At 38.6% G+C, this 288,358-nt stretch overlaps 3 protein-coding genes, 1 non-coding gene and 2 pseudogenes across 21 annotated transcripts; 4 read left to right on the forward strand and 2 right to left on the reverse strand.

Moving 5' to 3' along the window:
* Positions 1-14,947: 14,947 nt before the first annotated feature.
* Positions 14,948-228,013, forward strand: Scmh1 (Scm polycomb group protein homolog 1). 16 transcript variants are annotated; one of them, XM_063236204.1, is made up of 19 exons: positions 14,948-15,121; positions 48,802-48,882; positions 54,252-54,382; positions 56,411-56,515; positions 66,624-66,692; positions 67,146-67,169; positions 67,993-68,072; positions 82,294-82,436; positions 83,565-83,635; positions 92,648-92,882; positions 123,214-123,302; positions 127,264-127,507; positions 162,043-162,275; positions 165,517-165,643; positions 183,267-183,467; positions 185,246-185,437; positions 208,130-208,324; positions 225,641-225,783; positions 226,870-228,013. In XM_063236204.1, exons 8-19 carry the CDS (start codon positions 82,361-82,363, stop codon positions 226,993-226,995), a joined length of 1,932 nt encoding a protein of 643 aa, XP_063092274.1. In that variant the 5' UTR covers positions 14,948-15,121; positions 48,802-48,882; positions 54,252-54,382; positions 56,411-56,515; positions 66,624-66,692; positions 67,146-67,169; positions 67,993-68,072; positions 82,294-82,360; the 3' UTR covers positions 226,996-228,013. The 16 variants fall into 16 exon arrangements, with proteins under 16 accessions (XP_063092274.1, XP_063092272.1, XP_063092275.1 ...); XM_063236202.1 differs by lacking the exon at positions 67,993-68,072; XM_063236205.1 differs by lacking the exon at positions 56,411-56,515.
* Positions 30,604-30,740, forward strand: LOC111757294 (small nucleolar RNA SNORA2/SNORA34 family). The gene has a single exon (XR_002791671.1). It is a non-coding gene; the product is annotated as a small nucleolar RNA SNORA2/SNORA34 family (small nucleolar RNA).
* Positions 125,882-125,981, forward strand: LOC111757292 (U6 spliceosomal RNA; annotated as a pseudogene).
* LOC106028055 (small ribosomal subunit protein uS17-like) lies at positions 222,141-223,002 on the reverse strand (annotated as a pseudogene).
* Positions 228,014-228,150: 137 nt separating the features above from the next.
* Slfnl1 (schlafen like 1) lies at positions 228,151-236,018 on the forward strand. Its single transcript, XM_004999760.2, is given in 7 exon segments — positions 228,151-232,899; positions 234,511-234,551; positions 234,553-234,922; positions 234,924-234,985; positions 234,987-235,161; positions 235,897-235,993; positions 235,996-236,018. Coding segments are annotated over 7 exon segments (1,155 nt in total). The 5' UTR covers positions 228,151-232,512.
* Positions 236,019-238,727: 2,709 nt separating this feature from the next.
* Positions 238,728-279,601, reverse strand: Ctps1 (CTP synthase 1). 3 transcript variants are annotated; one of them, XM_003461621.5, is made up of 19 exons: positions 279,450-279,601; positions 276,102-276,280; positions 270,668-270,838; positions 263,447-263,547; positions 262,584-262,700; positions 259,900-259,983; positions 259,293-259,373; positions 256,046-256,197; positions 249,701-249,833; positions 248,047-248,135; positions 246,903-246,997; positions 246,158-246,220; positions 244,496-244,539; positions 243,543-243,639; positions 242,206-242,261; positions 242,026-242,122; positions 241,430-241,574; positions 240,799-240,887; positions 238,728-239,729 (listed from the first exon to the last, which is right to left on the reverse strand). In XM_003461621.5, the coding sequence occupies exons 1-18, from the start codon at positions 279,542-279,544 to the stop codon at positions 240,803-240,805; spliced, it is 1,884 nt and encodes a 627-aa protein (XP_003461669.3). In that variant the 5' UTR covers positions 279,545-279,601; the 3' UTR covers positions 238,728-239,729; positions 240,799-240,802. The 3 variants fall into 3 exon arrangements, with proteins under 3 accessions (XP_003461669.3, XP_004999814.2, XP_063092284.1); XM_004999757.4 differs by lacking the exon at positions 279,450-279,601 and adding an exon at positions 279,026-279,275; XM_063236214.1 differs by lacking the exon at positions 262,584-262,700.
* Between the last annotated feature and the right edge of the window lie 8,757 nt (positions 279,602-288,358).

The following is a 288,358-nucleotide window of genomic DNA, read 5'->3' on the forward strand; positions in this document are numbered from 1 at the left end:
GAGACAAATGGAGTCATTATTCTAACATCTTTTGATTATTTCTACAGTCACCTCCCTAAACTCAGGCAAGTGTTTTGGTTGTATTGAGCTCATTTCAATTCCAGCAGTAGTCTCTGGTCACCTTGTTGTCCTCCCAATTGTTTCAGGAATGGGAACCTAAAAGTGAATCTATCAAATATGGCAACAGTGTATGGAACAGGTATAAGTCTAACAGGTTAACTTAAAAATCTTAATGAGCCCGTGGAGAATGTTAGAGAGCTACTGCTTTTTGTCAAAATTTACCACACTGAGATGTGGGTACATTATTCTTGCTTTATGATGAACGAACTCAGATGGGATAGGATCACAGAGAGGTTAAGATGCTTGTCCAAGGTCGTGTGGTACATAGCCCAGCTTCAATATGGAGTCAGGTCTAACACAGTGTATCACGATGGCACAGCATCACAGTTGTCTGTGAGGAAACAGGAGGTTTAGAGCTCCTATCCTTTTTCTGATCCAGAATTTATTAAGCTAATGAAATTTGCTTCAATTGCTCATTTATTGACCTTGGGCAGTATTGAAACAGAAAAAACAGTCACAAAAGGCCTGAAAGGAAGATGTCAAAATCAAGAACACAGAGTTTATGTATTTCAATCCCTCCACTCCTCAACTTTCTCTGAGCACCAGAAGCCATCTCTTCAATTTCCTTCACCAACTCTCCCCCTGGGTCATAAACAACACAATAAAAGTAAAATATTATTTCCTCAATCATCAGTGACAGAATAATAATTATTTTTCACTGCCTCTTATACGGGGGGCTTTTCAAGGTTTAGTTCCCTCATGAATGCATAAAACAGCAGACATGGACTTTCTAGCATGCCTTTTAAAAAAACGTAAAATTACATCCTGATTAACTTGGCCCTTCACATCCTTCTCCATTGTCTCTACTTCGTGGTCTCCCCTCTACCTGTGATCCGATGGGCAACAAGATCTGTCATAGCCTAATTCTGCTATCTTCCTCTTGTTTTCTAAAGCCTATCCACCCCCCTATTTTTTTTCGGTACCAGGGATTGAATTCATGATCTCATACTTTCCAGGCAGGTGTTTATGCCACTGAGCTAAATCCCCAGCCCTTTATCCCATTTTTTAAAAAATACAAACATTAAACAATAGCATCTATGATGTGCTCCAAGACACTAAGTGGCACATAAATGAAATTAGTCTTACTTTACGAGACTATAGTATGATACATTTCATACAAAGAGACTTATCAACTGACAGGATGGGGGACAGAACAATTAACTCTTCCTGAGAAGTGTCGGAGGAGCTTTGAGCTGGACTTAAAAGAAAAGCAAGGTGATACTTGTAAAACCATATTTATGGCAGCAAAACTCTTAATACCTAAATTTTGAAAGTAGCCTGATGGGACTGCCGCGCCTAGCCATCGGTGTGCAGACAAGGGGCTGGGCGGATCTGGGGCGCCTGCATCGGCCTCCCCGTGTGTCTGGAGGATTGTGGATATCTCAGCAAGCAGGGAGGGATCACAGGTTCCTGAGGCACCGCGGCCTGTGGTGAATGCTCAGCACACTCTGCCCAAATCTCAGACTGTTCCGGACCTTCCAGGCTTCCGGGTGCAGTGAAGTGGAGAAGTGGGTTTGAGGCCTCTACATCCACCTCCCCATCCCGGCTGCACTTGGAGAACTGCTGAGCTTCCCACGGGTGGGCGGGCCCACACTATCCCTGGAGCCCAGCCTGTTTTGGACTGCCGCGCCTAGCCATCGGTGTGCACAGGAGGGGCTGGGCGGATCTGGGGTGCCTGCATTGGCCTCCCTGTGTGTCTGGAGGACTGTGGATGTCTCGGCGGGCGGTGGAGCATCGCAGGTTCCGGAGGCCCTGCAGCCTGTGCTGAGTGCTCAGCACACTCTGCCCAGAGCCCAGACTGTTTGGGTCCCTCCAGGCTTCCAGGTGCAGTGAAGTGGAGAGGTGGGTTTGAGGCGTCTACATCTGCCTCCACATCCCAGCTGCGATTGGAGAGCTGTGGAGCTTCCAAGGGGCGGGTGGGTGCACAGTGTCCCTGAGGCCCAGCTTGTTTGGAACTGTGGAGTTCTGAGCAGGCAGAGGAGGGCCATTGGTTCTGCAGGCCCAGTGGCTTGGGGTAGCGTGGTGCCAGAGTCTCAGTAGCTGCAAACATAGAAGGGGATTTTCAACAGATCCTGAGGAAGCTTTCAAATAACACTTGAAACACAGAAATATAGGAAAATGACAAAACGAAAGACCAAATTACAACCTCAAACCTCCAGCCCATCTCAAGAAACCCTAGGAGCAATGTATATAGAAGAAAATATATGCCATTCACCTCAAATATCAGACACAATAGCTACTGAAATTGACAAGCAACTCCAGGAAGCTTTAAAGAAATTCAAACTCGAAATAATCTCCCAGATAAAAGAAGAAATGATAAAAGAAATGAAGGAGATTCTGAATATATTTAAATAAAAGACAGATAAAAAATTGGAGTAATTAAACAAAAAGATAGAATCCCTAGACGAGCAATATAAGAAACAAACAGAATACATAATGCAGATGCACAGAGATATACAGGAAATAAAAAACTCCACTGAAAGTTGTAAAAACCACCTTAATGAAAGTGAAGATAGAATTTCAGACCTTGAAGACAGGATTGCAGCCAGTGAACAGGAAAGGAAAGTTCTTTTAAAAATAACAAGGAATCAGGAAATAACAATTCAACAGCTGCAAGACGATGCAAAGAAGAATAACATAAGAATGATAGGGATTAATGAAAAAGAAGGAGACAACATAAAGGATATCAAGAGGATATTTAGAGAAGTAATAGCTGAAAATTTCCCAAGCATGAGATCAGAAACCGACATCAGGATCAGTGAAGCATATAGAACTCCAATTAGTCATAACCAAAATAAAACTAAACCCAGACATATAATAATCACCATCCCAGAAATCCAACACAAGAATAGATTATTAAAAGCTGTCAGAGAGAAAAGACAGATCACTTATAAAGGAAAACCTATCAGAGTCACAGCAGACTTCTCAGCACAAACAATAAAGTCAAGAAGAGCATGGAGTGAAGTATTCCAGATCCTAAAGCAAAATGATTTCCAACCTAGACTGATATATCCTGCAAAACTATCATTCAAAATCAATGGTGAAATATGATACCTCCATGACAAAGAACAGCTGAAGAACTTCATGATCACCAAAACAACCCTGCAAAAAATATTGAAAGACAGTTTAGATACACAAAGGAAAAAACCACTAAGCAAAGCAAATAATTAAACAGAACAGAAAGATAAAGATGCAACAGCAGAGAGATAACATGCCAACAATAAACCAGCATTTAACAGTAATAACCATTAATGTAAATGGTCTCAATGCACCAATCAAAAGAAACAGACTAGCAGAATGGATCAAGAAACAAAATCCAACCATATGCTGTTTACAGGAAACCCATCTAACCCAGAAGGATACTCACAGACTGAAAGTCAAAGGATGGAAAACAATACTTCATGCAGCAGGAATCCAAAAAAAGGCAGGAGTAGCCATTCTGTTTGCAGACAATGTGAACTTTAAACCAACAATGACCATAAAGGACAAAGAAGGTCACTACATACTCGTAAGGGGAAAACTCCAAGAGGAAGAGGTAACTATCTTAAATATATACGCACCAAACTCCAGAGCACCCAGTTATATAAAACAACTATTAACAGAAATGAAAACTCAAATTATCAGTAACACAATTGTAACAGGAGACCTTAATATGCCATTGACACCAAGGGACAGATCAACCAGACAGAAAATGAGCAAAGAAATAACAGAACTGAATCACACCTGTGAACAAATGGGTTTGATAGACATATACAGAATGTTCCACCCAACAACACCAGAATACACATTCTTCTCAGCAGTACATGGGTCATTCTCTAAAATAGACCATATATTAGCTCATAGAACATATTTAAACAAATGCAAAAGAGTTGAAGTCATCCCTTGCATGTTATCGGATCATAGAGCTCTGAAATTAGAAATTAATGATAAAAGATACTGCAAAAATCCTGCAAACACATGGAAACTGAATGACACACTCTTGAGTAATCAGTGGGTCACAGAAGAAATTAAAGAAGAAATTAAACAATACCTAAAAGAAAATGAAAATGCAGATACAACTTACCGGAATCTGTGGGATGCAATGAAAGCCGTCCTGAGAGGAAAATTTAATGCACTGAGTTCCCACATCAGGTAAACAGAACGAATACAAATAAATAACTGATGTTACACCGCAAACAGCTAGAAAAAGAAGAGCAAGTCAAGCCCAAAGCCAAAAGAAGAGAGGAAATTATAAAAATCAGAGCAGAAATCAATGCAATAGAGACTAAGAAAACAATCCAAAGAATCAACGAATCAAAGAGTTGGTTCTTTGAAAGAATAAATAAAATCGATAAGCCCCTAGCCAACCTTATTTAAAAAAGGGAAGAAAAAGCTCAAATTCATGCAATAAGAAATGAAAAAGGTGAAATCACTACAGACCCAATAGAAGTACAGAAGATCATCAACACCTATTTCAAAAACCTCTACTCTCAAAAGTTTGATAACACAGAAAAAATAGACAGATTCTTAGAAACATATGAAGTACCAAAGCTAGATCAAGAGGATATAAAACTGTTGAATAACCCAATCTCTGTTACTGAAATTGAAAATGTAATTAAGTCCTTACCCACCAAGAAGAGCCCAGGCCCAGATGGATTCACTGCAGAATTCTACAAGAAATATAAAGAAGACCTAATGCCGACACTCCTCAAACTATTCAATGAAATTGAAAGGGAAGCAATCCTTCCTAAGTCATTCCTGGAAGCATATATTACTCTAGTACCAAAACCTGAGAAAGACCCAACTAAAAAAGAGAACTATAGACCGACCTCCCTAATGAACACAGATGCAAAAATCTTCAATAAAATATTGGCAAATAGGATGTAGCAAATCATCAAGAAGATTATACACCATGACCAAGTGGGATTCATCCCAGGAATGCAAGGATGGTTCAACATACGCAAATCAATAAATGTAATCCACCATATCAATAAAGCCAAAAATAAGAATCACATGATCATTTCTATAGATTCAGAAAAAGCCTTCGATAAGGTCCAACATTTATTCATGATAAGAACTTTACAGAAAATTGGAATAGATGGTCTTTACCTAAATATAATAAAGGCCATTTATGACAAACCAACAGCCAGCATCATAATAAATGGCCAAAAATTGAAAGCCTTTACTTTAAAATCAGGCACAAGACAAGGATGTCCTTTATCACCACTCCTATTTAATATAGTACTGGAAGTACTAGCCAGAGCAATAAGGCTAGAAAGAGAAATAAAAGGGGTAAAGATAGGAAAAGAAGTTAAATTATCATTGTTTGCAGATGACATGATACTCTACATAGAAGACCCCCTAAACTCCATTGAAAGACTCTTAGATACAATAAATAAATTCAGTAATGTGGCTGGATACAAAATCAATACTCAGAAATCAATAGCATTCCTATACACGAACAACAAAATCACAGAGAGGGAAATAAGAGAAACTGCACTCTTCACATTAGCAAGCAAAAAAATGAAATATTTAGGAATTACTCTTATGAAAGAAGTGAAAGATCTATACAGGGAAAATTATAATACACTGAAAAGGGAAATTGAGGATGATCTCAGAAAATGGAAAGACATCCCTTGCTCATGGATAGGAAGAACAAACATTGTGAAGATGGCCATTCTCCCAAAACTGTTGTACAGATTCAATGCAATCCCAATAGAAATACCGTCAACATACCTTATAGATCTAGAGAAATCACTCCTAAATTTCATCTGGAACCAGAAGAGACCTAGAATAGCAAAGGCAATTCTAAGCAGCAAAGACAAGGCAGGAGGCATCACAATCCCTGACTTGAAGTTATACTACAAAGCAACAGTAGTAAAATCAACATGGTATTGGAATCAAAACAGAGCCGAAGATCAATGGAATAGATTAGAAGATACAACCACAACTACAAACACACTCAACTACCTTATCTTTGATAAAGAAGCCAAGCAGGTTCACTGGAAGAACGACAGTCTCTTTAATAAATGGTGCTGGAAAACTGGCTCTCCATTTGCCAAAAGCTAAAGCTAGACCCATGTCTATCACCATGTACTAAATTAAAATCTAAGTGGGTCAAAAATCTGAATATTAAAACAGAAACACTAAATCTATTGGAAGACAAATTGGGTAGAAACCTTGAAGACATAGGAGTAGGTAGGGAATTCATGAACAGGACTCAAACCGCACAGGAAATACTTCCCAGAATCAATAACTGGGACCACTTCTTATTAAAAAGTTTCTGCATGTCAAAAGAAATCTCCAGCATAGTGAAAAGAAAACCCACAAACTGGGAAAAGATTTTAGTGAACTCTCTCTCAGACAAGGGATTCTTGTCTAAAACATATAAAGAATTAAAAAACCCTCAGACCCCCAAAATTCAAAGATCCAATCCAAAAATGGGCATCTGAGATGAATACACACTTCTCAGATGAAGAAATGCAAATGGCAAATAAATACATGAAAAAATGTTCATCATCATTGGTCATTAGAGAAATGCAAATTAAAACCACACTGAGGTAACATCTCACTCTTGAAAGAATGGCCAGGATCAAGAAAACCAACAACAACAAATGCTGGAGAGGCTGTGGGGAAAAAGGAACTCTCCTGCACTGTTGGTGGGAGTGTAGACTGGTACAGCCTTTGTGGAGGTCTGTCTGGAGATTTCTCAAAAAGTTGGGATTGGAAATCCCATTTATTCCAGCTATTCCACTTCTAGGCATATTCACAGAAGAACTGAAAGCATCATACCGCAGTGATATATGTGCACCTATGTTTATAGCAGCACAATTTGTAATCTCCAGATCTTGGAAACAACCCAAGTGTCCATCAACTGAGGAATGGATAAAAAAGTTGTGGTATTTCTATACAGTGGAGTATTATTCAGCTATAAAGAAGGATCACATTGAGATATTTATCAATAAATGGGCGCATCTTGAGACCATACTCATAAGTGAAATAAATCAATCTCGCACGCGTGAATACCGAATAGTTTCCCTAATGTAAGTAATGATTCAAATATATAAAAGTATGTGGTAATCATGATTCCCCATTATGTGGCCTTGAAGCCTTATAAAGTTTTCACTTATTAATTGGAAAGGCTTTATTCTGGGCTTCTTGATATGGAAATATTTGAAGCTATAGTATATGAAGTTTTATTCAAATATTTCAAGGAAAAAGACAGACACTATGGTAACTACTATTAAGTCGGGTTATTTGGTGGTGAAGCACTAGGTTTCTGAAACAGTCATGCTTTGACCTGTATTGTTATATTGTTATGTCCTGTTTTATCTCAATCTCTCCCTTATTCTTTAAAAAAATTATTTAGTTATTTCTTATGTTTGTTTTAATTAAGGGGAAAATTTAAAAAAAATAGCAGGGTATATAATAGTAACTTTTTTTTTATTTCCTATTAACTTGTTTTGAAGTCCTGTAATACTCCCACGATCTTGTTTTGACTGATTAGACTCTGTTTCATTCTGTATGATAGTATCAAGTTTGAGGGTATAGGCAACTACTTTGAAGGCAATAAGATTCACTAAGATGCCCATTCTGGTTTGACTATTGTCTCCTTTGGAAATCCTGTAATGTTTACAATGCCTAAGTTTTATTGGTCTTGTTCTCTACTGTTTTGTTCAACTTTATAATATCTAATGAGACAGACAATTCTTTTTAAGGAAACGAGACATCGTTGATAACCATTGTTGATAACCTTGTACTCTGTTTTACATCATGTGCTATGTCTATCCTTGGTTTTGACTGACAGCTTTGTTTTGCCATATTTGACTTTATTCTCTCCCCTCCAAAAAAGTAATAAGAACTAAGGAGTAATAAAACCCAAAATGTGTAAATTTTGTTGTAAAAAAGAGAGGGAAAAAAATAGCTCTAAAGGATACAACAGCAAGTGTGTTTAGGGGTGTTAAATAGCTGACCATATTAATGTTTTTGGTTGGATCATTGAACACAACTGTTTGCAGTCTCACTGTTTGAATGTCCACTTTGTATTCTTTTTACTGTGATTTGAGCAACTATTTCTAAGATGATAATATGTAATCTATTAACTGGTGATTTCTTACTGTTTTTTTTTTTTTGTAGTTCTGTATTACGTGTACCCTTACACCGCTTTGTTTTGTTTTGTGTTTTTCTCTTTTTCCTTTTAAATAAAATTTTAAGAAAAGAAAAAAAAAGAAAGAAAGTAGCCTGTATGTCCATCCATAGAAAGATGAGTAAAGAATGGGGTAGTACTATGCCATGAAGGATAAACTTAAATCATATGGAGGAAAATGGATGCGCCTTGAGACCATAATGTTAAGTGAACTAAATCAGACACTCAAGTTTGAATATTGCATGGTTTCTTTCATATGGGAAACCTAAAATATAAACTCAGAGCAAAATAAATGACAGATAAGAGGAAATAGGGAGATAGATCTTTTGAAAAAGGGAAGGAGACCAAGAAATGAAGGGAAGAGAAAAGCAAAGGTGGGAAAGGGATGAAAAAAGAATTCAGATGTTATGCACATTTACCAACTCCCTATGAAGGATGTAACCATTATGTGCTACAAACATGTACCAATAAAGATAAAAATTTAAGTAAAAAAAGAGAAGCACAGATCCAAAAGACAATGCATACACTTTTTTTTTAAATGAACATGTGGGAATACCTCCTTCATGTCAAGCTTTGTCTCAGACACCGGAGCTGCAGATCTGCAGCACTACAGTTGAAGACAAGGCATTTACAAATGTACTCAAATAATGCATATTGTATAAACTACCACAGGAGTTCACCGAGAAATATATGAGACTATTTCTCTTTAGGTGTAGCAAGAAGAATGCTAAGATCACCCCAAATTCTTGGTACTTAGTGTGCACCTCCTATATGACTCCTGAGACAATGACTTTTATGGTTATGTAATATGACACAATCGACTTTAAAGAGGGAAGAGTATCTGGGTGGGCCTGACCTAGTTACAAGTGTTTTAAAAGCTCAGCATATCCTCTGATTGGTTAAAGAAATCAGGAAAATTCAAGAGATGAGAAGGATTCCGTGTGAGGGAGGGTCTCTCTTGATGAACTAAAGGGACCTTGTGGCAAGGACCTGAAAGCACTTCCCAGTGGACACTGAGCAAGACTGAGTATCTTAATCCTACAATCACAGGGAAATGAGTTCTGCCAACAACCTTAGGGAGCTTGGAGCAGACTTTTCCCTCACTAAACTTCTGAACACTTTGGTTTCAGTATTACGACACCTTGATCAGAGAAACCCTCCACACTGTGCCAGATTTCTGACTTCTAAGACTGTGAGCTATTCAGTAGGTACTATTTTAAGCTAAATTCTAAATAAATTCTGGTAATTTGTTATTTAGCCACAGAGACTAATATGAACATATAACACTGCGCTCTCATAACTATTAATGTATTCATTTCCCCAACTGTGTGCTCCTTGGATTCAGGATGTTTCTAGTCCTGTAATCTAGGTACTAAAATTCCACTGAATCAAAGAGTAAATGAGATACAGGGATGTAGATCAGGGTCCAGACACACTCTGTCTATTTCCTTTTCTTAAAGATAGGTTTTTGGATCTAGTCATGGTTTACATGGGTGGCCCCCAGGCCTCATGCATTACATTTTGCATTTGTGATTGGTTCATTGTCCAGTGTTTGGATTGGGGGTGTGAGTGCTACACTGGCCTAGGGGTGGAGCCAGGATGTAATGGCAGGAAGAAGGTGTGTCTTGCTCTTTTGCTAGTTTCCTCCTTACTGTTTGGAGCTGCCATGAACTGCGGCCCAGCCATGCCACCCGGCCTTGGAGCCAACTGAGTATGGACTGAAACTTCTAAAAATTGTAAGAAATAAACCTTTCCTTTCCCAACTTTGGGCTTCAAGTATTTTGTCTCAGTGACAAGTAAAAAGTAACTAAGACAGAATTTGGTACCAGGAGTGGGGTCATTTGCTGTGACGATACCTGACCATGTTTTTTGAGAGGCTTTGGAAATGGCTTGTGGGCAGCGTTTGGAAAGGTTTGGACATGTTGCCTGGATGCATAGAGCTGGAGCAGCTTAGGCTGTTCTGTAGAGGAGATTCTGGTCAGAGCTCAGGAGACCAGAAGACTGATAGGGAGCCTGATTGGTAAAGACCAGGCTTGGGAGGTTTCTGCTGGGAAGAAGGACTGCATTGGTTATTGAACTCCCCACGATGTGTGTTATAGCTTGACAGAAAGTTTGTCTGCATTTTGCTCATGCCAAGAGACTTTGCCTGAGGCTGAGACAAAGGGCAATGGACTGATTAATCGGGGAAAAGCAATTTCAAGGCAGTCAAATGTTGAGGCTGTGGCATGGCTATTGCTGGGAGTTTTTAGCCAGCTTTATGTTGCAAATCAAGAGGAAAGAGCCCAGCAGGATAATTTACAGTGCTGTGAGTTTGACCAGAAGGAAAACTACAGTAAAGCTGTGGATTATAAAGTTTGAACTGAGACTTTCATTGCTGAGAAGAAACAGAGAGATAACAAAGATGGTCCCAGGGCATCCCAGGAAGCAGCAGGTTCCTATGCTTTGCAGCCTCAAAACTGCCAAAGTGAAAGAATTTGTCCAGAGGAAAAAGCTGTAGAGCACCATGCTCCAGAAGGGTAACAGAGGCCACATGAGGTTCCGGAATGGCGGCAACATAGAGAAGCTTTTCTTCACAATCAGGTTCACAGAGCCCAACAATCCAGGAAATCCACCCCTATAGTCAAGAGAGAGAAAAGCCTGGCTGCTGTTCCAGCTGGCAGCAGACCTTGGCAGCATCCACAAGGTACTGATTTTAGATACAAGGAAAATACACAAATTCTGAGGGTAAGACAGCCTCCACCTTGATTGCAAAGGGCCTGGGACGCCAACCAGTGTGCCCCTGAGAGAGCAGTTTGTAAAGATGTAAAGATGAAGCCAAAGGTACAATGGAGACCCCAGAAGTTTGGAAAAGCCAGGAACGTGGATCATCCAAGGAAAGCTGCAAGAAGTGAGCAGAAAGGGTTTAAGAGACAAGCTGCAGGAGCTGATATCCCTGGAAGGGCCATGAAGGTGGAATCACTCAAGCCTTTTGAAGCTTGCAACCAGATTGCTTCAAATGCTGAGCATGAAACTCTAGGACTTAATGTTCATCTTGCTGGATGTTGGACTTGCTTTGTTTCCAATGCTTTATATTCCCCTGTTTGTAACTTTTGGAATGGTAGTGTTTATCTTGTGCCTTTGTATTTCAGAAATGTTTAACCTTGTTTCATTTGTACAGGGGGTTACAGTTAAGAGTTTGCCATAGATCTTGGAGACTTGGTACTTGGACTTTTCAGCCATGCTGAAACAATTAGGACTTTGGCAACTCTTGGAGATGGACTAAATGTCTTTTGTATAAAAGATGTACATGAGTCCTGGGGACTGGGGGTGGAATGTCATGGTTTATATGGGTGACCTACAGGCCTCATGCATTACATTATGCATTTGTGACTGGTTCATTGTTTAGTGCTTGGATTGGGGGTGTGAGTGCTACACTGGCCTAGAGGTGGACCAGGATGTAATGCAATGGCTGGAAAAAGGTGTGTCTTGCTCTTTTACCGGTTTCCTCCTTGCTGTTTGGAGCTGCCATGAACTGCGGCCCAGCCATGCCACCCTGCCTTGGAAGGCCCAGCCATGCCACCCTGCCTTGGAGGCCCAGCCATGCCACCCTGCCTTGGAGCCAACTGAGTATGGACTGAGACCTCCAAAAACTGTAAGAAATAAATCTTTCCTTTCCCAACTTTGGGCTTTAGGTATTTTGTCTCAGCAACAAGTAAAAAGTAACTAAGACAGACTGTAAGACCTAGACAGAAGGAGGAAACTTTCTTTCAAGGTTTATTCCAGAAACAAGCAAGTAGCCCAGCCTCAGTGTCCATCCTTGGCTTAGGTGGATTTCCTTCCAAGAAGCTCAGAGATCTTCAATCAGCACACCCCTGTACAACATGAGAGTTATCATGTTCCAAATCATATTTACACTAACTTCACACCCAGCACAGCAGGTCTCAGAATTCATATTTCACTGTTAAATGTTACAATACATGAAAGTCAAATGTAAGTATTTTTGAGCAGCTAAAAAAGCCTTTGAATCTCTTTTATTCATTTTTCTTCTCTTCTTTTTCCTTTTTAAATTTTCATTATTGACTTCAGGGCCTTATACATGCTAGTTAACTGCTTCGCCATTGAGCTACACCCTAGGCCTTTTTAAAAATTTTAGTTGAGAAAGGTTCTTGCTAAAGTTACCAGGTTATGCTGGGACTGGGAAAAACCACTAGAAAATTAGAAACTAGCCTTTCTGGTAAGCCTCACAAGGTGTGCGGGAGAGAAAACTCAGATCATGCCTCCTTTGAGGAAACCAGCAGGCTGAAAATCAAATTCTGTGTCTTGCTCTCCCTGCCATCCCATCCCCATAAGTAACCAGTTGCTTCAGAGCACAGGCTGATAGCAACTCAGATACATAAAGCAACTAAGGCTTGTGTTGTTTGGTTGATTTTGCAGGCCTGGGCCAGCGGTCTGAGCATTTTTTGGGAGGATGACAGAATGCAATAGAGCAAATATGGAGAATTTCCTTCTATTTTGTCTTTTGAAGTCCAATATTGTTCTCATTGTTTTGCTTTATGTGATGTTGTCTTTATTACCTTATTCTGTTTTTTGTTTGATCTTGCTGTACCTGATGATATGGACAACTATTGTGAAGAGAACAAGAATGACTGGGACACTGTGAAGTGTGGCCTGCATGGCCTAACCTGCTTTGAAGTTCTGTACCAGTTTGCTGCGTCGTCTTGATTGGCTTTGTTCTGTTTTGTTTTGTTGGATTTTATTATTTTTAAAATAAAATAAAGCGACCAGGCTGGTCTCAGCCTCTAGAGCAGATGGTATTACAGGCATGCCCTACAACATTTGGTATCATTTATTCATTAACATTTTGTGTTGCTTTTAATGTGAAACAAAAAACGATAATGTAATGAACATGTTACTAATAGTTTAAATCCTCTATGCACACCGCCCTGATGACATTCCCACCTCCTAGAGACAGCCACTATCCTATATATTTGTGTTTTTTCCAGTCTTAGGGATTGAACCTAGGGCTTCCACATACTAGGCAAACAATGCATATCTTTGTATTTTTACCACACGTGTGTGTGTGTGTGTGTGTGTGTGTGTGTATGTGTGTATGTCCTTCAACAAAACTGTCATTCTTTTATTTTAAAACTTTGTAAGTGGCATCATGTTGTTTATTCTCTTTTGTTCAGTACTCTGAGATATTTTCATGTTATTACAGATAGTTCAAAATTAAGGGGCTGGCCTTTGGGGGGGGGCGTTGAGGACTAGAGTAAGTATTTTAGGCTTTGTAGGTCATACAGTCAGCCCACTGTAGTACAATACAAAGACAGCTATAGAAAGCCTGACAGAGTTACCATAAAACTTTACTATATAATTTTCCTATGCCATGAACTATTACCCTTCTTTTGAATTTTCTCTCAACTATTTAAAAACATAAAAAAACATTCTTAGCTCCTGGGCAGATACAAATAAAAAAGGGATCAGATTTGGCTCAAGGATCATTGTCGGTCCTGCAGTTCGTCACTTCTATCATTATTTTCATATAAAATTAAAGCTGAGAAATTAAAACTATTTATTCATTGACATTACAAAAAAACCAATGAAATAAAATAATTAATTTTCTTAAAAAATTAACGAGAAGAGTGATGTTTTGACATTTGTGTAAGTCTTTTAACATCTGTTTTAAATGAAGACAGTGGATTTTAAATAGGGCATTTACTCTGTTGTAATATTTATTCTGTGGAAAACTTCACTGTGCAATCTGAACAAGGGTGGAAAAAGCAAATAACGTTTGACACAATTAGGAACCAAATTTTGAAAAAACTTTCAAAGGATCTCAGGGACACCCAGAGGTCCCAGGACCACATTTTGCAAGCCGCTTACCTACAAAATAAACCTGGAACTCTAGGCGTGCAAGGACTTCCTTCCACGTTCTGCTTTCCTTTTCCTAACTTTTGCAGCACCACCACTCTATCTCCCTGTGCTCCCGTCACTCTCAGTCTTTCCAGCAAGTCCGCCCCACCTATGCCTCGCCCCCATGCCTTTGCACTCATCCTGCCCTCCGCCCGAAGCGAGAGCTCCCCCTGCAGATTCCAACAGTCAGCTTGAACGTGCTTGGCTCAGGATGCTCCTCCTAGGAGTGTTCGGCACAGAGCTGAGCACTCCTGCAGGCACAGCACAACCTCCACTCGGTGGTTTCCCAGCTGCGCGACCTCGAACGAGCGGCTTCGCCTTCCGGGATTGGGTTTCCTACCGCAGAGCCCTGTAAGAGGGGCCCATGCACCTTGCCTGCCTCACCCCGGCCCACGGCGGACTGGAAAGGATGACCCCACGCGGCACCCGCTTCACATCTAGGTCCCCGGCGGCGCTGCTGCCGAGGATTTCCGCGCGCTGATCTCTATTCTCCTCACGCCAACCCTCCGGGTTAAGCGCCATCGTGTTAGAGAAGTCGGCGCTGGCGAGGCGGTGCCAAGTGACTCAACTTCACCGCAGTCAACCTCTGGCAAGTCCGGGACGCGGAGCCGACTCCCTGTGGCGGCGGGATTCGAACCTCAGCTCTCCGCGGAAGTCGGTTACCCAACTAGGGCAGCTAAGCCGCCCGCGAACGCCAGGAGGAGTCCCTCCCGCTCTGCCTCCGTCCCTCCCGCCCCCGCCCGCGCGAGCCTAACGGCCGTGGCGCGCGCCACCTCGCGGCGGGAGGCGCGGGCCGGGCGGGGCCGGGAGCCCCCGCCCCCTCGGCCGCCGCCGCCACAGCCTCTTCTCCGGAGCCCCCCGCCGCCCGCCGCCCGCCGCCCGCCGCTCTCGGGAACCTCCGCCCGCCCCAGCCGGGGTCTTCTCTCGCTCCCTGCGCAGCAGAAACATGGCGGCGGGTAGGGAGTGAGCCGCCCGGGCCCGCAGGTAAGCGTCTCGCGGCAGTCGCCGCCCGCTCGCCCCGCGTCCAGAAGGACGGCCCGCAGCGGGGAGCTCTCCGCGCCGGCGCTCGGGGCGCCCCGCTCTCTGGGGCCCGCGCGCCGGCGGCCTGAGCTGCGTCCCGGCCCAGGGTCCGGCTGCCCGCCCTGCTGCGGCGGCAATGGCCAGGGGACTCCAGCGCTTCTGCCCCGGCCCGGGCCCCAGAGGGTCGGCGTCGCGGGGAGGTCGGCGCGGTCGCACTGTCCGCGAGGGCGAGGCGGAGGCTGGCTCCGACCCAGGCGGGGGTCTGCGCGGGCTCAGTTGATCCGATCGATGGGACAGGGGAGGTGACAGAACGCCGGCGAGGACGAGGTCGCGGGCGTGGTGGCCTGGAGCTGTCAGCAGCCGTCCTCGGGACTGGGAGAACTCCTGCGTGCCACCTGCCCCTGCCCAGAGCCCCGGAAGAAACCCGAGGGGAGAGTAGGTCTCAAACCGCAGACTAGAGCGGGAGTATCAGGCACCAGGCGAGGAGTAGCCCCGGAGAACTGGACACGTGGTCACAGCTGTGAAAGAGGCTCCTAGGAGCTGGTGAAACCCCAGGACGTGTCCAAACCGGGAGGGAATTTAAACTCATCCAGAGCCTCCCTCTCCTCAAAATCCATGCCAAAGTGACTTCGAGAATCCCAAATAATACCCTAATAATTTGGTAAACCGCTTTGGACAGTCTTCTAGTGATGGGAAACTAGTCTGCTTCCATTCTCCTGAATAAATTTGCTTATAGGTTGAAAGAAACATCTACCTCCAACTTTCCCACTTCTTGGCCAGCTATTAAGATATCTGATTTGTCTTAACAAATTCCACTGTCTTCCATCTTTTTTGATATTCCGTGCTCTCAGATTGTGTCTTGAAATGAGCTTTAATTTTCCTATGTCCGTTGTAAAGAAGAGATTCTTAATGAACGTGGAGACAAAACTTAGTTTCTTCAAGAAGGAAGCTCTTTGGCCTCAAGGGTTGATTTGCTTAAATAAAAAGTGCTGTCCCTTCCTCAATTCTGTGCTGTTTTGAACTTGAAAGAAAAAAAAGCTTTCAAAGTAATGTGTGTTCATATGAACTAAAAGAGATCTTATTTCATGAAAATTTTTCAGGTCTTTTTTAAAAAATGTCTATAAACAATTTATTAAATGAACTAATGTATATCAGAGGGTTTTTAAATGTAACATACCATGCAAATAAAAGTGCTTATTATTTTTACTCTGGAGTGAATTGAGATCTACTTTGGTGCCAAACTGCAATTTAATACTTGGTTGGAGAGGGAAATGCTTTATTCTACCGAACTGTTTGCTCTATCACTAACTGCCAGCAGAAGGCCCCAAATTACTTTGAAAAAGGACACTTTTGATTGTTCACTTAACAGCATTAGTCTTTGCTTGCGTTTTTAAAAAATTTACCCTTAGTGTACATAGAATAAAAGTTTTTAAAGGGTTGTTTTCCAGCTTTATAAACCCCTGCCTAAGCAACCTTGTAGATCAGTAATTTCTCAAGCCCATAGAAATGTGATGGCCTTATAGATAAAATGCTAAACTCTTATGTCTGGGACCCTGTTTAAATTCTAAGCAACATTTTACTGTTTTTATAATTTAAGCAAGTACATATCAGTAGTCAGAATTGATTGTCCTTCTTACATATTCATTTGTAAAAATTAGTCAGTTTTTGAAGTTTGTAGCACACATGCCAAGTTTTGATTTCTGGTATGTTCGTGCAATGCTATTTCCCTTTTATGTAAACTAGGTAAAATATTTGTATAGCACCATTCTCTACAGAACTGCACAGATTCAGAAAAGGCTCTGAATGCTTCAAAGAACTTAGAGTTACAGGTTGGAGCCACTAACACTGGTGTGGACATTGTACTGAAAATTTAAATTTAGCATGTTCTAATCTTTATACTTACATATTTGCTATGTGTCAGGCCCTATGCTATATTCTGTGCTTAGCTAAGTATACACAGATGAATAAAGGAATTTCCATTCCTCATGAAGCTGGCAAATTCTATGTTTAAATAGATCATCTCAGATTAAAGATAAGAACTATGTATATGATGCTGTAGTTGCCCAAAAGGAGGCTGTTAGACTAGCCTAGGAGTTGGGGGGAGGCTTTAGGAAGAGGCGACACCTGACCCAGATACTTAACTGCTTAGTAAGAGAAAACTAGGCAAAGATGAGTAGAAAGTGTGCTTCAAACAGCACACAGCTTTAACAAAAGAATTAGTGCAAAAAAAAAGAATGGCTCCCATAAAGAACCACAGTAGCTGGGATTGCTAAGAATGTGACAATAAAGCTACATGTGGTAAACTGTGGGGCTGCAATAACAGAAACCATGTCATGATGGATAAATATTTTGAAATTAATTCAGTTAGGGTTTTTTTAGTTACTGAAAAATAATTATCAGACATAGTTAAAGTAACGTTTTTAAAGTGGTCATAAAAATGAAGAGAAAAAAATGAATTTGAGAAAATTCATGAGGTTGGGTTTGCAGGTAAGAGAATGAGAAGTCTGCTGTGTTGCTTAGGTTTTGCCTTGGGTTACTAGAAGGGCGGTGGTTAACATTAACTGAAACAGGAAACTGAGTGATGAGTTGTTGTAGACTTGAAGATTTTGTGATTTCTTTCTTGGAACATTTAGCAGCTTTTTATTTTTTTAGATTTTTATTAGTAAATGTCTTTTACATTCTTATTGGTACAAGTCCTAGAGTGATTACATTCATCGTAGGGAGTTGGTACATATACATAATACATCTTAATTTTTTATATCCCCCATATCAGATCAATGAAAAAATATAGTAGAAGTAAGCTAGGGGGCAAGGTTGGTTCATAAAGTGTAATATTAATGTATTTTTACTAATTTGAAGCTAAGTTTCCTGATTTGGAGCTGTTCTGATAGCTAGGTCCCTGCATGCATAGCTAAAATATAGCAGAAATGAAGATCAGTGAAATTGAATATAAGAAACTGTGAGGCTAGTATGTATCGAATGCATCATTATGGATAGTGAAGTGATTTCAAATGATGGGATGTAGAGAAAAGAGAAAGTTGTGACCCAGATGCAGATAATTAATCGAGAGGGTGGTAGATGACAAATGAGCAGGCAGGGTGGAGAGTGATACACTCAGATGGTATAAACTTTAAAGGGAGAATTTTTTATTTTATGGAAAAATAAAACAATTTCATAACAAATTAGGAGAGGAACAGTAGTTAATATATTGCATATTGTTATCTTCAAAGTAATTACTCAGAGTACAAGATATGGGCATCAAAAACTTCACCAAATAATATTAGCACAAACCTTTCTTTTCAGTGAATTGACAGAAACTAACAATATAACTCTTACATATTTTTTCCTTTTCCTTTCTCTTTCCCCCAGCCTCGTTCCTCTTTCCTTTTGAGAAATTTCTTCCCATTTCACAATGTCTCTTGTATATTTTGGTCATATTTACTCTTTCATTTTCTCACATCAGGGAGCCAATAGGATGTTTACATATGTGAGTATGACGTATTTCACTTATGAGTTGTGGTCTCAAGTTGAGTCCATTTACCTAGACAAGTTTCAAATTTATCCTTCTTTATGGCAAAATAGGTACTCCGTTGTATAAAAATACCACTTTTTTTTTTTTTGGTCCATTCCTCGGTTGATGGGCATTTAGGTTGTTTCCAAGGTTGTTTGTAATTTAGCTATTACAAATTCTGCTGCTATAAACACAGGTACACATATATTGTTGTGGTAATGATGCTTTTAATTCTTCTGGGATGATATGCAAAAAGGGAATAGCTGGGTCAAATGGGACCTGTAATTCTAGTTTTTTGAGGGGTCTTCTTACTGATTTCCACAGTATTTGCACCATTCCATACTCTCAACAACAGTAGAAAAGGCTTCCTTTTTCCCCACAGCCCTTCCAGCATTTGTTATTGATGTTTTGATGATAGTTGTTCTTTCTGGGGCAAGACGAAATCTCAGTGTTGTTTTAATTTGTATCTCTCAAACCACCAATGATATTGAACATTTTTTCATATATTTATTTGCTATTTGTGTTTCTTTATCTGAGAAATACATATTCATCTCAGATGCCCGTTTTTTGATTCAGTCTTTGAATTTGGGGGCCTGATTTTTTTCAATTTTTTATACATTCTAGATATAAGACCTTTGCTGAGGAATAACTGGCTAAAATTTTTTCCCACTCTGTAGGTTGCTTTTTCACTCTGCTGGTGATTTCTGTGGATGAACAAAAGCTTTTTAATTGTATGAGATCCCAGTGGTTGGTTCTTTGTAATATTTCCCATGTGATTTGGGTTTTGTTCATGAAGTCTCTGCCTATACCTACGTGATTTTGACCTATTTTCTCTTCGAAGTAGATTTGTTAGATTAAGGATATTTAGATCCTTGATCGATTTTGATTTTAGTTTAGTATATGGTGATAGAAGTGAGTGTAGTTTTAGTCTTCAGCATATGGAAAGCCAGTTTTTCCAGCACTATTAATACATGGCTGTATTAAAGATTATATTTTTTCCAGTGATCATGTTTGGCTCTTTTGGCAAAGGTAAGATAGATGAGTTTCTTTAGAGTTGTATCTGCATTTTCTGATTGCTTCCACTCATCCTTGGGTCTGTTTTGTTTTGTTTTGTTTGCCAATCCCATGCTGATTTTATTACAGTACATGCTGATTTGTAGTACAATTTCAAATAAAGGATTGTGACACGGCCTGCCTTGCCTTTGTTGTCCAAAATTAGTTTAGCTATTCCAGGTCTCTTCTGGTTCCACATGAATTTTAGGAATCTTTTCTGTAGTTCTGTAGGAATGCTAATGTTATTTTGATTGGGATTGCATTAAATCTGTATAATTATTTTGGGAGTATGACCATTTTCATTATGTTGGTTCTTCCTATCCATGAGCAACAGCTATCTTTCCATTTTCTGGTATTTCAGAGAAGGAATTTTTAAACCAAGAGTGGAAAGTTAATTTCTTTTTTACTCTTTCTTTGCATACAGGGTTATGACCTCTTCCTTTTATTCAAGTCTAATTTATTATTATTATTATTATTATTATTTGGGGATCAAACTCATGACCTTGTGCTTGCCAGGCAGGTGCTTGTGCCACTGAGCTAAATTCCTGGGCCCTGATTAATGATTTCTTGTCCTCAGTCTTGAAAAGTAGGAGGACAAATACCTAATTTCAAATACTTTCTGCTAATATGTAAAGACAAATAGATAATTAGTGGCTAGGCAAGAAACAATTAGATAAACAGTGAGGATATACGCATAGTTTGGGGGCAGAGTACAAAGAAAAGAGTCTAGAATTTGGAGTTGAAAAGACTAGATTCATGTCTGGACTCTGTATTTTACTAGCCTTATGACTGACTGTATAGAAAATTGTTTTGCCTCTGTGAAATTCATTGTCCTTATCTATTAAAAAACAAATTTCTGTTTTATCAGGTGATACAGTTTATATTACGCACACACACAATCACCATAAAAGCAGTTGTCACTTGATAGATGCGAATTCAGTGTTAGTTCCATCCACCTACCTTTAAGAGGCTTATATTCTGCTAATACAATCAAACTTTTTCATGCTTACTGTATTCAAAGGCAGAATACAGTAACTACTCTAAGGGAGATTAAAAACAGAGTGATGTAACAGTTCAGAGAAGGCAGCCATTATTTCTCAATATTCAGAAACAGTGTTAGCCTTGGACAACAAAATTCAGTAGAGTAAGTAATGATTTACATGGAGATAGAAAGGTCAAATGTAGATTATGTTTGTTAAGATAATCACTGCCATAATTTTGCTTATGGTGTTTTCATGTGTCAGTGGTGGGATATGTGGCTAGAGATATTGGCTGAGCTATTTTGTATGAAAAACCTGAAACGATGCCATTTGGAGTTGATTCTAGACACACTATGGAGCCATTGATTATGTATTTACTCTCTACTTCAATTTAAATTGTGTAAAATTTATAGGCATTAATTTAGAACTCCACATTTTGTTTGAAGAAAATCAAATAAGAAATTACACATTTGAAAATCACTTCCTATATAGGCCAACTTTATGTTTAAAGAAAAAGAAACTACTAAGATTTGTTTTGAAGTTGTAGCCTGTTCTTTGCAGTTACCTTGTTTGATAGATGGGCTTAGTGGAGTTAAGAAACATGTAAGATCTCATCAGCAGAAAGTGACCAAAATGCAAATTCTTTTTTCACCCAAGTGTACTAATTTAGATTTGACTAATATAGATTTGAAAAGAAACTTCAGCTTCTCTGTGTAACTGTACAACCCTGGGCAACTTCACTTTGACTCTTAGATCTGCTGTTTCCTCATTTGTAAAACAAGGGAAGGTGTAGTTACACGGTTTAAAATTTTTTGCATAATGTTGGTTACTTACTAGGAACTGAAATGTTGTATGAAGTCATTTAGGACATTGTCTACCACACTGTATGGATGCTGTGCACTTTATATTCGTATACCTGCATGTTATTTGTCCTATTATTACTCTTTTTTTTCTATTATTACTCTTAATCGCACTTAATTTTCAAAATACTTACGATGAGGATATATCTTACTGTACAAATAAAGGAAACTGAATCTTAAATATTTATAAATTTGCCCAAATCACACAGAGTCTTTGGAGGTACTCCATTCTACTCCTTGGTGCTAGTTTGGACAGAGTTAGTAGGCCTGATATCCCCTCTTTCTTAAAACATCCCCCGCCTCCTCTCCTGGATTTCCAGTTCATTTCAATACTGTTGCTCCTTTCTGGCTATTTCAGTGCAAGTGTCCTTATATGGAAACTTTTCTTATCTGTCTTTGGTCCTCAGCCTTCTTCTTTACATTCTCTTAACAGTCTCATCCACTCTCTTGGCTTCCAGTAACATCTGTGTCCCCATGATTCAAATTTTTGTAAGAATATTAAACCTTATATATTTACATACCTTTGGATAGCTTACAAACAGTTATGTATCACATCTCCCTCAAAGTCACTGTGCCCTAAATTATACTCAACACCTTTGGCATTTTTCTTATTCCATAGCTTGTTGCAAGAAAATTTCTCTTCCTGAAGTATGATTTAGAGAAGTTTCAGGAATTCATTTCATAGATAGCATTGATCACTCAGATATAGAGGAATAAGATACAGTCCATTTTGTCAAGAAGCTCATAATCTGGGAGGTGAAGTAAGACACATACTTAACCTAGACAAACAAGTTAAATGCTAGTAACTGGATAGACACTGTATAAATTCACAGGTAGAGGGAAAAGTTATTGACTTCTGGGATGATTATATAAAGCCTCCAAAAATTCATTGCTTAAGTAAACCTCAACATAACAGAATAGAGACTGAGATAGGCAGCGTGGAAATTTGGAAACAGAGCTGCTTTGGGAATGGTAAGAGTGAAAATCTGTTCTTTCTCTTAAATCCTTGGATTATTAAAAGTGCCATTTAGATAAGTTTTCATAGGATAAATTCTAATGGTTTCTTGGTAGGAAGTATTATAGATTCGATTATTAACAGTTTATTGGAACATTCTATTGAGCATATACTCTGCACTAGACACTTAGAGGACAAAGAAAGAAAATATTCTGTGCTGTGCAAGCATTCATAGCCTTCTAAGGGAAACAAAAATGATACTACATTGCAGTGTAGAAAGTACTATAGTAATGTTAGATGTGTTGTGATGGGATCTCTGTATATGTTACAGGCTTAATTGTGACTCCCCCAAATGGTTATGTAGAGTGTTCGCTTTGGCAGCACACATACCAAATGGATATATAGAAATTCTAACCCCCAGTATCTTAGAGTATGACTGTATTTGGAAATAGAGCCTTAAAAGAAATAATTAAGGTAAAATGAAATCCTATGTATGGAAACTAACTCAGTATGCCTGTTGTTCTTGTAATAGATTAAAACACAGGCATATCCAGAGGAAAGATCATATGAAGACAGAAGGAGAATGTGACTATCTATAAGCCAATGAGGGAAGTCTAGGAAGAAATCAACCTTACTGATACCCTGATCTTGGAATTCCAGCCTTCAGAACTGTGAGGAAGTACACTTGTACAACATCAGTCTGTGATATTTGTTATAGCAGCAGGAAACTATTAAGACCCATCTTAGAGAAGTTAGTATCCAGTTTCGCCTAAGAATGCAGAGATGATGTAGGTAGCAGTGGACAGACAGAGATGGGAAAGGATACATTATTACAGTCACAGAATGTTGAATATCATCACAAATGTTTTCCTTTTTAATTTGAAATGTATTAATATCTTGGTAGATAGGATGTCAGATCATTAATACCCTGCTTTCTGATAAGGAATTGAGGGAGCAGATGATGTACCTAACTGCAAACAGGTACTGAGCATCTGAACAACTCCTCAAGACCAGGTCTTCTTACTACAGATTACGTGCTTCTTCCAGGATGACTCATGCCTCCTTTGACCTCCTTTTAAAACCATGTGCTGTTTGAGCCTCTTGGTAGTTCTCTTGAAAGTCATCATGAATTAATTTTCATAAAATTTAGAACATATAAAAGCTTATGCATTATTTTTCTCCTTGTATTTATTGTAGGCATTATAATTGCTCACTTTTAAAATTTAAGTATAGGGACTGGGGATTTAGATCAGTGGCATAAGTGCCTGCCTTGCAAGCACCCAGTCGTGGTACCAAAAAAAAAAAAAAAATTAAAGTGTATACATGTATATTTGTTTTAACCTGTTGTCTTTTGCTCATTGACTTACTATAGGCACATTCCCAAGTGTTATTTGTTATAATTGCTTCATACTCATGCTTACATAGACTTTTTCTCTGGAGCACTCAAACATGATGAAAATAAGGCTATTTCAGCCAGCATACTTGTTCTTGAAGATATTTAAAAAGAGAGCAGGTGATTTAGAGTTTTAAACTTCTAATTTTGATTTTTGTGGAGCCCTGCCTGCTTCTGCTTATCTCAATGGATAGCTAAGAAGTCTCCAAATCATATTACATTTATTTGTTTGAGTATAAATTAATTTGGGAGTATAAAAAGTTATTGTATCATAGACATAAAGGATCATAATTCCAAATTAATGGAACATATGAGTTTAGAAACTTAATTTTTTGCATTTATTCAGGTTTTTATTTGTTCATTTATTCAATAAGTATTTATTAATCTCTGATAACTGCCATACAGTGCCATGTATGTTGATAGAGATGAATGCTATATTTTAAAAAATGATAAGTTCATGGAGCTAAAGAATATATTTTTGATACATTTAACAGCCAAATATTACTGTCTGTAATAATAAAAGCTCCTAAAAATGGATTAGAAAAGGACAAACTGATAGAAAAATGACAAGACATAAGTAGGCTACCCTAATTGCTTATTAACCATTCACCAATAATGAGGTAAAGACAAATTAAACTTCTAAAAAGATATAATTTTGAACCTATCAGATTGGCACAAATTAGGAAGCCTGATAATACTAAATACAGAGTACAGACAGTCTTGGACACTATTGATAGTAATAGAAATTGCATAACCATTGTGAAAAACAATTTGGCAGTAGGCGGTAAAACTAAAATATACTTCCAGTTCATTAGTTCCATTCCTATTTATATATTCTTTAGAAACTCTCTAATGTATGCATAAAGGAATATACAAAAAACTTATACAACTTTGTTACAGCAAAAAATTCACAGTAATTCAAATGTCTTATCAAAGAATGAAAGTACAGTAAGTTTCAGACTTATAAATAAGCTCTGGTTTCAGAGAACATTCCGTGGATTCTTTCACAAGTAAAACAGTGAGTTTTATACAGCTTGGCAAAAATATACAATATATGTTGCTTTGCACTTCCTAGCAGTCCGCTCCAGAGTACCACTGCTTTTTGTCTTGTTTCCGTACACCTTGAGCTCTAATTGAGCGCTTTTCTACTGTATACAATTGCACTCTACAGTAAGCACACAGCAGCATAACTGTGACAGTGTCCCACAGACACCTGGGCTACTTCTGCGATTTGCTTGCATTTACAAATATTGGTAATGCTAGGTCTGTTCATATCTGTGAAGGTTCGTAACTGGAATGTTCGTAAGTCCAGGTCTTATTTTATTGTGATATAGTTACCTAATAGAATTCTATGTAATAATGAAAATGTATGAATTAAATCCATAAGTAACTTGAGTAAATCTCATAAATGAAAGGTTGAATATAAATTAAGCACATTTCAGGACACAGTTACATAAAGCTTAGGTTGTATTTCAGTTGAGTCAGGAACATTTAAGTGGCCATTATTCTTTATACTTTTTTAATATATCTGAACTATTTCATTACATAGTATTTTAAAAGAACAATAATTACAGCACTCAGAAAGCTGGAACAGGAGAATTGAATCTTCAAAGCCAACCTAGTCCACATAGCAAGTTGGACTGGTATGGGCTACATATATGGTTCTTTTTAAGGTGTAATACAGAGGTGTAATACCTCAGTGGCACAAGTGCTTGTCTGGCAAGTGCAAGGGTGTGAGTTCAATCCCCAGTACAAAAAGCATAATACAGGGATGGAGGGGAATAGCAAATGTATAAAGATATTATTAGAATGAATCATAGAAAATACTTGGTTTTGTAATTCTAAAATGGTCTTGACTCTATCTCATTCAGTTTAGCATAACAAGTACAGTTAATAGAAATATATTTAAAGTACTATGTGAATATAAGGGCAAAACAACTGACTACTAAAGTAAAGAGGGAAGATAGTCTTACTAGGTTTCTGGAGAAGAGAATGACATTCAAACCAAATCTTGAAGGTTGAGAATGAGATAGGAGAAAAAAGAGGGCCTTCCTAATAGAAAGAGGAATCTGCCTCAGAATAGTGGAGGTCAAAGAAATGCAATGAAGGAAGAGACTAAAATGAGAAACTATAATAGCACATTATTTGTATAACACTTATTAAACAGGCATATACAAGTTAAGTAACCTGTCCACGATCACAGGGCTGGCAAGTGGTAGAACCACAGTTTGAACTCTGTCATTCTGAATCCAGAGTCTATCCTATTGTTGATGGGAAATCTTAGAGCTTTCAGTGATAACAAACAGCCTACTGCAGCATGTGTGCTGTAGATTTGCCACCACTGGTCTGTACTCTTGGGCAGAAAGCTTATACTATTAAGCAAAATCAGAGGAAAGTGGCATTTTTTTTCTTTTATATTTTTTAATTTTGAAAGTAGTAAAATACAATAGAACAAGACAGAATAAAGCCAAATGAGACCGTGTAGTGAAATTGGTACAGAACTTTACATCATGTTACCAGGATAACAGTAATAGGTATCACAGTACATTTTGTTATCTTTACAATAGTTGTTCTTTCAATCACATATATCAAAATAAAATGAAATACAGAACATTATAGAATTTATCAAGACAGAATATTGAATAGAGCAGTACCATTAATCAGAATAAAGCAAAACAGTAATAAAAATATTTGCCTTCAAAGAGATGGTAGAAGGAAATCTCCCCTATTTGCTATGGTTAACATCACAAGAGATGCTCAGATTTCTGGTTCCCATTTGCTGATGGGGGTATAGAGGCAGGGGGTAGGGGAAGTGGGATGTTTGACTCTAGGCTGTGCACCAGTAGGTTCACTATTGCTTAGCAGGGAGGCAGGCTGGTTGCTTGGTTTCCCAGTGTCCTAAGTTCCAACATGGTGTGGATCTCAGGAGACACTGGTGGTTCTCCCCCTAGAAGGGCCGCAGTCTGCCACACCACTGCCGCTTACCAGGGAGGCAAGCTGCTTGCTTGGTTTCCAGGGTCTTAAGGTCCAACATGATGTGGATCTCAGGAGACACTGGTGGTACTCCCCCTGGAAGGGCCGCAGTCTGCCACACCACTGCCGCTTACCAGGGAGGCGAGCTGCTTGCTTGGTTTCCCAGGGCCTAAGTTCCAACACGGCACAGATCTCAGGAGAAACTGGTAGTTCTCCCTCTGGAAGGGCCACGGAAAGTGGCATGTTTGAGTAGTTAAGGAAACAATAATAAGTTACAAAAAGAAAAGAATGGTCAGCAGTATGAAAGGTCCTAAAAAGAGCTAACAGAAATATTTTTAAAAACATAGACTATTAAAAAAGTTGTGCTCTAAGATATGGTAAAGATTACCAAGCTAATAGAGACATAGATATCTCAGGATACTAATTATTCAACCTGTAAGTTCTATATGTTAGTGATTATAATTCCATTTAATTGCAAAGAAGATAGAGCAAGATGCTCATCAATAGATCAGTTAGTAAATACTTTACGTATCAATACGATTGAAAAAAGTTTTGATCCTTTGGTGTCCGTAGTTGTATTTCTCTTAGCTAATTAGAATTAATATTGACAATTTATTTTTCTGTTACTTTCTCTGTTTATCCTGTTGTTGATTTAATGTATTTTAAGAATCAGACCTTTCATAGATGAAAAGTGAAAAAGATCTTATAAGCAGCAGTCAATGGAAATTGTTTGATGTCTAGAAGTACTGATTCAGGTCCCAGTTTGCCACTTACTGGCAGTAATATAGGCAAGAAGTTTGCACTAAATGAACTTTAAGATCTTTTCTAACTCTCTGTGATTGTTAGGTTAGTTCATCACAGAAATTGAGACCCAAAGAAAGAAACGGCTTGGCAAGGGCCATAAAAACTGAAATCTGATTTACGTGACTCTTGTTCCAGGAAATCAGGTGACAGAATCAATAAATATTTGAGTGGCTGCTACATATCAGGCATGAACTAAGGATATGAAAAAACAGTCATCTGTAATTGTTTGAGAATTCATTTATCTAACATATAAAAATTAACAATCAGAATCTTCTGTTTGTTTATGTATATCTTATCTTGGTCTGTTACTTTTTAAAGAACACCTACTCTGTGTAAGATGGTATACTAAAGGGAGATACCCTTCTCTATGAATGAGCCAGATTTATTGAAACAAGTAGCGTAGTGTTTTTCACCTACTGCATACATGTTTTATTAGCACTGTCTTATGCATAAACCAAGAATGAGAAATATTTGGCCAAGATCATGCAGTTTATAGGTGGTAAAATTCAGTTTAAAAACTGAAAGAAAACAAAAAGCTTCAGTTTCAAACCATGACTAGCCTATCTTCAAACCCAGTCCCGGGGTGCCCTTTCTGTTTCACCATGTATGCTTCCCCTCCAGTGTTGTATAATTTCATGAAATTATTAGTATATGAGGCAAGATTTAATTGCAGGGACTGACTTTCTGACATTTTTAACTAAATATGTCTTATATGCTAAACAACTTAGGCAAACTTGAAAAATTCCTAGTGATATAATTTGGATCGTAAAGATCCCCCAAAGGTCCAAGTGTTAAAGGTTTAGTCAGCTTGACACTCTTGGAAGGTGGTGAAACCGTTAAGAGGTAATGTGAGAGCTTTGTCTTTGCAGAGGATAACGAGAGTCCAGCTGCTGACTTCCTTCCAACCCCTGCTGTCTTACCATGAGTTAAGCAGCTTTGCTCTACCATGTGTTGCTTCACTGCAAGCCTAGAACTGAGCCAAAAATATTTTTTTCCTTGTAAGTTATTTCAGCTACTGTATTTGTTATAGTGACAGAAAACTAATTAATAAAGTTGAAAAGAAGACTGAAATGCTTTGGCGAATCGGAGTGAAAATTCTTCTTTCATTTGTTTGTTTTGTAATGCTGGGGTTGACTCCAGATCCTCACACATGCTATCCATATACCGTGCCTGAGGTACCTGCTTAGCCTTTTTTTATTTTGAGACCCAGTTTCACTGTATTGGCTAGGCTAGCTTGAAATTTGTGATCCTCTTGCCTCAGTTTCCCATGTAGCTGTGATTATAGGGTACCACCACACCTAGTTTGTTTACTTTTTAGTTTGAACAAATACATGGATAGTTTCCTTGTTAGGGTCAATGCTCATAATTTAATAAATTTTGGTTTCTGTACTTTCTGATCCTTTGATCTGTATCCACTCCTCTCTTCCTCAACTAATAAACATTTACCAACTGCCTACTAATGATACAAAGGAGAATAGATAAAGTTCCTTCCCTCAGTGAATTAATTATCCAGATAAGAAGTATCATTGCTTGACATCAGTTCTCTTCCTCCCTCAAACCATAGCACTAATTGAATCATGAGAAAAACATCAAACAAATCTTGTTGGAGGAATACGCTACAAAATAGCTTATACTTCCAAAACTGTATAGGTCATCAAAATGAAAAAGCTGAGAAACTGGTAGCCAAGAAGAGCCTAAGAAGGCATGGCAGTGTATGATTATTACCTGGGAACAACAAAACAAGAAGTTGTTAGGTGAAAACTGAGGAAATCTGAATAAAATATGGGATTTAATTAATAATGTAAATGTTTCATTAATTGTAAGTAAGTAAGTATACCATTATAATATAAACGTTAGTAACAGGGGAAGCTGACTGTAAGATATATGGAAACTTTGAACTGTATAATTTTTCTGTAAATCTAAATTTTCTTATAGAAGGTTAGATAGCTATAATCCTAATACTAATACTCTGGAAGTCTAAGGCAGGAAGTAGTGGCTTAGTGTAAGACTCTGTCTCAAAATAAAAAAGGGGGCATTAGAGGTATACCTGCATGTGAAGGCCTTAAGTTCAATCCCCAGTACCAAAAAAAATTAGATGCCATTTTGGGGGATTTAATTAAAACATTTTCTTTATAAAATGGTTGTCCGAATGTAGCTGACTCCTTTTATGGGACTGACAAACTGCAGCCTACTAATAAATTTATGGGCCAATGTGTATACGCTTAGTGAATGTCACATAAATGTTTTCCACCGCACTATCAGATTTGTAGAGGTCAAAAAATGCCAAGAGCTAATCAACTGATAGCTTCAGACAAATGTTAAAAAAATTCTTCATAATACTGCTTGTTGATTGAAAATGCCATTATTTGTAAGAAATATGGATAAGTCCTCATAGTTGCTTGAGAACAAAATGATTCATTTCACATAAGAATGCTTTTTTATTGAATTGGTTAGAATTAAAACATAATGTATATTACACTTACATATGAATGAATTCCATGTTATTTTTTTGCAAGTGCTTTGTAAGATTGGTATGATTTTGGTAGTATATTTATGAGGAATGACATAAACTCAGAAGTTCTAGACTTAGTTTTAAGAACAAAACTTTTTGGAAAATCTCTTAATCACAGAGTTTAGTTTTATTAAGTATATCTTTTTCACCAGTTACACCATAGTTGTGCCTACATGTAAAGAAAATCATTCATAGAAATCTTCCATTAAGGATGTATTCTGTTCATACTGAATGACCCCCTTAACATTCTTTTTTTTTTTTTTTTTTTTTTTTTTGGTGGTATGGGTACTCATAGCCTTGTGCTTGCCAGGCAGGCTCTTACATCACTAAGCTAAATCCCCAGCTGACCCCCTTAACATTCTATAGAATGTTAAGAAAATATTGTTTAAAAAAAATCAGTAGAGCCTGGCCCTGAATCAAGGCTGGCAGCTTCCTGATGCTGTTGATTTCAAGCAGGAGCCTAAAGAGATGTCTTTCTATGGTCTGTTGGCCATTTCAGAACTTGAGCAGTGAAATGGTCAATTCATTAGAAAGAAACAGCTAGCAGCAACCCCTACCACCCCTGGTGAGCAGCTGTGAGTGTGGCAGGCTGCGGTGGTCGGGAGCCACCAGCGTTTACTGGGACCTGCGCCATACTGGGACCCGCGCCATACTGGGACCTGGAATGCCAGGAAACCAAGCAACCCCTCCCCTGCCCCGCCTGTTCTGTTTTGTTGAACTTCAATGTGCAATGAAAGTATGGACAGCTATTTTGAAGAGAACGAGAGACTCTATGACAGCCATTATTGACTTACCTATTGTCTAGTTTTGAAGACCTAACACCTTCCTCATTCAGTTCAGATCAGCTTTATACTATGTTGTTTTATATGAATTCTCTGTATGCGAAGACATAGACAACTATTTGGAAGAAATCGAGACAATATGATAGACAGTGAAGATCTCAGGTTGTCTAGCTTTGAAATTTATATTGCTTTCTTATATCGTGTTTTGTTGTATTTAATTTTACCCCCTTTAAAATAAAAATAAAAAATTTTTTTAAAAATAAAAAATTTTAAATCACCCATTTACCCAAAAGAATTAGTTTAAGTCAGACCCTTAAAAGTACTATTGAGCTTTGCTAATAAAAATAATATTCATTATCTCTGAATTGTGGAAACCAAAGATAAAGACCTCCTATAAAAAAAAATCAGTAGAGCTTGTTTGTTTGTTTCTCCAGAATCTACTCTCCAAGAATCCCTAATTTTGAATTCTCTGATTTCTGCTACACCTGCAACTTAATTACTTAATGCTACTTTACTTAATGATCAAACAAGGATTGGCTTTTGGGCTGAACTCCATTAGCTGGCTTAACCAATAAAAGTAGGGTTGTTTTTATATTGATCTTGACTCTTAGATTCCCAACTATCTTCCTGAGAACTGCTAGTTGAATTTTTTGAAATGTTGTAAGATTTTTTTCCATCTTCACTTATTTTATTTCACTTACTTTCTTTAAAAAGTAAACAAGAACTGGTGGTATAGTCATTTGTAGAACATTTACCTAGCCATACATGCAGCACTGGGTTTACTTTCCAGCAGTGCAAAAATTAATTAATTAAAAGTAGATGAGATAAATGTGATTGAAATTAAAATAATGAGGTGAAAATAATTTACAGAATAGTTCCTTTTAAATTCGATGAGTTTTAAAGTCTACATAAGTGTAAAAGAATTGGTTTTATTTTGACTAATATTTATTGAACATTACTGAGGCTTGGGGTACTATTTCAACACATACATACAGTGTACACTGATCAATTCTAGCCTCCCTATATCTATCAGCTCCTTCTTCTCATGCTGTAATAAGTACTATTCTACAATGAGGACTACTTTTTTTTTTAACTTACACATGAGAGCAGTAGTAGTACTTGGCTTCATGTGTCTGACCTATTTCACTTAGAGTTCTCCAGTTTTACCCATTTAGAGTAATATTCATTGGGTAGAGAGAGCACATTTTGTCTATCCATTCATCTGTTGATAAGCACCTAGGTTTAGTCTACATTTTAGCTGTTGTGAATACAATAAAAATAAGCATTGGGTGTGCCAGTATCTCTTCTGTATACAGGTTTCATTTCCATTTAGTATATTCCCTGAAATGGGCCAGGTGGTTTATATGGTAGATCCATTTTTCTTTTAAGAACCTACAGCCACCTGCAGGCCGCTGCCAGATTGGGGACAGCCACACCCAAGTCTCCCTCCTTGAGTCAGCACCATTCTGCGGACTGCCAGGGAGTCTGAGAACCAGGAGGCCTCACAAGGAGGTGATCCCCACCTGGAAACAAGCGCCATGACTGGGCTGCTGCCAGAGTGGGGACAGCCACATGCCAGCCTCTCTCTCTGAGCCAGCACCATTTGCGGACTGTGGGTGAGTGGGGGAGAGAACCATGCCTCACCAGGAGGTGATCCCCACCTAGAAACCAGTGCCATAATCAGGCTGCTGCCAGAGTGGGGACAACCAGACCGAAGCCTCTCTGTGAACCATTCACGGACTATGGGGGACAGAACCAGGCTTCATAAGGAAGCAATATCCACCTGGAAATCATATCATTTTCACTGTTTTGTTGGATTGAGTTTTCTCTTTTGTTTTGTTTGATTGTGTTAAATATGGTGGCATGAGCAGCTATTTAAAAGATATGGTAGCCATTTTGGATTTATTATTAGCTTGTTTTGAAGTACTTTATTGCATTCATTGTTTGGTTTTTATTGTTTTTCCTCTGTTCTGTTCAGTTTTTACTATGTCCAAAAGTATTTGCAGCTTTTTGGAAGACAACAAAAGGCATTATAGTAACTACTGCTGATTTTATAAGGTTTTGAAGTCCTGTATCACTTATACTAGTTTATTTTGATTGGTTTTATTCTGTTTTATCCTCTTTAAAATAAAAAAATTAAAATTTAAAGAAAAGAACCTCTATACTATTCTTCATAATGGTTGCACTAATTTACAACAGTGTATATGAGAGTTCCCTTTTCTTTATATCTTCACCAGAATTTATTTTTTGTCTTTTTTAATAATAGTGATTCTAATATCTCTTTGTAGTTTTGATTTGCATTGTCCTAATGGCAAATGGTATTATTTACTCATGTGTTTATTGAACATTTGAATCTCTTTATGTGCATGTGTATGAGAGATAGAGACAGGCAGAGAATGAGAGAATAAGAATATAAATGAATACTGGGGATCCAACAACCCAGGGCTGCTGTACCATTTAGCTATATTCCACCCTTTTTAACTTTTTACTTTGAGACTAAAGTCTCACTGAGTTGCTCAAGTTGGCCTCAAACTTCAGATTATCCTGCCTTGGTCTCCTTAATAGCTGAGATTATAGGGATTTACTACCATGTCTGGCTGAATTTCTTCCTTTGAAAAGTGTCTGTTAAGATAATTTGACCATTTTTTAACTGAATTAGTTGGGTTGCTGTTAAAGCTTTTGAGATCCTTTAATATTCTGGATTTTAATCTTTTGTCAGATAGATAGTTGGTAAATATTTTCTCCTATTTTGTAGGTTTTCCTCTTCACTGTGTTGTTTCCTTTGTTGTGCAGAAGCTTTATGCTTTGCGGTGATCCCATTTATCTGTTCTTGCTTTTGTTTTCTGTGCTTTTGGAATCATAGTAAAAAAAATCCTTACCTATACTATTGTCTTGAAATGTTTCCTCTATGTTTTCTTTTAGTAGGTTCAGAGTTTCAGATCTTACTTTCAGGTCTCCACTTTGACTTGAGTTTTGTGCAAAATACAAAATAAGGGTCAAGATTTAGTCTTCTGTATGTGGATGTTTGGATTTCCCTGCACTATTTATTGAAAAGGCTGTTCTTTCTCCAGTATATATTTTTGGCACTATTGTCAAGAAGCAGGTGACAGTAGATATGTGGAAATATTTCTAGGCTCTCTATTATGTTTCATTGGTCTATGTGTCTGCTATGCTTTAGATCTAAAATGTTCCCAAAAGTCTCATTTGTTCAGCAGTAGGGCTTTTGTAAGGCCCTGATTAGATTATGAGGCCTCTATATGGTTTATCAGTTCAAATAGTCTTTTGGTGGAGTCTTTAGGATTTTTTATATAATCTATATAATGTCATATAATCTATAAACAGGGCTAATTTTAATTTCTTCTTCCTTTTTGTAGGCCTTTTATTTCTTCTTGCCCAATTACTCAGACTAAATATTCCTGTATGTATAAGAGCAATGATAGTGGACATCCTTGTCTTATTCCACATTTGATAGAAGTATGGGGAAAAATGAAAACTTCAGTGTGATATTGGCTGTGGGTTTGTCTATAACTTTTATTTTGAGGTATGATCCTTCTATAGCTAATTTATTCAGGGGTTTTTTATCATGAAAGGATATTGAATTTTATGAAATGCTTTTTCTGATCTGTTGAGATGACCATATCATTTTTATATTTCATTCTTTGATTCCATATATCACATTTATTGATTTGCATATTTTGACCCATTCCTGTATCCCTGGGATAAATACAACTTGATAATGGTCAGTGATTTTTTTGATGTGCAAAATTCTTGAGAATTTTTGTATTTATGTTCTTTAGGTATATTCATCTATAGTTGTTTTTTTATTTTGGTAGTATTGTGTCTTTTTCTAGTGCTAGTATCATCATAATGTTGGCCTCATAAAGTGAATTTATGAATTCACTCTCTTTCAGTTCTTTGGCATATTTTAAGAGGAATTTACATTAGTACTTTGAAAGCTTGATAAAGTTGTACAGTGAAGTCATCTGGTCTTGGATTTTCTTTTTTTTAATTATTATTTTGAAGGTAGTAAAATACAACAAAACAAGTCAGAACAAAGCCAATTGAGACAGTGTAGTAAAATTGGTACAGAACTTCACAGCAGGTTACCAGGATAACAGTAGTAGATATCACAGTATATCTTGTTATCTTCACAATAGTTGTTCTTTCAATCACGTATAACAAAATAAAATGAAATGCAGAATATTATAGAACTTATCAAAACAGAATATTGAATAGAGCAGTACCATTAATCAGAATAAAACAAAACTGCAGTAAAAATGTTTGCTTTCAAAGAGATGGTAGAAGGAAATCCCCCTTATTTGCTGTATTGCATATGGTCAGTATCCCAAGAGATGCTCAGATCTCTGGTTCCCATTTGCTAATGGGAAGCAGGGAAAGTGGGATGTTTGACTCTCAGCCCATGAACTCATAGGCTCACTATTGCTTAGCAGAGAGGCAGGCTGGTTGTTTGGTTTCCCAGAATCCTAAGTTCCAACATGGTGTGGATCTCAGGAGACATTGGTGGTTCTCCCCTGGAGGGGCCAAAGCCTGCCACACCACAGCTGCTTACCAGGGAGGCAAGCTGGTTGCTTGGTTTCCCAGCATCCTAAGTTCCAACATGGTGCAGATATCAAGAGACACTGGTGGTTCTCCCCCTGGAGGGGCCGCAGCCTGAAGATTTTCCTTTATTGAAAGAACTTTTTATTACTAGTTCAATCTCACTGTTCATTATTGGTCTAGTCAGGTTTTCTGTGTCCTCGTGGCTCAATTATAGTGGGTTATATATTTTTGTAGCTCTGTGTCCAGAAATGTATCCATTTGTTATAGGTTTTCCAATTTGTTAGAATATATACACTTGTCCATAATGATTCTTTGTGTTTCTATAATATGTTATCATGTCTTCTTTTTTATCTTTAATTTATTTAGGCCTTCTGTTTATTTCGTGATTTAGCTAAAGATTCTTTGATTTTATCTTTTTTGAAACATATCAGCTTTGTTTTGTTGATCTTTTGTGTTTTTTTAGCCTCCCTCATTTATTTCTGCTCTGAACTTTGTTATTTCTTTGATTCTACTAATTTTGTGTTTGATTTGGTCTTGCTTTTCTAGTTCCTTGGGATGTAGCTCATCTTTATCAACCAAGGAGTATATAACCCAGGTGTTTGGGAGCACTTTATAAATTCTGTGCCTCCCATTGCTGTAGGTTCTGTCTTCCTTGCCATTTTAGTCCTGGGTAGACTTTTTCAGTTTAGCAAGGCTCCAGTACAGGCTGTAGACAGAATGAAAAATAATTTGAGAAAAGCTGTATTTTTTACAGTGCTTTCACATTAACTAGTCTTATCTCAGAACTGATATTGATAGGACCAGATTATTTATAATTGTATTTTATTTGAATTGATTAATCTGATTGGATGATGTCCAGACTAAATATTAAATATTTAGTTGTTAAATATTTTGTATCTCCCATTTTATATTAAGCTTGCTTTTTCTTCCTCCCTCCCTCCCTCCCAATCTCTCTTCCTTCCCTCTTTACCTCTTTTTCTTCCTTCCTTTCCCAGGCTTGTCTTGAACTTTTCGGTTGAAGTAATTACCCTACCTCTGTTTCTGAAATACTGGGACTACTGGTTATACCTCTGTACCTGGTTTGCAGTTTCATTTCTGATGGAATCTGACTGAAGTTCATATGTATTGTCAACACATATCACATCCTGTGTTTTTCCTGTAAAATATTTTTTTGCAGTGTACTTCTATAACTATGTTTCTCATAGTTACCAATTTGTGTCATACCTTTTGTAAGGATGACTATCATACTCTAAGCATGGGTACAGAGGAGTCTGTAGTGTTCAGTTTGCAACTTTGACCTATAATTCTCATTATAGAGACTTTCTTTTGTATCATACTTCTTCCATATACTGGTTTTGGTATTATTTAGAATAGTTTTGATTACCAGTAGTACAAAGCTGCTCTGATTAATTTAGTCTGAGTCAATAATTCCTAAACCTTGCTGATTGTCAGAATCAACTGGAGAAAATTTTTTAAATTGAAAATATCTGTACAAAAAGAAAAAACAAAACAAAAATGATGTAGGATAACAAGGTGATAGACAATAGGGATTCATAATTTTTTAAAGTTTTCTATGTGAGCTGGCAGTGTAACTGTGGTTTAAGAGTGAGTAGCACGTGGGAGCCCCTGGGTTTAATTCTCAGCAAAACAAAACAAAAACAAAGAAGCCCTCTAGATTATTCTAATACTTTTTCTTGTTGCCTATTTCAGTGAATGTCATCCTAATTACTAGTTTATTTGCTCAGGCCTGAAAATAGAGAGATTTCTTTTTCTTGTTTTTAGTTCATTGCTAAGGCCTATGAAGACTAAATATTAGTGAAGCTTTCCATGCCTCTACCACAATACTTCCTTTATCTAGGCCATGTTAGTTCTTCTTTTGAACCATTATATCAACTCCCTAAATATTATTCATGCTTCTATTTCTCTGTCTTATCCCCTACTAGTGGTATTGGTACAGATATATTATATCTCTGCCTAAAATCTCCCAGTGGCATCCCATTGCATAAATGTTCAAATGACATTTTTTCTTGCGTAGGGAAAGATTCTTTCATGTGGTTCCACCATCCACTTGCCAAGATCCAGGCACATTAACTTTTTATTTGTTTCTTGAATCACTTTTCTGTTTCTGAGATTTTATAGATGCTGTTTGTTTTGAGTAGGAAGATCTTTCCCTGACTCTTGGTCAGTTTTCTCTCAGCTGGAAAATCACCTTTTTATAGAAGTCTCCTGCCTATGCTTGCATAGTCTATTACTGTTTCAGTACTTAATCACAAAATGTAATTATTTGTTTACAAGTACCATGGAAAGAGAGGAAAAGAAAGTGCTCTAAAAGATATAATTGCATGTATATTTAAGTGTATAAGATAGATAACCATATTACTGAGTTTTGTTGGATCATTGAACAGAACTGTTTGCAGTCTCACTGTTTGAATGTCCACTTTATATGCTTTAATTTTGTAACTTCAACAACTATTTCTAAGATGACAATATGTAATCTATTAACTAGTGATTTCCTGCTGTTTATTTTTTCTGAAATTCTGTATAACTTGTACCCTTTTTGTTTTTTTTCTTTTTTTCCTTAAATAAAATTTTAAAAAAAGAATAATATTTGCTTCTAAGAATGAGTTAGAGAGAATTTATTCCCTCTCAGTTTCATTTAAGAGTTTGAGGAGTGTCAGCATTAATTCTTCTTTGAATTTCTTGTAGAATTCCGCAGTGTATTTGTCTGGACCTGGGCTTTTCTTTGTTGGTAAGAATTCAATTACATTTTCAATGTAATTGAAATTGGACTATTCAGCAGTTTTACATCTTCTTGATCCAACTTTGGCAATTGATATGTTTCTAGGAATCTGTCCATTTCTTCTGTGTTATCAAGCCTATGAGAGCAGAAGTTTTTCAAATAAGTATTGATGATCATCTGTATTTCCATAGGGTCTGTAGTGATTTCACGCTTTTCATTCCTTAATGCATGAATTTGAATTTGTTCTTTCCTTTTTAAAAAATAAGGTTGGCTATAGAGGCTTATCAATTTTATTTATTCTTTCAAAGAACCAACTCTTTGATTCATTGATTCTTTGTGGGGTTTTTTTTGTCTCTATTACATTGTTTTCTGCTCTGATCTTTATAATTTCCTCGGTTCTTTTGGCTTTGGGCTTGACTTGCTCTTCTTTTTCTAAATGTTTGAGGTGTGGCATCAGGTTGTTATTTGTGTTCATTCTGTTTTCCTGATGTGGGAATTCACCGCAATAAATTTTCCTCTGAGCACTGCTTTCATTGCATTCCACAGGTTCTGGTAAGTTGTATTTGTATTTTCATTTGCTTGTAGATACTGTTTAATTTCTTCTATGATCCACTAATTGCTCAGAAGTGTATTATTCAATTTCCATGTATTTGTGGGCTTTTTGCAGTTTCTTTTGTCATTAATTTTTAGCATGGTGCTATGATAACATGCATGGAATAATTTCAGTTCTTTTGCATTTACTTAAGCATGTTCTATGGGCTAATGTATGTTCTATTTTAAAGAATACCCCACGTACTGCTGAGAAGAATGTGTATTCTGATGTTGTTGGGTGGAGCATTTTGTATATGTTTACCAAGTCCATTTGTTCGATTTGTTGCAGTGAGTTCTCACATCAGGAAAATAGAATGAACACAACATTACTTAAGCATGTTCTGTGGGCTAGTATATGGTCTATTTTAGAGAATGTCCCATGTGCTGCTTAGAAGAGTGTATATTGTGAATATAGTGTATGTTGTTCTGTGGAACACTCTGTATATGTCCACCAAGTCCGTTTATTCACAGATGTGTTATTTCTTTGCTGATTTTCTGTCTAGTTGATCTGTCCCTTTGTGTCAGTGGTATGTTAATAATTGTGTTATTGCTTATTTGATTTTTCATTTCTGTTAATATTTTTTGTATAGCTAGGTGCTCCCAAATTTGGTGCATATATATTTAAAATTGTTATCTCTTCCTCTTGAAGTTTTCCCCTAACTAGTATGTAGTGACCTTCTTTATCTCTTTTGATTATTCTTGGTTTGAAGTTCACATTGTCTGCAAACAGAATAACTACCCCTGCTTTTTTTTGGATTCCTGTTGCATAAAGCATTGTTTTCCATCCTTTGACTTTCAGTCCATGACTTTCCTTTTGAGTTGGATGAGTTTCTTGTATACAGCATATGGTTGGATATTGTTTCTTGATCCATTATGTCAGCCTGTTTCTTTTAATTGGTGAATTGAGGCCACTTACATTAATGGTTATAACTGATATAAATTGGTTTATTTTTGATGTTATCTTTCTGCTGTTGATTCTTTACCTCCAGTCTGTTTAATTGTTTGCCTTGCTTAGTAGTTTTTTCTATGTCTATCTAGAATGTCTTTCACTATTCTTTGCAGGGTTGGCTTGGTGGTCATGAAGTTCTTCAGCTGTTCTTTGTTGTGGAAGTATCTTATTTCTCCGTCCATTTTGAAGGACAGTTTTGCAGAGTACATCAATCTGGGTTGGAAGTCATTTTCCTTTAGGATCTAAAATACTTCACTCCATACTCTTCTTGACTTCATTGTTTGTGTTGAGAAGTCTGCTGTGATTCTGATAGGCTTTGCTTTATAGGTGATCTGTCTCTTCTCTCTAACAGCTTTTAATAGTCTGTTTTTATGTTGGATTTCTGGGATGTTGATTATTATATGTTTGGATGTAGTTTTATTTTGGTTATGGTTATTTGGAGTTCTATATGCTTCTCTGATCTGCATGTCAGTTTCCATTCTCATGTTTGGGAAATTTTCAGCTATTCTGTAAATAGCCTCTTGTTTTTTATTATTTGTGTTATCATCTTTTCACTTATACCTATCAATCTTATGTTGGTCTTCTTTGCATCATCTTGAAGCTGTTGAATTGTTATTTCCCAGTTCCCTTGTTATTTTTTAAGGATCTTTCCTTTCCTGTTCACTAGCTGCAATCTTGTTTTTGAGGTCTGAAATTCTATCTTCACTTTCATTGAGGCAGTTTTGCCAACTTTTGATGAAATTTTTGTTTTCCTATATATCTCTTTGAATCTGTTTCATGCATTCTATTTGTTTCTTATATTATTCATTTAACATTTCCATCTTTTTGCATTGTTCCTGTAATTTTTTCACTATGTCTTCTTTAGATGTGTTCAGCATTTCTTTCATTACATTTATCATTTCTCCTTTTACCTGGGAGATTATTTCTGATGGGAGTTCTTTTATAGCTTCCTGGGGTTGTTTCTTTACTTCAGTTTTTATCATTTCAGGAGTTTCAGATGTATGGCTTACATTTTGTTCTATGTCCATGTCTCCTAGGCTTGCTTGGATGGGCTGGAGTTTGAGATTGCATTTTGCTCTTTCATTTTGTCATTTTCTTATGTTTCCGGGCTCCGAGTGATATTTCAAGGCTTTCTGATGCACTGGAATTCACCTCCCACACGAGTTTGAATGCAGGCAGCTATCCACAGCCCCAGGTTTGCTGGACGTGGCCAAGTTAGGCCCAGAGGGACTTCTGGTGTGGCCTCTAATGATTTGTGAGGCTGGGTGGGGTCTTCCTGGCTCTGAGCAGTGTTCTAAAGTTTCCCTGTGTGCTGCAAACCACCTTGCACATCAGTCTGAATCCAAATATTTTAAAAATAACATAACCAATGCATTTTACTTGAACACCATGACCCTTACTGGAGAATCAAGATTAGCGTCTCTGTTTTTTGAGTCATTTGGGAGGTATGAAAGATGGTATCCCTAGTCAGTGATGTCAGATCTCTTAAGGGACGAGTGCCCAAACTGCCACCTACAAACCATTTATTTATTGCTAAGTGCCAACACTGCAATCAAACTTGAATTCTGAGGTGTCAGTTTAGAGAGAGCAATTCATATATTAACTTCTTTTTCCTTAAAATCAAATAAACATGTATGCCGTAGTTTTGTCACCACTGTTCAGCAAATTTTAGTTCAGCAAATAAAGATTTAGTTCAGCAAATAAGCTATGCAGTTGAGAAATAGCATCAGAGTATGCTCTGCCTATGGTTATTTAACCATTTGATAAGAATAATGTGAATAGTTGTTTTCTACCTTGCGCATCTACTGTAATCACATTTTTTTCCTTAAATAAATATTTATTAGCTAGATGTGTTGCTGTATGCCTGTATTCACAACCTTCTGGCAAACTGAGACAGAAGGATCATGAGTTTGAACTTAGCCTGGACAATTTAGCAACTTAAATGAGACTTTGTCTCAAAAAATTTTTGTAAATGGCTGGGCATGTGGCCTTCAATTCAACTCTTGAGTATGACACACACACACACACACACACACACACACACACACTCTTTACTATCCAAGGCCTTGTTTTCAAGATTATAGAAATGATGAGCTGTGAATCCTAATTTCAACTGAATTATGATGCTAAAAGTATTGTAAAAGATGTATATAGATGACTAAATACAAATAAGACAATCTTTGAATTGAGATAAAACTTTGAAAAGTATATAGGACTTTGAAACGAAGTTATTTATACTTCACATAATACATAGTTATTACATTGTACAAGTTGTATTTCACTCTATTCTCATTCTTTAAAATGTTTGTACAAATAATGTTGAGACAGAGTCACTTTCTTGGCTACCTTTTGAAAATAAATTCGCAATTATTTAGATTTTAGGTAAAGTTTCAAACTTACATGCATATTTTGATCTAAGGCTTAATTGGGAGTAATAGTCACTGATATCCAAGTAACCTGGTTAAATTATTCTCTGAACCTTATGTGTGTGCATTTGTGTTTGTACATGTTCATATATGAATCTGTAGTTGAGATAATATCCCCTAACTTTCAAGTTAAAATGAAGATATCAAAATAGTACTCAACTAAGTTATGAGAATTTAAAAACTTTAACTGTGGGGTGGTGGGCATAGGGGGGATTAAAAACAAACAAACAGTCTTAGTTACCTTTTACTCATCACTGAGACAAAATACCTAAAGCCCAAGTTGGGAAAGGAAAGGTTTATTTCTTACAGTTTTGGGAGGTTTCAGTCCACACTCAGTTGGCTCCAAGACAGGCGGGCATGGCTGGGCTGCCGTTCATGGCGGCTGCAAACAGCAAGCAGGAACCAGCAAAGAGCAAGACACACCTTCTTCCTGCCATTACATCACATCCTGGCTCCACCCCTATGTGGGTGTAGCACTGACACCATCAATCCAAGCACTAGACAATGAACCATCACAAATGCACAATGCAAACTCATGAGGCCTGGGGCCACAGGCATAAACCATGGACACAAACAAACAAATAAATAAATACAAACTTAATGCATGAATAATAGTGAAAATAGTTCTTGGTGCATAGTAAAGATTTAATAGATGTTTATTTATTAATTTCCTTTAAAACTGTTGTTGTATAATAGCTATGCAGTTAATGTGGCTGGAAGTACTTTATGTTAGATTTTAAATTAGTTGAATTTAAAATTGAAATCCACTGGGGATTTAGCTCAGTGACATAAGCACCTGCCTGGCAAGGCAAGGTCATGAATTCAATCCCTGGTACCAAAAAAAAAAAAAAAAAAAAAAATTTGAAATCCTATCCTTTGTTAAGTTCTCAGAAAAATGTTATGTTTAGAACAACTTGAATATTGGAATCTAGTGCAGAAAAAATAGTAAAGAGAAAGTATCAGTGGTAAAGAAATATAAATAGACATGGAAAAATATTAAATTTTAATATTAAATTAGATTTAATATTGAATCTTTTTTCAACTGTAAGTGTATGAGGCACAGATAAAGTATATTTTAGAATCTAATTTAATGTAAGCTAAAAAAATAAATTTCATCTAAATACATCCAGATTTTGAAGGCTGACTATAAAAAGAATATATTTTTATTAATGATTTCTGTAATGATTACTTGAAATTATATTTTGAAATTTTGGGTTAAATAAAATGAATTATTAAAATTATTTCACTCTTTTTAACTTTCTAAAATGTAATTACTGGAAAAATTAGATAGGTTGCTTGAATTGTATTTCTGTTGGATGGCACTGCTCTATACCCTGAGTCAAGGGAGAATGGTGGTGAAAGCTTATAGGTCAGGGCAGGTACTTTTCTTATTATACAGATAACCTGGAGATCTCGAAACACTTTTACTCAGTGGAGCCTACATTTCCATCAAATAACTTGTACCTCTTACCCCCGTGTTGAAAATCAGGGGGTCTCTCTCCATAAGTGGAAGTGTTTTGTAGTCTTGTGACAGATTGAAAAACAGTTTATGAATCCCTGCTGTATTTAAAGAAAATTGCAGGTTTGACACCTATCAATGATTTTGATGAAGTAAAATTTTGGAGTTCTCTGGACTATTGTTTTATACAAAAGTGTTCTCTAAAATAAATTGTACCACACCCCTTATCCAGTGAACTCCAGTCTTAAAATGAGGCAAAATTAACTATTTTTGCTGAAGATTTCAATTTTTGAATGAAGTTCATATACATTATCTAGAAAAATTCAAGGAGCAAGAGTTTGAAAAATTTTATTATATTTTGTTGTTATGAATATTCCAAAAATGGAATTCTGGGAATTAAAAATATTAAAGTAGATTTTAATTAGCTGATGAGATGTTGGATTAAAAAACGAGGAGGTCAGAGAAGGCATCTTGTATTCCCAAAGCTAAATTTGGAGAATTATAGAAACCTGAATATTAACTAAAGAGGTGAAAGATATCTATGATGAAAATGATAAAACATTGGTGAAAGAAACTGAACAGGATACACAAAGAAAAGGAAATAGACCGCATATTTACAGAATAGAAGACAGTATGGTTTATATGTCCATTCTCCCCAAAGCAATCTAGAGTCAATATAATTCCTGTCAGAATATTTATATATTCTTCTAGACAAAACAATTATTGCATGTAATCAAATAAAAACAAAGCAAAACAAATACCCCAATTGCTAAAGCAATATTGAGCAAAAAGATTAGGAGTCATTACACTACCCGACTTCAAAAAATACTACAAAGCTGTACTAATCAAAATAGCATGGTATAAGCACAAAAACAGACATGCAGGCCAATGGAACAAAATAGAAAATCTAGAAGTAAATCCATATATAGCTTACTGATTTTTGACAAGTATGTTAAGAACGTTCGTTATAGAAAAGTAGTTTTTTCAATAAGTGATGCTGGGAAAAGTGGGTATCTACATAAAACAAACTGATAGATGGTTATATCTAGGACTACCTACCTAAGAAAGCAATAATATTCAAGGACTAAATTTCTTATGAGTCCCAATGAAGTTTGTGTGTGTGTGTTCCTGTTTACTTTTTAAGTGCAGTAAAGTATAAATAACTTAAAATTTAAGGCATTAAATATATTAACATCTCTGTATATCCTTTACCATTACCCATGTCCAGAAGAGTTTCAGCATCATGAATTATAACTTTGTACACATTAAATAATAACTCATCTGCCTCTATCAAGTCCTTGGTCACCTTTATTCACTTTTTGCCTTTGTAAATATGCCTACCCAGGATATCCAGTAAAAGTAGACTCATAGAACATTTTTCTTTCTTATTTCACTTTTCATAATGTTTTCAATTTCATCCATGTATCAAAATTTTTGTCCTTTTTAGAGCTAAGTAATATTTCATTGTATATATAAGTATATGCGTATATTTGGTTTATCCATTGGTCTGTTGATGGACACTTGAATTATTTCTGCACTTTAGCCTTGTGAATTACACTGCCAGGAATGTAGGTACACAGATATTTGAGTCCCTCCTTTGAATTCTTCGGGGTCTCCATGTAAGAATGAAGTTGCTGGATCATATAATAGTTCTCTGTTTAACTTTCTGAATTACCACCAAACTGTTTTCCATAGCAGGTGTACCATTTTACATTTCAACCAGTAATGACTGAGATGTCAATTCATCCACATCCTTGCCAACATTTTTTAAATGACTCTCCTTAATGAAGTTGTGTTTCAATATAGTTTTGATTTCTGTTTCCCAAATGATGAGTGATGTTGAGCATCCTTTCACTTGTGTGTAGTCATCTGAAAATCTCTATTCAAGTCTTTTAACAATTTTTGAATTGAGTTGTTTGGGGTTTTTTTTTTGTTGTTGTTGCTGCTGAACTTTACATGTTCCTTTATATTCTGGTTATTGATCTCTTATCAAATATACAATTTATAAATATTTTCTTCCATTCTGTATGTTGTCTTTTTACCTCCTCATAGTATCTTTGATGTGCAAGTTTTTTATTTTGAAGTCTAATTTATCTGTTTTCTCTTTTGTTGCTTGTCCTTCAGTGTCATTGTGCTCAAAAATCACTAACAAATGAAATGTGATGAAGGTGGCTCCCCATATTTTCTTGTAAGAGTTTTATAGTTTTTAGCTCTTACGTTTAGGTCTTTGGGGAATTTTGAGTTTGCTTTGTATGTGCGAGTGCACGTGCATATGTGTGTGTATGTGTGTTTGTGTTATAAGGTAATAGTTCCATTTTGTTCTTTTGATGTGGACATCCAGTTTTCCAAGCACCATTTATTGAGAAGAGTGTACTTTTCCCATTAAATGGTTTTGGCACCTTTGTCAAAAGTTAGTTGACCATATATGAGGGTTTATTTCTGTGCTTGCTGTTCTATTTCATTGGTCTGTCTTTCCTTGTGCCAGTATTACATTGTTATGATGACTGTATCTTTGTAGCAAGTTTTGGAATCAAAGTGTTAGATTTCAACTTCTTTCATGATTATTTGAGATATATAGAATTCTTTACAATTCCATATGAATTTTAGGATCACTTTTCTTATTGTCAAAAAATTCATTGGGATTTTGTTAAAGACTGTATTGAATCTGTACAGTGCTTTGGGTAGTATCAAAATCTTAACAATATAGTCTTCTAACTCATGAACACAAATTGTTTTTCCATTAATTCATGTGTTTAATTTCTTTTAGCAATGTGTTGTACTTTCTAGTGGACAAGTCTTTCACCTTCCTGGTTAAATTTATTTGTATTGTTTTTGTTTTTATACTATTTTAAATGAAATTTTGTTAATTTCTTTTCAGATTAATCATCATACTGTATAGAAATACAACTTCAAATTTATTGAATTTGTTAATTAGACCTAACGGCTTCTTTTGTGAACTAGAGCCTTCAACATACAATTATATCATCTACAAAGAAAGATTATTTTACTTCTCTTTAAATCTGAATAACTTTAATGTTATAACTGTTGCTCTGACTAGAACTTGTATAGTCAGCCCTCCAGAACTGTGTGGGTCATATCTGAAGGCTCTGTGTCTGTGCATTCAACCAATCATAAGTTGAAGATAAATTTTTTGTCATGTCAGTGCTAAACTTGAACAAACTTTTTTTCCTTATCATTCTCTAAACAATTTAGTACAATGACTATTTATATAGCCTTTACCTTGTAGGCGGTATTATAAATATCTAGAGATGACTTAAAAGTACAGTATATGGAAGGATTACATAGGTTTTATGCAAATATATGCCATTTTATGTAAGGAACATGAGCATCCATGGATTTAGTGTCCATGGGGATGGTGGGTGGAGGTTCTGGAACTAATTGTCATGGGTACTAAAGAGTATGTAAGAGTGTGTTAAATCTTGTCAAATGCAGTTGAGGATTATCATGTTTTTGTTTTTGTTTTGCCTTGTTTTATTTTTGCTTCATTCTATTTATATACTACATTAACTTATTTTCACATGTAAAAACTATTTACCTGACCTTGCATTCCAGGAATAATTCCTATTATAATTCCTACTATGTAATGCTTACAAAAATGTCTTTTACTCTGCTGCTGAATTTGGCTTGCTGTTATTTTGTTGAGAATTTTTGTATCAGTAAGGGCTATTGCCTAGTTTTAAAATTAAAGTTTTATTGCAACACAGCCATATCTATTCATTGTAGTACTGCTTGTGGCTCCTTTCATATTACAGCAGAAGAGTTGAAGAGTTACAACAGAGATTTACATGACCCATCTGGCTTAAAATATTTACTATCTGGCATTTTATAGAAAAGTGTTAACAATCTCCAAATTAAATAAATAACCCTTTTTGCTGTGACTACACACTACTTGGGAACTCTTCCAGTTCTCATTTGGATTTCTAGGTAGATATATTTAAAGATGGTAGCCCTGGTCATGTACTATTGAATTTTTAAAAAATTTTCTAAATTTTTATTTTAAAGAGAATAAAACCAAGCAAAATAAAACAGAATAAAGGCAATCAAAACAAATCAGTGTAAGTGATACAGGACTTCAAAACAATAGGAAATCAACAATGGTTATCATAATACCTTTTGTCTTCAAAATAGCTACACATACCTTCAGACATAGTAAAGATCAAACAAAGTGGAAACAGAATAGAACCAATAAAAACAAAACAATGAATGCAATAAAGTACTTCAAAACAAGATGATAGTAAATCTAAAATGACTACCATAATATATCTTGTTATCTTTGAAATAGCTGCCCATGCCATCAGATATAATAAAATCAAACAAGATAAAACAGAATAAAACCCAACCAAACAAAGCAATGAGAATGATACAGGATTTCAAAACAAGATAATAAGGAATTAATGAAGGCCGCCGCCTTCAGATCCCTCATATATGCTACACTGTGTATTGTTATCCTCTGAAAAGATGATCAGATTACTGGCTTTAGGTCTGCAAAGTCAGTGAAACACTAAGCATTAAATTGTTTAATGTAACAATAACCATGTAAATGTTTAATGTAACACTAAGCATTAAATTTTACTCTATCTCAATAACCATCATCACAGCCTGTGTTTCTCCTGATCAGCTGGTCACTTGGAGGTGGGAGGTTGGCTCTTGTTTCCCAGCCCAGGCCCTGCAAGGGGATGGGGTCTGGCTTTCCTCCCAGCGGCCTGTACATGGCACTGATTCACAGGAAAGGCTTGCTTCTTGGTGACTTCTTGTTCTCTCCCCACAAAGTCTGTAAATGGCCACCATTGAATATCTTAGATTATATAGCAGTTATATATTTCACAGTAAGTTAAAAAATTAGCATTCTAGTTTTATAGATTCACTCTCAACAGTCTCTTCTATTTTTAGCAGACTCAAGGTTCAGAACTCACAAAACTGAGGGAAGAATCCCATAAATTAGAAACTAATCAAATTGCCATTTTGGAAAGTTTTGTCTGGGTATCCAACCTGATGACTTTATCTGGTAAAAACTTAATTTCACAATGTATCTTTTTTGATTTATAAGACTTCACATTTCTGTTTTTTCTTTTTAGATTTCTCCATCCTGCTAAAGAAGAACAATTTCTTATTTGGCAAAGCTGATGGTCGTATGTGAAAACAAGATCCTTGTGAAGGTCAGAATCTGTACTTTTTACACAGTAAAAATAATTATTCTGTGTATGCATGTGTCACAAAAAACAAACTGAATAAAAAACTCATCATTTTTTCCCAGCTTATCCTACAGTTTTAACAAATCTTGTGTGTCATTTCTATAGATCTTTATAATTTACAAAGTACTTTCTACATAATTATCTCATATAGTTTTCACAATAACCTTGTGAAGTAGCACTATTGCTGTTCTGTTTTTTTTTTTTTTTTTTTTTTGTCTTTTTCTTTTTTACCGGTACCAGGGATCGAACTCACGACTGCCTGCTTGCAAGGCAGGCGCTTATGCCGCTGAGCTAAATCCCCAGCCCTGCTGTTCTGTTTTATGGAAATGATGACAAAGTAAGAGACTCAAACTCTTGTAACTTGTTGAGTTCTAAAGCTTAGTCCCAGGATAAAATGGAAGCAAAGCTTTGTAAATAGGGAAGGGAAGAAGGATTGAAAAGAGGAGAGGGGGTTGGGGGAAAAAAAATCAAAATATATTACAATAAAAAAGCTTATCCAATTTTTTTGCCTCTAATCTTATCAAGTTGATGCTAAGTAGCAGAATTTAGTAGACATGTAATTATGCAAAACACATGGACATTGGAAAAAAACATGCAAAAGTTTATTTAAAAAGCATTAAAATCCCTTTGTGGATGTGAAATACCAATAAATCAGATTGTGACACTGAATGCCTAACATAATCTTTGGGATAATACCAAAGTCCACTATATATGATAGTTTATCATTTTTTGTAAGGCAAACAAGGCTTGTCATGAATTAGCTCTTACCTACTTTTCTAGTTTAACCTTTTTCAGTTCATCTCCACAGCTTATTGTATCCCTTTCCATCCACAATACATGGTTAATCTTTCTCCAAGTACATTGTCAGTTTCTATGTTTTAGTACCTTGTACTATATTCTGATAAAATGCCTATTTGTCTTCTCACAATTATAGCTCACCTTTATCTCTGCTAAGCTTTCCCTGGCTTTCCAGGCAAAACTGATTATTCATCCTATTTTCTCAGAACACATTGTATAGCAAATGTGTTACTATAAAAAATCACATTATGACTAGGTAGCAGGGAGCAAAAAGAGAAGGCAAGGACAGAACATATCCTTCCCAATCATACCACCAGCAATCCACCTCTAACCAGGCCTTACCTCCTAACAGCACATTCAACTACTGAATTCCTCGATGGATGAATTCACTGATGCGTATGCTATGATAATCCAGCCACCTTCCAAAAACCCTATCTCTGAACACAGACTTTTGGAGAACATTTCAGATTTAAACCATACTTCTTGCTTTCTGAAAAGAATATCTATTTAAAAAGTTTGGTTGTACAGTATGTGATGTTACTCTTGCTAATGGAAATGTGCTGGGCTATGTTAGACTTAGTTTTATCAAGATAGACAAAAACTTGAGAGCCATTCCCCTAAGTTTAAGATCCACTGCCAGAAATGAAAGAAACTTCTGGAAAAGTATGAGATCTTTATCACTGAAAATGACGTTTTAGGGATGTTAGAGGGAAAATTCAAGCATTGACTAAAATTAGTGGAATTGTATACAGGAAGGAGGAGGTGTTAAACTAAATTTCTTAACTTTAATTAAAAATTTTTTGGGGTACTGGTGATCAAACCCAGGGCCTCTTAGATGCTAGGCAAGTATATGTTAACCAGAGTTTTAACATTCCTTCAAACTTACAGTTTTATGTATATACCACCAGACCAATTATTAAACACAAAATATTGTAAGGGACAAAATAATAATAAGAGAAAATAAAATATATAAAGTCCAACTTTATAGATTACTTTGCAGCAAACATCAAACTTATTTTTATAATGATTCCTTTTAATTTACTAGCCATCTTTGTATACTCAAATATACTTCATTTTTATAAAAATTCTACTTTTAAGATTTTAGGAATATATTTTATAAAATGACACAGGTACATATTGTTCTTTATTTCAAAAAATACTTCTTAAATTGTGTTGTGAAAAAATATGGAGGAAGGAAATGAGGTGGCCTCTACTACTACTGCAGCAGTAAATTTAAAAGGAAATTGAGATAAGGTATGTAAGCAGCCACCACAGTGCCAGTAAGTGATAGATGAAGAAGCAGAAAATAAAGATAGCGCCATTGCTGCCACTGCCTTTATGACTTCCACTGCTGCTGCCACTGTAGTGTTGCTGCTGCTTTTCTCTCCCATATCATACCTTTCTAGCCCTTCAGAAAGATTGGTGTTGGATATGTGTATATACACATATGCACGTGCCACCACACACAGAGATGCGTCTTCGTTTATGATTGGGTTACATCCCAATGAACCAAATATAAGTTGAAAATTTCCCAAGTTGAAAATACATTTTAATATATCTAACCTACCAAACATCATAGTGTAACTTAATCTGTCATAATTAAATGCTCAGAATACATAATATTAATAATAATTACATAATATATAATTACATAATGTAAGTACATAATAACTACTTGAATACATAATAATAATATTAGCCTACAGTTAAATAAAATCACTTAATAAAAAGCATATTTTATAAGTTCTGAATATATCATATAATTTATTGAATACTGAAAGTACAAAACAGAATAGTTGTATGATACCTTCTGTACCACTGTGAAGTAGAAAAATCCTAAATAGAACCATTATTTTATGCTGTGTCTCATTCAGTATAGGGCCTAGGTTTGGACATAAAACTACCTCGAGTATGTTTTTACCAGCAGAGAGTAGAGCATCTAGTACTGTCTTCTCCTCTATTCCAAATACTAACTTGGCCAGGTGCAGTAGCACTCACCTGTAATACCAGTTACTTAGGAGGCTGAGGCAGAAAGGTTACAAGTTCAAGGCCAGCCCCTGCTACATAATGAGGACTTGTCTAAAAATGAAAAAGAAAAAACCCGGATACTAGCTAAAATGATGGTGATGATGATGATGATGATGATGATGATGATAATGATTACAGTGATGATCTAAAATTACTTATTTCATGATATCAGAAAGCCTAGAAGTATCATAGGACAATGTTGGAACCACTAAACTTCTGTGGTTAAGGAACATGAGCCAGAAACATTCTAAAAAGCATCAGCTTTTCCTGTACTCTGGATCAAACCTATGTTAACTTCTGGAAAGGATAAACATACATAGTTGAAATCTATTTTGAACTGCCTGTAAGACAAAGGGCATTTTGACTTTCCTGCATTTTGATTAGCCATTCATTCTAGCTGCCTTGCTTGCTAAAGAAAATGATTTCTCTGAGATTCTTCTCTCTCTATGCACCCACAGAAATGTGTAATTGCTACAAAGCAAGTGCGGGGAGGGACAACTGCCAAGGGGAAATCTGCTTCATCTTCTTTGTTCACATCTGCTGTGGAAGAGACAAGATTTATTGCTCTCTTTGAGAAAGGGATTGCTTAGTTTGCTTCCCCTTCCCCCCCTGACAGATTACCCCAGAGGAATATATCTCATCACATTTATCCCCAAATGAAGTAAAAGGAAATGAAGGAGAGCTGGAGTCAGAGGATCAGCTGAGAGCACGAGGAATATAAAAGTAACTGATCAGTGGCATATTCTAGACCAGTCCCCTATCTCTTTCTGGTCTCCTGTAGCTTGTTTTCTGTGAGCAGGTGTTCTGTTCCAGGTCTTCCATATTCAGCTCTGCATGTTGAAATAGGATTGTAGTTTTTCTAATACTGAAAGAGTTCTGTCTTTTCTTAGCATTCAGAAATATATTTGATGCATCTTTTCTGTTTTCTAGTTCTTGTTTCAGGAGGAAACATCCCTCCTTCTTCCTTTCTATTGTTACCCTCCCCCCCTAATGTAGTCATGCAAGACTACATTATTTCTTTCGTATTTTCCATGCTTTATGAATATTTACTACATATTATAGGGTCCTAAATTTAATCTGGCTTTACTTTTTTAAATCCCACATTATGTCTAGTCTTACTCAATGTCCAGATAAAGCTAATAAATTCTTCAGCTTAGTTTTTACTGTAGTAAAATGAATATCTACACTCACTTGAATAGTTCTCCCCAGGATGAGCTATTTCATGTTAGAAGCATTTGTGAGATTTCTTTTTGTGACTTTTAGAGATGGAGCACCACTTAGATACAGAAGACCAGTGTAGTTAGGAATTTAGCTCAGATTCATATCCTGACTTTTATTTTGTTTGTTTGTTTGTTTGTTTTTGTGGTACTAGGAATCAAACTTGGGACCTTGCGCTTGCCAGGCAGACACTTTTGCCACTGAGCTATATCCCTGGCCCAGTATCTTGACTTATATACTGACCATAACCTTGTAGAAAGTATCATTTCCTTTCTAACAAATATCAACCTTTCTGAGTTTCATTGCCTCATTAGTAAAAAGAAGTAATAATACCATCCTATATGGTGAAGGTTCAACAAAATTATGTCATTGAAATAACTTGCATTTCATGTCTGGCACATGGTAAACACTTAAAAATGATAGCTATATAATTATAATAACTATTAATATATAAGTGATAATTTACAATTCAGTTCTCTCTTAATACATGAACAATTATTTTGATTTTTCCCTTGTTTCAGTGGGTGGCCACTTGTAGTTACTATATTTCAAGAGAATTCTTCAGTAACTTTGTCAGCTGTTATCTTTTTTTCAAGAATTTCCAGAAGTAACAGAATCTTTACATTCTATAGATTTGTACTGTCCAATACAGTAATCAGTAATTACATGTGCCTATTTATATTTAATAAAAAATGACAAACATGAAGTTACACAGCTATTCCACTGCCATATTTCAAGTACTGATTAGTCATGTATGGCTAGTATCTGGCTACTCATTCAACAACATAGTTATAGAACATTTCTGTCATGATGCCAGGAGGATTGGTTTCTGGTGAGGTCTCTCTCCTTGATTTAGATGGCCCTTTTTTAATGCGTCATTACATGACCTTTTTCTTTAAGGGAAAAAGAGTTCTCATGTCTCTTCTATCAGACTAGGGCCCTACCTTTATGACTTCATTTAACATTAATTACCCCCTTAAAAGCCCGTCTTAAAAGTCCAAAGTCAAATTGGGGGTTAGAGCTTCAACACTATGTTAATGCTTTTTAGTATTTTTGGATTTCCTGTCTTAACCTAATTAGGTAGAAACTGTATTTAGTATTTGCAAGAGACCAGATGTATCAAGTATCTGTATTTCTGTGAGTACAGAGGCTTAAATCATACCTGTGGTGTTTGCTATAAGGTACTGCTCAACTCTGAGGCAAAAAAATGTATATCAAAATGTATTATTTTTCTTATAAAATAGATTGTAATATAGGTTAATAATTGTCTCCCCCCCTCTATTTTACAGATGGAGAAATTAGCATACAGAGAAACTAACTTGTTAGAGGTCAGAGCAAATTATTGGTGGATTAAAGGATAAAACCCAAACATCTTCATTCTTTGACCAGTTTTTTAGTCCATTGACTATGCAGCCTAATGGTAAGTATTTTTTTATACTAGCCTAGAAGTAAGGGATTAAGAGACCTAGCAAGGACTGAGTTTAAGGAGTTCTTCATTATTAATAAATTACTCATAATCCTTTTCCTTTTCTTTATAGCTATGATGTCATTTTTGTTATTAGCATAAATTTTCTAAGTTAGAAAGGAAGTTTAAAGTTTTACTTTTTAAATACCTACAAATATTTTCTTAATAGTTTGGCCACATTAAAGGTTATTACTAATGGAAAATAAAAGAAACTTAATATTTAGTACATTTGTTCTCTGTGTTAGCATGCTAGATACTTTATATCATCTTACATAAGTGTCACTAAAATTTATAACCATGTCTGGGAGTTACTCATTCTTGCCATTTTATGGTGACTTTTAAATAGTATTAATTGGACATATTAGAAGCAAGCATTTTAGGACTTAGATTCTAAGTCAGATTTGACTTTCATGAACACTAAGAACCTATCAAAAATCTCTTGGGAGAAAATCTCTTTACATTCAAGTATCATTTTCTAGGTTATTTTATTTATCAGTGCATGTTTATAGTACAGGATGTTTACATTCCTCTTTGGGAGTACTTTTATCCCCTTCCTTTCCAAACATTTCTTCTTTCCTCATTCTCTCCTTTCCCTATTTTCAATATTATTGCTATTGAGTTTTATTAGTTCACTTTTATGACATGTAATGATTATATTTTTTGTGGGTAGCTGGTACATGTACATGACACATCTTAAGTCTTTTTTATATCACCTTCCCTTTCCCTCTCACCCAGTCCTCATGCTCTTGATTGCCTTCCTGTTTGTGAAAGATCTTTATTTCCTTTCATCTGTCTTTTATTTTGCTTTTTATTTGTACTTGGATAACTTAAATGAAAGAAACTAAGGTATTTAAACTTATGTGTCTGATGTATTTCACTTACCATTATGTTTTCAGGGTACATCTATTTTCCTGTAAATGGTCTCAAATTTATCTTGCTAGCTGAGAAGTACTGCATTATGTGTAGATACTACCATATTTCCTTTACCCATTTATCTGTTGTTCACATATAGGCTGCTTCTATGATTTAGCTGTTATTAGTTGTGCTACTATAGGTATTGGTATGTATTGCTATAATATGATGTCATTATTATCTTTTTCTAGTTTATTATATCTTGCCTTTTTTTGTCCTTTGCTCAGGACTTAACTGATAATTTTTCTAGTTTGAGACTAAGTCAAGCTTGTTCTTCTGCTTCACACTAAATTTAGGATATTTTCTCACAAGGGTACTGTATACTTCTGTTAACATAGATAAAATTTCTAGGGCAGTTAAAGAACCTAACTACATGAAATAAAAGGGTGTAACAGGCCTTTGTATTAACATATCCTGTCACCCAGCTCTTCCCTCTTTTTCTCTTTACCCTTTGGTTTCTTCTTACTCTACCACAGTAAAAATTAGAGCTGCTGATATTGACCACTTCTATTCCTGAGCCATACTGAATTGCAGTGGTCCAACATGACACTGTCCAGTAAAAATCAGTGCAAACCATGTACAGTGTATAATTTATAGTTTTATAATAGCCACATTAGAAAAGGTAAATTAGTGATACATTTATTTACAAAATACAATTTTTTATAAGTGTACAGTAAAACTCGTGATAAAAATTTGAAATTTGGTGTGTATTTTACACTTACAGCACATCTTAATTCAGATCAAAAATACTTGATCTATATTTAGATTTTCAAAAATTTGCAGTTGAAAAAATAGGTTTACAGTATTGTTCCAGACATGCTTAAAAGTCTCCTCAGTAACTCCAGTCAGTTTTTGAAAATTTAAATTAATAAAAATTGATCCATTCTGCCAGTCTGTTTTTTTAATTGGTGCATTGAGACATTAATGGTTATAACTGTTATATGTTGGTTTATTGTTGACATGTTATCTTTCTGCTGTTGCATCTTTATCTTTCTGTTCTGTTTAATTGTCTGCTTTGCTTAGTGGTTTTTTCGTAAGTATATCTAAACTGTCTTTCAATATTCTTTGCAGGGTTGGCTTGGTGATCATGAAGTTCTTCAGCTCTTCTTTGTCATGGAAGTATCTTATTTCTCCCATCGACTTTGAAGGACAGTTTTGCAGGGTACATCAGTCTAGGTTGGAAATCATTTTCCTTTAGGATCTGGAATACTTTACACCATGCTCTTCTTGACTTTATTGTTTGTGCTGAGAAGTCTGCAGTGTCTCTGATAGGTTTTCCTTTATAATTGATCTGTCTTTTCTCTCTGACAGCTTTTAATATTACATTCTTATGTTGGATTTCTGGGATGGTGATTATTATAGGTCTGGGTTTAGTTTTATTTTGGTTATGACTATTTGGAGTTCTATATGCTTCACTGATCCTGATGTCGGTTTCTGATCTCATGCTTGGGAAATTTTCAGCTATTACTTCTCTAAATATCCTCTTGATATCCTTTATGTTGTCCCCTTCTTTTTCATTAATCCCTATCAATCTTATGTTGTTTTTCTTTGTGTCATCTTGCAGTTGTTGAATTGTTATTTCCTGATTCCTTGTTATTTTTAAAAGATCTTTCCTTTCCTGTTCATTAGCTGCAATCTTATCTTTGAGGCCTGAAATTTTATCTTCACTTTCATTGAGGCAGTTTTTACAGCTTTCCATGGAATTTTTGATTTCCTGTGTATCTCTGTGCATCTGCTTTATGTATTCTATTTGTTTCTTATATTGCTCATCCAGGGATTCTATCTTTTTGTTTAGTTCCTCCAATTTTTTTAACTGTGTCTTCTTTAGACATGTTCAGCATCTCCTTTATTTCTTTTATCATTTCTTCTTTTATCTGGGAGATTATTTTTAGTTTGAATTCCTTTAAAGTTTCCCAGAGTTCCTTCTTATTTCAGTCGCTATTATGTCTGATATTTCAGGTGTATGGCATATATTTTCTTCTATGTACATCACTCCTAAGGTTTCTTTGGATGGGCTGGGGGTTTGAGATTGTAATTTGGTCTTTTGTTTTGTCATTTTCCTATATTTCTGTGTTTCAAGTGTATCAAGTATTATTCCAAGGCTTCCCCAGGGTCTGTTGGAGATCCTCTTCTATGCCCTCAGCTCCTGGGCCTCTGGCCACCCAGCTCCCCGGATTGAGAGAGGGTCTCTGGGGGTGGGGCAGGCCAGCCCAAGTCCAGCCCCCGGAACTGATGGTGCCTGCTCAACCAGAACTCCAGAGTCCTCCAAGCATAGCTGAGAGTGGGGAGGCCACCCTAGGCCCACTCAGGACCCACCACACTGGTCCAGTGCACCGGGAAGCCACAAAGTTCCCTCTCTAGGCTGAGTGAGGGTCCCAAACTGGACTCGGGAGAAAGTGCACGGGGCAGTTATGCCAGGCTGCCCAGCCTTTGGAACCGATGGCGCCCGCCTGCTTGCCTGCTCAGAACTCCAGAGTCTGCCAAGCACCTAAATTAATAAAAACTAAGTAGAATTAAAATGTTCACTTCCTCAGTCATATTAGACACATTTCAAGTGCTTAATTGTTCTATATGGCTAGTGGCTACCGTTGGACTGAGCAGCTCTAACATAATGAGTGCTTCATCACTTTTTTCTCTACATTATTCCCTCTTCATGCTATATCTTTCTGTTACATCATCCCAAAGTCCCCAATACTCAATTGAAATGTTGTCTTTTCTTTTAAACTCTTGTCTTCCTCACTCTTCACTTCTTCCTTCTGAGCCTCCTTTTAACGTAATACTTATAATACTTTATCAATTTATGTATGTCTTTCTTCTTCTAGACTTAAGAGTATATACTTTGTTATTTCTTGAATTCTCATGACCTAACACAGATCTGGAATGTATGTGTATAGTCATTCAATGAACTTTTGTTTACAGCTTGAATGACTGTAATTTCAATAAGGAAATAAAGACTTTAGGGTGTTAATTTGAAAACCGTATGCTGAAAATGGAATATAAAGGTCAAATTGAACAACATGACATAGAAAGTGATTTACTATTCTTGCATCTCTGCATTCATTTCATTTCATTGACCCAGGTATGTGAGATACAAAGGAGATTATTACATATGTATGCTGATAAATAGTTCATAATCAGTATAGACACATATGTTCAAACACAAGATATATGCACACGGGATACATTAGTACTGTCTTAGCCCCCATGATATTGTTTTCTGCTTAGTGAAACAGAATTCCAAGATTTAATAACATCTTGGAAATTTACCTAGTTAACTCCCTTTCCAGCCCATGAGATCCCTTTCAGCTTGTAAACGTTTTTATATCTTTGTTTTTAAGTGGCCTTTCTTTCTGCTTGGACATTTTCAAGGCTAAATATCCCATCCTGTAAAGGATAATTCTCATTGCCAGGAAATCTCTGACATCAGTTTCCTTGCAAAAAGTGCTTTTACAGATGCCTCCAATCAAAAAATTTTGTGAAATCCTTGATAACTACCCCAACAGAATATAAACTAAGCTAGTGCAAAAATCTTTATCTGCTTTATTCAGTGATCCATCTTCAGTGCCTAGAATGGTAACAGACAAATAGCAGACAATAAGTGGTTCTTGAGTGAATTAATCTATGTTAACAGGATTCAGCTGTGACTTCAATTTTTATTTATACATTTGCTTCTTTTGTAGATTGTTATTATAGATCTTTCATTGTTGTTGCCTGACCAACTCTTCTTCCTCCATGATACTGTTAAACATATTGAGCCTTAGATTCTTCACCTTTAAAAAGATGATGTATATGAAAATGCTTAACACTGGCCCAGTACAATATTTGGTGATGGTAGATATTGGATGAATCTACTCTGGAATCAAAGCAGCAATCTCTGAACCTTCATTCATCCTGACATTCCAGGAATTAAAGATGATTTTTAATTAATTGCTTAAATTGTAGCAAAATGTACATAATAAATTTTCCATTTAAATAATGGAAAATTTTCCATTTTTCTTCAGTGTTAGGGATCAAACCCAGGGGCTCACATATGCAAGACAAGCACTTTACCACTCAGGTGTACCCCCAGCCCTCCATTTTAACAATTTTGAAGTATATGGCCCAGTAGTATTTCTGTTGACATTCACATTGCTGTGCAACATCGCCATCATCTGCCTCTAGAATATTTATCTTTTAAAATTCAAACTCTGTACCCATTAAGCAATAGTCAGTACATTTTAATATTAGTGTAGGTAAAATATGATTGAAATAGTAAATATGTAATAGAATGAGATAAAGCTAAATATAAATAACTTTATGTGTAGTTTTAGATTATTTAAATGTTCAGTTATTCTTTATTAACCATGCTGACTTTTTGTATCTAGATATCATTCTCTATATTATAACTGTTTTGATGAGAGAATACATTGAAATATTCTTCATATATATAAAGTGCATAACTGTTTTGCTAGGACTTTGCTTAGAAGTGTGACCAGTAAGCTATTACAAAGTGACATTTGTCCTGGACCTTGAGACCTAAGTAGGACTCCCTCAAAGAGAGAAGTGGGCAAGGTCCATAGATATAGGGAAATCTGATGTGTTTGAACAGGTTTGGATAGAATTTAAGCTTGATCCTTGAAATTGGGTAGTGACATAATTGGTATGTATTTTAGAAAAGGTGTTTATGTATGAAAGGTTAAGATACAAGTATTAAGTAACTTTTATGAATCAAGATATGAAACAATGTCATTCTAAACACAGAATAGGAGCAGAAGAATGGGAGAGAGAGGAGCAGATCATTTTAGAAGTACAACTGACAGAATTGAATAATTGATTTGTAGGACAAAGTGAGAGTCCTCCCTAATTATCTTCTTTCCTTTGTCCTCCAAATCACTTGGTGGGCTCCTAGTTCCTAAGCGGTTATATTAACCGGAAAAGAAACTACCAGAGAAGAAAGATACTGCCTAGGTAAAAGAGATAAAACTGATTACTAAGTAGTGTCTACACATTATACTCTGAAACATGGCCATTATTCATAAAATGCTTTGAAAAATTAGTTCCTTGTGTGTGTGTGTGTGATTCTGTTCACATGCTATATTTTCTTCATTTAGGAGTTGATAAAAGAATGGTTACGTAATCCATTGAATAATCTGTGGCACTTCTTAAAACTTACACATTTTGTAACGTGATTGTCTCCTTTTCTTCTTTGTATGCTACTTTTCAGGTTCTACTCCTATACTTCTGAGAAGTTCCCTTTTCATTGTCTTAAACTGAACCTTATTTGATGACTTTTCACCTAGTTATTTTGTTTATTTTGCTTCTCCATTGAATCTAGATTTTGTTTTCCTCTTTACTAGAGTATCTTTTTTTTCTAAATTGTGTTGGTTGCTTTGTAATATTGTTTTATTGATGATCTTGCAGCTTGTTTTTATTTATCATGACTTTCTTAAATCAGTTTTCTGTGTATTGGCAGCTTCTCTTTAAATGATACAGAATTAAAACCTTACATGTAATTGGAGTATATATGTTTAATTTTTAAGAATACATCCTAATTATAATATAATTGTAAAACTTTTAAAATATAAATTTAACTGTAATCCTCTAATATCTGTCTGTAAGTAACTTTTAAGCCTGATTTAATTCTAATGTTTATTGATGATTTAGAGGGAAACATATATAATGACACAATCCAGATAAGGGGTATCAAAACCAGGAGAGAAGAACTTAGAATGAAATACTAGCCAGAATCACTGAAGTGTATTGGAAAAGGGAACATTACAACAGTGTCAGAGAAATAGCAAAGCCAGATCCTATGTGGTTTTGTAAAGTATCCTTAACTCAGTGGGAAGCTACTGGAGGTTCTTGAGCAAAAGATGACAGAATTTTTCAGTGAGACAGAAACAATGGGAGGGATAGATAGATAGCTAGATAGATAGGTAGAGATAATAGGTAGACAGACAGACAGGAAATTTATTATGGAAATGGGCTTGTTATGGAGGCTTCTGAGAAGTCCCATTACACTATCTGTAAGTGGATAGTGTAATTCAGACAAGTCCAAAGATCTGAGAACCAGGGAAGCTGACAGATGCAGCTCCTGCTCCAAGGCCAAAGACCTCAAAAACTGCAAGGGTTGTGAAGAGGGGCTCAAGAACCAGGCGCTAACATCTGAAGGCAACAGAAGATGAGTGTTTCAGCTCAAGACGCAAGAGAGAATTTGCCCTCCACCTCTGTGTTTAATTTGGGCTCTCAATAGCTTGAATAATGTCCAACCACACTGATGAAGGTGATCTTTACTTAGTCTACTGATTCAAATGTCAGTCTCTTCCAAGACACACAGCCAGCTAATGTTTACCAGCTTTCTGGACACCTTTAACCTGGTCACATTGACACATAAAATTAACTATCACAATTCTGCCTGTTTTCAACTTTGCAACCATATACATCTCCTAAAACTATATTTTGTCTTGAAATGAAGATAGAAATTCAAGGTCACAATTCTACCTAAGGTAAATATCTTTTCTGTGTACAACCCAAAACATACTAATCACTTCCATAGAAGACAGGATAAATTTTTTGAGTGATATTTACTCTTCTTCTGATTTACTGCCATTTAAATACTATGATGTCACAATACTTAAATACTGATTAAAAGTTATTACATCTTTTGTTATATGATAAAGGAGGAAAGCAATTTACTTAACAAATGTATATGTACACACAAACATAAAATAGGGAGGAAATATCATGGTCATTCTACTCCTTTAGGTGATCAAAAGTTTATAACTAATATTTATAACTATTCTACTGTTTATCCTGTATTCACTTTGCCTTTATCATGAACCTTATCTGGTTGTGGTTTCTCACTTCATTGAGTGACACAGAACTTCCTTCCCAAAGGTTCTAGGCAATTTATATTCCTGCCTGGATTGGGTTCTAATTTTTTTGTTCACCTAAGTAGCAGTGCGGGGTACTACTAAGACACTCTAAGCAATCACCTGTGTTCCAGGAATATTCTTTGTTATCTTCATTGTGGAAGAGTAGCCCTATTACCCCTTGGTTGTCAAGATCAGTCACCTCAGCCAATACTGAAATGCTCTTCTTGGCCTGTTGACTGAGAGGCTTGGAGAGCCTGAAGTAGGTGGATGGCATTCTTAACTTTTAATTCAGGGGAGTAATTATTGTGTTTCCCAGTAGAAACATTCTTTCCTCTAGAATTTAAACCTCTGAGCCAGCAGAAAATGAACTCATGGGAACAGAAAATAGAGATTTTACTAGTGAGTCACTATATATAATGGAGAGTGATATTTCTATTCCTTGATTCCTGGTCCTGTGAATCTTGGCCAGCAGAAAAATAGTACCATCTATTAAACATTTATTCAGAGTATGGACAGCCTTTGGGACACCTAGCCCCAAATTTACAAGAAGTGTTACTTAGCTAGCTCTGTATTTGAATCTTCAAAAGACCATTTAACTGTTCTGTCAAGCCAGACGTATTAGGATGGTAAGGAACATAGTGAGATCAATGAATTCTATAAGCAAGAACCTATTGCTGCAGTTCTTTGGCTATGAAATGAGTTCCTTGTTCAGAAGCAATGCTGCATGGGATAAATAAGGTAAATAAGACATCCTGTAGTCTGTGAATGGCAGTTTTGGCAAAAGCATAAACGTGAAATCCATATCCAGAGTTGTGTTTAATTCAGAAAGGATAAAATCCTATTATTTCATGACGGAATTAGTTCAGTGTAATCAGTTTGCCAAGTAGCTGGCTGAACACCCAGGGGAATGATGTCATATTGGATGTTCAGCATTTGTCTCTGCTGCTGGCAGATTGATGCTCAGAAATGGCTATGGCCACCTTAGCCTTGGTAAGTGGAATCAGTAGCTTGCATGCCACTGGGTGATGGAAGTACCATTTACTGAATTGGAAAAGACAAGAACAGGTTGGCTGAGGGAGGCATTTAACTGTGTTAAGTTTCAAATATCTGATAACCATGGAGAGATAGCCTAAGCAGTTGCATCTATGGTTGTGGAATTCCAAGAAGAGGCCAGTCCTGGAAAAGTGTATTTTGGAGTAATTTCAATGGAATGCTGAGCAGAAAAACTCTATATTTAAGTGAAGAAAGAATGTTAGGGAGTTAGAAGGCAGTAACCATAGATAGCCCTTTAAATTTTCCTGTGGAGAGCAGCAAAATGGAAGAATATAAAAGGAGGGATATATGTGGGAGTTAACAAAGGAGAGAAGTGTTTAGGAGATTATATTTTTGGTAGGAAATGATAAACAATAAGAATGCTAGTGTATTTACATGTTCCATTTTTGTATCTTGAACAACTGTTCGTAAAATGACAATATGTAAACCAACTAGTGATTTCTTAGTTTATTTTTTCTCTGAATGAATGTATTATTTCCATCTATTTTCTGTTTTGTTTAAATAAAATTTAAAAAAGAATGCTAGTGTAGATGATCTATCAGAAGGGATATAAGTAAAACCACTGAGAGGATAAAGATGATGGGATTTGAGCAAACATGGAGCACAAGCTTTTGATAAGCTCAGATACTTCATCCACAGTAACAGAAGAAAAGTCAGAAAGAATGACTTGTGAGCAGATTAATTCATTCACCCAACCCTGAGTTCCTACTGCTACACTGTACACTTACAATATACCACTAAACAAGATCAAGTCTCTATCTTTGTAAAAATGAGTGGAAGTGTTTCTAACCTTACTTCTGTTTCTAATTGAATCCTGAATTTAAAATCTTCCTTAAGGAAACATTGGAGGTGGGAATATTTGGAATTTGAGAAGAGAGAGAAAGTGTAAAATTTTTTAAAGTAGAAAAGCAAAACTGGAGAAATGTGGTATGATTTCTAGGCCGTACAAAGTGACATTTGAGAATTGAACCTTGAGTTTAAACAGTAAGGTTTTGTTTTGTTTTGTTTAGCACTAGTGAGCTGCTGGGGTAACAGTATAGATTGCTAATGGCTTCAACCAGAGTTTGGATTAAGACTTTAGTAGGCCAGTTTGACCAAAAATGTATGGGAGAGGTAAAAGTGTTTGCCATGGAGTGATTTTAATGAGACACCATGGAATCTGAGCAGGAGAAGAAAACTAAAAAAAAAAAAAGAGAACTGAAGTCCTGGTAAATGGTTGATAGTAAGAAAGCAGTAGTCAGTGAATAAATCTAAATATCAAAACAAGGAAAATATAATCCTATTATATGAATAATACTTTTCTATGGAATACATATTTGAATTTATATGATTAAAAAATAGAAAGGAGGAACCTAGTACTACCACAGAAAGATTATTAACTATTTATATATGCTGTGTTTACTTCTGTCTTTTTCCCTCTGCTAATTTTCAGGGATTGCACTACTTTATTAGGAACATCATAACAACAACAAAAAACTTGGTGATTTAAGAAGCAGAAATTTATTTTCTCACAATTGTAGAGATTAAATGTCCAAGACCATGATGTTGCAGTATTGTTTTCCTGTGAAGCCTCTTGTTCTTGGTAAACAGATGGCGGTCTTCTCCTGTTTTTATATAATCTTTTCTCTAACCATGTGTCCAGATTTCCTCCTAAGGACACCAGTCATATTGGAGTAGGGCCCACCTTAATAACCTCATTTAACTTAATTACCTTGGTAAATATCTGTCTCCAAGTACAGTCACATTCTGAAATACTGAGGAGGAACAGTTTTGGAAAGCACAGTTCACCCACAGAGGTGCTTGGTTTCTGGAGGGGTTTTGTTGAGGTTTTTTTTTTTTTTTTTACTTTTTCACATAATTGTGGGTATCCCATCAATACAGTTTTTGTTTCCATGTTTTACCTGATAATTATATCTGATTATTATACCTGATAATTACCTGATAATTATAAAAATATCACATTATAAATTCACCATTTTCACATTTGTTCTAAAAGAACTGAAAAGTACTAAAAAGTACTTTAACAAGTGGCCTAATGTTAATCACTCTTCTGTTTTGAACATTGAGGTGTTCCCTTTCTTCTTTTTCTCCTATTATAAGTAATACTAAAACTTTTAAAATACATTCTTTTTGATTTACTATCTAGAATATATAACACACTCAAAAAAAATCAGACCCCCCCCCCGAAATTTCAACTCAACTCAAAAATGGAAATGAATAGACACTTCTTAGATGAAGTAAAAATGACAAATATATGAAAAAAAGATCAGCATCATTGTTCATTCAAGAGAAGCAAATTAAAACAATGTTGAGATTCTGTCTCACCCTAGAAAGAATGGCTACTATTATCAAAAAATCAACCAATAACAAATACTAAAGGGGCTGTGGGGGTAAAAGAAGCCTTCTCCACTGTTGGTGGGAGTGTGGACTGGTGCAACCACTGTACAGATCAGCATGGAGATTCCTCAGAAAACTAGGACTAGAGGTTTCATTTGATCCAGATATTTGCTTTCTTGATATTTTTCTGAAAGAATTAGAAGCATCATACCACAGTGATACATGCACACCAGGTTTATAGCAGCCCAATTTGTGATAGCTAAATCTTGAAAACAGGCAAATGCTCATCAGCTAATGGATGGATAAAGAAGATGTGCATTTTTATACAGTGGAGTACCACTTTGCCAAAAAGAAGGATATGTTTGAAATTTTTCTAGGTAAATAAGTATATTCTGAGCCCATACCTTTAAGTGAAATAAATGAGACACACTTATGTAAATGCCATATTGGTTCTTTGGTGTGAGAAACCAAAAGTTTAAATAAGAACCAAAATGTACAATAGATATTGTGAAGTAGGAAGAAAATGTTCATATGGGAAGGGAAACTAGACAGGAGTGAGGGGGAAGGAAGAGACAAGAAAAAAGTGATGAGAAAAGAAGGGAGAAATGGAATCAACCCTTGTCAATAAATAGGGGAAGAGGAGTTGAAGGAAGACTACAGGACTGTGGAGAAAAAGTATCCAGTTGTATCATGTACAGTACAAATTCCCTATGATGAATGTGATCATTGGTACCTAATATTGTATCAATAAACTTTTAAAACCTTTCAAGCTGGGCATAGTGGCACACACCTGGAATCCCAGTACTCAGCAAGCTGAGGCAGGAGGATCACTTCATAGTTTCAAATCAGTGTGAATTACATGTTGAGACCCCATAATTAATCCATCAATTATAAAACCTTTTTTTGTATTTGGATAATTTCCTAGAGTAGAATCTCAGAAGTAGTGTATTTTATGAAAAGTATTAATGTATATTGCCAAATGGGAAAAGTATTTAATTTTATATTTTCTTTCCAAATAACTATTTTCTTTTTTCCTATAGCAATAGATTGGAATGATGTTAAGAAATACAAATATGGTCCCCAATCAGAGTGTGCACCTCAGTATCAAGGTAAGAAAAAAGCAACTTATACTGAAAAAAATTTTTATTTGCCATTTTCCCCATAAAGCATTTTTTCTTAAAGGTCTGATTTTATAAATAACTCACTGGTTAAAGCAAAAACAAATATTGTCATTTATAGAGATGTGTGTTAAATGCAGTGTATTTTATTTTGAACTGAAAGGAAACCTTGATTCTGAGCATAAGTAATCCCAATTTAGCTGTATAGTTTTAGGCACAGTTGCTTAGTCTCCCTGGATTTCTATAGTTTTTACTAGTTTAGTTTCCAAAGGAAGACAAAATTGGGTGGTATATTTCCACAGCTACTAATAAAATCCATTATATTTTTAAATAATTGAACTACACAAAATTTCAAATCCCTATTTTTACACAGAATTTCACCTTTTTGTCATTTTGATATGTTTACCATGGTGATCTATACTATAATATTTTTGTCTTTAATAGAAACTACTGACATCCTCGAGCTAGGTAAGATATTTTTCTCATTTCTGTTAAATAAGGGGAATTACTCGATCAGAGATTAGATTTCAACTGGTTTTAATCCACTAGGAAGTCTGTGTGCCTCTGCTTATAAACCAGTGAAGCTCGTGTTCTCATCTGCCAGTGATTTTCCTCAGCTGTCATGTCAAGCCCATTTATCAGACATCCACAGACCAAGAATATCAGTCAACTTTACATTACTGAGAAACAATACCCAACACCCACAGTTTAAAGAAGCAAGATTTAGTTTAACTCATGGTTTCAGGAAACTCAGTATATCATTGGCAGGCTCCAAGCCAGAACCCTAATGGAAAAGGGATGGCAGGGCAAAGCTGCTTTAGTTTATGGCAGCCAGGAAGCAGCTGTTCCAGGAGAAACAGGTGAAGGACCATATACAGGGTCCAAGGCCATCTCCTAAACACATCCAGGAGCATCCTATACTAATTTGCAAGGCATTTTTAATCCAATAAAATTGACACACCCGGATTCGTCACAACCAGCCAAGAAAGGAAAATGAATCAAACTAAAGCTGACTCTTAACTCACTGAATCCAGCACTAAAAATCTCAATGAATGAATCAAGAGTTTGGTGGAATTTTCCCAAAAGATACTACTCATCAGATAAATTTAACTGAAATTAAACCCAAAAGTTTTCTAGTCTCTGGAATGATAAGGGCAATATGGAAATATTTATTAGGTTTTAGAGGTTCTTCAATATGAAAGTTTTGTTAGGATTGAGTAAAGTTCATATTATTAATACTTATGGATTAGTGGACATTGCAAGGTAAAAAAAAATTTTATTTATGTACCAGGAATTGAAATCATGACCTCATGCTTGCCAGGCGGGCACTGTGCTACTGAGCTATATTTCCGGCCCTAAAAATAATTTTGAGTAAGTGATTTAAATAATGTGGTATTTGAATTTGTACACTGAAAACTGACTAGCTTCAAATGCGTTTATGGAAGTTTTTGAAAAGAACACTAAAATTACTCACAACTTTTAAAAAAGTTTTCTAAATTTATCAACAAAATAAAAACTGAAATATTAAAATGTTACCCAGTAGCAAGTCTGGTTTGGTTTTCACCCATTTAGTGTACTTTGGTATTAAGATTTGAGGAATAAAACTAGTATTTCTCAGTCAACTTTTAGAGTTTCTATATAAACATGATTTTTAATGTCTCAAGTCTTTAAAATCCTTCTACATGTTTACATAAATGTTGATGTCCAGTTACTGTCAATTTTTGTTCAGTACTTTAATATATTTTGTTACTGCAATTTCATGTGTTCAGCTCTGTTATTATCACTATTTGCTTCCTCTTGATTTTTCTTCCTATGTCATAGTACCTTCCATTGCCTAATGGTACATAATATAAAGTAGTAGAGCATGAGATGACGAGTCAAAATTCCTGGGTGCTTGAGAACCAACTTTTGCCACTTAACTCTGTGACTCTGATCTTAGCTGTCTGATTTTTAAAATGGGAATAATCCGATTCTGCCTACTTCATAGGGTTGTAAAGAAGATTAAACGTGCTAATAGATCTGAAAACACATTGAAGTCTCAAATAACTTTCAATTGTAGAGGAATATGATTTTCATTCTGTTCAGCAACTATATATAAAGACGACTCTGAAGTAAAATCTTCTGACATTCTTTGAAATGAAGCATTATGAATGTGAGCTGATGAACTGAATGAAATAAAATAATGCAGATAAAAATGCCTAGCCTTTGTAAACAAATAGTAGTAATTTTAATAGTCCTTAAAATTTTCCTCAAGTATAAGGTGATGTGTGGTAGAAAAAATATTGCTGTACAAGTCTGTCATCAATTTTAAATTCATATTCCCCAATCATCAGTTTTTATTATAACTTCATGCAAATTACTTAATCTTTCTGAACCCATTTCCTCATAGCATAAAACCTACTTAAACATGGGAAATAGTGAGCTAGTCTGGTCAGGAAGGCACATGAAAAATACTCAGTGAGATAGCAGCTGCTGTTTTTGTTGCTGGTGTCAATAATAATAATAGTTGCAATTCAGCCACAGCTTTAGGCATGCTATAAACCTGTATATTGACAACGAATTGTAAAACATGAATATTCAATATACATAAACTATATGTTGGTGAATGATGTTAAAGTTTGAAAGTTTAGTTTTCTTTATGAGACAATTGGTAGCACAGGCATATCCTCTGATATAACAGTCCTACATATTTTATTTTCCCCCTTGATCATAGAGGGCAACCCCAAATATCAAATTGACATAAATTTCAGTAGATTGGTGAAACCTCAATGCTGGAAAAAATCTTTAATCTCCCCTGGTCCAGCTTTGCAAAATTTAACATTTTGAATTTCATGTAAAATGTTTTGAGTTCCACAAGTTCTTAAGGATGTACAGCCTCAGATAAATTGCTTCATATTAGACAGAGACTTAATAGGACCAAAATGTGTTTCTTTTTATTAGCCACATTTTAACTTTCAGGACCAAATGGAACATGTTTCTCCGGTTTTTACTTACTGGCCTCTAGTTATTAAAAAAAATAGCTCTAAGGATTACCTTCTTACTGTCATTTGGACACTTTCATAGTTCAAGTCACTGTTATCTCATACCTAAATTACTGGCATAGCTTCCTAGTCTTTCAGTCTCCTGCCTTACTTTCCTCCTGTCCATTTTTCACTGCTGTCCATTCTTCTCTCAGTGGCCAGGATGACTACACCCCAAACCTCTCTGTACTGCTTCTCATTAGCATAGTCTAACTTGGTGTATGAGATGCTCTCATACCTCAATACTGGCTCCATGTACAACCTCTTTTTGAAACTATTTGTCTTTTGAACGCCAACTACCATCCATACCAAAATATCCAATATTTAGAACCACTTTTTTCTCACCTTATATATGCTTTTTTTCTGTGTGAAATAAACAAAAAAGTTATCTTTCTTTCTGAGTCCTGATTATCTTTTTATCCTTTTCTTAGAGGCTAACGTTTCCACAAACCCTTTATGTACTTCTAAAGCACCTCTGCTTCTCAAATACAGCCCTTACTACAAGATACTACATTTAGCTTCTGTCCCTCACTAGACTGAAGCTTTGTTTGGACAAGGATGCTGTTTTGACCATGGTTGTATCTATAACACCCAGAACAATACTATAAAATATTTGTTGGATGAATAATGAAGTAGCTCTGAGTCTTTGTTTTCTCATTCATCCTAAAAGTTAATGAACTGTTGCTTCAGTTGATCCTCACGTGGCATGGTTTTGGTCTCTTTACTATAAGATCAGCATTTAAACAAGTTTGCTCTGTATTTCTCAATGTATAGCTCCCAGACTAAACATAATATCCCACATGGATGTTACTAGTATAAGAAAGAACAAAACATTAACCTTTTTGCTGCTTTTCTTCCCTTCATTCACTCCAAAACTTTTTTTTGGAGATAGTGTCTCTGTCTATAGACCAGGCTGGCCTGAGACTTATAGCCTTGGCTGGCCTTCAACTCATGAGATCTTCCTGTATCCACTTACCTTGGGATTCCAGGTATGCACCACCACTCCTGGCTACTCAGGAACGTTTTTTGAACCTCTGTTAAGTGGCAGTCACTGTGCTAAGCAGTGAAGATTTTAAAAAGAGTAAAATACAACTCTTAACCATAAAGAGTTCATGTAAGTAATTAAAGTGATATGATGAGGATGAAAATAAAGGTATGAGCAGGATATGCCTAGTGTATATTGTAGGAGATGGATAAATGGTAGGATTTGTTCTTGAGAGACAAAAAAAAGTCATAAAGGGGCCAGGGATATAACTCAGCTGCACAAAGGCCTTTCTGGCAAGTACGAAGTTCTAAGTTCAATTCTCAGTACCAAAAAAAGAGAAACACTCATAAGGCTATGCACCATTTTTGTTGAATATCAAATCAGTGGGTAGAAGTTACATGGGCAAGATATGAGGCCAAGAAAAGCTAAAATTTTATTTTAAGAAACTCTTAAGAGTGTGTAGTTTTACTATTGTAATTCTGTTTCTGTGAAGCCTCCAAAGTCCAAATCTTTCTCATTTTAGGGTACCTGAATGTCCTTTCAGAGAGCCTCTGATTTCTTCTCCTTGTTTAATCCTCTCCATTCTGTTACCTGAAAAGAACACTAAGCTTGCCATAAGATGCTTTATTTTTAATAAATAAAAATATCACAAGTGAGTTATATTTTTTCAAAGAGAAAATTAAATGAAAATGTTACAAAGCAATACCACAGTTGAAACTTTTTATCCCAACCTTCTACTCCAACCTTGAGGCACTTGGTGACAGACTGAACATACTGTCATTTGTACTCTTCTAGCATGCATTTGTCAAACTAAACTCCAGATGATAGAAAAGTATACTAATGAAACCATTGCATGTATACCAGGAACTGAGCTTTTACTTGAAACCTCCCTTTTTAGCCAGAGCATTTGATAAGCTCTTTATTTTTAGTTTAGAAGTTATCTCATGATATCCAGTGGTACCTCAGTTCACAAACTTAATTCTTTCCGTAATTCTGGTCGCAAACTGAACTGGATGAGGATCAAATCAAATTCAGTAGTGAGGTTCAGTGCTGGCCTTGTGGAGAAATTTGATTTGGTTCTCATCCAACTTTATTTGGACCAGAATTGTGCAATAATTTAAGTTTGTGCAATAATTTAATCAAGGTACCACTTCATTTAAAAAGAAAATAATGATATAATTTTGTTCTTGTTACTTGTTTTCAGAAATTTTATTTTGGTTTGATGTTTTATTTTTAGGTGAGTCACAAAAAACAAGCTAGGGTTTTAAATTTAGGACTATGAACAATATTTTGAGAACAAGTGTTTTGAGTATATCCTATAACTTAGCCTTAGCCAAGTTATTTTAGAATGATCATTTTTATTAGTATTGGGTATGCAACAATTTATTAATGATTTCAAAATTACCAAGAAAGTATACAATTGAAAGTAGGATTTATAAAAAGGACTTTCTCTAGAAGATTTTTAAATTATGAAATTATGTGAAACAAATTGGTGTCAGTTCTGGAATAGACAGACTAGTGAGAGGAACAGAATAGAGTCCACAGTTAAATCTAAGAATATGTAAGAAGTTAATTTAAGATCAAAATGATATTTTAGATCAATAGGAAGAAGATGCCTTATTCAGTAGATGAGCTTTGAGCACATTTACTGAATAAAGATGAAAAAGAGCTACATGTGTGTCTGATTTGTTTCATAAAATATATTTCAAATAAATCAAACATTTAGCTATTTAAGAAAGAAACCAGAGAAGTCCTAAAACAAAGCATGAGCTAATTTTTATAATGTTGAAATGAAGAAAGCATGGTGTGGAAACCAAAGAAACCATAAAAATAACAGTAGGAGAAGAGGAAGTTAAATTATCATTATTAGTAGATGACATGATGCTCTTCTTAGAAAACCCCAAAAACTGTACTAAAAAACTACTACATTTAATAAGCAAAGTAACATAGTTAGATACAAAGTCAACACTCAAAAATCAGTGGCCTTCCTGTACACAAACAACAAACTGACTGAGAGAGAAATTAGGGAAACAACAATACCTTTCACAAAATCCAAAAAAAAAAAAAAAACAAAACCAAACCCTAGGAATCAATCTAATGAAGGATGTAAAAGAACTCTACATTGAAAACTACAGTCCTCTGAAAAAGAGATTGAAGAGGATATCAGAAAATGACAAGGTATTTCTTGCTCTTATGTAGGAAGAACCAATATAGTAAAAATGGTCATACTTCTAAAACTTATCAGATTTAATGCAATTCTTATCAAAATTCCATAGCATATCACACAGAATTAGAGAAAACAATCTATCCTAAACTTCGTTTGGAACCAGAAGCAACCCAGAATAGCAAAGGCAGTTCTGGGCAACAAAGGCAAAGCAGCAGGCATTACAATCCCTGACTTGAAATTGTACTATCCAACTACCATAATAAAAACAGTATGGTACTGGCAAAAAAACAGACCTGAAGACCAATGGAATAGATTAGAAGATACACAAACAACTCCAGACATACTAAACCACCTTATCTTTGACCAAGATGCCAAACACACTCACTGTAAGAAAGATAGCCTCTTTAATAAATAGTGCTGGAAAAACTGTCTCTGCACATGCCAAAAATTAAAGTTGGACCCATCTCTTTCACCATGCACCAAACAAAATTCAAAATGGATCAAAGATCTAAATATTAAAACAGTAACACTAAATCTGCTGAAAGATAGAGTGAGTAAAACTCTTGAAGACATTGGTGTAGGCAAAGACTTTATGAACAAAACCCCAGTTGCACAAGAACTATCACAAATAATCAAGAACTGGGATCTCATATTATTGAAAAGCTTTTTCACAGCAAGAGAAACCATCAGCAGAGTCAAGCGACAACCCACAATGTAGGGGGAAAATGCTTGCCAGCTGTTGCTCAAAGGATTATTATTGAGAACATATAAAGAACTAAAAAAATCAGACTTCCCAAATTTAAAGACTCAATCCAAAAATGGCATCTGAATTGAACACACACTTCTCAGATGAAGAAATACAAACAGCAAATAAATATATGAAAGATGTTCAATATCACTGGTCATTTGAAAGATGCAAATTAAGGCAACACTGAGATTTTGTCTCCTCCTAGGAAGAATGGCTATTGTCAAAAAAATTAACCAATAACAAATGCTAGAGGTGTGGTAGGGAAAAAAGGAACACTTCACTGTTTGTGGGAGTTTAGACTGGTGGAACCACTGTGGAAATCAGTGCAGAGATTCCTCAAAAAACTAGGATTGGTCCCATTTGACCTATCTATTCCCCTTTTGGTTATCTTCCCAAAAGAATAAAAAAAAATCATATAGCGATATATGTGCACCCATGTTTATAGCAATACAATTTGTAATAGTTAGATCTTGGAAACAACCCAAATGCCCATCAACTGAGGAAAGGATAGGAAAAGATGTGGTCTTTTTATTCAGTAGTATACTACTCAACCATAAAGAATGATAAACCTGAGACTTTTATAGGTAAGTGGATGCAACTCAAGACCATACTCATAAATGAAATAAACCTAACACACATGTGTAAATATCATATTGTTTTCCTAGTATGAGAATTTGAAAGAGTAAATAAGATCCAGGGTGTACAATAGATACTGTAAAATGGGAAAAACTTTAAAAGGAAAGAGAAACTGGGATGGAGGAATGGAGAAAAGACAGAAAGGAAAAGCAATATATATATATATATATATATATATATATATATATATATAATATACTCCTAATTTAGCTTAGTTCATTGAAAAGAAAGATTTGTGCTAATATTGTTTGGGCAATTAAATGCCTATGCCTTGTACTCAGTAACTAAAGATAACAGTATGCAATTGTATTAACCATTGTTACCCTCCAATTGTCTTGTTTTGAAATTTTGTTGTTTTTTTCTCTTTAAAATAAAAAAATAGAGACTGGGTGTGGTGGTGTGCGCCTGTAATCCCAGCACTTGGGAGGCTGAAGCAGGGAGGACTATTGAAAGTTCAAGATTAGCCTGGGCTACAAAGTGAGCTTAAGGCCAGCCTGAACTGCATAGTGAAACCCTATCTCCAAAAGACAACAAATAAATAAAATAAAAACATAAAAGACTGAGAAAATTAAGGGTAAACCCTACCAAACTTAGACAAATCTCTTTACCATATTTGAAAGATGAGGGACTACTATTCTTAATTTATAAAGACCTCTTAAACTCCGTGAGAAAATAAAAAATTACTTCAGCACTAAAATAAATCAACTTGATGAATTTCAAAAGATTTTTGATGAATTTCAAAAGATTTTTAAGTTCATTAGAACTGCAAATAGAACATTAAAATTATACTTGAGATCAGTGGTGATCATTGGGGAGTATAATTGTATTTGGTTTTTCACTGATAAGATTTACCAAATACAGAGATTTTATTTTTTAATTTAAGGAGAAAAACAGAAAAAAAGCGTACAAACAATACAGAATTTCAGAAAAATAAACAGTAAGAAATCACCAGTTGATAAGTTATATACTGTCATCTTAGAAATAGTTGCTCGAGTTACAAAATTAAAGCATACAAAGTGATATTCAAACAATGACACTGCAAACAGTTCTGCTCAATGATCCAAGAAGAACTTAGTAATATGGTTATCAGTCCTACACACTTGTTTTTTTATCTTAAAAAGGGTAAGATTAAACATAACAAAACAGAACAAAACAGTTTATAAGGAAACAGTTTAAAGAAACATAGATTTCAAAGCAAGTCCACGGGAGATCTTCACTGTCTATCTTATTTTCTCTAGTTTTCTTCCAAATAGTTGTCCCCATCTTCACACACATTAAATATATACTGAACTTTATAGAACTAATCAAATCATTATAGGATGATAAAGGCCTTTTAGATCTTCAAGACCTGACTTTGAGGAAGTCGATATTGTCTACCATAATGTTTCTCAGTCTCTTCATAGTAGCTGTCTTTATCTTTACGTATGCTGAAATTGAACATAAGAGACTAGAATAATATCACTCTGAACAGTGAGTGATAGTATTGCTAGATTTCATATCATAATGCTACAGAATTAGCATTGAGTTTCTTAGTGTCTCTTCTTCAGAATATCTGTTCATTACATCATATATTATATAATCTATTCCTGTAAATAGTTTAGAAATTCTTCCCATGTGTGAATCTCTACATGTATATCTACCCTTTCTGTATTATAGGGAAAAATAGATCAAAACAAGACAACAAAATAAATTCCTAGGAAAACATGAAATAAAAAGACATATAGGACCACAATATTAGGCAATCTACAGTAGTTACTATGCTTTCTCTTGTTATTTTCAATAGAATTGTCCACGTCATCAGGCATAATATAATTGAACATAACATTACATAGCTATTTTAATAAAAACACAACTTTGAAGAAATTGTAGGACTTGAAAGCAGTTAATAATCAAAACCAGAATGGATATCTTTTACATCTTGTCATCTTCAGAGTAGTTGTCTCTACTCTTAGACTTCATACTGTCAAGCATACCAAATTCAAATGAAATCAGTGGAGGCTAAACAGCAGTCTAACAAACCAGATTCAAATAAAATCAGTCATATAAGACAATGTAAGTAATACAGGGTTTCAGTGTAAGTTAATAGGAAATTAAGGATAGTTACCGTGGTATAACCTGTTATTTTTGGGTTAGCTGTCTGTGCCCTCAAATCTAATATGAGTAGACAGACTAGAACAAAATATAATCAAACTAAACAGCGATAAAACTACTGTAACTTTTAAATTCTGATACACTATTAACAATTTCCTCTACCTTCCTTTTTTAAACAATTCCTTTTCCCTTTCTCAGGATGCTTGGATATTTTGAGTCCCACTAGCTCTTTTAGTTTTTAGATTAGGGAGTCATCCTGTTATCTGAGTGTTGCTAAACCTTTTTACCCCTGAGCTTGATCTTGAGCTGTACTCCTTTACTTACTAAAGTCACAAGGTTTTCCTTCCTTCCAGCTGTGTAGTTCTACACTGCCCAAAAGTGTCAGAGCTTTCAAATCTATCTGCAGCTGCTGCATGAGTTGTCCCTATTTCTCTTTGGTTTCCTGTCACATATAGCATTGTTTTCTCATCTTTGACTCTCAGTTTATTAACCCTCTTTCAGGTTGAGTGTATCTCCTATTCAGAGCATCTCAGTTGACCTTGCCTCATAATGTACTCTGCCTGTGTTTCTTTTTTGTTAGTGTATCAGGGCTATCTATATTAAAGATTATAACTTACCGTCTCTGCCTCATTTCTTGTATTTTATTCTTCTGCTACTATTTGTCCACTTTACTCTTTCATTCCACTGTCTGCCCCATTCACTGAGGCCTCTCTGTCACTGTTGCTGGAATCCTAGTATTTTTTCCTCTCTCTCTGGAATGTCCTTCAGTATTTTTTGTAGGGTTGGGTTGGTGGCCATGAACTCCCACAGTTCCTCCTTGTCTTGGAAATATCTTGTTTGTCCATTAATTTTGAGAGAGAGTTTTTTCGGGTACATCAGTCTTGACTGGAGGTTATTTTCTTTCAGGGCTTGGACTATTTCCCCCAGGCTCTTCTCAGTTTGAGAATTTGTGTTGATAAGTCTGTGGTTATTTTGATAATTTTTCCATTGTAGGTAATCTGCTTCTTTTCTCTGGCTGCTTTTAATATTCTGTTCTTGTGGTGGATTTCTGGAATCTTGCTTATTATATGTGTGGGTGTAGATCTGTTTTGGTTGTAGGTAGCTGGAGTTTTGTATGCCTCTTTTATCTGGATATCATTTCTTTTTCCTTTGCCTGTAAGTTTTCCTTAATTATATCTGTGAATAGTCTTTGTAGTTCATTTGTAGTTACTCCTGCTTCTTTGCTCATGTTTTTTATTCTTAAGTTATAAATCCTCTTGTTGTCTTGTAGCCTTTGTATTGTTTCTTCCTGCTTCCTTGTTATTTTTAAGACACCTTTTCTTTCATGATCACACACCATAAATCTCTCTTCAAGTTTCAAAAGGCTAACTTTAGTTTCTGTCAAGGCATTTTGCCAGCTTTCAATGGAGTTTTTAGTTTCCTGGTAATCTCTTTGGATCTGTTTCATGTATTCTAGATTTTGTTTATATTCTTCATCAAAGGTTTCTCTTCCTTTTCTGAGTTCCTCTGTTCTTCCTTCTGTGTTCTCTTGGGAGAGGCTTGTAATTTCTTTAATTAATCTTTTTATACCTTGCCTCACTTGGATCAGAAGTACAGTTTTAAATTCATCTATGAGGTCATGAAGGCTTTATGTCCACTGATGCAGTATCTAATACTGCATGATGATTGCACTGGTTCTCTTCTGTATTTACCTCTCCTGGGCTTATTTTTCCAGGGTCAGTGGCTGGAGGTTTTTTTTTAAATTTCTGTCTCTTGTCATGTTTCTGGTTTCTTTCAGACAGGTGTGTCTGAGGGGGGGTCTCTGACCCTCTCCGTATTGCTTAAGGTCTTTCCAAAGCATACTGACTGGGATTTTGCTGCCCTCCCCAATTTGCTGTTATCTGAGGTATCTTAAACTCCCTCCTAGGGGCTCAGGATGGTGCGAGGATACTCACCGTAGGCTGCCCAGTCCAGAGCTCAGGGCACAGGCAAGCGGGCCCAATTCCTCAAAGCTGGTTGATCATGGCAGGAAACCAGAAAGTTCTGGTTCTGTATTTTTGATTATTGTATGAAGAGGTGTTTTCAGAAGCAGATTCTCTGGGCTCTGTTCGCCACGGCAGCTCTGTGGGGCTCCGGCGGCAGTGGCCCACTCAGTGCTGGCACCATGGGCTCGGGTCCTCACGTGAGCAGTGAGGGCAAAGGCAGCAATGCATCCCAGCAGGTCCAGTCCTGTGCCAGGGATGCCATAATGCGCCCTCCTCCTCACATCCTCCAGGACGCTGCCCGGATCCAGGGAGGCAGTGGTGGCAGCAGAGGCAGTGGGGGGGGGTGCGCAGGGGCAGCTGGTGGACACCTAGTCACTCCACTTCCCTAGCCTCAGGCAGGCCCATGGCAGCAGAGTTGGAGGCAACAGCTGGAGCACAGCAGTGCAGGGATGGCCTGTCTCACCAGTGGCCCAGAGATGCTCAGGGCTGCATGGTGGCATGGCCAACCAGGGCTGTATGTTTGATTGGTTTTTCTCACCTTAGTTTCTTCCTGGGACAAGAGAATTCCTCTCCTTCTGTTCGGGGCTCCCCATGCTGTATTATGTTGAATTCTAAGTTGACTCAAATATAGAGATTTTAAAACACGGTTTTAACAAAGGTAGGGGAGACACTCATGTACTTTTGGTAGCAATACAAATTGGTATACTCTTTTAGAGCATATATCACCAATATATATTATATCAAAATCTAAATAGGCATACTCTTTGTCTATTAATCATGTTCTTTGGAAGTTGCCCCAAGGAGAGAATATTTTTCAAAGATGTATATATATACTCATAAAAAATGAGAAAACGCTTAAATGGCCATATGGTTGTTATATTGTATAAATTATGATACATATGATCAATGGAGAGCACTGTTAGCCCATTCTTGGCATAGGACTTTTTAATAACCTATAGATTGATTATCTGTATTGCTTTTGGGAATTTGAATTCTACATTTAGGTGAAACAAAGTAGAGTTCTTACAAAAGAACGTAGCTAAAATAGTAGCCAGCGTGAGTGCTCAACATGTAAACGTATATGTGTATTTACATAATGTCTATCTTCAACTTTATAATGTAGGCTTCATGTGGCCAAAAACTGGCTTTATTGTTCTTTACTATATATGCTCAGAGCTAAAAACTAGGTTTGGCATATAGTAGATGTTCAGTAAATATTTGCTAAATGGATAAATAGTGAAAAAGAGAATCCGTGCATTCAACTAGATGACTTCTTATACTTTACATTTTATGGATTTTTTAAATATTACAAATATAGTTTTATGTCATTTGTAAGTACCTTTATGGTAAGGATCTTATTTTCCTAATAATAAATGTGCTTATAAATTTATAAAACACTTTCATAAGTATGATTCAGTAATATAAATGAGATGGCTGGCTTTTTCTCAACTACAGGGGCTCAAATATTTTGTCTATAACTTCACTAAGATAGCTTCCAGTCTCTACCACATCACCTCATTTTATTCAAGTTCTTTTTGATTACCTTGTTTGTTTGTGTGTTGTGTCTCATCATATATCAGAATGTAAATTCCATGAGGGCAGGAATCTCTTATTTTATTGTTTGGCACATAGAGGATACTGATTAAACTTCTGTTGAATAAATAAATGAGAACATAGAAATTACAGCTTTAAGTAATATTTCAATAATTGAAAGCACTCAGTATATATAGTTTAAATGTTATACCTGTATTAATAATATTAATCTTGATAATAATCCCTGTGACCACCTGTGGAACAAAAGGCATCTGTTCTACTTCATTATCTTAATTTATAAAATTGTAACAGGTTATTTATGTTAATATTTATCTAATGTGTGCTCTTGTCTAGACTTAAAGCTTTGTAAATTTTAGAACTATATCTATGTTGCTCTTCTAACATTTAACATAGTTCTTTGCACTTGGAAGGAATGTAAATATTTATTGAATAAAGAATTACGTACAATTGTATGAGCTAGCTATCTCCTTAGTAAACCAAGGCTTGGAAGCATAAAGTAATTTTACAAAATATAGTTAGATAGAGAAACGAGAATTTAACCAACATCTGCCTTCCAAATATTACATTTTTTCAACCTCACTATAATAATTTCTAGACTCAAAATTAAGCAGAGTTACCAAAGGAGTATTCAAAAATACATAACCTTGGATCACACTTGGTGGCACTGAGTGAGAACTTCTGAAGATAAGGCCCTAAATTTTGTTTAAAGAAGTGAGAAAAACTATGAGTATGGTTTGAGAATCAATGATTTAGACAATAGACTGGTAAATAACTGTTTGAGGTCCAAATCCAGTCTCCTGCCTTTTTTGTCAATAAACTTTTAATAAACACAACCATACTTGTTCATTTACACACTGTCTGTAACAGCCATCATACTCCAAAAGCAGAGTTTAATCACTGTGACATTACTATATGACATAAAAAGCTTAAATTTTTTACTACTTTATTTTGCCAGTTCCTTTATTTTTCTCCACTAAAAAAGCTTTTACTTTATTTAGTACATGTTTGCAGTACATGAAGTTTACTTCAGCTTGAGAAGTAAAATACATATACATCACACAGCTTATTTTTTTTAATCTTGTTCCTCTTTCTACTCCCTGTTCCTTCCTATCTCTAAATCCCTTTTCCCCATTTTCATTTTTGCTTTATTGGTCTTAGGTCATATCTATGACATACAATGTTTGCTTTCATTGTGGATATTTGGTACCCATATATACAGGGAATATTTTAAATGTTTATACTTCTCATTCTCTTTACCCTGTCCCTTTGCCAATTCCTAATCTATACTTTGCTTTGCCTGTAGTTTCTTTTGTGGTTATTTTAGTGCTTGCAGATGCAGAAGATATCTAATATCTGACTTCTTGATGAGCATGATAGTAGTAATTGGATATCCTTATTAAGTCAATAAAAAGTACCTTGTTTTTGCAATTTACCTAGTGTAAAAAGACTTAAATAGCCCAAATGATCAAGTATAAGAAAAATACTGATCTAGATATGGTTCATGCCAGTCAGTTATCACAGTGGATGGATTATTTTTACATGATTCTTTTTCACTGAGTTTGTAATAGGGGTTTCCTGAGTGTCTTAAGGTCTGTGTATCTCATCTGTGTATCATATAGCACAGGAATTGATTAACATGATTATATGTATAATAGAAAACTGTAATTAATACTTTTATTAATTATTCTTGTATCTCCTATGCTGCTCTAGTTCTTAAAACCAAGGTCTCTTGAGTGCTTTTGGTCAGAACTCAAGCTAATATAAGCAATTACCCAGGGATGTCCAGAACGCTAGATCTGTACTCCCTAAAATATTACCTTTAAGCTGTATATACGTAAATTATTTAAAATAAAATAAAATTTAAAATTTAACTTCTTACACTAGCCACATTTCAGATTTTCGTTAGTTATATACAGCCAGTGACTGTTATTGGACAACATAGATACACAACATTTGTTTCAGAACAGAAAGTTTTAGTGGACTTGGTGCTGTACATGCTAGAGTTTAAGAGTCTCAGTTCAATGAAATCCAAGTGTAGTTGATTTAATCTTTCATTCATAAAGATGAAATAATAATTTGTATTTTTTCTAACATCAAACAATAATGAAATGTTCAACCCTGCTGTAGGGCCTCTTAGCTAAGAGAAAATTTTTTATTAAATTCTAATAATCTCTTTAAATATTGACTCTAGGAAATATCTGTCTCATTTGCCCCATGGACTATCTGGTCATGATGATTAATCATTGGCTAGTTTGTAAAATGTTTGAGAAATTTGATATATTGCCAAATCTATTTGACTTAGCTATGGATGATGGGAAAGGAACCAGTTTTAAAACAGAAACTATAAAGTCATTAGAGTATAAAGTCTTGGCATAATCTTTTAAATGATTTAGATTTCATCATTCAGTGACTCATTTTTATTCCCAGCATCTAGTGCTTTTTGTATGGCCCAAAGGGGCCCTGTGCTGCTCCACTACCAAGGAAACGTCAAGAAATGCTGTTTTGCTACAGTGGTTTAGCTTGTGAGAGTCTCTGGGACGTTCCCTGCTCCATCATGGTGTCACCTCTAGGTGGGTATTAGGGGGAAATTTGTAACTAATTTAAGTTTCTAATAAAGAAATAGATAATTTTTTGTGGTCTAATGAAATTTCTATTTAACAGCCAGTATCTTAACATGTTTTCCAGGCTCTAGTACAGTGTCACCTTAAAGATTATTTTTCTAGCAATGTTCTTTAAATCAAGAGACTAAAAGATTTTATAGACTTCTTAGCTTGTTCTTATTTACTGTCATCAAAAATGTTTCTCGTGTCCTGCTTTTCTGTAGATTACTGGATCTTTGTCATTCTGTACATCAAAGCTGTGCAGCTATGATGGAGGGAAATAGGATTGGGATACGTAAAAGAAAGCCAGTTTTAAGTGAGAACTCAAGTATAATCTCACTCATATGGCTTCTCCTCCCTTCAAATGTTCTCTCTTCTCACCTCATGTCTCCATATAGTCGTTCCTTCATTCTTCCAACGTGAGATCTAACCACGTTGGGTGGTAAAAGCTGTCACTTGACAGCAGTAGGGACTTCTATAAGAGATAGTTTATTCAAAAAGTATCTCCCCACTCACTTTTTGCCTCTTCTAATCTGTTTCCTATGCGCTTCCTGGAAATTTCTTGGAAATACTAGTGGATATTTCTCTGTAATTTTATGACATTTTAGGAACTAACATGAAAAACACCTTAGGTCAAGCTGGACATGGTGGCACATACCTATAGTCCCAGCACTTGGAAGCTGAGGCAGGAGGATTGCAGTGAGTTTGAGGCCAGCCTAGGCTACATAGTGAGTTCAAGGCCAGCCTAAACTGCACAGCAAGACTCTTTTTTTTTTTTTTAAACTGAACAACAACAACAAATGCATCTTAGGTCAGTGATGGTGAGCCTTTAGAGCCTTCAGTGATACGAACAGTCCACTGTGGCACACATGCTGCAGATTTACCACCACTGTCTCATGTTATCTTGAAACCATGATTTTAGAACATTAAAAGAGCCACTCAGGTCTTCTGTTTCTTCCCCCTAATACTCCTTTGGGCCCAAGTTGAATTTTAAGCTTAAAACCACTCTAAAAATGGCTTAATGTTTAGTGTACATTATATCCCAAAAGTATTTTTTCAGGAAGTTGACTGTGATAGAGATTTCTATTTCCTTTACAGGTCATTTTACCTGGGACAAATACCTAAAAGAAACATGTTCAGTCCCAGCGCCTGTCCATTGCTTCAAGCAGGTAATTGATTCTCAGCATCATTAGTATATGGGAGACAAATAGGTTTCTTTTGTTTGGTGTCATTGTTGTTATTGTTGGTTTTTTTTTTTTTTGTGGTTTGTTTTGTTTTGTTTTGGTTCGTAATTAGCATATGAGCCTTTGGCTTCTCACTTGAGGACAAGCTTGGATGAGAGGAATAGAAACTCTGCAGAAAAATTTGGTCCTGTGAGTTTTAGAGGAGTTGTTCTGCTCAGCTTCATCCCAACTAATGCTCTTTCCTCCTCCTTTTCCTCTTCCTCCTCCTTGTTCTTCCTCCTCCTCTTCTTCACCTTTTTGAGGATATTTCGTTACTAGAAGAAATATGCCAACTGTAGTTCTTAATTCAGACAGATAAGAAAGAGACTTCTAGCCCTTAGATACTACTTAAAAGTGAAGCAGTATTTCTTTCCTTGTACTTAACACCCCTGCCACAATCTTACTTTTATCTAAGACTTATGACATTGAATCCCATTGGGAAAAGTTTTAGGAACTCATCAGAGGTCATCCAGAGCGTCCCACATAGAATTAAATGTTCCAGACAATTCATAAGTGATGTTGATTGTCTCAGTAAGTGATAAGACTTATAAGCAAAGAATATTTCTCTGTACTGCTAAACAGAGCTAAGCATTAGGCCATCGGTCTTCCTTTGTTACTCAATGATTATTATCCTGTGTCAATAGTTCATATTTAGGTCTATATTCTAGATAAAAATACAAATTCAAAACATCTTTTCAAATTTAGTTGAAAATATTCAAATTAATATTTTCACCTGAAACATGTTTTTAAAAGTCTAAATATAATAAGTGGTAGTTTTCAAATCACCAATGACCAAACAACTAAACAATTTGGGAAAACTAAAAAATGAGCCCTGTGTGATTTTCCAGCTTTCTGTCTCAAGAATTTTAGATCATGGTTCAGGGAAAGGAAATGTAGGTTGAGCCAGCAGATTCCCTAATTTAAAGAAATGAGATCAACTGGGAGTTCTTTTAAGGTATTCAGGAAAATACTGTTGTTCATTGAAAGCATGTGAGGAAATATTTCATGCCAGAGTAACTCCTGGGAAAAGTATTAGAAGGAATAGAGCCTGACACACCAACTCAACTGGAAACTCTCACAATTCACTGGGCATTGAATAGGACTACTCAAGAAAGTTTTACTCAGTGTCAGGAAATAATGTATTAGCTATAGCCTGAGCAGTGTTCCACACCTGCCTCACAAATCATAAGAAGCAAGAGCATAAAACCCTATGTAAGTAGCTACATCTGGGAACAAAACACAAGGAAATTTATAGGAATGAAAAATTATCCAGGGACCATCAAATAAAATTCACAATGTGTGGCATCCAGTCAAAGATAACAAGGCATGAAAGGAGGCAGAAAGTACAATCAGTAACAGAATAATCAGTTGGTTGAAACTGACTCAGGACCTACATAGGTCATAGAATAGCAAACAAATACATTGATTATTTTCATCATTTGATGTGTTAAACAGAGAAATTGAAGATATAAAGAAAGAGATTGAATATTACATATGAAATGGAAAATATACTGGATGGAATTAGTGACAGAATAAAAGATTAGTAAACTTGAAGATATTTAACAGTAGAAAGTACCCAAAATTAAACATAAAGGAAAAAGAAAAAAAAAATGAAAAGAGCACCAGAACTGTGAAATAGCTTCAGGTGACCAAATACACATGAAATGGAGTCCCCAAGAAAGATAAAAGAAAGAGGGAAAGAAGAAAGCATTTGAAGAAATAATAGGTAAAATTTTCCAAAAATGAGAAATACTGTAAACCCATAAGTTCAAGAAGCTCAGTGAGCCCCAAAAGTAACAAGAAGAAAACTACACTAATGTATATCATTATAGTGCACAAATCCATAAAGAGAAAACCTTAAAGCAGCCAGAGAAAAGATACTTTATATGTAGGATAACTAAGATAAGAACTACACTGTCACTGTGTTCTCTCTCTCTCCCTCTCTCTCTCTCTCTCACTCACTCACTTTTTTTCTTGAGACAGAGTTTCACTATGCAGTTCAGGCTGGCCTTGAACTTACTTTATAGCCCACGCTCAAATTCTCAAATTTGTGGTGATTCTCCTGCCTCAGCCTCCCAAATGTTGGGATTATAGACATCTGCCACCATGCCCAGCTTTTCACCGTATTTCTTGTTAGAAACAATGCAAGGAAAAACAAAGTTGTGCAACATTTTTAATGAAAGAAAACATTTAACCTAAAATACAATACCTAACAAAAGCTGGTTGAAATTGACTCAGGACTTACATAGGTCATAGAATAGCATCTATACTTTGAAAAAACATCTTTCAATAATGAAGCTGAAGGAATTTGTCACTAGCAGTTGAACTGTCAGAAATTTTAAAGGAAGTTATAACAAGCAGAAGGAAAATGATATCAGATGAAATAACAGATCTATAGAAAGCAATGAACTTTAAAAATTTTAAATTTAATAATACATAAAATGTTTTTTCTTAGTAAATCTATAAAATACAATGAACTATATAAACATTAATTATGTATTGTGGGGATAACATAAGTTAAATGTATGATAATAAGGCAGGGAGAAATTTAAGTTTACTGATGCGAAATTTTTATACATAAATTTGTATAATATTACTTGAAGATAAACTATGATAAATTAAAGATGTTTAATATCTTTAATTTATACTAAATAAATTAAAGATGTTTACTATAAACCCAGAGCAACCACTAAAATGATGGAAAACCACTAAAATAATGGAAAACATTTAAACTCAGCTATATCAAAAATCAAGTTAAATGTAAATGACCTACACATCTCAATGAAAAGATTAAGATTGGCACATTAGATAAAAAGCAAAATTGAGTTTGTACAATGCCTATAAGATGTTACACTTTACTCTTCAAAAAAAGTAATAGGAACTATGGGAGTAATAAAACCCAAAATGTGTAATTGTCATTGTACAAAAGAAAAGAAAGTGCTCTAAAGGTTATAACTGCATATATGTTTAAGTGTATAAGGTAGATAACCATATTACTGAGTTTTGTTGGATCATTGAACAAAACTGTTTGCAGTCTCACTGTTTGAAAGTCCACTTTATATGCTTTAATTTTGTAACTTGAACAACTATTTCTAAGATGAGAATATGTAATCTATTAACTAGTGATTTCTTACTGTTTGTTTTTTAAATTTTGTATTACTTGTACCCTTTTTCTGTTTTTTTCTTTTTCTCCTTAAATAAAATTTTTAAAAAAGATATTACACTTTAACAATAGGAATGGGTTAAAGATAAAATGATGGGAAATGATGTAAGATGCAGACATTAATCATTAATATACCTGAAATAACTTAATATCAAAGTATGTTTCAGAGCAAAGACTGTTACTGGAATATAGAAAATAATCTCATAATAATAAAACAGTCAGACAATCCTTACATGGAACAAAGCCTTATGAAATTAATCCAAAATACGTCCAAAATGTATCTGTAGTCAGAGTTGATAGAAATTAAGCAAGCATACCATACACTTGAACAACTAACTTGACCCAGTTGCGACATACTGAACATTGTCCAACATCTGTAGAGTACACATTCTTTTTGAGTTGTTGGTGAACATTTAGTAAGATAAGCCATATTCTGGGCATAAAAAAGCTCAAGAAATGTGAAAGCATTTAAGCAGTACAAAGTTATGACAGTGGAATTTTTTATTAAAATAACAGAGTTACCTAGGAAATCTCCAAATATTTGTAAACTAAGTAACTCATTTCTAAGGACCCTATGCATGCTAAGAAACCAAAAAGGGACATAAGAAAGTATTTTCAACTGAATGAAAATGAAAACAGAACCTTTCAGAATGTGTAGGATGCTGCTAAAGCAATACTTAGGGGGAAATTTATAGCACTGAACATTTATATTAAAATGAAAGGTTTTGATTAACTTTAGAAAACTGAAAGGGAAAGAAAGTTAACTCTGAAATAAAGAATAAGAAACAGATTAGAGCATAAATCATTTTTTTTTTTTTTTTTTACTGGTACCGGGGATTGAACTCACGACCACGCACTTGCAAGGCAGGCGCTTATTAGAGCATAAATCACTAAACAAAAGACAGAAAAACTATAGACACAACTGAAGCCAAAAGCTAGTTCTTTCCAAAGATTAATAAAATTATAAAGTTCCAGCCAGATGACCATGAATAAAGGAAAAAAATGTAACTAGCCAATATCTGAAATAAGATAACTAATATCACTATAGAGTCTACAGATATTAAAATATTAAGAAGTACTATATCTGTAAATTTGACAACTGAGATGAAATGAGTAACTTTCATGAACGACACAATTACTAAAGTGTAGTCAAAAAGATAGAAGATCTGAATAGTGCTATTTCTTTTACAAAAATTGAGTGGTAGTAAAAAGTTCTCCCTTAGTGGCTTTGCTGATGATTTTTTTTTTTCAAACATTTAAGGAAAAAATGTACAAACTCTAAACAGACTTCCAGAAGATTTATGAGAAGGAATATGTCTATTCTACAAAGTAAACATTTCTGTTGCCAAAGCCAGGCAGACATCAAACAACAACAACTGCACAGCAGTATCCTTGTAAAAATTCTTAACAGTTTTAAAGGGAAAAGAATAACAGCATATAGAAAACTCATTATGACCTAGTGGCATTAATTCTAGGAATGCAAGGTTTATTTAAATTTCAAAAATCAATCGATATAATTTACCATACAAATACACTAAAGAAAAAACGTATTCAGTATAGTGGAGAGAATATTTGTAAATCACATAGATAACAGCAAAACTCCACAAATGAATTCGTAGATTCAATGTAATCCTATCAAATTCTAGATACCTTTTTTTTTTTTTTGCAAAAATTGACAAGTAGATTCTAAATTTCATATAGAAATGCAGGGTGCTGGGTGTGGTGCCACATGCCTGTAATCTCAGCACTTAGAAGACTGAAGCAGGAGGATCACTGTCAGTATGAGGCCAGTCTGGGCTATATGGTGAGTTCAAGGCCAACATGAACTGCATAGTGAGACCCTGTCTCAAACCAAAAACAAAAAAACAACGTATGGAAATATAAGAGACCAAGAATAGCCAAAGCAGTCTTAAAAAGGGAAAATAATGGTGGAAGACTCAATATTTCCTGATTTAAAAATTTACTACAAACTGTAGTACTCAAGATGATGAGATTCTGGCATGAAGGCAAACATATAGATTATTGATCCATTAATTTACAGTCAGTTACTTTTCAGTGAGAATGCCAAGACAGTTCTATGAGATTTTCAACAACAGGTATGGGAATAACTGGATATCCACAGGTAAAAGAATGAAATCACATCCTCTCTATATCATATACAAAGATTAACTCCAAGTGGATCATAGACCTAGATGTGTAAGTTAAGACTATAAAACTCTTAGAAGAACACACATGATATCTTTATTACTTTGGTTTAGGTAACAGTTTCTTAGATACAGCACCAAAAACACAAACCACAAAAAGAAAAAATAGATATACTGAATTTCATCCAAACCAAATGGACTTCCAAGGACACAATCAAGAAGATGAAAAGATTAATCACAAAATGGGAGAAAATATCTATAAATCATATATCTAACAAGAGACTTGTACTCCAATTGCAGTATATAAAGAACTCTTACAAATGAACAATTTTTTTAAATGACAGATTTTTCAAATGACAGATTTTTATTTTTTTGTTACTATATGTTTGTAGTACATAATGATCACATTACTCATGAAGAAGAAAGTCACAATTTTAAAATGGGCAAAGAACTCGAACACATATTTCTCCCTATGGATACAAATGACCAATAAACACATAAAAGAAACTCTACATCATTGTCTTTCAAAAACAGAAATCGAAATTGCAGTTATATAATATACATCTGCTAGATGACTAAACTTTAAAAAGCAGACAGTAACAAGCACTGATGAGCATATAGAGAAATTAGTACTGTCATGTATTGGTGCTGAGATTATAAAATCCTGTAGCCATCTTAGCAAACAGTTCATTTACTCAAAATGTTAAACACAGAGTTACCATATGACCTAGCAGTCCCATTCAGTGTATATGCAAGAGAACAGAAAACATGCCAAGGATATCTCATAAATGTCAATCACATCATTACTAATAATACAATAAATCCCTAACTTACTAACAAATTCCATTCCAGGAGCCACAAGCCAGTTTTGTCCATAAGCCAACAAAGAGAAAATATTTTTAAGTCAAAGACTTAACTGTAATTGTGAAGAGGAAACAATCCAAATGTTCATCCAATGGTAAATAAGCAAAGTGTAGTATATCCATACAATAGAATATTATTCTGCAATGAAAAGGAATGAAGTACTGATGATACAGGCTATAATGTGTGTATGAGCTGTGAAAACATGCTAAGTGAAAGAAACCATTTGCATATTAGCCACGTATTACATAATCCCAACTATATGAAATATCCAAAATAGGCAAATCCATATAAATGAAAAGTAGTTTCATAATTTCCAGTGCCTGGACTGAGAGAGGGGATGGAGAATGACAACTGATGAAATGGGATTTCTGTTGGGGAGATAGTGAAACTTTTATAAGAGTAGGTAGGCATAAAGTTTGCACAATTCTGGGTTTATACTTAAAAACTTTGAATAGGGCAGGACTACAGCTTAGTGATAAGTGTCCCCAAGGCATGCATGAGGCCCTGGGTTCATGTTCAGTTCCACCAAACAACAGCATTGAATTATATATATACTTTATAAGAGTTAACTTTCTTATGTGTGAGTTAAATGTATACTCATCATATCATCCAGCCATTCCAATCTTAGATATTTAGGAAGAGAAAAGAAAGTCAGTTGGCCTTCCATGTGTGGATTTTGCATTTGTGAATTGGACTGATTGCAGATCAAAAATGTTTGGGGGAAAATTGTGTCTATACTAAACATGTGTAAGCTTTTTCTTGTCATTATTTCCTAAGCAACACAGTATAACAATTATTTACATAGTATGTATATTGTATTAGGTATTCTAAGTAATCCAGAGATGATTAGGGAAGATGTATGTAGATGATACAGGAAGATGTGTGTAGATTATGTGCAAATACTGTACCACTTTATGTAAGAGACTTGAGCATCCATGGGGGGTCATCCTGGAATTAATCCTCTCTAGGCACTAATAGACAACTGTATTGTTTCTTTGCAAATATTTACACAGGAATATTCATAGCAATTTTATTTTGTAATAGTAAAAAAGTGGAAAAAATCAGACAACATCAACTTACATACTGCTAAGCAACAAAAATGAATTACAGGTTGAGTATCTCTTATCTAGACTTTTTCAGACCATAAGTTTAGTGTTTTATATTTCATTTTTTTCAGACATTAGAATATTTGCATATGTAAAATGAAATACCTTAGAGATATAACCCAAGTCTAAACATGAAATTCATGAATTTCAATATACTTTATACACATTTCCTGATAGTAATTTTATACATTTTTAGTGTGCCTGTGTTTTGGCTGCAACTCATCACATGAACCCAGTTATGAAATGTTATACTTTTTTTTTTATTTAAGGAGAAAAGAAAAAAAAACAGTGAAGGGGTACAAGTTATACAGATTTACAGAAGAAAAAAATGCGCAGTAGGAAATCACTAGTTAATGGATTACATATTGCCATCTTAGAAATAATTGTTCAAGTCACAAAATTAAAGCTTGTAGAGTGGACATTCCAACAATGATACTGCAAACAGTTCTGTTCAATGATCCAATAAAACTCTGTGATATCATTTTCTATCTTATACACTTAAATATACATGCAGTTATATAGTTTAGAGCACTTTCTTTTCCTCTCTTTTGTACAATGACTATTACACATTTTGGGTTTCATTGCTCCCACGGTTCTTATTGCTTTTTTGGAAGAGAGTAAAACCAAATGTGACATAACAGAACAGAATCAGTCAAGTCAAAAGGGTGGACATAATAGATAATATAAAAACATAATACAAGGTGATCAACAGTGGTTACCATAATGCCTCCCGCTATCTCTAATAGAATTGCCTATATCATTAGTTATAATACAATTGAACAAAACAGTAAAGAACAAAACCGACAAATACTTTTAATGTTAAAATCAGTACTCAAAAAGTTTCAGAATTTGCAGCATTTTGGACTTAAGACTTTCAGATTAGAAATAATCTGTATTGATCCATTCAGCAATGTAGGTGAATATCAGAATAGTTATGCTGAATGAAAGCTATCCAAAAAAGTACATCCTCTATGATTATATGTAAGGTTAGGAGATGAAAAGCAATCTACAATGTACAAAGTACATCATTGGTTGCCTGGACATAAGAGTCTGGGAGGGACCACAATAAAAGGGTTACAAAGGAACATTCATGAAGTGGGGTGATAGTCACACTCATTTTCTTGATCCTGGTGATGCTGTCACAGATGAATACATATGTCAAGACTTACCAATGTGTATATAGTTTATTATATATCAATGTTATGAGTTTATTTAAAACTTAATGTCAAAATAAGAAAAAATCAACTCCCAGTGGTTCTTAATCTATGTAGTAGATATGCAGACCACTAATGTTCCATAAAGAGACACTTAGGATATGGTAGCTGCATAGAATGTGGAGGTACTGAAAAGAAAGTGTTATATCCAAAGAGATAAAAAGTTGGAAAAGATAGAATGAGAAAGCATTAGAGCAAGTAGATGCTGTTGTCCTTTTTACTGGTGTGAAGCAATATTTGGTGCTTCCGAAGAAAGTAAATTTTCTCTTCATCTTACCTTACACTGTTTCTTCAGATGAAACTTTTCTTAAATGATAGGGCATAATTCAAAATGTTATCCCTGGTCCAGGTGTAATCCAATTTGAGGACAAAGCCTACATTTTCTGTTTTTTTTTTTAACTTTCTTTGTGAAAACTCAGTTGACTATATTCTTGTTCTACCTAATCCCTACGGCTTATTCTTGTCAGTCCTATACACCTCCAAGCAATGAATTCAAGATCAGCATGAAATTAGAAGCACAAGACCCCAGAAACACCACATCCACCTGTATTGCCACAGTAGTTGGACTGACTGGTGCCCGCCTCCGCCTGCGCCTTGATGGCAGTGACAACAAGAATGACTTCTGGCGGCTGGTTGACTCTGCTGAAATCCAGCCTGTTGGGAACTGTGAGAAGAATGGGGGGATGCTGCAGCCCCCTCTGGGTGAGTTACTAGACCCATACTCTTCCCTACAAATTGTGTGGGACCCCTTTTACATTCGATTATGGAAAGTATAGAGTCCCTGCCTATCCCTTTGCTTTCACTTAGTCCCTAAAAATTTCCATCTCAATATTTTAGCCTATGATGTCTAAGTGTCTCTCAAACTCTACCTTTCCGCACATGAAGATACACCTTTCTTTCTTTTTTTGTCAGTATTCATTTACACTAAGAGAGAGAATTGAAGGTATTCTTTCCATTTAGTGTACTTCAAGAAAAATAAAGTAAAAATACAGATACAGACACACACATGTGCACACACCCCCACACAGACATACACATCACAGAGCTTCCACTAAATTCAGTAATGATGACAAGGAGTAAGAGAAAACTCCACCAGTAAAAAGGGTAAAAATATCTTTCATCTCTTCCCCTCCTCCTAGATTCTCACTTTGTCCTTGGAATTCTCTCATTTTAAATCTGTTATTTTGCTTAAACTACTAACCCCACTAGGTTTTCCTCTTCTAAATTAGAATCGCCTTTTTTTTTTCTTGGTCTAAAAGTACCTAAGAGTGCCATCCCATCTAATCAGTTACTACCAGTCAGTATTGGAGTGACTCTCAATGAAATGCAGATAGAGAAGGATGGAGCATGGACTTTGGGCCATGGTCCCCTCAGGAAGCTGAGCTACATTGAGGTTAGGGAATATATATCATTTGAAAGCACACCCTAAATACTTGTTTAAATATGTTCCTCCATTTGTAATTATTTGTAATATATAATTCAAGCTATAAAAAGAACACAGTGAATGTCCATGTACCTTCATTGTTGATAATCATCAACACAAGGTCAATCTTGTTTTATCTGTTTACTTATGCATACTTCTTGTCCTGTGTCTTTCTGTCCACCTACCCAAAGATAATATCATGTTATCATGATACTATTTAGTATGTCTCTCCCATAGGTAAGGATATTTTTAAATAATTTTAATGCCATTATCACATGTAATTTTTTTATTTGGTTTTTTGAAACAGGGTCTCACTATGCAGTTCAGGCTGGCCTTGAATACACTATATATTCCAGGTTGTGGGATATAATTCATGGCAATCCTCTTGCCTCAGCCTTCCAGGTACTGGGATTACAGGATTACGCCACCATACTTGGTTTATCACATGTAAATTAGCTACAGTTTCTTAATACATATTTGATCTTTGTCTAAATTTTCCTGCATTTGATTTTCTTCCTCCTTCCCTTTCTCCCTACCTCCCTAATCTCTCCTTTTACCTCCCTACCCTACTCCACCTGTACCCTCCCAACAATTTCTTTGATCCAGGATCTAACATTCATAGTTGGTTGATATGCCCCTTAAATCTCTTCCTTCTCTATTGTTTTCCATTTTAATTTACTTGTTGAAAACCCGAAGTCCTTTGTCTTTAAAATTTCTCACAATTGTATTTACTCATTGTTTCTTTTAAATATATCATTTAACATGTTTTTCTGTCCTGTGCTTCCTAGAAATTAATAACTAGATCCAAATATTTGCTCAGCTACAGACTTGTTTTTATCTTGTTTTATACTTTAATAGCCATTGATGCTCATGGTCTCAATTGGGGACCAACATATTTTCTTAATGATTCAGATAGTAAATATTTCAGGTTTGCACACCATATATTCTTTGTACAATTATTCATTCAGCTCTGTCTTTGTAATGTGAAAGTAGCCATAGGTAATACATCAGTGAATGAGCAGAACTATATTCCAATAAAACTTTACTTTTAAAAACAACTGACAACAAAGCCTGCTGATCCCTGATTGGTTGATGGATAGATGGATGAACTAACTAATTGATTTTTACAGTTCTGATAATTGAACTCAGAATTTTTGTACTAAGCTATATGTCCAGCCCTTTTAAATTTTTTTTATTTGGAAATAGGGTCTCCTTAAAGTATTAAGTTGTCCAAGACTGTGCTCAAACTTTTGCACTCCTCTTGCCTCAGCTTAACGGAGTATTAGGATTATAGGTATGCACTACCACACTTGATTGCTGATTTAGTTTGTTTGTTTGTTTTGAGGCAGGATCTCAGTATGTAGTCAGGCTAGCCTTGAACTCACTATATGTCTCAGGCTGGCCTCAAACTCATAGCAGTACTCCTACTTCAGCCTACTGAGTGCTGGAATTACAGCTATATGTCACCATGCCTGGCTCAGCTACTGACTTAGACCCATCAATTTATTATGGTTACTGAATCAGAATATTTAATCCTGCCATTCTTTCTACATAAATTAAATTGAATAGATTTAGTAAAATAAAATTTAATCAATTCTTTAGTTATCCTAAAGTATAGTTCATACAAGATATTTTGGAGACTGAGATGTAATTTATCTTTAGTGGTACAGTTGTTGTCTGGCATGCATGAGGCCCTGTTTGATTTTCAAGCACTGCCTCTTCTCCTCCAAAAAAGCTAAGTTTATAAAAATAAATGTTCATTGACTCTTTGAGACATGGATTATACAGGATTCTTTTTTAATTTACTTATTTGGAAAGCAACAAATTGGTTTACTAACATCTTCCAAAAGTATTTAAGGAAGGATTTTTAGTGTCAGAACCTCACACAGGTTGTGTGTCAACCTGTCACACAACTTGTATATATTAATGTTTAAATTAGGTCTTAGGCTGGGAGTTTAGCTCAGTGGCATAAATGCCTGCCTGGCAAGCACAAGGTCATAAGTACGATCCTCAGTACCAAAAAAAAAAAAAAAAAAAGTCACACTGAATTGTCCCATCTTTAGTAGGGGCCTCTCGACACTTTTATTTATTTTTTATTAAAGTTTATTGGTACAGTTTAGGTATACATAATAATCACATTTGTTTAGAGAATTTATATCTGTACATGGTATAGCTTCATTCCTCCTTTTTTCCCCCATTCCCATCCCTTCTTTTCAAAACCCCTTTCCTCTTTATTCTCAGTGCTTGGATTTCATTTTATCCTTCTCTAATTTTTTTTAATTTAAAAGGAAAAAGAGAAAAAACAAAACAGTGTAAGGGTACAAGTAACATAGAGCTACAAAAAACAGACAGTAAGAAATCACCGTTAATAGATTACACATTATCATCTTAGAGATAGTTGCTCAAGTCACAGGATCAAAGCATACAAAGTGGACACTCAAACAGTGAGACTGCGAACAGTTGTGTTCAATGATCCAACCAAAACATTAATATGGTCATCTATTTAACACCCCTAAACACACTTGCAGTTGTATCCTTTAGAGCACTTTTTTTCCCCTCTCTTTTTTACAACAAAATTTACACATTTTGAGTTTTATTACTCCATAGTTCTTATTACTTTATTTTTGGAAGAGAATAAAGTCAAATATGGCAAAACAAAGCTGTCAGTGAAAACTAAGGATAGACATAGCACATGACGTAAAAACAGAGTACAAGGTTATCAACAATGGTTACCATAATGCCTCTTGCTTCCTTAAAAAGAATTGTCTGTCTCATTAGGTATTATAAAGTTGAACAAAACAGTAGAGAACATGACCAATAAAACCTAAACCTTGTAAACATTACAGGACTTCCAAAGAAGGTAATAGTCAAACCAGAATGGGCATCATAGTGAATCTTATTGCCTTCAAAGTAGTTGCCTATACCCTCAAACTTGATGCTATCATACAGAATGGAACAGAGTCTAATCAGCCAAAACAAGATAGTGGGAGTATTACAGAACTTCAAATCAAGTTAATAGGAAATCAAAAAAGTTACTATAATATATCCTGCTAATTTTTTTATGTTTTCCCCTTAATAAAAAATCATAAAAATAACTAAATAATTTTTTTAATGAATAAAGGAAAGATTGAGATAAAAGAGGACATAACAACATAACAATGCAGGTCAAAGCATGACAGTTTCAGCAACCTAGTGCTTCACCACCAAATAACCCGACTTAATGGTAGTTACCATAGTGTCTTTTTCCTTGAAATATTTGAATATAACTTCATATGCTATAGCATCAAACATATCAAGACAGTGTAACACCATTCAAGTGGATGAAAGCATTGTAGGATATTTAGAACCAGCTAACAGAAAACAAACAATGGTTTCTATATTATCTCTTTGCCTATAGCAATTTTTGTTTATACTATCACATATAATAAAATTCAGCAAGATACATCATGATAAAACCAATGGAGACAGAAGAGCCATAGTTTGGTGGGGCTTCAAAACAAGATGATAGTAAATCAGCACTAGCTATTATGATGACGTGTTTTCTTCAAAATAGCTGTTCATTTCATCATAGGCCATAATATCAAGCAGCCCAGAATAAAGCCATTCCAATTAATAAGTGAAAACTTTATAAGGTTTCAAGGCCACATAATGGGGAATCATGATTACCACATACTTTTATATATTTGAATCATTTCTTACATTAGGGAAACTATTCCCCGGTATTAAATACACATGCGAGATTGATTTATTTCAATTACAAGTATGGTCTCAAGCTGTGCCCATTTACTGTTAAATACCTCAATATGATCCTTTATAGCTGAGTAGTACTCCATTGTATAGAAATACCACAACTTTTTTATCCATTCCTCAGTTGATGGACACTTGGGTTGTTTCCAAGATCTGGCAATTACAAATTGTGCTGCTATAAACATAGGTGCACATATATCACTGTGGTATGATGCTTTCAGTTCTTCTGTGAATATGCCTAGAAGTGGAATAGCTGGAACAAATGGGACTTCCAATACCAGCCTTTTGAGAAATCTCCAGAATGACCTCCACAAAGGTTGTACCAGTCTATACTCCCACCAATAGTGTAGGAGAGTTCCTTTTTCCCCACAGCCTCTCCAGCATTTGTTGTTGTTGGTTTTCTTGATTCTGGTCATTCTTTCAGGAGTGAGATGGAATCTCAGTGTGGTTTTAATTTGCATTTCTCTAATGACCAATGATGATGAACATTTTTTCATGTATTTATTTGCCACTTGTATTTCTTTATCTGAGAAGTGCGTATTCATCTCAGATGCCCATTTTTGGATTGGATCTTTGAATTTTGGGGGTCTGAGTTTTTTTAATTTTTTATATGTTTTAGACAAAAGTCCCTTGTCTAAGGGGGAGTTCACTAAGATCTTTTCCCAGTTTGTAGGTTTTCTTTCCACTATGCTGGAGATTTCTTTTGACATGCAGAAACTTTTTAATAAGAGGTGGTCCCAGTTATTGATTCTGGGAAGTATTTCCCGTGCAGTTTGAATCCTGTTCGTGAATTCTCTACCTACCCCTATGTCTTCAAGGTTTCTACCCAGTGTGTCTTCCAATAGATTTAGTGTTTCTGTTTTAATATTCAGATCTTTGATCCATTTAGATTTTAATTTAGTGTATGGTGATAGGCATGGGTCTAGTTTTAGTTTTCGGCAAATGGAGAGCCAGTTTTTCCAACACCATTTATTAAAGAGACTGTCGTTCTTCCAGTGAACCTGCTTGGCTCCTTTATCAAAGATAAGGTGCTTGAGTGTATTTGTAGTTGTGGTTGTATCTTCTAATCTATTCCATTGATCTTCGGCTCTGTTTTGATTCTAGTACCATGTTGATTTTATTACTGTTGCTTTATAGTATAACTTCAAGTCAGGGATTGTGATGCCTCCTGTCTTGCCTTTGCTGCTTAGAATTGCCTTTGCTATTCTAGGTCTATTCTGGGTCCAGATGAATTTTAGGAGTGATTTCTCTAGATCTATAAGGTATGTTGATGGTATTTTTATTGGGATTGCATTGAATCTGTATAAGAGTTTTGAGAGAATGGCCATTTTCACAGTAATTGTTCTTTCTATCCATGAGCAAGGGATGTCTTCCCATTTTCTGAGATCATCTTGAATTTCTTTTTTAAGTGTATTATAATTTTCCCTGTATAGATCTTTCACTTCTTTCATAAGAGTAATTCCTAAATATTTCATTTTTTTGCTTGCTAGTGTGAAGAGTATGGCTTCTCTTATTTCTCTGTTAGTGATTTTGTTGTTAGTACATAGGAATGCTATTGATTTCTGTGTATTGATTTTGTATCCAGCTACATTACTGAATTTATTATATCTAGGAGTCTTTCAATGGAGTTTAGGGGGTCTTCTATATAGAGTATCATGTCATCTGCAAACAATGATAATTTAACTTCTTTTCCTATCTTTACCCCTTTTATTTCTCTTTCTTGCCTAATTGCTCTGGCTAGTACTTCCAGTACTATATTAAATAGGAGTGGTGATAAAGGACATCCTTGTCTTGTGCCTGATTTTAAAGTAAAGGCTTTCAATTTTTGGCTATTTAGTATGATACTGGCTGTTGGTTTGTCATAGTTGGCCTTTATTATATTGAGGTAAAGACCATCTATTCCAATTTTCTACAATATTCTTATCATAAATGAATGCTCGACCTTATCAAAAGCTTTTTCTGCATCTATAGAAATGATCATGTGATTCTTACTTTTGGCTCTATTGATATGGTATATTACATTTATTGATTTACATATATTGAACCATCCCTGCATGCCTGGGATGAATCCCACTTGGTCATGGTATATATTCTTCTTGATGAATTGCTGCATCCTATTTGCCAATATTTTATAGAGGATTTTTGCATCTGTGTTCTTTAGGGAGATTGGTCTATAGTTCTCTTTTTTAGTTGTGTCTTTCTCAGGTTTTGGTACTAGAGTAGTATTTGCTTCCAGGAGTGACTTAGGAAGGATTACTTCCCTTTCAATTTCATTGAATAGTTTGAGAAGTGTCGGCATTAGGTCTTCTTTGTATTTCTTGTAAAATTCTGCAGTGAATCCGTCTGGGCCTGGGCTCTTCTTTGTAGGTAAGGACTTAATTACATTTTCAATTTCACTAATAGAGATTGGGTTATTCAGCAGTTTTACATCGTCTTGATCTTGATCTTTGGCACTTCATATGCTTCTAGGAATCTGTCTATTTCTTCTGTGTTATCAAACCTTTTAGAGTAGAGGTTTTCGAAATAGGTGTTGATGATCTTCTGTATTTCTGTAGAGTCTGTAGTGATTTCACCTTTTTCATTTCTTATCGCATGAATTTGAGCTTTTTCTTCCCTTTTTTAATAAGGTTGGCTAAGGGCTAATAGATTTTATTTATTCTTTGAAAGAACCAACTCTTTGATTTGTTGATTCTTTGGATTGTTTTCTTAGTCTCTATTGCGTTGATTTCTGCTCTGATTTTTATAATTTCCTCTCTTCTTTTGGCTTTGGGCTTGACTTGCTCTTCTTTTTCTAGCTGTTTGAGGTGTAGCACCAGGTTATTTATTTGTATTTGTTCTGTTTTCCTGATGTGGGAACTCAGTGCAATAAATTTTCCTCTGAGGACGGCTTTCATTGCATCCCACAGATTCTGGTAAGTTGTATTTGTATATTCATTTTCTTGTAGGTATTGTTTAATTTCTTTTTTCCTCTGTGATCTACTGCTTACTCAAGAGTGTGTTATTCAGTTTCCATGTGTTTGTGGGATTTTTGCAGTATCTTTTATTATTAATGTCTAATTTCAAAGCACTATGATCCGATAACATGCAAGGGATGATTTCAACTCTTTTGCATTTGTTTAAGTATGTTCTGTGAGCTAGTATATGGTCTGTTTTAGAGAATGACCCATGTACTGCTGAGAAGAATGTATATTCTGGTGTTGTTGGATGGAACATTCTGTATATGTTTATCAAGTCCATTTGTTCACAGGTGTGATTCAGTTCTGTTATTTCTTTGCTGATTTTCTGTCTGGTTGATCTGTCCCCTTGGTGTCAATGGTGTGTTACAGTCTCCTGTTACAATTGTGTTACTGACAATTTGAGTTTTCATTTCTGTTAATAGTTGTTTTATATAACTGGGTGCTCTGGAGTTTGGTGCATATATATTTAAGATAGTTATCTCTTCCTCTTGGAGTTTTCCCCTAACGAGTATGTAGTGACCTTCTTTGTCCTTTCTGATCATTGTTGGTTTAAAGTTCACGTTGTCTGCAAACAGAATGGCTACTGCTACTTTTTTTTTGGATTCCTGCTGCATGAAGTATTGTTTTCTACCCTTTAACTTTCAGTCTGTAACTATCCTTTTGGGTTAGATGGGTTTCCTGTAAACAGCATATGGTTTCATTTTTTTTCTTGATCCATTCTGCTAGTCTGTTTCTTTTGATTTGTGCATTGAGACCATTTACATTAATGATTATAACTGTTATATGCTGGTTTATTGTTGACATGTTATCTTTCTGCTGTTGCATCTTTATCTTTCTGTTTTCTTTAATTATCTGCTTTGTTTAGTGGTTTTTTCCTTTGTGTATCTAAACTGTCTCTCAATACTTTTTGCAGGGTTGGCTTGGTGTTCATGAAGTTCTTCAGCTGTTCTTTGTCATGGAAGTATCGTATTTCACCATTGATTTTGAATGATAGTTTTTCAGGGTACATCAGTCTAAGTTGGAAATCATTTTGCTTTAGGGTCTGGAATACTTCACTCCATGCTCTTCTTGACTTTATTGTTTGTGCTGAGAAGTCTGCTGTGACTCTGATAGGTTTTCCTTTATAAGTGATCTGTCTTTTCTCTCTGACAGCTTTTAATAATCTATTCTTGTGTTGGATTTCTGGGATGGTGATTATTATATGTCTGGGTGTAGTTTTGGTTATGACTATTCGGAGTTCTATAGGCTTCACTGAACCTGATGTCGGTTTCTGATCTCATGCTTGGGAAATTTTCAGCTATTACTTCTCTAAATATGCTCTTGACGCCCTTTATGTTATCCCCTTCTTTTTCATTAATCCCTATCAATCTTATGTTGTTTTTCTTTGCATCATCTTGCAGTTGTTGAATTGTTATTTCCTGATTCCTTGTTATTTTTAAAAGATCTTTCCTTTCCTGTTCACTGGCTGCAATCCTGTCTTCAAGGTCTGAAATTCTATCTTCGCTTTCATTGAAGTGGTTTTTATAGCTTTCAGTGGAGTTTTTTATTTCCTGTATATCTCTGTGTATCTGCTTTATGTATTCTGTTTGTTTCTTATATTGCTCACCTAGGGATTCTATCTTTTTGTTTAATTACTCCAATTTTTTAACTGTGTTTTCTTTAGCTATATTCAGAATCTCTTTCATTTCTTTTATCATTTTTTCTTTTACCTGGGAGATTATTTTGAATTTGGATTCCTTTAAAGCTTCCCAGAGTTGCTAGTTTATTTCAGTAGCTATTATGTCCGATATTTGAGGTGTATGGCATATATTTTCTTCTATATACATCACTCCTAGGGTTTCTTGAGATGGGCTGGAGGTTTGAGGTTGTAATTTTGTCTTTCGTTTTGTCGTTTTCCTATATTTCTGTGTTTCAAGTGTTATTCGAAAGCTTCCTCAGGGTCTATTGGAAATCTACTTCTGTGTTCGCAGTTCCTGGGACTCTGGCACCCAGTTCCCCCAGGCCGCTTGGCCTCTGGAACCAGTAGTGGATTTCTGCCTGCTTAGAACTCCGTAGTTCCAGATAGGCTGGGCTCCAGAGACAGTGTGCGCCCACCTGCTTGCTTGAAACTCCAGAGTTCTCCGAGCGCAGTCAGAATGGGGAGGCGGATGTAGGTGCCTCAGACCCACTTAGCCACTTCTCTGCACCAGGAAGGCTCAAGGGTCCTGAACAGGCTGGGCTTGGTGCAGAGTGCACTGGGCACTTACTGCAGGCCGCGGGGCCTCTGGAACTGGTGATGCTTGCCTGCTTGCTCAGAAATTCACAGTCCTCCAGACACACGGGGAGGCGGATGCAGGCACCCCAGATCTGCCCAGCCCTTACTCTGCACCCAGAGGGTGCGAGAGTCCCAAATAGGCTAGGCTCCGGGGATAGTGTGCGCCCACCTGCTTGCTTGAAACTCCACAGTTCTCCGAGCGCAGCCAGAATCTTCTCTCATTTTTTTCTTTCCCTTCCTTCTTTTTACCTGCCTCCTTTCCTATTTCCCTTTTCTTTGTAAATAGTGTCTTCCTATTTCACAACACAACATTGTTACTTATCTTTTCAGTTTCTCACACCAGAGAGATAATGCGAGTTTTATACTTGTGTGTCCTGACACTTCTATGTATATTAGTATTATTTGGTGGCTCTCTTGAACTCTTGTAGTACCAGAATGTTCCAAGTTTATCTTATATATTTCCTGCCCCAATGTGGAATCACCTATCTTTTCTAGGAGTCTATGCTTCTTTTATTGGGAAATGGTATTTAGAGACCATAATCTGAGCACTAGACTGCTCCATCCTTTTGGTTTTGGGAGGCGTCTACCTTTATTGTTTGTTTGGTTCATATTGATACTTCCCACAAAAATTCATAACCATAATGTTTTTACTTCTCTACCATCTTAAATCTATATCTTCTTTACTACAACAGAATTGTAATTCTCCTTATCAACAAAATAATTTGTTTGCTTTATTCTACAATATACATATAGCATTTCACACTGTTGACCAACACTACCACTATTATGAATACAGTTAGTGTTAGAGTTATCTTCATTTTTTTCTTATCTGCAAGGAAAATACAGTCAAATAATATTTTATAAGGTCATGTAGATTAGTTTCTTTCTAGATAACTGCCACCACCTTGATACTTAAGATTTATTTGTTTTGTTTTTTGTGTGTGTGTATTTTGAAATATTGCTTTTTCAATATTAGTATATTCATATAAACATGTATAAAAGGGCCTAGAAAATTTCGTAATGATATAGAACTTGTATATCATGCATAAATGCCTGGATTCATTCCTAAATTATTGCCCAAAAAATGGCTGATTTATAAAACAAGGTACAGTATGCTTAGAGAAATACTGTTCATTCTTTTTTTCCTTCATTGGCAACCACTTTCTTTTAATTGTTAATCTTTCCATTTTATAAAAATACTAGCATATATATATATATATGTAGATATATATATATACATATGTATATATATATATATAGAGAGAGAGAGAGAGAGAATTTGTCATTTATATGTGCATATACATAGATTTACCTGTAATGTTTATGTAAAAGTGATATACTTTACATGGTTATCCCAGCCTTGTTTTTTTCGCTTATTGTTATGTCCTAAACATAATCTCACAGAATGAAGATACTCATTCATTTTTACAACTACATAATACTATTATTATTCTCATGCTACCTTTTAAAATTACTGTTTAGAAGGATATTAAGAGCCCGCTAAAACATATGTCTCCATTTTTATTTAGATTTTTATCTAAATAAAAATCTTCCTAAAAAGTCTAGAAACCTTCAGATCAAAAAGGAAATCCAATTAAATGATTCATAACTCATGTCTAAATATAACTAAGAGGTAAAAATACCCAAAATTTCAGTTGTTTCTTAGTAGAAATATGAAGATTTGAAGCCAGCAAAACCAATATCAGAATAAAGAGTTATGCAGGTAAAAAAAAAAAGTATTAAAAAGAGAGAGATCAATGGAAGTCTAACACAGATAAAATCATCCCTAGAAAACAAGTCTCACCCAGATTAGCAAATAATGAAACAAAATTAAGACCTGGTAGACTAGAGTATATGATAGTGAAGAATCAGAAAAGAGAGTAAAGTTGATAGTAAAAAGGCCTAGAGAGAGCAGTCCTGGGAAGAAAATGACTTCTATGGAGAGGAGGACAAAGGAAGCAAGGACCAGAATTTAAGGCTATGCAGAACCTAAAAGGATTGTAAAATTAAAAAATGACATTCTCATTTTTTCATTCCATCTCAAAGAGGCCCATCTTTTCAAGAAACCACATTTCACTATACCAACTATGACCCAAGTTTTCTGCCAAAATAGAACTTGCTTTTACTGGTCCAGGAAAATATAACACACTGTGAAATGATCAGGAAACAACACTCAACATCCATTAAAAGGCTTTGTATGAAGATAAAACAGTTTCAATGACTAAAAATTCCACTGCCAAAACTAGTGACTAATTAGAAAGAAACTATATAACTAAAATCAAATTTGAACTAAACAAATAATTGACAGGAAAAAATACCCTATATCATAGATTGTGAATTGTGAAATTCACAGTAGACAGGCTAGAAATTCACAGTAGACAAGAAGATGTGAAAAATTGTCCAAACTCAAGAGAAAATTGAAGAAATGAAGTCATTTCAATTGAAGACTCAATTCCATAATTACCAATAGGACAATATATTCAACTGAAAATATGGTAAGACACATTGAGAAGACAAATGAAAATGACCAAGAGAATAAAAATATTAGAAAAATATCAAAAAGGAACTGTGGGAAACAGAACATAACCAACGAAGACCCAACATGTGTATGTTATACATGTACAATTAAGAGTTCCTGAAGAAGATAAAACAATGGGATAGAATTAACACTTAGCAGAAATCTTTGCAAAAATTAAAGACCTGAATTTATATTTAAAGGTCCCACTTCATCTGGAAAAATCAATTCAGTGCTCACTTCTAGTACAACTTAAAATCTAAGAAACATTACTCTAAAGGTCTGAGAGGAAAAACTCCAGTCATTTTACAGTAGAAAACAAAGTCAGGGTTGTCTTGGCTTGCTTAAGAGCAAACTACACAAGACAAAATAAAACATTTTCAAGAAATTAAAAGAAGAAATGGGAACAATGATTTTATATTTAGGCACACTATTTTTTAGATGCAGTACTGAGATTGTAAGCAAACAGTTTTCAACATGCAAGAACTCAGGGAATTCTGTAACCCTACGTCTCTTCTGAGGAGTTAGAGAAAGAGTTTCATTCAACCCCAAGATCTAAGATAGAAACAAGTGTGTATCCAATGATGAGAAAAACAGCACAATACAAAAGTATAATAATCTAAGGCTAATTGTAGTTAGAGAAGAATTAGAAAACATCTCAGATGACTTTTAAAACTCTTTCCTCTGCGTGACCAGTGCGGGCGGTGAGAACCAGGAGATCTACCTCTGCCTGCTGAGCACCGCCACCAGAAGGCCCTTTCCTCTGCGTGCCCGGCGCAGACCAAGAGAACCAGATCTGCCTCTGCCTGCAGAGCACCCAGTGCAGGTCAAGGGAGACAGACAGATCCACTTCTGCCTGCTGTGCACCATCACCAGAAGGCCCTTTCCTCTGCGTGCCCGGCGCAGAACAAGAGAACCAGATCTGCCTCTGCCTGCAGAGCACCCAGTGCAGGTCAAGGGAGACAGACAGATCCACTTCTGCCTGCTGTGCACCATCACCAGAAGGCCCTTTCCTCTGCGTGCCCAGCGCAGACCAAGAGAACCAGATCTGCCTCTGCCTGCAGAGTGCCCAGTGCAGGTCAAGGGAGACAGACAGATCCACTTCTGCCTGCTGTGCACCATCACCAGAAGGCCCTTTCCTCTGTGTGCCCAGCATAGCCAGAAAGAGCCAGAAGATCCACCTTTATCCTCAGAAAGCCGCCACCAGAAGGCTCCTTCCTTCAGGTAGCCAACAGGAGCAGGGACAAACAGCCAGGTAAGCCCTATGCATCCGTAGGTCACCATTGGAGGCCCTTGGTTCCTTTAGGCAGCCATTACCCACTAGCAGAATCAGACAAACACACTCCTGTGTGTCTGCCACCATTATGGGAGTCCCAGTGTAGACACACAGGCTGATAAGCAGCCCCACCTCCATGCACCCCTGATCATTAGCAGAGCCACAAAGTATCTGCATAGTTCTGGAGAAGCCCACTCCAGGACCTGCTGTCTCCCTGTAAATCTGGAATTAGAGGAACCCAGGTGCCTGTTCCATCCCACTGCCTAAGAGCAGCCAACTTGGGAATTGCCTGGGACCCCACAACCAGCTTGTTGGGAGAAACCCAGGAGAATGTCCAGATGAAGGAACAAAAGGCAAACTTAGACCTCTAGCTCACACACAATAAATCTGGGAGATATGGTCATGGAAGAAAACGGAAGTCACACACTTGAAATCTCTGAGAGGTTAGCAACTGAAGTAAGGAAACATCATAAGATTGTAAAAGCAGTCAAATCAGAAATAATGTCTCAGGTAAAAGAAGAACTCACAAACATACTGAAATAATTGTGCAGCAGGTCTAAAGAAGATAGACAAAGAGGAGCATAGGAAAATGATGATAACCTTGAATGAATGTAGAAAGGAATTACAATCCATGTAACAGATTCAAAGAGAGATCCAGGAAATTAAAAATTCAATCAAAAGCCGGAAAAACCGTTTGAAAGAGACTGAAGATAGACTTTCAAACCTTGAAGACAGGATTGTAGCTAGTGATTGTGAAAAGAATCATCTCTTAAAAATAATGAGTGAGAAAATAACTCAATGGCTGCAAGATGATGCAAAAAAGCATAATTTAAGAGTGATAGATAACAATGAAGAAGCAGGGATCAACACAAACGAAATTAAAAGGATATTCACAGAAGAATAGAAGAAAACTTTCCAAACATGGGAAGTGGATCTGCAATGCAGATAAGTGAGGCATATAGGACTCCAACTAGCTGTAATCAAAGTAAATCTACACCCAGACATATAATAAGATCCCAGAAATTCAGCACAAGAATAGAATATTAAAGGCTGTTAGAGAAAAGAGATAGATCGCCTATAAAGGAAAACCAGTCAGAATCATAGCAGACTTGCCAACACAAACCATCAAGTCAGGAAGAGTTTGGAATGAAGCATCTCAAACCCTGAAAGAAAACAACTTCCAACCCAGATTGATCTACCCAGAAAAACTATCTTTCAAAATTGATGGAAAAATAAGATGTTTCTATGATAAAGAACAACTGAAGGAGTTCATGACTACCAAACCAACCCAACAGAGAATGCTAAATGATATTCTAGAGAGATAAAGATGACCATGGTTCCAGGAACAGCAGCAAGAGAAGGATCACCAAACAAGACAGGCAGTTGATTGAAGGGGAAAAGTAGAGGGCCATCAACAGGAAGATAGCAGGGCAGAGACAAACCAATATATGCTGGTTATAACCATTAATGTAGATGGCCTCGGGTCAGCAATAAAAAGAAACACAGGGAGTGGATCAAGAAATCCATCAATATACTATATACAAGAAACACATTTAACTGCAAAGGAAATTCATAGACTGAAAATCAAAGGAGAGAAAACAATTGTTTCATGTGACAGGAGACCAAAAAATAATAATAATAATAAAGGAAGAGTAACTTGCCCATCAACCACAGAATGGATAAGAAAGATATGGTATTTTCATGTAGTGGAAAGCTACCCAGCTAGAAAGTAGAATAATCTCAAGGCTTCCGTAGGTAAATGGACACAACTGGAGATTATGTTCATGGCCGAAACAGTTCGAACTCATGTGTGAACCCTCGCTGAAGAAACAGAAGAAATTAATGGGATCCAAAAGCAAAATAGTTTATGTAAGAGCAAAGGGAAGGAAATACCTGGGAGGGAAAGGTGGAAGTTACTGTCAATTTCTTACTGTCTTATCTTGAACTCTTGCATTGTTTATACAATATTGTTAGGTTTGGCTTTGTTCTGTCTTGTTTTGATAGATTTTATGCTGTCTGGTGGTAGGGGCAGCTATTTTGAATATAATGGGGTATATTATGGTAATCATGGTTTCCTATTATATTGCTTTGAAGTCTTATAATGCTTTCATTCATTTATTTGATTGGTTTTATTCTGGTTTTTTGGGGTTTTTTGGTACCGAGGATTGAACTCACAACCTTGCACTTGCCAGACCGGTGCTTAGGCCACTGAGCTAAATCCCCGGCCTTGTTTTCTTTTATTATGTGTGATGATATGAATAGCTATTTTGAAGAAAATAAGACATTATGGTAGCTATTGCTAATTTACTATCATCTTGTTTTGAAGTCCTACCATGCTTTTGTTCTTCTATTTTGATTGGTTCTATCCTGTTGTGGTTTATTTGATTTTATTATGTGTGATGGTATGGACAACTTTTTTGTTATGTTTGATATTATTGTGTGTGAAGATATGCTCAACTATTTGGAAGAAAAGAGACATTATGGTAGCTACTGTTGATATCTGGTTGTCTTGTTGTGAAGTACTATGTTGCTTGCATTGTTCTGTTCTGAATTGCTTTGTTCTGCTCTTTTGTTTTATTATATTTAAAATTTTTAAAAATCTGTTTAGAGAAACCATAATAGAAAACTTTGCGAATATGAGGAAAGATTTAAAAATACAGGTAAGTTGGGTGAGTCTTTCAGAACCCCAACTAACTACAGTAAAAAAAGAAACTCTTCCCAATACATCATAAAAGTCAGAATTTTAAAAGCAACACAAACTGAAAAGGCCAGGAGAGCTTGCAGTGAAGTGTTTCAAGCACTAAAAGTAAACAACTTTCAACCTAGACTAATATGTCCTGAAAGAGTATCTTTTACAGTTGATGGAGAAATAATCCTCAATGAAGAATGCCTTAGGAATTCATCAACACCAACATTCTAAAAAATACTAAAGCATTTCACAGACAAAAGAGGCCAACAAATCAGAAATAACCAGTGAATATATCAAGGAAAGCAAGTAGTTAAACAATAAAAGTAAAAATAAATGAGTCATCAACAGAAAAAAAATGAATGACAAGAATAAGTCAGTGCCTTTTAGAAAGAACTCTCAAGGTAAATGGCCTCAACTTCTCAAAAGACACAGGTGACAGACTGGATCAAAAAAGAATCCAACAATCTGATGCATTTAAGAAACTTCTCTAATCCAAAAATAAACTCACAAGCTAAAAAACAGTATTGGATCAAAAATAGTATTTTATGTACCAGGGCCCTTAAAGCAAGCAGAGGTAGCAGTTTTACTCTTAAAGAAAAACTACAAACTAAAACTGATAAGGCAAAGAAAGTCACTACATGTTAGTTTAAACCACAGTCCAATGGGAGGAAACAGCAATTGTAAATATATATACACCAAATATTGGAGCACCTAACTTCATTGAACAGACACTGACATAAAAGATCAAATAAATATCTATGCAATCATTGTGGCTTACCTCAATACACCACATCCATAAACAGTCACATGAACTAAACAAAAAAAAAAATCAGCAAACATCAGAGTTGAACTGTATCTTCAAACAAACTGACTTAACAGATACCTAAAAAGTGTTTACCCTACTACAGTATACATATTCCTGTTAGCAGCTCACAGAATTTTCTCCAAAATAAACCACCTACTAGTTCACAAAACCTGCTTAAATAAATACAAAACAATCAAAATTGCCCCTATATACTATCAAATCATTGTGTGTTGAAACTAGAAATCAATCACAAAAGAATCCACAGAAAACTTAAAAACACCTAGTAACTTAATAACATACTCCCAAACATTTTGTGGGTCACATAAGAAATCAAACAATTCCTGAAATCACACAATAGACCAGAATCCATGGGACACAATAAAAGCAGTCCTTAGAGGGAGGTTTGTTGCAGTCAGTCTCACATTAGAAAAACAGCACAAATAGATAACTTCATGGTGAACCTCAAGACACTCAGAAAACAACAGTCCAAACACAAACCTAGTTTAAAGAGGGAAATTTGTAAACATCAAAGCAGAAAGAAATTGAGACAAAAGCAAAAACAGTACAAAGAATCAATGAATTGAAGAGCTGATTCTTTGAAAGAATAAACAAAATAGATAAACCCTTAACCAGACCTTACCAAAACAAGGAGAGAAAAGACATGAATGCAGTTAAAGATGAAAAAGGCAAAATAATAACAGACACCACTGAAATTTGCAAGATCACTAGTTGAAAACTTGTACTCCGACTTGGATAATCTTAAAGAATATGTGTCATTAGACACATATGAATTATCAAAACTGAACCAAGAAGATGAAAGTTTTGAACAATCGAATAGCAAGCAGTGAACTTAAGGTAATAATAAAAAACCAACAAACTAAGAAAAATCCAGAACTTGATGGATTATTCACTGCTAAATTTTATAGGAACTGGGGGCTGGGGATTTAGCTCAGCGGCATAAGCGCCTGCCTTGCAAGCAGGCAGTCGTGAGTTCGATCCCTGGTACTGATAAAAACAAAAAAAGACAAAAAAAAAATAAAAAATAAATTTTACAGGAACTTCAGGGAAGTTATAACACCAGTATTCCTCGGACTCTTTAATGGAATTGAAAGGAAAAGGGTGCTTCAAAACTCATTCTGGGAAGCCAGACAAGGACCCAACTGGAAAAAAAAACTGCAAGCCAGGCTTCTTAATGAGCACAGACACAAAGAGATATTTTTTTTCACCTTCAATCCATTCCAATACAAAGAGATATTAATAAACAGAAGGCTACATCAAAAGGATCACACTTATTAACCAAATAGATTTCATCCATTAAATGCAAGGATTGTTCAACATATGCAAATCAATATATATAACACCACATAAACAAAAGCAAAGGCAAAAATACTAGCTCACAGAACATATTTAAATAAATGCAAAAGAGTTGAAATTATCCCATGCATGTTATCGGATTATAACGCCATGAAACTAGAAATTAATGATAAAAGAAACTACAAAAATCCCACAAACACATGGAAATTGAACAACACACTCTTGAGCAATCAGTGGGTCACAGGGGAAATTAAAGAAGAAATTAAACAATACCTACAAGCAAACGAAAAAACAAATACAACTTACTGGAATCTGTGGGATGCAATGAAAGCCGTCCTCAGAAGAAAATTCATTGTACTGAGTTTCCACATTACAAAAACAGAATGAATACAAATAAATAGCATGATGCTACATCTCAAACATCTAGAAAAAGAAGAGCAAGTCAAGCCCAAAGCCTAAAGAAGGGAGGAAATCATAAAAATCAGAGCAGAAATTAATGCAATAGAAACTAAGAAAACAATCCAAAGAATCAATGAATCAAAGAGTTGGCTCTTGGAAAGAATAAATAAAATTGATAAGCCCCTAGCCAACCTTATTTTAAAAAGGAAAGAAAAAGCTCAAATTCATACAATAAGGAATGAAAAAGGTAAAATCACTACAGACTCTACAGAAATACAGAAGATCATCAACACCTATTTTGAAAACCTCTACTCATAGGTTTGATAACACACAAGAAATGGACAGATTCCTAGAAACATATGAAGTACCAGAGCTAGGTCAAGAAGATGTAAAACTGCTGAATAACCCAATTTCTATTAATGAAATTGAAAATGTAATTAAGTCCTTACCTACAAAAGAGCCCAGGCCCAGACGGATTCACTGCAGAATTCTACAAGAAATACAAAGAACACTTAATGCCGATACTCCTCAAACTCTTCAATGAAATCAAAAGGGAAGCAATCCTTCTTAAGTCATTCCTGGAAGCAAATATTACTCCAGTACCAAAACCTGAGAAAGAGCCAACTGAAATAGAGAACTGCAGGCCAATCTCCCTAATGAACACGGATGCAAAAATCCTCTATAAAATATTGGCAAATAGGATGCAGCAAATCATCAAGAAGATTATACACCACAACTAAGTGGGATTCATCCCAGGCATGCAGGGATGTTTCAACATACATAAATCAATAAATGTAATCCACCATATCAATAAAGCCAAAAGTAAGAATCATATGATTATTTCTATAGATGCAGAAAAAGCTTTTGATAAGGTCCAACATTGATTCATGATAAGAACCTTACATAAAATTGGAATAGATGGTCTTTATCTCAATAGGATAAGGGCCATCTATGACAAATCAACAGCCAGTATCATACTAAATGGCCAAAAACTGAAGGCCTTTACCTTAAAATCAAGCGGAAGACAAGTATGTCCCTTATCACCACTCCTATTCAATATACAGTAGTAGTAGAAATACTACTACTACAAATTTTAGTAGTAGTAGAAATACTAGTCAGAGCAATTAGACAAGATAGAGAAATAAAAGGAGTAAAGATAGGAAAAGAGGAAGTTAAATTATCAGTATTTGCAGATGACATGATACTCTACATAGAAGACCCCCAAAACTCCATTGAACGTCTCCTAGACATAGTAAATAAATTCTGCAGTGTAGCTGGATACAAAATCAGTACTCAAAAAGCAATGGCATTCCTATACACTAAAAACAAAATCACTGAGAGAGAAATAAGAGAAGCCACACCCTTCACACTAGCATCCAAAAAACAAATACTTTGGAATTAATATCATGAAAGAAGTGAACGACCTGTACAAGGAAAATTATAATACCCTGAAAAAGAAATTAAAGAGGATCTCAGAAAATGGGAAGACATCCCTTGCTCATGGATAGGAAGAATAAATATTGTGAAAATGGCCATTCTCCCAAAACTGTTAAACAGATTCAATGCAATCCCAATAAAAATACCATCAACATACCTCATACATCTAGAGAAATCACTCCTAAAATTCATCTGGACCCAGAAGAGAGCTGGAATAGCAAAGACAATTCTAAGCCGCAAAGGCAAGGCAGGAGGCATCACAATCCCTGACTTGAAGTTATACTACAAAGAAACTGTGGTAAAATCAACATGATACTAGAATAAAAGCAGAGCTGAAGATCAATGAAATAGATTAAAAGATACAACCACAACTACAGACACACTCAGCCACCTTATCTTTGATAAAGGGGCCAAACATGTTCACTGGAAGAACAATAGTCTCTTTAATAAATGGAAAAACTGGCTCTTCATATGCTGAAAACTAAAACTAGACCCATGCCTATCACCATGTAGTAAATTAAAAGCTAAATGAATCAAAAATCTGAATATTAAAACAAATACTAAATCTGTTGGAAGACAAATTAGGTTAAAAAGACATAGAAGTAGAGAATTCATGAACAGGAATCAAACCACATGGGAAATACTTCCTAGAATCAATAACTGGATCACCTCTTATTAAAAAGTTTGTCATGTCAAAAGAAATCTCCAGCATAGTGAAAAGAAAACCCACAAACTGGGAAAAAAATCTTAGTGAACTGTCCCTCAGACAAAGGACTTCTGTCTAAAACATAAAGAATTTTAAAAAATCAGACCCCCAAAATTCAAAGACCCAATCCAAAAATGGGCAGCTGAGATGAATATACAGTTCTCAGATGAAGAAATACAAATGGCAAGTAAATACATGAAAATATGTTCATCATCATTACTCATTAGAGAAATGCAAATTAAAACCACACTGAGATTCTATCTCACTCCTGAAAGAATAGCCAGGATCAAGAAAACTACCAACAACAAATGCTGGAGAGGCTGTGGGGAAAAGGAACACTCCTGCACTGTTGGTGGGAGTGTTGACTGCTGCAACCATTGTGGAGGTCGGTCTGTGGGATTGGAAGTCACACTTGATCCAGATCACTTCTGGGCATATTCCCAGAAGAACTAAAAACATCATACCACAATAATATATGTGCACCCATGTTTATAGCAGCACAATTTGTAATAGCCAAATCTTGGAACAACCTAAGTATCCATCAACTGAGGAATGGATAAAAAGTTGTGGTATGTTTATACAATGGAGTTCTACTCAGCTATAAAGAATGATCACATTGAGATATTTATAAATAAATGGGCGCAGCTTGAGACCATATTCATAAGTGAAATAAGTCAAACTCACATGTATAAATACCGTATAGGCTCCCTAGTGTAAGAAATGGTAAGAATACATAAAAGTATGTGGTAATTATGATTCCCCTTTATATTGCTTTGAAGCCTTATAATGTTTTCATTCGTTAGTTGGAATCGTTTTATTCTGGGTTATTTGATTTTATTGTCTGTGATGGTATGAACAGCTATTTAGAAGAAAACAAGACATTATAATAGCTAGTGCTGGTTTAATTCCATCTTGTTTTGAACAGTCCTACCAAGCTTTTGTTATTTTGTCTCCATCAGTTTTATCATGTTGTATCTTACTGGATTTTATTATATGTGATACCATAAACAAAATTTTTTGTGGACAAGGGGATAATATAGTAACCATTGTTTATTTTCTGTTTGTTGGTTTTGAATACCCTGTAATACTTTCATTCTCTTGAATGGTTTTATACTATTTTGTTATGTTTGATACTATAGTGTATGAAGGTATACTCAAATATTTCAAGGAAAGAGACACTATGGTAGCTACTGTTATGTCACGTTGTCTTATGGTGAAACACTATGTTGCTTAAATTTTTCTGTTCTGATCTGTTTTGTTATGTCCTCTTTTATCTTAATCTTTTTAAAATAAAAAAATCACAACGTATCAGTAGATGAAGAAAAAACTTGTGACAAACTCCTGTTAAAGTCCCAGAATAAAATAGTTATAAATGGACCTTTTCCCACAATGGGGAAAGAGGAAGAAAGAATATGAATGTGTCCCTCTTTTCTTGTAACAGTCCTAACAGATTAGGGTCTCTCCACTGTTACTTCATTTAACTGTAATTATCTCCTGAAGACTATATCTCTAGATATAATGAGGATTAAGGCTTCAACATATGAGGTTAGTGGGAACATGTACAGTGTATAGCAGGTGTCATATTAAATCAGTGTAAAATGAGGTTTTTCCTAAATGCATTATAAAGTGAATAGCCATTTGGGAGAAGACAGTAGAATCCGTATATCACAGCATACACCAAAATAAACTACAGCTGGATTAAAAATCATGATGTAAAAATTATAACCTTAGAAGTACTAGGAAAAGCAAATTCTCTTAGAAACTTGAGGTGGGAAAATCTAAATGTGACTCAATCCAACGAAATGGATAAATTTGACTCCGTAAATATTAAAATAAAACTTTTTTTTAGGAGACAAAAACCTCACACAAAGTTAAGCACAAATAATAAGGTAGAAAAAAATTTACAACATGTATCCAGACAAAAGTCTCAAAATTTCTAATCCTTCTAAAAGTCATAAAAAACTAAAGCTATTATAGAAATAGACTTAAGACATGGGCAGTTCTCAGAAGATGTGAATGTCCTTAAACATAAGAAAACATGCCTCACTTATAATAAAATCAGATTAAAAGAACACCAGAATATTATTCCTCATCAAATTGACAGAAATTCAAATTTTAAGGACACAATTAGTCTACAGAGAAGTAAATACTTACTGTTGCAGGAAACACACAGTGGTACCATCCTTGTTGAGGGTAGGGATCATACCATCTGAGAAGAATTATATATGCATTTATCATTTGACACAGCAATCTCACTTCTACGAATTGGATTATGAAGGTACATGTCCACAAAAGAAGTAAAACATACATGACTATTTTTTGCAACATTATAATAAAGATTTATTGAATGTAATATAGTACAGTCACACGACTAGCCATGAATACCTCTGTAAACTGACAGTGATTTTCAGCCTATATAGTTAATGTGGAAAAAACAAATTGCAAAACAGATATGTATAAATTATAGTACCTTATGAGTGCAAGAAGGGGAAATTGTTTGTATGTAATATACACATATAAAATAAATGAAATTATATATTCATGTATTTTTTCATTTTTGTAAAAAACAGAATTATTGAGAGTGAAACTAATACATATTCTGTAAGATTCTTCAGGAGATTCTAACATCCAGGTTTGTGTAAATCTATAGCTAGCCTCTACCAAGGCACCTACTCAGGTGGGTCAGGATCACATATACTGAGCAGAATTGGTCAGAAATACATATGATACATTGACTTGAAAGAAACTCTTTGTATGTTCCTGTCACTGGTAAATCTTTATTTACTAAGTAACTTCCAAGGTCAGTGGAAAGATGAGTTATAAAGGATGTGTGTCTCATCTGAAGTTTACTGAAATTTGTAGGGAGAAAAACAGAATTTCAAAGAGAAGAGACTTTGACCACAGTGGCTTCAATGTTTATTTTATAAAGGTAATTTAAAAAAAAATTCACCGAACTTTCTTCTATGCAACAAGGCTCTTGGTATTGGGCAACATAAGAACTATCGGCATCTACCCACATCTGTACCTTTCATTAGGCACAACTCCCACCTCCAGATTAGTCTGAATAAACCTGCTTTTGAGGGTGTTGTAGGGAAGTAGTGATAGAGTCTTGCCTGGACTAAAAGAATCCTGGCAGTCCTTCCCATATACCTTCACAGAAATGTTCTCGTCCTCAGCACTTCTCTTCTAGTTCTAATCCTCTTCCACTATACTTGGGTGAGATTTCAATAGTCCACCACTCCAGGTGGAAAACACTGCTTTTGCTTATTGTCTGCAGTGACCAATGCAAGAACAGGGAAGGGAGGTAAGTTGTCCGAGACTGTTCCATGAGTGAGTGTCATACTTCTATATATGTATTTACATGTAAAGTTCTCAGGAAGTACCTCACGAGTTAGGAGTGTTATAGAATCATCTTGACAGAGTCTAATAGCTCCACAAAGCTTGGAATCCTAGGTAAGATAGTAACAGTGAGTTGGAGCAAGGTATGGTGTCTGGAGTGAAGGCTATTCTGTTACTTGCCACTAGGGGGTGGAAACCATGATTAGATTATAGACCAGCTAATGTACCTTTTTGTATGTATGTATGAATGTATATATATGTATATGTATGTATGTATGTATGTATGTATGTATGTGCTTAGACAAGGTCTTCCTATGTAGTGCAGACTGGCCTTGAGCTTGCTTATGTAACCCAGGGTGACCTCAAACTAATGACAGTTCTCCATCAGCCTTCTGAGTTCTGGGTTTACAGGCATGTGCCCCTCTCCCAGCTTGCTGATCTGCTTATTAAATTCAGAATTTGGCAGGGCCCTAACTTACTCTGAGGGCCACAGTTTTGTGATTATCTGGAAGCTCTTTATAACTGCATATTTATGAAGATTTTCCAACTAAATAATAGGTAAATAAGTACAGAACACTTACATACTGTTTGAAATTAAGAGATCTGACTTTGTAAAATAAGCCTAACCACTGACTCTTTTAGTTGTGTGGCTGTAACAAGTTGCTTTACCTTGTCCTTAAACTTTGAGTTTCAGTTGCCTCACATGTAAGATGATTAATAAATTCCATTACACATGACCTTTTGAGGGTTAAGTAGAGTAACATGATAAAGCATCCAGCAATTTCTGGTACTCCTTTAATAAGTATAAATTGTTTTCCTTCATTTAAAATTCCTATTCTAGTTACAGAAGATAGACACATTAAATATTCAGACATTAAATGGGGTAAGAATAAAGGGAGCAAGATAGATTCAGGAGACTATTTTATGTAATCTAGATATGTTTCTCTGAGAAAATGATGTATAAGGAAAGAACCAATTGAAGATCTGAGGAAAGGCTGTCTGATGGAGAGGGAAATGGATTAGTGTGTTTGAGGAGCACAGACAAAATTGGAGTAAGTTTGGATTTATTTGAGTTGTATGATATAAGCAAAAGAGTGATATTAAGTGATTTATATTTTTAAAACCATAAATATAATTCTGACTTCTATGTGGAGACCAGATAGAAAGGAGGCCCAGTCAGAAAAAGGGAATCAGTGAGATGACTAGTAGTCAGTTTGACTGTGGCTTAGAGTGATACAGCAGTGGCAATGGTGATACAGAATCGTTTTCGAATGTACTAAGTTTAAATACCATCAAGACTTGCTTGTTAGTCAGATCTGGTCTGGGGGTTATGGGAAGGCACAAATCTAGGGTGATCCATACACTTTGTTATGTAAGCACTTGACTTTAATAAGTGGTGCCATTGACTGAGAGAATGTCTGAAGGAAAGAACATACTGGAAGAGATAGCAAAATCAAAGTTATATGTTAGACTTACTCTTGTTGAGATCTTTCATATGTATATCAGAGGAGTGCTATTAATTCAGTTAGATACATGAGCATAAGGCTCAGGTCAGAAGTTTGAGCTAGAGATACAAACTTGCAGTGATGGTCTGATGAAAAAGAGCGGGGACCAAGAAGGGAGAAGCAGTGACTGAGCCCTGAGCTACTCTTATGTTTGGAGGTTAGGAGTTTTTTCCTTGCAAGCAACCCCAGGCCTTCGTTTAACTTGAAGAGAACCCCAAATGGTTTTATTCTCCTTTTGATTTTCTCTTACAACTTTACAACTTCAGTTTTCTTACCAAGATTTGGTATGGAGTAATGTTGAAGTTACTGAAGATATTAATATGATGAATATAATGAGAAGCAATGGGGGCTGGGGATTTAGCTCAGCGGCATAAGCGCCTGCCTTGCAAGCAGGTAGTCATGAGTTCGATCCCTGGTACCGATAAAAAGGAAAAAGACAAAAAAAAAAAAAAAAGAATAATGAGAAACAGTGAAGTGTCTGGAAACATGAGTTGGATTCAAATTCTGGCTTTGTTACTAGCTTACTAACCTTGGATGTTTAATTTTTCTAGCTGTTTACCTATAATAATAAGCAACACTTAATAACATCATATGGCAGGCATCATTTTATGTCCTTTTATATTAACTTACTTGATCATTGGAACAACCTATAAAACAGTTTCTATTTTTATATCCCACTTTATTGTTGAGGCAACTGAAACAAAAGAGAGGCTTTGTAGTTTGTTCAAAAGTTACACACCTGGGAAAAGGCAGATCTGGCTTTGAGTCCAAGCCAGACCAGCTGGCTCCAGAAACAGTGCTACTTTTCTAGTGTCTAATTTAGAGTTGTAGTAGTGATTAAATGATATAACTCTGTTGTCTCAGTGGAGCCTGACCCATAATATGTACGTAATAAATGTTGACTTTGGGAAACAGCATAGTGTAGAGCAGGGAAACAGACTAGAAATCTTTGGATTCCAATCTCAGTGTTACAAGAGTAACTTGGGTGACCACGAACAAGTTTCTTAGCCTCTTTGCACGTTAGTTTTGTCATCTTCAATATAAAATCTTTGTACTAATTGGCCTTGGAAATCTCTTTTAGTGTTAATTCTGTGCAGTGTATGACTAAGAATATTGAAACAAATGGCAGATACATGTAAATTTGGATGGACAGAGTTCCACATTGGAATAAGACACCTTAGCGTTTCCTTAGAAACATTTGCACTCTGCCTTTGTACTCTTGAAGAAGGTTGCTAAAAGGTAGTGAAAAACAGTAAAGAACTGTGAACTCTAGGGTAAGACCATCATGTACTGAAATCTGTTAATAGTACTTATTAGCATAATTTTGGGTAAGCTACTTCTGTTTCTGTTTCATCAGTAAACTAGAAATAAATGTGCCTGACTTGTATTATTTCAAACATTGACCACGATACATCATGTAAAATATTTATACATGGCATACATTCAGTACATTCTAGCTATTACAATAATACTATTATAAAGATTCCCAGAGCTAACCGGATGTTTTACCTCCTCAAGTTCTATAGAAGACCTTCAGAAATCCATTCCTTAATATGAAATTGGAAATTAGATGGCTGAGCACTCCAGTCATTAGGAACTGAAGGCATGAAATCTGAATCTTCTAATTGTGCAATTGTGGGGCCTTACCTAGCGTAGGGAATACTTTCCTGGAACTATTCTGCCCTTCTGTACCTTATCTATAATGTACTAAACCCTTCATGGCAAATCTGCTGTAGGTTTGGCTTACTTCAGCCCTTCCAACTCTTCTAAGGAGAGTTGTTACATGCACACACACAACCCAAGCCTGAATTTCCGGAAGGCTTTGATGGTAGTGGTAGAGTTGTGATACTGTTTTTAAACTATGGTCTAAGAAAGAATAGTGATCAAAAACTTAACTCAGAGAAGTAAAGACAGAGGAAAAGGAAGGAGGCAGATATTAGGGATTATTGACTCATCACCAAGAAGTCCAAGGAGTTATCTGGTATTGAATGTGTCTAAGCAGGTGGGTTTTAAACTAGGGTTTCCCTTCATTTCTGATCCTACTTTGACCTCTGTTTAGTATGTTCTCCTTGTGGAAGTGTCAGATCTGCACACATGCTCACAGCCATGATGTCAGAAAAATACTTTCTCCTCAAACATCCACGTAGTCAGAAAATAACTGACCTAACTTGAGGTACAAACATATACATCCTTGGTCTGTATTTCGTTGTGATGAACTGAAGGCATACCTATCACAGCCAGCTGTTCGTTATTGTTGAAAGCTCTAAAAGGTTTGCCATCACAGATCCTGAGCAGTCTGACGCCCTTAAATGACATTATCTGCCCCCCACCTCAACTAGATAGATAAGACCATTTGATTGACATCCCCATCAAATCATGTAAAATCGCAGTTGTGTTTTTATTTTTGTTTTATTTTTTCAAAAATTGGTGGGGGGAGGGAACCCTAGGCAAGTAAAATAAGGTAAGGAAAAAAGAAAAGGAAAAGAATTTTTATATATTGAGATAAACCAAAGTGATTTACTTATACATTAGGCTTATCAGTTGATATCTTAGTTTCTTCTTAAGAGACCATTAGTTCCCTTTTTGACTTTATTGTCTAGATCATTTCTAATACAGTATTTTAGATTAAACGTTAGCCTTGCCATTTCAGTTGTTAATGTAGATGAGCTATCCCAAGAGCTCTCTTGAACTTAGGATAGTTTGTTTAGCCTAGCAAATGTTGAAACAAAAAAGGGGTGGGGGTTGTCATCCAAAGGTGTAACTCTTTTATCAGTCCTATTTGATTTTCTCTCATCTTCTCTCCCTAATTCTAACTATAATTAATACTTAATCCCAAAAGCTGATTCTTTATTTTTCATTTTACCTACATATAGACAGTTTAAGAAAAGGGTAAGAATGTGGGCTCAGGATTCAGATTTCTTGGGTTTTAAGTCTATGTTTGTCATTTGCATATCCTGAAATCTTAAAAATCTTAATTGACTTTTACCTGTTTCTTTCTTTATGAAATGAAGATAACAATTTAAATCTCCCAGAGGTATCTTGAAGCTTAAATTAGACAGTAGTAGAAAGTGATTGAAATTGGCCCTAGCACACAGTAAACTCAAGAATAGCAGAGACTGTTATTTCTAGCTCTGAAGCTTTGATGTACCTTATCTGTTATTTTGGATGGAATGAGAATGCTGAGTAGGTGGGAGACTATCAAAAAGCATTATATTTTAGTATCTTAGGAAGACATGGCTAAATCAAAAGAAATGCTTAGAGATAGAATTGGAAGACCTAATTGTAATAAGATCTTAGTTTTATAATTCATTAATTAAATGATATATTTATGCTGTTTTTATTTTGTAGATGACAATGAACAAATAACTTCTCCAGGCTTTTTGTTACTCTTTCAGAACATGAAGATTTTAATACAGGATGATATAGGCAATTATCTTTCTCTATTCCTTAGTTATTTAAATAAGGAATATCAAAATACATGTTTGTAGAGCTGGGGATTTAGCTTGGTAGCATGAGCGCCTGCCTGGCAAGCTCAAGGTCATGAGTTCAATCCTTGGAACCCCCCCCAATTATTTTCTAATTGTTGTGTGAGAGCACATGTGATTGAGAAAGAGATACAAAAATGGTTTATATTGAAATAAACCAAGATTATTTAATTGTAAATTGAGCTCATAAGTTGATATATGTTGATTTCTTCCTAAGAGATTATTAGGCCCCCTTTTCATTAATCAAGAAACTTTCATGATTATTTGATTTTAATCCTATGTAATTACAATAATCTCCAAAAAATATGACAATAATTTATTTTTTTCTATTCCCAGTCTTCTAAAGTAGACATAGGTTTACTTACAATAAAACTAATTTTAAGAGCATACAAAATTTGAGCACAACAATAAGATTAGTCCATCAATCCAGTGTAATGAAGAAGAAAAGATACTTAGATTCGTTTGTCAAAAACACTGACCACCCAAGGTGACTACCTGAAATCCTCACTGGAAAAACAGCTTAGTGCACCAACTCAAAGGAACTTGTAATTGTACCCAGTTCTCTGTTACTTATGATAATTTGTATAGTTAAGTGGTCTTTATAGACAATCTGCATCCATTTAAATTAAACATTCTACAATAGTGTAATTATAAGACCACAGTATCTCTTTTAGGCAAACTCCTTAATGTAGTGTTTGTAGGGGGTGATTGAGACAGATTCTTGCTATGCAGTTCAGCCTGGTCTCAAACCTGTGGCAATCCTTTAGCCTCATACCTCCAATGTACTAGGATTACACATATGTGCCACCATGTAGGATCCCCTTCTCAACTGTACCTTCAGATCATCTCTTAAGTATTGGCTTTGGTTTTCTCAAGGAAACTATTCTAGACATTATGATATATATTTGTGATATTTATCCTGGAGTCAGGAAACTTGGTTTGGGACTCTGTTTCAAAAATTTGGCCTGGACAAATTATATTCCCTACAGCGTGCCTCCTTTTTATCTGTATAACAAGGCATTTCTTTTACTTACTTTTTAAATCCTTTCCTAGCAGCCCATGATTCTACAACTATCACAGTGCAGGTTATGACCAGGATACCAGAATTTCAAAGAGAAAACTTGACAGAACAATGCCTTTTTAAAACTTTAAAAAATTTTTCTCTCATCATGTTTGTTGCAGGATTTCGGCTGAATGCCTCTTCCTGGCCTATGTTCCTTTTGAAGACACTAAATGGTGCAGAGATGGCTCCCATTAGGATTTTCCACAAGGTACACTGTTCCTCCAGTATCACCAATTCCAAGCTGCTTAAATTCAAATACCTCCTTTTAATTAATGAGTCCCAGGTATTGGTATTTATGACTTGAAGATACATTCTCAGAAATTTATTCAGTAAGATTTTTAATACTTATTAAGCAGCAGTTATTGTTGGAAAAATGTATCAGACTGTAATAAGATAGGAGTCCTGGATTTTGGGTCCCATCTGTCAATAATCAACAAAGTTAATAATAAGATCCTTTTACACCTTTAAGTGAAATTTCACCTATAAGTGAAATTCCATTTTACTTTATAGAGTTTTTAAGAAGTTAAAGTGTGTTTATTAGTAGAACTCTAAAATACAATGCAGATCTAAAGGGATGATTCTTAGAGACTTCTGTAAAATGTATGTTAGAAAGGAAGAAAATTATTTTTCAAGTGCCAACAAAGTGTTTAGGGCTTTATATTTACTGTCTCATTCAATACCCCAGCTAACTTTATGGACTGAGAATTATTAGTTCCATTTAATAGTTAAGGTGACATCCTTTTGAGTAAGGAACTCACACAAGATTATATGTGGCAGAAGAGAAATCCCAAACCTGTGTTTGTTTTTCCTTATTTCTCAAAGGGGGAGGCAGCCTGAATTAAAGTAGGACATACTGAATTCTCTAACAGTTGTGAGAATTATTGTAAGACTAAATTAAAAAGACCAAAGGGACACCAGGGAAACGATAGAAAAAAGAATCAAGATACACATGCAAGTCAAATTCTCTATGATGAATGTGATTATTAAGTATACCTAAAGTGTACTAAAAATAAACTTAATTTTTTACATTTGCCTGGGCTGCTAGTTAAATCTAAATTCTGGAAGCATTCTGTTTCCCAGCGTAATGTACAGGGCAACTTGAAAACCTACCCTATAGAATACTGTGGAGTACCATGGGTAGGAGGGACTCAAAAAATATTTTTTACAGTACTTCGCCGAATTTACCAAGAAGTAACAAAATTCTTCACAGACCAAACATGAGGAAAGAAAAGCATCAAAGTTTTGTACTGAACCTGTAACTGCCTTACGGAGCCTTTTCCCCCCAAGAATCTTGTCTTTTTATGTCCCTAGTAAGACATAAAATGACTTGCTCTTATGCAAGACAAGTAAATGAACCTTAAAGTGCCACATTAAAATGAAATCAGACCCCTCAAGTGTAGACCCTTTAGTGAAAAGATGATTGCTTTAATGAGAAACAGTTCTCTGTTGGGCACTGGGCAGGGTTGGCAATGTAGTCGCCTCATCTGATTAAACAATTACTCTTTTGTAGCTGAGAGTTCACATATTCTCCCTGTGTTGTCTTAAGAACTCCAAACTTGTATGAGTGGTGATATCTCTACGTGCCTGACAGAAGTAAACCCAGATTCTCTCTGGAGACTTTAATGTCACAGAGATCCCCAAAACATAGTACCTCTAAAAGTGAGCACTTATTTTCAAATTAGAAAGTGCTCTGAAACTTTCAAAACATATCTGTTTTACTGGGGAGTCACTAGACACAACAAACAGCAATGTAATTCCCAAGAACTCTCTGGTAATAGAAGTATCAGCTAGAAATTATGAATTATTTAAAAATGTCTAAAGGACTAAAAGAAGAAATAAAAATGAGACATTTTTTAGCATTATTTTTAGCAGTCAGTTTAGAAAAAAGACGAAGTTGAACATATAGAAATGAAACATCCAGAAATTTCAAACAATTAAAATTAAAAATCAGTAATAATTTAAACATATATACATAATGAATTAAGTGAAAGACATGTAAGAGATGTCACCAAAGTGCATTGCACAAATAGTTGGAACTATTAGAAGAACAAATAGATGCTAAATATTAAATTTTAAAAAACATTAGTTAGAATTAAAAAGAGACTACTTTAAAAGATAAAAACTGAGTTTTCTAAGTTTTGTAAATGGAGAGAGGAAGAAGAATTGAAGGGGGAATGAAGAGGAATGGAGGGAAAAAGTTAATAATATTGTATATGGGTACCAAATTCCCTATGATGAATGTGATCATTATGTATGTAAAAAATGTACCAAATAAAATTAATTCTTTAAAAAACATAAGTTTTCCAAAGTGTGGAATAAAAACAAATACACACCTTAAAACATCATCTTGTAACTATTGAAATCTAAGGTTGAGAGATCTGAGAAGTAATCAAACAGTATCTTTCAAGAGATCACAGGTAGCTGAAAGCACATTTCTTGATAGCAGCAATATGAGCAAGAATGTAATAGAATAATATTTTAAAGTACTGATAAAAATAGTTATCTAGGGCTGGGGATTTAGCTCAGTGGCATAAGCACTGCCTGACAAGCACAAGGTTGTGAGTTTGATCCCCTGTATCAAGAGATAAAAAATAGTTATCTACTTAGAATTCTATAGTTATACTATTATTTTGGAATAAAAATAAAAAATTAGACTTGTCAAACATGCTAATGTAGGATAAGTATATACTAACATATACACTAAGTGAGCAATTGAAGAATATGTTTTAGTAAGCAGGTAATTGAACCATAAAGTGAGAATGAGATGTAGGGAGTAATGATGCATGATTGCTTTAGCTGTACATATTCTGAAATTGAAACAGTACAAAGATGAGCATGATCCCTGTACAAAGCTATCACTCAAATTCATGAAACATTCCATATTTTAAAAAACTAAGAGAGGACTGGGAATTTAGCTCAGCAGCATAAGCACCTGTCTAACAAGCACTAGGTCATTTCAATCCCTGGTACCAAAAAATACTTAAATTTAAAAATTTAAGAGAATAAGGTATAGGTTAAAGTGTTTAAAAATAGCATATGATTAGTAATTTTAAAATAAATAACATCTGTTATACTGTTCTCTTTATTATATATATATATATATATATATATATATATATATATATAACACTAATGCTAAGAAATTTGTTTCTTAACTTGCGTATAAACTGTACAGAATAAGATGGGTGTGATGAGCACATCGCAGCACTCAGGAGACCAAGGCAGAAGAACTATTGCAAATTCGAGGCCACCTTGGGCTGCATAGTGAGTTCAAAGCCATCCTGAGTACATAGCAGGACTCTGTCAATAAACAAATAAACAAATAAATAATGTAAACTATAACAACAGAAGTGATTAATCGGTAGTATAACAATGTAGAACTAAATTATCTACACCTATATAACCTAAGAGTAGTTAAAATATTCTGACGTTCTTGTATTATTTGGGACTAAAACAAAGATGAGGTTTGTTGGTAAGGTTTGGTTTGGTTTGGTTTGGTTGGTTTGGTTTGGTTTGGTTTGGTATCAGGGAGCTACTGCATTACTGTGGCCCAGCTCAAATTTTCAGTCCTCTTGACTCAGCTTCCCAAAATGCTGAAATTATAGATTTACACTACCCTTCCCAGTTTAACACATACCACGCAGGGTTCGTAGTTCATATATCTCAATGCTGGGCCGCTTCAACCAACAGTTATATACAGGTCTGCCCCATACATGACTGTACCATTTCTACCACCAGTGGTTCAAGCCACCTGATGGCACAGTCATCCATGTTGAACAAATATAGCAAGTATAAAATGATATGTACAGAGACCAGCACCATTTATATAAAATTTAAAAGCATACAAGTGGATATGTAAGGTTTAATAATAAAGTATAAGAATAAAGTATGATAATGCCCCTGTGGTAGGTGGAAGGAACTGGAATGAGGAAGAGCACAAAGAGACGTTGAACTTTATCTATAATCTTTTATTTAAAAAATAACTGTAATGTGTCAAAATGTTAGGATTAAAAAGTAATACTTCAGTATATTTTGAAATCCATTTAAAGGAGAGACTAAATCTTGCTTAGAAGTCAGAGTCTAATCATCCAAATGTTTAGCATACAGTCTGTTGACATACCCAGCCTCTTTTTTGTGTCTAGGTCTGTGTATCTCTCTTTCTCATCTAGGAGCCACCATCACCTTCCCACAACTTCTTCAAAATGGGAATGAAACTAGAAGCGGTGGACAGGAAGAACCCTCATTTTATTTGCCCAGCCACTATTGGGGAGGTTCGGGGCTCAGAGGTGCTTGTCACTTTTGACGGGTGGCGAGGGGCCTTTGACTACTGGTGCCGCTTCGACTCCCGGGACATCTTTCCTGTGGGCTGGTGTTCCTTGACTGGAGACAACCTGCAGCCACCTGGCACCAAAGGTAAAGGCCTATCTGCTGAGATAATGAGGGAGATCACCCAGGTCTGTCACTGGTCAACTTGTCTTTGCCAACACGCTTCACTAATATGGGAAGGTCAAGGGCTAGCAACTTAGGTATGAAGCAAGAATTTAAGAGTGAAGAATTAAATGTCAAATGAAGCCAAACATAGAATTTGGGGGAAAGTACAAATTCTTTGTCAGAATATCTTCATTTATTTTCAGGCAACTACCTTCTTATCTGTCTTAGTTTTGCCCCAAGCCATTTGCAATTTTGAATAGTATCATCTCAAAGTAAACATCTTCCTGAGGGGTCCTACTTGTTTTGCAGTGAGCTATAAGTGTCACATAAGTACAACTGAGAAAACAGTTGCTTGATAAAAAAATCACTGGACTTTTAAGTAAGACAATTGTAGGTTTGAGATCCACCTATATTTTTTTTGCCTGTGTGGCTTTAAGGAGTTAATTTACCTCATTAAATCTCTAATTCCACATTTATAAAAAAATCTACTTCATAAAGTTATTGTAAGGAATAAATGAGGTACATGGACAAAATGCTTACATCTGTCAAATAAATACTAAGACAATTTTTATTATATTACTCCTGCTATTATTAGTTATATGTTATATTCAGCATAATTATTATATAATATGCTGTCTTATTATAGTATATTGTACTACACTACTATAGTAGATTATATTATATTGTGCTACATTATCATCATTATAATACTCTTACAAACTAAACACAACCAGTGGGAAAGTATATATAAAATACTACAGTAGTGCCATAGACTAAATGAGTCATAAACAATACTTTTGAGGGTGATAATGAAGATCATCCAGGGTAGATTTTGAGATAACTGCTCTTAAGAAAATAATAATCCCATCCTCTTTGGTCTAAACGGTACTACTAAATTTGAGGGAAGGGAGCCAGGGATATTGCTCAGCAGCACAGCACCTGCCCAGTAAGCACAAGGTCCTAAGTTCAATTCCCAGTACCAAATAAATAATATAAAATAAATTTGAGGAGGAAAAGTCACTCCTCCTCTTGTCTGAGTTTCTTTTCTAAATTGAATTCATTCAATTAGCCAAATATTTATTGAACACCTTAATGCAAGCCAAACTGAAAATATAACAGTGACAAAGAAGAGCAATGTTCCTGCCAGTGGAGTGAGACAGAAAATAAACATTTAAATCAAGAAGTAGGGTCATTTCAGGGGCTTATTGTGTGCTTAGGATAAGAAAGGCTCTAGGTTCAATGCCTAGTACAGAGAGGAAGGATGAAGTATAGAAGGGGAGAGGGTTGAGAGGAGTAGGGGGAAGAGAAGGAAGGGAAGAGGAGAGGAAGCAGGGGAGAGGAGAAGAGAAGAAAAAAGGGGAGGGGAGGGGAAGGAGGGAATAAAGGAAGGGCAGCAGTCAGACAGGCATTTAGGACTGATAATTTCTAGAGAAAAATCGGTACAAATTCTGATAAGATGAAGAGAGTGAACATATGGTTTTAAGCTAATTTTTTGTTTAATAGCTCTATTGAAGTATAATTGACATAAAATAAATGACATATTTAAAGCATACAGTTTGAAAAACTTTGGCATAAATATATATTCATGAAACCATTACACAGCCAAAATAATAAAACATTTCTATCCTACCCCAAAGTTTTTTTGTGGAGGAGAAACTAATTTAGGTAGATTTTTTTCAGGAATATTTGTCTGAAAAGTTGGGATGGAGATCTGAATGATGAGAAGGAACCATCGTCCAAGGAAAGAGAATCTCAAGTATGTAGATGGGACAGCTAATACTGTGGTGCCAACACATGAGACATGCACTTCCTACATGTCAAGGGCAGAAAGAAAACTGCTGTAACTACAATGTTTAATCTGAGTGAGAAAGTGGATACAACTTGGCACTGGGGAACCTGGCAAGGGCCAAATCATATAGGGCTCTGTGTGTAAACCAGAGTGAGAATTCTGAGCTTTATTCTAATCTTCTTAAGGAACTATTACAGGAGTATAAGAAATGGAGTAAAAAATTTTGATATACTTCTTGAAGGAAATCATTTGAACTTGTATGTAGACTATACAAGGAATTTATAATTCAGCAATAAAAAGAATAAACAATCCAATGGGAAGTAACTACTAATGGGCATTGGGTTACTTTTTGAAATAATGAAAATGTTCTAAAATTAGATTGGGTTGATATTTGCACAACTCTATGAAAATATGAAAAACTCTGAATTGTAAATGAGCATTTTATAGCATGTGAAATACATGTCAGTGAAGCTGTTACCTAAAAGCTCACTTGGAAAGCTCTGTAGAGAATGGACTGTCCGGTGATAGTTGCAGATGAGGAGATGAGGGTGGCTTGGATTAGGATAGTAGCGCGGAGGTGGAGGCAGTTAGGGGAAGCATGATGGGGGCACACACTTCTTGGTATTGAAAAGTCCCATTCCTCTATACCCTGCAAGGAACATGAGCCCTGAGATCAGAATGAAAAATCTGTTGCCATCCTTCTGCATACCTTGCAACAACAGAGACATCTTGGCACTGATAATGGGGTAATTTTTGTTTACTTGAAGCTAAAATAGGATAAGTTCTGGTGTGGTGCTTTGGGCTTTATTCAGTAAGTTGGATTTTTTTTTTTTCACTTTCTTCCCTACAAAATTCTATTACTGTGCTGGAAAATCTCCTATAGCCATTAAGTTGTCCTGCAGAGCCAAAAAGGCTGAGACTCTCTGTGTTCAGGAATTGTTGGGCATGCATTCCTTTCGAACTGCACCCTATGCTGATAAGAAGTATGATTCATTGTGTCCAGAGAAGTTTTCCTTTTTCTTCTCTTCTGTGTCTCTCTGGAGACAGCTTTTAACAGAAGATGCCTAAGGGACCAAGCTCCTTTGGTCATTATTCCAACACCATTCTCTCCAATAACTCCCCTTCGCAACCTCATAGTTTAGTAGGTCCAACAGTAGAGCTTTCCATAATAGCAGAGGTTTGGCCATCTCTATGCAGTGGCTAAGGAGCAAGTGATACAATGTGGAAAGAATGTGATTACACAATTCATTTCACAAAACAAGATGTTCTCTGTGTGTAAGTCTGTTCTCTTTCTATCATATTATCTCATCTGTCCTGGTCATTAGTGTGCAAATGTTCAAAAATTCAGAGTAAGATGAGACTGTTTCTTGATTGTGCTAAGTAGGAAAGAATACCAGTGTTAATATTCTTTTACACATTGTTTTATTGTATCTTCCTGATTACTTCCTAGTTTCATTTCAGATACATTTACATATGATAAAACTGAAGGTCAGACAAATACGTGACTTGGCTATGGTGATATGTGAGTCTAGAGATGAAATCATAGACTCACAGCTGGACATGGAGCCAACTTTCAGAGCCACTATACATTAAGTTGTATTGTCTTTATTCATGTCACCTCCATACTTTCTTCATTCTCCACTGGATTCTCTTCAAAGATTCATTTGAGATCCTGGACTTGGCTTCCAAATCCTGATCAGAAATATGAAAGAGGCAGTATTATGTAATACCAGCCTACTAAACTAAATTCTCATCTCAACAGGGCCACAGACTTTTTTTTTCTTTGAGGAAAGTATTCCACACTTGAGAGGCTGTCTTGGTTACTTTTTTCTTATTGTTAAGAAAAAATCCTTATACCCAAAATTAGGAAAGGAAAGGTTTATTTAGCTTACAATTTTTGGAGGTTTCAGTCCACACTTGGCTGGCTCCATGGCAAGGTGATGTGGCTAAGGGGCAATGGTTCATGGCCACTGCAAGCAGCAAGAGTGAAAGGGCAAAAGAGGGAAAGCACACCTCCTTCCCTCCCTTACACTGTATGCCTGCTCCCCGCCCCTGGGCAGTGCAAGACTCATATTGCCAATCCCAGTGCTAAACAAAGAACCACAAATGCTAGATTCAGTTGCCTCCATGATTGCATGAGGCTTGGGGTGCCATCTGAAAACAAACCATAATCTTCCACCCCTGGCCCTCCAAATACTCATGCATATCCTTTATACAAAAGACATTTAGTCCACCTTCAAGAGTTGCTAAATTCCAAGCAGTTTTAGCATTGCTGAAAAGGTCAAGTCCCGAGTCTCCTCTGAGATGAAAGGCAAACTGTTAGCTGTAACTTTCTGTACAAATGAAAACAAAGTTAAACACTCTCAACATACAGTGGCACAAGATAAACACTCCCATTCCAAAATACAAGCAGCAGGGCAAATGTAAAGTCCTATAGTTACACGTTGAACATCGGAAGCAATCTGTGGTAAATTGTAAACTCCAAAGGGCTTGTTTGGTTCTACCCTCATGGCACTTCTGGTGGTTATAGGTCCCAGGACGTCTCTTTTAGGCCCAGTCTGCTAAATCCTTCCTTAGATGATACATGCTCCTGGATTTTTTAAACTTCTAGGTTCTCCATTGCATCTTTGGCTCCACACTCACAGGTTCACACACTGCCCTCTCAGGGGCATGCTGCCTGGCCCGCTAGGCCTTCTGAAATCAGGTGGAAGCTGCCTTAACCTCAGAATTTATGCATTCTCTATGCATCTAAAACCAGTGCCACGTGGATGCTGCCATGGTCTACTGCCAGCTAGAGTGGTAGCCAGGTTTTCCTCTCTCTTGGCTGTAGGAGTCAAGTGTCTGGATCTTTGGGCACTCTGAACTTGATTGTGAGGAACAGATTCTGTGTTACCTCCATTCTGAAACCTGGTGTGACCACCACCATCATTCTGGAGCATGGCATTCTGCAGCTTTCTCCTCTAAGCAAAATCTTTGCAGTTTTGAGGCTGCAAAGGGTAGAGACCCACTGCCTCTTCCTGTGATGCCCACAGGTCATCTTTTTTATTTATCTTCTCAACAGTCAAAATCTATCCATCTTTATAGTCCATGGCTTTCTGGCCAAACTCACAATGTTTTAAATCACTCTGTGGAGCTGTTTGCTCTTGATTTACAACGTAAATCTGTCTTAAGAGCCCCCAGTAGCCGTACTACCTCCTCAACATTCGACTGCCTTGAAATTTCTTCTGCCACATTAATCAGTCTTCCATCCTTAATCTCTGTCTCGGGCAAAGTCTGTGGACATGCGCAAAATGCACACAAACTTCCTGCCAAGCCATAACATATCATGTGGAGTCCAACAACCAATGCAGTCCTTTCCTGAGCCTGTTCTTTACTGTCAAGCTTTCTATCAGTCTTCTGGTCTCCTGCACTCTGACCGGAATCTCCCATACAGAACAGCCTAAGCTGTTCCAGGGCTGTTCTTTCAGGTAACATTACCATACCTTTCCAAACTTCCCACAAGCCATTCCCAAAGGATCTTGAACACATGATCAGATATAGTCACAGCATCAACCCCATTCCTCTGGTACCAAGTCTTTCTTGGTTACCTTTTCTCATTGTTGAGACAAAATACCTGACACACATCATTAGGGAAAGAAAGGTTTATTTAGCGTATTTTGGAGCTATACTAATACTCAGCTAGCTCCAAGGTAGGGTGTTGCCAAGGGGGCAGTTGTTCATGGCTGCTGCAAGTGGCAAGAGTGAAAGTACAAAAGAGTCTCCCTCCTTCCCACTCTTACATTGTATACCAGCTCCCCACCCCTGGGCAGGTGCTGTACTCACTGCCAATCCCAGTGCCAGACAATGAACCAATCACAAATGGTAGATTCAGCCACCTCCATGATTGCATGAGGTTTGGGGTGGCCTTCTAAACACAAACCATAGCAGAGGCTCAAATGAGTATTTTGAAGGGATTTCCATTGCTGTAATACCATGTAGTTTAATGGTTATGGGAATAGCGAGCAAGCAACTGCTGTATGACTGTTTCCTGCTTGATTCCGGATTGATCTGTACACCTACCTCCTTCCTCTGTCCAGAGAGTCCTACATGCTAGCTGCTGCCACTCCTTTTCTCCCTTTGCTAGTCCTATAGTATCCCTTTTTGCTCTTAAACTGATTGGAAGAAGCTACAAAGGTTCCAGTTAATTCAGGACAGTTGGTTATAAAGAAAGCTCTTTTTTATATAATCCAGTTTTTTTCTTAAAACTAAAACAGATACATCCTTTAGTTTTAAGTTTAAAAAGCAAAATAAATAATTCAACCTTTATATGGCATGACTATGATACTAATCGGAGTTTCTGCCATCATAGTAACCCAGTCATCATCCTATTGCTGCGATTCCAGGCGGGCAAGCCAGTTTCAGGTTGTAGCTTAGCTTCATACGCATTTTTACAATAGTAAGCTAACATAAGATAAAATCCCCTTTGCATTTATGTTTTTATTAAAAATTAAGATATTGCTATTCTGGATTATACATGTATTCCAAATATTATTGATTGGCTTTTTCTGCTCTCTATGTACTAATTTAACCACTTATTAGTTTCCCTATAGTAGAGGTGTTCACGTACTGACTAGTACTGAGCATCACTTAGGCAGGTGTCATTTCAATCAGTCAAATCTTACATTGAATAAATTTGATAAAATTACTGTTTTGTATTTTGTTATATTATCTTACAAAAATTAATGAAAAAGATACACAATTTTTGGTCATCTTGTATTTGAATAATTGGACCAGTAAGTGGTTAAATATGAGTCCAATACAGGCTGCCTTTGAGCATATGTGTTAGAATCAGTGGTCAATCAGGCTTCCTTTAACTCTCAGTCTACTTTTTTGACCTGTGACAGGTTTAATTACACAGAGAGAAAACTTCAGACTCTGACTCAATGCTGTTTCTAATGTGCAAGAATATTACCCTTGTCCTGGAGAACAAGAATTTGACTTTTTAGGGGGAGAGGAGTACTAGGATGTGAACGTCAGGTTTTTACCTGGAGTTGTGTCATCTCTTTTTCTTATATGGAGACAGGATCTGTAAGTTACCCAGGATGGGTCTTCCTACCTCAAATCCCAGCTCCAGTACTCAATTATAGATGTATGCTACCAGACCTAGCTTGAATTTGATGTTTTAAAACCAATCTTTGAGAATATTTCTTCCTAAAAAAATGTTTTCCATACTTAAAAGGATTTTCTTCTTTTGTTATAAACTACATAGCAAAAACAGTTCTATATTCTATATTCTGTATTTTGGATTCTAGCACAGAAAAAGTTTATTAAATTGTAAATTCTAGACTTCAGAGGGAAAAACTAGGGTAGAGACAAAAATGATACAACTAAGGCCTGCTTGTTGGTCTACTCATGTTTTAACTGTAGTCATGACCAAGTGCCAGCCATTGGATCATTTGAGGAGACTCTGTCATTGGAGTTTACATATTTGTGAGTGTGTAAACCAGCAGAGAGTTAGAACTTTGGAGGGGCAAAGTACAAAAGGATATTTAACAAGATTGGGGAGGGGGCTGGAGCCTACAAGGAATGCTTCCAGACAAATGGCTCAGAAGCTGAAACCGCAGAATGGAGAAGTGGAGACAGAATTCTAGTTAGCAGTGGAAACATGAATGGAAGCCCAGAATTTTTAAAATTTGAAAAAAGAATTGTTCTTAAGGACCAAGAGGAGCAGAAAAAGATAAAGCTGGAAAGAAAAGCACTACTTTCCTTAAGGCCATGTGAAGGAGCTGGGTCTTTAAACTCTGACTGATGAGGACATGGGGTTTGAGGTGGTACAGTTATTGCCAGCACTTGGCACATAGTAGGTATTTAGTAATATTTGGGGGGGGGGGCTTTTGTGCTTGAGTTCCAGACCTTACACATGCTAGACAAACACTACCACTAAGCAACATTCCCAGCCCCCAGTAATACTAATTGAGTCAGATAGGTTTTCTGATTCCATTTTTATTTATCTTCACCTAAAACTATCATTCAGACATCATTCACTTAATTACAAAAATGAGACTGTTGCTCAGACCTACTCCAGTTTTAATAGATTAAAAGATGGGGCTGGGGATTTAGCTCAGTGGCTCAAGCACTTGCTTGGTAAGTAAGTGTGAGGTCATGAGTTCAATCCTCAGTACGAAAAAAAAAAAGATTAAAAGCTATTTCTATTAGTGTTCTGTTTTTTAAATTTTGGAAATCTAATGCCTAACATTGAGAATGGCAAAAGGCCCTGAGACTATTTTTCACAGCTCACATGTACCCACCTCAGTCTCTAAATACTAATATACCTCTATATCCCCTTGGCTTTCTACCCAATCTTTTTTCCGTAAACCACAAGCAGGAAGATATGGCTTCTATAGGAAGCTTCTGAAGCCAAGATCCCTCCCTTGTCTCCTAAGAAAGTATTCACTATCAATTCCAGAAATGATATAGGCACATTGGTTAATAAGTGTTGCAAATTCTTTGGTTCCTGAATGAGAAAAACCACTGGCAATATTTCCCATTTACCTTCTCAGATATATGCTCTCCAGTCTTGCCTTTATTTAATATATCATTTCCTCCTTCCATTAACACACACAGACACACACACACACGTGTAGGAACAACATACACACACAGTTTGCCTTTATTCCAGTTTTGGCCTTGTAATCTAATGACACCTGGTATAACTGGCTCTTGTTTAACCATTCTCCAACAGGTGTAGAGCAGCCGATGTTTGCAATACTGGGTTCAGTAGAGGTTAGAGAGAATGTCTAGCTACCAGGTTGACTGAGTGATCGAAATGAAAACTGGGTGTGCAAATGCATAGCACCATGTAACACATGGTGCCTACTATATATTACACACACACAATAGACGCCTACTATATATTAGTTTTATCTAAATTAAGATGTCCAGTATCTTCAAGAATGGAACTACACACAGAGCCATGGAAGTATTCTGTTTTGGTCAGGAAAAATGTATTTTCAGCATGTCATTTGTGCAGTGAGTCAGTACTCCTGTAACTAATCTCTTGGTGGCATGTTTCTGGTACACAAGTAAGAATTTGGAAAAGTGAGTAGATAGAACTATTTTATGAAGCAGAGGATCTGGATTCTTCCACTAATTTTTAATTATATATGCCCAAGGAATAGAAGAAGCTTGTTCCATGAACCTCTTTCAGGTACTTGAGTCTGCCCCTTGGCTCTGCGCATTGCCTCTCCTCCTTTTCCAACTCCACATGTCTGGGAATGGATTTGAGTATGTGTATTGAAACAATTGGCAGTTTTCAGATACCTTGAAATAGTGAAATGTCACTTAGGCAGTTCATAAATTTGATCACACTTGCTGATTTGTTGGGAATACATAGAACTCATGTAGGTTTGTCAAACTTTTATTATAACACCTATTGTATGTCAGCATCAATACATATCACATTGTAAAATTTCCTATTTTAAGTATGAGTGATTTTTACGGAAATCATATTGGAAACCAGTAGTATAAATTCTGTTACTAAATTTTTCCAGTAATTCCCAAGATGGTTTTAAGGGTTTATTTCAATAGGAAATTGTTGGAGACCACTATGAAGCAGCTCTGAGCAGGATTTAAGTTCAACTGTGTTTTCTATGTTTACCTGTGAATCTGTCCTAGGCCTCGGCCCCTTGTTTGGTGACGAGAGCTGATTCATAGTAAGTGAATCTCTATAAATCACTAGTCCTGGCTAAGTCCTGTAGTGGCCTATGAGGCCAGAGATATCTCATAGAGAAAGGTAAGGCCACAGCTGAAGACACCTTGGCTCCAGCATTAATTAAGTAAATAGAGATTACATCTGAAGGAATCTCACTCCTGCAGTTGCACTCCTACCATAAATGTTATCCTGGAGATAAAACAGTTCTCCTAAATAGGCATAATTTACTACTTGGAGTAGTCTTTGAAATGACTCCCAAGGTCCTGCTCATTTCCCACACTTTCCTCAGTTTCCCCACCCTTTGTTTTGGACCTAATAACAGTGGGTGGTCCAGAGAAGCCTTTGTCTTAGCCCTCAGAGTCTTGAGCTCAGCTAAAGGGTTTTGGCCCTCCTGGAGCCCTAAACTCATACCATGTGTCTCATTTTATTTAAGCCTCTGCCGTACACCAGTTTGGGAGATCGGGGATCTAGGTCAGGACCCAATAGGAAATGAAAGTTTTTGGTTAGCTAGAAGAAAATCAAGACACTGGCATTCATGTACATCAGGAAGATAAGAGAAACTAGACAGACTCTTAAATAAAGCAAAGACAAACAGAAAGTTACAAAGATATGACAAGAAGCCTAGAGTTTAACTATAAGCTTTTGAAGTTCACTGTCTTACGTTAAGGAAAGCTGGAATGTGTTCATTTGACTATACAGCTGACTTCCAAGCACTCCCTCACTTTGTGCTTAGTGGCCTGGGTATCACCGGACAAATGAGTACACCATCTTCTGGAAAGCGAGAGTCTTTACTTACTGGATTGTTCCTCTTACAGCCTTAGACAACTGGATCAGTCATGTCTTTGAGTTTCAGTAATATGAAGCTTTTGAAGTTGTTTTGTAACCTCATCATGAATGATGTTAGTTATCTTTTTGTTTTCTTCACTGTACAAATTCAGCCTTGAAGTGCCAGGGAAAATATGCCATGTCTATATAGTTAGAGAAGTTCTCTCCCCAGCCTTAAAATAAGAATCAAGAGGGAAGAAAGGCACTGGTTATGGAACAACACAGGTGTTAGGTTGAAGCAGAGGAGTAGCCTGTGCTTTATTAAGCAATAGAATGTAGAGAAATGGAATTTCAGCCTTGGCATCAGCCCAGCTGGCAGCATATAGCTGAACCAAGCCAAGTTGAGCAAAGCTAATAAAGAACACATCCTCTAAGTAACTCTGCCAAGGCCAGTGAGAGACTGCTGTGAATGAAAATACAGTTCAAGGCCAAGAAGCTGTCAATTAACTGAGTTCTTCCTTTTCTTTCTGTTGTCCATGATCTTCTTGTCATATAGATACAAATACACAAGCTGGACTGTCTGACATTTTATGAATGCATTACCAATTCCATATGCTCTTTCATTGCTACATAGAGGATAAATCTGATACTGAATTCTTTGGGCAGCTAGAATTGCTAAGGACTATATAGAGAAATCTAGAACATATCAGAGTCCTAATGTCCTTCACAATTTTAGTGAGGCATGTTCTTTATCTTCTTCCTTTTACTTGAAAATACACTCCCCAAATTTATCAGTCTCAGGGTAACATAATGAAAAGAGCACAAACTTTAGAGACTGAAAAATGTAGGTTCAAATCTTAGCATTAGTTGTGTGGGCTCTGGCAAGTCTTTTAACAAACTCTCCAAGTTCAGTTTCTCTGTCTTTGAAATACCTAACAATAGTTCAGGAAAAAGCATTTATGTGATTCTTGAGAGTTGCAAGCTGAAATAACCACTTTTCTCAGCAAATGTTATTTTCTCTCCCCTCTCCCTGATTCTGGAAACTGAATCTAGAACCTTCCCAAATTTTTATTTTGAGACAGGATATTGCTAAGTCACTAAGTTGCCCAGGCGGGGCTCAAACTTAATGATCCTTCTGCCTCAGTCTCCCAGAGTGCTAAGATTACAGCCATGATCCATCACACCAGACTTTAAACATTGTCTTGAAAGAATAACTAACTTGGATATTCAGAGGATACTTTCTCCAAAATTAAATGATCTTGTCACTTCAAAGAAGACAGCCTATGAGCATCTGTTTCCAATGATAAATTTAAGCTTGCAGGTGAAAAAATAGAATTTTGAAAACATGCATTCAACAACATGAACTTAATATCTTTCCAATACATAAAGACTTGTATTCTCTACCATCTATAAGTTACTTTGGTTAAGACTCATTTAGTCACTTTAATATTAAATGTGAACTTTCAGGATGGTAAAATGTGATATCCTAGAATCTCAAATTTAGAGGGAATCTCAAAGATCATCAAATTCAATCTCCCATAAATTCAGGATTTAACCTTGACAGCATCATCTTTAAATGCTCACATCCCTATACCTAAACTCTTCCACAGACAGAGAAGTTTTAATCTTCCAAAGGAGCACCTTATATGCATGAGAATCCAAATGAGTAAAAATATTCTGTTTGTAGGTGAATATACTTTCCTCCAATATTAGTCCCTTTACTCAAATTTGCCTCTTTGTTTCACCCAAATCCTTTCACATTATTCTTGATAATCTTGTTCTTCCAGTGTTATTTTTCTCTAGCCATTGATGTTGAACCAAACTTTGGAACATGTGGCCATGTTAGATAAGAGGATTTTCTGATGATTCACTTTTTCCCCACTAGTAAGCAGAAATGTTAATTTATAAGATTTGAAGAGTGCTTTTACAATTCTTTTATCACAATACCAAGTTGCAATGAAATTTAAAACTTTCATCATACACGAGAGAGTTCATCCTCTTTTTCCTGTGATAACCTCTCTTCTTTCAGGTTAGTAAGTACATAGAATATTTGCCCTTAGAAATGTGGAAGTCCACTTTAATACTGTCCTCACTCATACATATATTGTCAATAATCACTGTATAAATCCTTGGAAAGAATACAGGTCACCAGGGTAGGCCATAACAACATGCTTAACCTGTTTATCTGCTATTTAGTCAAACTAATTGTTTTTTAAATTTATCTATGGAACTGGGATTGAACCCTGAGCCATCACACTAGCTACATTCCCAATTGTTTTCAAATTTTTTCACTTTGTGATAAAGTGTCACTAAGTTGCTACATTACCTAATCTGGGCTTGAATTTATGATCCTCCTCAGAGTTCTGGTATTATGGCATGCATCACCATACCGAGTTACTAATTTTTTTTAGTTGTTTGGTTTTTTGTTTGTTTTGTGTTTGGTTTTTTGTTTTTGTTATGGGGGGGGTTGCTTTTTGAGACAGAGTTTCATTGTGCAGTTCAGGCTGGCCTTGAACTCACCTTGCAGCTAGGCTGACCCCAACCTCTTAGCCATCCTCTTGCCTCTGCCTCCCGAGAACTGGAATTACAGGCATTGGCAATTATTAATCATTTTTTTGAATGTTGTTTAAAAGAGTGTTTAATGAGCACTACTTTAATAAGGAAATTTACATTTACCAAGCTCATGCTAGATTCCAAGGATACATTGATGCATTATCTCAATAAACTTCACAAACTCCTCCTCCCTCCTAGTAATTGTCCTTGTTTTATATATGAGGAAACTGTGGCTCAGAAAGGTTAAAGGTAGAATACAAATTAAAATTTGTTGATTCCCTCAGTAATGTCAGACAGTACTTAAACACAACCCCAAACTTTATCTTAAACTTCATAATAACCCATAACCAAAAATAGGTTATTTGCAAGGATTAGAATTTGGGTCCTGGTTTCTGACTTCAAAATCTATGTTCTTTCTACTACACTGCACTCCTCTGTTCCTCAGGACTTTAGGGTTAACTCTGGGAAGATAAAGCTGATAAAATTGTGAATGTGGAGTTAGTGTTAAAGTATTTTGAGGATTGTGAAGTGTGATCCTCTTGTTTATAAGGGGTTTCTATAAATTATTTTAGAAATGCATTAGTGGAACCTATCAGAAATTCCAGAGCTCTTAAATCAGCATATGGTGATTGGGAAACATTTGAAATGTGTTGAGAGTAGAATGAGAAAGACCAGAGTGGAGAGAAATCCTTCAAAGCACCAGTAACTCTTTATTATACATATGCACCAGAGAAGTCAACTTCTCAGCAGGCACATGCTGTTCAGCTGCAGAAAATGAAATGCAGTTTGTCCTCACAGAGGAAGTCATTTATAACAGAGCAGAGTTAGCCGTATACATGATTGTGCACCCAGCCATGTTAGTGGAGCTAAAAGCTAGGAGTTTTAACTTGCTTGAAATTACAAAGGATTGGAAAAGCCATCTGGGGACATGAGGAAGAACACACCTCTAAGGGTATTTCAAGCCCACCCACTTGCTTCCCACCCTATTGGTACAGCTACTAGCAATCTGCCTGTGCTTGTATTACCTAGAAGCCATTTTGGATCAAGGTTTATGGTCTTCTGGTTTCTTTTGCCTTTTTGTGACAGCTAGTTCACAGAGTATTACCGTGTGTGTGTGTGTGTGTGTGTGTGTGTGTGTGTGTGTGTCTGTGTGTCTGTGTGTGTGTCTGTGTCTGCGTGTGTGCGTGCGTGCGTGTGTGTGGAGAATTATATTATACATCAAATAAAATAATGTTCTCATCCTAACTGGGTAGGAGGTAGGCCCCAATCCTATCCCCAAAAATATGAAAATATTTTCCATACAAACATTAAGGAGTTTTTATTTGTGAATTGCTAAAGTAGCAGCTGTGACTGACGCTTGGCTCTCAGTATAATACATAATGTTAAAAATTCAGTAAATTCAATAAAAAATACTTATTTTCTTGTGTGTATTGGCAATGTGTAAGGTACAATAGGATATTTAGTTCTATTAGGGGAGGTGAGATATAAATAAATATAAGAGGGAGGAAGAATTGTTGCTGATCTATCTTTTTTCTGTATCCTGTTTAGATTTGATATATTTTTAGAACCATAGAATCCTCATAAAGCATTCAAATGGAAAGAAAATTTTAGAATTGTACTAACCTTTGACTTAGCAAATTATTTAATCTCCCCTAGATTTAGTTTCTTCATCTGTTAAGTAGGGACAATAATAGCACTTACTCACAAATTCTTAAAAAGTGTCATTTTCTATTCTAATGCCATTATTTGATAAATGGAACCTTGAGGCTCAGTAAGTCACTTCCTTATACTTTATTTGTCTTAATTGTCAGATGAATATGTTGTTTGTACAGTGGTAAATCTTGGTTACTATTAAAAGTTTATAATACAAAGAAGGTGCTTTTATAAAATGATTGTCAAAATATGATAAAATATTTAATAGTTACCCAGAAATACATAAATATATAAGATTCACAATAATATAGTTTACTATTACATGAACTGAATGGGTGAAATGAGGGAAGATAAGTACATGCCTATAATCCCAGCACTCTGGGAAGCTAAGGGAGGAGGACTCTTAAATGCAAGCCCAGGCTGAGCAAAAAATCTATATCAAAACTTAAAAATTGAAAAAGGACTAGAGATATAGCTCAGTGTGAATGCTCTGGGTTCAGTCCCAGCACCACCACCATCCCTAGTAAAAGGAGGAAAAGATAGGTTGGATAAGACTTGTTGGATTTTTGCCATTTGCTGAAGGATGCCTACAGTTGTTAGCCAGATGGAGAAGGTATTCCTGAGAGAATAATCTATGAAGGCACATGGTAAGAAAAAAAAATGACTCTGAAGGCTGAAACATAAAAGCGTATGTCAGGAAACTGAAATCAGAGGAGATGGCAAAAACAGCTTGAGCAGGGAGATTTTTCCCAGGAAAAAAGAAGAGACTTGGAAGCTTTTAACCTAAGAAGTGACACAGTCATCCTTGTTATTCAGACATTTTTATGACTTACTAGATAAAACATAAAGGTAATAATAGATGGGAATAAGTTAGAGGCAGGAAGATGTCAGTTCACCATTTCAGTGTTTAAGGGAAGAGATGATGAAACTCTGAATTAAGATAATCACAGTGAAATTGGAATGAAACAAATAACTTTAAAACATTCAGGAGATAATTTCTCTGGAAAAGCCTGTTCCTTTTTAGCCACATTCCATTAAGCTTTCAGTGTTAGAGACTCCTAGAACTGGAAACATGTGAAGATCAAGTTTAGGGAAACCATAGACTTGATCCTAAACTCAGAAAATAGAGTAAATATTGAATTGGAGGTAGACCATGTTATTAACACAGTGTGCCACATCTAAACCCGAGAGGTATAAAAAACCAGGAAGCTAAATCTGATATCAGCCAGCACAATTTCAGATCAAAACCAGTTGTCCAAATGAATTTGCAGTGAAATACAGAATTTTTCCTAACCTTAAAGCCAAAATATGTTGAACCAACTTCTGACAGGCTAATTTGATTTCTAGAAACCTTTTCTTCCAAAGATACTAAAATAATTACCATATACTCCATTTGCTATTTTAGATAAGATATACTTGGACTTTTGGATACCTAATCATATGATATACTGCCAATATTGGAGTAGAATTGAAAATTCCCAGAGTAATTAAGAACAAGCTTGTGAATAAAGGGCATTTCTTTGAACCACTTTGAAAGCTAGAAATTGCTGGTAATATGTGTAATCCCTGTAGTAACTGGTCCCAGATAATGCCCAAATTACCCACTTTGAAGTAAAAACACTAGGGTTTTTCATACCAGTTATTACCGTGAAAAGTCCAAGCAAAAAAGTAGTCAAAAGGGAGAAAAGGAAGCAGGATACTGACTTGTTTGCACTCTGAAATCTTGAGTTAGTTGCTCCATTTTAGCCAGGTGCACATAGTATGTCCAAGACCTATACCTGAAGCTGTGGGAACCCCATGGAGTGTAAGTTAACCTGTGTTCAGAGGGTCTATAAACCTACTGAGGAAATAAGACATAAAACACTGAAAAGCAGTGAAAGCAAAGCAGAAGCCTAAAATCAAACACTAGACTATGGATTACATTCATTCATGCAACTAACCTTTATTGCATACTTACTGTGAGTATAATTTAAGGCGGAAGAGGTAAGAAGTAATATCTGTCCTTAAGAAGTTACATTCTAATTGGGGGATACACAATACACAAGCAAACAAATACTGTTCATTTCTCTGGGGAAAAATAAAACAGGGTATAATGGAAATGGGTAATAAAGAGGGTAGAATGGGAGGGTACTGTGTTATATAGAATGATCAAGAAAAGCATCACCGGAAGTACTATTTGAGTAAAGATACAGATACCTTAGAAAAATAAATTCTTTCCTGAAAAGGGAGTCGCAAGTTTAATTGCACACAGCAATAGGATACTCTGTGTGACAATTCTCGAGCAGTGCTCCTTGGGCCCTTGTGATCCCCAAGAACCTTTCTAAGGAACTTCAAAGTCAAAACTACTTTCAAAATAACATAAACTATATTTGTCTTTTTTATTGGGTTGATATTTGCACTGATAACACACAAGGAATGATGAGTAACACTCCTGGCACTTTGGCATGAATCAAGGCAGTAATATCAAATTGTAATGATAATAATGTTTCACCACCAGCAAGTAACCAAAATGAAGAATGAGAAAGGGGAGCAAGAGAAGGAGACTATGTAAAACAGCAACGCAGCAAAATGTATTTTTATTAAATTTCGACCTTTACATACTTTTTTTTGTTTGGTTTGGTTTTTGCTTTTTGAGACAGGGTTTCATTATGTAGCTCAGGCTGAACTCATATTCATTTTTTTTTAAAAGAAAAGTCAGAAAAGAAAAAAAGCAAAAGACATAACAACAGCAAACTCAATAACAATATAGGTTTTCAAAACAGAATGAAAGAAATTTAATAATGGTTATATTGCATATTGTTCTTTTTTTTCAAAGAAAGAAAAGAAAATAGAAAAACAGAAAAGGGTAGAACAATACCGAATTTTAAAAAAATTAACATCATAGAATCACTAGTTAATACATTGCTCACTGTCGTCCTAAAAAAGTGCTTCCAAACTCGCAAAGTCAAAGCATAAATAGTGGCTAGACATTCAAACATTGACAGTGCAAATCCTTCTGTTCAGTGTTCCAACAGAAATTCAGTAATATGGGCATCAGTCCTACACACCATACTAGTGTTATACTCTTTAGTGTACTTTCCTTCCCTTTCACTTTTATAATATCTATTATACTTTTTGGATCCCATTCTGTCAGTTTTTATTTTTTACACTAGAGAGAAAATGTGATACATACTAGTGTGAATCTTGTTTATTTCACTAATGAGGATATTTTCAAGTTGCATCCATTTAACTATAAAGGCCTCAAAATCATCATTTTTATAGCTGAGTAGTATTCCATTGTATTAAAATACCACATTTTTTCATCCACTCTGCAGTTGATGGGCATTTTGGCTGTTTCCAAGATTTAGCTATCACAAATTGTGCTGCTATAAACATGGGTGCACATATATCTCTGTGACATGACCTTTTCAGTTTTTCTGGGAAAATACCCAGGAGGGGAAATAGCTGAATTGAATGGAATTTGCAATCCTAGTTTTTTGAGGAATCTCCATACTGATTTCCACAGTGGTTGAACCCAGTCTGCATTCCCACCAACAGTGGAGAAGTGTTCCTTTTTCCCCACATCCTTGCCAACATTTGTTATCAGTTGTTTTCTGGATGGCAGCCATTCTTTCCGAGGTGAGATGAAATCTCAATGCTGTTTTAATTTGCATTTCTCGAATGACCAGTGATGGTGAACATTTTTTCATGCATTTATTTGCCAGTTGTATATCTTCATCTGAAAATTCTGTGTTCATCTCAGATGCCCATTTTTTGAGGGGTCTTTGAATTTGGGGGGCTTGATGTTTTTCAGTTCTTCATATATTCTGAATATAAGTCCTTTGGCTAAGGGATTGTTGGCTAAAATTCTTTCCCATTCTGTGGGTTTTCTTTTCATTTTATTGGTGATTTCTTTTGAAGTGCAAAAACTTTTTAGTAATATGAGATCCCAGTTGTTGATTCTTTGAAGTATTTCCCATGCGGTTTGCGTTTTATTCATGAATTCTCTCCCTACTCCTATGTCTCCCAAGATTTTTACCTACTTTGTCTTCCAGTAGATTTAGTGTTTCTGTTTTGATATTTAGATCCTTGATCTATTTTAGCTTTAGTTTAGTGTATGATGATAGGCATGGGTCTATTTTCAGTCTTCAGCATGTGAAAAGCCAATTTTTCCAAAACCATTTATTAAAGAAGCTATCTTTTTTCCAGTGAACATAGCCCCTTTGTCAAATATAAGGTGGTGGAGTGTGTTTGTAGTCATGTTTACATCTTCTAATCTGTTCCATTGATCCTCAGGTCTATTTCTTTGCCAGTATCATGCTGATTTTATGACTGTGGCTTTGTAGTATGGTTTCGAGCCAGGAATTGAGATGCCTCCTGTCTTGCCTTTGTTGCCCACAATTGACTTTGCTCTTCCAGGTTTCTTCCAGGTTTCTTCATCTGTTTCCAGATGAATTTTAGGAATATTTTTTTCTAGATCTGTAATGTATGTTGATGGTATTTTGATTGAGATTGCTTTGAATCTGTATAACAGTTTTGTGAGTGTGGCCATTTTTACAGTGTTGGTTCTTCCTAACCAAGAGCAAGGAATATCCTTTCATTTTCTAATATCCTCTTCAGTCTCCTCTTTTAGAATAGTATAATTTTCAGCATATAGATCTTTTACATTCTTGGTTAGGTTGATTCCTAAGTATCTCATTTTTTAAAGATGCTATTGTGAAAGGTGATATTTCCATTTATCTTCTTTTCCTATTTTTATTCCTTTTATTTCTCCCTTTTGTCTGATTTCTCTGGCTAATATTTCTAGAACTATATTGGAGTGATAGTGGACATCCTTGTCTTGTTCCTAATTTTAGAGTAAAGGCTTTCAGTTTTTGTCCATTTAGTATAATGTTGGCTGTTGGATTGTCATAAATGGCCTTTATGAGATTGAGGTACATATCACCTATTCTGAGTTTCTGTAGGGTTTTTATCATGAACAGGTATTGGACTTTATCAAAACCTTTTCTGCATCTGTTGAGATAATCATTTTTGATTTTCATTTTTGATTCTGCTGATGTGGTGTATTACATTTATGATTTGCATATGGTGAACCATCCCTGGAATAAATCCCACTTGGTCATGGTGTATAATCTTCTTGATGATTTGCTGCATTCTATTTGCCAATATTTTATTGAGAATCTTTGCATTAATGTTCATTAGTAACATTGGTCTATAGTTCCTCTTTTTGATTGGGTCTTTCTCTGCTTTTGGTATCAGAGTACTACTTGCCTCCAAAAATGATATAGGGAGGACTGCTTTTCTTTCAATTTCATTGAAGAGTTTAAGGAGCATTGGTGTTAAATCTTTTCTAAATTTCTTATAGAATTCAGCCATGAATCCATCAGGACCTGGCTTTTCTTTGTTGGTAAGTTTTTAATCACATTTTTTATTTCAGTAGCTGATATTGGGTTATTCAAAATTGTTATATCTTCTTCAATGAGCTTTGGTAGTTCATATGTTTCTAGAAATCTGTCTATTTCCTCTGTGTTTTCCACCCTATGTGGGTGGAGATTTTCAAAGTAGGTGTTCATGATCTTTTGAATTTCCATAGGATCTTTAGTAATTTCCCTCTTTTCAGTCCTTATTGCATGGATTTGAGTTTTCTTTCTTTTTCTTGATAAGGTTGCCTAGAGGTTTATCAATTTTGTTTATTCTCTCAAAAAATCCAGCTCTTTGATTTGTTAATTCTTTGTATTTTTTGTTTCAATTGCATTAATTTCTGTTCTAATCTTTTTTATTAAAAAAATAAAAAATAATAATAAAAAGGGAAGGAGATTGAAATAGAAGAGGACATAACAACATAACAACACAGGTCAGAACAGAACAATTTAAGCAACATAGTGTTTCACCACAAGATAACCCGACATACTGTCTCTTTCCTTGAAATATTTGAGCATAACTACATATAGTATAGCATCAAACATATTAAGACAGTGTAAAACCATTCAAGAGAATAAAAGTATTACAGAGTATTTAGAACCAATTAACAGAAAATGAACAATGGTTTGTATATTATCTCCTTGTCTATAAAAAATTTTGTTTATACTATCACATATAATAAAATCCAATAAGATACAACATGATAAAACTGATGGAGACAGAAGAACAAAAGCTTCATGGGACTTTAAAACAAGATGATATTAAATCAGCACTAGCTATTATGATGTCTTGTTTTCCTCAAAATAGCTGTTCTTACCATCACAGACAATAAAATCAACCCAGAATAAAACTATTTCAATTAATGAATGAAAATATAAGGCTTCAAGGCAATATAATGGGGAATCATGATTACCACATACTTTTTATGTATTTTTATCATTTCTTACACTAGGGAAACTATTCGGTATTTATACATGTGAGTTTGATTTATTTTACTTATGAGTATGGTCTTTCTAATCTTTACGATTTCCTCTCTTCTATGAGCTTTGGGTTTGACTTGCTCTTCCTTTTCTAGGAGCTTGAGATGTAGCATTAACTTATTTCTTTGTGCTCATTCCATTTTCTTGATGTGACTATTTATTGCTGTATATTTTCCTCTTAGGACTGCTTTCATTGTGTCTCGTGGTTACAGTATGTTGTGTCTGCATTTTCATTGTATTGTAGGTATTGTTTTATTTCTTCTTTAATTTCATCTGTAACCCACTGGTTGTTCAGAAGGTTGTTATTTAATTTCCATGTATTTATGCAGGTTTTGCAGTTTTTTGCCATTGATTTCCAATTTTAGTACACTATGATCAGATATTATGCATGGGATAGTTTCACTCCCTTCACATTTACTTAAGAATATTTTATGAGTTAACATATCGTCCGTTGGAGAATGTCTCATGTGCAGCTGAGAAGAATGTATATTCTGATGTGGTTGGGCGGAACACTCTGTAAACATCCACTACGTCCATTCGTTCACAGGTGTGATTCAATTCTGTTATTTCTTTGCTGACTTTTTGTCTAGTTGATCTATCTGTTTGTGACAGTGAAGTGTTAAGGTCTCCGATTTCAGTTGTGTTCTTGTGTATTCGGGTTTTCATGTCCATTAGTGTTTGTTTTATATAGTTGGGTGCTCCTGTATTTGGTGCATATATATTTGTAGTTGTTCTTCCTCTTGTAGTTTTCTACTTACCGGTATGTAGTTGCCTTCTTTATCTTTTTTAATCATTTTAGGCTTGAAGTTCACTTTGTCTTCAAACAGAATAGCTACCCCGTTATAGCTTTTTTCTGGGTTCCTATTGCATGAAATACTGTTTTCCATCCTTTGACTTTTAGTCTATGAGTTTCTTTCTGAGTTAGATGTATTTCTTGTATACAGCATATCATGGGGTCCTATATTTTGATCCATTCTGTCAACCTATTTCTTTTGACAGGTGAATTGAGCCCATTTACATTTATGGATATCATTGATATGTACTGGCTTGACTTTGCCATGTTATGTTCCTGTTGTTGGTTTCCCAATTTCCTACCTTGTTTAATTTCTTGTCCAGCCTGGTGGTTTCTTTCTATTGTTGTTCTCAGAATTCTGGTCATTTCTCTGTTTGTAGGATATCTTTCATTGCTCTTTGTTGTGTTGGTTGGGTTGTCGTGCAGTTCTTCAGTTGTTCTTTATCATGGAAGTGTCTTATTTATCCATTGATTTTGTGGTTTTGTTTTGTTTTGGTTTTTTGCTACCAGAAATCAAATTCACAACCTCACACTTGCCAGTAGGTACTTGTGCCACTGGGCTATATCCCCTCGTTATTGATTTTGCCCCTCTTTATTGATTTTGAAAAATAGTTTTGCAGGATATATCAATCTGGGTTGGAAGCTGTTTTCTTTCAATACTTGAAATACTTTACTCCACATTGTTCTTGACTTTATGGTTTGTGTTAAGAAATCTATCATGAGTCTGATAGGCTTTCCTTTAAAGGTGATCTGTTTCTTTTCTCTGGCATCTTTGAACATTCTATCCTTATACTGAATTTCTAGGATCTTAATTATTATATGTCAAAGTGTAGATTTATTTGGGTTATAGCTATTTGGAGTTCTATATCCCTCACTTATCTGTAGGTCAGGTTCTTTTCCCATGTTTGGGAAATTTTCTTCTATTGTATATTCAGAGTCTTTTTATGTCATATATGTGATCTTCTTTTTCACTGACACCTGTCAACCTTATAGTGTTTTTCATTGCATCATCTCAGAGCTATTGAATTGTTATTTCCTGATTCCTTGTTATTTTTTTATTTTGAAAAGAATAAAACCAAATGAGAAAAAAAAACAAGATAGGGTCATTCAAAACAAAAGGATGGACATAGTACATAATTTAAAACCACAATACATGGTGATCTACAATGGTTACCATGTTATCTCTCTTGTTATCTTCAATAGAATTGCCCATATCATCAAGTACAGTACAATTGAACACAGAAATATGGAACAAAATCAGTAAAAACAAAACATTGGAGACATTATAGGACTTCAAACAAGGATAATAGTCACACCAGAATGGGTATCATAGTGAATGTTATTGTCTTCAGAGTAGTTGCCTATACTCTCAGGCTTGATACTATCAAAATACCAGATTCGAATACAATCAGTCAAAACAAGGCAGTGAAAGCAATACAGGGTTTTAGATTAAGTTAATAGGAAATTAAAAATGGTTACCATAATATATCCTGCTATCTTTGGAATAGATGCCCTCAAATCTAGTATAAGTAGACAGACTGGAACAGAATATAACCAAACTAAACAGAGTGATAAAAGCAATATGAGTTTTGAAAGAGTTTTTGGTGCAGTTAGAAGACAGAATATAAAGTAAAGTGGCCTTTATTTTAAAAATGCGGAGAGAGAACCCCCGACCACTGAGGTCTGGTATTCTCTCTGCCAGACACGTGTGGGAGCATACATATAGCTTAGGTTTGGGGTGGAGCCTAAGGGTTCACAAGGGTTCATGCATTACTGATGCACAGGTAGCTCATTGGAATTTATTTCGCACCACAAGTAAGTTGCTTAGGGGCAAGGAAGGTGACCTTCCGCCTCCCAGCCTCCCACTGCTGCAGCGTCCCATTTAGGGCAAAATCCTTTCAAGTTTCAAATCACACAAGATTACCAATGACCTCTGCTTTCCCTATTTAGACAATTCCTCTCCTTTCACTTTCCCAGGATGCATTGTATATTTTGTATCCCACTAACTCCTTTAGTTTTTGGATTAGGGAGGCAACCCATTATTTACCTAAGTGAGTCTGAACCTTTTTACCCCTGAGTTTGGTCTCAGGTTGTATCCATTTACCTACAAGAGCCGCAAGGTTTTCCTACCTTATAGCTGAATAGTTCTTCATTGTATAATAGTGTTGTGTCTTTCTAACCAATTTGCAGCTGATGGTTGAGCTACCCCTACTTTTTTCTGGTTCCCTGTCACATAGAGCATTATTTTTTCACCTTTGACTTTCAGTCAGTAAATTCTCTTTTCAGGTTAAGTATATTTCTTTTATATAGCATCTTGATGGACCCTATTTCCTGATCCACTTTGCCTGTGCTTCTTTTTATTAGTGTATCGAGGCCATCTGTGTTAGAAATTATGGCCAACATTCTCTGCCTCATCTCTGCAGGCTATTTTTCTGCCCTTGGTTATCTGCTTTTCCCCTTCATTCCACTGTCTGCCCCATTCAGTGAGCACCCTCTGTCACTGTTCTTAAAACCATGGTCTTTTTTTCTCTCTCTCTAGAATGTCCTTCAGTATTTTTTGTAGGGTTGGATTGGTGGTCACAAGCTCTCCTAGTTCCTCTTTGTCATGGAAGCATCTTGTTTCTCCATTGATTTTGAGAGATAGTTTTGCAACCTACATCAATCTGGGTTGGAGGTTATTTTCTTTCAGGGCTTGGAATACTTCAAGCTCTTCGTGATTTGATGATTTGTGTCAAGAAGTCTGTCATGATTCCGATGAGTTTTTCTTTATAAGTGATCTGTTTCTTTTCTCTGACAGCTCTAATATTCTATTCTTGTGTTGAATTTCTGGAATCTTGATTTTTATATGTCTGGGTGTAGATCTGTTTTGGTTATAGCTGGCTGGAGTTCTGTATGCTTCATATATCTGGATAACATTTCCTTTTCCTATGCTTGGAAAGTTTTCTTTAATTATTTCTGTAAATAGCCTTTGTATTTCATTTGTGCTTGCCCCTGCTTCTTCACTCACATCTTTTATTCTTAAGTTATACATCCTCTTGTCATCTTCTAGCCCTTGTATTGTTACTTCATGGTTCCTTGTTATTTTTAAGAAATCTTTCCTTTCGCAATCACACATTGCAAACCTGTCTTCAAAGTTTGGTAGTCTATTTTTAGTTTATTTCAAGCAGTTTTTCCAGCTTTCAATGGAGCTTTTAATTTCCTGGTAGTCTCTTTGAATCTGTTTCATGTATTCTAGATTTTTTTTAATATTCTTCATCAAAGATTTCTCTCCTTTTTCTGTGTCCTTCCATTCTTCTTGAGAGGTCTTCTTGAGAGGTACTTAGTGTTTCTTTTATTATTTTTCTTGTATCTTCCTTTACTTGTATTAGAATTTCTGTTTTTAGTTCTTTTATAATGTCACAAAGATAATTCTTAATGTCAGATGCTGCTTTTGCTGACATCACAGGTGTGCAACCCCGATCTCTTTTGTGTTTACCTCCCCTGGGCCAGTAGTGTTTATGTTGGAGGCTGGATATTTCCTTTTGTTTCTACCTCTTGTCATGTTTCTTGTTTCCTCCAGATGAGTGGACAGTGGGGTTCCCTGGCACTTGCTGTATTAGCCATGATTACGCTGAAGTGTGCTGGCTAGGGATTGCTACCCTCCCCAGTCTGCTGATGACTGCTAAAGTACAAGCAGGGGCGGGGTATGTTGGCTCCTCGATTCTGAGCTGGTCAAGCTCTGGGAGTCTTCACCACATTAGTGTGTGTGGGTGCGTGGGGCAGTGCCCGTCACTCACTCCCATGGGAGGACTAAGTTCCTCGTACTCACCGCAAGCTTGTACAGATCTCCAAGCCAAGTGCTGCTCTCCACTTTGCTGCTCACCTCTGTGACTGCCTCTTCCTACTGAGGCCCTCAGGCTCACCAACCCCCAACTTCACTGCGACCACGCATCCCCAGATTCCAGCAGCTTTTCGTACACAATGGGACTGGCTCCAGTGAGAGCAAGTCTGGCTACAGCCTTCCATTTTCTTTTCTTTTCTTTCTTTTTTTTTTCTTCCCCTGTAGTTTCTTTCTGTGTCGAAAGGATCCATCTCCCTCCATTTGGTCTTTTCCAGGATGTTTTATTCCAGCATCTGAACTGTTTCTCTCAGAGAGGCTCCCTATTTTGCTCTCTACTGTTCTGCCATCTTCCCTTGTTATTTTTAAGAACTGTTTCCTTTCATGATTACTAGTCACAATCATGTCTTCAAAGTCTGAGAATGTTATCTTCGGTTTCATTCATGTAGTCTTGCCAACTTTCAGTGGAATTTTTGATTTTCTGAATATTTCCTTGAATCTGTTTCATGTACTCCAAATGTTTACTGTATTGCTCATCCAAGGTTTCCATATCACTTTTATATGCTTCTCTTTTTTATCTATGTCTTCTTTGGATATACTCATCAATCCTTTCATTATGTTTATCATTTCTGTTTTTAACTTGTGTGATTATTTCTGATCTGATTCCTTTACACCTTTCTGGAGTTGTTTCTTTACGTCCCTTGCTATCATTTCAGAGATTTCAAGTGTGTGAACTCCAAATTCATCCATGTCTGTGTCTCCTGGACTTGACCTGGATGGGCTGAAAGTTTGAGACTGCATTTTGTTCTTTCACTTTGGAATTTTTCTGTAGTCCTCTGAATTAGCCAGATGCTAAGTCCTAGTTGTTTCCTATTCTAGTGGGCTATCCAGCAGTGGATCTCACTGAGGGTTGCTGTTGGTTCTGGGTCACTGAGCACAGATCCCACATGCTTTATTGAGGGTTCCTGGATGACTGAATGTTGCTAAACACAGTTTCCCAGTCTCTTTGGGCCACAGAGATAGTTCCCAGGTGTGGATAGGTCACTGGGAAGAAATTCCCAATCCTAGCAGGCTTCACAAAGGATTCCCAGATGACTGAGAGTCAATAGGCAAAGACTTCCAGTACCTGTAGGCATCAGAGGTGATTTCCAAGTGTAGGCAGGTCACTGGACACAGCTTCCCAGGCCCTGTGAGCCTCACTGAGGGTTCCTAGGTGTGAGCAGGTCACTGGGTGCAGCTTTGCAGTCCTTTTAGGACTCACTGAGAGTTCCAGGATAACTGTGGGTCCCAATCCCCACAGGCCTCAGAGATGGTGTCTGGGTATGGGCAGGCTGCTTGGTGCAGCTTCCCAGTCCCCAAGAGCCTCACTGAGAGTTCCCAAATGACTACAGGTCACTGAGTGCAAACTCCCAGTCCTTGCAGACCTCAGAGATTTTTTTTTTTATTTTAAAGAGAATAAAACCAAATAGTATGGAATAAACACAATCAAAACAAAAGAGTAAAAGTGCTAAGAACTTCAAGACAAGGTAACAGAAAATCAACAGTGGCTATTGTAATGCTTCGTGTTGTCTTCAAAATAGCTGTCCATACCATCAGACATAATAAACAGAACTGAATAAAAACAATGAAAGCAATACAGGACTTCAAAACATGATAACAGCAAATCAACAATGCCTACTATAATATATCTTGTTATCTTTGAAATAGCTGCCCATGCCATCAAATATAATAAAATCAAACAAAACAAACAATGAAAATGACATAGGACTTTGAAACAAGATAATAGGGAATTAAAAATGGATACCACCTTCAGAAGAAAATCCCCATAGTTGCTATGTGGTATATTGTTGTGCTGTAAATAAATACTCAGACTACCAGCCTCAGGCCTGCAAAGTAAAACTATACAGACATTAAGTCATTTTTTTTACTTCAGTGACTTATCATCTCAGTTTGTATTTCTCTGAATCAGCCAGTTTCCCAGGAAGCAATTGGCCCAGCCTCCCAACTGCCACTAATTCACAGAAAGGATTAACTTCTTCTTGGTTCTCTTTTCAGGACACATGGCCACCACAGGCTCTCAGGAAGGAGTTGCCCAGCCCTCAACTGCCACTGGCTCACAGGAAGGAGTTAACTTCTTCCTTCTCTTCCCAGGTTGCATGGCCACCATGAGCTCATAGGCGTGGGTTGGCCCAGCCCCTAAAATTTGAAATTAATGCAGTATATAAATACTAAGAGCTAGCCTGTAGATCTAACATAAATTATTATAAAACAAGAAACTCAACATTGATATAGTACCAGTGGCTAATCCATAAACCCTATGGTTATTTTGTCAACCATTTCAATTCCATAATGTCTTTTAGTAAATAAAAATCCTGGATCACTTATCATGCTTAAGCATCATTCTTTTTTAGTGCCCCTCTCTCTATCTCATGTGTGCATGAGGGGAGTTCTGAGGACTGAACCCAGGTCCTTCACTGTGAGCTACAGATCTAGCTCTTTTTTGTATTTTCTTAATTTAACGTGAGGCCTTGCTAAGTTGCCCCAGATGGACTCAAAACTGGCAATTCTTGTGCCTTGGCTTCTCAGAATGTTAACATTACAGGCCTCAACACAACACCTGGCTATAGTTTCTTTTAATCTACAATGATCTCTTTTTCTTTGTGTTTCATGACTTTAATAAATTTTGATAAATGTTTTTCAAGTTATTCGGTGGATTGTCTCCCAATCTGGGTTTTTCTGATGTTAGCTTGTGATTAGAGTCAAGATATGCATGTTGCGATATTCTTTCCAGAGCATCATTTGATAAGATACAAGGTATCTATCCTGCTATTATAGATAGTAACTTTAATTGCTACTGGATTCTAGCTGTATTAGAAAACAAATTTTTTCACTGTGGACTGTTTTTCTCTTGAAATTAATTATCTTATGGAAAAATACTTTGAGATATAAGTGCCCTGTTTTCCATCATATTTTCACCCTGTGATTTTAGCATCTATTGACACAGCTTGCTTGAGCCAAAATTTTTTAATTATTTCCTTATTTCTTCATTTGATACACATTTTTTAACTGGGATTCCACAATAAGTGAGTTTTACCTTCTCCCCATTTACTTGTATTTTTGTTTACGTAAAGCTGTTTGAATGCATGGATTCTTTTTTTATTCAATTAATTATAGGTGGGGATTTAGCTCAGTGGCACAACCACCTGCTTGGCAAGCGCAAAGTTGTAAGTTCAATCCCTGGTACCAACAAAACAAAACGAAAAACAGAATGATACATCAATCAATTATAATTTACTGTCATCATTTGTTTTGATGTTCATAATTTCCCAGGTTTGGCCAGTGGAAGCCCTAGGAAATTGCTTTATGTATCCCTTTCACATGGTCTTTTCTTTGAGCACCCCATTTCTAACTGACATTTTGGTCTTGTATGTAACACACCCATTGAGTTATGGTTGATTGTGCAAAGATCTGCATCCAGTCTACTCAAGATTGTGCTACTTTAGGATAAGAATCACTCTGAGGCCTTTCCAAAGTAGATATTTGGAAAACCTTGATACTTAAGATTTACCAAATTTTCAAGTAATATGGTCAAGTTAATTAACACACAAATTACCACTGTACTCCTGGCAATTCAGACTGATCTCCTTCATAGGCTGTTTGACAGCATGTGCACAGTGAAAACTCCAAAGGATTTCATCGTGCCTGGTTGTGCCACTTTCACTTAGCTGAGGTTCAGTTTCCTCATTTGTCAAACAAGGTGATAAATGTCAGCCTTCCCACTGTTGTTATAAGCCCAGGTGAAACCACAAATGTACAAGAACTTTATCAAAGGATTATTGATTAAGGGTTAAATTCTGTCAACCTTAGTAGCATTAAAATATAATGAACTATTGTTTGTCTTCCTATAAAGTAGCACAGATATTTGTAGTATATATTTACATTAGGAAAAATAAGATTATATTTAAATGACAAACTCAAGGTCATCAGATAAGAGACAGAACTAGAATTAGATCACTGGTCTCCTGATACCAATCCAATTTTTTTTCCAAGCAGGATAATTAAGTTACAGTGTGGTAAGGCAGGTCAGGACTTCCTGATAGGAAGAACTTTTTAATCTTAGAATCCCTCAGGATAGCTTAAGAAAATCCATTTATTAAGAAGATTTTAAATTAGCATGAAGTTTATTCTCAGTACTCACACAAGACCTGCATAACCTAATTTTTCAGAACTGTTCAAGAAAAGTTTAAATGTTTTCTGTCTAGCCTTTCAGGCCAGAGAACACAGCCTCTTTGCCATTTGACATCATGGAGAAAAACTATTTTCTGTTCGAAGAGATAAGTAAAGCTCTGTTCTGTTCTTTTACATGTTTCCATTTATATTCTGCAAACACATACTAGACAGCAGTTAAGAACTCAGCACCTTATGTGTAATGGAAGGAATCCAAAAATGAATCACTTATCTCCCTACCCAGATTAGATTCTATACTCTGTGACTGGAAAAGAAGGACTAGTCTTGAGATTTATAGTAATTTAAAATGAAATCATTTTACTTGTTCTGTTATTCAGGCTCAAATGTAGAATAGGTAAAAAGATGAATTTATTGAGCCCCCCTCCCGTGTACTGTATGTTGGAAAAAAGAGAAGACAAGAAAATTATAATAAGTATCAGTGATTCTCAGCCAGGCATGGTTGTAATCACGCCTGTAATCCCAGCACTTCGGAGGCTGAGGCAGGAGGATCGTTGCAAGTTCAAGATCGTCCTGGGCTACAAAGTGAGCTCAAGGTCAGCCTGAACTGCTTAGAGAGACCCTATCTCAAAAAGACAAAAAAAAGTATCAGTGATTCTCAAAGTCTTTGGTCTCAGGGAGCTTTTATATCTATCCATCCATATATATATATATATATATATATGAGGTTCTTTCTTTGAAGTTCTTTCTATATAAGAAACATTCATACATAGAGATATATGAATTATATCCATTTCACCATAGAAGAAATTAAAATTTAGAGCCTTTTTAAAATAAGAAGATATCAAAAAATAGGCACATAAAGAACATATTCCATAGGAACAACATAAGTGTGTCAGCAAAGATACAGATAAAAAAAGTGTTGTATACATATAATGGAATACACTTTTAAAGGAGAGACAGACAGATACCAGTCACAAAACGACAAATACTACATAATTCCACCTATGTGAATTATCTAAAATAATCGAATATATAGAAGCAAAAAATACAGTCCCTGAGGAGCAGTGGTGGCAACCTATGGCATTCATGCCACAGCTGGCTGTTTGTATTACTGAAAGCTCTGAAAAGTTCTCCATTACTGGAGTAGGGAGTAGGAGTGCAGAATTGTTACTCAGTAGGTATGAAGTTTCAGTCATGCAAGAAAAATGTGTACTACAGATCCTCTACAACATCATGCGTATAGTTGACAATATATATTTTGCACTTAAGAACATCTCAGGAGGGTAGATTTCATGTTAAATGTTCATATGACACACAAAACCCCAACGAGACAAAAGGAAACTTTTTAAGGTAATAAATATATTAACTACTTCGATTGTCATATCATGGATGTATACATATATACATTAACATTTGTGTACCAAAAAATGTATGTAGGCAATGATTTATTGTAAAAAAATTAGTAGCACATAAATTTATTTCAGATAAAAAATATACAAGCATGCACTACAATTAAATAATGACATCATAGGTATAGCTTCTCAAAGCTTCATTGTGAGAAGATGAATGTGAGAAAGGCAAATAATGTGTTGTACCATCATAAATATAGGTTTGACCTTACAGATCCTCTAAAAGGATTTTGAGGATCCCCAGGTTCCAGCCTATACTCTTAGAATTACTTTTTCATGTGTGTATTGAATATTGAACTCAGACCCTCACACAAGCTAAGCACATACCCTGCCACTGAGCTACCTGTACCTCCCCAAACCATTTTATCAGTAGTAGGTATTTGGACTATTTCAAATTTTTAGTTACTACAAATAGTATTTATGTGAGTATCATTTTATACATATGCTGGTACATGAGTACAACAATTTCTTTGGAGTTTATACATAAGACTTGAACTGTCTAATATATATGTATATATATTCAGATTTGTTAGATGATATATGTGTTGTTGTGCTAAGGGATCTTTCTAAACTCAGCATCAAATTTATTTGGCATTAAATATTACCTAATAGTCAGTTGTGTAGATTTTGTCAGTTGTTCTGGCCTTTTCTAAAAGTTTGTTTTTTGTTTTTTGTTTTTCATTCAGGCGCCAGGAGAATTATACGTAGCATTAGCTGTACATCACTTTAGTCTCTTAAATTTGGAATAGCTCCTCTCCCCTTTTGTTTTTCAAGATACTGTCTGGCTGGCATTTTGATGCATGTCCCTCAAGTTTTGTCCTGTTAGATTCAGGGTCATTTATTTTAGACAGGTAACAATACATGATACTTTGTCTTCAGTGTATCACATCAAGAGACACATGGTGTCAGCGTGTCCAATTTGAGTGAAATGCTGCCTTTCCCCCTTTTCTTAAAGCATGAGACCTCTGAAACTTCATGTTTTTCTCATATTCTTCAGAATTCAGGGACACTCTTTAATCTCCTTTGCTGAATCTTCTATTCTCCAACTTCTGAATATTGAAGTATCTTAAAAGTGTTCTTTTCTCTCTCCCTATTGTCTTTTTGAAGTTGCAGTGAGCTACAACTCCGACCCTTTTTATTTTGAGACAGAATCTCACTGTTACCCAAGCTATGCTTGAACTTGGAATCCTTCTACCTCAATCTCTTAGGGGACTGGAATTACAAGTGGACAATACCACACCTGGTCCTTTTCTTAAGTATGCACTCACACACTAGAAGATATCATCTAATACAGTGGTTTTACGTATCAGTTACATACTGATGGTTCTTTATCTCTAGTTATAGGTTCTTCTTGGAATTCCAGATTCACATATATGACTACATACTTAACATTTCCATATTTTGATATCTAATGGGTATCTCAAAAGACATGTGTTGGAAAGCTGAATTCTGTATTTCCTTCCCCAGTATTTGTGTACATGACATCATTATTCTCCCAGCTGCTCAAGCCAATACTTTGAATCATCTATGGCTCTTCCCTTGTATTAAATATGATTTTAATTGAGTCTTTTGAATAATTTTATGTTTTCTGTTCGTTAATTTTCTGTTCACTGATATCCAACCATGTCAGCTCCTTCTTCAAAGTATATTCTGATTACAGCTACTCATGTTCTCTATAGTAATTACCACCTTATTCTAAGGTGCTAGCTCACTATTATCTTTTGTCTTTTTTCTCTCTTTTCACTGATAGTTTGTTTCTAACTCTCAGAAGACTCACAGTAGGCTGCCTTTAAATAAAATCCTAACTACCTAACCCCCTCAAAAATATCCACTGTTCTATCACTCTAAATTAGCTTTCTGTTTTCAAGTTTTATATACAGGAATCTATATATATATATATAATTCTTTTTCTGAACATTATTTCCATGAGCTTTATTCATGTTGCCACAGCTTTTTTATTTCTGTGTGGTATTCCACCATATGAACATATCATGTTTCTGAAAAGCTATTATTTTATTGGGCAGTATTTAACCAGTTTCATCTCTTAAGAAAAATGCTGTGGTGAATATTCTAGTGCATTTTTATGGCTATACTACCCATATTTCTGAGTACATCTTATCCCTCTCCTGTTTAGTGCCTTCTCTTTGAAACTAGTTCAGTTCATGTTCAGAGTCTGGAAAGTCCTACACAGTCTTACTGTACTCCTTTTGCAACATAATATGTATCTAATCTCCCCTTTACTCACTCAGGTTCAGCCATACTAACCTCCTTGTCCTTCCTCAAACACACTAGCATGTGCCCATTTCTTTGTACTTATTACACCTTCAACTTGGAATGTTAATTCCTTCAGGTCTTCACTGGCTTGTTCCTTTGTCTCATTTGGGAGCTCTGTATAAATGTCATCTCTTCAAAGGGACTTCCTGTACAACTCAATCCAGACTTATTTGATTCCTACTACTTATCACCACCTGACATTATAGTCTATTTATTTATTTTCTCTCTTTCCCACTCTGTGAGAGTGGGAATTGTATATCCAGGACTTAGAACAGGGCAGCTATAGTAACCATTTGTGCTCAATAACTATTCATGGAATGAACCAGATACCTTTATCTCAAAAAATTCTCAATTTAAGATGATGATGATGATGATGATTACAGTAAAATTAAGAAGCACACTAACATAGATGCATACAAAACACATTGGAATGGGGGAGGGTAGTGACCAAGTTAGGGCAATCAGAGAAGACCTCAATAAAGAGATGGCTATAGATTGAATGTTGAAAACATGTCTGAGAATAATAGAGATCTCAGTACATGAGGCTAGTAGAACAAGAGGGTAGGTGACAATAAATGACATCAGCTGGAGAGCAAGGCAGGGACAAAGGCACAAAACTTCTTGGATAACAGGATAAAGAACTGAGATTTTAAAGGTAATAGGGAGCAATTTTTAAGGTAAGGAAAGATGCTAGAAGATTTATATTTCCATGTGTTTCACTGATCCTCACTGCAGTAATCATACTGCAAGTAGAGTCATGTAGATTTGATTGTCAAGGGAGTCCTGGCTAAGTTTCAAAACAGAAGTTCTTAACTCACTGAGTAACCTGGAGAAGCATCATTTCCTTTTTCAGCCTAATTTTGTATTCTCAATAGAGAGGAATGTAGGCTCCTGAGAGCCATTCCAATGCTGAGTTGTACTTCCGTTCATGTGCTTCAACTTGGACTTAGGTCACAGTACTCTCTTAGATACCTTGGGGATAAATATTTAATAATTTTTCTTTATTTGGTAGAAATATTTAAAACTTTAAATACTAGTCACTCTGAGTTCAAGTTTCTTCTGTGATTTTCTGATCATTTTGGTCAAACACCAGAAAAGTAGTTTCCTAGAACCAAACTCAAAGCAGAAGTATCAGTCCTTTTTTCACCTGTCTGGGATGGGAATACAAAGGAAGGAGGGGTGATAGAATAAGTCTTTTTCTTGCAGTTGTGATTCCAAAGACTCCTTACCCTGCATCTGATGTGAATATTGAGAAGCCCAGAATCTACAGCAACACCAAAACTGTCTTGGAGCATCAACCAGGGCAGAGGGGGCGTAAACCAGGAAAGAAGCGAGGCCGAACACCCAAGACCCTTATTCCCCATCCCATCTCTACCCCATCCAAATCAGCTGAACCTTTGAAATTCCCAAAGAAGAGGGGTCCCAAACCTGGCAGTAAGGTAGGTAAAAATACGGGCTTTCTAGAAAGGGGGGAAGGTATGATGAAAAGGATAATTCATCCATACCTGTCCACCTCAGAAAGGGATATATCTTGGCCCTTTTCTTTACCTGGTGTGTGATTTCAAGCGCAGTATACTAGATTGTCATTCCTATTTATCTGCTTGCTTTGAAATTGGTGAGATTAGAGATAAGATCATGGGATAGGAAACAAATTTTGACTTTGAAATTACTCGTATTTGAGAGAATTCCTGTTTAATGTCTTTCATAAGTAAAAGGTCTTTGCTTCTCATTAACTGTCCCACTTTTCTGGGCATGCGAACATTAGCTACTTATGTATTATTAAGTAAGTTGAGACTTAGATAAGTGAAATGGTTTTGTAAGGTCACATAGCTAATAAATGGCAAAGACTGCATTGATTAGTGCCCAGATCTAGTTCTAATGCCACTGCTTTCCTATCACTTTTTCACTCTGTATGTTTTTTGAGGGACATAACACTTAAGTTGTAGTTTTAAAGATTGCTGAACCAAGCTTTTTTGAGCAATGTTACGGAAAGTACTCCCTTAGTCATGCCAGTTTTTCATGGATACCTTCACGAGTAAAAGCATTGATAGTAAAGGAAAGTTCCTCAACAGCTTCCCAAGTTCCCCTCTAGTGTCATCACCTCCATGTACTTCTTAACTATCAGAATTTCTCAGAATCTCATTCTTGAACTAGAATACCTGATGGAAATGATGTCCATTTCACCCTGCATTGTCCATTCCAGTCTCATATCCTCCTTGTGAGTTGGTTGGTTAGTTGGTTGGCTGGTCTGTATAATCCTTTGCTTTGATTGCTTAGTAGCTCTGGCTGATTTAAATTCTTATACAGTGTAAGTTTCTAAAGATTAATAACCTAATCTCTTTCTCTCCTACAGTGCCTTGTATTGGGATGAATGGATGAATGGATAGATGGATGGATGACTTTAGCAATGATGCTACTAATCTCAATTGTCTCTTACTACCTTTGAATTCTCAATGTCATGTCCTCATAATGCTTACTAACATATAAGGCTGCTTCTGTTCTATTATAACTAACCCCTAATTTGGGACCTAATTCATTTTTATCTCTTATATTCCTTTCTTCCTGATGTTGTGGAGGGAAGGTTAAAGGCCTTAGAATGCCAAGGTCAGAAAAATCATGTTTTGATTTTATAGACACATTTTGAAGATGGTCATAAATTAGAAAACGTATCTGCGGAACCCAAAGATGGTAACACAACCAGTAAGAGATACAGGAGGCCTTTTTCTCAACATAAAAGGTTAGGATACATAAAACAGTTAAATGTATCCCAAAATAAAGTAGCAAGCTTCTGTCACTGAAGATATTTCATCAGATGCTAGGTTACTCTTTGAAAGGATGTTTTCAGGCAGAGAAGGTAGAAGTTTTAGGTGATGGTTGGATTAAATAACTTCTAAGATCCTTCAAAACCCAGGAACTGGGCCAGGGATTTAGCTCAGCAACGTAAGCGCCTGCCTTGCAACAAGCACACAGTCGTGAGTTCAATCCCCGGTACCAAAACCAAAAACAAACAAGCAAACAAAAAAAAACCCGGTAACTATGATTATCTCTGCTTTGCTCCTACAGGAGGTCTTGAACTTGGTGACCAAAATCTTCTTTCTTTCCATTCTTGAAAACAGTCGTTCTCATCCTGTCCTGTATTTTATGTCGTGGCATTTGACTTCCTCACTCCCCTTATATTTTTGCCTACTCTTGGTACAAGAGTTATTTGTCTTCATTTTATCCATGAGCTTTACAATCTTTTTTGAAGCACAAAGGAAAACTTTGAAGCCAGAAAGGTTTAGATCTCATCTCCACTTGTGACCACTTGTATAACTCTGGAAAAAGTTCTTTGGGCAAGGCTCTGAGCCTCAGTTTCCTCTACGGTGGAGATGAGGTAATGTATAAATAGATACATAGAAATGCACCTATCTCAAGATAGAAAGATAATGCTGTCTTGACTTTCATGTGACACCTAATTATCAGACTTGCTCTTTCAGAGATTTCAGGAAATCTTATTGCCAACTCATTAAAGTTGAACTAGTCTTCTCCTTTAACCCTGACTCATTAGTTCCTTGGATTTTCACTTTTAGCAATATCAGAAAATAAGCACCTCTGACCAGGGTTTGCATAACTTTCCTAGGCAAGGCCATCTTATGTGCTGCCACCAGTGTCATCTTTTTAAACCATGCACTAAAAAGCAGACAGGCTTTTACAGCTTTCAGCAGTTGGCCCTTATGAGACAGTTAGTAAAAGGGAATTTCTGCTTCTCCTTGAGGCTGTTTTCTTTGAGTTAGAAAGGCTTTTAGAAAACAATTTCTTGGAGTCTTCGGAGATCTTTCTCCCTCAGAGACTTCCCTGAACAGCATAGAGGAGATAATAGATTTCTCTCAAATCTTCTTTATTAATCCTACATTGTTGTACTTATTACATTAATACTTATTATTATATATATACTAAGTGCCTTGCCAGGAATGGTACTCAGAGTTGGACTTTCAAGGAGTTCCAGGCTAGTAAGGGATGCCTTATGTAAACATAATGGCACTACATTAACAAATGAAAAACACAAAATAACATAGGTAGCAGAAAGAAAATAGTACTTAGAGGGAAACTAGAAAAGCTTCCTGGATCACAGAAATTTGTAAAATAAATAAAAGAAGAAAAGACATTTCAGTCAAAAGAGATAGCTTAACATTATAAAGGTATGGACCAGATACAACTAACTGCAGGGTTTTTACAATTGTAGTGTAGTTAGGGATTACTAGAGTAGGAGGTTTAAAGGAAGGAATGATATAGATGAGGAAAGTAGAATACGAAGGGTTATTTCCATTTTTTAAAAAGAAAATGTATAATGTAAAGTCAATAGACTTAAACCATAACATACTCTTTTCCCTTTTTTGTTTTTATCTGCCATGTTTATGAAGGGTTTGAAATTCCATATAACAATTGAAACTAGTGTAAAGTGCATTAAGTGTTAGCTCTTCTAAAAACCAAAATCTTGTACATAGATTCAGAAACTGTTTACTAAGGCTCTACTATCTGTATAGCTTTGCATCAGATGCTGAGTGGAAAACAAAGATAAAATGGAGTAGCATCCACAAACAATATTTTTGTTTCATGGAAGAATTAAGTGCTAGGAATAGAGGAGCAAGTAGACAAGTTAGCTGTCATGGGTAGCAAACTTTTCATCATCCATTTTGACAGAGGAAACCTCGGACTTTGCTGAGCCTACCACCCACCTCACCAACAACCAGCACCCCTGAACCGGACACCAGCACTGTTCCCCAAGATGCTGCCACCATCCCCAGCTCAGCCATGCAGGCCCCCACAGGTAAGAGCAGAGGACGGGACCATGTGCAATAAGCCCAAAGCCCCTTTCTTACACTAATAACTAGCCTCCTGTCCACTAGTAAACCTAGGTAGAATCTTTTTAAATGTTTTGTCTTTGGCATTTGAAATAGTCTCAGAGAAACTTTTGTTCTATCAGAACAATCAACAAAAACTTGGGCAAGTGTTATGTGAACTCAATGCTGAGGAACTGGATTCCACTGTAGGGAACAGGGAGGAGGACCCAGTTCACAATAATATTCATTCTGCCAATTTAGGAGTGCTTCCTTGTTAGAGATTTTCTACTTTCTAGAACCCTTCTGCCATCCCACCACAAAATTTTATGTGAAAGTCTTCTGGATGTTTAAAAGCAATCATTGATGGTGGTAAAGTTGGTCCAATGAGAGTGAACTTGATTTCGGACACCAGATATCTGTCCCCCAAAGATTCAAACATATATCTCATTCATAAACTAAAAATTACGAATATCAGTTTCCATTTTGTAAAGTAGGAGAGACAGATAATAGATAGATATCCACACTTTATGAACTGTTTATAAAATTAACTCTAAAAGAATTACGCCTTTGGAATAGATGTACAACTTCCCAATTGGGTAACTATAAAAGTATTACTCATTTTGTGAATAGATTAAGAGATGTGTAAAACATTGCTCAGTTACTCTAAAGATACTACATCTTGTTTAGGGATTTCTAAACAATTACAGTGGTCCCCATAGAAGTTAGAGTGGTCTTTCTCTTAAAAGGAATTGAGTATGTCATTGTTATCCTAAAATGTTAAGAGCTAGAAGGGAAGCCCTAACCATATTTTTCTCTCTAAATAACCTATAGAAGATGACACAGTCTTTCAGTGTCATGTATGTCCTTCTCTTGTCAGGGTCTTCTCACATAATTTTTCCAAATATGCAATCTGCTTTTTCCTACATGTTGCTACATGTTACTGATAGTATACATTAGATTGCCCCTGTCCATGCATAAGGAATAACAGATAGGTAGTTCTGTGAAAATACTGATTATATCTTCCAACTTCATGATATGTCCCATAGATACCTTTATAACTGCTTGGTTTAGCCTACAGCATTCTAGGTACCACCTCAGTGGCAAGGAACCTTTTCAGTAGCACATAGAAAAACCATAGGGCAAAAGCCTCATGACTATGCCTCATTATTCCTATTAAATGGTGGAGACCATCTTTGTTTGTAACCATTGGAGTGGTGTTTCTTCTTTGCCCTGAGTCTCATGGCCTAGAAAAAATGGAAACTTATTGCATATATCCCGGTTCCTGTTAATGTTGGGCTATAGCATTCTATTGACCACTGTGTCATCATCTTTTGATTGGACCCTGTGAGCTTGACATCACTTCTCTGTATTAACCTCATTTTACACATCTATACACAGGATTAGTTCATGTTACCTTTCTAATCACTTCAGTGGTAACAATGAAAGCTATCATAGATTGAATGCTGTGTACCACACTGTATATTTGTTACCTATCTTTCTTTTTTTTTTTTTTTTTTTTTTGTCTTTTTCATTTTTATCAGTACCGGGGATCGAACTCACAACTGCCTGCTTGCAAGGCAGGTGCTTTTGCCGCTGAGCTAAATCCCCAGCCCCCTAATTACTATTTTTAATTGAGTCATGTAGTAGTATAATTATTTTCCCTTTGTTGCATGTTTTGTTTTCAAGAGCAACATAGTATATTACTGATTTCTTTGTTGCATATTTATTTTTCTGTGTACTTACAGAAATCTTAAAATATGAACCTTAAAATCTCTTCCTACTGTGTATATCTTTCTGTTCAAGCACAGTATATTAGTCTGTCTTGTCAATGTGTAGAAGAAATCTCTCCTGGAGCCTTCAGAGTTCCATTAGCATCTCTCCATTTGGTTACTAGACCCAAGTCTGGATGCTTGTCCAACATACACCAGTTAAGTTATAAGACAAAATGTTGAGACAAACAAGGTAACTTTATTTGAAAAGCCAGCTAGATGAGAAGACAGGAGACTTGTCACAGAGCCCTTCTGATGGGAAGCTGATTTAGGAATGTCTATATAGACACTGATGGGTGTTCTCAGAGCAGTAGGTACCTTTCACAGCAGATGCTGGGTAATCACAGAATAATGGACACTTCCTTGCAATGGTGGGCTGGCTGGTACACAGCTGATCCTAAATACCTAGTCATAAAATGCTCTTTAGTTCTGCAAATCTCAAAACCAAAGACCGTTATTTCCTCAGGGTATTCTTGAGACTGATTAATTTGCCTACACGTAGTTCCTGACATACTATCCATTGGACATGCTGGTGGGGGTAGCTGCCTTAAAATCGTCTTGCTGATTACCAAACTCCCAGTAATTAAACAAATACCTGTAGTGCTTACCTTCAATCCTTTTTTCAGTTAGAGTCTTCTTCCCCGTGTCTTTTTCTTATATAAGTCTTTCTTAGATTTACACCCTTAGTTTTATATAGTCTTTTTGTTTTGTTTTCTCCTGTTGTCTTTGAAGCCCCTCTTCATCCACAGTAATCTGAAATTTCAGCTTAGATGTATTTTCACTTACCATTCAGGGCACTCATTTTATGAAATTTTCTTAAATTCTTTTATTAATGATTTTTCTCTTCCTCTTTTTTCTGTTCATTCCACATACTGACTATTCAGTTATTGGACTTCTTGAACTGGTCCTCTAACATGTACATATTTTTTTTGTTCTTATTCTTGTTCCACTTGTCTTTTTGCTCACCTCTCTTCAAGCTTTCCTAAATTTTCTTTCCAACTTTGTATTGTTTCTTATTTCCACCATCTTACTTTTTCAATTATAGTGTTCTTCCAGTGGCATTTTCCAAAACATGTTTGGTGGTAACACCAGTTCTACAAAATGTTCTGCATAAAAATATTTTATATATATTTAGAGAATTTGTTAATATATTTTTAAGAAATACTTATATACTTTTCTATGCTTGCACATTTGTGTCTACTGTCAGCTCTATTTTTTGTTTTTATTTTTTATTTATTCATTTATTTTTTGTCTTTTAAGACAAGGTCTTACTATGCACTTCAGGATGAACTTGAACTCACTTTGTAGCCCAGGCTGGTCTCAAACTCACTATGATCCTCCTGTCCCAGCCTTCCGAGTGCTGATATTACAAGCACGCACCACCCTACCCAGCTATCAGCTCTATTCTTTTCTTTGAATTTTTTAATAGATTTTTTCCTTTAGAGAAGTTTTAGGTTTACAACAAAATTGAGTGGAAGGTACAAAGATGTCTGTATACTGCCTGCCCTGCGTGTGTCTTCCTCTACAACACTCCAGCAGAGTACTGCATTTGTTATAGCTGATGAACTTGATACATCACTGTCACCCAAATTCCGTAGTTTACATTAGGATTCTCTCTTGATGTTTTACATTTTGTGGGTTTTGACAAATGTATGATAACATTTATCAACCATTATAGAACCATATAAAACTGGTTTACTACCCTAAAAATCCTGTGTTCTTCCTATCTACCCATCCTTTCCTTTTTCTTAACCTCTGGAAGATGTTTTTTTCTGTCTCTATAATTTTTCATTTTCCAGAATTTTATGTAGTTGAAATCATACAAATATGTAGCCTCTCAGATTGGCTTCTTTCACATAGTAACATGTATCATGGCTTGATAGCTCATTCTTCTTAACACTAATGTTTAATTTTCTGGATCCACAGTTTATATATTCATTCACCTCCTAAAAAAAATCTACTTTGAGTCAGTTTTTTAAGGGTGGATAGCCTGTACTTAAGCAGAGGATTGTTGTAGGGTTTTTTTTGTTGTGTTTTTGTTTTGACTTGTGTTGAATGCATAGTTGTTCTAGCTTGATTTGTTGAAAAGATAGCCTTTTCATTATTTGTATTTCTTTTTTTCCTTTGTCAAATACCAGGTAACTAAATTAATGTGAGTTTTTTTTCCCCTGGGCTTTCTGATCCATTCCATTGATCTATTTGTTTATTTTTTTGCCAGTACCACACAGTCTTGGTTATAGTACCTTTAGAGGAAATCTTGAGGTGAGGTAGTTTCAGTCCCCCAATCTTGTTCTTCTCCTTCAGTATTGTAGTGGTTATTCTGGGTCTTTGCCTCTCCGTACCAAGTTTAGATTCAGTTTGGAAGTAAAGTAAAGTAAAGAAAATCTCTTGGATTTTTTAATTGGGATTTTTATTGGGATTACATTGAATCTCTAGATCAAGTTGGAAAGAACTGATGTTTTAACAATATTGAATCTTCTTATCCATGAACATGGAATGATTGTTTAGTTCTTTGATTTCTTTAGTCAATTTTGTAGTTTTCCTTAATAAATATTTATATATTTGTTACTTTTTATACTATTGCAAATTATATTGTGTTTTTAATTTTAAATTCTACTTGTTCTTTGCTGATACTAGGGAAGATAATTAACTTTTTTAGTACTAACCTTGTATTTTGTAACCTTATTATAATTGCCTATTAGTTACAACAGTTTTTGGTCAATTCAGATCCACTGCATAATCATGTCACCTGTGAACTACAGTTTCTTTTTTACTTCCCAACACATATACTTTTACCTTTCACTTCCTTTTTAGAGGAGGGATCCTAACTGCACTAACTAGGATTCAAAGTGATGTTGAAAAAATGTTGAGAGGCAACATTCTTGTCTTGTTCCTGACCTCTGTGGGAAAGCTTCTAGTTTCTCACCATTAAATATGATATTACTTGTAGAAATTTTGTAGATGTTATTTACCAGATTGAGGAAGTTCCCCTGTATTCATAGTTTTCTAGGAGGTTTTTGTAGTCAGTTGCAAGGAGAACAATTACATACAGAACACAGATTTTATAGTATTATTTATAATGACCTCACAGATTTAAATATAAGAAAGTACAGGAATGGGGCAGGGTGTTTAGCTCAGTGGCGTAAGCACCTACCTAGCAAGTGCAAGAGCATGAGTTTGATCTCTGGTACCGGCCCCAAAAATGTGGGAGATCCATCCACATACTAAAGACCCAAGAAAATCTAGCCAAAGCCCTGGACCACACAGCAATGGTCTGCATGAGTTCTGCTGAAGACCTAGAGCCCACAACAATGACTCATACAAGTCTGTTTCATGGATCTTTGCTGGGAAGGCCCAGAGGTCAGCAGTGGAAGCTAGAAAGTCTATACTAGCAGGGTAAAGGATCTGTGCCAGTAGGCTGAGCATTCTAAACTGGAGCCAAGAATCAATGCTCAAAATAAGAACAAGAACTCCCCTGAGAAGTACCATAGCCCTTGTCAGCAACAACAAGGTTCTGAGCTCCTTCGATGTTCAGAACAGCTGAGTTCATATCAGGAAGCCAGCATGATAAGCTCCTCCAAGAAAACCAACAGAAAAACTTAGGAGAACACATACTACTGTTCTTCATCTCCAGTTCTTCTTTTTATGCTGGCAACAGTCCTCAGGTGGGTCATTCACACTCAGTACCACACAGATTCAGCTGGTGTTTAAGTTGACCACTAGTTACCAATGCACTACAGAGATTTTTATTCTGAATGAATGTTAGAGATTGTCAAATACTTTTTCTGAATTTATTGATATGGTTATATGATTGATAGTGTGGATATATTAATTGATATTTGAATCTTGAGCCAGCTTTGCATACTTGGGATAAATCCCACTTGGACGTGGTATATAATCCTTTTTATATAACTTTGGGTATATTTTCTAATATTTTGTTGAAAAATTTTGCATTTATGTTCATGAGTGATCCTGGTCTGTATTTTTCTTGATATGTCTTTATTTGTTTTGGGTATTAAAGTAAAGCTGTCCTAATAGAATAAGTTAAAAAGTATTCCTTCTGCTTCTGTTTTCTAATAGATATTGTGGAGAATTGATATGACTTTATTCCTTAAATGCTTGATAGAATTTGTCAGTGACCTTTGCAGGCTTCATACTTTCTGTTTGGGAAGATCATTGATTCAGTTTATTTAATGCAAACTGTACATCAAATTCAGATTGTGGGAATTTTTTCTTTCTCTTTTCTTTTCTTTTTTTTTTTTTTTTCTTTCTTCTCTGTTCTTTTTCCTCCTTTGTCACAGGGTCTCATTGTGCTACTCAAGCTAATCATAAACTTCTTGGCTCAAACCGTCCTCTTGATTCAGCCTCCTGCATAAATAAGATTACCAGCATGTACCCCTGAACCAGCTTTATATTTTTCTTCTTGATTAAGTTTTGACAAGTTATCTATCGAGAAATTGATCCGTTTCATCTAGGTGTAGGTGTAGAATGTTGTTCACTATAATCCTTTTAATGATCATGGGACCTATAATGTTGTCTCCATTATCACTTCTGGATCTAATAATTTATATCATCCCTCTCTTTTAAACTGGCTAGAGTCTTACTGATTTTAATCTATCTTTTCAAAGAACTAACTCTTGGTTTCATCATTTTTTAATTGATTTCCCCTTTCAATTTCTGCTCTGATTTTTATTGTTTCTTATCTTGTGGTTACTATGGATTTAATTTGCCTTTTTCTAGTTTCCTAAGGTAGAAGCTTGTGTCACTGGTTTAAGATCTTCTGTCTTTTCTAAATACATGTTACTATACAGTGTTACATAGCAATATTTCCCTTTAGGCTCTGTTTCTATGATATCACAAATTTAACTTATATTTTATTTTTATTTAGTACAAAATATTTTCTAATTTCTTATGATATTTCTTTGACTCGTGTTACTTAGAAGCATGTTGCTTATTAGCATATTTTTAGGTTTTCCAGCTATCTGTTATTAATTTCTAGTTTAATTCTATTGTTGTAGTTTCAGTCCCTCTAAATTTGTTTGAGTAGTTTGGTCTCAGATAACGTAGTCTGATTTTGGTTAATGTTCCATAATAGCTTACAAATAATGTGTATTTTGCTATTGTCAGATGAAGTACCTAAGAAAATGTCAGTTATATTCAGCTGATTGATGATGCCATTGAATTCAGTTATGTCCTTATTGACCTGCCTGTTAGATATGGTTCATTTCTGATAGAAGACTGTTGAAACATCTAATTGTAATAATAGTCATCTATTTTCCTTCACAATTCTGTCAGTTTTTGGCTCACATATTACGACTCTACTGTTACATATATATGTGTATCATTAAGGATCATTATGTCTTCTTGGAGGATTATTGTCTTTATCATTATGTAATACTTGTCTTTCCCTGATAATTTTCCTTGCTTTGAAGACTGCCATATCTGAATTAGCTACTCTTTGTATTTTGATTAGATTAGTGTGGTATATCTTTTCCTACCCATTTTGTCTTTAATCTACCTGTATGTATTTAAAGTGGATTTCCTTTTTTTCAAAACCATTTTATTCAAGGATAAAAAGAAAGAAAAAAATGAAGAAGAAAATTACAACAGAATGTCAAAACATGTTAATTAGGGAGCAACAAAGGTACATACATTGTACATTATCATGCCCAAATCATTCACCCAGGACACAAGACATGTGCCTTCAATTGTTCAAACAATACCAGCACAAATTTTTCTCTTCAGTGAACTCAGCAAAATCAGTAGTATAATTATCTTAATTTATTATTTTTATACATATACATATGTTTTTCTTTCAGCTTATCATGCTGATGAAACAATATGATGTTTACACATATGTGTCTCTTTTTATTTCATTAATGAGTATGTTCTCAAGGTACATCCATTTACCTATAAAAGTGTCCAGTTTATCCTTTTGATGGCTGAGTAGTACTCCATTGTATAAAAATACATCTTTTTTTATCCATTCCTTGGCTGATGGGCATTTGGGTTGTTTCCAAGACCGGGCTATTATAAACTGTGCTGCTATAAACATATGTGTACATATATTACTGTGGTATGATGTTTTTAATTCTTTTGGGAAGATACCCAGAAGAGCAATAGCTGGGTTGAATGGGCCTCCAATCCTAGTTTTTTGAGGAATTTCCACACTGATTTCCACAGTGGTTAGACCAGTCTACATTCGCACCAACAGTGGAGAAGGATTCTTTTTTCCCTACTGCCCCTCTAGCATTTGTTATTGCTTGAGTTCTTGACAATAACCATTCTTTCTGAGGTGAGGTGGACTCTCAGTGTTGTTTTAATTTGCATCTCTTGAATGACCAGTGACACTGAACATTTTTTCACATATGTATTTGCTGTTTGTATTTCTTCATCTGAGAAGAGTGTATTTATCTCAGATACCCATTTTTCAAGTGGGTGTTTAAATCTAAGAGAACTGATTTTTTGGGTTCTTTATATGTTCTCAATAGTAATCCTTTGTCTGAGGAACAGCTAGCAAATATTTTCTCAATGGGTTGTCTCTTTACTCTGTTATCGTTTCTCTTGCTATGCAAAAGCTTTTCATTGGGGTGAGATTCCAGTTGTTGATTATTTGCGATAGTTCCTGTGCAATCTGGATTTTGTTCATAAAGTCTTTGCATATACCAGTGTTAAAGAGGATTTCTTATAGATTAACATATTTGGATTTTGTTTTCTGTTCAGTCTGAGAATCTTTCTCTTTAAATTGATGTTTTTAAATCATTGACATTTAAAGTGATTATTGATAAAATTTTATTAATACCTAGCATTATTTGTTTCAATTTTCTACTTATTTCTCTTTTTCTTTGTTTCTATTTTGTCTTCCATGGTTTTTATGCTTTTTGTGATTTTAATCAAACAATTTATATGATTTGTTTTCTTTATTTCTTAGTGTGCCAGTCATATATCATTTTTTTACTTTTTTAGCACTTATCCTCTATTTACAGTACACATTTACAGATAATCCATGTCTTTCAAGTAGCACTGTACTGCTCATCACGTAATATGAGTACTATATAATCCTGAATCCTTTTTCATACCTTGAATTATTGCTATTAATCCTTCTACTTTACATAAGCATCTACATATATATGTATGTCTGTATATACACAAATAATCAAATATATTTATTGCTAGTACTATTATTATTTCAAGCAAACTTTTATCTATTAGGTCAGTTAAGAATAAGAAAAATAAAACCTTTTAACTTATTGTTTCTGCTATACTCTTACTTTCTATCAAATACATGGGTTTCCTTTCTCTGGCACCAGTTCCCACAAACACTTCTGCTTTTGTATTTCTGGTCTCTTATATAAATTGTGATTCTTTGTGTTCATCTGACACCTGTTCACCTGATTCATTGTTTCTAGATAATAGTATATAAGATATTCTTATGATATCAATATTGGGAAGATTTGTAAAACAGTACAATATAACTATAAAAACATCAGCATATCTTAACTTTACTCAGATTAAGGTAAGCTACCTCTGTTCTATCATTTGGGATTGTTTAGTCATATAGCTAGTAAAGCTGGTCCTCTCCACTCAGATTTTTAAAGGTTAGGTTGAGCTAATTTGTATGATGACTGTGTTCTAAGAACAAGTCTCTCAAGAGACAGAAAGTGAAGGCTACTATCTTCTTAATGCCTGAGTCTCTGTCTTAGTTACTTTTTACTCATTGCTGAGACAAAATACCTGATGACCAAAGTTGGGGAAGGAAAGGTTAATGTCTTACAGTTTTTAGAGGTTTCAGTCCATATGCACTTGGCTTCAAAGCAGGGTGGCATGGCAGGGCCGCAGTTCATGGCAGCTGCAAACAGCAAGGCAGAAACCTGCAAAAGAGCAAGACATGCCTTCTTCCTGCCATTACATCACATCATGGCTCTAGCCCTATGTGGGTGTAGCACCTTCACCATCAATCCAAGCACTATACAATGAACCAATCACAGATGCATAATGTAAACGCATGAGGCCTGGGGGCCACCGACATAAACCACACCATTCCACCCCTTGACCCTAGGACTCATGTACATCCTTTATACAAAAGACAATTAGTCCATTTCAAAGAGTTGCCAAAGTCTTAACAGTTTCAGCATTGTTGAGAAGTCCAAGCTCCAAATCTCCTCCAAGATCTATGGCAAACTCTTAACTGTAACCCCCTGTACAAATGAAACAAGGGTAAACATTTCCAAAATGCAAAGGTGTGAGATAAATATTACCATTCCAAAAGTTGCAAACAGGGGAATTTAAAGCATTGGAAACAAAGCAAGTCCAACATCCAGCAGGATGAATATTAAGTCCTACAGTTCCATGCTCAGCATCTGAAGCAATCTGGTTGCAAGCTCGAAAAGGCTTGGGTGATTCCAGCCCAAGGCACTTCCAGGGATTTCAGCTCCTGCTGCTTCTCTTAAACACTCTCTGCTCGCTTTTTGCAGCTTTCCTTGGATGATCCATGTTCCTGGCTTTTCCAAACTTCTGGAGCCTCCACTGCACCTTTGGCTTCACCCTTAAATCTTTACAGATTGCCCTTTCAAGGACACACTGCTTGGCCTCCCAGATCCTTTGCAAAAATTCGTGCATTTTCCTTGCACCTAAAATTAGCACCATGTGGATGCTGCCAAGATTTGCTGCCATCTGGAGCAGTAGCGAGGCTTTTTTCTTTCTTGGCTGTAAGGGTCGATTGCCTTGGATCATTGGGCTCTGTGAACCTGATTGTAAAGAAAAGCTTCTCTATGTTGCCGCCATTCTGGAACCTCATGTGGCCTCCATCGCCGTGCTGGAGCATGGTGCTCTGCAGCTTTCTCTGAGCAAATTCTTTCACTTTTGCAGTTTTGAGGCTGCAAAGGGTGGGAACCTGCCACTTCCTGGAATGACCCGGGGCCATCTTTCTTATTTCTCTGTTTCTCCTCAGCAATCAAAGTCTCAACTCTGTCTTTACTATCCACAGCTTTCCTGGAACTTTCCTTCTGGCCAAAGTCACAGTATTATAAATTACCCTGCTGGGCTCGTTGCTCTTGATTTGCAACATAAAGCTGGCTAAAAGCCCCCAACAATACCCATGCCGCAGCCACATTTGCCTGCCTTGAAATTTCCTTTTCCAGATTAATCAGTCCATTGCTCTTTGTCTCAGTCTCAGGCAAAATCTCTGGGCATGAGCAAAATGCAGACAAACTTTTTGCCAAGCTATAGCACACATCATGAGGAGTCCAACAACCAATGCAGTCCTTCTTCTCTGCAGAAACCTTGCAGGCCTGGTCTTTACCATGAGGCTTTCTATCAGCATTCTGGTTTCCTGAGCTCTGACCAGAATCTGCTTTACAGAACAGCCTAAGCTGCTCTAGCTCTGTGCATCCAGGTGACATGTCTGAACCTCTCCAAACTCTGCCCACAAGCCATTTCCAAAGCCTCTCAAAAAACATGGTAGGTATAGTCACAGCAAACAACCCCACTCCTCGTTACTAAATTCTGCCTTAGTTACTTTTTAGTCGTCATTGAGACAAAATACCTGATGAACAAAGTTGGGAAAGGAAAGGTTTATTTCTTACAGTTTTTGGAGGTTTCAGTCCATACTCAGTTGGCTCCAAGGCAGGGTGGCATGGCGGGGCCACAGTTCATGGCAGCTGCAAACAGCAAGGCAGAAACCTGCAAAAGAGCAAGACATGCCTTCTTCCTGCCATTACATCACATCATGGCTCTAGCCCTATGTGGGTGTAGCACTGACACCATCAATCCAAGCACTATACAATGGACCAATCACAGATGCATAATGTAAACCAGGAGGCCTGGGGGCCACCGAAATAAACTACGGCAGTCCCTAACAACATAGCATCATTTTCACTATATACTGCTGAATAGCTAGCTAGTCACAGAGTCCAGATTCAAGAAGGAAATTATCTTAATTATTTTTCTTGCTACTGAGGCACAATACCTGACACCCACAATTCAAAGTAGGAAAAGATTTTTTGGCTCAGTTTGGCTCAATAGTCCATTGTTGGATAGCTCCAAAACAGGACATCATGACAGAGGAACTTGTTTATGGCATAGCAGTGATGAAGCAGAGAAAGATGAGGGAGACATACACCCTTGCAGGCCACACCCTCAGTGACCCACCAGCTCTGACCACATTCTACCTCCTCATAGCAAGTCAACTATAAACTCATTAATGGACTAATTCACTTGTGAGTATCATGATCTAGTCACCTCCCAAAAGCCCCACCTATGAGGGCCTGAAAGTTTAGGGTAACATCTAGATATAAACTATCAATAGGAATAGATCTTGCCTTTCCATGGGAGGAGAATCAAAAGTTATGGGCCATATCCTAAAACCATATCAGTGTATCCTCTGAACAAATTTTATGTTTTTCCTACTCGAAAAATTCATTATTTCTTCAAGATCGTTCATTAACAATCCCCAAGATTGTTCCTGAATCTTGACCCTGTAGCTAGTCCATCCTCTAACTCAGGTACAGCTGCACATGAAACAGGTAAGTAAAATTGCTCAAGTGTGTTTCCTTGGGTGTGATTTCTCTCCATCCAAAGACCTGTGAACTAAAGAAACATACTTAAGTCACAGTAACTGAACATGCACAAATGATTGTAGACACTCATCAAAAGGGAGAAAAACTGAATGCACACATCAGTCACTACATTTCTAGTCTGCAAAGATTCTGAAATCCAACGGGAACATGTTGCCAGCTCCTTAATTAGGTCCAGTATCACCTCCTGGCTGTTGTTTTCCATGGTTCTTTGTTCTGTCTTTTGAATCAGACTTCTTTTGTTATAAGCAAACAGAGATTGCCTTCTCTTGCCTATAAATGGCTAGAGATCCAAAGAATTCTTTCTGTTTTTGTACCATCTCTAATCCTGTTAGCGTGGGTGATGGGGTCTAGGATACGTTCCTAGGTTCTTGTGCACAATGAGCAAAGAATTGAACATGGCACATGATAGTAAAGAAAAATCAGGACAGCTTATGAAGGTAATAGCACACTAAGAGAATTAGCTAACAAGAAGAAAATAGCACAAGTTCTGATGGCATAAGGTATAGGAGTTTAAAATGCTTGTGCAAGTTCTGGGTACCTCCCATTGGGGTCTTCCAGAGCATGATTGACATGATTGACAGGATACTGAGTCACATCACCTACATCGATTACATATATCATTTCCCATAATTCATCCTGTTATCATTGAGTGTATGAGATGCAGTTCATGTGCATGAACCTTCAGTGAGCTCCAAGTGAAGAAAGTTACTGCAAGTCATAGAAGCAAGTCTGGTGCACATGCATCCTGTTTGGAATTTTTGAAGTTTCTAAAGCAGACTTGGGAGTCTTGCTCTTCTTATCTCTGCTTCCATGTAGTAAGCCTTAGGACAAGAGTTAGCCCTGGGTATTACTCAGGTCCAAGTGAGTGAAGGAACATAATCTAGCAGCAAGGAGATAAGAACAGCCCCATGACTACCTTTGTTAAACTTTCTAATCCATACTGGCAATGCTTTCACCAGAAGAAGTCTCAGTAGTCTGTTTTCTCTGAACACCATTGGGATTCTCTTTGTGACACAAAAGCTACAACCACAGATCTCTAAAAGATAAGCCCATTCATCAGAGACCTGGCCAAGATCCCCAATCTCCCAAAGGAGTGTACGGGTGGCAAAGGCTTAAAATAAATGAGACAAGTGGTATGATTTTAGGGCTTCGGGAGGATGAAACCTCTGCAGGGATTGAGACTCTGGGGGCTAAGACAAGGAATGTCTCTGGATGGCCAGTATATATTTAGTTTCAAACAAGAAAGAGGTTAGAATAGAAAACTCAGGAAACTGAACAGACCTTGGGAGTGGTTCAAGCACTTTTCCAAGTAACAGATTATGTTTACTTTAGGAGAACTATCTTATGTTAATTTAGGAGAAGTATCTTAGGAGACGGTCTCCATGTTGATTTTCACTACAGGAATGAAATGCCTGTAGCTACAGTCTTTATTTAGTTAACTGGAGTTGGGGCCAGGTGTCCTCAGTTGTGAACTTATCTTGCCCTTAGAGGTGTCTCTTGGTTCTCAGGTTGGCCATGCCCCCGCCAACACACAGCCCTGCACACGTGTTCAATTTCCAGTTTCAACGGCTCCCAATACCCTTTTCTGCTCTGGACCTCCTGTGCACCTACAGCTGTAGGGCCATATCCTTAAATTGTTACAAATTCTTCTGTTTAAAGGAAAGAATCTATAATCTTTGTCCTTAACATTTCTAGAGAATGATCTGAAAGAGACCATGAAGCATATTCTTAGATCTTCTTGTTATCGTAGTAAAAAATAGTATTATCTCATTCTGGAACTGATATTTGGCCCTTTCTTAATTTGAAAGTCGTTTGCCTTCTGGGGGATCTAGAAATGAGAAGCAAGTTGGTTCCTAAACACTGAAAATCTTGGATGTGTATGTCTGTGTACATTTTTAAAGCTTACCTCTCATCTTACATTTCATCATAAGCAATGAGAAGACAGGTGACACTTTTCTTACTTTGGAAAGCTTAGCTATTTGGTACTTTCCTGTTTGCATGTCACTTTAAACTTGTCAAGCTTCAAGTCACTTCCTAACAAACACCCCCTGTCTTCCATCTTCCAATAATATCTTACTCACTTTCCTTTAAACCCTCACTGACAGTCTTCTGGGGAACTTTTAGGCTTCCATTAAAGCTCTCTTCAGCCAAGCATGATGGCATTTACTAGTAATCCTAGCACTCAGGAATGCTGAGGCAGGAAAATTGCAAGTTTGAGCCTAGACTAGACTGGGCAACTTAGCAAGACCATGTCTCAAAATAATGGATGAATAAATGGGGTTACAGTCCAGAGTGAGGGCCTTGAGTTTAATCCTTGATTCCAAAAAAAGAATATGAAACAAAACTCTCCACAAAGCTCTTTTAATTTTCACTGACTTGTGGCCCTGTCTACTGCTTTTTGCTGCTCAGTTTTAAAGCCAATTCCATGTGCAGAATCTGTTCTAATAATCTTCTACTGTGTAACAAACCACCAAAAAACTTCATATTTTAGAACAACACTAAGACAGGGCTTGGTGGAGAAGTTTCTCTCTGTGGCATACAGTGTCTGCTGGGTGGCTTGACAAAGACTGAAGGCCCATTTTTACCACGTGGCTGACATGTCAGTTCTGCTGTTAGTTTTTCTCCATAGAGATCTCTCACTAGACTACATTGCTACATTGCTTAGAGTGTGGGAGCAAATGTGCCCAGGAACAGAAAATGGAAGCTGCCAATTTCTTAATCCCTGGGACAAGAAACTAGGATGGTGACCTTTATACTATTGGTTAAGTATAACAGAGATCAGAAGGGATGGCAAAGAGTTTGGGGGTCATGTTTTAAAACTGAAAATCTTCTAAATGTTATAGAGTTTGCCTTTCATATTTCATCGTTTAATCTATGTAGAGTAATTTTAATCATCACCAGAATACTTATACTTTTTTACTTTCTATGTATTTTGACTGAGGTAGAGTTTACATTGTAAAACAGAAGTCTTTCTCTTTTTTTTGTTTTTTGTTTGTTTGTTGTTGTTTCAAGACAGTTTCATGACATATTTCGAACTGGTATTGAACTCACAATATAGCCAGGCCGGTCTCAAACTCAATGATCCTTCTGTCTCAACCTCTTGGTTTCTGGGATTACAAGTGTATGCCATCATGCCCAGCTCAAAACATACAAATTTTAAGTGTACTGTTTTATAAATTTTAATAAATGTCAGCACCTGCATAGTTACCCCAACCAAGGGGTTTTCTGCTAGCTGGAAGCTGGAAAGCAAACTGGAAGCCAGCCCCACAGACCTCCTCCTCATAGTCTGTGCCTCCACCTTGATTCTTATTTCTGCCACCAGAGATTAAATTTTCCTGTTCCTAAATGTAACAAAAATGAGTCACACTGTTATGTACCCTTGTTTATAGTTTCTTTCATACAAAATAATGTCCTGAGAAGCACATATATTATTGGTATATGTTAGTTGTTCATTTTTTTGGCAAGTCATATCCTAGTAAACAACTATACCACAATTTGTGGATCTATATTCTTGTTGACAGGCATTTGGCTAGTTCTAATTTAGGGTTATAAATATACTGCTACATATGTTAAAAGTATTTTTTCCTAGCCATTTGTTAACCCATTTTTATGACTTTCTGAGTTCCTGTGTTTTTCATGGTTTCAGTAGAAGGATCACTAATTCCAGCACTCAGGAGGCTGAGGCAGGAGGATTGCCATGTATTCAGGGCCACCTACATTCAAGGCCATATGGGGAGTTCACACTACAAAACAAGACCCTGTCTCAAGAAAAAAAAAAAGTAGAAGAGTCATATTAACAGTCATGGAAATCGTATTTTTCTTAATGGATTTCAACCAGTCCTTTTATTAGATTAACTTTCACATTTGCCTCCAGAAACATCTTTTCTGCTGATGCTCAGGCTTTTTAAGAATTAGGCAATGAAACCGCTTGATTCTCATCATTTGCCACTCTGCTTTCTTGAGTCTGCTAAGGCAGTTACTACTTTTCCAGTTTGCTTTCCAGCTTCCAAAATTTTATTGTTGGCTTCTGTTATTATCTTGCTCATCTTAGAAAGTTTCAGGCGAGAACACAGTTAAATATGTACATTGAGTTCATCTCATTTGCTTTTATTCTTTTTGTTTTCTCTTGTTACTTTCCCCATCCAGCCTACTTACTTTGGTCTTTTTCTTTTTTTTTTTTTTTTTTTTTTCCGGTACCAGGGATCGAACTCACGACTGCCTGCTTGCAAGGCAGACGCTTATGCCGCTGAGCTAAATCCCCAGCCCCCAGCCTACTTACTTTGAATTTTCCATTTTCTTCTCTCCATATCACTTCACCTTATATTAGAACTGTGAAGATGACAATTGCTCAGAGAGCATCTATCTAGCTCAACGTCCACCTCTCACAGATGATGGACCTGACACAAGAAAGATGCAGTGTCCTTTCTGTCTTTAGTAACAGAGGAGACTTTTGCCTTCCTACATCTTCAGTGAGTGTGAGAATAATACAATCTACTGGATAGGAGCCTTGGAAGTGATCAGAGGAGAAAATGCCACTTCTGAAAAGGCTGCCGTGGATCCTTCCCAGAGCCCAAGGAAGTAGCCTCATTTAGGACAGCCTCAGTTTCTGTTATCCTCCACTCCAATGCCAGGTGCAGGGCAGCAACCAGGAGAGTGCCCAGCTGCCTTGACAGGAGGACTGCTGAAATAAGCAAATATATATGTAGGACCTACAGGGCCTTTTTGATTTTGTTCCATTTTTCTTTCCTTTTTATTACTTTCTTTGGAACTGAATGTTATGTAGAAAATAACAAAGGAACTCTTAGACTAAGAACAGAAATTCAAACAAGTGATCAGTGGCATGACAATTCTATATCCAATGCCAACATACTCACAAGCTAATACTCCCATGGCCCTATAACTCCTTATATATAAATAAGGCATGAAGCACAAAGAATGTAAGAGGCAACCAAGTACAGAAAATGAAAGTGTATATACCTCAAAAATTATTTAGATTTTCTTTTCAGAGTACAAAAGATGCCAATTACATACTTAGCTCTTGATCTAGGCTGTTTTCCAAGTAGGCTGTATTCCCAGAGCCTTTGGTCATGTAGTTTGGGCTGATAGCAGCTGGGTATAGCCTTTTCAGGGCCCCTACCCTTTTACCAGCTTAGCTACTGGGAATCCTGATAGGGACCAGACCCCAGGATGTTGTTATAATATTGTTCTCTGACTTTCTTGCACCAGATATCCTGTAAGTTTCTTGGATTCTTTGTCTCCTGTAGTCTGTATCTACTTGAACAAGAGTGGCAGCACAGGCCCCCACTTGGATAAAAAGAAGGTCCAGCAGCTCCCTGATCACTTTGGGCCAGCCCGTGCCTCTGTGGTGCTGCAGCAAGCAGTCCAAGCTTGCATCGACTGTGCTTACCACCAGAAAACTGTCTTCAGCTTCCTCAAACAGGGCTATGGTGGTGAGGTCATCTCAGGTGAGCACCGTTGGGCTAGTATGACCTCCTACCCAGAGGGGCAGGCCTTCTCAGTTGACTGATTTCTGACAAGGCATCCTATCAGAATTCACACTTACAGGCTCTAGAGAAATATGAAAGTATTCTGTTCCTCAAAGTAGCACTCATTTCCAACTCCCAAGCTCTTCTGAGTCTTGTGCATATCATCACCAAGAATACCATCAGTAGACTCTGCCTGAGGTTCTAAACAGATTTCTCTCCTGTCTTCTTACTTAACTCTCCCATTCAGAAAATGTACGAGTATAAGGTTTTAAGGCATTCTAGGAGGAAGAATTGAAAGGGGCTGTACTGTACAAGAGAATTTCTTCAGACTGCCATGCCTTCCCCACCAGATTTAGGAAACCCCTAACTTTTTCTTTTTATGCTGTAGCTTCTCTGGCCTAAGCCAGACCCTCTACAAGTGTTCTGAATCTCAGGGTAGAAGGGGAAGAATGTTTTTCTTTCTTTCCTGCTGACAGTTTCATTCAATAGTACATTGTTTTGGGCTCTCATTGAGAATACTCAATTTTGATTCTATGCCCTTAAGTCTAAAATTCTTTTCCTTACCCACCAAACCTATTAAGGCTTAACCTATGGTCTTCCAATCTTAACAATAATGCTAGTCTATATTTCCCTGCCCACCTCCCTAACAACTTGCCATAACTAGCTTTAAGAAACTTAGGTGACATGGAACACTCCATAAATCATCGAATGATTCTTTTAATGAACGTTTATTAAGCCCTGACCATATGTCAGAGGTTATTACCTGACACTGGTGGGAAAGGGAAAGAAGAGAAGATGACAGGCTCAGGTCTACACAGGTTAAAAAAAATCTAAACAGCTAAGGGCAACAACTGTTAGAATTGAGGAATGTATGGGAGCCCAGACTTGAATAATCGGCTATGTGGAGGATAGGAGCAGACACTGAGGGAATTATCCTAGAAGGCTAGGAACTGCTGGCAAATTAAGTTTATGCATCCCTTGAGATAGAGAGTTTCCAGGGTACTCTCTAGTGGTCCTTTGCTTCTATAAAGCATTTTGCAAGAACAGGCCTTATTTACCTCTTCTTTAGCTGCTTTTACTTTTGCCCCACTAAAGCTCCTCTTCTGACCCCAAACTGGTTCCTAAGAGTAACCTATCTCCCTAAATCTCCATTTCCTGACTCCCTCCAAGACAAAGATCAGGCATTTTGCCTCTAAAAAATTATGCTGATGTTTTAATAGAAATAAGGAGTATAATAAAACCAAGCATAAAATAATGCTAAACATTGCCAAAACTCTGGTGTCCTTCTGTAGTTTGAAAATTGTGTACCCAAACTATTGCTGGCAATAGCTGTGTTACCCTCTCCTGTTCAGCTTCTCTGTTCTTGGGAAGTTCATGTGAAAATGGCACCCTAAACGAACAGATTTCCTGGAGGAGTCCCTTCCAATGATGGAGCAGATAGAATTATGTTCACAGTTGTTTTCACAAGTTGAGTGAAATCATTCTGAGCCCTGCAGCTGCAAAAGACTTGGTGTAGCCACTCCCATTATTGCATGCACTTTCTGGTAGGAGGCAAAAATCAAAGCCCTCAAGGGAGGAAGGGAGGGGAAGAGGGAGGGAGGAAAAGGAGGGAGGGAGGGAAGCAGCCTGGGCACTAACTGCCTTTGTGTAACCTAGTAAGCCTGAGACAAGCAGTAGGCTGGGCTCCTCTGGCCCTGTACTGTGCTGCCCTGCACTGCCCAGCTGACGTGCATGGCTCTGTTTACCTAACTCCACAGCCGTGTTTGACCGGGAACAGCACACTCTCAACCTCCCAGCAGTAAACAGCATCAGCTACGTCCTCCGCTTCCTGGAGAAGCTCTGCCACAACCTTCATAGTGACAATCTGTTTGGCAACCAGCCCTTTACACAGACTCACTTATCACTCTCTGCCACAGAATACGGCCACAACCACAACAGGTATCTACCAGGTAGGAACTGGGATGGGGCATGGGCTCAAGGGGGGCAGGGCTGGCAGTAGTACCCACAAGGGCCCACGCCTGCTAGCCTGGTGTCTACTCTCTAGAAATCTCATTTTGTTTACCTTTGCATCATGTGGGACTTTTTGGTCTCATCATCTTCACTGCCTTCTGGATTTTTTTCCTTCTTTCTCTAAAATTATTCTTCTTTCTTCTGGATCCTTTTCCCTAGAAAAATTTGGCTTATGATTCCCCTTTTGAAAGTGAAACAGCCTGTGGAGCCACCCTGAAGTCACAATACATTTCCTAGTGTGAATCTGGCAGCAAAGGCCCAACAAAGCGCTCCTTTGCCAGCAGGAACATTTAGTCTCAGGGTCGAGACTGAGAAATCTGCCCCCCAGTGAACAGCTATCCATTCTTTGCTTTGGCACATGGCCCTAACTCTTCTGGCACTGCCAGTCTAGCAAGTCAATTCAAGTTCTTGCTGTTTCTAAATAGGCTGGAAAATAACTCTCTTAGTTAACATACCAGACCCACAATATGAAAGCAAATGCCACGTGGCCAGTCAATGACTAAGCACTTCTGAGAAAGACTGAAGAGTGGATGGAACTCAGCATCTTTGATCTGGAGTGCAGGACACAGAGCAGAGGGAGAAAAAGAAAGCTCGACTCTAACTGCAGCGAGGTAGGTCTCTGTTGAGAGGGAGGATGCCCTTAAAAGAGATCTGTGGACTGTGACCTAAGCAAAAGAGCAGAGAAAAGTTGCTGTAAATATGGGCCCATGGGAGAGCATAGTCTGAAAGGAACTCTTTGATCCTTTTCCTTACACAAGTCATGTTCCATGCTGCATTCCCTACTCTCTCTTTATCATAGTCTTAAAAGATGTGCTTCCAGTTCAACTGCTACTTGTGGAGAATGTGCTTGGAAAAATTACTCTCCCAGTCCCCCTTCCCTGTGCCCCATCTATTCTTCTGCATCCAAATGCTTATGTTACTTGCAAGGGGGCCAGAAAAACACGTGTAATGGCACACGCTTGTAATCCCAGCATTTGGGAGGCTGAGGCAGGAGGATGGCTGGGAGTTCAAGGCCAGCCTGGGCTACATAGTGAGCTCAAGGCCAACCTGAAATGCATAGTGAGACCCTGTCTCAAAAAGACAAAAAGGGAGGGTGGGAAATGCCTGAATTCCAGATACTTCTGTGAGGGCCAGACTGCCTGGTCACTGCAGCTATATCTGTGCCCCCAGCTGGTTCTTTCCTATGGAGGAAACTTTTTACCCAGCCTGCTATGGATTGCTTTCTTTCAGCATTAGAATCTGAGAACAGAAAAAGGTAGTTAGGGCTGTAGTTAGAATATCACACTGGCATGGTGGAGTAGGTACAGCCAAAGGTGAGCTGTTAGATTATCCCCAGCTATTAGCATTCAGGAACTCTGAGCTGTGTATCAGTATGAAAGTTGGCCTGTCTGAGATTCTAAAAGCAAGGTTGCCTGTGAAGGGGTGGCATATCTATGAATGTCACTGCTCAAAAAACTCAAAAACTTGGAACCCAGAATTCTTAATCAGAATACTATCATTAAATTAAGAACTGCAAAAGATACCCTGGCAGTGGCACTTAGACTGGTTGGGATATATATGTTGTAGGCCTGTAATCATAAAGGTAGTTTGAGACTGGAACAAGACCTTTCCTAGGAATTCTTTTGCAGTTCATATTTCTCAGAGCTACCAGATAAGAGGAACAAGCTTCAGCCAGACTTCACAGAGAAATAGGTTATTACTTTTTGTCATTGGCTGCCACCTTTTCCTACCCCCATTTTCAAGCAAACTGAGATAATTCTTCATCCTCCCCTGCTCTCTAAGCTCATTTTCTCGTATCAAGTTCTCATCACATTGTTTACTCCCATTTTGGTTTCTGTTTGCTTTCCTAAATGAGCATTTTCCAGACAAGCCAGGGCCCTCTCTGTATTTCTGATTCTTCTGTGCTTTGTATCCTCTCTCCTACCTGCCTACCATGCTGAGCATTTATTTTGGCTTTTCTCTTTTATGAGTATGTGCATTTTTCTGATTACTTGCCTAAACTTTTGACAAAGAGCTTGATCTGTTCAAGAACTTTCTTTTGGGTTTCCCTTTTATTCTGTTATTTATTTCTCCTGCCTATCTTCCTGGCTGTACATTTAAACTAGTATGACATCTGTAGATACCATCTTTGTTCTCTGGACTGCATAAAGTTTACTGGAGCCCCCTTCCCTCCTGCTATCCTATCCCTGTGGTAAGAGACTCTAACGTACCCCTGTGGTCTTGGCCCAGCTGACCATGTACTTCCAATATGTCAGGTAACCATCAGATAGATGCGGTAACAGGGATCGAACTTATGACCTCACACTTGCCAGGCAGGCGCTTATGCCACAGGTAGATTTTGTATCCCATAAAGCTTTCTTATCTAAGTTGAAAAACTATTATATTTTTTACTGTTTTATTTTGAAAACTTTCAGACCAGCAGAAAATTTGCAAAGATATATTGTTAAATCATGTACTTTACACCTTAATTTCCACTTCATTTTAAAAAATATTTACTTTGTCTTTTTCTTTAAGTGTATATGCATATATTTGTATATGTAATACAGTGGCACCTCAGTTCACAAACACTTTTATTAACAAGCAATTTGGTTTGTGAACAGAAGCATTTGCCAAATTTCATTTTTGTTTACAGATGCAACATCAGGTGGCAAACACAACTGCAGCCATCTTTCCCACACAAACCTGAAAAAGGCCATCTTTTCCAAAATCATAAAACACATGAAGTTCATGAACCAAAGTAGCACTGTACAGAATATATGGCAAATGTGGCAACACACACTTGTAATTTTACCTACTCTGGAAATTAAGGCAGGAGGATCACAAATTCAAAATCAACCTGGGCAATACAGGAGATCCTGTCTCAGAATTTTAAAAATAATTGCAAGGGTTGGGGATGTAGTGGTAGAGCACTTGCCTAGCATGTGCAAGGTCCTGAGTTCAGCCTTAGGGGGCCAGAGGGGAATACTATGCATATACATATACCAATAGATATATATGAATATATACTTTCTTGTTTGTTAATCCATCTGAGTTAACTTCAAAAGAGACTTTATCCTTAAATACTTTTGTAAATATCTTCCAAGATGTGCTCAAGAAACTTAACATTAAAAATACTCAAAACAACAATATAAATAAAATACTAACATAAATAAGATACACAATCCATATTAGTTTCCCCCAACTGACCCAGTAATGTCCTTTGTAGATGTTTTATTTTTTCATAGTTTGGGATCCAATAAAGAATGAACTGCAGCATTTTATTGTCCTGTCTCTTTTGCTTCCCTCTTTTTTGTACTGGGGATTAAACTCACAACCTCACGCTTGCCAAGCAGGTGCTTATGCTGCTGAGTAAATACCAGGCCCTACTTTTGCTTTCTTTATATGGAACAGTCTATCAGTGTCTTTGTATCTTCTATGATAAAACATTGGCATTTGAAGGATCCAGGCCAGTCATTTTTAAGTCATCAAATATTTATTAAATACTGTTTGCCAGATTCTGTGCTGGACTCTGTGGTGACAGGGATGAACCAGCCTCAACCCCTGGACTCAAGAGCTGAAAGAGGGAAGAACGTACACATGTATGTGATTAATAGTGCAGAGCAAAGGTTCTGTGACCCCACTACTCTCAGGAGCAATGAATAGGGTGAAAAGAAAGATGGCCTGCGGGGAGGAGGCCGACAGTGGTAAAGCAGTCCCTCCCTACCTACACATGTGCTAGGTCAAGTACTAGGCTTGCAGAGACTAAATGAGAGGAACACTTCTCGTTCCCTAAACAATTGGTAACATTGGCAAGCCATGCTGTTTATTGTAGCTTATTCTTATCACACTGACTATTAATTTTAGCTGTAAGTGAAATCCACGCAGCATTCATCTCTGCGTCTACTGTTTTAGATTTTCCAGGTTCCTCTCTGTTAGAAGAAATGGTTCACCTGTCCCAGGACAGTAAATCCTTTGTATCTTTCTTTCTAGTTGCCATTCAGGGATTCAGAATTAATTATAAAGTGATTCTCCTGCCAAAATCCCAAAACTCAGGGATTAAAGCCAAATAAAAACTTTAAAATTTCTTAGGGTGCTTTTACCACCACATAAACTTCCTCACAGGATTTTCAGGTGATTCAATATGTTCTTAGTTACTTGCAACATGTAATCCGGCACACATCCACTTTCCAGATGACTGCACTCTTTTGTAGTCCTGCTTAACTATCACATTGTCAGAGAGACCTTCCAGGTTCTCCTCATCTAAGAGACCTCCTGCTATTACCTGTCCAAGTACCCTGTCCTTTCATTTGTAATACCTAGAATATCCTAATTTTTAATCTACCAGTATTTTGTCATCCTCCCCACTAGTCAATCACGAGGAGAAGGAAAATCTCTCTTTTTACCATTCTCAATATCTATAACCCTGTCACATGATACGTATTTAATAGTGTTTTCTGGTTGAAAGAGCAGCTGAGAATATGGGGCATGATAATTTAGAGAAGGATGTTTTTTAACATGGGAGTGCTTTCAGCATATACAAGGACTGTGCTAATGTGTACAGGTTCTATGCTGGTGTGGGATTTTTTTTTAATCCAGAGCTGTAGTTCCATGCCTATTCAGTTTACCCTGCAGGAAAAAGTCTGGCAGTGAATATGAAATCCTTGAGCTAAAGTAGAAAGGTAATCTTGTGCTTATCTGAACCTCTGCTTATCTCACTCCCAACAACAGGTTGTTCTCTTGGTTTTTGGCAGTTGATTTGTTTGTTGACTAACATGCAGTGGGGTACCTAGAGTTCGTGTTGCTCAGACTAGTACTTCAGTTTGCTGCCCTCCAAGTATCTGAATGGAGTAAATTGTTACAATATAACTTTCCTTTTGGTGGATAATACCATTCAAAAAAATGTATCATCTCAGACTCCTTCCCTCAAAGCTATACCACTGTTAACATGAATTTCTTCCTTCTTAGAGCTTAGAACTGCTGCTTCTGGTTGGTTCTACTCTGCATTCTAAAAGAACAAACCCACCTCTACCTTACTTCCTAGCCTCCCCTTAGGGTATTCATCTCCCAAAATTTGCTCCAGACTTAACCTCCACAGGTCCCTTCAACTTTTCCTTAATCTTGTGGCTTCTCACCACCAAGATGTCACACTTCACTGAGAATGCTAGCCTCAGGTCAGCTTGACTCATTAGTCAAAGGTAAGCTCTGCACTGGACACAATGAGAAGAGCGGGTTTTCACTGAAGATGAGTGCACAGGACAAGATCTTCATCTCTGCAGTAAATTTAATTTATATCAACCCTAGAAGGTTAAAGACTTTTTCTTTTCTAATTAATTACATTTACTGGTACATTTTAGTTATGCTTAATGATCACATTCATCGTAGGGAATTTATACCTGTCCATGATATAACTTGATTCTTTTTTCCCCATTCCTCTACTGCCCACCCCCATTCCTCTCATTTGCAAAAGCTTTGCTTCTATTTTTTCCTTCTTTTCTCATTATTTTTTACCTTCCTTTCCCCCTCCATCCCTAGTTCCCTTCCCATTTGAACATCTTCCTGTTACACAATATCTTTAATTCATTTTGGCTCTTATTTATACTTTCAGTTTCTCACACTAGAGAAACAAGAGGTATTTACACATGTGTCAAGTTAATTCACTTAAGAGTATATTTTCAAGGTACATCTATTTAGCTAGAAATGACTCAAGCTTATCCTTAATGGTAGAGTAGTACTCCGTTGTGTAAAAAAACATCCCACACCTTTAGCTATTCATCATTTGATGGGCATTTGGGTTGCTTCTGAGATTTAGCTATCACAAACTGTGCTGCTAAAACATGGGTACACATATATCACTGTGGTATGCTGTTTTTAATTCTTTCAGGAAAATACCAAAGAGAGGAATACTGGGTCAAATATAACCTCTATACCTAGTTTTTAGAGGAATCTGCACACTGTTTTCCACAGTGGTTGCACAAGTCTATACTCCCACTGACAGTAAAGAAGGATTCCTTTTTCCCAAAAGCCTCACCAGAATTTGTTATTAGTTAATTTCTTGATAATGGCCATTCTTTCTCATTGGAATCTCAGTATTGCCTTAATTTGCATGTCTTGAGTGACCAGTAATGTTGAACCTTTTTTAAAAAATTGATTTGCTGCTTCTACTTCTCTGAGAAGTATCTATTCATTTTGGTTTGGGGGGTTTTTTTCACTTTTTTATTTTAAAAAGAGTAAAACTAAACAAAACAGAACAAAGCAGATCAAAAAGCAAAACAATGTAAATGACACAGATTTCAAAGCAAGAAACAGATTTACAGTAGCTACCATGTCTCTTGTGTTCTTCTAAATAGAATAAAACAATCTTCACACACAATAAATTCATACAAAACAAAATACTGTAAAACTGATTAGAACAGAGTAATGAAGGCATTACAGGCCTTCAAAACAGACAATAGGAAATTTAACAATGGCTGCCTTAATATCTCTTGTTCTTTTCAAAATAGCTGTCTGTACCTTCATGTATGTTGAAATTAAACAATAAAAAATAGACTAAAACCACTCTTAACAAAGAATAAAAGCATTATGCGATTTCACAGCATGACAGTACAGAATCGGCAATGGATACCATAATGTCTGTTTTTCTTCAAAGAAGCTGTTCATTTCATCACACATAATATAATCAATTCTCATAAACTGTTTAAGAGAAGTTCGAGGCATGTATAAGCCTCTATATGAACATCTTTCCTTTCTACATTAGAGGGAAAAACAAAACAAAAAAGAGAAATAATAATAGCAAAGAGCTCAACACTATGACAATATAGGTTTTTAAAACATGTTTTTAAAACCAATATAGGTTTTTAAAACATGCAGAACTTAGATGGATATTTTACATAGTGATCTCCTAGAGTTCCTCAGGTAAGCAAACAGAAACATGCCAAATTGTTGCAACCCTATGAATTTTTTTTGTTGTTGTTTTTATCGGTACCAGGGATCAAACACGACTGCCTGCTCGCAAGGCAGGCGCTTATGCTGCTAAGCTAAATCCCCAGCCCCCAGCACTATGAATATTAACTGCTTCATTCTACGAACTTACACAATTTTTAGCACAATCATCTTAGCTATCCTAAGTGTGTTTACACAAATTTAGATATTTTTTCTTTCCCTTGTTTTTCTTCTTCCTCCTTTTCCCTGAGATATTAGTTTTTCCCCTAGGAGCAGATTCTTACCTTTTCATTGTATTTACTGAAGATTTTGTATCTTATGTATTCTTAGTAGGGAGACAATATGGTATTTATTCATGTGTTTGATTTATTTCATTTATGAGTATGGTCTCAAGTTGCATCCACTTAAAAATCTCAATGTGACCATTCTTTATAGCTGAGTAGTACTCCATTGTATAAAAATATCACATCTTTTTTACCCATTCCTCAGTTGATGGGCATTTAGGTTGTTTCCAAGATCTGGCTATTACAAATTGTGATGCTATAAACATGGGTACATATATATCACTGTGATATGATGTTTTCAGTTTTCTGGAAACGTGCCCAGAAGTGAAATATCTGGATCCAGTGGGACTTCCAATCCCAGCTTTTTGAAGAACCTCCAGACTAACCTCCACAGTGATTACACCAGGCTATACTCCCACCAGCAGTGCAGGAGAGTTCCTTTTTCCCCACAGCCTCTCCATCATTTGTTTTTGGTAGTTTTCTTGATTCTGGCCATTCTTTCTGGAGTGAGATGGAATCTCAGTGTGGTTTTAATTTGCATTTCTCTAATGACCAATGATACTGAACATTTTTTTCTTGTATTTATTTGCCATTTGTATTTCTTTATGTGTGAACTGTGTATTCATCTCAAATGCCCATTTTTTGATTGGGTCTTTGAATTTCAGGAGTTTGAGTTTTTAAAATTCTTTATATGTTCTAGACAGAAGTCCTTTGTCTGAAAAACAGTTAACTAAGATTTTTTCAAAATTCATGACTTTCCTTTTTACTCTGTTGGAGATTTCTTTCAACATGCAAAAACTTTTTAATAAGCCGAGATCCCTGTTACTGATTCTGGGAAGAAATTCCCTCATGATTTGATTTTGTTCATGATTTCTCTACCTACCCCTGTGTCTTCAAGATTTCTACCTACTTTGTCTTCCAGCAGATTTAGTGTTTCTGTTTTAATATTCAGATCTTTGATCCATTTAGATTTTAGTTTAGTACATGGTGATAGGCATGATCTAGTTTTAGTTTTCAGCATATGGAAAGCCAGTTTTTCTAGCATCATTTATTAAAGAGACAATCTTTAATCCAGTGAACATGTTGGCCCCTTTATCAAAGATAAGGTGGCTGAATGTGTTTGTAGTTTAATCTATTCCATTGATCTACAGGTCTGTTTTTATTCCAGTACCATGCTGATTTTATTACAGTAGCTTTGTGCAGTATAACTTGAAGGTAGGGATTATGATGCCTGCTGCCTTAGCTTTGTTGCTCAGAATTGCCTTTGCTATTCTAGGTCTTTTCTGGTTCCACATGAATTTTAGGAATGATTTCTCTAAGTCTGGGAGGTATACTAGTGGTATTTTGATTGATATTGCATTAAATCTGTATAACAATTTTGGGATAATGGCCATTTTCACAATGTTTGTTCTTCCTATCCACGAACAAGGAATGTCTTTCCATTTTATGAGATACTCTTTGACTTCTTTTTCAGGGTATTATAATTTTCCATGAATAGATCTTTTACTTTGTTTTGTTAGATTGATTCCTAAATATTTCATTTTCTTGGATGCTATTGTGAAGAGTGTGGCTGCTTTTATTTCTTGCTTAGTGAGTTTGTTGTTTGTGTATAGAAATGCTATTGATTTTTTAGTGTTGACTTTGTATCCAGCTACATTGCTGGGTTTACTTATTATACCTGGGAGTTTTTTAATGGAGTTTTGGGGGTCTTCTATGTAGAGTATCATGTCATCTGCAAATAATGACAATTTAACTTCTTTTCCTATCCTTACTCCTTTTATTTCTCTCTCTTGTCTAATTGCTCTGGCTAGTATTTCCAGCACTATATTGAATAGGAGTGGTGATAATGGACATCCTTGTCTTGTTCCTGATTTTAGAGTAAAAGCTTTCAGTTTTTGGTTGTTTAATATGATGCTGGCTGTTGGTTTGTCATAGATGGCCTTTATCATATTGAGATAAAAACCATCTATTCCAATTTTCTGTAACGTTCTTACCATGGATGAGTGTTGGACCTTATCAAACGCCTTTTATGCATCTACAAAAATGATTATGTGATTCTTACTTTTGGTACTATTGTTATGGTGGATTACATTTATTAATTTGTGTATACTGAACCATCCCTCCATTCCTATGCTGAATCTCACTTGGTCATAGTGTATAATCTTCTTGATGATTTGCTGCATTGTTTGCCAATATTTTATTCAGAATTTTTACATCTGTGTTCATTAGGAAGATTCACCTGTAGTTCTCTTTTTTGTTTGGTCTTTCTCAGGTTTTGGTATTAGAGTAATATTTGCTTCTAAGAATGAGTTAGAATTGATTCCCTCTCAATTTTACTGAAGAGTTTGGGGAGTGTCAGCGTTAAGTCTTCTTTGAATTTCTTGTAGAATTCCGCAGTGAATCCATCTGGACGTGGGCTTCTCTTTGTTAGTAAGGTTTTAAGTACATTTTCAATTTCATTAATTGAAATTGGGTCATTCAGTTTTACATCTTCTTGATCCAGCTTTGATAATTCATATGTTTCTAGGAATCTGTCCATTTCTTCTGTGTTATCAAACCTATGAGAATAGTGGTTTTTAAAATAGGTATTGATGATCTTCTATATTTCCACAAAGTCTGTAATGATTTCACTCTTTTCATTCCTTATTGCATGAATTTGAGTTTTTTAAATAAGGTTGGCTAGGGGCTTATCAATTTTATTTATTCTTTCAAAGAACCAACTCTTTGATTCATTGGTTCTTTGTATTGTTTTCTTAGTCTCTATTGCATTGATTTCTGCTCTGATCTTTATAATTTCCTCCCTTCTTTTGGTTTTGGGCTTGACTTGCTCTTCTTTTTCTAGATGTTTGAGGTATAGCATCAGGTTGTTTATTTGTGTTCATTCTGTTCTCCTGATATGGTAATTCACTGCAATAAATTTTCCTCTGAGGATTGCTTTCATTGCATCCCACAGGTTTCTGGTAAGTTGTATTTATATTTTCATTTGATTGTAGATATGTTGTGTAATTTCTTCTTTCATTTCTTCTGTGACCCACTGATTGCTCAGGAGTGTATTATTCAATTTCCAAGTGTTTGTGGGATTTTTGCAGTTTCTTTTGTGATTAATTTCTAGTTTCATGGTGCTATGATCCAATAACATGCATAGGATAATTTCAGTTCTTTTGCATTTACTTAAGCATGTTCTGTGAGCTAGTATATGTTCTATTTTTAGAGAATGTCCCATGTGCTCCTGAGAAGAATGTATATTCTAATGTTGTTGGGTGGAACACTCTATATATGTTTACCAAGTCCATTTGTCCACAGATGTGATTCATTTCTTTTACTTTTTTGCTGATTTTCTGTCTAGATGATCTGTCTCTGTGTCAGTGGGGTGTTAAGGTCTCCTGTAATAATTGTGTTATTGCTTATTTGATTTTTCATTTCTCTTAATATTTGTTTTGTATAGCTGGGTTCTCCCAAATTTGGTTCATATAAATTTAACATTGTTATCTCTTCCTCTTGAAATTTTCTCCTAACTAGTATGTAGTGACCTTCTTTATCTCTTTTGATCATTCTTTATCTTTTTGATCTTTTGATCTTGATCAATGTGATAAGTTCACATTGTCTGCAAATAGAATAGCTATTCCTGCTCTTTTTTGGATTCCTGTTGCATAAAGTATTGTTTTCCATCCTTACTTTCAGCCCATGAGTTTCCTTTTGGGTTAGATGAATTTCTTGTATACAGCATATGGTTGGATATTGTTTCTTGATCCATTATGCCAGTCTTTCTTTTAACTGGTGAATTGAGGCAATTTACATTAATGGTTAAAGCTGATATAAATTGGTTTATTTTTGATGTTATCTTTCGGCTGTTGATTCTTTACCTTTTCAGTCTGTTTAATTGTTTGCCTTGTTTAGTAGTTTTTCCTATGTCTATCTAAAATGTCTTTCAGTATTCTTTGCAGGGTTGGTTTGGTGGTCATGAAGCTCTTCAGCTGTTCTTTGTCGTGGAAGCATCTCATTACTCCATCCATTTTGAAGGACAGTTTTGCAGAGTACGTCAATCTGGGTTGGAAGACATTTTCCTTTAGGATCTGAAATACTTCACACTCCATACTCTTCTGGACTTCATTGTTTGTGTTGAGAAGTCAGCTGTGATTCTGATAGGCTTTCCTTTATAGGTGATCTGTCTCTTCTTTAACAGCTTTTAATAGTCTGTTTTTATGTTGGATTTCTGGGCTGTTAGTTATTATATGTCTGGGTGTAGTTTTACTTTGATTATGGCTATTTGGAGTTCTATATGTTTCTCTCATCTGCATGTCAGTTTCCATTCTCATGTTTGGGAAATTTTCAGCTATTCTGTAAATAGCCTCTTGATATTATTTGTGTTATCACCTTTTCATTTATACCTATCAATCTTATGTTGTTTTTCTTTGCATCATCTTGAAGCTGTTGAATTGTTATTTCCTGGTTCCTTGTTATTTTTAAAAGATCTTTCCTTTCCTGTTCACTAGCTGCAATCTTGTCTTCGAGGTCTGAAATTCTATCTTCACTTTCATTGAGGCAGTTTTGCCAACTTTTGATGGAATTTTTGATTTCCTATATATCTCTTTGAATCTGCTTCATGCATTCTGTTTGTTTCTTATATTGTTCATTCAAGGTTTCCATCTTTTTGCATTGTTCCTGTAATTTTTTCACTATGTCTTCTTTAGATGTGTTCAGCATTTCTTTCATTACATTATTCATTTCTTCTTTTACTTGGGAGATTATTTCTGATGTGAGTTCTTTTATAGCTTCCTGGTGTTGTTTCCTTACTTCAACTGCTATTATTTCAGGAGTTTCAGATGTATGGCTTACATTTTGTTCTATGTCCATGTCTCCTAGACTTGCTTGGGGTGGACTAGCAATTGTTTGAAATTGCATTTTGCTCTTTCGTTTTGTAATTTTTCCTATATTCCTAGGGAAGCCAAATTCAAGGTCTCAGTTGTTTCTTGGGTTGAGAATATCTATCCCTATTGCAGGGAGTTTCCCCAGTTGAGTGGAGGTCCTTAGACAGACCTGGCCAGATGACTCCAGCCAGTTGGGGCCACCAGGCAGGGCCTTACCAGTCTCAGAGTGAAGCACCAAAGCTTCCCCATGGACTGGAGAGCGCTGTATGCACATTCAGTTTGCCAGGCCAAACAAAGGCAGCTGTGGTCGGCTCAGGAGTCGCTGGTGATGGCCTGGGTAGGCTCAGAAGAACCTCCTGGCGCATCCTCCGGTAATGTAGGAGGCTGAGCAGTGTTTTACCAGTCTCTCAGTGAAGCACCAAAGCTTCACTGTGGGCTGGAGAGCACTGCATGCACTTTTGTCTTGCCAGGCTGAACACAAGCAGCTGAGGTCCGCTCTGGAATCACTGGGTGGGGCCTATCTATTCATTTTGGATGCCTGTTTTTGTATTGGGTCTTTAAATTTAGAGGGTCTATTTTTTTTTTTTTAGTTCTTTATATATTCTAAATAGTAGTTCTTTGAGGAACAGCTAACAAAAAATTTGTTCCCCACACTACAGGTTGTCTCTTTACTCTGTTGGTGGTTTCTCTTGCTATACAAAAGCAGTTTAGTAAAATGAGATCCTAGCCAGGTGTGATAGTGCATGCCTGTCGTCCCAGCATTTGGGAGGCTGAGGCAGGAGGATCATCATGAGTTCAAGGCTAGTTTGGGCTACAAATGTGAGTTCAAAAAGATCATATATATATATTGATTTGAGTGCTGACTTTGGTGACAGTGAACATCTTTTGTCTTGTTCCTGATTTTAGAGTGAAAGCTTTAGTTTTTTGTCCATTAGTGATGTTGGCTGTTGGTTTGTAGATGGCTTTAACTGCATAGTGAGACCCTGTATCAGAAAGGCAAAAAAAAAAAAAAAGATGATATCCCAATTGTTGATTCTTTGTAATAGCTTCTGTGCAATTGGGATTTGGTTCATGAAATCTTTGCTTGTGTTATATACCTAGTCTGTCTTCCAATATATTTAGTGTTTCTGTTTTAATATGTAAATCTTTGGGGGGCTGGGGATTTAGCTCAGCGGCATAAGCACCTGCCTTGCAAGCAGGCAGTCGTGAGTTCGATCCCCGGTACCGATAAAAATGAAAAAGACAAAAAAAAAATATGTAAATCTTTGATCCATTTCAAATTTAGTTTAGTGCATGATAAAAGCTGTAGATCCAATTTTAATCTTCAGCATATGGAAAGCCAGTTTTTGCAGTACCACTTATTAAAGAAGGTATCTTTCTTCCTAGGTGGTTGGCACGTGTTAGTCAAAGATAAGGTGGCTAAGTATGTATGGAATTGTTTCCACATCTTCTAGTCTGTTCCATTGATCTTCAGGTCCATTGTTTTTGGTTTTATTTTGTTTTGTTTTGTTGCCAGTACCATGTTGCTTTTATCGCAGTAGCTTCATAGTATAGTTTCAAGTCAGGAATCATGATACCCCATGCCTTGCTTTTGTTACCCAGAATTGCCTTTGCTTTTGTAGGTCTCGTCTGGTTACAAATGAATTTTAAGATTGTTTTATCTAATTCTATGAGATATGGTGTTGGAATTTTTATTGTGACTGCATTAAATCTGTATGGCAATTTTAGAAGTATGACCATTTTCATTGGTTCTGTCTACCCAAGATATATTAGTTTTACTTACCCAAAAACAAGGTTATCCTTCCTTTTTCTGATATCCTCTTTACTCTACTTTTTCAGAGTACTATAGTTTTCAATGTAGCAGTCTTTTACTTTCTTCATTAGATTTATTTGTAGGTATTTCATTTTTTGGATGCTATTGTGAAAAGTGTTTTTTCCCTAATTTCTCTCTCAGTGAGTTTTGTGTGTGTGTGCATACAGGAAGGCTGTTGATTTTTGAGTGCTGACTTTGGTGACAGTGAACATCTTTTGTCTTGTTCCTGATTTTAGAGTGAAAGCTTTAGTTTTTTGTCCATTAGTGATGTTGGCTGTTGGTTTGTAGATGGCTTTAATCAGGTTGAAATAAAGACCATCTATTCTAGTTTTCTGTAGGGTTTTTATCATAAGTGGATGTGGAGCTTTGTCAAATGCTTTTTCAGCATCTGTTGAGATGATCATATGGTTTTTGTTCTTGGCTCTGTAATATGGTATATTACATTTATTGATTTGTGTATGTTGACCCATCGCTGCACCCAAGATGAATCCTACTTCACCATGATGTATAATCTTCTTGATGGTTTGCTGAATTCTGTTTGCCATTGTTATTGAGGATTTTTGCTTCTATGTTCATTATGGAGATTGGTCTGTAGTTCTCTTTCATTGTTGAGTCTTTCTCTGGTTTTGGTATCAGGGTAATACTTGCTTCCAGGAACTTGAGAGTATTGTTTCCTTTTCAGTTTCAATAAAGAGTTTGAAAAGTAGCATTATTAGGTCTTCACTAAATTTCTAATTCAGCAGTGAATCCATCAGGGCCTGGCTTTTCTTTGTGGGTAAGTTTTTAGTTTCATATTCAATTTTATTCACTGATATTGATTTATTTAGAATTTTTTATATCTTCTTGATTCAGCTTTGGTAATTCATATGTACCTAGGAATCTGTGTAGTTTTTTTTTTTTTTTGCATTTGCCATCTTATTAGAATATAAGTTTTCAAAGTAAGTACAGATGATCTGGATTTCTCCAGGATCTGTTGTGATTTCATCCCTTTTTTTTTTTTCATTCCTATTGCATGGATTTGAGTCTTTTCTTTCCCTTTTTTTTTATAAAGTTGGCTAAGAGTTTGTCAGTTTTATTTAATCTGTAAAGAACCAACTCTTTGATTCATTGATCCTTTGTATTGTTTTCTTAGTCTCCACTGCATTGATTTCTGCTCTGATCTGTTATGAACTTTGGGTTTGACTTGCTCCCCCTTTTCTAGAAGCTTGAGGTTTAACACTAAGTTGTTTATCTGAGTTTGTTCTATTTTCCTGATAAAGGTATTCATCACTATAAATTTCCCTTATAAGACTGCTTTTATAGTGTTCCATAAGTTCTGATATCTTACATTTGCATTACCATTATAGAAAGTCTTTTATTTCTTCTTAATTTCATCTGTGACCCATTCGTTGTTCAGGAGGGTGTTAATTTCCTTGTTCATGAAGTTCTTGTGGTTTCAATTCCTGTGCATTTACTTAAGCATGTTCTGTGAGCTAGTATGTGGTCTGTTTTGGAGAACATCTCATGTACAGCTAAGAAAAACGTGTGGGGTATAACACTCTATAGATCTCTACCAAATATGTTTGGTCAAAAGTTTGGTTCAGAGGGCCAGGGATTTAGCTCAATGGCATAAGCACCTGCCTGGCAAGCACAAGGTTGTGAGTTCAATCCCCAATACCAAAAAATAAAAAGTTTGGTTCAGTTCTGATATTTCATTGTTGATTTTTTGTCTTGTTGACCTTTTTCTAACAGTGGGGTATTGAGGTCCCCCACAACAGTTGTATTAGTGCTTATTTGATTTTTCATGTCTGTTACTATTTGTTTTATATACCTGGGAACACTTGTATTTTGGTACTTACATATTTATGATTGTTATCCCTCCCTCTTGGATTGTTCCCTTTACAAGGATATAGTGTCCTTGTCTGTTTAATCAATCTTGACTTGAAATCCACTTTGTGAGCAAATAGACTAAGTACCCTTACTTTATTCCAGGTTCCTGTCACATGGAGTATTGTTTTCCATCCTTTGACTTTCAGTCTATGAGGTTCTTTTTGAATTAAATGTGTTTCCTGCTGGGTGTGGTGGTACACGCCTGTAATCCAATACTTGGGAGACTGAGGCAAGAAGTTCATTGCAAGTTTGAGGCCAACCTGAGTTACAGAGTGATCTCAAGACCAGCTTGAACTGCATAGCGAGACCCTGTCTCAAAAAGATCATATATATATATATATATATATATATATATATAGCCTTCTTTTTTCGAGGCAAATTGAGACCATTAATGTTCATGATTATAAAGTGATGTGTATTGACTTGTCCTTGTCATATTATTTTCCTGTTGTTGGTTGCCTCCCCCCCCCCCCCATTTTTTTACCTTGTCTGGTTAAATCCTTTGGTTAGGATTCATGAAATGTTAATCCTTGTTATCTCTTTCTAGAGTGACCTTCAGAACATTTTTGGAGTGCTGATTTGATGTTCATGAATTTCCTCAGGTGTTCTTTGTCATGGAAATGTATTAGCTCTCCATTATTTTTGAAAGAGAGTTTTGTCGGGTTCATCAATCTGGATTGGACTTTGTTTTCTTTTAAGGCTTGAAATACTTTACTCCAAGCTCTCTTTGAGGGTTTGTGTTGAGAATTCTTCTGTGATTCTGATGAGCTTTCCTTTATAGGTGAATTGTTTCTTTTCTCTAAAAGCTTTTAATATTCTGTTTTGGGGGCTGGGAATTTAGTTCACGGCACAAGCGCCTGCCTGGCAAGCCCTAGGTCATGAGTTCAATCCCTGGTACCGAAAAATAAACAAACAAAAAAATTCTGTTTTTGTGCTAAATTTCTGGAATCTTGACTACTATATGCCTTGCTATAGATTCTTTTTTATCATGGATAATTGGAATTATGTATGCCTCATTTATCTGCATGTCCAATTCTTTTCCCTCCCAAGGAAATTTTCTGTCATGACATTGTGAGCAGGTTTTTTATGTCATTTGCGCTATCTCCTTCCTTTTCATTGACTCTTATTCTTCTTTATATCATCTAGCAGCTGCTGAATTGATCTTGTGGTCCATGCTATTTTTAAAAAATCTTTCTTTTTAGGGGCTGGGGGTTTAGCTCAGCAGCATAAGCACCTGCCTTGAAAGCAGGCAGTCGTGAGTTCGATCCCTGGTACCGATAAAAAGGAAAAAGACGAAAAAAAAAACTTTCTTTTCATGATCACTCAGTACAGTCCTGTCTTCTATAGCTGAGATTCTGTCCTCACATTGGCTCCCTCTGCTGCACATACTTTCAAAGGAATTTTTAATATCCTGGATATCTGTTTGAATATGTTTTATGGATTCTATTTCATTCCTACATTGAGCATTCATCCTTTCCATCATTTTCCTAAGCTCCTCTCTTTCTTATCTCTATCTGCTGTAGAGTCATTTAGCATATCTTTCATTATGGTTACCACCTCTGTATTTATCTGAGAAATTATTTCTGATTTGATTCTTTGTGAAGCCTCTTTCATATGTTTAGTTACTTTCACTGTTAAACCACTTCAGAAAGTCCAGATGGGTAGCTTTCAGACTGTTCCACCTCATTTGGGTTTGCCTTTGGTGAACTGAATGTCTGGGTTGCATCTTTTTAAAATACCTTCTCATTTTATATTTTTTTAAGTTTAATTGTGGGGTTGATGCTTGTCAATTGCCTGTGATCAGTAAGTTTACTGCTGGTATTTAGAACCTTTATAAAATGACTGCTTTTCAGAGGTGTCTTCTAGGTGTAACTGACTTTTTGTTTTTGAGTCTCTTGTGAGATCCTATCTCTTCAATTTATTGGGAATGAGAAGTTCCTGCCTACTTGGTCCAGCCCCTAGTTCTTTGGCCTATAACATTTTTGTGACCCTTAGTCAATCTCAAACAAATCAAACACAGCCTACAAAATGACAAACTGTAGTAACTATTGATTTGCTACCTTCAATCATATGAACTAAATTTCTGATTATATAACAAAATCTAAAGCAAAAATTATATGCAATAAACAACCCCTCAATATGGCAATTTTACCCTTGGAAAATTTAAGACATTAGGGAAAAAATAGAGAAATAGAAGAAAAGGAAGAAATTAGAAGCAAGGAGAGAGGACAGAGATGGATCACACAAACTTTGGCCACTGGTGCAAAAGATAGGAGGAAAAGAGAGAAGAAATAAGAACAGAACAGAACAGAACTAGAAACCATGTTCATATTCATATAAAAGCAAGAACAAGAGAAGGAAAAAAAAAGTAGAAAAGACAAAATGTCCACTTCAAGGTATGTCTCTGTGGGCAATGGTAGACAGCATGGGCAGAGTACAGATCCAGGTTAGTCAACCCCAACAAGCCAGCAGCAGCTCTACAGCAAGGTAGAGGATGATCCCAATGAGCCTGCAACCCTATTTCCACTGAAGTTCAAGTGGGCCTTAGGCTGGGAGGTTGGAACCAGACACACCCAACCTGCTACAGTCCCCATGCCTGCTGTAAGCTTGAACTTGACTGGAGCCACTAGGTAGAGCTAACAGTTGCTCGAAGTTCCAAACTCAGTTGGCCTCTCTCCAAGATGGCCCCTAGCCATTTGCCCTCTCTTGTGGGAAGTCCAAACAGGACAGCTCACCAGCCACCACAGTACACTGTGTTCACTGCAATCTGCTGCATCTAACGCTCTGCTCTACTGGTGTCCATCTCCAGAGACCTCTGGGGTCACCAGCAGTCATCATGCTTCTGAGTTCAGGCTCAGAGAGAAAATGCTGCATGCCTCCTCTTCCTTTATTGAAATTTCTCTCTTCACTTTTCCTATGTGCATCAGTTCTCACTTCAGATCTTTCCTGGGTCCAGGGGAACCACTTCCTTCCTTCCTTTTTTCTTCCCATTGCTATATGCCAGTGTTTGGACATCAAATCTCAGAGAAGCTTTCTCTCTGCTGCTCACCATTCTGCCATCATCCCAAAAGTCATATAGACTTTTCTCATCTTCACCTTATAGGTAAGCTGAAATAAACTGCCAGGAATAAAATTCAAATCTTCCAGCTCCAACGTTTTAACACCTGAGCTACTGAAATTTGTTTTTAGCAGAACTCTGTTTTTTGCAAAAGTAAAATTATAATGAACCTCCAGTATATAACAGTTAAAGTCAGAAGTGATTTGGTTTTTGGTTTTACAGTCCTAAGGATTCAACCCAGAGACTTGCACGTGGTGGGCAAGTACTCTACTATTGAACTATATTACTAGCTCTTTTTTAATTTTATTTTGAGATAAGGTTTCACTAAGTTGCCTAGATTAACCTTGAACTTGTGATTCTCCTGCCTCAGTCCCTAGGATTACAGATAGGGTCACTAGGATTACAGATGTATGTTATCATACATAACTAAAATGAAAGTTATTTTGCGGGAAACTGGAACCAGAGCCTCCCTATAAGGGAGCTTCTGGGTTCTGAGGAGCACAGTTGGAAAGTAATGTGGTTCTCTTAGTTACTTTCTCATTGTTCAACAAAATAACCTGACATCCAAAGTTAAAGAAGGAAAGGTTTATTTAGCTCACGGTTTGTATAAGTTTCAGTCTATAATCAGCTGGCTCCAAGGAAGGGTGGCCTGGCAAATAGGCATTGCAGAGGAGAAACAGTTCATGTTGGATAGAAAGCAGCAAAGCAAGCAAAGAACCACCAGAGCTCTTTCTATCCTTTATATCTTATTCAGGCTAGTGAGGGTGGGTAGCACTTGTATCCTTAATCTTAGAGCTTTTGAGCGTAGCATTGCATCATGAATCAATCCCAGCATCACACATTCTACATCCAGCCACCTCTGAAAAAACCCCACCCGTGACTACATGAGACTTTGGGGGGACATGTAGACACAATCTATAACAGTGGTCTTCTATCCAGGTGTTTTCATACAAAGGCAACAGAACCTCTTCTGACCAGGCTTAAGAGGATTAATGCTGCCTAGAGGTTATAATGCTTCATTTTTCCAGTACATCTCATTAGGACAAGATTTGATAACCTAGTCCACATGCCACCAATCCAGATGTTTAGACTCCTCAACTTAGAATCCAGATCTGTTAGTGTCCTTCACATTACTGAAGGAAAGACTCCCACTGATCTGTATCTGCATCTACTAAGTTCTGGTACTGTTACCATCATTATCCATCATATCATCTGTAAACTCCTGTGAGGCAGGCAGCACTATCCTCTTATCATAGCTAAGCAACATAAGGGTTGGAAAGGTCAGGATTCTGCTGCTAAGTGTGGAAACTAGAGAATCTTCTTCATTTTTTAAAAGAATGGTAGAAAGCTGAGATCTGCTACTCTAATTCTGAATGAAAACAAAATTTTTCACATTTATACAGTTTACCTGATTCCACTTTCTTATTTGATGTTCTCAGTATGACTGGGGATAGTTTCCTCCACTTTATACATGAGGAAATGTGCTCAGAAAAGAAAAGCTATTTGCCTAGGATTACATGCCTAGCAAAAATCAAAAACCAGATTAGAAGCCAGGTCTCCCGCTTTTCAGACTTTAGTTTTTATTCATGTCCCAGAGTAGGACATACGTCCACCATCTTTCCAGAAAACAAGAATCAGAAACCTCATATGCAGAGTGAGAAGCTTCAGAGAGTTCTCTTTTCAGAACTACTTCTGGGAAAGGGCTTCAACAAGTAACCTCCCTGCAAAAGGCACACAGTTATCTAATGCTAGATTTGATTTTCAGTCAGTGGTTACTGAGAAATTTTAGGTGAATACTAAAAAGTAGTCCTAAAATCCTAAACCATCTTAGGACTAAGGTCTTCTGATGGGCTAATTTAGAATTCATCAGGGTCCTTGGAATGAATGCCAAGCATTATCTAAATGTCTAATCTCTAAGAAAATATGAAGAATATTTAGTCTAGTACATATGACACACACACTCAAGGAATGTTGTACCAGGGCTGAGGAACTGATTTGGTTCATGTGAAACTCAGTCATGAGAGGGATTCAGCTTTGGGTTCTGCACTGCCTTGACTGGGTACTGCTACCTGGTGTCGGGATATGGGATGGATGTAGAAATATCAGGGTGAGATTCTTTTTCCATAGGCTTTCATGGTTGTTCAGTTCTGATTCTCAGAAGTCTCTCTTGGAGGGCATTCCATGGTGTATATAGATAAGCTTCTCATGGTATAGGTAAAGATACTTAGTTTTCAGAAGAGCACTCTACTGAGTGGAAAAGTCAAATTCTAACCTTGATCCTCATCTCCATGTCTAAGCTCTCCCCAATACACAGTCCCAGCTTCCTTAGAAACTTCAGTGTGATCAGAGATAAGGAATATGGGAACAGATCCTGTATAGACAGGCCTTTAACTGAGCATCAGGAGTAATTTCTGAGATGTCATCCTGATTGAGCAGAGTGACAGCTTTCAAAGACCTTCATCTGAGCATATGTATCTCTTTTTCACTACCCCTATTCCCTGATCTAGTGTCTTGGTGACTAAGGTAGAGTAGCTTCATTTTTTTTTTTTAAGCCGCATCGCCTTTCTAGAAACAGCCCAGGGTAGTGCTGGAAAACTTATGATACAGGTGCCACAGTGGGCTATTTCTATCATTGAAGTCTCTAAAAGATTTGCCATCCCTGGCCTACAGCATCCAGGTCAGAAAGAACTCAAAGCCTATCTGTTTAAGAGAAAGTAACACCAGAGAAACTGAAGTTGAGACTTGACATTGAATGTGGCCAGAACCATGACCATACACAGGCCTCTTGAGTTCCAATCACAGCTTTCTGTCTTACTGCCTCTTGTCCACTCAAGCAGGCAGTTGGGATCTAGCACTCTAACATCTATCCAATCTTATCCCTGCTCTAAGTGCAGCAGCAAACAGAAACACTGAAACATCAGGATTTGGAGGCAGATGTATTTAATGTCATCAGGCACTGACCTCAAAAAAATGTCAAGCCCTGATCTCTAGTATTCTAAGGCTTTTATAGCATTTGCCAGCAAGAAACAGAGTATTTGATGTTGTACCCCAAAAAAACAAGGTCCCACGATGTTATTCAAAAAGAAAAAAACGGGGCATCAAGACATCTTCTAAAAAGAAGCACTTCTATTTAAGCTGGCACTAGCGACACAGTGCAGATGGAGTTTGCAAAGCTGTGCATCTAGGTTAGAATTTTGACAGATTTTTTATAGTTCATTTACAATTAGCTAATTGACCATTAAGTACATAGCGATGAGAAACAGAAACAAGGTGGACCTTTGTTCCCCTTTGCTTGAGGTCTTCATAGTGGGTGGTTAGCCAATTCATATCCCTTGGTCTGCCAGTTCCAGGAATATTTGTCTCTCACAAAGGGAACAATGGTTGACACAGTGTCATTTGTCTTTTACAAAGAGAACAAAGGTTGACGCAATGAACAGGTTACTCGGTGATGCATACAGAACAGCATGATGATGCAGTCAGTTAATCTATAACTATGTGGTTGGTGCTTCGTGGTTACTAGGGTAATGAGCACAGCACAGAATGACAATACTGCTAATAACTATCTTTTTAACTAACTATTTTTGCTAATAACTATCTTTTTAACTTTGCATTTTAGTTTTTTAGCATTTTAGTACAACATTTGACAGTTACTGATTGAGAATAATCAATGTGCATCATACTGACCAGCTATTTCTAGGAAACAGAAGTAACAAGAACTATAACAGGAACTGAAGTTGCCTGGGCAACTAACAAAACTAAAGTATACTGGCTGGAGAAGGAGGTATTTTCTGCTTCATAAGCCTGGTTTTATTATTTTCTAGGTGAAACTTTTGTCCTTGGGAATAGTCTGCCTCGGTCCTTGGCACCACACTCGGACTCAATGGACTCTGCCTTGAATCCCACCAAACTTGTCAGCTCCTCCTCAAATCTTCGAACTCCTAGTTACCGGCCTGTGCTTCCCTCTTGTGGCCTCCCACCCAGCACTGCCTCAGTTGTGCGCAGGCTATGTTCCAGAGGTAAACCAACCAGATTTCTGTCTTTTTGCCCTTCCTCCTTCTACTTCCTTCTTCCCTTCCCTCCTTTCTTCCTTCAGTGTGCTCCGGGAGGCCAGGAGTAACCTAGCTCTACATGCTGGTGGGATTGGAATTAGGCTTACTATTGTGTCTGACCTGGTATCTGGGAGGAAATCAGAACTCTGGGATTGGCTTGCAAATATCAGAAAGAGCCAAACACCTAAAGCTAACAGGGACAGAGAAAGAGTCATTCTTTTATTGATTAGCCATTTATTTGAATACCATCTGTGTTTGGCACAGATATAAGAATCACTTTATATTTTAAGGCCTTATGAAGGAAACAAACACTTGAAAAGATAATTGTACATCAAACAGTATCTGAGCACACAGAGATACACTACGGATAGTCTGAAAACTGCAAAAAGGGACCCTTAATCCAATCTTAGCATTCAAGGGAACTTCCAAGAAGAAGTAACTCCTCGTCTGAGGCTGTACAAATGGTTGTTAGAGTGGATAAGAAGGGAGACCTTTCCAGAAAGAGGGACAACATAAACAAGGAGAGAGAAAAAGGCAGAAGGACAGATGGTACCAAGACTGCATGCAGTCTGATATTACCAAAACTAAAATGTCATCCTGGGACTTCACAGAGAAAAGCCTAGAAAGGTCAGTGCTTGAATCACTGAAGATCTTAAATGCCATTCTAAAGAATTCAGACTTGATCTTGCAGGCAGTGTAAAGCTTCCCCAGAAGCTTTTAATTAGAGACAAGGCATAAATTTTTGGGAGTATTTTTGCTTTGTTGTTGTTGTTCTTAGCTTTGTTGTTACTGCCAGGGACTAAACCCAGGACCTGCACCTGAGCTATGTCTCTGTTCCCCCTTTTTTGAAAAATTTGACACAGGGTCTCACTAACTTGCTTAGTCTGACCTCAGATTTGTGATCCTCCTATCTTAGCATCCCAGAGTGCTAGGATTACAGGTAGGGTCCACTACACTGGCTCACATTTGTGTTTTGAGTAGATCACTGATCACTGGGTTGAACACAAACTTGTGATGGAACAAGACTAAGACTAGAAAGCCAATTAGGAGGTTACAAGGGTAAGTCAGACTAGAAATGATAAAGTACTGAATGAGGGCAATGTTAAAAGATTTAGAGAAGAGAGAATGGATTTGAAAACTATTCATGAGAAACTAAGACCTGTGATTCGGCACCATGCATGGGCTGACTGAGGGAGAGCCAGAAACCAGCCCTGTCCTGTGAGTCAGTGCCATTCATGGACTGCGGGGGAGGAGAGCAAGAAATCAACAAGAAGCTAAGACCTCCTGTGAGTCAGCACCATACTGACTAGGGGAGAACCAGATACCGTCCCCTTCTGGTGCCCAGGCAGGGAGACAAGAAGAGTCAACATCCCCCAACCCGTACTCCCCAACCCCCATAAGTGACTGTCTAATCCAGAGAAACACAAGCTCTGATGATAGCTAATAAGGTAAAATACAATTTAATATTTATAATCTTTAGTGTTTTACTGACTTTGCAGACCTAGCCAGTAGTCTGGTCGTCTTTTCAGAGGATAACAATACACAGTGTAGCATATATGAGGGATCTGAAGGTGGTGGCCTTTGTTAATTCCTTATTGTCTTGTTTTGAAATCCTGTATCATTCTCATTGTTTTGTTTGGTTGGGTTTTATTCTGTTTTACCTTGTTTGATTTTATTATATCTGATGGCATGGGCAACTATTTCAAAGATAACAAGATCTATTTTGGTAGTCATTTTGGATTTACTATTATCTTGTTTTGAAGTCCTTTATTGCACTCATTGTTTTGTTTTTATTGGTTCTATTGTTTCTGTTTTGTTTGATTTTACTATGTCTGAAGATATGGGCAGCTATTTTGAAAACAAGAGGCATCGTGGTAACTGTTCTATTACCTTGTGTTGAAACCCTGTGTAACTTTCATTGTCTTGTTTGATTGGCTTTATTTTGTTTTATTTTGCTTAGTTTTATTGTCTCTAAAATAAACTTTAAAAAAATTTTTTAAAAAGAAAACTATTCATGAGGATAGTTTTACCATATTTTAGGATCATGAGGCAAGTGAGAAGATTGTCTCCTGGGCTTAGATGTCAACCGGTGGTGGTTAGATGGATGATGGTGCCAATGAGAGAGAATCAACTATAAAAGAGAAGGAAGACAGAGGACTTGTGGGTCATTTAGGGCAGTGGCTAATGGGCTCAGAAAACTGAGCTGAGTCGAGCTGAATATTTGGAAGTCATCAACATACAGACACACAGTAAATAGAAATGTAATTACATTCTCATGTAAACAAATGAGAATGAAAAGAACAGTTGATCAAAGAAAAGCCCTGGGAATCAACAAAGTTCAGGAGATAGGAATGGGAAGAAGAGCCCATCAAGGAGGTAAAGAATTTTTCAATATGAAGAAAAATGGAAGAAATTGATAGCATAATAGCCAAGGTTAACACAATGGCAAAGAGCACAGCTGGACATGTTCCAGTTAAGCAGAAATTGAGACAAGTGTTAGAGTTGATAAGTAGTAGCTAATTGGTGATCTTAACAAGAGTTGCTTTAGTGGTGGTAGAGGATAGTGAGGGCAAACTACAGTGTGTAGAGATAGATCAGGGGGAGTCGAGAATAAAAAAAAAGATGATAAAAATAGTAGTGAAGGCAAATAGGAAGGTATACACCTATAATTCCAAGTACAGAAGAGGCTAAAGCAGGGGAACCACAAATTCTAGACCATCCTGAGCAAGACCTTGTCTCAATAAATAAAAAGAGCCCTACAAAAAAAATAAATAAATAAAATAAAATAAAATTGTAGTAAAATCATTTAAAAAAAAAAGAGCCCTACAAATGGTAAAGCACCCCAAGTCTAGTCCCAGTACCGAACCAAAAATTAAAAAAGGAGGGGGAAGAGGAAAGAAAAAAAGGAAGAGAAAGAGAAAAACAGAGATGCTCATGAAAGGGCCTATAACTCAAAAGAAGGACTTTTTAAAGTTGGAAGTTAAGAGTACTCTGACTTACTTATCAGCAGCCACCTTGAACTTTTCACGAAGAAGTCAAGAGTATAAGAAAAAAGAGAAGACAAATCAAAGTCTTGGGAGTGGTGGGAAGGAGGAGAAATCAAAGTGATATAGAGGAATGAAACTCCCAACCTACTTTATGTCTGGTATAAGTTTGCGTTCTCTAAAATTGAAGAATGAATTTTAGGAACAATGGAGGTTAAGAGCAGAAATAATTATTGAGAGAAAGAAAGGTTCTATCTGAGAAGAGTCCTGAGTGGGTTGCCAAAGAGTCTGTGTGTTCTAGGGATTTTTATAGAGTAAAACCATGAGGTGAGATGGGTCTAAGGTGATGAAAACTGAAAACTCATAAGGCAGATGAGCATGAGGGGGAACAGAATTATGATCAACCAATCAGATTAATTGTTCAGGTAGAATTGACCAAATTAGGGACAAATGGGGAAGCAAGTCACATAGTAAGTGAGCATTCTTTGTGGATCAGTGGCTCTTCCAGTAGAGGGTTGGGATGATGATGACTGGCTTCTCAAGGTGATCCATACTTAATCCCTATTGTTTATACTTAGGGTGTGGTTGCATTTGTTTTGCATTCTGTTTTGAGATCTGGCCCACAGCAAGAAGTGTGTGTTTCCTCCAAGGTCACAAGACATTTGGTCTTCTGTGCCAGCTTCTGACTGCCTATAATATTTCTAACTAACTCAGTTGCCTGTAACAAAAAGGTTAGGCAGATGGATCAGACATAACTTTCTCTGAAGTTAGGAAAAAGTTTGTGTTCATCATTGAGAGAGAGAGAGATGAGTAGGGAAAAGTTTAGGAGTGCCAAAGGATCAAACCAATTAGAAAAGATAGAAGAAAATCGGGGGCTGGGGATTTAGCTCAGTGGCATAAGTGCCTGCCTTGCAAGCAGGCAGTCGTCAGTTCGATCCCTGGTACCGATAAAAACGAAAAAAAGACAAAAGAAAAAAAAAGAAAAGAAAATGGCTTACAGAAAACATAACGAGCCTGGCTATGCTTGGAGACTAGTTTGTGTTAGAGTTTTCTGGTGCAGTACAGAAGCAAAAGATACAAAAAAGAAAAGGTTTATTGAAGACATGGAAAGGAGCACACTACCCATGGCAGTTGGGCTATCTCGTTTGACCAGATACAGAAGGCAGAGGATTATATGACCTCTGAATGGAAGTGGTGCGTGGATCGGATATTGATGACATGTGAGGAATTGACTGGAATTCTGTTTGTGTGCAAACAGGAAGGGGAGTTGTAATTAGGGCTGAAGAAGAAGGAGGAAGTGGTAAGCATTCCCACTTTGGCCTTCTGCCATGTTAGACCACTGCCATAATTGTACAGTTATTTATACTAGGGCAAGAACCTTTCAGTTTGTCACTTTGCAAGAGCTGTGATTTCCTTTTGTGGTTCTTAACAACCTAGACATAAAATGAGAAGATGATTTGAGAATTAAGATTTTACGCTAAGCTGCTAGGGCAAGATGGGGCAGGTAATGGGAGGGAAGTCAAGGAAATTAGTAGAACTAGAGAGAGCAGTCAAGATGATTGACCACACCAGTTCTGGGCAATCTAAAGAAAATTATGATGTAATGGTTATAGTGGACAGAAGTCTACCGAGAGTTGGAAAAATGAGAAACTAGGGTCAGAGAATGGAAATTTATAATTTTGGAGTAGATTTTTTCCAAGTGATGGTAAGAACCAGGGAGTGGCCTTGGCATTAGATATTTGAAGAAGAGGACAATGAAAGTCAGTGGAGGCATGGTAGTTGAAGGATACCCCTGGGGATAATGGCAGGAATTTGGGTGGGATAGAAGGAAATAAACTAAGTAGCAAAAAGTCTTCACATGATAAGGGGTAGTAACCCAAAGATCTGTAGATAACAATGACCAGGAAGAGTAGATGATTAGGAACATGTTTGATCTCTAAGAAGCATGAGCTTTCATAGAAGGGTAATTTAGAAGCAGCAATAAGTGTGATAGTTTGGACCCCAGAATAAAATCCAAGGAAGCAAGAAATTAAAATTTAGGGAGCAAAGGCTTTATTTTAGACCAGGCCTGGCAATGTAGTCTCCGGGAGCCAATAAGGAGACTGCGCACCTTACAGCTAAAAGGGTTAGGTTTTAAAGCTGAAAACCACAGGAATGTTGCAAACTTTGATAGCATCTGGGCTTCTTGGTATCTCCTGTAACTTTCTTGTAGTTAAACGTTTTCTAAGGACAGCACATTGTATTACAGATAGGCTGAAGGGGGTGGGAGGATTACAAGAAACTGAAACTTAAGTCTTTACTGGAAACGGAATTTTAATCTCTATTGAAATGGTGCATACAGAACAGGAAGGAGGTGCATTGGTTAGAACTAGGTTACAACATTCCCCTCTGATGTTGTGACTGAGGCCAAATCTTTGGCCAATTAGAGATTTTGGGGAACGAGCTTTATGCCTTGCATTTGTTGTCTGGCATATGCAGTTATTTTATTGAGTATACAAGGAACTACTGTGACCAAAAGCAGTACTCCTAACAATGGTCCAAGCAAGGGCAGGAGATAGGGCAGGATTCCATTTTAGACACTCCATAAAGGGTTTTTAAATAGCTCTTTTTTTTTTTAACTAGGTCTTTCCATAGTCTCTTGATTTTATCTTGGACAATGCCGGACTTATTTACATAAAAACAGCATCATTCCTGCCATGCCGCACAGATCCCTCATTGTTCCGCCATTAGGAGGTCTAGTCCTCTTTTGTTTTGGAGAACTACTATAGTCAACGAGTCTACCATTTGAATGACCTGAATGGTACTAGATAATGCCTGCACATCACTAACGATCTGGTTGGAAAGTTGGGCAGAAACGCCTACTCCTGCTGCCCCCATACCTAAGGCTCCTGATATTTCTAGGCCTACCAATCAAGAAATAAATTGAACTGCCCTCTTTGAGCGGCCTGTAATGTAATCTAAACTAGGAATGGGGACAGGCTCATCCCTGGGTAGGATCTCTGTATCAGGCAATAGGACAGCTGTTACACATATCCCTGTCCAGTTAGTTGGGAGGAAAGTATAGGCCATATTTCCTCTACAAATAAATATTTGTCCTTCGGCGGGATAAAGGGAGGTAGTCTGGTTAACTATGGAACTACAATTAGTAAACGCAATGAACCCCATGTCAGTGTCGGAGGTATCGTTATGAAAACCTTGGAGATAGGGAGTCCTTGAAGCCTACTGGTTGTACTCTAAAGGGGGGACTAGCACTACAATTTAAGTAATCTTATTCCTCCAGAGTAGTCAGAGAAACATTGGTGGGGATTGCAAGGGGCATGGGGGAGCCCTGTGCCATGCGTAACCAGAATCTTCAGCCAAAATTGGGTTGGAAGCATTTAAGGCTTTATGAGTAGCTTTTAGAATACCAGAAGTTTGAGCATCCAGATCAACTCCCCGCAATTTAGGCATCATCAAGGGGTGGTAATGTATCTGGGGAAACATTATTTTTTAATAAGAACAATTCTGAGGGCATGGCCCTGGCTGACTGCCTTTGTTAGGCATCACGCGGGGTTTTAACTTACACATCCACATTTGAGTCAAAACCCCTCTAACTGAGGGTATAGCAGCAAGGAATGCTAAATTGTCCCCACAATCTGTCTAAAGACTATATGTATATAATTTATAATTTATGTGGGAAGGATCATGATCCTTTTTTCCTATTGTATGTATAATTCCCCCCTAGCCGGTGTCTTCACTTTTTGTATAGCCCTCTCCACAATCACAGGGGCTCCCATACAAAGATCTCAACAATTGTTCTTTGCTTACAGGGGGACCAAAGCCGCCATGCAAGGTCGGCATCAATGTTACTAAAATCCCCAGCAGTGGGATAGAAGGAGCAAAAGCAAGCAAGCTAAAGTGGTTCATGAATTAAAATTTAAAAAAAAAGAAAAAAAAAAATAAAGTGGTTCATGACTGGTATAATCTAACTATGTTTGGTCAATTTTAACTTCAAGGGGTTACCAGTCTGTTGTATAGTCCACTGAGTATGTCCCTCGTTGTCCACTGTTTCTAATGGCTTTACGTGAGTATGGTGAATCCATGCAGTTTTTCCTGCTACCTTGATGGCAGTGGGGGGTACTGAGCACCACGATGAAGGGTCTTTTCCAGCAGGGTTCCAGGGAGTCTCAATCATGATGTCTCACAAGGACAGAATTTCCCAGCTCAATGGGTGCTTTGAATGGCGTCTCTAAAGCGGGTCCGGGTGTTTTTGCCTAAATAGCTGGTGGATCGAGGCCAACACAGGCTGGAGTGTCTGCAGGGACTTAATGAAATCTTGGTTAGTTATTTCAACTAATTTGTCCTTTGACAGTCTCGGAACCAGTGGAGGGGGCCTTCCGAACATAGTTTCAAAGGGGGAAATTGCAGAAACATATGGGGTACATCTAGCTCGCAGCAGAGCAAAGGGAAGAAGGCTCACCCAGTTATCGCCAGTTTCTAAAACAGCTTAGCTAAAGTGTCCTTGAGAGTTTGGTTCATACGTTCTACTTGCCCTGAGCTTTGTGGCCGATAGGCATAGTGGAGTTTCCAATCAATTTTTAATGCCTGGGCTAACTTTTGGGTGACTTGGGCTATGAAAGCCGGGCCATTATCGGACCCCATTGATAGTGGGAGGCCAAATCGAGGTATGATCTCATGCAATAGCCTTTTAACTACCACTAAGGCTGACCCAAACTTAGTAGGGAAAGCCTCTACCCAGCCAGTGAAGGTGTCTACTAATACCAAGAGATAGCGGTGCCCCTGTAAACCAGGCTTTACCATGTCCGTGAAGTCTACTTCCCAATGTTCTCCTGGAGCAATTCCTTGATGTCGGGTGGTCTCCAGCATAGAGCTCTTGGCTGAGTTGACTAACAAGCACTGTGGGCATCTGGAGCTCAAAAAGGTGGTCAGTTTGGAGAGTTTTGGAATAAAAAAAAACCGAGTTCTGAAGAATTCAGCAAGTTTAGTTCCCCCTAAATGGGTAGTTTGGTGAGCCTGGTGTAACAGCTCCCACCCTAGTGCCTCTGGTAACAGTACTCATTTATCAGATAACTGGTACCAGCCCCCTGGGATGGGGGACTTCGCTCCAAGTTGAGATGCTAACTGCAAGTCTTTCTTTGTGTAGACTGGTTCTGACAAGGTTGGAGGGACTAGCATCAGAGCAGTTACTTCCTCGGTTGGCCCCTCTGATGTGGTTGCTATTTTTCGAGCAGCTTGATCTGCCAAATTGTTTCCTAAGGTGACAGGGTCATCTCCTGTCTGGTGAGCCTTGCAATGAATAATAGCAACTCGTTGAGGTAGCCAGACAGCTGCCAGCAAGTCTAGAATCTATGGAGCATTTTTAATCTTAGTCCCGGCTGAGGTTAAGAGACCTCGTTCTTGATAGATGGCTCCATGTACATGTACAGTAGCAAAAGCATATCTACTGTCAGTGTAGATGTTTACCCCCGTTCCTGTGGCTAGTTTTAGCGCCTCAGTCAAAGCAATGAGCTCCGCCTTTTGGGCAGAGGTGCCAGGCTCTAACCGCTTAACCCAGAGTACCTCCTTTTCGGTGGTCACTGCTGCCCCGGCCACTTGTTTGCCATTCTGGATGAAGCTGCTTCCATCGGTGAAATAGTTGTTTGCATTTCCCAAAGGCTGGTCAGTAAGATCAGCCCGTAGGTTCTGCTGCAGTTTGAGGATGTCAGCACACTCATGGAAAGGTGTCCTTTGTTCCTCTGGGTTGTCGTCAGGCATAAAGGTGGCTGGGTTTAAAGCTGAAGAAGTATTGAAAACAACCGACTCTGGGTCTAGGAGCAGGGCCTGATAGTGTAAAATTCTAGCATTCGAAAGCCATTTTTGGGAGGGGTTTTGATAAGAGTCTCTAAACTGTGGGAGATCACCACAGAAATCTTCTGTCCATAAGTAAGTCTTTTAGCCTCTTTAAGTAACATTGTCACAGCAGCTAGCATTCTCAGGCAGGGGGGACATCCTCCTGCCACCGGATCAAGTCTTTTGGAGAGGTAGGCTGTAGGCCTCTTCCAAGGGCCAGTGTCCTGGGTTAGGACTCCTTTGGCAATGCCCCTGAATTTATCTATGAACAAGGTGAACAGTTTGGTAACATCAGGAAGTCCCAAGGCTGGGGCCTCTGTCAAGGCCCACTTGAGCTACTGGAAGGCCCATTCACATTTATCAGTCCAGTTCAGTGAATTTTGAGTTTCCCCCTTCAGGGAGTCATATAGGGGGTGAGCTTTTCAGTAAAATTTAGAATCCATAGCCTACAGTATCCAACCACCCCCAGAAATTCTCGTACTTGTTTTTTTTTTTTTTAATTCTCTCTCATAGAGAAATTCTAACACCTTGGGTTATCTTCTTGTTGGTAGCTTCTTGTAAATTCTCTCAGTTCTCGAAGACCTTTTGTGCTATCTCTATTAACTGGGTGAGGGGCATTCCCTCAAATCTCTCAAACCTTTGCAATTTTTGTCTAATATGTGGGGCTGGCTGACTGAGTTGCAAAGAGAACAACTGGCGATACTTGGGAAACTTCCTTACCTCTGGTTGTCCAATCGGGGTGGGACAAAAGGAAAACGTGGTTTTGGTATTCCGGATCAGAGAGCAGGCTTCATCTGGATGGCACACAGCTTTTTGTCCCAGGGTGCTACGTGGCAGGCCATCATTTTACTGAAATTATATACTTAACAAAAAGGGCTTTTTCATGGGTAACAAAATTAATTGTGCCACATAATCTCCCAGATGTTTACAGTACATGTAAGAACTTGTATCTTACCTCTATAATCACCAATCACATTAAGCACAAGTTATTTTTAATTTAGTTTTTTAATTTAGATCGGCTTTTTCCAGTACAAGACGAATTGTTTTTTTCCCCACAATCAAAATCTCAACTCTGTTTTTACAATCTATAACATTTCTGGAAATTCCCCTCCCCCAAACTCACAGTATTGTAAATTATCCTGTTGGGCTCTTTGCTCTTGATTTGCAACACAAAGCTGCTTAAGAGCCCCCAACAATAGCCATGCCACAGAAGGCATTTTCTCTTTTACATTTTTACTTTAAGACAAAACCACCCTTTTTTAAAACTTATTATTAGTCAATTACCTTTTTTTCTTGCTTTTTAGACATTAAAACCTTTAACAAAATCCTTGAAGTGACCTGTTAGTAGTCTAAAACATATTTAATCCTTTTATGTCTTTTTACCACATTAAAATGCTGTATTTTAAAAAACTGGCCCTGTTAACTGGCTCAGTTACAGTATGACGTGGTTTTTACTTGGTAAAGTTGATATGATTTTTAAAAAACATAAATATACATATATTTGTGCACATATGTTTACATTTTAACCAGAAAGGAAAATACTTTTTTAAAAAGGCATGCCGAGGTTGCAAGTAATCAATTGAGGACTAAAACATTAAACAAGGCACCACAACATTAAAGACACAAACAAAGGTTGTTTCATGCACAGTTTGGTGAACTAAAGGAAATAATTTTTTTTTATTATGAACCTTGAGTCTAATAAGCCATATGGATCCTGCAACAGAAATGGGCAACCAGCCTCTAACTTAGTAACAAATTCAAACAGGCAGATGATTCTAAAGTACAAAAACACTGAACATAAATATCTAAATCCCTTTGTCCGTTTTGGGCTCATAGAAGGGGTTTCTAGGAGAGAATGTTCTGTTAGATTTGGGGTAACCAAAAGGAGAACAATTAGAACAAATGGACACACAGACAGACATACAAGACAAGCTGCAGCAAAAATGGCCTTTGCTCAAAAATTTGCCAAAAGTTTGGAATTGGTCATATTTTGGGATCTGGAGAAATTAACAAATTAACCAATGGAGCAGATCCCCTCCCGGGGCAGAGTCACAAATGGACGAGATTCATCCCAAAAAAAACCCAACTGACTCTGTCCTCAGGAGGTCCTCACTCCCCAGATTGAGGGCATCCCCTCCCAATGGAGTGGTTCAACACTCCCCAAATTGAGGGCATCCCCTTCCAAAGTGCGAACTGATCATGGTCTAATTAATCCCTCCACAGTACTTACTTTTAGGTGTTCAGAATTGAGTTGGGGTCTTGCTTCCATCCCGGATGAGCCCCCAAATGTGATAGCTCGGACCCCAGAATAAAATCCAAGGAAGCAAGAAATTAAAATTTAGGGAGCAAAGGCTTTATTTTAAGCCAGGCCTGGCAACGCAGTCTCCGGGAGCCAATATGGAGACTGCGTGCCATACAGCTAAACGGGTTGGGTTTTAAAGCTGAAAACCACAGGAATGTTGCAAACTTTGACCCAATTTGATAGCATCTGGGCTTCTTGGTATGTCCTGTAACTTCCTTGTAGTTAAACGTTTCTTAAGGAACAGCTGTTTTATTACAAATAGGCTGAACAGTTTTATTACAAATAGGCTGAAGGGGGTGGGGAGGATTACAAGAAACTGAAACTTAAGTCTTTACTGGAAATGGAATTTTAATCTCTATTGAAACAGCACATACAGAACAGGAAGGAGGCACATTGGTTAGAACTAGGTTACAACATAAGGAAACCAGGATAAGGCCACCTTCAGACCCCCAGCCAAGCAAAATATGAAGTATGATAGAATAAAAAGGCCAAATTTGCTAGGCTACAGTGAAAAGTGGCTCAGGAAAGAAGCTTTCATGAAGACTGAGGCAAGGAGATAAGCTTGTGGTATAACCCAACCCAGCCAGGTGGCATAAAGGAGTACAAAAAGTTTTCAAATGCAGTAGCTTTAAGAGCTAATTATGGCCTCTGCTCCCTTGTCTTGAGACTCAAGTAAGTTCTGTCACTTCTCAACCCTCCCCATATGCAAAATGTTCCTCTTCTGGAAAATGGAAATGCTCACACCAACTTGATCTCACAGGAGTGTTAAAAGGATCAAGTAAAAAAAGGGATATGGAGTCATTTTTGAAACTAAATCATCCCACAGGTATGTAGAGAGTTACTGTAGCTGTCATCTTCCCCAGGCATGCTTCTAGTAGGGCCCATCATGATTGGTAACCTTCCATGGCTTGATGGCACTAACTCTTCCTTTGGAATACTTTGTGAATCTGTCTGCCAGGTCAGAAACTAAATCTCTTTTGACCCTGAAGTACTTCACAAGGCTAGAAAACTATCTGATTGGCTCTACAGTTTTCTCATAGAATTTAGATGTGAACCCTATCCCTTTTCTTGTTTCACTAATCCAGGCAATTAGGCATACGTTTTGTTAGTCTGGCCTCTTGTGAATGTTCCTCACCTGCCTTAGTCATTCTTGGACCAAGACAGTTGGCATTCATCAGAAGGCAGCTGTCACATGTACACATTGTCATGCGTGGTGACCCTGAGATAGGCTCTTCTGCAGAAATGAGAATAGGAAACAATAGAGACAGAGCACTAACTTACCTCCTTTCCAGCTGTGTGGTCTTGGACAAGTCACTTTGCTTCTCTGGGCCTCAATTTTCTTCTCTCTAAACTATAGATAATGATGATACATTGACCCGGCCCATGCGTCAGTCTGCGGGGTAACACCTAGAGGAGGAACAGGGATTAACAAAGACAGGGCGAGAGATGGAGACAAGTTGAGGAAGTCCAATCAAGTCTCATTTATTGAGGAAGTGGTCACAGCTTTTATAGGGAAAGGGCGGGCCAGTGGGACAGGAAAAGGCTATGGGGTGATCTCTGATGGGTCATCATCACGTCCATGTATGTGATGCAAGCAGGAGAGGATCATGGTTGATGTAGGCACACTATGTGCCCATATAAGGGAGAGGCAGGGAGCCAGCAGCAGGGCGGTCGCATGGCTCCCTACAATACATTCTTCAGAGGCTGTTTTAAAGGTAACTGTTGTAGTTAGGGGTTGTGCAGAGAACAATTAGAATCAGGACATGGAGTTCATAATATTTTTATAATAGTCACTGGGAGTTAACACAAGTACTGCAGGAAATCTATCCAGAGACATAGAATATTTAGTCAAGGGCCTAAATCCCACAGCAATGTCCCACATGAGTCCAGAGAGAAACCCAGAGCTCATGACAGTGCCTCCCACAAGTCCAACTGGAGGTCTAGAGCCCACAAGAAGGACTCACGCCAGTCTCTTTTATGGATCCATGCTGGGAAGGCCCAAAGGTCAGCAGTGAAGCCAGAAAGTCCATGCCAGCAGGGTGAAGGAGCCGTGCTAGTGGGATGAGGGTTCTACGCTGCAGCTGAGAAGTCACATTCACAACAAAGACAAGGGCTGACCTGAAAGGCACCACAGCCATCCTCAGTGACACGGAGGCCCCGAGCTCCTCTCCTGACAAGCACAGTCAGGTACACGCCAGGAAGCTAGCGTGACGGGTTCATCCTGGAGACCAAGCGGCACATGTCTTCCTCTCCGGAGCCAGGAAGCAATGCTCAATATGAAGACCAGAGCTTCTCCAGGAGAACCAACAGCTCAGACAACAATTTGTAGGAGAATCCACAGTGCCTCAATGCAACAATGCATTAATGCCTCAATGCCTCAACGCAGTAATGCCTTAACAAACTCCTTCTCCTTCTATTTCTCCACCTATTTATGCTGGCAACTTTCCACAGGTGAAGCATCTTCACTCAGTGCCATGCTGATGTAATCCAGCTGGTGTTGACCACCACTTCTTAATCCATAACAGTCACATACACTGATAATGGTCGGGTTCTTTATAACTTATAGAATACTATTCACATGTGACAGCTTTTATCTACTACCACTCTGGTGCATGCCAACCATTGTCTTTTGCCTAGATTTTATAACTTCCCTTATAACTGGTTTCTCTTGTTTTGTGTTTGCCTGCCCCTCTAAAATCTATAACTAACACAGACTATAAGAATGATCCCCTTTTTTTGAGAGCCAAAATAACTATTCCTTTTGGGGTGCAGCCAGGCACCCTCAGAACTTCTGGAACTGCTTCTTGGTACCGGTGGCCTTGGTGACCTTAAGCACATTGAAGCACACTGTCTTACTCAGTGGCCTGCACTCGCCCACATTGGCGATGTCTCCAATCTGGACTTCCCTGAAGCAGGGTGACAGGTGCACGGACATGTACTTGTGACGCTTCTCAAAGTGATTATATTTGCGGATGTAGTGGAGATAGTCTCAGCGGATGACAGTGGTCCTTTGCATCTTCATCTTGGTCACCACACCAGATAGGATCTGCCCTCGAATGGAGACATTCCTGGTAAAGGGGCATTTTTTATCGATATAGGTGCCCTTGATGACCTCTTTAAGAGTCTTGAAGCCCAGACCAATGTTCTTATAGTACCGAGGGAGCTTCTCCTTGCCAGTTTCTCCCAGCAGCACCCTCTTCTTGTTTTGGAAGATAGTCGGTGTTTTCTGATAGGCGCGTTCTGTCTGAATGTCCACCATCTTTCCAGCCAGCAGAAAAAAGAGAGTGACGGCAGCGTGTGGGTTTCCTTATCGACTGTGCAGGGGCTAGAAGGAAGTGACCAGAGGAGGCCGAGGGATCCATTTTGTAAACTGGTACATGCCATTGCCTGCTTGAAATATACCTGTCACTAAAAAAGTAAAAGCCAGTGGTTTTCATTGACATACAAAATTCACTATTTATCTGTGCCTCTGTGTCCCTTCTCCCTTCAGTACTCATGTCTCTTAGGTATTTTTTTCTGCCATACTTTCTTCCTCCTTCCTATTCCTCTGGCACACCGACCTCCCTGGTAATTTTAAACATTCCAATCCCTCTTGCAGTTCAGGTCTTCACTCAGGTGTTATCACTTCAAGGATACCCTCCTAACCATCACAGCTTCCTAAGTTACAGCTTCCTACCACCTGTTTTCATGGAGTTTATGTCTTAATGGGAGCAGGCTGACTGACAGACACATAAATATATGATAGTATTATATATGTGAATCAACTTAGTCCCTTTGGGCTGCTATATAACAAGGTATCCTAAACCAAGTGACATATAAACAACAGTTTTAGAGACTGGAAGTCCAATATCAAGTTCCCAGCAGATTCAGTGTCTGATTTTAGGCCTGGTAAAGAAAGACTATCTTCTCATTGTAACCCCACATAGCTGAAGAGTAGACCTCTCCCAGACCTGTTTCATAAAAAGAAATACTAATATTCATGAGAGCTCTAACCAAAGGTCTCAATAATACCAATTAGGGGTTAGGATTTCATGATATAAATTTGGGAGGAACACAGATAGTCAATAGGGAGGGGTGTGAATGTCTGTGTGTCTGTGTGTGTGTATGTCTGTGTGCCTCTGTGTATGTATTAAAATATTGCTGTCTGTGTGTGTTTCTCCTAGGCCCTGATTAGAGGAAAGAGAACATACTCATACATACAGATTACCTCCCCGTGTCTCCTCTGCTTTCCAGGATCTCTGCAGTTGGTTTCTCATAGCATCACAGCATACCTTTGTAAAGGGCAAAATGACTAGTTCAAAGAGCCTCCTCAAACTTCCTGCCCATTAACACCTCTGAAAAGACATTGGAATTTCTGTGGCTCCACTTCGCCATTCTTGCTGTATAGCTCATTTCTGTGGTCTGGTCACTCCTAACCTCAGGCTTGAAAGAAAGTTTGCCAGAACCTCTTCCACAGAAAGAAGGGCTGGAATAGACTAGTTAAGTGTGCCGTGCCTTTTAGATCCAAGGGTAGATTCCACAATTATGGACCAATTATCCTTCTGAAACTTAATATCTGTGGGTCAGAGCATCTCCAGGTGCTGGGGATACAGATATAACCAAAGCAAATTCCTGGCTGAGTAGAGACTTTGTCTGGTGAGAGAGTCAGAAAAAGTAAGACAGTTATCATTGATTCATTAAATCAGTGTGCTTAAATACCCCCTGCAGCAGACCAAGCACTCTTTATATGTCAGGGACAGAGCATGGAACATAATACAACTCATATACTCAAATATAAAATTATTCAGGATGGTGATATGTGCTGTCGGTAAAAAAACTAAGGGTAACTAATTGAGGACCGACTGTGGGAAAATGATCAGAGAAGCCTTCTCTGAGGAATCAGTGATAAAACAAAAATGTTGAGTCAGGCATGAAAAGGCCTGAACAATGACATTCCAAATAAATGAGAGAATAAAAACTTGTTCCATGCGGGAAGTAGAAAGAAGGCTAGTGCATCTCATTCAACTGGGAGGAGAGTAAAAACTAGACCATTAGAAGGAAAATCTAGATGACAGAATGCCTCTCATGCTATGGTTACACAGGAAGTTCAGATTTCATTTCATGTGCGATGAGAGGCCCATTGCCGGGAGTTTCTAGAGGACTGACATGACTTAATTACTGCTTTTTAAATTTTTCTTTGGCTGCTTTACAGAAAATAGATCACTGTGGTGGTGAGATAAACAAGCACAAGCGGTAGTAAATGCTTTGGGAGATCATTTTTTTTTCAGGATTAGAACAAAGTTTCATAAAGGAGCTCATCCTTGAAGTCAAGACCTTATTAGCTAAGTTGGAGTTTGCCTGAATAAAAGGAAGAATTGAAGAGAGAAGGGGGCTCGTTTTAGGAAAGGGATGATCAAAATACAGAGATTCTATGTGTCCCATAGGAAAAATGGAAAGAGCTGTATTTTTTTGTCTTTTTTGAGACAAGGTCTCAATGCAGTTCAGGCTGGCCTTGAGCTCACTTTGTAGTCCAGACTGGTCTCGAACTCAAAAGGATCCTCCTGCCTCAGCCTGCTAAGTGCTGGGATTACGGGTGTGAGCCACCACGCCCAGCTAGAGCTGTATTTTTGTCAAGATTGAGATGAAAGGTACAAGCAGAGCACAAAAGCAACACTGAGATTCCTGCAACCAAGGCAAACCCTGTGTTCTGCATTAGTGTGTAGATTTGTAATGTGGTCACCTATTCTGCAGCTGTTAGAAGGCCCAGAGTATTATCTGCTATGGTTTTTCTCCCAGGTTCCCAAGGATTTGGCTCTAGTCTTTCCCAGTTACTTAGTATCTCTCTAGAAATGTTTCCCAGGAAGAAGGCAAAAGCAGTCTACCCCCTCTTCCTTCATCCAACTCAAGTGATCCTTTTACATCATTGGCATTCATGTCTCAAGTTCAGGCTGAATTGCAGCCTTTGTGCAAAATTCCTCTTAGTCACTTGTAATAATCAGCTCTACCCTGCAGAATAAAGACTTGGTTTTCCCTGTATGGAAAAACTCCTTACTCCATAGGGTACTCCTGTTTCTCTGCTCAGCTCTCACACTGCTGAGGATCACCTACCTTTAAGGCCACTAAATGGGGGGTGATGGAGATATACCAGCCAGCCCCTGTGCATTATGATTGGTGCCCATTGTTCTGCAGGGTCAGACCGATACCTGGAAAGCCGGGATCCCTCTCGACTGAATGGCCAAGACCCTTCCTTGTGGACAGTAGAGGAAGTGATGCAGTTTGTCCGGGAGGCTGATCCTCAGCTTGGATCCCATGCTGACCTGTTCCGCAAACATGTAGGTATCCCTCCCTGACCTCTCTCATGCTCGCTGGGAGTTTTGCTGCTGTGACACATAGACTCTTAGTCTATTTGTTCCAGGTTCCTTGAAACAGAACATGAGAAATGCCATAAAAATTTAGAAATAAGATCTGGGATCTCAGACCTCATTGGGCACTGCGTCCACCTCATTCTTTCAGTGTAGGACCTGATTCAGTTACATTCCTATTGGGTTTATGGCCTGAGGCTCAGTTCCGGTTAAGAGACCTGAGTCTTCTTTTCTATGAGTGCTTGCTTTCCCAGGAGTGTGGTGTGAAAATCAGAGGCCTTGACCCAAGTCAAACAATCCCTTACCCCCTAGTCCCTACTTTTATCAGTCCTCCATCAGCTGCTTGTCCCTCTATGAGTCTGCACTCTCTCATCAAGGACTCCATAGCTAGGAATTGCTCCCTGTTCCTATGCTCTGACCATATCCCTGATTTTGGGATAGTCAAACCTGTGACTACAGCTCCTCTTGGTTGATAGTGTCTTTCCCTGCAGGCACTCAGAGCAGGCTGAGCACCTGTTAATGAACCTTTAAACCTTTTAAGCCATGTGAGTTTGTAGAGAGCTCTTAAGCAGGCCTGGAAATCTCACTGGTCTTATATAAGTGCTTTTTTGTTGCAGCTCAGAAAGGCCCCTGCTCCTCAGGACAGATGATATAGCACAGAATATCAGTTAAGGGTCAGTATAAACCAGTGATGGTAAACGTATGGCACACCTGCCACAGCTGGCTGTTTGTTATCAATGAAAGCTCTAAAAGGTTTGCCATCACAGGTATAAATGGTTGATGCAGGTACATGATTTGGAGGTTTCTTAGAAGAGGGAGAGATGAGCTGGCTCTCAGAGACTTGGAGGGCAGAGCTCCCAGGCAGCAGAGAAAGTAACCTGGTGCCAGGTATGTGAGGAGCCTAACCCGCGAGGTCTTAGTCCATGACTGAAAAGAAGAACAGGCAGACTGCAGTGTTCCAGCACGGTAACTGCACTCCATGTGGTTGGTACTTCCTTGGGGAAGTCAGACCAGCCAGGCTCTGACAGCACTCTCCCTTCTGTCTCTGTCCCCCAGGAGATCGATGGCAAGGCCCTGCTTCTGCTGCGCAGTGACATGATGATGAAGTACATGGGGCTGAAGCTGGGGCCAGCACTCAAACTCTGCTTCCACATTGACCGACTGAAACAGGGCAAATTCTAAATGGAATGCAGTCTAGACAACCCAGTGGTCATGCAGATTGGGTGTTCTTCTCCCAGAAAGGAGAGCCACCAGCCTATTCCCAGGTGCCTCAGTGGGGCTCCGGGCCACCTCAGGGCTCCAAGAGGTTGTGTAGGGCCACCACTGCTGCCCCTCCTATCATGGTATCTCCTTCCATGAAGGACCAAGGAGAGGAGAATGTAGGCCTACGGCTGGCGCTGCTCTTTCCCTCAACTCTGAGCGGCTGAAGCCTCCTCTATTTATTTCTCAGGCCTGGCTGTCCTCTCACCAGGAGTTTAGACTGAGAACCTTCTAAGTTAGGGAAGAAGAGGCCAGCCATGGGGCTTCATAAGACCCTCATATGCAGGCCCCTCTCCACTTCCTGGGATTGGTGTGAAGTCCCAGCGCCTCCCAGCTCTTGCCTTCTCACTAGATCCCAAGACTCCAAACTCATGGTGCCAACCCCTACCTTTAAAAAGACAAATTATAGCTTTTCTTACTGCTAATTTATTGTTTCTGGCACCTGGCCAAAACCCTCTAGTTACTGCTTCTCTTCACCAGACACTTGAGTTTGGGGAGGAGGGAAACCACACTGCCCTGGTCCCAAAGAAGCTCTCTAGAGGATGTGGCCTCTCTTCAGTGGATACTGCCCTAGGGCATCTTCTTTTTGGAATGTACAGAACTACATGCTCTACATGGATAAGAAAGGGTCTTGTCATCTTCCCTCTTTCCCCACTGGGCTCTTTGCAGCCAAAGGCCCACTTGTGGGATGGTGGCAGTTCTTCACTGTCCCCACTTCTGCTTCTTGCTCTGGTCAGAGGTGCTGCAGACAATTGAGCCTAAGGATTTTAGGCTAAGCAGACTCGAAGGTTGGGGAGGGAATGGTCTCCAGCTGGAGTGGTTTAGTTCTTCCCCTGGCCATGTGCTTTCTTGCAAACAAGTCAGCAACACAGCTGCTCCTGTTGCCATCTGGACTTATTTTATGTCAATTTGTTTATAAATAAAGCAATGCAGATGCCAATGTCTTTTTAATCAGTTGACAACTAAATTGCTGTGCTTTCAGTAAGCAAGTCACTGCCTTCTTCTAGGTCTTGGTGTTCTCATACCTAAAATGAGGAGCTTGGACCACATGACGCTTCAGAGCTCTTCTAATTCCAGCAATCATAAAGAACTGGCTGTCTTCCAAATGCCCTCCAGCCCCAGAGCCACACAGGACCCCTGAAAGATCGGGTATGACTCCAGTCTGTGCCCTCAAAGGCCCCACTGTCATGTGCTAGTGGGCCCCCGAGGCCAGGGTCAGTCCTTGTGAAGGCCACAGTCCTCAGGAGCTATTCTCATGGCTGCCCAGGTAACAAGGGTACAAGCCATCAGCTTAAGGCAAGTGAGGAACTTGCCTTCTAAATCAGAAGAAAACCATGTGTCCCTAGGACTCCAAATGTATGAATAATTGAATGAATAATTTACAACCAGGAGTCCTTTGAAGCAATTGTTTCCTAGGGGATAAAAGTAAAAAGGTAACCAAAGGTTAAGTATATAGGGAGAAAAGGACTTGTTAACCTCTGACCTCTGAAATCAGAATTGAACACTAAGAAAAATAAAACCAAAAACCTCCAATAATGAAATTGTTTCACAAAGCAAGGCCTTCCAGTGATAACCAGAAGTCTGTAAGGCAGAGAGGCTTGCCATAGGCAGACCCTGTACACAGTCACTTCAGCGCAGAAGAGGCCATTCTTTGTACCCTGTAACTCCAGCAGCAGCCTCAGAGGCAGAGAAAACGTGAGAAAGTGCAAGTCAGACAGACAGGGGTCCCTCGTGACCTCAGTGTCATGCATACACACACACAGCAACACTGTGATTGTTCTGAGCAATCAGGAGGGAAACACCAACTACTTAAGAAATAGCAGAAGTGTCAAGTCTGGGAATGTACCTCAGGAGTGCAGCACTTACCTAGTATGTGCTAGGTCCTAGGTTCCATCCCTAGCGCTACCAAATAAAGTAACAGAAGATTACACTAGAATCCACTTAAGACTTGTCAAGGAAGGACTTCCCAGAGCCGTTTCTGGAACCTTCTGTCCCCTCATCTTTGGTACCTCCTTCCCTCTAGCCAGATGACACATGTCCTCTCCACTGTTCCATTGTCAGATTGTTAGTCCTAAGGAGGAATGTCCATAGCAGCTCACACGGGTCTTTGTGGAACTTCAAGATCTTCCTCTGGAACAGGCACTGGTGGAACAAGAGGACACACTGTCCCTGCTGGATGCCCCAAACCCTCTTTGGGAAGAGCCTAAAAATGACTTGCTATTACTTTTAATCACAGCTGAAAGTGTGAAACTGGAGACAGTCACAGTCATGTACCAGGTCTTTGTACCTGAATCCTTAATATCAAAACCATTACAGATACTCCTGGAAGCCAGCAGTCAACTTCAAGTAGTTCACAGTGGGCTGGAGCCCTTCAAATCTCACAGATAGCCTGTGAATGGGTAGATTTGGCCTCTCTCTACAGGAATGTGGTGTTAAACATTAGGGACACTCCAAACTAAGACTGAAATGACATGGGCCTCAGGATCCCAAAGACTGCATCAATAGTACTCTACCCCAGAGTCCGCTCTTTAACATCCTGTCCTCTCACAAGTGACTGAAGTCATTTCCCTCCCCTGTCCTCTGCCTCTTCACTGGCTTCCCTGGGAAATTAGTGTGGACTCTGATTTGGGAGCTAGAAGGCAGAAGGAAAGCAGACAACCTTGATGTCTGTCCATAGTGGCCATATGGACCCCAGAGGACACTCCAGGTAATATGAGGAGGCATTATACCACGTATCTGTGTCCTCCACCTTTGACCCCCAACTCACATTCCTACATAGCCTTAAATTCTGGGTTTGTTTTGTTTTGGCTTGGTTTTCTCCAGTGCCGAGGTGGCTTTGTCAGATCGCAGACATCAAGTGAGAGGATGAGAAGGGGCTGCATGTCCCACGTTCTGCACCACAATGGGCTGCCCGCAAAGTGCCATACAACGTCTAGGATGCTGTGAATAGCCCAGTTCTCATGAAGTGCATTTCTGTATTTAAAGTTTTTTTGTTTTTTTTTTAATCGGTACCGGGGATCGAACTCACACCTGCCTGCTTGCAAGGCAGGTGCTTATGCCACTGAGCTAAATCCTGAGCCTCTTAAAGTTTTTTTTAATGTACTTAGTGCTCTCAGTAAAAGGCAACTTTTACCCCAATTTCCCAAAAGAAGAGAACTGATAAGTTCTCACCATAAGGCTGTTAGAGGCTTTGAGAAACAGACGAGTGTGGCTTGAAAGAAATCTGCCAGAAAGAACAGAAAACAGTGACCTTGCGGTGAGTGAGGGGTGTCTCACACAGGACAGCCACCGCTGGCCATGCTGTGACATAAAGAGAATGGCTCTGATTGTGTTCTTGTGTCATCCACCAGCTTGCTTCCCGTGGTCAGCCATCTCTTTCTGCACTACCCGATACATTTCTAAACAGTTCGGTGGCTGGTTGTTTTGAGAGCAACTCATGGATAGCAGAGTCAAGGGAGACCTGAAGGAGGGCAGAGACGCATGGAGAGCTTTAGGCTCTCCTCCGTGAATCAGGCAGCTGTGGAGAGCGGCTGCAGGCCTAGGCAAGCAGAGGGTACTTGGCTGCTCTCCCTAGATCCTCACAGTGCCACCACAGCGGGCAGAGCTCCTCCTTGCTCCCATAGTCTCTTCTCTCAAGTTCCCCACACCCAAGCTTCTACCTTCATACCTGAGATACAAACTCCAGGAACATCTTCAGCACAGCAGCCTTTGAGGAAAGCGGCCATCACTAGTCTTCTTCAGCTGAAATATCGCCAGTGGCCTCCCCGCTCAATCCCCATAGTCAGGGCTTCCAGAAGCAGTGTGGGAGAGTGTGTGAACTGCATTTACCAAAGTCCCCACCCCCGTGGTACAGGTACAGCACCAAGTCCTGTTCTAGGTCAAAGAACAAGGATGGCTTTAACCTACAAAGGAGATGGCAGTGCTTAACCAACTTTCCAGGACTCTTATAGACCTCAGCCACCATCTGGAGCAAAAAAGAGCCTAGTGTTGGGGAGCCCTGGACCCCAGTCTGTGCATTTCAGTCTATTTTGGGAGAAACTAGACCTAGTCAGTGCTCAGTGCTCAGTGAAACCTGGGATTGGTGACCAAAGCGGGAGGTGAAGGCTTTAGGCAACAAAGCCAAAAGTAGTGGCACCACTAGCCTGGCACCACTGGGACCTAAAGAGGGACAGTATAATAGATTCTGGAAGCTGCCTAGAGGGGACCCATGGTCGCACTGTGGGGCAGGGTCTGTGTACAGTGTGTAGCTAAGCCATTGTGGGGGAGGGAAGAGGATCGCCGATTGACTTTTCTGACTCTACCCTGCTTGTGGCAGGCCATGAAGGGAAAGCATTATTGACCCTCATGAGATAGCTGTGCTGGCCTAGGACACTTCCTAGGACCCTGGTTCGTGCTGCCTCCAGGCCAAGCTCAAACAACTTTGAGAGCAGCTGGCTCGGGGCAGGGAGTTCTGACCGCTCAGGGTTACCATCTCCTGTCCTCCCCAGAAGCCAACAGGACATGAAGGTCTTAGGCTTCCTCTTGTCTGCCATTACTGTTTGCCCTGAATGCCCCCTCCCCAACCATGATGGCTCCCAGGCCCTCTAGGATCCCATCTGAAAAGATGCAGGCCTACACAAGCTGGAGGCTGGGGGTGTGGGGTGAGTGGATGGCTGATGTGTACGCCTGTAGGCACTGCTCAGAAGCAAGGTTCATGGGCCTGGGGCAGGCAGCAGTGGCCCAGCTCTAACCGAGTTTTGAGCCTTCTCCAATTATATGTAAGTATGGAAAAGCTATCTTTCCAGAGAGGGGACATAGCTTTTGTCAGTGTGCCAAAAAGCATAACCCTCAGACATAGCCCTGGCCAAGTACAGAGCCCTTCCCATCCCACAGCTGGTTTTAGACTAGGTGGAACAGTAGGGGCTGCTGGCCAGCCCTCAGAGTCCTGGAATAAGGCCTCTTTTCCAAAAGCCCCTCTTGAAAGATTTCTCTGGTGCTGGTGCCTGGGGGCAGCAAAAATCTGCCAGCTTGCAGGAAATCTCAAGGCTACCTAGGAGGCCCCTTTTCTGTGGACTGGAGAGGGAAGACAGGACCGCTGGAGGACTGAGAGGATGTGGGAAGTGGGCCCTCAGAGGCTGACTTTTGGTCCTTCCTGCTCCTTTGGGCAAATCCTTTTGGTTTGCATATAGGCTCAGTGGTCTGGTTCAGTTCTGTCCAACTCTTTCTTGCCCTAGGCCCCAGGTGGGTGGAGGCCCCTTCCTGCTGGCCCTCTCCCATCCTTTTCTCAAGACCTGCGCAAGCTCTGCCAGTCTGTGAGCCTTTCAGGAGCCTCAGCACCACTGGAAGACCCTAGGCTCTGAGAGGAGCCGCTAGCAGTGAGGAATCTCAGGATCCTTTCTGAGGAAGACCCCCATAGCCACCAGGAAGGGATGAGCACAAGCACAATTTTGGGAGCTGGCTATGGGATCACAGGACAATCAGCCCCCGCCAGAGCTGCCCCCAGGAGAGTCCCCACTTGAGGACTTGGATCTCAAGGTGGTCCCTGGCACACACACTCTGTATGTGGGCCACCTGAATCCCCAGTTCTCAGTGCCTGTGCTTGCCTGCCTGCTGCAAGACACTTTGGAGCGGCTGGAGCTGCCTGTAAAACGGGAGCATATCCAGGTGGTAAAGCAACCGCGGAACACCTATGCACTGGTACAGGTGGCCGCCCACAAGGCCACCCTGGCCTCCCTCCACTGGCGCCTGCAGATGGCCTTGGAGGAACAGCTGATCCTCAAGGAGCTGACAGCTCGCGGGAAGGAGCTGGTGTTGAGTGAGGGGTGGGGGCCCCTAAACCTCGGAGAGGTAAGTGAGCCTCTCCTAGGTGAGCTCCAAAGGTGCCCTGGGGAAGAGCCTGAGGGCCTGGGAACAAATCTGCAGACTCGGGCCGGACTGCTGCTTCACTGACCTGAAGCTGACACTGCAGCTTTCCCCAGAGGCACTCTGGCCGTGAGGGCTACCTCCAGCAGAGCCTCGTGAAGAAAGGCCAAGCATGGGCTCCTCCTCGGCTCTTCTGCATCCCACTCCAGGGCAGGGCAGCCCAGGCACACAGAGTGTTCTCCTCAACCCACTTCATTTGTTTGCTGGACAAACGCCAACACCCACTCTGTGCTGGGAAGGGTAAGGCAGGAACTAGAGGCCTGCGCCCTGCCCTCCACCCCTGTGCAAAGCCACATAGCATCAGTCATAAAGCTGAGGTGGCTCTGGAGGACACAGGTCAATTTTTACTACTTGCTGGGGACAAATTCACAGGGAATATGAAATCCAGACTGGGACTTAGGAACATGAATAGGCACTCGGGGGAGGAGGGACTGCAGGCGGAGGGACTAGTGCATACAAAGCGATAGAAGCGGACGTCATAGTTCGGGCAGGCTGCTTGCTGTCCCTAGAGCCGAGCTGGAGGCTGCAGGGATGCTGAGGAAGGAAGCGGGGCTGGTGTACAGGGCCCACAGCTTTGGTCATGGGAAGGTAGGGCTGGTTTCCTAGGGGCTGGAAGTCACCACACAGATGATCTCATTCTTCCTTCTCCTTGAGCTGCAAACAGTTGCAAAGCTAAACAGATCTGTGGCGCTTTTCAACATAGGTTAACTGCTTTCCTGTCTGCTTGACTGATCCTATTTCTGAAATGGGAGTTTTGTCTTCCCTGGTGAGCTACAGGGCTAGCAGCACAGTGCCCCTCATCTCCATGCATCAGACCACATTGAGCTCGTAGCCCAGGGAGCCAGTCAAAGCCAGGGACCAGGGAAAGGCTTTTCGAGGGGAATGACTATTTCCCTTACATTAGAGTGAGCAAGGAGGATGGATGGGGAGAGGAGTCTGGTGAGACACAGACTGATGAGGCCCAAGCTAGTGGTCTTGAGGACTTGTAGTGTCCAGTGCCCTGGAGCACAGCAGAAGCAAAAGAAGGGGAGAGAAAAGCTGAGTGACATTCAGGAGGATGTGCCAGCATCCCCAGAGGTGGCAGGCAGAGTTCCAGGGAGACCAAGAAAGGGGCGAATCCCAGCTTAGGGACTTGCAACTCTGTATAGGCAACCTTAAGGAGCCGAGGTAACTTTTGAAATCATCTGGGCTTTGGCCTCAGGCCTATCTGCAATCCAAGTGGGGAAAAACTTGCTCACAGACGTGCCAGCTCCCAGCCCAGAGAAAAAACCATCTCTTCAAACACACACGGGCATGTCACAGCCTGAGGATCCAGGAGAGCCTGCTCAGAAGCTGTTTTAGACCCTTGACCCACCAGGGGGTCCCACATTGGCCACAGAAGGGTGGGCAGAATAGGGTCTCTCGGCCTGGAAGATCAGATGCCCGTGGATCTAAACCTTAGGCAGGAGTGCAGTGGAGGTGTGGCAGTCTGTCTCAAGGCAGGAACTCCTGACTTCTTCCTGGACACAAAAACCCTGCTTTTGATCCCTATCCCAGCAGGAGGACAGTGGCCCAAGCCCAGGCCCCAGCCCTAGTCCCTCCCATTCCAGGCTCCGGTGTCCCACTGCCAGCTTGGCGTGCAAATTCTTCACCTAATAGGCTGTGGGCCTGGCAGCGGCAGATTTCCCAAAGCCGGCCTAAGGGTGTGTGCTCAGACAGCGCCATCGTACACCAGGAGATACTGGGCCAGGAGCAGCTCTTCCAGGGAGCCTTCCTGGGCAGCGAGACAAGGAACATGGAATTCAAGCGGGGAAGCGGGGAGTACTTGAACCTGGCTTTCAAACACCATGTACAGCGCTATGTGTGTGCCTTCCTCAACAGTGAGGGTGGCAGCCTGCTTGTGGGTGTTGAGAACAATGGCCTGGTACAGGGCATCCGCTGCAGCTACCGTGAGGAGGACCGTGCCCGTCTTACTAGTGGATTCTGTCCTGCAGGGCTTCAACAGGTCCAGGGCTGCCACTGACAGGTATAGCCCCTTCCAGAGCTGCCATTGCTCTTGCCAAGGTCCTCCGCCTGACCGTGCACACCCCAAAGACCCAGAGTGAGCCACAGCTGTATGAGACTGACCAGGGAGAGGTGTTCCTGTGGCGTGAGGGGAGCATCCAGGGCCCACTGTCCATCAGTGCCATCCAGGAGTGGTACAGACAGGTGAGGGGGCTTCGGCCAGGGTAGGCTGGGCCCAGGCCCTCCAGACATTCTGTGAGCAGTCTGGATCCTGAATCAACCCAGGAGCAGACTCAAGGGCTTGGATTAAAGCCCATCTTCACTGTCTCTGGTACTGATGTTTGAACCCAGTGCCTTTGCACTGACCTGTTTCACCATTAATTTTTTTAACCAAGTTGCCAGGTTGGAATAGAATGTGATCCTACATTCTACACTCCTTCAGTTTCCCAGAATGCTGGAACCAAACAGTCTCTAAAAGTCTGTGTTCTAGTTCCCATGGTATCCACCATACCAGAGTGGTCAGTTAAGAATCCATTGTTGAGTGGCCAGGGAAGAGGAGGGAGTTTTAAATTACAAGGAAACTCCAAGGACTCTGCATCGCATCTGGGGGATCCCTGAAGAGAGGGGATAAGAGTGCTGGACACATTCCAAGGAGGCACCTTTGCAAAAGATCAGGTGGCAGGGAGCTGACAGAGCGAGGGAAGGATGTGGCTAGGGGCCAGCCTGCACCTGCCCCAGCCCTGGGGAAGCTACAGAGCAGTGCTCCAGCCCAGCATCCAGCATGCTGGTAGCTCGTCAAGGCCCAAGGCAGCATGGCCACGGTTATCTGGGTTCTCACCTACTTGAGAAGGTCTCCCAGGCTCTGGTTCACCCCGAGGGCTGGGAGGGTGGCCATTCTGGGACAAAGCCTAGCCATCTGTTGCCACATTGTCCCCTCAGAAGTGGACAGCAGAGCTGGCCAAGCTGGAGGTGAAGGTGAAGATGCTGACAGAGGAGAAGGAGCAGCTTCAGCAGCAGCGACAGCAGCACCGGCCTGTGTCTGCACCTGCTGCATCCTGTGAGACCCCGCAGCAGGTGGCAGGCAGCACAGTGCTGCTCCGCTTGGCAAGGTGGGGACTCCCAGTGGACTAAGCCTAAGCAATAAAACACACCTGGACCTCACAGAGACAAGCAGGAGCTCCAACCTTCTCCTCTCCTTTACTGTACACACAGCTGCCATGTATGTGGCTTCACCCTGAGCAGCCCAGTCTGCAGAGCTGAGAACCACGCTGGGCACATCCCCAATGCACCTCACTTTCAGAACGAACTTGCCAGTTACCCTACAGTGGAACGACCATCCCCACTCAATGCTTCTTTTGCCCAAGCTCGAGTCTCTGGCTCCCATCTGCTAGATGGTCAGAAAGAAGTCTGTCATATTGAGAAGACCCCTCACAGTCAGCAAAGCATATTTGATAGTTGTGGTTATGGGGTAAACGGGACACATGGAGGCCCCACCCTGACTTGCTAGAACTTGTAATTGTCAAAGCTTCCTAATCAACTACATGCTTCTGAAATGCAAATGGTTATGCCTAGGATACCTGGTCAGCCAGCCAGATCCTCTGGGTGATGACCCCTTGCTTGGGTCATCTCTGCCTAGGAGGGAGAGCCTAACTGGGGCTCCTGCCACAGAGGAATGGAAGACAGAAGCAGTCAGTCTCTGGCTCAGCTGTCTTAAAAGACAAAGTGCCCAGGACAGTCCAGCTGCCTCTTTACTGTGCTCTATGTGGTGGTGGGCAGGGGCATTTCATCCATCTTCATCAGGCAGTGCCCTGCATCTATGTTGGCTGTGGCACAGAGTATCACTCCCATTCTCAGGTACTTTGTGGCCCATTGCAAGGATTTCCGCTCTAGCCATTCCCATTAAATCTAAAACCAGAGGCCCACTCTGTCATGCCCACTTCACCTGGAGCAAAGGTCCCTGTGACCTCAGCTTCTCCCACTGTCCTTGTACCAGCCACACCAACTGGAGATTTTGCACTAGCTGCTCTTGACTGGAATCCTCTTCCCCAGTAGGTGCACGACTCCCACTCCTTCTCTACAAGTCTGTGCTCAACCTTCCCATTCACCCTTTTTAAATCATCCCCCCTCCTGGCTTCCTTTATCTTCTTCTGCTTCCATTCTTTCTCTATAGTGCTATCATCTTGGTTTTTCCTCCACTAAAATGTACATTTCAGGGGACAGAGACCTTAGTCTATGTTTGGAACCTACATAGAGTTGGTATGTGGTAGATAACTAGTATTTGCTGGTGAACAATCAGGATACTCCTAAATTTAGGGTCTGAACTATCAGAAAATTATGGACCTTGTCAAACAGCATTTCACACAGCTGGAGCTGATCACCACACTTCCTTGGTCTGGAGGTCCTTGGCTACATCCTACAGAGTAGACACAAGAGAAAGCTCTGAAGCCAAGCCTTTACCCCATTTGTCAGGCAGGGGGCATCTGAAGCAACCACTACTGCTCCGAGACCTGGTTTTCCCATTATCAGACAGGATTCAGCTTCAGCCTTGACCATTCACACTGGTTACAGGGGCCAAATGTGATCATAGATGCATGTACATTACTAAAATTCTGCTGCAGGGTAACCAAGCTGCTTGAAAGCTACATGAATAAAGAATGCATTATTCTAGCTGAGCAGTGGTGCACACAAATAATCCATGCACTCTGGGGAGGCCAATTTGCAAATTTGAGCCATTTAGTGAGGGCTTGTCTCAAAGTAAAATATTTTAAAAGGGTTGCAGATGTAGCTCAGTGCAAAGGCCCTGGGTCCAACCCCCCCAAAACAAAAATAACTTGGGCTGAGGGTGTAGTTTAGTGATAAGAACATTTGTGTTGCATTCACAAAGCCCTTAGTTCATTGTCAGCATCACAAAAAACACTTGAAAAACCATTACTTGCTGAGCGTAGTGGCGCATGCCTGGTAATCCGAGCATCTGTGAGGCAGAAGCAACCACTACTGGTCCGAAGCAGGATAGCCATGAATGCAAGGCCAGCCTGGGTTACATGGTACGTTCATGGCCAGTCTAAACTGCACAGTGAGACCCTCTCTCAAAGAACAAAAATAAAGAACAGCAGTCAGTTTCTGGACACTTCCCACAGGCACTATGCTAGATGTTCTCAATCCTCAGAAATATTCTTCTCTGGGTCTGAGGTACAAGCTGGGTCAACTGGGGGGAAAGAAACACCTTCCTCTCCCACCTTATATCTCAAATTTCAGCAGGTGAAGGCTTTACCACTGGTAAGCAGCTGGGCCTGAGGCCTGAGCCTCAACAGAATGCAGATGTGACCAGAGGGTGGCTGGGTGCTACTGCCACCACCTTAACTTTGACATGGAGACCTTGAGCTGTTGGGCCTGTGCTCTGGAGGTTAAGTGGAGAGAAAGCAGTTCTGCTGGCTGAGACAGTCCACGGTCAGCCACTCCCAGCTGTCTGTGAGGTGCCCACGTCCAGTGGCCAGTACATGCAGGGCACGGCACTTCCTCCCTCCCCTGCTCCTGGTCACACAGCTCTGTGTCCACCCTGCTTTTCATCTTCCTCAACACCTCAAGCCAAGACGGAGAGCCCTGTTGGAGAATTCCAGCTCCTATTAAGGAGAAAGGTACCTCTTTTAGTTCCAAACACTCAACTCAGCTACCTGGAAGCGCTGCCCTAGAGGAATGCCTGGTGTCCCTGGCATTGTGCTCCCACTTTCCCACCTGGCCAGTGACAACAAGAATGAAAAACGAAGCACGTCTCATGTTCTGCACTGTTTATTTCTTAAGTTAAGAGAGTACATCGAGCTCAGCCAGAATAAAGTGAGCACACGGCTGTGCCATTTATTTCATCACAGTAAGAAAATAGCTCTTCGTATTGCATCTCACCTATAGTAACACCATTCTGGAAGAAGAAGTACCCTCAAGTCAAAGCTGTCTGTAGATGAGAGGGTTTTAGGGACAGTTTCCCCAAAGGTGTTTAAGTGACCCCTTGATGCAAGGAGTGTCCCCAGCCCCAGAAACAGGAAGCAGCACAGGGTTTTAAAACCGCACTTCAGAGACACAGGCTTCTCATGGCTATGTATGAAATTAAACTGTCCCCTTGGATGATGACCAGCCATCGTTGGCACCAAGAGTCCTCGTCAACCTGGAGCAGCACTAAGGTTTCAGCTCTGGTTTCACAACTCTTAGAGGCAAGCTACACACACAGGTTACCAGCACCAGACGTCAGAGGTGCGAGCTGCAAGGACCTTCTGGCTTTGGAGAGTCCACGCGGCACACTGTGACGGCCCAGGCACCCACAGGAACGCAACGGGCAAAATACACTCGAATCCATGATGATGCGAGGTAGTTGGAAAAGCAAGGTTGATGGGCCTTCCACCAGCCCTGGCCATTAGTTCCTGACCTGATGTCCAGTTTCTCATCTCAGAAACTGATGAACTAGAAAAGAGCCGTACACTCAACAGGCAGTGCGCCCTGTCACAGGAGCCAGTCTACATGATGGGACATGCAAGTTGACAGTTTTCCAAATGCCTTTTCCCCATAATAAAATAATCTTAATAAAAACATAATTTAAAAGCAGTGTCAAGGGAGGGGAGGGAATTGGGGAAAAAAGAATAAAGATATATTCTATATAGGTACAAGTTCCCTAAGATGAATGTGATCATTATGTATGTCTAAAATGTACCAACAAAATAAAAGTGTCAAACGCCAAGTGTAAAGTCATAGCTGTAAACTCCATCAAAGTTTCTCTTGAATCATCCCTGTTTAAAAAATAAGAAAAGAAAGCAATTACATATTGCTTTTATGCCTGTAAAGTAGAAAAGTTAGAATTTTCAAGTCACTTGTCACGGAGAACAATGCCTGTTCCTCAGGAGGTAACAGCCCTAGCAGCCCACAATGAATGACTACAGTTAAAATTGTAACTCCTATAGGACTGCACATTCAAGACCTCACAACCGCCCCTGCCCTGCCCTGCCCTGCCCTGAGACAAGCACCTGATTTCAGCACCAAGCAGGTCAGGGCCTGCAAGCTCAGACCCCCGGTCTCGTTTCAGATGCCAGATTTCTGACTCTTCACCCTCCGATGCTTTCACAGGCACAATCTGTACTTCTGGCTTTTTCTTTTCTTTTTGAAACAGAGTCTCACTATGCAGTTCAGGCTTGCCCTGAACCATAGCAACTCTCCTGCCTCAGCCCCCCAAGTGCTGGGATTACAGGGTGCACTTCTGACATTTACATTTAACAAGTGGCCATAATTACTGCACTTGATACTTATAAACCTTGTCACTACAAACACAAACATTCAAAATCTGTTTAATAAATGCTCAGCTTTTGCAGGGTTTTTCAAATAAACAGCAATCAATACCGCACTATCTGCCAACAGTATCTTTCTAAAGCGCTTCCTGATGAAGATGCGAGGTACTGCGGAATGACCGGACATACTGTCATGCCTGTCTCTCCAAGTTCACAGCTTCATGAAACAGGGCCTCAGCACCCAGCCCACCTAGTCACCAGACTGGTACTGCATGCAGCAAGAGGCCACAAGACACCGCAAAGTGACTGGTGTCCCCCACCACCATCCCACCAAGTGCAACCCGCCCACAACCAATCTCACTACTTCCTTTCTCTGGCAAATAAAACTTTAGCACAAAACTTTTACAATGCTTTTACATGCTTTTAACTCTCATGTATATCACCACCTAAAAAAACTACAAAGCTTAAATCTGTCACTGGGCTGGGGAGGTAGCTCAGAGGTAGCCTGCTTGCCTAGCTTGCATGAGGTCCTAGATTCAATTCCCAGTACGGGGCGGTATGGGTCAATTGACATTACCAGATCAATTGTGATTTACTGATGGAAACTTCAGTTCAGTGATTTCAGAGTCAGGAGAGCTGCTCCCACTTCTGTCACTGTAGGTGTCCCTGTAAAATTCAGAAGGCTGATTCGTCACCTCCCACCACCAAAACCTCACTTCTCAGTTTTTGCAGACACCACTACCACAGTGACGTGTGTCCACACAGCAGAAATTCAACTCTTTACTACATACTGTATTTAGCATGAGGCTGCAGAGGAATTTCTTTCTACTAGTTCCATGAGACATACACTGATTTATACTCCCGTCTTCATATGCTGCCCACCAACTCTGAGTAACTGGTTCAGATCAAAGTGGCAGTGGGCAGAAATCTTCCAGTGTGGGCTCACTTCCTGTGCAAAACAGTTGTCTTTACACTGACCACAGGGGCCTCTGCTCAGTATCACTAGAACCCAGATGCAGCAGAGAAGGGGAGCAGTCAAAGAAAACCTGGGGGGAGCTTGCGTAAAATGTGAGGAGCATGCGACACCCCACCCAACCCGGGCACCTGTGGCTCTTTGCTAATAGCAGTGTGACACCTCACTGGAATGAGTCAGTGACCCCACAGCACTAGAGAAGACAAGGAGCTGGCTCCTAAAGCAATGTCCCCACCTGGGCGAGAGCCTGCAGCCTTTCTGGAGGTAATGCGGAAGCTGCCCCACTGAGGCCAGGAGGAGGCCCAGGTAGGGTGGGGAGGGCTTGATAGGCCTGGACAGGAACTCAGGGTGGTACTGAACCCCAACAAAGAAAGGATGATCTGCAAGAGAAATTCAAAGAATCTACTGTGTATATTGCATATGCAATGTTTATAAAAGAGGAGGAAACAATTTTGTTAAGTAAGCACTAAAATTATTTGAAAGTAACACCATCATTTGAATCTAAATAATGGTAATCCCGAAATATGAGTGCCCTGGCACCCTTTCACTCACACTGCTGTGCCCTCGGAGTCATGTGACTCACTTGGCACCAGGTCCTGCCTTTTATCCTGCAGGAGGAGCCGAGGTAAGAGCTGCTCATGGGAGGCCACGCAGCAGCCTCAGTTTCTCAGAGCTCCAGACCTCTCATCACCGACGCCCTTTCCCTCAGGTGGAGTGCTGCTTCCAAATCCCACCAGGAGCTGTCCCACCTAATCCCGGCAGGAGCCAGACGCACAGTATTACATTTTCCTTGTGAAGTTCTCCATTAAACACTGCTACCCAAGCAATCACCTTCCAACTCCACAATCTCCATCCTCTCGCCTTCAACATCTTGGCCGACAAATTTCAGACCTTGCTCCTCCAGGCACTTTTTCAAGACTGGATTCACCTATTAAAGCAAGAAAAACAATTATGCTGGGCTCTCCACGACTGTCTGTCCAGGGTCAGAGAAGACCACACTCAAGTGCTCACCTCAAATCTATGGCGGTGCCTCTCTTCCAAGTAGTCTAAGTCTCCATAGAGTTTCCCTGGGAAAAACAAAACAAAACCAAAACCGGGCTGGGTGTTGCACTTGTGATTTCACAAATGATTTCATTCACAACGGCATCCTGCTGCCAACGGTTTGCTTGTCATTACTGACTACACAGCCAGGCTATTACATTCTGCCAACCACGGGCACCTGCGCTTCCCACAAGCTAGACTAATTCTTGGGTGTCTGGGTCTTTCTGATCATACTACGGAGGAGATCAATGGAGACAGGCTTTGCCTACCTCTGTGGCACACATGACTGCTCTCACTCTGCAGCTGGGAGCAAGCCTGGGCAAAAGACTGGCACCTCCCGACCCCTGAGAACACGTGGGGAAGAAGCCAGCTCAGACGACCCCTGTGGGTGTGCAGGTCACCTCACAGCCATCAAAGCTGTCACTGCCTGGTGGCTGCGGGTGAACAGGAGCTGATGAAAGAGGCTGCCTCACCTTCTTTCAGGTGCTTAAAGTCACAACACATCTCAGCGTTGGACAGATATGAAAATCAGTGCTCAAACTAGGACACCACAGAACCCACAGACACAAGGGCATTTCTCCACTTAAAGTTGGAATATTTCCAATGGGCAAGGAAAAAAAAACCCTGTAATAAAAGTTTTCTTAAATGTTTTTCTCCCACATTGACGAGGATATTAGAAAACGAGAAACAGCCCGTGCTCTTGGGTAAGAAAAACCAATGGCCGTAACTGTTACACAGATTCAATGCAGCCCCAAACTTCCGACAACATATCTCATAGAAAACAATCCTAAAATCCATCTGGAACCAGAAGAGACCTCAAATAGCAAATGCATGTACCAATGTTGCCCTGATTGATGTGTTTTGAAATTTTTTTATCTTTGAAATAAAATGAATTTAAATAAAAACTTTTTTACCTTAAGTTTCCTGAATCCGTAGCATCTATGGGTAATTCGTAGAACAAAATTCTGTTTAGGTTTAACCATATGAACTTGCCATTTTTGTGCAACAAAAATTGTGAGATTTCACACTGTTTCAGTGTAACAGTAACGGATTGCCACAGATCAGATGTAACTGCACTGGCCTGGGAGGAATCTACAGCCCAGGGCTCTGACTGTATCACTGCGACCTCCCTGCTGCTGTAGCTATTAAGGTGTACCCAAATAGAGTGTGAATAGGTAGGGAAAAAAAGATCCTCAAAAGCAAGAACAAAACAAAGCAAGACAAGACAAAAGCCAGCTTGGCCTTGGGAGCCACAGCACCACCCAACGACGAGGGTCCTGGACAGACGAGCCTGCGGCAGCTCTTACTCATGATGGAGTTCTTGGTCTGGAACAGGGTTCTCCGCTTGCCCAGCCTCATGGTTCCGCCCATCTGCCCAGGATTATGTTCTGGCATTTCGATGACCTGGAAATGTTCAGAAAACAAACACAGTCTACCAAATGCTGCTTCCCTTAGAAGCAAAAACCCCAGCATCAGACGGTGCCTGCTGTGAATGAGCAGGCTCCACCGCTCCAGCTTCGCCCTCCTGAGGTCTTCACATTAGCAAAGTTCAATTGCAGGTCAACAAACATACACTGATCCTGTCCAATTGCCAAGAAATCAGGAACCTTTTCTGTCTCATTTATCAGTGTCCTCAACATTTGTTGAATGCTGAGGGTAAAAATGCCTTTTAACATGCCTGTCACCGCTAGGGTGCAGGTTCAAGATGAATAAAGACACCGTCCTTCCCAATGAGCCTTAGTAACAGAGCAGGCTGACGATGCCATACACCGCTGCTGTCAGGTGAGCTGCCAAGTATGCCAACCCCGAAAGGCATTGGTCACTGCGGGACAAATCAGCATCACGCCCGGCAGCTCTTTAGGCACACATCTATCCCCCAGGACAGCTGCTGGGGAAAACACACATTAACAACATGGTGACAGCAGTGGCTTGTGAGGAACACACGCTATATCAGTGCTTCCCATTAGTGTTATTTACTAAGTGCTCTGCAGGGGAGTGGGCATGGAGAATTATTTTAATCAGGAACCCCCTCAGGGTGGCTGGGCTGATTCCTGTCTTAAAGACTCAGTGGTGAATTGGAAAGACCAGTGAGGAATTACACAGCGTGAATTTCTTCCTATCTGTTGAGTCTGTGAGTACAAGACCTCGGGTTCTCTGGGAAGGGGTCACACACTCTCACTGCCTGTTTCTACGATCGACCATACCCTGAGCCCCTTCCAGCTCTTTCTAAGCCTCAGAGAGATCCAAGCACTTGACTCACCACGGGATGACTGGTCTTAGGGTCAAACTCTGTAGAATTGGCATCTGAAAAGTTAAAATACTTGAGTTATGAAAATAGCTAAAAAGAAAACCAATTACTTAATAGTTTAATTGCTAAGCACTAAACTAAATCACCATCATCTCCTTCAGTTTAAAAATCAATAAGAAAAACAAAAACTAGAGCCACCCAATACTTGAATATGAGTGAGTTTTTCCATCTAATTTTTTAACTTTCTGGGAAATCAAGCTGTAAAAAATGGGGAAATCAAAACCAATAGTATAACCTAAAATCTTTACTTAGGTAATGTCTTTATGGCAGGTAGTTCTTATAACACTATCTTCATTTTCTCACATCTTGTTGCAGACTCTCATCTCTGAGGTCGGTGGAACTGTATCTTCTTTTCTTTCACCCTCAGCATCTACCATGTTGCCTTACTTGACTGCCAAGCTCAAACTAAACCAGTAAGCAGTTACATTCTATCCATGGCAATCTGTTACTGTGCTAATACTGTTACACTGAAACACTATGAAATCTCATGATTTTTGTTGCACAAAAATGGCAGGTTCATATGGTTAAACCGAAACAGAATTTTGTTCTAACAAAATTTCAACACAAATAACCTTCCCGTCCTTTACTGTACTTAATGCCCAATCATAAGCAATACCACTACAGACGAAAGGAAAGGGACCAACTTCCTGGTAGTGTGTGTTGGTTTGTGTTAACAGTTAGATACTATGCCCCTCCTGGACCTGACCCAGAACTCGTCTACAGGGTTAGCTCACCCACCCAACTGGGAACCTACGTGAGCGTAGGGTCAGGTGCCCCAAAAATTCAGGGGATCCTGAAAGCCAATATGGTGGTGGTGGAGGGCCAGCAAGTCCCTGCCAGGACAGAAGCCAGAACCAGGGGCATGCTGCCACCAAGCCGAGCCACTGTCTCTCAGAAGAAAGGTGACTGAAACCTGGCCCTAACCACAAGCCGGCCATGAAAGAATCACTTGTACTGAGTGCTAGGCAGGACTGCTTCCCATTCCCTTAGAGTGCTGTGTTTACAGGACTTTCTGAAAATCTAGTATCTGTCAGCTGGGCTAAGGGAACAAACGGCTGTAGCGGATTATTCAATGGTGGCCCTGTGAACCACATTTCCAGAATCCACGCCTGCGGTCCCCTCCCACAGAGGGCTTTACCTTGTGATTCACTTTGGCTAACAGGATACTGGCAAGTTTGATGAGTGCCTGCACAGTGGACCTACAGTTTGGGAAGTCAGCTGCCATCATGTGTGAAAAGCCTGGGCATCACTACTGAAGACACCATGCTGAGCTACCATCTCAATGTCCCTGCTGGGCAAATACACCACAAGGAGCAGAAAACCACACAGCTGAGTCACCCACAGTATACTGAGGGGTAACGAGACAAGAATATTAAAGCCACATGGTTTGGGGGTGTCCTCTTGCTGGGCACAGATGGGATAGTGACCCTGATGGTCAAAGGAAGGATAATCTCAGGAACTGAACATAGAGGATGGAGCCCAGGGCTGCACAGTCTCCCTCCTGTACCAGGCATCAGGCATCCTCTTCACTGCTCCCAATCGCCCACCACAAAATGAGGCCAGCCTCCCTCCAGCAAAGGTCATGTAGGAATCCGAGTCCCAGGATGTACTCACCTTGCCATCCCAACACGTTTCTTGAAAATTCAACCACTGCCAGCTGCATCCCTAAGCACACACCTTGCAGGGAGAAGGAAAAGGAAATGAAGCTCCATTGAGACTGCAGCTCCAACATCTTTCCCCGACTGCCTAGGATCCTGTCTTGCACGGTCAGAGTCATAGTCACCAATTCTTAATTTCCTGCCACAAACAACCACTCTTTGCTGCTATGCTTCATCTATATTCAGTTTTTAATAAAAGAAGCATCTAAGTGCACATGAAGATCACCAGGTTCTGCAAAGTTAACAATTTGAGAAATAAGCAATATCCTACTTGGTACTTTACAATTCAAGTTTCTTTACCACATCTCTCACCAAGTTCTCATTTACAACCAAACAAGTTAAAAATTACTGAAGTTTATCGTACCAGAAAGCATCCAAAATCCCTTTGCCCAATTAAAGTCAGCTGGTGTACCAAGTGAGGAGGACATAAATATCTCACATGCATATAGACAGAACTTCCTAGTGGAGAGTCCACCCTTAAAATCCCATAGCATCTACATGTAGCTTAGAAACTTCCATGAGGAAAAAAATTCGATGTCTATGAAAGAGAGCCACAAAGGCATCTATTTGTGCTGCTATCTATACATACATATGTCCTGTTTCAAAATAACCCTGCCTTATTTACAGCCCCATTCCACCCTGGCATATTTCCATATCCTTTCCCAGTCATAATGAAGAGATTACATAGCATAACTCCTTACCCAAAAGAGGTTTTCTCTGTTTCCGAGCCCAGGAAATTGCCTGGATTTTTCCTTCAGTTCCTCGAACACCAAACCCTCCTGGCACCAGCACCCCACTGCACAGGACAACAAAGCATAGGTGGTGCCCCTGTCCATCAGCCCAGCTTGCAGTCGCACCCAGCAAGCCACTGGTGAGACTCTGACGACACCAAGTTACCCCATCTGTTTTGCTACTAGGACTAAGTCTGTGATACTTAAAGGGATCAGTGAGTTGTACATTGAAACTCAGAAACTGCAAACAAAACTGTGGACTTCATCACATAAGAAAATGCTTGTATGAGCCAGTGGTGGCACATGCCCGTAGTGCCAGCACTTGGGAGGCCGAGGCAAGCCCGAGACCAGCCTGGGTTACAAGGAAGCTCAAGGCCAGCCTGAACTGCACGGTAGGACCCTGTCTCAAAAAAAAAGCTTGTATGAGTGGAAAAAGGATGCTAATGCTGCTGCTGCACTCGTCTCCACTGCACTGGTGTAATTTTTCATAGGTATTAACGTAAGTGCAATTTACTCTGCCTTTCCTCTTCATTTAGAATGCTCCTGAGTCTGAAGGGGCCTTTCTCCTCAGCGGAGTGCCACACTGACCAGGCATCTTAGCAGCAGGGTTCCAGCCCAAAACATTCAACTGCTCTAGTGAACTGAGTTCTTGCTAAGCTTTTACTATTAAAAATAATGTCTGCTAGGACTGGGCAGTGTGGCTCGGTAACAACAGTGCCTAGTGTACATGCACAGCCCTGGGTTTAACCCTTTGCATTATGAAAGAAAAAGAAAAACGAACAAAGAAAGAATGATGGGAGGGAGGGAGAGGCTGCCCAACAAATGTGAGATGTGACAGATGGCTACTTATCAAATGTCCTGGATGCAAACTTTAAATAATCCTATTGAGTAGTTGCACAAAGTATTAATAAAATTAGAACTGGCTTCCTTTAGACCCAACTATATGGCAGACAGTATTTTTGGAGAAATTTAAATCACCTAATAGGTAGTCTCTTCAATAACTAACCAATAGTTTTAACAAGTAGTATGACTGCTATCTGCACTGGAAGGGTAGTAGGAGCAGGTTCACTAACGTAAGCGAAAGCCCTGGCCACGGCCGGAGAGCACTACTTACTGGGCACTGCAGAGCTTCTGCCAGGCCTCGTGGTAGCGCACGGGGTCCTCCTGCATGGTGCTCAGTTCCAGGTCCGTGGAATCTATGTACTGGGCACCGGAGCAAAGAAGAGGCAGCTAGTGATTCCCAAAGAACTTCCACGACTTCAAGCACTATTTTCAATGTTATATTTCCAATTGTTTTTGTTTTAAAGTAATATTTAAATTTAATAATTTAGTATTTTAAATATCATATTTTAAAATATGAGAGATTTCCTTCAAAATTGTTTAACTCCAAAGCTAGGTGTAGTGGCACACCCTGTAATCCCAGCACTCAGGAGGCCGAGGCAGGAAGATTGCCATGAGATCAAGGCCAGCCTAAACTACATAGCGAGATCCTATCTCAAAAAAACAAAGAATACTCAGTGGTACAGTGCCTGCCTGGCAAGCACTAGGTCATGAGTTTTAACCCTAGTACCAAAAATCAAAACAAAACAACAGTTTAACTTCAAATCTGGCTTCATCTGCTCAAAACTCCAATCATTGAGAACCTTGGCCCAGCTAAGCCACTGAAGGAGATACATTTACTGGTGTGTTCAGTGACACTTTCCCAGGCCATCTTTCCCCTAGTTCTGTGTTTTTGTTTTGTTTGATTTCCAAACAATACTGATGTGTAATTTACAGACAGTAAAATACAAGCATTTTAGACACGTTTCGATGAATTTGGTCAAACACAAACCTGAAGGAGTAACCACCACCCTAATCAAGATACAGAAAGTACCATGGTTACAAAAGTTTCCTCCCTCCCCCTGCTGCAGAGAACCCTAGATTCAATTTCTGTCACCACTGGTTAGTTTTGTCTCATGGTTGGCTTCTTTTGCACAGTGTTTTTGAGGTTCATTCCTGTTGTTGTATCAGAATTTTGTTACTTTTCTCACTGAGTAGTTTTCATTGTATAAATAACCCATAGTACAGCTAGCTACTGACCTGTTATGGGATTTGGGTTTTTCCAGATGTGGGCTACTAGGAATAATGTTCCTACTTGTATAAAAATGCTTTTTGTATGAATATATGTGTTTGTGCAGGTAAATATGTGAGACTGAAATTCTTTGGTCCTATCTACTTTTATATGAAACCGCTGGTCTGTTTTCAAAAGCTCACATCAAGATGTGTATGTTCCAAGTCCTCATCAACACTCTTCACCACCCAGTGGGTTTCTATGGTCAATATTCGTTTTATCCCCAGAGAAGTAAAGGACGGTCTGTCTACACTCCTGCCACTGACAGAGGCAGGCAGGGCCATATCCAGACATTATGCCAGCTTAGCTTCTATCTGCCACAGTCCAGACAAGGACAGTTAGCTGGGCAGTGCCAGGTACCATGTCAGTCCACCAGGCCCTCACATTTCACAGGGCAGTTGCGTGTGGTCACGTGAGCCTCAGATCCAGGCATCTGTCTCTCTCTGCCTCTACTCTGACCACTTCTCCCCCTCATTCTTTCTAGATAATACTCCACTGTTGTCAGAGAAAAGAGCTAAATCTTTCTTTTCCTTAAAAAAAAAAAAAAAAAAAAAAATACAGAGCTCCAAAAACAAAGCAGACAAACAAACAACCTCTGCAAGAATACATACTGTTTCCCTAGTAACCCCGTCGTTGTACCTGCATTATCCCTCCTTACCTTAATTTCCAACTTGTGGTTGATGGCCAATGCAGAATGCTCTAGTGCTTTAATGACTGAGGCATATGAGTCTGAGAACTTGGTGTATTTGCCCACAAGAGCAATAGAGCAGGTCTCTAGCAATCGATCATATCTATCAAATGAAGATCAAGAAACAGCCAATTAATTGAAATGTACTCACAATCTGAAGACCAAAAAGAGAAGAAAAAATATTGTGAAAATGTAGAAACAGCAGTGAACATCACATATGAATGTACATACATCAAAACAAATTTATTTTTTAAAATTTTTAATCTTGGGGGCTGGAGATTTAGCTCAGCGGCATAAGCACCTTCCTTGCAAGTGTGTGGTCATGAGTTCGATCCCTGGTACCGATAAAAACGAAAAAGACAAAAAAAAAATTTTTTTTTATCTCAAAGGGGAAATTTTTTGATGTAAGTAGGTAATTTACAAGATAAAGGGAAGGGTCAAATAAGTTATGGTGCATTGAGACAAAAGAAAGTCCACTGTAGTTACTAACAGAGCAAAATATTTATAAGGATTTATGAAAAAAGGATATACTATAATACTGGGCTACCGTGACAGTTACATGTAAATGGACACAAAGCCAGCAGTGGCTGCACACCCCTGTAATTCCAGCAATTGAGAGGTGAGGCAGGAAGATCACATGTGTGAGGCCAACTTGGGCTATTTAGCAAGTTCAAGGCTAGCATGAGCTACAAAGTGAGACCCTGTCTCCAAAAACAGGAATGGACGCATTTAAGAGCAATGTAAAGGAATCAAGACGGAAGAGCAACTCCTATCACAGAGCAAGGGAGTGAGCGCTCGCTTATCCTCACGGTGACCTCACAACCACACACGGCACGGCAGACGCACAGCACCAAGACATGGAGAGATCATGGATGGAAGGTCTTGGAAGCGGCATGCAAACATCAGAAGTTTAGCAGCAGACAGCAGCAATACCTGTCACTGAGCACTTTCTGGTGTAGGCAGTGGCATGTTCCCAAAAATAGTTCAGAGAACGGGCATGCTACCCAGGAGGCTGTGCCAAGGCCAGCCACTGACCAGGGTGTTGGGAATGCACAACAACCCACAGCCACAAGGTACCTGTGTGCTGACCGTCTAGCAGGGAAGAGACAAGGGGACAGGATGTGTACTCGAAACTCTGTCTGGGAACTGACTGAGCCCTGCTTGGACTCTTCATCTATGTTAAAAGCATATGCTGCTGTAAGCATTTGGACATCTCTTACCACAAAGACCCTTTCTAACATGAGTCGAGAGCTCAACTGCTAATGTGAAATGGTGTGGCTGAATCCCTGACTCCTCCAAAAGAGAAAGGCTGCCCATGAACTAGCAGAATCCAAACATGCCTAACAAATTCCTCTTAGGCTCACTTCCAGCCAAGCAAACGCCACAGTGTCTACCCAAAGGACATCCACAGTGGTCCCTTCCTGCCTGACCCAGGTTGGTGGGGAGGGATCAAGAGGCCACAGGGAATCCCCACCCTGCATTCCATAAACCCAGCCTGGACAGCACTAAGTTGGACATTCAGGGAGCACATGATTCCTCCCCAACACAGGGAATCTACGCACCAGCCAAAGAAACAGGCACAACCCTAAGACAACTACATGCAATCGCACAGGCCCCGTCAGCAGGAAAACAGCAAGTCTCTTGCATATTTTGAGAGGTGAAGATGGGGCCCTCTGGCTAACGCAAAGCCTGAGCATTTCTTCAGGTCTAAGCATAAATCCCAGCTCAGCACACTGCTTGCTGTGTAACCCAATCTATTCACCTACTCCTTTGAAGAAATTCCTTCCACTGAACTGAATGTAACTGGGTATTACTTTTTGCAATACCCACGCATTGTTTTCAGATTCAATATCAGAGCTCACCCAGACCCTTCCACTGCCTCTGCCTAGTAACAGACATTTGAAGGGGGTGGGATTATGGGCTCCCAGAGGTTCCCCACTTCTGGGTCAGTATTTCATTTTCTTTCTTTTTTTTTTTTTTTTAATTGAAAGAGAAAAACAAAACTAAACGAAGCAAAACAGTAAAAGGCTAGAAGTAATACAGAATTTCAAGAGAAAAAATATACTGTAAGAATTCACCAGTTAATAGATCACATATTGTCATCTTAGAAACAGTTGTCCAGATTACAAAATTAAAGCATACAAAGTGGACATTATAGTCAGTTCTGTTCAATGATCCAAGAAAAACTCAGCAATTTGGTCCTCTACCCTACACATTTAAATATACTTGCAGTTATATCCTTTAGATCACTTTCCTTCCTCTCTTTTTTATGCTAACAATCACACATTTTGGTTTCCACTACTCCCACAGTTCTTATAACTTTTTCTTTGAAGAGGAAAAGAAAAAAGATTTTTAAAAAAGCCAAAAAAACAAAAAACAAAACAAGACAAGACATTGAGTTCAATGTGACAAAGCAAAACAGAGTCAGTTAGAACAGGAGGATGGACATAGTATATAATGAAAAAAAATAAATAAAGATTACAAGGTGATCAACAATGGTTACCATTATGCCTCTTGTTATCCTAAAAAGAGTTGCCTTTATCAGCTGGTATAAAAGAATTGAACAAAACAGTACAGAAGACCAATAAAACCCACATTGGAGAGCTTACAGGACTTCCAAAGAAGATAATAGTCAAACAATAACAGGCATCATAGAATATCTGATTGCCTTCCAAATTGTTGCCTATACCCTCAAACTTGATGTTTTGCTTAATAGTATCAGTATTCCATTTTCTTCCACAAAGGGCCTCCATCTATTGGATTCCCCCCAGAACCTCACTATGAAAGGTACAGAGCTGTTATCATTAAGCGGGGGTTCTGCAATCAGGCAGCCTGGGCATGAATCCTATCTGTACCTCTTTTCAGTTGTGTGATCATGGTCAAGTCCCTTCAGCTCTCTGTGCCTCAGCTTTCAAGTGTCCTACTCTAAAGCACAGATAATAATAACTTTGACAGACTGTGCTATGAGGACCGTCAGTTAACACCTGTTAAACTTTTGAGCAGCACCTGTACACAGTTTTGCCAGGATGTGTCACCTAGGATGCGTCTTGCAATTCTGCTCTCCCCACTGCATCACTAGCTGATTGGTCCAAGGGGAGTGTTTGAATCAAGGTAGGCTAATTGGACTGTTATGACTTGTGTCTAGATATCCCCCCAAAGCCTCATTATAGGTCAGGCCTTTTCAGAGGTGGCTGAATCTAGAGTGTGTGACTGATTCAGGGCACAACGCTAAACTTAAAGGTGCTAGAATTAAGTCTGGCTGATTATTAAATCAGTCCACTAATTGGCTTGGTGCCATCCTAATCCCAGTAGCCTGCATACAATATAAGGTACAGTAAAAGGCTTGTTTTATATTTTGCTGTCTTCTGGCCACCATGAACTGCATATCTTCTGCAATGCCCCTTTGCCATGCCAACCTGCCTGAGCCAGCCAACCAGAGATTGAAAACTCTGCAAACTGTGAGCTGAATAAACCTTTCCTCCCTTAAATTTTAACTATGACAGGGCTCTTATGAGGATTTTTAGACCTGGGGTACAGAGAAAGGAGTCACTTTTTCCCATTAGCTTAATTAAGTTCCAAGGCATAAAACCCAGCTAGGTTTTCTACACAATGAAGACATTTCATGTGCTGTGAAAGAAAAGGAAGCTAATGTGTAGGGAAAAGCAAATGCAGAAGACAGAGGAAGAAAGTCCTGGTTCCAGCTGCTCCTAAAGGCCAGCAGCGCTCCAGCCCTTCTAACAGTTCATTGTTTATTAACTTTTGCCGTGTAACACTAATCTCAAAACTCAGGGCTTAAGTTAAGAACCATTTATTAGTCCATGATTCTACCTGTGGCAGTTTGGCAGGACTCAACACAATGATCCTTCTGCTGGTATCTCTTGGACTCACTCATGTGGCTACAGTCAGTTGGGAGCTCAACCAAGGTTGGACGGCCCACGATAACATTAAGGTGAGCTATTTTATTAAATGCCTACCATGTGCCACGTACTGTGGGGAATACCAGAGTAGAGACAATTAAACTGTACAGATCCTGCCTTTTATTGAGTTAGCCAGAGATAAAAATTTTAGGTGAACTAACTCACTTCTCCTAATTACCTGGTCAGAGAGTTGATATTATTATTACTCCCACTGCACAAACAAAGACATTGAGACTCAAAGAGGAGGAATAACTTTCTGAGTTGTGAGGATCAAAGGCAGAATTCAAGCCCAAGCCTCCCAAGCATCTGTAGGGCCTATACGCTTCCACTGTACCATCCTGCATCTTCACACATAAAAGGAGACTACACTCATTCTGCTTAAGGTGTTGTTACAGGGACTGAACAGGCACAACATCCAGCAGTGCATAATTCAATGGCGTTCCCGCAGTACATGTTCTCCACACCTGCTTTGTGCTGGGCAGAGGTAGGTGCAGGGGATAAGGAAATGACTCAGGCACAGGATGAAGCAGCAGCAGTGTGGAGGAGGAAATGATTAATCCTGCCTGGTTGGGGCTCAGCACTGGCACATTCACTAGCCTCACTCTTCAGGTACGGATGATGCTGGTGAGAAAATGCAGATTGCAGCAAACTCCCCTTCCCACAGTTGTGCAAGGCCTCAGAGTCCCAGTTACACAGTAATCAGAGGTCAAGGTCACTAGCACTGGGAGACTCAAGGGCTCCTGAGCCACCCTGCAAGCCTGTCTACAAAGCTGGGCACGGGCATCTGCTCATAGGTCATCTGCAGACGCCAGGCTAGGAGCAGCAGCTTCCCAGAGGAGGTGACACATCTGCAGTCTTCTGAAGAAGCTTGGGGATTCCTGGGCCCGAGGTAGTAATTTCTGCCAGTCCAAGGCTAGGATGCTCAGAAATGCAGCATCCCCATGCCCATTGGCAGGCCTGAGCATTAGGGAGGCAGGGGGCATAGATGGACCCTGATCTCACACTTACCTGGTCCCTCTGCAAATTCCAACTCCACCAGTTTCTGGCTGCTGCCAAAGTTCATGACTTGCTCTTCCTGAGCAGGCTTCTCACCACCCATAGAGTAGGAATACAACCCTCCACCTTAGCCAACACTTCCTGTGCTTCTCAAGCTAACTAAACTATACCACCTCTACATCAGAAGGAGACCAGGACAACATGGACCCCGGGCCGGAGGACCACGTCAGGTCTGGATTTCACCTTTAAAACTATCAGGAATCCAGACAAGACTTCATCTCTGTCCCTCCTCTCATCCCTTTCCTCTAGTTGCTTACTTCATTCTCCTACACCTGCAGATAGGATTCTTACACTGAGCTACTCCCAGGGGCTGCCCTCCATATGCCCAACTTTGTGTGTGACTGTCCCTGCCTCGTTCACTCTGGCTGCTGCTGTCTCTCAGCCCTAAGTCCAAATTCCTGGGAAAGAAAATCCAGCACAGCGTGGGCCTGGCATCCACCTCAGTCTGATCGGCTAGCACAGGAAGCTATGGCTAGAAAAGATGGGTCACCTGGCAGCTGGGACCCCGTGAACAGAGTGAGACAAGGATGCTTCTCAGAGAGAGCTGAACCAGGTTCAAGATGGGCCCCCAAGAGCCCCCGCATCCTATGTGTTTAATCCACACAGACAGCTCTAGGGCACAGCTCATTCATTTTCCTCTCATTTATGTGCTCAACTGTTATCAAATTACAGGCAGCTCTTTGTATCTATGAGCACTCCATTCATAGATTCAAACACGGATAAAAAAAATATTTAAAATACTGTGTCTATACTAAACACATTCAGATAATTTTTCTTATCAATATTTCTTAAAAATATAGGTTATAACTGCTTGTGTACCATTTAAACAAGATAAATAGATATAATAAGCAAATATTGTGAGTAGGTATTATAAGTTATCTAGCGATGATTTAACATTATAAGTCATATAGAAATGCATGTCCTGCACCATTTTTATATAAGGCACCATTTTATGAGTGCCTATGGATTTTGATATCTCAGGAGGATCCTGGAACCAGTGTTTCACAGATACTGAGGTTGAGCTATAAGCTTTATAATAGGTGCTTTTTAGAGTAGGCATGGTGGGGTACATCTGTAATCCCAGCACTTGGGAAGCTGAAGCAAAAGGATTGCTGTGTGCTTTTGAGGCCATCCTGGGCTACATAGTAAGTTTAAGGACAGCCTGAACTATATTGTGAGACCCTGTCTCAAAAACACAAAAACAACAACAGAGAGAGAGAGAGAGAGAGAGAGAGAGAGAGAGAGAGAGAGAGAGAGAGAGAGAAGACAGAAACAGTCAGAGACACAGAGAGACAGAGAAAGAGAAAAGGCTGGCATTCCCAGCTCCTTATGGTAGGCAAACCTGTCTGCCATCTCCTTCCACTTCATCAGCATTTTTCGTGGCTGCCTCTCAACAGGAAGGTCAAGTCTTCGAAGAAAATAATCTACAACCCCTTGCTCTTCTAACAACAAGGGGACTCGATAGATAGTGGAGACATCATGGACACAGATCACCTGTTTGAAAAAAAGCAAATGACTGAATAAAATTAAAAAAAAAAAATGAAGCTTAACAGCCTCATACTGTATGACCTTGGAGAAAAATTTTCAATTTGAAAATGAAAGAAAGGGCAATTTTGTAGAAAAAGATAAATCACCAAAATTGACTCAAGGCCAAAATAGAAAACTAGTGACTAGCCTATTGTGAAAATGAGTGTAAAAGTCCCTAAAAACAAAATACAACAACAACATGTTCAAGGAAGACCTGTCCTAGCGATCCCTGAGTGGCTTTGCTCAGCACAGTGGTTCTCAAACTCAGCTCACTGCATGATGAAATCATCAGGAGAGTTCATAAAAACCCAATCACCGAGGGCGCCTAAATCAGAATCTCTAGGGGCTGCAGGCAGGCCTCAGTACAGCTTAAAGCCCCTCGAGTGGGTCCAACATGCAGCCAACTTTGAAAACCACTTTTCAGGGAATTTAAAATTGGAGCTCACCACAGGGAAAAATAAGAGAAATATAAAGTCAGCTCTGTGGACACAGACTTGATAAAAATCCAGACCAATTCATAATACATCATGTGGTTTAATATTTAATATTAGTGTTTGTTATTTAAAGTCCAGAACTAGGGAAGAATGGCTACCTGTCTCTATTAAGTGATGTGGAGAAATCAGCTACTGCAACTAGGCAAGAAAGAAAATACAAACTAAAAAGAAACAACTGCCACTAAACCTATACAGCATTTTTACTCATCCATAAAAGTCAAGAAAACTTACAGGTAAACAGTGAGATTTAAAAGAATTCTAGTAAGGTTTTAGGCTAAGATCAGAAGACAAAAGTTGCCAGAATGTCCTGTTGTGGCCACATCTATACAAGAAATTCAATTTTTTAAAATGTCACTATAATAATAAACTTAGGGATAACAAGAAGTAAACTTAAACTTTACAAAGACAAGTAAAGCTAAAAGGTACCTTTATAAAGAACACTATAGGACATTATGAAAGGTGGTCCTTTTAGCAAATGAGTTTGGGACAACTGCATGTCCGAAAAGACGAACCTAATCCTTACCCATACACAAAAATTAACTTAAAGCAGTCAGATAAGACATAAAACTGTTGGGAAAAAAAGAGAAGAAAGTCTTCACCTTGATTAAGTAAAGAGTTGTTAGATGTGACATAAAAGCATAACAGGGGGGGGGGGGAGGATAAACTGAAATTTTAAAAACTTTTGTGCTCCAAAAAACACTACTAAGAAAATGAAAAGGCTGGGAAAATATTGTACATCATATATATGTGATTTGTATTCAGACTATATAAAGAACTCTTAGAACTCAGTAAGATGAACAATTCAATTTTAAAAACAGGCGAAAGACCTGAAATTTAAATATGGAAATGCATGTCACATTTTCAACAGTGAATAATTGTAATGAAAATCAGTTCTGCTATAAAACACACAAGAACAGAAATATCTAAATTTATAATTAGGCACGATGAAGGGCTGATGAGAACACGGAAATCACTCTGCCCTGCGTGCTGGCATGACTGTACCCACGGACCCTCCCTCCATGCCCCCCGCTTCAAGGAGAGCAGGCCACCAACCCCAAAGACCTCCTAGGTCAAGGGCTTTCCTCCTGGTCTACTCACAATGTCAGGCCAATGATTTTAGTCCCTTTAGTGTCCCTCAGAATCTTAAGAGGGCTACTTTTTATTTTAGCCCTGTTTTCCTTATCCCCTCTCCTGGAGAGCAGTCCTTCTTGGCCTCCTGATCTTCACACCATCAAGTTGTAAAACAAATTCTCCATAACCTTGTCTTTAAATTCCTTGACCTCAACTTCCCTTCTAGTTTCCACCAGCCAAACCTGACTGCCATAGTTTGGATGTCGTTGGTGTGCCCCAGGGCACATGTGACCGAAGCCTAGGACCAGGGAAGCTTCGCTATTGGGAGGTACTGCGGAATCTGTTAGAGGCTGGGTCTTGTAGGAGGTCTTCATGCCACCGGAGGTCCTGCCCTCAGACAGAATTAAGACAGTTCTCCTGCGACTTAGATTTCCAGAGAGAGGATTGCTACAAAAGGAGCAAACCTAGTGGGTGAGGTGTAGCTTAGCAGCACAAGTGCCTGCCTGGCAAGGGCAAGGTCATGAGTTTGATCCCCAGTACTTCCCCGCCAAAATGAAGGAGGAAACCTGGCTCCTCCTCTGCGGCTAGCTCAAGACTTGACCTTATTCCCCCCACGATTCACCATCAGCTACAGGACCTTCCCAGAGCCTGCACTGTGGGATCTGGAGTGTGCCTCCAAAACTGTGAGCTGAATAAACCTCTTCTCTTTACCAAGTTAGCTGCCCCAGGTGTTTTCTAGTAGTGATGGAAAGCTAACTAATGCTGACCAATGCCACAATCTCATCTAATGACAGATACTACCACACTTAGTCATGGCAAAGGTTCCAAAGTTTGGATCTCCTGAACTGCAGATCCCCTCCATTAAGCATAGTAAAAAAAGACTTAAAGGACTACAACACCCAGATCCCAGGCACCAGAAACATAAAGTTGAATGAGGTAGCTGGCTCTCTGGAAGCCTACAGTGTGTAAGAAAAGCAATACGGACACATGAGTGTGCTCAGGCAGGCATGTGGGAAGCACAGGGGCTGCCTGGAGGTGGAAGGTATTGGCCCTGAGGGTTAAGGCATGGCAGGTAAAGATTTCCAGAAAGTACATCTCAGGTGAACCCCAAGGGTGCAAATGAGGAAGCAACTTCCAGGCCAGCAGGGACAGGGAAACCCTGATCCTGACAGATCAGCAGCTGCAGAAAGCAGAGACACAGGAGGAGAGTATGGAGTGTTAGGCAAAGAGACATTCAGCCTGAGTGGAGATAAAAACAAGCAGTGGGGAGAGAAGGAAAAGGCAGGAGAGGGACAAGTATGTCTGGGGAGTCACAAATGTGATGGTGAGTCACAGAGCCAACAAATGTCAGTTCTTCTAAAGGCTTCTTACTTAAAAGGCCTACTTTTTATTTTAGCCATCTCTAATTACTAAATAACCACAAGCCTCATAAAGCTTATCACAGTCAAGTTTCAGGCAATCAGAAGCAAATTCCAGAGACATGGAATTTGTACTTACTTGTTCAGGTTCCACATGGCAGAACATTGATATTTTTTCTTTCACAGATGTGTCCAGAGGATTTGAGCACCTGCACACAACCTGGCAATAGAGAACACAAGATGGCTTGGAAGGAAGAAAGGGCTACAAAGCTGGGTGCTCCACAGCTGAACTCAAATAGACGTCATGTTCAAAACAGACATCATGTTGTTAAGATGAATGAAGGTGTCGGCTCTCAGCACAATGCATGTAATCCACTGAAATATTCTTGCTTGTTTTTAATGAAATTCCTAAATCCCAAATTAGAGAACCATTAGGAAGATGGTAATACCAATGCAAGGCAGATGATTAAAACTAGAGGCACTACTAGCTGGGACTTTCCTCTCCAATCAAAGTTCTTGGGGAAGACAGAAAAAGAGACTATCTAAAAAGGACTCAAAGCAGAAATAAAGCATGAGGCATCTAAGACTCCACACAGGCCAGGAAGAAAATCTCCCAGACTATGCCTCATCCACAGCACTAACCCTACTTTTATCATTTATCATCAAGGGCCTGTCAAGCAGACAAGAGTCCTGTCTGTTCCAGAGGTGGGTTTTCATTAGATGTGAGGTCACCCAGGAAATCTCACCAGGTCTGGGGAGAGCCCAAGCCCTCGAAGCTCCCGAACACTGTTTTGGGTGGGTTTTGTCTTCTGTTCTCCCGTTGAACTTGGCTATTACATAAAAGGAAGAAAGAAGGTTAATTTCTCTATGACACAAAAACTTTCAAGTATGACTTTTCATAGAGAGTCTCATCACATTTACAGTGTAACTTGTACTTTTGTTGAAGTCACACATTGTATTTTAGACTCAAATATTCCTACTAACAAATAGTGGTGCCTGGGCTCCTCTACCCTCTGCCACTCTCCAAACCTACATAACAAAGGCCCTTTTACTGTTTGTTTGTTTTTATTTTTTGTTTGTTTTTGATGCTGAGGTTCATCTAGCATCTTGTATACTTGTCAAGTAATCTACCCCCCAGCCACACCCCACTTGAGCTCTTCTACTTGATCCTTCTAGGTTTTATTGCTACTGGACATTTAGCTTGAGGCATTTTCTGTGGATTTCGCTGCTAAATGAGGATCTGCCCCCAGTGCCTGCAGCCCTCTTCGAGGATAAAATACTGTCAATTCAACCACACGCCACACTCTTCCTTTCTGTACTAAATTACCTATACGCTCAGTCCTGCGTTCAGAATTCTAAGTTAAAAATGATTTCCTCTTAGAGAATTTTAACACAATAGCTTCACTATCATTTAGCTTCTACTACTGCCATACTAATTCTTGGATTTTGCTCTTTAGAAGAGAGTATTTTTCTTTCTCAGGCTTTTTAGATTTCTGCCCTATTGCTCTGACCCTTCATAATGACATGTCTCAGTGAGGTCATTTTTCATCCAGTATGCTGCATATTCAGAGGGTCTTTTCAATCCACAAACTCTCATCTAAAAATTTCCTTGTTTAGCTGGGGATTTAGCTCAGTGGCATAAGCACCTGCCTTGCAAGCGCGCGCGCAGTCATGAGTTGGATCCCTGGTACCATAAAAAAGTTTAGATCAAGGGTCAGAAAACTTTCTCTGTAAAGGGCCAGATAATATATTTTAAATTTTATGGACTATATGGTAACTGTCATGGCTACTAAACTTTACTGTTTTAGTACAAAAGCAACCACAGACAGTAATCAACAAAAGGATGTGACTCTATTTCCATAAACTATTTTCAACAGCAATAGGAGTTTGGGCATTGGGGCCATAGTTTGCTGAGTCAGGTTATACTTTTCTCTCCAATTCTGCTAAAACTCCTACCAACAGGTGTCAGAACTTCTGAACTAGTCCTCTAACTTATCTTTCCTCCCTTAATCTCTGTTTCTTGGCTTCTACCCTATTTCATGCATTATTACATCAACTTTCTCTTATCATCTTTGCTATCCAATTGTTTTTTGTTTGTTAGTTTGGATTATTTATTTATTTTAGGGTACTAGAGATTGAATTTAAGGCCTTCACACTAAGCTACATCTCCAGCCCTTAAAAAAAATCTGTTTTAAAGACAAGGTCTTGCAATGTTACTAAGCTGCCCAGTCAGCAATTTGAGCTCAAACTTACAAATCTTTTATCTCAGCCTCCCAGACTACTAGGATTACAGGCATAAACTACCACACTTATGCTAATTGCTTTATTTTATTTATTTATTTAGAAACAGGATTTTGCTATGTAGTTCAGGCTGGCCTCGAACTCACTACTTAGCCTAAGCTGGCCTCAACTTCACAGCAATCCTCTTGCCTCAGCCAACCACATACCGGTGTTACAGGCATGCGCCAGCCACTTCTTACTTCTACGCATTCTCTGTCTCCATATGTTCCCTTCTTATGGCATGCACAGTGTTTATCTGATGCATACACGTTAGCTCCTTTTAATCACTGGCTGTGAGCTCATACTTAACAGCTACCTGGAAGCCCACGTGAGTGGCAGGCTGCTATCTGAAAGTCTGCTCAGCCTGTTTCCCTGGAGAGCCCTGGAAGCAGTGTCTTTTCTTCCAGGTTAGTCATACCCAGGAAAGCTCTTACTGTACAGCATGTAGAAGGCCGTGAAGCTTCTGGGAACCAAGTGGAGGAAGAAAGCAAGGTATCTCCACAGCATCTCAAGCAGCATAACATCGTGTTGAACCGCCTGTGCCGTGGCTCAGTGTTGCTGCCCTCAACTGCACTTGGTGCCTGCATATCTAGAAACCCTCTCTGGGGCCCAGTCTTTGGTCAAGATGGAGAAAGGCTGATACCCAACTCCATATAGTGCGAGTGTCACGGTCCACCTCCTCTGTCCTACCCCTCCCCACCCAGAGAACCTAGTGCCACCCACCCTGATAACCTGGATGCTTTGGGAGGAAAACAACTGCTTTTCTGCTCTCCCTGCTACAGGCTGAGGGTTTGGTGCTCCAGGTCAGCTTGGTCAGTGTCTACATGTCTATCTGCTTTCTCATTTGTATTACTATTGACTTCTCTCACAGTATTTATTTTTGTGAAATTTTGCCTTTAAAAAAAAGCTTTAATTTTTGCCATTCAGTAAGTCAAGCACACATGGTCAATTCACCAGTGTCAACAGCTGCTCCCCTGATTCATTTGCCAAATGTTTTCCATTTGACCTTTTCACTACACATAATAATCACAAGCTTAAATTCACAAAAGTTCTTCATTCCGTTTTGTGCATCTCAAGTATTAAAAACTATTAGCTGAATAGGTGAAAAATCAACCTTCTTTCCCCTAAAATCTAGCTGCAAATGCCTTACCTGAGGAACCAGACTGACATGGATATTACAAAAGTTCTCCTTTTTGACCTTGAACTGGAACTGCCGGAAGGCCTCAATGAAGGGCATGCTTTCAATATCTCCCACTGTTCCACCGAGCTGGAAAAGCAACACTATTTTTGAGGGAGAGCACTCCACCTTTCTCGCTGGTGCTTTCCTAGCTAGTGTCTGCTCTGTTCCCTTGATTTAGTGCCCAATAACAGTGTGACGTGGACTCTCCAGCCCCACAGAATGTCAGTCACAGACGTTTCTTTGTGCTGCAAGGTGACCCTTCTGGATAGGTTCACAATGCACCAAGACTATTACAGAACTTTCCACAGCATTTCACAAAAGAGGTCAGGGGAAAGAAGGACCAGGAATTTTATTTGCATGAAAGCCATAAAGCAAAAAATCCAATCTTACTTCTTCCACCATAAATAAACTTGTAAATCAAAAGGCATCAGTTATAAACAAACTACAAGAACTTCTGAGTGTCCTGATCATGAAGGAACACTGAAATTCAACAGCTGAGATCAACAGTACAGAAACCAAAACCAAAATGCTCATTTAGCAAGGGGGATGTTCTTGCCAGAGGAAAGCAAAAGTCTGCTGATTCCTTCAAGAGATGAAAACGTGCCTTGCCACGCTTTCTGGTGCAGCTGGCACTAAGTGAACCCATAAATGCTGAAATGGAGTATTGCTTAGATAAGAACTGCCCTTCCAGCGTGGCCACTCCACATGACCCTCACCTGCCATGCTGCACTGACACAGGGGCGGGCACAAGGGCTTCCCTGGTGATTGTCTTGCCTGGCTGGCTTAAGGAGACGAGTGAGTAGAGTGGCAACAAAGGCAGGAATCATACAAACCTCGATAACACACACTTGCGGTTCCAGGCCGTCTTCATCTACTGATACTAACGCCTGTTTCATCACCCAATCCTGGATTGCATCTGTGATGTGAGGGACAACTGGGAAACAAAAGAAACCTGTCACTTACACTTGTCCACCATTGAGGCAAATCTATTATCATTAAGTTGCTGCACTCTTTGCCTGGTCAGAACAGCAGTGGAGCAAAAAACAAGCCTCATGAAACCTTGGGCTCTTACTCCCCATGGTCTCCTCTGCAGAGCTCTAGGTTCCCCCTGGAAGCACAAGAGGAGGAGGCCTAGAGTGGCATTCCAAAGCCCCTCTGTGCAGAGTCCACTCTTCCGGCTGCACACAGACACAAGACCAGACGGCCACCTCCATTTTCAACAGCCAAGGCTGAAGGGTGACACATCTTCCCGCTTTTCTAGGAGACCCACTTTGTTTCCAGTTACCAAAGAGACTCACTGCAGAATGGTGGAGGCACAGTGCATAGAGTCTAAGTTCGAATCTCAATTCACCACTCAGTAGGTGTGGTACACTGGGTCAATGACTTAACTGTCTTTAAAACCATAGGCAGAGGGTGGTGGTGAATGCCTGTTAATTTAATTCCAGCATTCAAGAGGCCAAGGCAGGAGGCCAGTCTAGGTACAACATGAGTTTAAGGTTGGCCTGAACTTCATTTACCCTTTCTCAAAAAGACAATTGAAACAAACAAAACCAAACATATATATATATATATATATATATATAGCTAGCCAACTAGCTGCTGGGCTCAGATTGTAAATTCCTAAGGAGCAAGATTACTATTTAACTCTAACACGCTGGTTAAACGGCAGTACCTCGTGCACAAGGATGTTATCTACTACACACACAGCTGACAAAGTAATCTTAAAAACTCAGAACCAGGTGCGATAGTGCATGCCTATAATCCCAGCACTCACAAAACCAGCCTGGGCTACAAAGTGAGCCCAGGGCCAGCCTGAACTGCATAGTGAGACCCTGTCTGAAAAAGACCCACCCCCAAAAAAACTTGAACTCATCACTCCACTGCTCTGAGTCAAATCCAAACTCCTTGCTGTGGCTCAGAAGGTCCACTTGGCAGACCTGACAGACCTGTTGGTCACTAGCCTCAGTCCCAAAGCCTCCTCCCAGTTCTTTATCTTAGCTCTCTGTGGCCTTGGGTCTCTCTCTATTTACTGTGCCCCTCAGCTCTAAAATCATCTCCTCAGGTTTCCTAGGACCACATGACCCAAGTGGCTTTTCCCAAGTTACACGTTCTTGCCTCATTTATGTCTCCTCTGCAACTCTCATCAGGCATCTTGTTAGGAGGACAGTGGCCCTGCTGGTCTTGCTTTCATGTATCTTCAACACCAGTAAGGGTCTGAGCACAGGGAGCAATCAATAAATATTTGATGAAAACAGATGAGTGAACACACTGGAGACCTAGAACAACCACCTCTGATGGACAACATTTTAATTCCTAACTGATCTTTTCTATGTGTCAGGAAAACACTTTATTGATATAGCTCCTCAGATTTCCTAACAGCATGAGAGGCACGTACTGTTACTATCTCAATTTCATAGACAGGCTACCTATATCTCAAGAGGTTATACAATCTGCCCATGTATAAAGTTGCTAAGTGGCAAGGCTAAAATCCAAACATGACCCAACTAGCCCAGAATATGGTCACACTGAGACAGGAGATTAGGACACAGCAAAGCTGGCTGGGGAAGTGGGCATGACTTATTAAAGAAAGGATCCTGGACACAGACATGTGTGCAGAGCACTGCCCACAGCCCTGCACGTGGACTTCTCAGAGAACTTGACAAGGTTTTCAGTGGGACAGCCGAGCCCTGACATCAGTCTGAGGCGTGGGATCTCAGCTCCTCACTGTTTCTGGTTAGGTTGAGTCATCTGGATTAACCATTCCTTATCAGCTGAGCCAGCAAGGGGCCTAGAATAAATGCAAATTGAACCATCAGGAGTTCAGCTAGGTGGCTAAAGAAACTTTGCCTGCGGGCAGGGTGGGGGGGTTCACCCTTGCTTCACAGAAGTGTGGTCTAAGCAAGGCCCACAGATGACCTGGCTCCTACTGAGTTAATGGGTCCAAATGTGGAGACCAACATCCCCACAAGGTTTTCTTCTGTGCCTAGTGATGCCAGCATCACTCTCAAGTTCTCAGATACAGATGTCTGACTAGGTTTTATAAATTCTCAGGATGGGCACTTGTGGACTTCAGGCCTCCAACTTATGTCTGGGCTACCTCCTTAATTAAAGAGCAGAGGCTTAGCTGTCTCCTTCTCTCTGTAGGTGGCCAAACAAGCAGACCACAAACAAGTTGTGGTCTCACGACCACATAGATTTCACTGGCATCACCACCTAGTCTCGATGAGAGGGCAGAGCTTGATCCTGACGATCTAAAACAGAAGCAGTTTATCTATTATTGTAATACGATTTGGATCCAATATGAGCTGGGAGGTGGCAAGAGATGGGTACTTTAAACTATTCTCCAGTTACAGCATTTTTGCTTAAAACATGCAAGTGGAATGAAATGCAGTATGTTCAGACTTTTATGACTCTTTATCAAAGGAAATGCTCAGGAGCACAGTTGTTTGGAGTGGTCCCCAAGGAGGAAAAAGCTCTTCTGGATGACCTCGTCCTGAGACCCCTACTTGTCTCTCAGGGAGATGTGAGTCTCTCTGATCTGTCTGATACTAGAGGTCTTCTCAACTCCTTCTTACAGCCCCTGGGCTGATAAATCACCCCTCCAAGTGACTCCACAATTCTACTCGAGCCCAGTGCCTCAAGAGAACCCAGTGTTCCTCAAAGCCATTTATCATGCTTCTCAGACAGCTGTAAGCCCCACAGGTAGAGTCCAAAGTGGTGCTCCTAACTATCCTAATTTACCACTTATCCTGCCCCTAAGAAAAGTCTCAGGGCTGAGAGGGAATACTGGAGTACAAGTCCCTTTTTCCGATGTCCTATAGTGCAAGAAGTGATTAGGCCAACTATCAGAAGATCTGGTGAGTTTGCAGATGGATTTCTATTGGAGCTTGCTTTTGACTTATACATCTTGGCCACCTGCTGCAGCCCAGATGAAAAACAAAGAATCCTGTTAAGAGGCCAGACACTATGCAGAAGTGCATGTGCCTTGAAAAATGAAGGAAACACCCTGGCAAGGATACTCTCTCCCACAAACAGAGCCAATCCAGGACTAAAATATTTAACAGACTAGAAATGATGTCTAGTACGGACATCAGTCACCATTTCCATTACTATGGAAATGAAAAGGTGCAATAAAAAGTCTAGTAATTATGATAAAGTGAGTGAGATCTTGCAGCATAGAGAAGAGAATCTAGTTGTGTTTTGTAACTGATTAGCAGAGTCCTTCCTCAAGTAACCTTACTTAAATATAGTACACTTATATATAGACCGATCTGCCAGGGAGGGAGAGGCACTAATGGAACATCATTGTATCTGGAAACAGGCCCAAATACTCAAACCATGAGTTTCTAATTGTCTCACAGTGTCCTGCTCCCTTGCTAGGAAGAGATTTACCTGTTAAACTGGGGGCAATTCTCAAATTCTAGCTAACGCCACAATGGGCTTTACTTGTCGGGACTACCCCAGGTCTCACTGACCAAATTAGCCAACAAGTGAATCTTGCTGCATGGTACAATGGAATGCCTGGTACAGCAAATTCTGCTACACCAGTAATTATAAAACTAAAAGACCCTCACTAGTTTCCTAACCAAAAGTGTATCCTATCAAGGAAGACGCACATAATCGCCCCCAACCTCTCAAGGAGAAGTTCCTCAAATCTGGCCTTCTGAAGCCTTGCCAGTCCCCTTCAGTACTCCCATTCTCCCTATAGTAAAATCCTCAGAAGAGTATCAGGGGGAGTAAGACCTCCACCTCATTAATGAGGCTGCCCTTCCAATCCAGCCTCTAGTGGCTGGTCCATACACCACTCTCTCCAGGGGACAGTAATTGGCTCTCAGTTTTAGATGTAAAAGAGGCATTTTTCTCCACCCCCTACATTCAGACTCCCAAATTGTTTGCTTTTTTGAATGGAAAAATCAATTTCAAGAGAAAAGCAGCAATATGCTTGGACAGTTCTCCTACAACAGTTTAGAGACAGTTCTCCCTTTTTGCTCAGGCACTAGACAAAGACTAGAGGAACTTAAAGTGTAAACAGGAAGCCTATAGTATAGAGATGATATTCTATTCTGTAGCCCAACTCAGAAATTATCTAACGATAACACTGTACAGACTCAACTTTTTAACTAAGAAGGGATATAAGGTCTCCAAAGAAAGGCCTCAGATATCCTTCCAAAAAGTTTAATTTCTGGGATATATCCTTACACCTGGGTAACAAAAGCTGTCTAAGGACCAGATCCAGGCTGTTTGTGATCTTGGGCCTTCTGCCACCAAAACAACAGCTTCATTCTTTCCTGGGGATGGCTGGCTTTTGCAGGATCTAGCTACTTAATGTTGGACTAATGGCAAAGTTTTTGTATTAGGCTGTCAAAGGCCCTGAGTTTGTGTCCCTTGAATGGACAGAAGTGACTAACAATGCCCCCACACACATGTTTTTTGTTTGTTTGTTTGTTATGGTACCAGGGATCAAACTTACAACCTCACACTTGCCAGGCAGGCACTTGTGCCATTGAGCTAAATCCCCAGCCCCGACAATGCCTTTAAGAAAATAAAGTATGTCCTTATTCAGGCCCCATACTGGGAATTCCTGACTCAAAATGTCTTTCTTTCTCTGTGTATCAGAAAAGGGAGGGCTGAGCATGGCAGTGCCTATCTGTAATCCCAGCACACAGTGGGCAGAGGCAAGAGGATCACTCTGAGTTCAAGACCAACGTAGGCTACATAATAGTTCAAGAGTCAGTCAGTCAGTCTCAACTACATAGTGAGACCCTCTCTCAAAAAAAAAAAAAAAAGAAAGAAAAAGTGGGAAAAATTACTTTGGGGGTCTTGACCTAAAGGCTAGGGCAAGCACTCTAATGAGGAGCATACTTATCAAAGAAATTAGATGGACTGGCTGCTGGATGGCCACCCTGCCTGACAGCAACAGCAGCTACAGCTGTACCAAAGAAGATACAGAGTTAACTTTGGGACCCTGACACCCATGAGGTTAGAGATATTCTGGAGATAAAAGGTTACTTGTAGTTAACAGAATGGATCACTAAGTATCAGGGAATGCTCTTAAATTCCCAGAGTTATTACAAAACCTTGTAGTACTATTAATACTGCTTCCTTGAGGCCTATAGCCCTAGAGGATAGCTACTCTTGCAAACAAGTCATCTCTCAGACATATGCAAAGGCAGGACATCAGTGATCTGCCTCTCCAAGACCCTTAAGAGGTGTGATTCCCTGATGAAAGCAGCTTTCAGCAAATCAAAAAGTAGGGTATACAGTTGTCAGCTCACAGGAGGTCACTGAAGAGATCTCTTCCTTCAGGAACCTCTGCTAAAAACTTGGACAGAGGGAACACCTGCTGCCCTGTCAAACCCAAGATGGAAAGGTCCCTTCTCTGTGGTCCCTGCCATACCCACTGCAGTGCAGGTGATGGGCAGACAACTGGACTTATCTTTCTATAATAAAGCTAGTCCAACCTGAACTGTCTCAAGACCAACATCATCCAAAAGGAAGAAGCTACTCCTATGACCCACTAGAAGACTTGAGATTTCTTTTCAAAAAGCGAGACCCCAGGGCCACTACAGGAAGTGTGCAAATCCGACCTGCTCCTCATGTGTGGGCCGACAGTGAGGCTCACGGTCATTTACCCTTTTCTCATTGTTTCCTCACATGGTTCCTTTCTTCAGCCCAGCCAGTCAGCCACCACACCCCAAAGTAGCTGGACAGCACATAATCCTCAGTAGGTAGGGTCTGTGGCCCCTTCTAGCTTGAAGAAGCTGCAGAGTACTGAGACCTCTGTTCCCTCAGCACCTCACTAAGAATTATGGAGATTTGTGCTTCTCAGGAGGAAATGAGCTAGGTGATTAGGATGTGGCAAAGCTGGCTGGGGGAGTAGATGGGACCTGTTAGTTACAAGATCCCAGACGCAGGTGCAGAACAGTTCCCAAAGCCCCACATGTGGACTTCTCTCAAGAACTTGTGCAGGCTTTCACGAAGACAGCCTTAACCTGATGTCAGCCTGAGGCATGGGATCCCAGTGCCACCTCTTACTGCGAGCCCAGATAAGACCCATATGTGGGCATTCTACTGAGTTTCTCTGAGATGTGGACAAGATAAAGGACACGCCGCACCGTGAAGAGTGTAACGTTCCACAGTAGACCCTGCTGTGTTTGGAAAACACTCTGCTCTGCTTTGCTCTCACCCTCTTTTTCTCTGTACTCAGGCCAAGCTTGCTCCACAGAGCCGGTTTCTGCCCTACTCTTCACTTTTACTTTCTTGAATAAACGGCATTGTTTTTCACTTGTTTTGTTCAATTCTTTGTTTCAGATGAGGAGAACCTGGAATCTAACTCCAGAAGGAGAGGCAAACAACCCCAAACCTGGTAACACTTAATTGGCAAATCACTTTTAGAAGGAGCTACCTGATAGTTACAGGCCAGACTCACCTGCTGATGTGACACTCAGTTCTCAGTCCAGTAAAATCTCAGGCCAAAGGACACCTACTCTCATAACTCAGAGGAAAGCACTCTGGGCTGCCACCATTCCATCAGGCCATTCATTATCCAACCCCACCTTTTAAACAGAACACTGATTGCCAATAAGTAGTTCTACATAACCCCAAAACAGCAAACAAAAAGTGAAACTGTGCTGGGAAAGCTTGTGAGGACCCAGGAACGCTCTTCACACCTACCCTGGTCCATGTCACACTGATGAAAAGCAACATACACATCTGCTTCCTTATCTCTCTATACATATGAGACATGCAGCATCCACACCACCTTGGCCCAACACCCTAATCCAGTTGCTTCTGCCACTTCGAACTCATCACTGTGCAAAACTAGGAGCTGTCTGGTCTCGATCCATGCTGCTTTGCCTGGAGTGACTAGCAGTAATGCCATTCATGGGACAGCAGTGGCTCTGTCAAATGATTTTTTAAGTTAATGGCCCAACAATTGCAAATTTTCAGCTAAAGGTATACTTCAATAATAACTTGACAAAATGAGAAATCATATACAAAGTAAATTTATAACCCCAAAAAAGTTTAGAAAATAAATCCAGTAAATCCAGCACCTTGGACAGTTTTCCCCAAGTAGTCTCCTTTGCGTTCCTTGTTAATGACGTGCTGGTAGATCTTCCCAGTAGTCAGATTGTTGTCCTTGGTGAGGCGGATGTCAAGGAACCGCTCATAGTTCCCCAGGTCCAGGTCAACTTCCCCACCGTCATCCAGAACAAACACTTCACCTGCAGTGAAGAGTGAGGCTGTTTAGCTAAGTGAAGATAACATTTATCATTGCACAACTTGGCTCCTGAAATACAAACACTTCCCACACAATAAGGTCTGCATTAGTCTGAGATACAAAGAGATCTATCTATTTCTAGAAAACTAATATGACAAACGAAGAAAAATTACCAACCATTATCTAAAAGGTAACTTCGTACCTCCAGTCTGTCAACAAAAATGATGCCTATGAGCAAACATAAAGTAGCATGGAATGAAAGGCAACGTCACCCTGAAGGCCGTCGGAAAAGGGCACTTATAGTAAGTAATAGAGCAACTATTTCTCCCTAGAGAAAAATAACACGCAGAAAAGTCCCCTACTTGTGCAGACTAAACTATGATAAAAGTATAATTCTACTCAAAATGTCTATGACACATATATAGGAAGGCTTGTTTATTATAAAAACTAGTCTCTGAATTACATATTAGTGTAACCAACTTCTTCCCATTCTTTTCTTTTATATTCATTCCTTGCAACTTCATTTTATAAATTCTGTTGAGAATGATTCATGCCTATGTCACAATAGGAGTCAAGCTCAAAAGCAGGAAAGGAAAAGGTGTCATATTTCCCTCCTCAGGGGCAAGGCATCCTCCACTCAAGAACTTCACACTACACAGCCCTTCAAAGGGCCAAGGATGGAGCTCAGTGCTAGAGCCTTTGGCCAGCAACCACAAGACCATCGGTCTGATACCCAGAACCACCAAAAAAATACTATCTCTGTCCTGCCCCCTCTTACCAGATATATCTATATATTCAGAAATTACATGAGTAGATAAACTTTTTAAGTACCTAGATTTGAGTCAGTACAAGGGAAGATTTCTGTAATAACAAGTGCCCTCTGAAAGCTGGGTACCAGACTCTGACAGCTGGGAGTATATGAATCATCTCCTGGTACTTATCATTACATGAGGTTTTCTGTACAATGACAGTCAATCATAGATTTTTATCTCACCATCAGGAGTAAAAATGCAGAATTTTAAAACTTCAAGGTATGTTTTAACAGTACAATTCACCTAATTTTAAGCAATAATTTTATTTTTTTTTTTTTTTTGCTCCCTTGGGGTTTTTTTCTTTTCAGTACAAGGATCAAACTCACAACCTCACACTTGCCGCCAGGCAGGCGCTTGTGCCACTGAGCTAAACCCCTGGGCTTAAGCAACAAATCTGGGACAACTCAAACACACCGAATTCATCACATAGTCAATAGGAACACAACAGCAACAAAGAAGCCTAATAATTTAGACTTTTCACTCACCTCAAAAGATCTACATTTATGTCATCCAAACTGCCATTAGTAAAACAGAATCTCAAGCTTACAGATCCTCCAAATCCAGCATGTACCTGCTGCTTGAATCTCTACAAAGTGGTCCTTGGCCTCTGTTTAAATACCTCCATCAAATGCAACTCGAAGCTTTCAGAGACTGGAACTCTGCTGTCATAGGGCATTTGCTATTACAAAAGTCTTTCTTGTACTGGCCCAAATCTACATCCTTACAAATTCTATCCAACCATGCAATTTCTGGAGATTGCAAAGAATAAGCATATAGCGCCTCATTTCTGTGAGCACCAGCACTCTGCTCTTAAAAGTGTCCTATACCTACTTTTAATAAACCCAAGAAGTGCCTCTTTCACTGGCACATCCTGAAAATTCTTCTTCCCTGATAGGAGTCAGGGAACCTGCACACTTCTCTTAAGCGGGTGGCTTAAGTTTCTTGCTTCAGGCTTGGGATCCCTCAGATCCAGCGCGTGACATCCTTGGTGAGCCAGTGGCAGGAAGTTTTAAAAAAACAGAGAGACAGAGAGAACCCTTGGCAAGACCAGTCCAATGGCTTTTTTAAGTTGTTTCTTTTCTTTCTTTGTCCCCACTTTCCCCCAAGCCCTTTGCCTCTGAAGCAGGTTCCCTGTGGTTGTTCTGGGGTTTTTGTTGTTGTTGTTGTTTTGTTTTTGTTTTCCCCCTTTCTCGCTCAGTATTTCATCTGTCAGAAAATTCAAACCCTTTAACTGTTCTGTTGGTTACCAAAAAAGTAGGCAGCTGGAGGGCAGAGAAGCCTAGTGCCTCCTACTACATGGGAGTGGGGAGGGGAAGCACATGGCTCTGCTTTCCTTGACATGGGATCTCTTGTGAGGTAAGAGTTTCAGATTCCTCACGTATGTTACAAGTCTCCAGACAAAGATTTGTGAGGAAAGCCCAGCTACTGTGCACAACTTTCTTGTGTCTTTGATCTGTGTTAGAGTAGCTATGCTGCAGGAACAAGGATGCTCATACAGGATTAACAGAAACAGCAGAGCTGGGGCTGGGGATTTAGCTCAGCGGCATAAGCACCTGCCTTGCAAGCAGGCAGTCGTGAGTTCGATCCCTGGTACCGATAAACACGAAAAAGACAAAAAAAAAAAAAAAGAAAGAAAGAAAGAAAGAAACAGCAGAGCTGCCATTCTAGGCAGTTCTAACTGGGAAATGGTCCAGGCTGCAGATCGAGCCGAGTTCTGAGACGTGTTCATGGCATGACCTTAGTTCTCATCTTTTCTTTTCTTGTCTTTATCTCTTTCCAGAAATACACAAGGGAAGTCTTTGAAGCAAGCAGTCCAGCTTTCTGGAGCATGGGTAATTCAGTCTCTAGGTTGTATTGCTGTAAGTAACGGGGATCTTTTTGAAGAAGAGGACTTAAAAAAGAAAAATATTGTTTTTCTTTGTAACTTAATACAGGGTCAGTACAAATTAGAAAGTGGAGAGACATGGCCTCTGAATGGCACCTTAAATGTTAATACTATATTCCAGCTTGGTCTATTTTGTAAAACAGCAAAGAAGAGGGCAGAAATCCCACATATCCAGGTTTTTAATGGCCTTATATTAATCAAGACCCAGAATTATGTGAATTTTCTACAATCCCTTATTTCCATGTGGATCACCTAAAACACAGCCAGATCTGGTGGAAGTTAAATTCTTAAGTGCTCAAGTAGTCTGCCCCAGTACTTCAGAAAACTTCAATAATGAACTTTTAAGCTTGGCCTTCGGGGTCTTCGACAACGAAGTAGTGGCAAACATCAAGGTCCAGGGGAGATGACACAGGCACAGGGAGGGCCAATTACTGCTGTGACTTAGAACCCTGCTCCTCAGAGTGACTCAGAGACTCCATTTACAAAGAGATAGAATAAGAGAGCAGGTGGCTGCTACTGCTGTGGAGAGCCTGGACAACTGTGAAAGAACTGAAGTCTGCTGGGCCCTTCACTGGGGCTGGGGCCCCACGATGGAAACGACTGCCCTCTCCTCCACAGAGGGCAGAGGTCACCTGCTCCCCTGTTGGCTGCCCTGTATTAAAGGTGTCCAAATTCTCTCAAAGCCGCTCTCAACAAAATAGACATTACCCTGGACAAGCCTTGGGTAATTCCTGATGTGGCAGGTAAAAATATTAGTTTTCTTTTGGATACTGGAGCTTATAAATCTGCCTTCCTTGAATCCTTTGATTCCTTTCTACTAAGACCTGTATTGTGACTGGTGTTGATGGTATCTCTAGGGTCGCTTTACAGTGTCCCTTATCTACAGATTGGACCAATATTAGCCAAGCAGCTGTACTTGTAATCTTTTTTTTTTTTTTGTCTTTTGTCTTTTTGGGTTTTTTTTATCGGTACCGGGAATCGAACTCATGACCACACACTTACAAGGCAGGCGCTATGCCACTGAGCTAAATCTCCAGCCCCTGTACTTGTAATCTTGCTGGTTAATTCTGACCCATGTTCCCAACTCATGATTTTACTCTATAAAAGTTTCTCCGAAAAGTGGGCTCACTGGCAGCTCATTCAGGATCCCTTCTGTCTTCAGGAGTTTTGCCATTACCCAGTAATTATTCTCACTCTTAGAGTCCATTGTTCCACAGAGTTCATTCTTTAACTTCAAGGAACACAAATGCAGTGTGTCTAACCTCTAGCAGGCTGGGAGTTACATTTTTCCCCTTATGTCAACATGGTACATTCCTACCCACAGCTGTAGTCACACTATTATGTGCTACTGACTGGAGGACAAGAGCTGGAGTAAGACGGCCAGTCCCAAAGAGCAGCCAATGGCTCTGTGGTGGGAATCTATGGCCTTGGTTATCTCCAGGGTGGATAGGAAGAGATACCTTACGGTATCTGTGGGTCCAAGAGCACTGGGTAAAAACCATAAATGAATCAGCTAAACCCCCAGTCTTGAGGCAATCAGTGGCCCAGAGCAGTTTCCCACTGATCTGATCATCTGGGTGCTATCTTTATTCTCTAAGTAAGACTTGAAATGTAATGGGGCACACTGAATCTCTCACTAACTATACACAAAAAGCTCTAAACAATACTACAGATGATATCTCACTATTACATTCAGAAGCTAAAAACAATGAGAAAACCTGTTCTACAAAACCAAATGGCCCTAGGTATTCTAACAGCAGCACAAGATAAAACATGTGCCATTATCAAAACATTATGTATATTTCTGACAACTCCGTAAAATTCTCTCCATTACATGAGCTACATTCATAAAATCGATACAATGTTAGACTGTGCCATAAACTTTAACTGGCTGGCACCCTGGTTCTCTGGAACAACCTGGTGGGGAAAGGTTCTGGACAACTCCCCTTCAGCTGCGAAAAAGTCTGCCCATTATCTTTTACTCCCAAATAACACTCCTTCACCCATGAAGGGATGAGCCTTTTGCCATTTTCCATAGAAATAGGATCCTAAGGATGCGATGGGCCATCCTCTCTCACCCTCTAAGACTGACTATCAAATACCACAGAATTCTGCCTTCCAAAACACTTTAAAAAACCCCAGTACCCAACTGTACTGTGCCTTGTTTCTTTGAGCACCCACACTCCACTCTTGAGTGCACTCTGTAACTATTTCTAATAAATTCTTCTCATGTCTCTTAAAAAAAAAAAAAATACGCCTCAAATATCTGAAGAAAGTTATTATGTCACCAAGTAGGTTTTTTTAGGAGAAATGACAAATTTTAACATAACTGCTACCAAAAAGATCATTTATATAACAGAAACTTTTAAGACTCTGATCATTAAATTGCCTATTAAGATTCCTGCTTCTGCCTGTCCACGTAAGAAAAAAAAATCATTCTGCTACACTAAGATGTTAGAAAAGAAAATGGAAGTTATTACAAAAATGCTCATACAATTCCCAAGAGCTAACACGTTCTTTCATATATACAATTAGAGAGAGAAAGGAAGAAAGAAATGAATATTGCTCACCATGCTCATAAGGTGAGAATGTTCCTGCATCAATGTTAATGTAGGGATCAACTTTAATTGAAGTTACATGTAAGCCACATGACTTAAGTATGGTGCCCACACTACTGGCGATGACTCCTTTTCCAATTCCTGATATAACACCGCCAGTAACTAGAATGTACTTCATTTTCCTTTTTGACCTAGAAGAAAGAAAAGTTACAGATTAAAATATGTCTCAACAAACCAAACTGTGTTTGGGCTGGGGATTTAGTTCAGCAGCATAACTGCCTGCCTTACAAGTGAGTGGTCTTGAGTTTGATCCCTGGTACCAAAAAAACCCCAACCAAACTGAATTCATATACTAGCTTTGCCAATTACTGGCTATGAACATGATGTGTCTTGACCATGTCCAATGAGTTCAGAACGTCTTTATCAGATTCAAATCAGCTTGTAACAGATGGTTTTCTTAGGACATTGAATGGCATTAGTCAAACATGAGTAGAAAAACAATTCCTATACAGTAATGAAGATTTTGTTTAAACATCTGACAACCTTGAGAATAAAAGTTCTATAAGGGTTAATAAAACACTTTGCCTTAAATATAAGCTGATATCATTGCCAAACACTGGGATACCAGGCACATATCTCATTATTTCCCCAATAAGGGAAAAAAATTTGCAATCTTGGGTAAGCAAGCCAATTCCCCATGAAAGCAATAATGTGTTTGGCTAATGTACCACTGAGAAAACACAGCTCCCCTAAGTTTTGGAAGACAGGCCAAAAAGAATGGACTTGACCATATAAAAGGAATTATAGCTAACCCTAAAATTCTTCCCAGTACAGATAGTTCTCTTCTGTAATTTATTAACAACTTGCTCCTTTGCTAGCAATCTCTCCCAGGTATGGCATGAATAGACTTTATATATTGGTGGAGGACCTCAGATAATAAATAAGCCAGTCTGAAGCACACAATGGGCAGAGCAGGCAGAAAGGGGAGATTAAATCCAAAGAAAATACAGTCATGCAGAAAGTATAACAAATAGACTTGAGAGATAATGAGGTGGACTCAAAGACAGCAGAGTCAAAAGGCAGCTGAAAACAGCATCGATAATCAGTAAGGAGATGGTGACAAGCTCCCTAGGGACCTTCATTACTGTTCAGCTTCTGGGGCCAAGAAATACCATTTCTTGGGCAAGCCCAACCAAATGTGATCAAAGAGAAAAACGTGATCACCAAGAATATTTGCTTTAGCATGGAAAAACATTTTCTTCCTCTAGGAACATTCCATACGAAGCCAAATTACAGCCCAAATAAGTTAAGAAAGGTGCAAGGAAGCAGGAATTTGGTTTGAGGCACTCCCTGGCGCCACTCCTCCTCAGAGCCTGAATGAACACACTAGGCAAGAAATAAGAATGCTCAGAATGTCTTCCTTCTAGGACTACAAGGAAGACACCGTCCTGCTCTTTCTATTCTCTGCTGTGGCTGCTTCAAAAGCATGCTTATCTTAGGTTTTCACAAAATGTACGTGGGTTTTCCAAGAGTGTTATGGACAGATAAATCAGAGAAATGCTGAGTAAACAATCACCTGTTTTCTTTAACAAAAACACTGGGAGTGTTTTGTAGGTTAGAATGAACAGTGACCTCCTACAAGGAGTATATAGCATCCAATTTTCTCAAATTTATTGGCTCCAAGTCCCTGTAACTGATTAGGGAAACATTACTGTTACCTTAAAGTCGAATGGTTACTTATTGATACATGAATACCAGGCATGGCTACATTTTAGTTAAATCCTAACCAGACATCCCTTTTTGTATGTTTCTAGAAATTTGCGTGTTTCTAGAAATCCACCCTTGAGTGGATTACAGGACGGGTTACTTCCACAAAAAACTTACTTCAACCCTTCACATTTGACTGACTAGTTTTACTTTAAGAGGGCAACCGTCTTCTGGGAGATTCAGGTTATCTCCTACAGGGGCTGGCCACAAATATTCCAACAGGGCTCCCCTTGTATTTATGGAATACCCTGAGTAAGGCCCATTTAAATCTTGTGGGGATCACAAAAATTCATCAGATTTGGACCCATACCTCAAGTTGTTGACAGATCATTTTGAAACAGAAAGACATTTATAAATAAAAGAGCAATCCAGTGATGGTGGAAAACAGAAGGACGTGATAGGAAGACCGCAAAAGCAAAATCAGAAAAAATTGAAAGTCTTCAGCGCCAGAACCAAAGTTAAGTACTGTACCACGTCTCACCGGAGGGTGGAGAGGGACGCCTTGGGGTAATCGAGAATCCCTATCGCTGTTTTCTAGGCCAGACTTCCGATGGAGTCAAAGGACCCAATTCAAGACCTAACTTAGGTTTTAAAAGCACGGGAGAGTTAACAGGCAGATGAGAACAAAGACAAACGCCAAGAAAACACTAGGGAGGAAAGTATAGGTTAAGGAAGGGATCAACTCGTGCAAACTTAAATGCCCAACTGAACTTTATTCCGCAAGTGATGGGAAGATACCAGGTTTTCCAGCACAAGAGCAACGTAAACCAAGATGTAGCACAGAAAATGCACCACAGACGCGATGGCAGGCAGTTAATTTGAGAGATCAAGTTCCAGCTCCATCGCCCGCGGGCTGAGACACTACTTAAGCCCCCAGTGAGCCCGGGTTCACACCGCAGTAAAATGGGGTGAGTCTCTACGTACTGCCCGCGTCACGGAGCTACTGAGAATACAATAAGCGCGGATGTAAGCGCGCCACGCACACGCAGCGAACTTCCCTAGAACGCCCCATCCTCACACGCGGCCGCGGACGGGAGGGGACTGCGGCGGGGCCACGCGGACAGCGCCTGGCCGGCGGGCGCACAGGCCCCCTCCTTGGCCCGGGCCGCGGCCGCCGAGTGCCAAGGCCGCCCGGCCCACCCCACCCCACGGCGGCGGGCACGTCGGACCTGCGCGTCCCTCCCAGAGGACCGAGCCCCGGAGCCGCGGCCGGATAGCGGGGATGGGAGCTGCTATCCCGGGGATGGCTGGGCGCAAGGCACTCCGCGCCTCCACAGTCCTCTCGGCCGAACGGACCGCGGCCGCCGGACACTGTAGCGCTCGACGGCAGGCCCCCTGACTAATGGGCCCCTGACCGGCGGCGCCCGGCCACGCGGCCCGCGCGCGGGAGCCGGCACTCAGCAGCCCTGGCCTTCCCGCCCCACTCTCTCAGACACACAGCCCATTGGGCAGGATGCCGGGCCATCTCGCCTCGGATTGGTGGGGCGCGGCATCCATCACCGGTGGCGGTGGGCCGTCCGTGCCGCGCTCGGAGGGCGCCGCCGACTCCCGCACGGCAGAGCGCGTCCTCCAGGATCTCTGGACTCAGCTTACCCGAGGCCGGCTTCAGATCCTCCCGACAGCTGCAGACCGAGGCCAGCGACTGGAGCGTTGAGCCGCCAGCAGCCAGTGCTCAGCTCCGGCCGCATGCGCCGGCAGTCTTTCTGGGGGGCGGGCTTTAGGCGGTGCGCACGCAGAGGGCCGAGGCGGGGCGGGTCCCGGGCGCGTGGGCGGGCCAGAGTGCGCAGGCGCGGGGCGCTTTCCGTTCTGGGTCTCGGAGGTTCGTTTTTTTGTGCGTTCAGGCCTGGCGGGTGGTCCCGGCTTCTTTGCCTTCGGGGAAAGGCAATGTTATGACTAATGCAAAGCAGATTAGCGGCCTGACTTCCCCTCCTCTTGAAGCAGCTCCTGGCTTCCTCCTCACCCTCCCTCCTTTGGAGCTGTCAGCCGTGGGGCTGTGACAGTGTTGTGTCTACCTGCAGGAAAGCAACCCAAAAGGGCCGCTTGATGCCACTCCTTGTCGCCTCCCCTTCCCCGTGCGGGTGTTCACGGCAGCCCCTTGGGATGGACAAGGGTTGAGACTATTTTCATCCAGATGACATTTCCTGAGCATCCACTCTGCTGTGCGCGGCACTGGCCCCCAAAGGACCCTGACCTCTTAGGTAAACTGACCCACCCATTACACTACATTGAGGTTTTCAGAAGTGCCTGCTACTGAAATGCGGGGGTGTTCAGCCTGGTGATGGCTGAGCTATTCAGTCGAGATTCAGGCAGTGAAGTCTGCCTTGAAAAGTGACTCTGAAGCTGAAGTTTCCTGACAAAGATGGAGAAGGGAGAGGTGGAAAGAAAAAGGTGAGGCAGAAAGAAAAGCCACGCACTGGTGGCAAGTCTAGAGGAGCTGAGTCAGAGTGGGCTGGAGAGGTTGCCAGAGCGGTTATAAAGTAAGTCAAGAAATCGGCTTTCTTCTGAGGATAGTGGAAAGCAATGGGAGCTTTTGAGGAAAGGAGTTAGTTTTTCTGAATAGTGAATAAATCTATGCATATGGTTTCCTCCCTCAACACTACACAACCATGTCCATGAAATGTTAGCCTTTCACCCAAACCCCAGTGGTGGTTTTCTTTCCTAGAAGCAGTTTGCCATCTCTTAATCTATCTCCTTAGAAGGAGTTAAAAATGTGACATATTCTGGTTTGTGCCCTAGGAAAATGAATAGATTCCAAGAAACTAGTCAGTGACCTCCTGCAAGGCCTTCTGGAGCCTTCTGGCTCCTTCCCAATCTGAACCATCACTGCTCCTACTTTGCCAGTCTGTGCAAGCTACACTCAGCTCCAAGTCAGAAATGCAAGGGATGTGTTTGCAGATGGTCTACAGCCCCAAATTCTTCTGTGAAGTATTTGACATTCATGAGAGTAAGAACATAGTAGACAATGACAGACAGTGTAAAGTTTATTTTGCTTACTGACAATGTAAAGATGCTATAGGACAGTGACAGCAAAACTTTCAGAGCTTTCAGTGATAACAGACAGCTCGCTGTGGTACACATGCCATAAGTTCACCACCACTGCTATAGGAGATACAAAAAAATGAGCCATTTGCCTGGCCACTATTCTGAGGGGCCACCTGGCTCTTTTCCAGCATAGTCTCTCACAGCTAGACATATATCTTGGCTGGCTTCCTCCCTGCTCTGTACAGTTTCACTCGCACAAGACTCTTAAAGAGAGAGTACTCCTCAATCAGACATTTACACTGGAGCCCCATCTCAGGCTTTATTCCTGTGGAACCCAGTGAAGACAGCATCCCACCCACATGTCCCTTAGCATACCAGATGCCCACCCTGAAAACATCGTAGTGTGCTGAAACTGCCTGTTTCCTTGTATGTCTCCTCCACACCAGATTGGAATCTCCTTGAGGATTCCTAACCTTTCTATGCCTCAGATTCCTTATCAGGTAACAGTCTTGTTTACCTTCTAATAACCAAGATCTACCATACATAATTCCCACTCCTACCCTGTAATGCACATAGCATCCTTATTACTAGATTACAGATGATGAAGCCAAGATGGAACAAACGCAGACTCCCACCTGAGGGCACACATGAGGGTTTGTTTAGAATCTTCTGTTTTGCTTCCTCCATTCTATCCATCACCAAATCTTAATGTTTCCTCACTACGGCCTCCTTGATTTTTTTCACTTCCACATCAATATGTTGTCACCGTCATATGACATTCTCTTAGCTTATCTGGTGAGAAATGGGGCAAGAGACTGCGGCTATTGACAGATTTGTGGTATTTTATAGAGATTGGAGTATTCTGACATTATAGTTTATTTACTTTTTTTGTTTGTTTTGTGGTTTTTTTTTTTTTGGAGTTTTTCCTTTTTATTGGTACCAGGGATCGAACTCACGACTGCCTGCTTGCAAAGGCGCTTATGCTGCTGAGCTAAACCCCCAGCCCCGTTTATTTAGTTTTTAACAAATGTGTCATTGGTACAAAATTTGAAGGGAAAAAGGAATACATCATAAAACCGTTCCTCTCACCCCCTTATTCTGCATCTAATTTTTCTCCCAGAGCCAGATGCTATCAATGCACATATATCTGTTCTTATTGCTTGTGTTTTATCCTAATATGATTTGTATACTGGATGTCCCTCACTTGAGCTAAATTTTGTCTGTTTGTCTGTTTGTTTTTGAGGCAGTCTCACTACTCAGCCATATAGTTCAGGCTGGCCTTGAACTCATTGTGTTGCCTAAACTGGCCTTGAATTCAAGACGCTCCTCCTGCCTCAGCCTTGCAAGGATTACAGGTGTGCACCGCCCAAGTGAATTGACTTTTTCTCTATTAGTAAACTAGTTTATTATACTCTTCTTTTGTTCAAGAAAGTATTTAAAACTCTATGTGTGTAAAATTGAGAGGAAAAATGAAATAAGCCAAAAAGTTGGAACCATTTTACCTTTAAGACAAAGTGAAAAACACACCATGATTTATGAGGCTACCCACAAACTGGCATCCGTTTTCCTTTCTAGACTCATCACCCACTGCATGCTCTGGCCACATTGAACTCTCAGTTCCCCAAACATGCCATTTATTATCTTTATCTTTGCACAGACCTCTACTGGCACATCCCATGTCCCCAGTGTATCATTGTATCACAGCTCCACTGGGTCTTCACTTTTCATCTCAAAAAACTGAACATGACAAAAAAAGCAGTGGCTGAATTTATTTGAGAAAGTAAATGTTAAGAATGGGGAGAAACTGGCTCTGCAGAGTAAGCTAGGACCGAGGAAAAGAGGAAAAAGCAGGCTAAAAGGACACTGTGGAGAAGGCAGGGCAGCTGTCGTCAGGAAAACTACCGTAACCGTTAGTAGGTTTTTGGCAGGGGTGAAACGTATTGGATGGAATGCTAGCACTGCAATTCAAGTGGAAATTTTTTGTAATGGACATTATGCTATGAGATGCTGTGAAATCCACTAACAGTGAAATACAAGTAAAACATTCTATATGTACCAATAGTAATAATGCTCAAATGTATATTTATCATGACTCCTCACTATCTGAACTAAAAGTCTTTGTAACAGGATTTTATCATTGTAATTGTTAGAATCTAGAGGATTTATGGAAAGAGTGACAGATGTGATGTTGAGATTTTTAGAACAATAATGACACTCAAGAGATTTGGTTTCCTTCAAAATTGCTTACGTTTTGACAACAAAAAGGCCTGCCAAGAAAGAAAAAAAAAATCCAAAATTTGGCTGCTTTTGGCTCATCTGATGAAGCTTTGGTTCAGTTTGGACAGTGATGGGAACAATTTTGTATCATTTTGCAGTTGTTGTAGCTTTCAGCAGTAATAAACTTTGAAAATATGGCAAACAAATCTTCAGTCAAATAAACCTTCCAAATGTGACATAAAAATATATGTACTGGTAAATGTGAAGGCATTTTACACCTTGAATTTAGAAACTTATCCTGGAACTCAGCCACCAGGTCTTTATTCATGCTGTAATAAATCATATAACATTGTGAATAGACTTGTTACATCTATTTCAAAAAGAAACTGAATTGTCACATTTGAAATTGGTTCACTAGTTGCTCATCAGTGTTACATTTGCTAAAAGAACATCAACTAACCAGCACAGGAACTGTTTGCCAGTATTACACAGAGAAAGAAATTCTTTTTTTTTTTTTTTTCTTTTTTTGGTGCCAGGGATAGAACTCATGACCTCAAGCTTACCAGGCAGGCACTTAAGCCACTGAGCTAAATCCCCAGCCCCAGAAAGAAAGTCTTATGAAATGATATATTATGTCTTTGAACACATCAGTAGTTTTTTTTTATCATGATGAAATTTTAATTCATTCACCTCTTATTAATATATTTGCATAAATTTATTATTTAGAAATTCTGATTGCTGGAAGTTCCCACAACAGAAATTATTCAGATGTCTAGAAGTGCTCTTGACATGAGAAAAAAAAAGAAATTATTCAGATGTTGTATCCTGTTTTTGTTCTTTTCTGCTGTTGTTTTTTGTTTGTTTGTTTGTTTGTTTGTTTGTTTTGGGAGGGTTTGAGACAAAGTCTTGCTATGTAATTCACACTGGCCTCAAACTCACAATGATTCTCCTGCCTCAGCCTCCCAAGTACTGGGATTACAGGCATGTACCAAGTATTCTGTTTTTGATCTACTACTTACTTTAACAACATAATTAATCAACAAAAAATAATACTTTGCACCTGCCAGAATATTGTTATAAATTGTGTGAGAAAATTATTTATTCAAAAAGTGTTTAGGGGCTCAACTTGGTGGCACATGCCTATAATCCCAGCAGGAGGTAGAGGCAGGAGGATTGCTGCAATTTCAAGGCCAGCCTAGCCTACATGGTGAGTTCAAATCCAGCCTGAACTACATAGGGAGACCTTGTCTCAAAGAAACAAAACAAAAAGTGTTTAGGGACCACTAATGGATACATAATCACTTAAAAAAGTGGGTATTAATTTCTGAAAAAATAAAGTCTAGTTGCTTGCCATTGTGATACAAACAGACCATTAACATTTTCTCTTGATAACCAGCCTGGGCTACAAAGTGAGCTTAAGGCCAGCCTGAACTGCATAAGGAGACCCTGTCTCAAAAAGACAAAACAAACAAACAAACAAACCAAAAAAAAATTTTTTTTCTCTTGATAAAAAAAAAAATCCCAGCACTCAGGAGGCTTAGGCAGGAGGATCCTGTGAATGCAGAGTCAGCCTGTGCTACACAGTGAGCTCCAAGCTAGCCTGGACTACATTGTGGTGAAGAAAAATAAAGTATTGATAACGTCATTGTTACACCATGATGATAAGATTAGGAGTGGAGCCAGGCATGATAGTGTAAGCCTGAACTCCCAGCTCTTGGTCATTTAAAGCCACAAACAGATGGGAGTTTTTCCATATCCTTTTGAACTCAGATTAGGTAAGTATATGTTGTGACTGCAGCTATTTTAAAAGGTTGAATAAAATAAAACCTCTTATCCTGTGAAACAAGAATCCAAGTGCTCATTATGTACACTGGGGGTTTGTTGGATGCCATTTTCCTCCAGGTTAAAAGGTGCCTTTCAAGTGAGCATTGTGCATGAACCATTACTCAGAGACAGAAGTATATCTCTTAGATAGACCTTGGATACCAATGTCTGGAGCCTGGCCCAGAATTTCAAATGATAACCATTGAGTTTTATACACATATAATGACTCCACTGAGTGCTTGCGAGATGAAATATTTTTCTCAATCTCTTAATCTCTTCACTGCTCTTCTATTTTGCATCATTAGATTTGACCCTGAGGCAGCAGGGGTATCCAGAGAATAGTGACATACTGACCCTTTAGTGACCCTTGTCTACAGATCACCCTTGGGAAATGTTGCCTAGAAACAACCGAGGCTCTTGGGTTTTTGGATTGGGCTGATGTAAGGAACCTTTTGTGATGTCTTCCCACCAACTGAAATAATTGGTTTTCTTGTAGAAAGCTCATTTGTCTTACTCAGGTGGGTGGAAAAAAGCCAAACCACAAGGAAGTTTAAAGTCACGAGGTCATTTCATAGCTTTAATTCAGTTCATCAAATATTTATTGGGAGCCTGCTGTGTGCCCAGCTCTGTGCTAGGAACAATGGACAGAAGAGTCTTTTTCTCATGCTGTGACACTGCAGAGGTCTTGGCGGGCACAGCTTGGTTGGAAGCAAGAGATGGAGTTCATGTGGAAGCTCTGTGGCATGTGAGTTACACACAGATCAAGTGTTTGAGGTGGTTCTAGAGGGTCTGTGGAAGTTCTGTGAAGGCTTTCCCAGCCCTTCTGGTGGCTCCTCGGGCTGAACGGAGACAGTCATTTCTCTGAGGATAGCAAGTAGCAAATCCAAATCCTCTCAATAGAATGTAGTAACTTCCAGGACAGAAGAATCAGAAGAGGATCCATGGATCTGAAGAGTGGTACCTATTGCATCCACCAAAGACAGAGGTATGAGGTGCTGGGGTAGACTCAGAAATGAGGAGCACCTAACTAGGCTCACCCTGATGGGGAAACTTGAAATGTTTACCGTATTTTTTGAACCCCAAACTCAGAACATACGATCTCAAAGGTATTTATTTTCTCATCCATCCAGTTATTTTCATTAGGTCTCTTATTTTTTTAATTAGGTTTTTTTTAGTTTGCTGTATAATGCAGTAATTAAAAATAATATAATTTTACTGAAATAAAATTCCAAGAAATCAAAACTAGCTGTGAGTGGTGGTACATGCCTATAATTCCAGCACTTGGGAGGCTGAGAGGAGAGATCACCATGGATTTAAGGCCATGCTGGGCTACGTAGTGAGTTCAAGGCCAGCCTAAACTTCCGAGAAAGACCCTGTCTCAAAAAATAAAAAATCATACCTGTCTCCTGAAATCTGGGATATGTGATGGCAGAAGCTATGGTATTCTCGTCAACTACGAGTTTATTATAAGGCTTGAGAAGACATTTTTACAAAGTGACTTGTATATTCTCTTTTACTACATTTCCCCTCAAAATATGTTGAGGTACTAGTGCATGATTATACCGTAAGCTCATGTATAATCACAGTGTACATTATTATGGGCCCTACATGAGACAGATGTCTCTACCAGATTATTCTTGCATCACGTTTCCATAAAGGCCATCAATTAACTCTATGGTGGATATGAATTTTACCTCTCAAGTTCAACTGCTGTTATAAATCCTGGATGTATTTTGACATTCATAATAGTCTACATGGATCTTAATGTTAGTACTGAATTCACTGCCCCTCCAGAATCTACCCAGCACCCAGGTTAGAGTAGCGTTACAGGATTCCCAGCGGGTGATTTACAATTTACCTCCACACAAGCCAGGTCTTCAGGTGGCTTCTCCCTTGCACTGCGCCTCCTCGGCCCTCCACGGAGTCATTTTGTCTACACTTCACTTTGTGGCACTGCCATTATCTTCTGTTGCGAGTCATTTTAAGGGATAGGCCTGTGGCTGTCACCTGTGTGTCTGTCGTGTGGATGTTATTGCAATTATTCATCCTCACATTACAGGTGCTGTATCTTCTCCTAAAGATTTGCTGGAGGATTGATTTCTGAACTTAATGGCAGGGAAATGGTCCTTTTAATTAAAATACCTTCTCCTACATGCAGGTTCTGGGGCTAAAGGCACAAATCAGTGGGAAGAAACAACTACGGACCCATTGTCCCATCCATTAGAACCATTTTGGTCAATGTTAGCAGAAAAAGATGGGAGGGATGTTCATTTGTGGACTGCAGAGGGAGAGAACCAGGCTTTACCAGGAGGTGATCCCTGCCTGCAAACCATATCATTTTCATTGTTTTGTTGGGTTGGGTTGTGTTTTATTGTCTTTTGTCTTGTTTGATTATGTTAAATCTGATGGCATGAGCAGCTATTTGAAAGATAGCAAGACATTATGGTAGCCATTTTGGATTTGCTACTGGCTTGTTTTGAAGTCCTTTATTGCATTCACTGTTTTGTTTTTGTTTCTATTCTGTTCCATTCTGTTTGATTTTTACTGTGTCCAAAGGTATCTGCAACTATTTTGAAGACAACAAAAGGCATTTTGGCAACTATTGTTGATTTTATAAGATTTTTTTTTTTTTTTTGCCTTTTTCCTTTTTATTGGTACCGGGGATGGAACTCATGACTGCTTGCTTTCAAGGCAGGGGCTTATGCCGCTGAGCTAAATCCCCAGCCCCGATTTTGTAAGATTTTTAAGTCTTGTATCATTTATACTGGTTTATTTTGATTGGTTTTATTGTTTTATTTTCCTTGGTTTTATCTTCTTTAAAATAAAAAAAAATGGAAATGACTTAGGAATGTCAGTAAAGGGACCTACAGGTCAATGAAAGGTTGAGGATATTATATTTCTCTTAAGCAATTATTTTTATATTTTTCTGTTTAATCATGTTGATCCTCTTTCACTTTGGCTGCTAAGAGATAAAAATTAAATTTGTGATTCACTTTTAGAAACATTTATGATCTAATTTCTGGATTTACTTGTGGAAAAAAATTTACCAAAAGCCTACTGTGTGGTGAGAACAGCTGTACACTGAGTATACAATAATAAATAAGATAGTGAGCCTCTGACATCATAGAGCTATAGGCCAGTGGGAGACAAGGAAATGAATTAGGGTGTCACAGTACTTTTTTAAAAGGAGCATTACAAAGCATTACAATGCCCAACTTTTTAAGTATTTCTATTGATGAATTATTTAACTTTTTTGTATAATTATCTTTATTTTATATATATATATATACATACACACACATAATATCATTTCTTTCATCTCACTAGCAAGACAATATGATGTTTACACATGCATATCTGATTTATTTCACTTATGAGTATGGTCTCCAGTTGCACCCATTTACCTATAAAAGTCTCAAGTTTGTCCTTGATGGCTGAATAGTACTTCATTGTATAAAAGTACCATTTTTTTTATCCAT

This window comes from Cavia porcellus, unplaced genomic scaffold (genome assembly GCF_034190915.1).
Source record: "Cavia porcellus strain 051 isolate PalLab524CR breed Dunkin Hartley unplaced genomic scaffold, mCavPor4.1 scaffold_25, whole genome shotgun sequence".
NCBI classification, from domain to species: domain Eukaryota; kingdom Metazoa; phylum Chordata; class Mammalia; order Rodentia; family Caviidae; genus Cavia; species Cavia porcellus.

What these genes read in the sequence shown, in the direction of transcription:
- Scmh1 (XM_063236198.1), top strand. An exon ending in AGCCATGCAGGCCCCCACAG is followed by an intron (nt 165,644 to 183,266) that starts GTAAGAGCAGAG and finishes TGTCTCCTGTAG; the next exon opens with TCTGTATCTACTTGAACAAG. An exon ending in CCACAACAGGTATCTACCAG is followed by an intron (nt 185,438 to 208,129) that starts GTAGGAACTGGG and finishes ATTATTTTCTAG; the next exon opens with GTGAAACTTTTGTCCTTGGG.
- Ctps1 (XM_003461621.5), bottom strand. Translation starts at nt 279,544, where the DNA reads ATGCGGCCGGAGCTGAGCACTGGCTGCTGGCGGCTCAACGCTCCAGTC. An exon ending in GGATCTGAAGCCGGCCTCGG is followed by an intron (nt 276,281 to 279,449) that starts GTAAGCTGAGTC and finishes TCTTTCTTCTAG; the next exon opens with GTCAAAAAGGAAAATGAAGT. An exon ending in TGGAAGGAGATGGCAGACAG is followed by an intron (nt 249,834 to 256,045) that starts GTTTGCCTACCA and finishes TTCATTTGATAG; the next exon opens with ATATGATCGATTGCTAGAGA.